The sequence below is a fragment of the Meles meles genome, chromosome 12, assembly GCF_922984935.1.
Source record: "Meles meles chromosome 12, mMelMel3.1 paternal haplotype, whole genome shotgun sequence".
In the NCBI taxonomy this organism is placed as follows: Eukaryota; Metazoa; Chordata; class Mammalia; order Carnivora; family Mustelidae; genus Meles; species Meles meles.
This window is the reverse complement of record NC_060077.1, coordinates 45,820,730-46,109,087: the sequence shown is the minus strand read 5'-3', so window position 1 is coordinate 46,109,087 and position 288,358 is coordinate 45,820,730. Positions and strand designations below refer to the sequence as shown.

Here is a 288,358-nt window from a genome sequence, read left to right as displayed (position 1 = left end):
TATTAATAGTATCAGTATTTGGATAATATCATCTAGATAATTTTTACTTTTCCTTTTTGTACTTTTTGTACATTTTACAAATGTTTAATGAGCATGTTATCCAATCAGATTTTAAAAAGTTTTTTTTTTTTTAGGAAAAAATGCATACTAAGTTGCACTTTATAATCCTATGGTAAAATTAGCAGGATTTGTGGGAGAGAATGTGAATCAACAGGTAGAGGCAGGAAGATCAAATAGAGAATTGGCCCTGAAACTGCTTCCGTGCTTTGGTAAATATTACCTACCTAAATTACTTGCGAGACTGCAGCCCTGACTCCTTTTACTACAAGGTCTCTGCTATTAAAATATGCTTATTTTCATTTTTCCTTCATGATCAAAAGGCCATTTTCTACTGGAGCTCTTTCACACCCTTCTAGATTCTACTTCTCAAAGCTGACCCACATCCATGGAGCCCAGGTTAGCAACAATTCACGATTATTCACTTTGTGTGTTAGTGGAGGCCTCTCAGTTATGTGGAGTTGAAGATTTGGTAAATACATCTTGGGGCTTTTTGTAAGAATATTTCTGGAATTCTGGCTCCCTAGTGTTAAAATAAATAAATTCTCTACACCAGCATGTCAGAAGGGAGCTGGGCTTTGGAGCTAAGGTCAAGGGTAGGGTCAATCAGCAGGAGTCTTACAAAAGCTCAGAGGCTGTGACACCTCAATGCAGGGTAAGTTTTTTCTAATGTAAATTGAAACAAACAAACAAAGGTAACTTGGCAACGACTTTTTTTTTTTTTTTGGTCTCTTAAAAAAACTTTCCAGCAGTTATCAAATTGTAAAATCATAAATAAAGCTCCAGGTCTTATGTAATAAAAAGGTAACTTTTCTTAGACTTAACTATTATTTTAATCAGGTAATTCTCAACATATATCAAATGGAGCCCATTTAATGGAAAAACTTAAGCACAAAAACTAGTCTATAAGTGTCTATCCTTAGAGAAAACAGTAGAGAATCAAGAGATTCTAAAATTAATACCAAAAACAATTATTGATCTTTAATTATGTACCTGGCACCATTTCAGTGTTTTCATATAATACAGATTTACCCATAATGGCAATTTGGTTTGGGTTACCTGAGGAAAAAACTGAACATGTTTTTTAAGTTTGAAATGCATAAAAATCATATAATTCTTATCAATTCAAAGTGAAATTAGTACTAGCAAAATACTTAGGTTTTTTATAGATCTAAATATACATTTAATGTACAAATGTGGAATTACAGCATTTTTAAAACATAAAAGGCATTGTTACTTCCTGAATTTAATTTTCAGAATACAGTTTTATATGATGTTTCATAAAGGAGCTATTCAATGGCAAAATAAGTTTGGGAAATGGCATATGCTCTATCCTCATTTTGAAAACTCAAATTCAAATAGTCATAGTAAAGGCTGTAAGAAATTCTATGGTAAGAATCCAGTATAACTTTGTTTAACCTAATATTTCTGAAATTTAAATGATCATGGAGCCTCATTTGTTTGTTTGTTTGCATAATATTTATTAACATTTTGTTGAACCTCTTTAAAACACTGCTCCAGACCAATGCCCTCATTTTTATAGAAAGGGAGAGCCCAGAGATAAAGTGATTTGCTTACAGAAACAGTTCTTTATTTACTTAGAGACACTTACAGGTAGGTAAGCTACATGGTTTTGTTTTTTTTTTTTTTAAAGATTTTATTTATTTATTTGACAGAGAGAGACCACAAGTAGATAGAGAGGCAGGCAGGGGGCGGGGGGAAGCAGGCTTGCCGCTGAGCAGAGAGCCCGATGTGGGACTCGATCCCAGGACCCTGAGATCATGACCTGAGCCGAAGGCAGTGGCTTAACCCACTGAGCCACCCAGGTGCCCCTACATGGTGTTTTTTTAAATCAACTTCAATTATTTGTTCCTATTGAAACTTTGCTTTGAACTCTCAGTGATCATAGGCAAAAACAATCTAGCCTTACCTTCATTTCTGCAGCTAGACTCTTAGTCAAAAATACTACACACTCAGTCTTACCTGACTTAAACCAGTTCATGTAAATCAAGTAACTAGGCATCTGATGTAAATTAAATTATTGGGGAGGGTAAGTTACCTGTTAATCACCAAGCTATGAAAAATCTCACTGTTTGATTGTGTAGTGGTTAGTGCACTAGACTCTGAAAATATCACTGGAAACAGCTCTTTCAAGGTTCAGCAGGGTCTCCACTGCCCCAGAGTCTTGCCTGACAACCCCCCTTCACAGCGATGATGCCCTTCTCCAATCAATATGTAATCAAACTCTGTCTTCCATTGTTACTTACATGCCCTGTGTGTATATCTTATCTCCCTAAACAGATTGCAAGCTCCTAAACTGTTAAAACCGATTCTTACTTTTTTTTACCAGTCACTTTGGACACAGCCTAGAGTCTCAAGAAATACTTTTGAATGCCTCACAAATGACCGGTTGAATACAACAGGGGAGATTTGGAAAGCAGCCCCACCTTCCTTCTTCTACCTTTAGTGAAGAATTCCTCTCTCAGCTTGTATGGCTAGCAATACCCTTTGGCAGTCGTGGCTAGGGGTCCACAGTAAGCTGGGCTGCCTTTGCCCAAGGGATACTGCTTGAACCTGTCAGCATTCCAGTGGATCATTGAGAAGCTCATCAAAGCAGCAAGACAAGTACATGTCATGCTCCCAATCTGTTCGGAGATCAGATGGGCTTACTCAGTAATAAAATGGAATCCTGGTTTTATTCTACTTGTTTGGCCTCAGATTAATTAGGTACATGCCCCCAAAATACAAAGCAGCTGCTTTTTAACACTCAAGTTAAATTGTCTTTCTCGGGGTGCCTGGGTGGCTCAGTGGGTTAAAGCCTCTGCCTTCGGCTCAGGTCGTGATCCCAGAGCCTTGGGATCAAGCCCCGCATCGGCCTCTCTGCTTGGTGGGGAGCCTTCTTCCTCCTTTCTCTCTCTCTGCCTGCCTCTCTGCCTGCTTGTGATATCTGTCTGTCAAATAAATTTAAAAAAATCTTTAAAAAAATTGTCTTTCTCAAAGAAAAGCTGATCCCAGAGTATGGATAGTTTAAATTATGTTTTAGCAGATTCAATGGCAAGACCTGAGAGATGCTGAAAAGGAAGAAAGGAAACTTCTATCCCTCCCTATCGCTGACAATCCAGGCCAGCTTTGGTTAGAGGACAAGCCCCGTACTAAAAAGGTTTAAACAGACCAGTACCCATAAAGTGGGATCTTTCACTCCTCCTAGGAATTCCAATTTTTGTTACACATACATCTTTGATTGATACAGACCAACACCATCAGATTAATTCGTTGTTTTTGCCACAAACAAATGGATGCATGTGGATTGTGTAGGTACCATGTTTTCAGCACTGCTGTAGGCACTCTGAAGGTTATAGAAGATGTGTAAAGATACAGTTCCTCCCCTTGAGGGATTTACAGTCTAATAAGGTAAGATAAGACAAACATTGGAAACAACTGTGAACAATACAAAGTGATATATATGATCCAGAGCTGACCTGGAGGCCTTGGACTTTAATTGCCACCGAAATTCAAAATTCGGTGAAAGGGTAAGAGTCACTGGGAATTTCTGACATAAAAGAAGACTTCATGAAGAAAATGGGAGAGAGGTGAACATTGCAGGAGAGACAGAACTGGAAGCAACGAAGGTAGGCTGTCCAGAATATGAAAAAACAAGCACACTTTCAATCACTATGCTATTACTTTTTCTAAAAATTACCTTTTTTAAAAAAAATTAAAATTTAATAATATACTATTATTTTAGTGGTCTATAAATAAGTTTGTTCAATTTTCCATTTCTCCATTAGCAGAATCAGGCCAATAATTTGGTTTATTATTTCTAAAGTTATCAATGAGATGCATATAGTTTATTAAAAAAATAAAACAAAGTGATCACTAGATGCTAGGCTCTTTTTGGGTGTTGGAAATAAGATGGTGCATAAGTAATCAAGATGGCTACCAAGTTTAAATGTATTGGTGAAGACAGACATATATAAAGAACAACATGATTACAATTATAGTATATGTCATCAAAGAAAGAATATAGAGAGCTCTGAAAGCATTTATCAGGAAGTTAATTTAGATTAGAGAAGCAGTGGCAAATTTCTTGAAAAATTGATAATTTAAAGTGAGATCTGAGGTATGTAGGAGTTAGAAATAAGGGTAATAGGAACCAAGTAGTCTAGTAATGGAGAAACAATTAATGTGGTTAGAGGGTCGAGAGAGATAAGGCTGGACAAATAAGTAGAGCTAGGTCATGTTTACCTATTTGTATTATAAACAATTTATAAATTACAGCAAGTTGAAATATGCGGTAGTGTGACATTTAATTTTACCCTTATTATAAACTCTGATGAGAATTGAATTGCTCTTATGGTAAAAACAATTTGAAAAGATAAACATAAAGCAAGAATGCCTTGTTATTACATCCATGTTGCCTTCCATTTGGTAGCTCTCTACAAGATACAAATAGAACTTTAGAATTCTAGTTAAAGTGGTTACCTCTAAAATTACAGTATGGATTGAGAAAAATCAGACCCCCAGAAAGCAACATAATGAAGCAGTTAGGTGAATGAAATTGAAACTAAACTTTTGGGTTTGAATCCCAGCTCTTCTACTTACTCATTCTATGACATTAGGCAAATTGAACCTCAGTGTTCCTATCTTTAAAATGGGGGTGGAGGGGGTGCCTGGGTGGTTCAGTCAATTAATATCTGCCTTCAGTTCAGGTCATAATCACAGGGTACTAGGATAGAGCCCCATGTGGGCTCCTTGCTCACTGGGGAGTCTGCTTCTCCCTCAGCACCACCCATCTGCTCATGCCATCTCACTCGCTCTCTCCCTCTCTCAAATAAATAAATAAAATCTTCAAAAAAAGAAAATAAAAATAAAGTAGGAGTGAATTACAACAAAAACATAAGTAACAAAAGAAACAGATATATTGAAATTTATCAAAATTAAAAACTTTCATGTTTTAAAAGACAAAATCACTTCAACATCAGCAACTTCTTTCAAGACACGTCTCCAAAGGCAAAGATAACAAAAGTGAAAATGAACTTTTCGGACTTCATCAAGATCAAAAGCTTCTGCACAGCAAAGGAAACAGTCAACAAAGCAAAGAGGCAACCCAAGGAATGGGAGAAGATATTCGCAAATGACAGTATAGACAAAGGGCTGATATCCAAGATCTATAAAGAACTCCTCAAACTCAACACACACAAAACAGATAATTGTGTCAGAAAATGGTCAGAAGACATGAACAGACACTTCTCCAAAGAAGACATACAAATGGCTATCAGACACATGAAAAAATGTTCATCATCATTAGCCATCAGGGAGATTCAAATCAAAATAACATTGAGATACCACCTTACACCAGTTAGAATGGCCAAAATTAGCAAGACAGGAAACAATAAGTGTTGGGAGGATGTGGAGAAAGGGGAACCCTCTTACACTCTTGGTGGGAATGCAAGCTGGTGCAGCCACTTTGGAAAACAGTGTGGAGATTCCTCAAGAAATTAAAAATAGAGCTACCCTATGACCCTGTAATTGCACTACTAGGTATTTACCCCAAAGATACAGATGTAGTGAAAAGAAAGGCCATCTGTACCCCAGTGTTCATAGCAACAACGGCCACAGTCACCAAACTGTGGAAAGAACCAAGATGCCCTTCAGCAGAAGAATGGATAAAGAAGATATGGTCCATATATACAATGGAGAATTATCCCTCCATCAGAAAGGATGAATACCCAACTTTTGTAGCAACATGGACAGGACTGGAAGAGATTATGTTGAGTGAAATAAATCACGCAGAGAGAGTCAAGTATCATATGGTTTCACTTACTTGTGGAGCATAAGGAATAACACAGAAGACATTGGGAAATGGAGAGGAGAAGTGAGTTGGAAGAAATTGGAGGGGGAGACAAACCATGAGAGACTGTGAACACTGAGAAACAAACTGAGGGTTTTGGAGGGGAAGGGAGTAGGGGGCTGGGTGAGCCTGGTGGTGGGTATTAAGGAGGGCACATATTGGATGGAGCATTGGGTGTGGTGCATAAACAATGAATCTTGGAACACCAAAAAAAAAAAAAAGATAATGAAAAAAATAAATAAAAGACAATATCAAGGAAGTGAAAAGACAACCTACATAGTAGGAAAAAGTATGTATAAATCATATATCTGATAAGAGACTTGTATTAGAATATATAAAAAATTCTTAAAAGTCAGTAATAAAATGATACATAACCCATTGAAAAATGGGCTGAGGGTGCTTGAACAGCACAGTCAGTTAAAGCGTCCAACTCTGGGCTTTGGTTTGAGTTGTGATCTTGGGGTTGTGAGACTGAGCCCTGTGCTGGGCTTTGCTCTTAGGGTGGAATCTGCTTGGGACTCTCTCTCTCTCCTCCCTCTGTGCACCCCTCTTCCCCTACTGCCCTGTGTGTGTGTTTTTTCTCTCTGTGTGTCTAAAGTGAATAGCTAGATCTTCAAAAAAAGCGGCAGGGGGGGGCACTAATGGGCTAATGATCTGAACACGAATTTCTCCAGAGAAGAGATACAAATAGGGCACCTGGGTGGCTCAGTGGATTAAGCCGCTGCCTTCGGCTCAGGTCATGATCTCAGGGTCCTGGGATCGAGCCCCGCATCGGGCTCTCTGCTCCGCAGGGAGCCTGCTTCCTCCTCTCTCTCTGCCTGCCTCTCTGCCTACTTATGATCTCTCTCTGTGTCAAATAAATAAATAAAATCTTAAAAAAAAAAGAAGAGATACAAATATCCAGTAAACACATGAAAAGAAGTTTGACATCATTAGCCATCAGTAAAATGCAAGTCAAATAAGATATTTCTTCGCATCCACTAACATGGCTATAGTAAAAAAGATAAATAATAATAAATGTTAGTGAGACTGTGGAGAAATTAAAACCTTCATACACTGCTGGTGGGAATGTAAAATGGTGCAGCCACTTTGAGAAAAACAGTCTGGTGGTTTTTTAGACAGTTAAAACATAGAGTAATAGAGATTTTGTCTTTTTTGTTGCCAAATTCCTGGCACACAGATGGCTCTGAAAAATATTTGTGAATGGATAAGTGATCTGGAGGAAGTGGAATTTCTTTTTATAAATGCAATATATGTTCATAACCTCACCCTCCCAGAAAAAGCACATAAGGATGGGAAATGCCAAGTAAATGTCTTCTCATTCCCTGATCCCACTCTATAGCTATACTGACTGATCCATGAGATTTTCACTAAAGCAATGATGTCCAGACAACTAACTTCTTATTTGCAATAGCTAGAGCAATTCCTGAATTTGTTACCTATTTTCTTAGAAGCACCCTAGAGTTTAGAGGTTAAGGAAATCTAGAAAGATATGCTTAGGGCCAGGGCCAGATATGTGTCCCACCTCTATATTGTCTTTCTCTCCCCAAATACCTAACTAAAGCGAAACTAAAACGCATTGTTAGATAAAGGTTTATACCATCATATAAACTTAAGTATGGTCACTGCTGGGAAATAATCCCAAATTCAACATTTAGTCATGTACAGAAACAAAACAAAAATAATATAGTTTTAGATTTAGAATAGAACATTTCAATTAAAGTCAATTTATAGGCAAAAATGACAAATTCAACTCATTCATTTATTTTTGCATCTTATTAAAACCCTATTAAGAAAATAATAAAGGGGGTGACCCCCTGAGTAGCTGTCGGTTGAGCGTCCTATTCTTGGTTTAGGCTCTGGTCACCCAGCATCAGGCTCAGTGTTCAGTGCAGAGTCAGTTTCAGATGATCTCTCCCTCTCATTCACTATCTCTCAAATAAATAAATAAAATATCTTAAAAAAGAAAAGAATTTTAAAAATTTTTTTAAAGATTATTTATTTATTATTTATTTGACAGAGAGAGAGAGAGACAGCGAGAGAGGAACATAAGCAAGGGGAATGAGAGAGGGAGAAGCAGGCTTCCCGCAGAGCAGGGAGCCTGATGCAAGGCTCTATCCCAGGACCCTGGGATCATGACCTGAGCCGAAGGCAGACGCTTAACGACTGATCCACCTAGGTGCCCTTTAAAAAAAATTTTTTAAAGATTTTTTTATTTATTCTTTTCACAGAGAGAGAGTGAGCACAAGCAGGAGGAGTGGCAGAGAAAGAGGGAGAAGCTGACTTCCTGCCGATCAGGGAGCCTTGACTCTGGGCTTGATCCCACGACCTGAGCTGAAGGCAGACATTTAACCAACTGAGCCACACAGGCGCCCCAAAGGATTTTATTTTTTTAAGATTTTATTTATTTATTTATTTGACAGAGAACACAAGGAGGCAGAGAGGCAGGCAGAGAAAGGGACAGAAGCAGCCTCCTGCAGAGCAGAGAGCCCGATGCGGGGCTCGATCCCAGGACCCTGAGATCATAACCTGAGCTGAAAACAGAGGCTTTAACCCACTGAGCAACCCAGGTGCCCCTAGATTTTTTTTTTTTTAAGACAGAAATCCATAGGGACAGAAAGGATCCAGAAAGGAGACAACAAGAGTAAATCTTTGGAAGCTGCAAAGAGATCTTTCTAGAAGATCTAAGAAAACTAATTCCTAAGCTGGCAGTGGGAAAAGCCTAGAAGGAACTCAATCTATAAAGACCTTCCAAAAGACTTGGGAATTGGTGGCATCAAGTGTGGTTGGAAACAGGGGCTCTAAATAGGAGGCTAAGTTGAAAATTTGTGAAGCAGTTAAATTCCTAGGTCTCTTCCTCAACTCCACATAGCTGGGTGACTGTCTTCCTTCACCAGGCAAAATAATGGAGGTATATTTTTTGAAGAGGGTGAATATAGAGAATAGAGAGTTCCAGGCCTTGGACACACGCAGCGCAACTGTAGATGGGGTATTATTCTGAAGATGGGGGTATTAAGTGAACACTTGTAAACTGTATGTTGAATCTTATTAGCCCTCTTTTCCTGTTAAGCTCATAGAACAATAGCATCCAGACATTACCCGCTAGCAAGGTGACTGGAAGAGCTTCTCTAAGGAAAGCTAAACCATTCCAGAAGGAAAGACCTAAAAGTATTGGTGGAGATGTTCCTCAAATAACTGACCTAGCCAGATCATCCTATATTGAAGCCCGACCTGTGTGCTCACAGACTCCTCTATCGACTTCTTAGGGCTGTTCTCTTAAATATGAACTCATAACTAGCAGGTATTGGAGAAAAGTCACTGACATGAAATATGAAGACCAAAGCAAATAAACTAAAAAAGAAACTTGGAGAAAACAAAGCTATTCATGGAGTTGTACATGACAAAGAATTAATATTTCTAAAGAGATAAGAGAAGATATTGAATATACAAAAGAAGGGGATGATGTAAAAAGAGCCCTTGGAAATGGAAATTGTGACTGTATAAATAAAATATAAATAGAAAAACTGGAAAATAAAGTTTAGAAACTCTTCCAGAGAGTAGAGCAGAAAGACAGAAATGAAAAATTTGATTCTGTTGGGAAAATTAAAGGACTGATCTTAGAGATCCAACAAGCACCTAATAGGAGTTCCAGAAAGAGAACAGAGAATGTGGAAGGAAAGAAGTCATCAAAAAATAATTCAAGAACATTTTCTACAAATGAAAGATATACATTTTTTAACTGAAAAGCTCAACAGTGTGAGAATTCTCTCACCCCAAAACATATCATTGAAAATTAGTCATAAAGAGAGGATTCTACAAGCTATTAGAGAGAAAAAACCCAGATTTATACAAAAGATCACGAACCAGAACAGATTTAAACTTCTCAATAGTAATGCTGAAATCTGGAAGACAATGGGGGAAATGCCTTCAAATTTTTGAAGGAAAATTGTTTCCAAGTGATATTTTAGACTTGGTGAAGCTATCAATCAAATGGGAAGATCCAATAAAGACATTGTCACTCAAGCAAATTCTCAAAGATTTACTTTCCACACATTCTTTCTCCAGAAATTCTGAGAGAACATACTTCATTAAAATAAAGGGATAGGGGTACCTGGGTGGCTCAGTGGGTTAAGCCTCTGCCTTCGGCTCAGGTCATGATCTCAGGATCCTGGGATTGAGCCCCACATTGGGCTCTCTGCTCAGCAGGGAGCCTGTTCCCCTTCCTTCCTCTCTCTCTGCCTGCCTCTCTGCCTACTTGTGATCTCTGTCTGTCAAATAAATAAATAAATAATCTTAAAAAAAAAAAAAAGTAAAGTTTATCCTGGTGCTACAAAGATAAAAAATGAGTAAGATTTTGTCCCTCAAATGCTTATTGTCAATCTGGGGGAAGACAGATCCTCAGCTATAATGTATGAGATCATGTGAAGTGTGCCCTGAGAGGTTAAAACAGAAAGCTATGGGAACCCCAAGGAGGGCAAAGGTAGAGACCTTAAAGATAGTTTCATAAAGGTTTTATGTTAGGTCTGAAAGGCAGTGGAGAGATTTTAGCAGGTAGAGATTAGTGTGGCAGGTATCCCAGGTAAAGGGATTGTGTGAGTAAAGTAGATAAGCAGAAAAGCTGTGCTTTTGTCCAGGAAGGAAGATACAGTTTGACTTGACAGAGTGTTCAGGACAAGCAGGATGTGCTGAGAAATCAAGTAGGGGAGGGAAATTGAGGACAGACCTCTGGATGACCTTGAATACCCCATTAAAGCTTTTGGAAGGCAATGGGAAATTGTTACGTTTTTGGAGCAGGGAATTGATATGATCTAAGCTGTAATTTAGGAAGATTATCTGGCAGCAGTACATGAGTTACAGTGGAAAGAGAAAAAAAGAAGACAAGGAAATGAGGAACACAATTCAACAACCCAGGGTTGAGGTATAAGGATCTGAACTTCAACAGAATTGGTGACAATTGAAAGGCAATTGGATACGGATAGGAGATACTTCAGAGACAACAGTTAAACCCACTTTTAAAAAATTATTAATTTGTTCTTGCTTTTCTTCTGTTGGAAATTCTTCATGGCACTGAGGCTTTAACTGGCTGATATAGGGAAAATGGAAGCCAAGTAGATCATGTTGATTTGTAGCTTATATACTCTTCAAAAGCCAACCAGTTAATAAGCCTTAGAACATCCTGATCTTGGTATGAATGCCTGATGGGCTCATGTTTTCTAACATTATATTTCATTTCAGTTGTTTTTTTAAATGTGTAGTTGCTATATGCCAGTGACTACGGACTTCAAAAAGAACCCAGTTATGCCTTATTTTTCATTATCTCATCATTCTTGTGAACCAAAGTTATTTTAACATAAACAAGAGACAAGCTCACAGCTAACATCATACTCAGTAGTGAACTGCTAAAAGCTCTTCTTCTAAGATCAGGAATAAGACAAGGATGCCCACTCTTGCCAGTTTTATTAGACATAGTATTGGAAGTCCTAGCTAGAGCAATTATGCAAGAAAAAGAAAAGGCATTCAAATTGGAAAGGAAGCAGTAAAACTGTCACTATTTGTAGATGATGTGATACTATATAGAGAAAACCCTAAACACCCATACAAAAATTGTAGAACTAATAAATTCATTAAAGTTGCAGGACACAGGGGGACCTGGGTTGCTCAGTGGGTTAAGCCTCTGCCTTCGGCTCAGGTCATGATCTCAGAGTCCTGGGATCAAGCCCCGCATCAAGCTCTCTGCTCAGCAGGGAGCCTTCTTGCCTCTCTCTCTCTCTGCCTGCCTGTCTGCCTACTTGTGATCTCTTCTGTCAATAAATAAATAAAATCTTAAAAAAAATTACAGGACACAAAGGTCTATGGCATTTCTCTACATTAGTAATGAGCTATCAGGAAAAACAAATTAGAAAATAGTTCCATTTACAGAAGAGTAAAATACCTAGGAATGAATTTAATCAAGGAGGTGAAACACAGCCTTATAAAATAATAAATCTATTATTTAACTATGATAGGGGCTACATCACCAGGAACACTGACCTCAGTCTCTCTCATATTCCCAAACTACCCTTCATTCACAACACTGTCGGATAAATGTCTCTCCTTAATATGTAATCACTGCTTCAAATTTATGTGGGTGTTCTTTAATGCCTGCCCTAAAAAAACTATAAATTTTCTGTTTGACATTCAAGGTCTCCAAGACCTGGTCCCATTCACCTCTGCAGTTTGACTTTCAGTGACCTCTACCACTACACTTGTACTCCAGTCTAGCGGATTTCTTTATACTCTACTCTCAACATGCACCTTTGCATCTCAGTGTTTTGTTTTTCGGGCTTTTCCTGGCTGGAATTCCCTTCCTTGACATTTTATCTTATTTAAATTCCCAGTTGTCCTTTAAGGCTGAGAGTCTACCTTCTCTATTATCTTCTCTCCCAGATACATCAGAGAAAGTTGGCCTCTGCATTTGTTAAAGTTTTCGGATTTGCATCATATAACTTGGCATTTTGTTATTTGCTTTATTTTTTTATATGCTGGATGTGACTCCTTTCCAAGCAGACTCTCACTTTCTGGAGAACAGGTTAACTCTACCATGCACTCCTCCAGATCCCCTCTACCTTTACTTTCTGCATTAGTTATAATTATTTTGGTTGCAAGTGACAGAACCCCAATTCAAATTAGCTAAACAAAAAAGAGATTATTTTGCCTAATATAAATAAAGAATCTATGGGTAAAGTAGGATTTAGAAGTATATTTGAACCTGGGTGTTTAAACAACATCATCAGAAATAGGTTTCTCACCATCTCTTGACCCTGATTTTCTCTGAGAGAATGAGGTCAGGCAGCTTCTTCCCGAATATTAGCAAAGGTGGACCCTAAAAACTTGGAACTTAATTTGAACAACTTAGTAAGCTAAGAATACATATTATTCTCCATTGCTCTAGGAAAAGACCAAGGCTGGCTGTCATTATAAAGAGTCACACATACTCACCACTGAAGCAGTCACAGCAACTCTTATTAATTAGGTCTGTGTCACAGGATCAAGTCTTGAACCAGGGAGCTAGTCTCCTGTGGTCAGAGACCACACCTACTAAGAATGGCACTGGGAAGCTTTTCCCATAGGAAAATCCAGACATCATTACCTGAAGAAGGGGAAATGATTCTGGGCAGGCAAAAATAGCCAGTGTCTGCCATACACATTCCATCTCCCATGTCATTTAGAACATTCTAAAAATCTCTTTCAAATACTCAGAAAACATCAAATTTCTTGGGGTGCCTGGGTGGCTCAGTTGGGCCTCTGCCCTCCACTGGGGCCCTGATCTCAGGGTGCTGGGATCATGTTCCCCCATGGGGAGCCTTGCTTAGCGGGGAGTCTGCTTCTCCCTATGCCGGCCCCTCCCCCCCACCCCTGTGGGCACTCTCTCTCAAATAAATAAAAACAAAATCTTTAAAAAAATAAACTTTCTTGAACTGCCAAATTGTATTTTATTTTTGACGTACTTCGGTAAAGACAGGGGTGGGCGTCCTGAAGACTGGAGAGTCCTCCTTTCATTCTCCTTATGTAAACACTGGAAAACAAGGCAAGCATACCTTGCGATAAAGTAATATCACCAAACGAATCCTCTTCCGTCTTTGATTATGGCAGATTTGAAAGGAGCTGTTAATGCCCTTATAAAGCATCTTAATTAATTCGAGCACTTCGTTCTTGTTTCCTGTGCTCTTTGTTGACACCTACCAGCTTCAAGAATACAGACATTCATATGGTAGAGAATTCCAAAAGAAAACAAATTTAGTGATAAGTCATAATGACCTAGTTACAAAAACTGACAAGAATTTAGCTTTCGTGTTTACTCACCATTATAGAAGCAAACATTATTTTATTTCTATTCTCTTCAGATGTTGTCAGAATCTCCGTCCCTGCTCTCTCCTCAGGAAATTAACAGAAATAAGATGGATTTTTAAAAGAGAATAAACAGAAAGTTTAATGAAAGTTTTTTTGTAGAACCTGAGTTTGGGAAGGGAAGCAGGGAAATAAAGGTTTTGGGTAGGGCGGGGAGGAGGATTCTCTAGCCTTCCATATCAAAGAGAAACCAGTACTTTAAGCCCAGAGCCTGGAATTCTCTTGGGACTCCATACAGACCAGCATCTGCCACCATAATTGCAAAAGGTGTCATCTGACAGACCTGAAGCTACAATGTTAGACTACGGGTGTGAAACAAAACAAAATTTTACTTTCTTAACATCCTTTAAATAGGTGTTACTTCCCTTAATAGCACTGTTGTGTTTGGCGGGAGGAAGAAGGAAACCTAAATCCTCATTCAATAGCTTTAATATTGTTCCAACTATTATTTTTAAGCCTATATGTTTTTTCCTCTAAAGTCCTCTAACTTCTTAAAGGCCCAAGTTTCACAAGGACTTTTTTTTTTCCTTCTAACTTAGATGGAGTACTTTTTTACTTATCGATTATTAGAAACACCAAATAGTTATTAGAAGTTCTTTAGATCTTGCCTAGAGAATGCATAAGTCAAAATTCTAAATTTTAGTTGTCTTATAATCAAGACAAAATGAATTTCCCTTTAATATCTGTAGCACCTAGTTTCCAAGTATATTTTGCTTTAGTTGAGACTGAATATCACAACTAAGATAGTGAGGATGAAAAGCTATATTTGGTGATCAAACCTAAGTTTAATTTAAACATTTTCCCTGGGAGTAAAATAAGGAATAAAAAATTAAGGTATACATGTCTATAATTATGGCTACAATTTAAATGGATAATATTTCAGTTTTCAGGGACACGTCGATCTAATGGCCAACATTTCTTAAATAAATAAAGCAAGCCTCCTGGAAAATAACAGAATTTAAGAGGAAAGCTCTGCAAATACAACAATGAATTAATTATTGCTAATTACATATCTGTATGGCAATAACTACAGTCGTAAACTGACCTGATCATCCATTGCACAACACCTCTATGGGCCCAACACACGGTCACCTTATCTCACATGTTCTCATGCATTTGGTCATGTTGGGATCTTGAGGTGCTACTCTTTTTTTCTTTAAGATTTCATTTATTTATTTATTTATTTGAGAAAGAGAGAGAGACACACACACATAGCAAGAGGGAGCATAAGCCAGGGAGGAGAGGGGGGAAGCAGGCTCCCTGCTGAGCAGAGAACCCAATGTGGGGCCCAATCCCAGGACCCGAGATCATAACCTGAGCTCAAGGCAGAGGCTTAACTGACTGAGCTACCAGGTGCCCCTCATGTTTCTTTTTAAACTAGTTTATTGAAAGGGACAGAAAATACCAAAGAGTCAAAATCTCCCAAACACTTGAAGCCTGTAGGTTTTGTTTTTGTTCTTTTAAGATTTGTATTTGCTTATTTGTCAGAAAGAAAGAGCACCAGCAGGGGGAGTGGCAGGCCGAGGAAGAAGCAGGCTCCTTGCTAAGCAAGGAGCCTGATGGGCTCAGAGTCGAAGGCAGATGCTTAACCAACTGAGCCACCCAGGCATCCCAAAGCTTTTAAGTATTTCAAGATTTGGGGGAAAAGGCATAAAAGAAAATAGGTTAAAAACAAACAAACAAACAAACAAACAAACAAACGGGGTTAGTACATGTACTGTGATACCGGCTCTGTGACTTTAGGTAGTTACTTAACATTACTGATTTCAGTTCTCTCATCTGTAAGGCAGGATAGTAATACCTTATTCATAGGGTTGATGTGAACACTAAATGAATTAGATGAGGAAACACAGAAAGTACCCAGTTTAGCAACTGACACAGAGAATATGTTCAACAAATGGTAACCAATATAATGAAAAACATTAAAATAGGGAGGAAATATTTAAGGCAGGACTCCTATTTATAATGTAGACTACCATAATCTGGACAAATTGTTCCCTACTTCCTTTATCCAATGCTGTGGGAAAATTTTTTGGAATAAAAATGAAAGCTTTTTTTTTCCCTTTATAATTTTATACAAATATTAGAAAGCACTTTAAATTTGGAGGAAAAAAAACCTCTATGCATTAACCATGATGCTTAAACATTATTTTCAGATAGTTATATATGTATTTAATATTCCTTCTCTGTGCTAAACTTGAATCAAAGAACTTGGTGAAAAATAAGTAAAATCAGAAGATCCTGAGAGACAAATGAAAATTGAAGATGATAGGGACACTTCATTCCAATCCTTTAAAATATGATTCTCAGTCTTCTGTTCTATAAGGCAATGAAATACACATGTTATTTAGTTCTAGGCTGAAGGTTGATCTGCTAAATAAAGCTAAAAATAAATTTCCAGGAAAATTTAATAGATTGGCCTACCCTATAGCGTACTCAGTAAATTTTATGGGAGAAATTACCCCTTTTTAAGGAAAGGAATAAAATTTGCTGTCTCTATTTCAATCACCATAGAGCAGAGGCTTGATAGATGTTCAAAAAATGAATTGCAGAGGCTGAACTGTTTGATTAAAATATGAAATTTTCAATCATTTGCAGAAGCTCCATTCAAGGTATAACAAAAAGCACTATTGCCACAAAAGAAAAACTTTCAAGACTCGGTGTTCTTTCACTAATATAAATAACCCCATTTTGGCAGTTCTGATCATTTAGAATGCAACAAAGAGAAGAACATTGTCAGTGACATCTGCTGTAATAGAAAGACAGTGATGTTGAATTCTCTTCCCTTGAAGCATTGATTTGGATGGTTATGTGATGTTCCTGGGATCACAGTGGGTCATGGTTCTTTTCAGTATGTGAGATTTTTTAGATTAGTTCAAATTTGTAAGGAGTTTTTACCTGAGGTTGCTCCATAAGGACTTCATGTAGAATATATTTAAAATGGAATAAGTCTTTTCACCCACGGAGTTGAAGGCTTTTAGTGACTTAGCTGCTTGGGCAAAGAGAGCAGAAAGAAAGCTGCCTGTTAGTGACAGCCAGTAGCTTGGACCAGGATGGTGGCAGAGGAGACAGAGATTAGAGATATATTTTGGTGGCAGACCAATAGGCTTTGTTAATGATTTGCATTTAGAAGAGAGGAAAAAAGGAAAAAAATCAAGAATGACCACCAAATTTTAGGTTAGAATAATTAGATACGACCATTTACAAAGCTGGTAAACTGGGAGATTTGTTTGAGAAGGAAATAAAAGTTAATATAGGGGTGCCTGGGTGACTTAGTTGGTTAAGCATCTGTCTTTGGTCAGGTCATGATCTCAGGGTCCTGGGATCAAGCTCTGAGCCCCACATCAGGCTCACCGCTCAGTGGGGAGTCTGCTTGTTCATACTTTTTAAAAAAACAATCAAACCACTATCAATACTTTGCTTTTTAAAGCATGTTCTAAATGTTTTCCCCTTGATACAGTATTGTTTTGGTATATTTCAGACCACTTTTAGGTTATTGAATACTTTGAAGTTTCTGTGCATAATCATAGTAAATCATAAAATATTTACTATTCTGGGCGCCTGGGTGGCTCAGTGGGTTAAAGCCTCTGCCTTCAGCTCAGGTCATGATCCCAGGGTCCTGGGATCGAGCCTCGCATCGGGCTCTCTGCTCAGCAGGGAGCCTGCTTCCTCCTCTCTCTCTCTCTGCCTGCCTCTGCCTACTTGTGATCTCTGTCTGTCAAATAAATAAATAAAATCTTTAAAAAAAAATATTTACTATTCTTGTTGCAAAAGGTGAGAGAGTTTATATTTTGTGAAGGTTAGAAAAAAAATGTAAAGACAATTTTCAGCCCTTTTCCCAAGTTCCACGTTTTCAAAGATAAAATTAATTACAGACTTTTAAAAATTAATAAATTTCTTCTGATAATCAGCAAATACCAGCTGGGGGGCCACAGTAAGCTAATTCATAAGAAATCGCTTAGCAGATTTTTTGTTTTTAAGATTTTTAATTTATTTAACTGACAGACAGAGGTCACAGGTAGGCAGAGAGGCAGGCAGAGAGAGAGGGGGAAGCAGCTCCCCACTGAGCAGAGAGCCTGATGTGGGGCTTGATCCCAGGACCCTGGGATCATGACCTGAGCCGAAGGCAGAGGCTTTAACCCACTGAGCCACCCAGGTGCCCCCAGATTTTTAAAAATAAATTTGAATAGTTTTTGTTTTGACATTTAACCATTGTTGAATCTGCATAAGTCTATAAAGTTGGTTTAAAGGAAAACTCTAGGCTGACAGATAGCTTGTTTTTTACACCCGAAGATTCAATCAGGCAAGGGATAATTTTTTTTTTTCTTACAGTTTATTGTGCTAGTAGCATTCAGTTGGTTGATTTTTAATTTTTTTTTCAGCATAACAGTATTCATTGTTTTTGCACAACACCCAGTGCTCCATGCAAAACGTGCCCTCCCTATTACCCACCACCTGTTCCCCCAACCTCCCACCCCTGACCCTTCAAAACCTTCAGGTTGTTTTTCAGAGTCCATAGTCTCTTATGGTTCACCTCCCCTTCCAATTTTTTTTTTTTATAAACATAATGTATTTTTATCCCCAGGGGTACAGGTCTGTGAATCGCCAGGTTTACACACTTCACAGCACTCACGATAACACATACCCTCCCCAATGTCCATAACCCCCTCCCCCTCTCCCAACCCCACCTCCCCCCCGCAACCTCCAGTTTGTTTTGTGAGATTAAGAGTCATTTATGGTTTGTCTCCCTCCCAATCCCATCTTGTTTCATTTATTCTTCTCCTATGCACTAACCCCCCATGTTGCTTCTCCATGTCCTCATATCAGGGAGATCATATGATAGTTGTCTTTCTCTGATTGACTTATTTCACTAAGCATGATGCCCTCTAGTTCCATCCACGTCGTCGCAAATGGCAAGATTTCATTTCTTTTGATGGCTGCATAGTATTCCATTGTGTATATATACCACATCTTCTTTATCCATTCATCTGTTGATGGACATCTAGGTTCTTTCCGTAGTTTGGCTATTGTAGACATTGCTGCTATAAACATTCGGGTACACGTGCCCCTTCGGATCATTATGTTTGTATCTTTAGGGTAAATACCCAGTAGTGCAATTGCTGGGTCATAGGGTAGTTCTATTTTCAACATTTTGAGGAACCTCCATGCTGTTTTCCAGAGTGGTTGCACCAGCTTGCATTCCCACCAACAGTGTAGGAGGGTTCCCCTTTCTCTGCATCCTCGCCAGCATCTGTCATTTCCTGACTTGTTAATTTTAGCCATTCTGACTGGTGTGAGGTGGTATTTCATTGTGGTTTTGATTTGTATTTCCCTGATGCCGAGTGACGTGGAGCACTTTTTCATGTGTCTGTTGGCCATCTGGATGTCTTCTTTGCAGAAATGTCTGTTCATGTCCTCTGCCCATTTCTTGATTGGATTGTTTGTTCTTTGGGTGTTGAGTTTGCTAAGTTCCTTATAGATTTTGGATACTAGCCCTTTATCTGATGTGTCGTTTGCAAATATCTTCTCCCATTCTGTCAGTTGTCTTTTGGTTTTGTTAACTGTTTCCTTTGCTGTGCAAAAGCTTTTGATCTTGATGAAATCCCAATAGTTCATTTTTACCCTTGCTTCCCTTGCCTTTGCCGTTGTTCCTAGGAAGATGTTGCTGCGGCTGAGGTCGAAGAGGTTGTTCCCTGCGTTCTCCTCAAGGATTTTGATGGATTCCTTTCTCACATTGAGGTCCTTCATCCATTTTGAGTCTATTTTCGTGTGTGGTGTAAGGAAGTGGTCCAATTTCATTTTTCTGCATGTGGCTGTCCAATTTTCCCAGCACCATTTATTGAAGAGGCTGTCTTTTTTCCATTGGACATTCTTTCCTGCTTTGTCGAAGATTAGTTGACCATAGAGTTGAGGGTCTATTTCTGGGCTCTCTATTCTGTTCCATTGATCTATGTGTCTGTTTTTGTGCCAGTACCATGCTGTCTTGATGATGACAGCTTTGTAATAGAGCTTGAAGTCCGGAATTGTGATGCCACCCACTTTGGCTTTCTTTTTCAATATTCCTTTGGCTATTCGAGGTCTTTTCTGGTTCCATATAAATTTGAGGATTATTTGTTCCATTTCTTTGAAAAAAATGGATGGTATTTTGATAGGGATTGCATTAAATGTGTAGATTGCTTTAGCATAGACATTTTCACAATATTTATTCTTCCAATCCAGGAGCATGGAACATTTTTCCATTTCTTTGTGTCTTCCTCAATTTCTTTCATGAGTACTTTATAATTTTCTGTGTATAGATTCTTAGCCTCCTTGGTTAGGTTTATTCCTAGGTATCTTATAGTTTTGGGTGCAATTGTAAATGGGATTGACTCCTTAATTTCTCTTTCTTCTGTCTTGTTGTTGGTGTACAGAAATGCAACTGATTTCTGTGCATTGATTTTATATCCTGACACTTTACTGAATTCCTGCACAAGTTCTAGAAGTTTTGGAGTGGAGTCTTTTGGGTTCTCCACATATAGTATCATATCATCTGCGAAGAGTGATAGTTTGACTTCTTCTTTGCCAATTTGGATGCCTTTAATTTCTTTTTGTTGTCTGATTGCTGAGGCTAGGACTTCTAGTACTATGTTGAATAGCAGTGGTGATAATGGACAAGGCAAGGGATAATTTTTTAAAACCAGGGTTTAGAGGTAGAAGCAGGTGTTCATTCTTTCAAACAAATGATCAGAGCGCCACCTAGTATTCATTGGGAGAATCTGCAACTGACTACTGCAGGAACTCTTCGTCAACACGTCTCTCAGCGCCATGTTTCCAACAGTGTTTGCTCACTTTCTTTCTATCTTTGGGTAATTCCCATAATACTTCAAAGTTTTTCATTATCTTTATATTTGTTATGACTATCTGTAATCAGTGATCTTTGATGTTACCGTCGTAATTGTTTTAGGGCATCACAAACTACCTGTATGAGACATAGAACGCTAATTGACAAACGTGTGTGCTCTGACCACTTAACCTACCTGTCATTTCCTGTCTCTCTCCCTCCTCTCGGGCCTCCGTAGTCCCCGACAATTCAACAAATTCAACAATATTGAAATTAAGACAATTACTAATCTACAACGGCCTCGAAATGTTCAAGTGAAAGGAAGAGGCGCATGTCTCACACTTGAAATCAAAATTTAGAAATAATTAAGCTTAGTGAGGAAGGCATGTTAAAAGCCATGCTACGCTGCAAGCTAGGCTTCTTGTGCTAAATAGTAAGCCATGCTGTGAATGCAAAGGAAAAGTTCTTGAAGGAGTTAAAATCACAAACCCAGTGAACACGCCAGTGATAAGAAAGCAAAATAGCCTGATTGCTAAGATGGAGAAAGTGTGAGTGGTCTGGATAGAAGATCAGATGAACCACAACATTCCTTTAAGCCGAAGCCTAATCCAGAGCAAGGCCCTGACTCTTTGGTATTCTGGGAAGGCTAAGAAAGGTGAGGCAGGAGAGAAGTCTGAAGCTGGCAGAGGGTGGATCATGAGGTTTAAGGCAAGAAGCCGTCTCCATGACATCCACATGCAAGATGAAGCAGCAAGTGCTGATGGAGAAGCCACAGCAAGTGATCCAGAAGCTCTAACTAAGGTCATTGCTGAAGGTGACTACACTGACCAACAGATTTTCAATGTAGAAGAAACAACCTTCTATTGGAACAAGATGCCGTCTTGGCCTCTCACAGTTGGAGAGAAGTCAATGCCTGACTTCAAAGCTTCAAAGGACAGGCTGACTGTCTTGTTAGGGGCTACTGCAGCTGGGGACTTTAAATTGAAGCCAAAGCTCCTCTGCCATTCTGACAATCCTAGGGTCCTGAAGAACTATGCTAAATTTCCTCTGCCTGTGTCCTAGAAATGAACAACAAAGCCTGGATGACAGCACATCTGGTTATAACTTGGCTTACTGGGTATTTTAAGGCCACTGTTTAGACCTATTGCTGAGAAAAGAATAATATTCAAAATATTACTGCTCACTGACAATGTTCCTGGTCACCCAAGAGCTCTGATGGAGATGTACAATGAGATGAATGTGGGTGTCATGCCTTCTAACTCAACATCCATTCTGCAGCCCATGGATCAAGGAGTAATATTGACTTTCAATCTTATTATTGAAGAAATTAATTTCCCAAGGCTATAGCTGCTCTAGACAGTGATTCCTCTGATGGATCTGGGCAAAGTCAGATGAAAACCTTCTGGAAAGGATTCACCATCCTAGATGCCATTAAGAACATTGGTGATTCGTGGGAAGAGGTTCAAAATAATCACCATTACCAGGAGTTTGGGAAAAGTTGATTCCAACCCTCATAGATGACTTTCAGGTGTGCAAGACTTCAGTGGAAGAAGACACTGCAGAGATGATGGAAACAGCAAGAGAAGCAGCATTAGAAGTGGAGCCTGAAGATGTGACTGAATTGCTGCAAGCCCAGGATAGAATATTCACAAGGTAAGAAGGTGTTTCTTATGGGTGAGCACAGACGGTGATTTCTGGAGAAGGAATCTACTCCTGGTGAAGATTCTGTGAAGACTGTTGAAATGACAAAAAGGATTTAGAATATTCCATAAACTGGGTGGATCAAGTAGCAGCAGGGTTTGAAGAGACTGACTCCAATTTTGAAAGAAGTTCTACTGTGGGCAAAGTGCTATCAAACAGCATCACATGTCATAGAGAAATACTCATGAGGGGATTCACTCATGAAAAATCACTCAGGGGCGCCTGGGTGGCTCAGTGGGTTAAAGCCTCTGCCTTCGGCTCAGGTCATGATTTCAGGGTCCTGGGACTGAGCCCCGCCATCCCATTGGGCTCTCTGCTCAGCGGGAGCCTTCTTCCTCCTCTCTTTCTGCCTGCCTCTCTGCGTACTTGTGATCTCTGTCTGTCAAATAAATAAATAAAATCTTAAAAAAAAAAAAAAGAAAAATCACTCGATGGGGCAAATTTCATTGTCATGTTAAGATTTTGCCACAGCCACCCAGTTTTCAATGATCCCCACCCTGATCAGTCAGGAGCCATCAACATGGAGGCAAGACCCTCCACAGCAGGAAGAGTATGACTCCCTGAAAGCTCAGATGATGGTTAGTACTTTTTAGCAACAAAGTATTATTTAATTAAGCTTTGTATGTTTTTTTAGACAGTTATGACATACTGAATAGACTTTGTATATTTGTGTATGTGTATATATATATATATATATATATATATATATATAAAGCATAATGTAAACATAACTTTCATGTGCTGGGAAACCAAACATTTCATTTGACTCACTTTACCATGATTTTCTGCTTTATCGTGATAGTTTGGGACCAAAGGGGCAGTATCTCCAAGGTGTGCCTGTATTTTCATCATTTTACCCTGCCTACAAGATATTGAATGCAGCATAAGCATGAATGAGAAGGAGACAAATAAAAAAGGTTACTGCAGCAATCATCATCATCAAGAATAGGTGCATAATTTCTGAGAGCCTTGAGTCTCTAATGTGGTTTCAGAGATTCAGGAGTGGCCTCCTGTAGTAGCTCCTGCCTGGACTGGTACATAAAGAAAGGGGGAAAGTCACAGTGACAACAGCATGGGAAGAGCTCGAAAGACAGCAATATGAGTCGGGTAGAAAATCAAGTTACAGAATAATATTGTGGGACAAGCTCAATGGCTCCAGTGTAAAGCAGGGGACACTGAGCATCTGGAAGGGAAGCAGGAGAGGGAGGCAAAATTACAAGAAGAGCTTGTAATTTCTGCATAATGGGAAGCCACATTAGAGACAGCCCTTTGGTTCAGATGGAGCCGTGGCATAAGTGGAAGATGTCTAGGGAGGAAGGGCTAAGACTAAAATTAGATGTTACTATAGTAGATGATGGTAGTAGCAAAGAGAAGATGAGTTTAATAAATAATTGTGAGACCAAATCAATAATGGACTTGCTGGCTTGATTGTGTATAAAAGGTGAAGGGCAAAGAGTCAATGATATCATCTTCTTTTGAGGTCATGTAGATTCTATGTTCATTAATTAATATTTTTATTTATTTATTAAAGATTTTATTTATTTGCTTATTTGAGAGAGAGAGAGAAAAAAAAAGAGAGCACAAGCAGGGGGAGGAGGAGAGAGAGAAGCAGACTCCCCACCGAGCAGGGAGCCCAAAGCAGGACTCGATCCCAGGAACCTGGAATCATGACCTGAGCTGAAGGCAGACTCGTAACTGACTGAGTCATCCATGTGCCCCTAATTAATAATTTTAAATTATAAGAAAAAGCATGGTTAGTGAGAAAGATGATTGATTTCATTTTTTTTTTAAAGAGTTTATTTATTTGACAGACAGAGATCACAAGTAGGCAGAGAGGCAGGTAGAGAGAGAGGAGGAAGCAGGCTCCCTGCGGAGTAGAGAGCCCGATGCGGGGCTCGATCCCAGGACCCTGAGATCATGACCTGAGCCGAAGGCAGTGGCTTAATCCACTGAGCCACCCAGGCGCCCCTTGATTTCATTTTGATAAGTTAACTTTGAGGTGCATGGGAAATAGCATTCTTGCCAAAGGCAGTTGAGTATCTGGTTCTTAATGCTTTAAGGAGAGGATCAAACAAGACATGTGAAATTAGGTTTATCAGCATAGAGGTGGTTGCTGAAACAACGGCTGTGAATAAGATTACCCAGGAAGGGTATCCAGTATAAATCAGGAGCATGGATGGAAAAGACATCATTAATATCTAGTGGGAAAAAAAATGATTTGGAGTTGCATTTGTCTAAAATATATTAGAAAGAAAAGATACAATTTCTCAAGATCAAAATGTAATTCACAAAAAGGATCAGTATTTTAGAGATTGTATTTTATGGCGTAGCTATACAAATACTACTGTAGTACCAAATGAATACATATTATATTTATTGTTATATTTATTAATTATATTAACCAGGATTCTTTCGCAAGAAATAGGAACTTTACCTAAACTAATGTAAGGAAAAGATTTCATTACCATGGAACCTGATGTCTCTGGGGATCGACTGGCTCTTGGCACAGCTGGATCCAAATGCCATGTCTTCAGTGGGCTCTCTCTCTCTCTTTTTTTTTTCAAGATTTTATTTATTTATTTGAGAGAGACAGATGGAGAGAGAGAGAGACAAAGCACAAGCAGAGGGTGCTGCAGGCAGTGGAAGAAGCAGGCTCCTGCCAAGCAAGGAGCCTGATGCAGGACTTGGTCCCAGGACCCTGGGATCATGACCTGAGCCAAAGGCAGATGCTTAACCAACTGAACCACCCACGAGTCCCTGGGCTCTCTTTATGTCTTAAGATAGTTTATTCTGTATTGACTTCATTTCCATGCAGAGACAAAAGAAATCATTGTAGAATTAATTTTAATATAAAACTAATGACAACAGAGAAACGAACAAAACCTTATTTCCCTCCATTGTCTCATACTGACCTTCCCCAAAGAGTTCTAATTGGCTTGACTTCAATTGTGTGCCTATCACTTGAACCAGTCATGGTGTCTAGAGGGAGGATACCTTCTGATAAATTCTGAATTATGGCACATCCCAATAGTAGTAAAGACAAAGTCCTATATGATTAGACAGCTCTCTCAGAATCACATAGGAAATCGTTTCCTCTAGAACCTCATACTTTAGTTATTAAAACTATTACCACAATAAGTTTAGTTAACACTATCCCCTCACATAGTTACAATGTTTTTTCTTATGATGAGAACTTTTAAGATCTACTCTTAGCAACTTTCAAATATACAATACAGTATTGTTAACTACAGTCACCATGCTGTACATTATATCTTCAGAATTTATTTATCTTGTAATTGGAAATTTGTACCTTCTGATCACCTTCACGTATTTTTTCCACTCCAACTCCAACCCCTATCTTTGGCAACCACCAGCAGGATTCCTGTTTCCATGACTTTGGTTGTTGTTTTTTTTAGATTCCACGTACAAATGAGATGATACATTTATCTTTCTCTGTCTGACTTATTTCACTTGCATAATGCCCTCAACCTTCATCTATGTAGTTGTAAACAGCAGGATTTCCTTTTCTTACTTTAATGGCTGAAAAATAGTCCATTATATATAGATATAGGTATACATATATATATACACTACTTTCTTTACCATTCATCCACCGATGGGTGGTTCCCAGGTCATGGCTATTTTAAGTAATGCTGCAGTGAATATAGGATGCATGTATCTTATCAAAATAGTGATTTTATTTCCTTCAGATATATACTCAGAAGTGGAATCACTAGATTAAAATCTTGAAGTTCAAAACCAAAAACAACTTGGGGCACCTGAGTGGCTCAGGTGTTATGCGTCTGCCTTCGGCACAGGTCGTGATCCTGGGGCTCTGGTATCGAGCCCTGCATCGGGCGCCCTGCTTGGCAGGAAGGCTGCTTCTCTCTCTCTCACTTTCCCTGCTTGTGTTCCCTCTCTTGCTGTCTATCAAAAAATAAATAAAATCTTAAAAAAAATAAAAAACATCTGACAGATTTGTCCCTTCACAATTATATTTTAGATCAAAATTTGTTTGTCTAGATAAAAAATTGGGCTCTTTTTTCTCCATTAGGAAATTGATGGAAAGTACTGGGACAATGACTGACTAATAGATGAGGAATGTCAACAGAGACATGGAAACTATGAAAAAGAGCCAAACATATAGTCAATAATTGAAAAGTATAATTTATTTTCTTTTTTAAGTTTTTATTTGATTATTTATTTAAGTGATCTCTATACCCCATGCAGAGCTCAAACTCATGAACCTGAGATCAAGGGTTGCATGCTCATGACCCCAAGATCAGGGGTTCAGCCTGGGTTCAAGTGTGATTCCAAGTGAAAGAGAGACCAAAGGAAGATTTGTTAGATGGACGGTCTGTGCAGTCTAATGGAGGCTTGGAAAGGACAGTAGAGAATCCTTGAACCAATGTCAGCCATCCTAAGTGTCCTGTGTTTCCCAGGAGCAGGTTTGCCTTTTTCCCTGCCACACATTCATGGCAAGTGTACCCTCAGTGCAGATGCAGCACTAGGTCCCAGAACACAGTGTGCACGTATGTCCGTATTACCTTACTTTTCACATTGCTCTCCTTTGATGGATTTTCCCGGTTCACCACCACTAAAGCTTTCAGGAGCTGAGCTGCTGCCTTCTGCTAGAGACTTTCCTTGTTCCACCTGCCAAGGGTCACATTCTATTTGTATGCCAGGTGGCAGGCAAGCCCGTCTTAAATCCTCATCTTACCTCGTGCTTTCTCAGACCACTCCTGATTTCACCTGTGTAACTCCAGGTGCCCCTCAAAGCAGACATTAAGAATGGGTTCGGGGAAAATGCTTCATATAGAAAATGGGAAGGGGACTCAGGGAGGCTGTGATAGCTGTCCTATCACTCTACAAGTCTGACCTGGAGTGAAGGAGAGAAGGAAGGAACTTTAGATGTCATGTAGTCTAAGGAAAGTTCAGGAAGCCCAATGGGGAGTCCTCAAAACAACAGGAGCCCTCACAGTGATCCTCAGTGTTTGTACAGCAGCAGCCCATGAGAAGTGTGGCCTAAGCACAAACAGGAATGAATTTTACAATATTTCACAATATAATAGCTCAGGTCCTCACTCAAGTATGCTCCTGGTAGCTGGTGGCCTGGGAAGATACTCTCATGACCACTACAGTCATGAATTTGAAAAAAAGATCATTAGAAATTATACGTCCTGGAAAAGGAAGGGAAATAAGATTACAAATCATGAACATTACAAATAATAAACAAATAATGGGACATTTGAAGTGATCTGATACAAGTGCAAATTGAGTCTCAGAATGAGAAAAGAAAGAGAATGGGTCCAAAAAAAAAGAGCTAAAGAAAAAACAGTTGAAATTTCCACAAATTCGTGGAAATAACTTACTTACGTACTCAAGAAGCTAAACACATTCCAGGCAAGATAAATAGAAAAATACAAAGGGGCGCCTGGATGGCTCAGTGGGTTAAAGCCTCTGCTTTCGGCTCAGGTCATGATCCCAAAGTCCTGGGATTGAGCCCCGAATCGGGCTCTCTGCTCAGCAGGGAGCCTGCTCCCCCCTCTCTCTGCCTGCCTCTCTGCCTACTTGTGATCTCTGTCTGTCAAATAAATAAATAAAATCTTAAAAAATAAAAGAAAAATACAAGAAAGTCACAACTAAGTACATCATAGTCCAACTACCAAAATCTAAAAGAGATACCAAAAAGAAGAAACATTTTGTGTAGAGGAGCAATGATGTATGATGGTATTTCATCATGGAAATGATATTTCACAAGAAACAATAGATGCCAGAAGACAGGGAAAAACATTTTTAAGGATTTATTTATTTATTTGAGAGAGAGACCATGCAGCAGGGAGGAGCAGAGGAAGAGGGAGAAAGTTAATCAGACTCCACGCTGAGGGTGGAGACAGATGAGGGAGCCCAATGTGGGAGCTCAGTGTGGGACTCATCCCATGACCCTGAGATCACAACCGGAGCCAAAACCAAGAGTCAGAAGGCTAACTGACCACACCACCCAGGTGCCCCATTGGAAAAACATTTTTTTTTTTTTAAATTTTTATTTCTTTGACAGAGAGAAATCACAACTAGGCAGAGAGGCAGGCAGAGAGAGAGGAGGAAGCAGGCTCCCTGCCAAGCAGAGAGCCCCATGCGGGGCTCGATCCCAGGATCCTGGGACCATGACCTGAGCTGAAGGCAGAGGCTTTAACCCACTGAGCCACCCAGGCGCCCCGGAAAAACATTTTTAAAGTGCATCCAGAAAAGTTTTGAGTATGGGCACATGTTAAACCATAGAACAAGTCTCGTGAAACGTCAGAAAAATTGAAATTTTACAGAGTATTTTTCCTGGCCACAACGGAATTAAAGGAGGAAGTAAAACTGTTTATTTACAAATAATATGATGGTTTATACAGAAACATCAAAATGAATGTACAAAGAACTAGAAGATTTAATATGTGAATTTAACAAGGTCATAGAATATAAGCTTAATATAAAAAATCAATCATATTTCTATTTACCAGCAAATAATTAGAAAATGAAATTTTAAGATACCATTTATAATAGTATGAAAAATGAACTACCTAAGATTAAATTTACAAAAATTGTGTAAGACTTCTACAGTGATAAATACAAACACTGATAAGAGATATTAAAGAAAATCTAGGGACACCTGGGTGGCTCAGTGGTTAAGCATCTGCCTTTGGCTGAAGTCATGATTCCAGGGTCCTGAGATCAAGCCCGGGTGTGGGGTTCCTTGATCAGCAGGGAGCCTGCTTCTCCCTCTTCCCCTGCCACTCCCCCGTTTATGCTTGCTTTCTCTCCTTCTGACAAATAAATTTTTAAAAACTTATTTAAAAAAAAGAGAAAATCTAAATAAGTGGAAGGTTATATCATGATCACACATTAGAAAATACAATATAATTAGATTAATAGTCTTCCAAAAGTGATCTTTGAATTCAATACAATTCTAGGAAATATCCGAACAGGTTTTTTTTTCTAGGAATTGACAAGCTGATTCTAAAAATTTTCTGAAAATATAAAAGACCTACACTAACAGCCTTGAAAAAGAAGAAAGCTGGAAGCTACACGCTACCTCATCACAGGGCTGTTTAAAGCTGTGCTAATTCAGACTCTGTGGTAATGATGTAATGACTGATAAATAGATAAAGGGAACCGAAACTGAAAGCTAAGAAATAGACCCACACCGACAGGGTCAGTTAATTTGTGACATAGTAGCCAAGGTAATTTGAAGTGGAAAGTAAAATCTTTTTTAGAAATGGTGCTGCGTGAATTCCAGGGGCTTTGGCCTCTCCCAGCTCTCATTCCTGTCTGTCCAATCCAGTAAGACTCCTGGGGTCTGTCTGGATTCCTGCCATCTCCACCACGCCTGGAAACTGCCTAAAGAGACCTGGGACAATCTCACGGTTCATTGGATTGTTTCCTTTCTGTCAGAGGCCACAGGCCTGGGCTGCCATTTGTCTAATGTGTGAAAGCGGGCATTAAAGACATTTTTGTCCAGTTTTCTTCTGACCTCGTTACTCCATATGGTTGAATAATAAAATAATAATAAGAAGAAGACGCTGATGTGCACTTTTAAGGGAGCTTCTGTCTGCTGTGTGAAGAACAGATTGTCATGAAGCAAAAATGGAAGAAAGGAAAGTAGAGACCATTTGGGAAGTATTTGTAGCAGTCCAAGAAAGAAATGAAGGTGCTTAAATCAGTGTGACAGGGGTGCCTGGGTAACTCGGTCAGTTAAGCGTCAGACAGTTGATTTGGGCTCAGGTCATGATCTCATGGTTCCTGAGATCAAGCTGCGCCTCCGGCTCCTGCTCAGCGGGGAGTCTGCCTGGAATCCTCTCTCCCGCTCCCTCTCCCTCTGCCATTTACTGAGAGGAGAAGATGAGGTATGAGAAGATTCAGGGTTGTTGGGTTTTTTTGTTCTGTTTTATTTTGTTTTGATGGGGGGGGGTGGAGCAGCAAGGAAGAAAAGAGTTCAAAACTTCCATTCTTTGTCTGGAAGTATAAAAAGGAAAATTCAGAAATGGATTTTTAAAATATTTTTTTCTTGGGGATCCTGGCTGGCTCAGTCCGTGGAGCATGTGATCCTGATCTCAAGGTTGTGAGTTCAAATCCCATGTTGGTCATGGAGTCCACTTGGAAAAAAATTAAAATTTTTTTCTTTCATTTTTATTGTATATTATATGTCTCTCTTTTCTAGAACACGAGCTTTTGGAAGAGAGGGTCATTGTCTTATTATTCTGATGTCCCATGCAATACACACCCTCGTCCTTTAATGTGTGTATTTGTGTGTGAAACTAGGAGATCTGATCAACCTGGTGTCAGAGGTGGAGTTGCTGAGCAGTCTGGGTTACAGGAGGGGGTAATGCAGAATCCCTGGAGGAGATCTAGAATACTCTGCTATTCCATCCTGGAAACCAATGTAGCCCAGTAAGGATAAAAAATGTGTATGAAATCATAAATACTGTGTGTTTATATAACCTTAGATGGAAATAATCAGAGAAGATGCCTTGTGATTTTGATATCATTTGTTTCCGTGAAGAATAAAAATCCTTCTCTGAATTGAAAACACAGAGGTGAAGTGGAGAATGGACTCAAGTATGTGTCTAATAACACGCCAACACACCTAAATACACTGCTTAAAAGCTTGTCTTTCTCGGCCCGAGTGCTATAGTTTATAACAGAGCTCCCACAGAGTTTTTCACGATCGTAGATGGCTTTATTTTTATAATCTTTAGCTGCAGTGTTAAAAATGCCAAATCGACACTGCATTCTGTGGGGGTGGATGGGAGAAGAAAGGTAACCCTACATGGCGGTAAGAGGTCCTATTGCCCTAAACTTTTGCTGTATTTGAAATGTTCACTCTTAGGTTTGCTGTTTAGGTTAAAATATGGTCTTAAAAATAGCCATTAAAATTTGTTACATGTCTCATTGTGTGAGTTAGCACAGTAAGTAGGGAGAATGTACGCAGTCTTTAAAGCTGTTGTACTGCCTTGACATACCAGTCTCTCGATCCTGGGTGAGAGAGGCTTAACTTCTCTAAGCCTCAGTGTATTAATCTATGAAACTGGACTAATAATATCTATCACACTAGGTTGTCATAAGGATTAAATCAATAATGAATGTAAAGTTCCTCTGAAGAGTTCTTGGTGCCTTTAGTTAGCTAAGAAAGAGCAGAGTATCATGAAAGAAGACCCTGGACAATTACATTTTGGTATGGTGGAAGGGACTGGAGGAGCTTGAAGCAATGGGAGCCAACACAGAAGGAAGGAAAGGGTCTTGGCTGAGAATGTTAGTGAACAGAGGGCATCATGGGGATTCTCAAAAGCCCTGGGAACACTCCAGGAGGAAGGATAGGACAAAATCACCACTAGAAGATGGGAAGCTGGTGCCAAAAAACCCCATGGTTACTTCGGACAGACCCAAGTAAATATTTACCAAAACTTAACATAGGACAAAGAGTTCTTAAGTTTAGAAACAAGGGAAGAAATCATCTACACAAAGTTAATTATGTTTGACTACCAAAAATAAATCTGAATTTCCCTACTTTAAAAACATTTAAACAATTTTTAAATGAATAGAAACTTCATCAACAGAAATTATTTTTAAAGATCCCACTCAAGGCCTTCCGGGTGAAGACAGTAGTTACAGGCAGCCATCTACTTTTGCTCTTTCTCACCACCCTACCAAAAAAACAACAGAGAAGGGGGTGTCAGGAAGGCAGAAACTCACCAGGATGGAGAGAAGAGAGAAAGGAGATGGTAGAAGTAAGATTTTGAAGCTACAAAACAGATGGGGTGATACATGGCTTAGCAAACCCCCCAAAACAGAATCATAAGGCAGCAGCCAGAAAGCTGACATTCATTCTAATTTACCCTGCAGGATCTCCAGTGGGGTCCGGTAGTGGCAGCCTCTGGCACCTGTGGAGGTTGGGAAGTGGAAATAGAAAAGAGCTGGAAATAGGACAGCTGGTTGAGAATCGATTAAGTAATTGGACCCTGGGTCTCCTCCCTACTCCATAACTGGGCCATCAGGGAGCCCTTGTGAGAATGGGGGTTTATTGTTGGAAGAGATGAGCACAGATGCCACCAGGTGTAACTGTGAATGGGGCACATAGTACTGAAAACAGGTCCTCGATATACCTGAGATACCTTGGCCTCTTCTCCCAATCAGCAACCGGCAGCCTTGTTTGTATGAAAGGAGACCAGAAAAGTGTTCAAGGAATTTGACCAGCCCATGAAACCAGGACTAAAGAGACTAACAGTAGATATTCCCAACTACTCCATTGTGAAGTGTTCCCTTTCCCCTCCCTGCTCAGGCCCAGCAAGCAGAATTTTAGTTCCTTACTCTTGAGGAAATGAAAATAACCAGACATCCGAGGGAAGTCTCCAGTATGGAAGAGAGAAACCAAAGAAATAAGCAGAAAAAAAAGCAACTCAGAGGAAATGACCCATGCAAGAGAAAAAAACACTTTTTGAAAGGAATGCTGTGGTTAATAGCCTGAGATAAGAAAAGATATCGCCAATGAAACAAGAATAGGATACTGTTTTAGAAGAGTGCAGAGAACCCTCAAAGGAAAAAGAAAATCTCTTTAAAAACATGATAATGAGACTAAAAACTCAACAAAAGTGTTGAAATAAAAATTAAGGAAGTTTTCCAGTAAACAAGGTAAAAGACAGGCAGATGAAAAAATGGCAAAAGTGGATAGAAACCTTGGCAGTCCAGCCAGAAGTTCTAAAATCCAAATCATAGGAATCCAGAAATAGAGAAGAAAATGTAGAAGAGAGGGTTCAAAACAAAAAACCAACACACTGTCTCAGAACTGAAGCACATGAATCTACAGATGAAAAGTGTCCATGACAGCACAGTACAATGGATCAAAAGAGGCTCACACCATGACTCATGCGATGGTTGATTTTATGTGTCAGCTTGGCTAAGGGACAGGATGCCCAGGTGTGGAGTCCCTGTTTTACACATCTGGTTTCCTAAACTTTGCAGCCATTTTATTTTATTTTTATATGATTATATTCTGGGATAAATGTGGGTGTTGTTACAATTAAGATGTTAGTGTTTATATAGAGGGGAAAAAGTGGTTTTTTTTTCTTAAGCGTCATCAAGTTTGGAAGCAATAAAGTGATTATTATACTTTCCCCTAGAAACAGCTGGTTATCACATTTTTAGAAATCAAGAGCCTATTGATGTGTGTCAAAACAGGCCTAGACCTTTGGCATTTATTGTACTGAGAAGGACCTATTGTACCATAGGGTGCCAGAGCAGGTGACATAGATTTATACAATCCTGTGAGTGTTCTTTGTGTATGTGTTAAGCATCAAGGTGAAGTGCTATTACTATTAAAGATAGCCAAATGAGGAGCCATAAACAGCCGGAACCAGAAAAAGAACTGTAACATTCAGTTTCATTTTGCAGACAAGCTTGTTTTTCTGCAAGGACCTTTCTCACACGGAAGTCGTGCTACCGCTAGATGGCAGCACAGTGGAGCGCTGATGGTCTGAAGTCAAGGCAGAATCAGGAAACTGGCTGCAGGAGACCCCGTGAGCCTGGTGGACGGGAACTTAGAAGGGAGACTTACTCACTTTGCCTCCATCCATCCACCCATCCATCTATCCACCCACCCACCCACCCATCCATCCATCCATCCATCCATCCACCCGCCCATCCTTACAGACACCCATCCATCCATCCACCCAGTATGCACTGACTTTCAAAAGAACTCTTTAAAACGATACAGTTGAATTTAAAACAATATTCCCGGGGCGCCTGGGTGGCTCAGTGGGTTAAAGCCTCTGCCTTCAGCTCAAGTCATGATCCCAGGGTCTTGGGATTGAGTCCTGCATCGGGCTCTCTGCTCAGCGGGGAGCCTGCTTCCCCCCTCTCTCTCTCTGCCTGCCTCTCTGCCTACTTGTGATCTCTGTCTGTCAAATAAATAATAAAATCTTAAAAAAATAAAAATAAAAATAAAACAATATTCCCCAAACCATATTTTAAAATCACAGAAGTTGACTAGACAGGAAAGAAACAGATTGAAGTACATTCCTCCCGCATGACTGGTGTAGACGGAGATGTCCAAAAGTAAGCACTGCATGTTTTTATTTTTATTTGTTTATTTTTTGTGGAAGAGAACTTTTTATCACTTTTATGTACAGGAAATTCAACAGCATACACTTAGCCCAGTTTGGTGGCCACTTCTTTAGCCTTTTTATATTTTCCATCATGGTAATGCAAGCCACCCATTTAGGACCCAGGATCTTGCCTCCTCGGTGATGGCGGATCTCATCCTATCTGTCTTTGTAATTGGTCCTGATAGATTCTACAAGCTTAGCCAGAGCTCCTTTGTCTTCATAGTTAGCCTGTGGGAAAGCCAGAACGATGCATGTCTTCCTGGGGACCAAACACTCCAGCCTGGCCTTCCCTTCATAATGCAGTAGGGAGCCCCCATCTTACAACACAGGACAGGCAAGAAGACAACCATTTTTTTTTTTTAATTTTATTTTATTTAACAGAGAGAGATCACAAGTAGGCAGAGAGGCAGGCAGAGAGAGAGGAGGAAGCAGGCTCCCTGTGGAGCAGAGAGCCCGACGCGGGGCTCGATCTCAGGACCCCGAGATCATGACCCGAGCCGAAGGCAGCGGCTCAATCCAATGGGATCCACATCATGGACAATCACTACCAGCTGAGCCTTCTTGTTTTCGACCAAGGTGGTGACATATTAACCCCAGCTTGAAGGACAGGCGCCTCTTAGTGGGGATATCTGCTTCACCAGTAGCTTTCTTCTCAGCCCTGGCCAAAGAGTCCTGCTTCCTCTATTACTTTGTGTCTGGTCTGTATCTGTGGGCAAGTATAAGTGGTTGAGTAGCTGTTTGGCCATCCAAGGCCTGGGCGAACTGGTCAATCACATGAGGCACTTCAAGACATTTACAGAGAATAGCCCTTTGCCACTGGAGCCATATGTAGCAATTTGACAAAGCGAGTGAGGTCCCTTTTGGGCTGGATGTCCTGTTTGATGCCAAAATTCTTGGTCCTTTTCTCCAGCAGAGGATTGACCACCTTCTTGGCCTCCTGCTTCTTCAGGACAGCAGGTGCCCAGGCTGCCTTCCTCCCCTTTGCTTTCTTTCCTTTTGGTATCAGAAGACAAGAGGAGAGAGCAGTACTGAGTGTTTTTAAACACAAGGAATCAAGCATTAGGCTTGACTTAACAAGGGAGGCTTGGGAGCTATTTCTTGAGATCAGAAATCCCAAATAATTCAGGGTCAAAGCTTTGTAATGGGAAGAAGTGATTAGTCATCAGAGTGGGGAACAAGTTGGTGTTGCTGGATTATGGCAGCTATTCCTTGCGGATCTGGGCCGTTTTCGGCATCCGTTTCACTAATACCTGGTGACAGAAGCGATTTGATACCCAGCATACCAATTTTTAACTGCTATAATTTTCCTTCCACACCATTGAGAAAAGCTTTTCATTTCTTTGCTCACACATTTGCCATTTGTGTACTTCTTCCTGCTCTGCTTTCCCTAGCCTAAATTCCATCTACATCTGCCAGGAGTTTTCCCTTTGCTACTAAGAGATCTTGATATGGCTAACTCCAACACAAAGGAGAGAAGTGGGTTAGTCTCCCAATCCAACTTCTTTAGTTCAAACTGCCTTTTCAAGCACATACAAAAAGGCAAAGTGTGGCATCCTGTAACGGTCAAAGTGTGATTTTTATTCTTCCTGTATATAGAGACAACAACACAGAAATAGCTTTGTCCTCTAGAGCAATGGCTTTTAAACCTTTTGAAATCTGTCATTTGATCAGAAATACATTTTACTTCACAGCTGTGCCAGCCCTGGGACTATCTGCTGTCAAATCCATTCCTTATTCTTCTCTTTTTCTGCCATGTTTCAAGGATGCTGATCCCAAGAGGCTGTATTTCCAAGGCTCCCAGGTTATGGTAACTGACTTCTGGCTGGGTGCCACTCATGTGCAGCTCTGACACTGGTGGGTGAGGGGAATGGAAAAGCGAGGACAACTCCCTCCATCTTACTCTGCCTCGAGTGCATCTTTGACAGTGGCTGGGTCTTCCCTCTGGCTCCAGCTCCAGTCAAAATGTCCTATGATTTTAGCTTCTGCTGGATGACCCCAGCTCTGGGACCAACAACACTGTCACATCCCTATGTCCCTCTAGTCGAAAGGGATTAGTGGGTTCTGCCATTGTTGATCTCTGGGTTGTCTCGTCTTCCCCTGTTTGGCTTCTCAGCTTTTTCATTATTTGTGTAACCAGTTTCCAGTTAAATTCCTTCCATTAAAAAACACACTGACCATGGTTTCCATTTTTCTGATATTTCATTATATCACATATATATGCATGAAACAGGAGCAAATGCTTCCTTAACAATATTCCTTTCACTGTGTGCCATGACTCTGATATTTCCTATTCTATCTCACCTTTTTTTTTTTTTTTAAGTAATTTCCATGACCAATGTGGAGCCCAAGATGGGGCTTAAGCTTATGACCCTGGGATCAAGACCTGAGCTGAGATCAAAAGTCAGATACTTAACCAGCTAAACACCCAGCTCCTATTCTATTTCACTTTTTAAAATGCCAGTCACAACTCTCTAAATGGAATTCACATCTCGCTGATGGGTTATATCTTGCTAATGGAGATTTGAAAAACACTGCTTTAGAGACCATATTTATTTTTACTTTTTAAAAGTCTGGTTTACTGACTCATATACACAGAAAATTCACTTTTTTAGGAACACATCATAAGAAGTTCAAAAATTATATACAGAATATTTTCATCATCTCCCAAAGTTCCCTTGTTCTCTCTTTTTTATTAAGATTTTTATTTATTTGTTTGACAGAGAGGGAAACCACAAGTAGGGAGAGAGGCAGGCAGAGAGAGAGGGGGAAGCATGCTCCCTGCCGAGCAGAGAGCCCGATGCGGGATCGATCCGAGGACCCTGAGATCATGACCTAAGCCGAAGGCAGAGGCTTAGCCCACTGAGCCACCCAGGCGCCCCCCTCCCCTTGTTCTCTTTTGTAGTTAACCCCTCTCTCCATCCCAAGACCCTAGTAAACCACCAATGTACTTTTTTTTTGTTCTTGTAGTTTTATCTTTTCCAGAATGTCATATAAATAAAATCCTATAGTATACAGTCTCTTGAATCTGGTTTCTTTCCCTTAGCACAGTGCTTTTCAAAGATTTTATTATTTATTTATTTATTTATTTATTTATTTATTTATTTATTTGTCAGAGAGAGAGAGAGAGAGAGCACAAGCAGGCAGAGTGGCAGACAGAGGCGGAGAGGAGCAGCTCCCTGCCGGCATCCGACCAATGCCAGCCTCAATCCCAGGACCCTGGGATCATGACCTGATCTTAAGGCAGCGGCCCAACCAACTGAGCCACCCAGCCTTCCCAGCACAATGCATTTTAGATTCATTTGTGTTGTTACATATGTACATAGTTCATTCCTTTTTATTGCTGAATGATATTCTATTATCACATTAAAGCTTAGCAAATTCTTATGTTAACCTAAAATGTATATTTTACTTCTGCTATTTGTTTTGCAACCTGTTAGACTGAAATCATGTAAAATCTTTGTGGTGGTCCTCACTGCTGGGCCCAACAGGGGTGGGAAATTATCACAGGACAACCTCAACAGTTTTCATGTTCAAAGACAAGAGAATAGTAGCTTGAGCTCTGGAGTCTTACTCTCTTGATTGAATTCTTTCTTTTAACTCTTGCTACTTCCTGATCTTGAGCAAATTACTTAACCTCCCTTAAATTATATGTTTCCTCATCTATAAAATAAGATGGTAGGAATGGTATGTGTTTCACTGAATTCTTGTGGAGATAAAATGAGATGAAATGTGTAAAGCACTTAGTGCAATGACTGGTGCCCATAAGTACAAGTAAATTAGTTTATGTCCTAGGGAAGCTGCCTATAATTCAGCCGGTCTAAAAAGTCAGGGGAAACAGTTTTTTTCAAGACCAACTCACTTCCTTTAAAACCCTGTCACTTTAAAAAGTTTGTTACAAACTTCTGAACCTCTGCGAGCTGTGTCATTGCCAACCAATGATTCAGCCTGATTCAGTCCATGAGGTCAGGAAGAAATGTCTGGGAAGCCCAAATCTGGGGACAACCCATTGACTCTGGCACCTAACATCATCAAGTCAACTGGTCATTGGACTTGATGACCACATCAGTTAGCTGGTCATCAGTGGGACTTGAAGTCCACATCTCCTCTATAAACTTATCAATTCATATTATGTTGGGTCTCCAACACACATCTTTTAAAATGATGCAGATTGCATGCTACAAAAGGAAGAATCCCAGATTGAAAGCCAGAACACTTTGGCATCGGATCGGACCTACCACTTTTTACTGATGTGATCTTGAACAAGTCACTCACCATTTCTGTGCCTTGGTTTCTTCATCTGTAAATGGGTATATAATATGATTATTTCCCATAAGTCTTCCTGAATCAACCAATGATTTCAAAATTAAAATATTGTTATTATTTTATATAAAAGTATATTTGATCATTCAAATGTGGCCATTCAGATTTTAATTACATGAACTCTTTGTGATATGAGTATGATGACTCTTTCTGTGAAAGCATTTGTTATTGCTTCTGTAATAAAGACTGATTGAGTTTATAAAACACTGTTCCACTGGACCCATGAATCTCAGTATTTAATACTTACCAGGCATGCACATTCTAACAGCCTTTGTGTTCATATAATGGACCAGTGAATTCTATTTGCTGCTGAGGTTTCAATCACATCCTACAAACAAAGACAGATTGTTTTGAATTTGTGTCTGTCAGGGAAAGATGTTCAATTGTTAAATTACTTTAGCTACATATGAGTTTTAATTATATTCGCCTTTACATACTTCGCCTTTACAAATTACATTTCTCTGTAGAATGAAAACTTTCTGAATTAGATAAACTAAATTATTGACATATTTCTATATATTTTTAAACCACACTTGCAGCATAAATTGTCATTTTTAAAAGCACATTCTGGGACTTTCCCAAAGCCATTGAAATGTCACTGTCCTAAAAAAGCAAAAAACCAAGGCTTGTGTTTTCTAATAAATTTGTTAAGGAACATAAAAACTATTATGTATAACATCAATCCATCTATTCTTTCTTTCTTTTTTTTTTTTTTTTTGAGAAAGAGTGTGTGCTTATAAGCAGCATGAGGGAAGTGGAGTGCCAGAGGGGCAGAGGGAGAGGGAGAGAAAGAACCCCAAGCAGGCTTCAAGCCCAGAAGGGGCTCAATCTCAAAACCCTAAGATCATGACCTGAGCTGAAATCAAGAGTCAAATGCTCAACTTGCTGAGCCACCCAAGCACCCCATCCAGCAATTCTATTATAGAGTATTTGTTACAAACTTGGAATTGTGTTGCCTAAGGAATGCAAAGTTGACTAAGAGTGAGAAGGTCACAATCTCTTGAAAAAGTAAGGATACAATTTATAATACAATACAGGAGGCATTGTAATTGAGATAGTAATCATCAGTAAATATTTTTTAATAAATTTAGTGCCAGCATGTGCTAGATCCTATACTAGCTATTAAGAATAAGACTTTAAGAGTTTATGGTCTAATAGAAGAGACCAGCAAATATAAGAAATTATCAAAGAGTACCCACCTCACCTTGAGGAATGATGTAGGAAAATCTTCCCATAGGTAAAATTAAAACTGAGTACAGAAAAACTAACAGGAGGAGGTAAGAGGAAGAAGAGGGCTAAGGATATTCTAGGCGGAGAAGCAACTTTTGCAAAGGTACAGAGATAAGGAAAACTACAAATCATTTAGTATGTTTGGGTCCAGGGATACATACTAGAAAGCGGCAAGGGCTGCTGCTAGGATGAATAGGGGCCAGGTAACGAGGTGCTATGTTTGCTGCATTATCCAGACCAGTTTGTGTTGCTGTTGTGTCAGTTTTGTTGGCCTCAGGGTATCTGATAAGACATTTACTGTCTTTTGAATTATTATTTCTTTATTGACAAAGTGTTGTTACTTTCTGCTTTGAAGATTTTTTTTTCATTGTCTTTAGTTTTCAGATACTTGGCTATGGTCTTGATATGGATTCCTTAGGATTTATATCATTGGGGTTTTACTCACCTTCTTGAATCTGTAGGTTTTTATCTCTTACCAGATTTGAGAAGTTTTCAGCCATAACTTCTTTGAGTACTTTTTGAGTACTTTGAGTACTTTTTCAGGCCTATGCTTTCTCCTCTTCTTCAGAGACTCTGATAGGATCTTTAGATCCTATCGTTGTCCCACAGGGCCCCAAGTCTCCCTTCAATTAAAAAAAAAAAATTAATAGATTTTAGTTTTTAGGGCAGCAAAACCATTGAAGATTTTCCTGTAGAGAATACATGAGTGTGCACACAGACACTTGTGTGCATATATATGCATGAATGCTTTATTGAGATATAATGCATATATCATATGATTTTTATGCTCCTATCATCACAATCAACTTTAGAACATTTCATGTCTCCAAAAATAAACTCTGTACCCATTAATAGTCACACACCCCTTCTCCAGGTGTGAGCAAACACAAGTCATTCTGTGTGTACAGATTTGCCTATTCTGGACATTTCATGGACACATATTGCATGGAACCATGCAATATACCGGCTACTGTGACCGGGTTCATTTATTTAGCTTAACGTTTTCAAATCCATGTTGTAGCATGTACCAGTATTTGCTCTTTTTTATTGTAAATAACATTTGTTTTAGTTTTCTATTGCTGTTGTAACAATTTAGTACAAACTTAGTGGCTTAAAATAATGCAGATTTGTTATCTTACAGTTTTATCGGTCAGAAGTCTGGTGTTGGTGTCACTGGGCTAAAATCAAGGGGTTGTCAGGGAAGCACACTTTTCTGGAAGCGCTGGAGAAGAATCTGTGTCCATACCTTTTTCAGCTGCTAGAAGTTGCCCACATTTCTTGGCTGGTAGTCCCTTTCCATCTTCAAAGCCAAAAACAGCAGACTGAGTCCTCTCACATTACATAACCCCAATGTCCTGCTTCCCTCTTCCACTCTTAGGAACCTTTGTGACTACATTGGGTCCCAATGAATAACCCAGAATAATCTCCCTATTTCAAGGTCAGCGGACTAGCAAACTTAATTTTAGCTGCTACTTTAATAATTCTCTGTTGGCGTGTAATATAATATATTCACAGATCCTGGGAATTTGGATGTGGACATCCAGTGGTTTGCCTACCACCCACTCTAAGTATGTGCATTTTATTTGTCTGTTCATCAGTTGATGGTTATTTGGGTTGTGTCCACGTTGGGGCTATTATGAATAATGCTGTTATGAACACTTGTGTACAAGTTTTTGAACGGATATATGTTTTCATTTCTCTTAGGTAGATATCTAGAAGTAGAACTGCTGGTCAGAAGATTTACTTTCTAGACAATCATTCTGGCTCAGAGTAGAGAATGGTAGGGGTGATACATACTAAGTTTTATATGAATATGAAGGAAGAACAACACTTGTTGGTGAAGGCCTCAGAGAGGAAACATTTGAACTGGATCTTGTAAAGTTATATTATCATTTATTGGCTTTCTTTTTTTTTAAGATTTTATTTATTTATTTGACAGACAGAGATCACAAGTAGGCAGAGAGGCAGGCAGAGAGAGAGGAGGAAGCAGGCTTCCTGCTGAGCAGAGAGCCCAATGTGGGGCTCAATCCCAGGACCCTGCGATCATGACCTGAGCTGAAGGCAGAAGCTTAACCCACTGAGCCACCCAGGCGCCCCTATTGGCTTTCTTTTAATTGTGAAAGTGACACATTTATTGTAGAGAATTTTAAAAATATAGAGAAGTCTCTAAAAGATTTTAAAATCACTAATACCCCACCACCCAGGGAAAACCACAGCTGACATTTTGCAGTGCTTGTTTTGTGTGTATGTGTATGATTTAAGTTCATATTGTATATATAATTTTGTTGTTCATTCTTTTCAATCAACATATGTCAGAAGCATTTTCCCATATCATTAACCATCAAAAAAAGAAATAAACTGGTTACATAGTATTCCTTTCTTGTATTCCTTTACATAAATATCCTTTACTGTAAGATATTTAGGTTGATTTCCAACTTTCTATTGTGATAGGTATTACTATGAAGGACAGTCTTGTATCTTTTCTTTGAGTTGGATTTTGAAGAATGAGTTAACTGGGAATCATGGAGTCTAGCAAGATAGTGGTCTCCTCTGTTTGAAAATAACATAACATTCTATGTTAACTGTACTTCAATTTAAAAAAATGATAGTGGTCCCCAAGAAAACACCAACAGATGCTTTTGTGCACAACTCCTGAAGGATATAGGAATTAAAATGTTCAAACAAAGACTCATAAAATGAAAATTGGAGTTTGCTTTCTTATATGTAAAATAAAATTCCTGATGCAAAATTTTATTCCAGTCATGATAATAATCCACAATTGTTAGTGGTAATGTGATACTAACAATCTAATGTTGGACTAACCAAACTACTTTTCTCCTCTCAAGAGTTTTTTTTTTAAACAAATATTGCAAGATTAAAAAATAACCACAAACTCTATCATTGATAAAGCCATGTCAATTGTTAGATACCACTTTACATTACCAAACTACAGGCTTCAGTCCTTCTTTAGAAAGCAATCTAATTCTTCAAGAAAATTCTGCCATATTTAAGTTTTGGTGTGATTAAAGCAGATCTGGTCATTCAATATTAGCTACCTTGGCTTCAAACAGTACCTGTCCTAAAAGGTTGTGACTTCTGTGTCAGGGACAAGCCCTAGATTCACATGCACACCTGTTAAAGAAACAAGCCCTGCCATGCTGGTATTTCAAAATGTCCTGCTGGACCCTCAGATGTTGTTATTTACCACCAATGTGTTATGTGTGAGGATGCAGCCACTGAGACAAGAAAGACAATGGAAAGAAAACAAGAGCTTGATGATGACTGTGATCCTATATACAGAGAGCAACTAGCCTAGGTGAATTGCAAAGGCAGAAGTGGCTTTCAGTCCAATGTGCCAAAATGGAGGACTCTGCATCTTATATGAAATAAAGTTTCAAAGTATCACATGCTTCTTATTTCAGATTCTACTAATTTTAGTAAAATTAGTGGTGGTGTTTTTTTTTCTTTTCTTTTTTTTTTTTAAGATTTCATTTATTTGAGAGAAAGAGAGTGCACACGTCGGGGGGTAGTGGCAGGGAGAAGGAGATACCAAGCAGGGAGCCCAGTGGTGGTCCTGGATCCCAGGGACCCCAGGTCCACAGGACCACAATCTGAGCAGAAGGCAGATGCTTTACTTACTGAGCCACCCAGGTGGTCCCAATGTGGTGGTGTTTCATCAGCAGTCAAGTATAAGAAGTGAAATAACTATCTCTTTAAACGTTGAGAAGCACTGGGGCACCTGGGTGGCTCAGTGGTTTAAAGCCTCTGCCTTCGGTTCAGGTCGTGATCCCAGGGTCCCCCATATCAGGCTCTCTGCTCGGTGGGGAGCCTGCTTCCCCCTCTTTCTCTGTCTGCCTCTCTGCCTACTTGTGATCTCTGTCTGTCAAATAAAGAAAGAAATAAAGAAAGTTGAGAAGTTGAGAAGCACTTTGTACCCCTAAGTTATAGATCCTAAGTTGGGCCAGTGACTAGGATTTAGCAGAAGAATTTCTGAAACAACAAATAGTATAAATATTATTTTGATGTGAAGTAACCAGTCACATTTATTGTCAAAAGGTTAATTATATCTCAATGAGGGATCGTTTGTAGAGAGAGCTCCTGGTCGTGGTGGCTCTTCTTTTATTTTGAATTCATCTCAGTTGCCTTTTGCTCTTCCCTGACCTCCCATCGCCTCAACCCCTTTCTAAATTTTATTTGTTTAGTTTTAACTTTTTTCCTCCAGACTTTCAAGTTTCTCCCTATTCCACCCAACTTGTAAAATCCCAAACTGAAGAAATTAAAATGGAATTCCTGATAATATAGTCGAGTTTTAATTTATTGCTTTTACTACAAACTCCATGCACCTCATGTTCCGTGAGAAATGTGTTTTCTTTCCTTTAACATATGCCTACATGCTTCCATTGCTAATGCTAGAGCCACCTCTTCCCAGTGATAACATAGCTCAGATCATTTTTCTGGTGTGTAGATCAGGCTGTCACGTGGAATGGAATCAAAGCTCCAAGGAGCAAAGTATATTGCCTTGCCCTCCCAGACAAGACCCCGAAGGATGTTAAACTGCTTTCATGTGGCTTACATTCAGATGCACTGTAACATAATATGCCTTTTTGCCAAAATATTTCCCTCTTTCCCATTTGAATGCATCTAAAAGTCTTACTGGGAAAGATAAACAAGCTTTTAAAAATATAAACAGACCTCGAAATTTTTAAGCAGCAAAAAAAAAAACTTGCAGAATTTTCATAAGGCCAGAAATAATCTGGCCAAATCTTATTCAGGATGTGGAGGGAGCAGTCTAGGCAAGAGTTCCATGTGTGGGCTTTCTTTATTTCTTTTTCTTAAAGATTTTGTTTATTCATTTGAGAGAGAGAGAAGGAGACAGTGCGCTCGCACAAGCAATGGGGAGGGGTGGAGGGAGAGAGAGCCTAACGTGGAGCTCAATCCCAGGATCCTGAGATCATGACCTGAGCGGAAGGCAGAAATTCCGACAGAGCCACCCACGTGCCCCAATGCATGGGCTTTCATAGACAAGTGTTTTCACCTCTACCCAGCAAAAGAAATGTTCCTTGCAAAATCAGCTCCAAGCGAATTTGTGAAGAATCCTAATCATATCTGACACCAAGAATCTCCCTTTCCATTAGTCTTCATTTCTGCCCTTTTTAGTTTGGTTTAGTTACTTCCAGCCATCTTTTCTTTCCTGTTCTCAGGAATATGTCAGATATATTCCCAAGAAAATATAAATGGCTAATATGACTTCAAGTGCTCCTTCCCAGAGGTCATTACAAGGAACAAAGCCTAAACCTAAAGTAGTGGTAATCAAAGCACAGGGACAGGACAGATGATGTAAATGAGCAAAGTGGGTGGAATCTTAGGAAAGCAGGGAGATGATGGAGATGGAGCCAAAGGAGAGACGGCCTCTCTCAAAGAGGGTGCCCAGTTCCTGTAGACTGTTGGCAAATGGGTTTATGGGCTCCAGTATTACCAGGTCTCCTGGCATTTATTTTACAACTCATGTTTTTCTGAGAAATCTCCTAAAGTGTCAGAGTGTTGGAGCACTAAACTTAACATACCTACAAGTTCCACTCATCTGTGGGCTACCCAACTGTATCCTTGGATGACAGGAAGACATGCTGACCATTGGAAGGCTGTATGGACCAGTGGAAAGAGCTTTAAAGTACCCCACACCTGTTGAAATCTTGTCTCCTCTTGAAATTGTGTCTCCCATAGGCTCAGTAAGCTTGAGCAAGTTATTTAATATCATTGAGCTTAACTTCATTGTCTGTAAATTAGGAATAAAGCATCTCAGCCTTGCAAAATTTCTAGGTTAAGTTGTGTAACATTTAAAAAGCATGTGTCAGAGTCTAATACAGTAGTTGCTTAATATGCAGTCACTATTACAGCCTCTATGACTACCACTACTTACTATTAATAGAGTGGAATTTCAGGCATCAAACAACATATGAGGAAAGCACTCAACAAGGGCTTATTTTCCTGCAACCCTTCAAACACATCATCACTTACCTGTATATAAGATCATTCCTGTCCATATAGTCTGAATATGGATGTGTTATGGAATTCTGTGATTGTGGTTTATTGGAGAGTTGACACATCAAAATATACAGTATATTTCAGCAAAGAGGCTATGTTGTTACATACATTGGGATCAACAGAGTAACATTAAAATCATTTTTATTTTAATTGGTTTCTAGTTTTGGTTTTGGTTTTGTTTTAACTGTTAGCCTTGGGTGCCTGGGTGGCTCAGTCAGTTTTGTGGCTGACTCTTGATTTTTGGCTCAGGTCGTGATCTCAGGGTCCTGGGATTGAGTCCTGGGCCTGGGATTGAGTCCCTGAGCTCAGGGTTCTGGGCTCAGTGTTCAGTGGGGAGTCTGCTTCAGGATTCTCTCTCCTTCTACCTCTCTCCCCATTCTCCCATGCTCTCTCTTTCTCAGATAAATAAATAAATCTATTTTTAAAATATTTTATTTATTTGTGAGAAGAGAAACAGAGAGAGCATGAGTCAGGAGGAGAGGCGGAGGGACAAGCAGACTTCCAGGTGAGCCCTAAATGGGGCTCCATCCAAGGACCCTGAGATCATAATCTAAGGGGAAGTTTGATGTTTAGTGAACTGAACCACCCAGGCACCCCAATAAATCAATCTTTTTTAAAAGATTTTATTTTATTTTTTACTGAGAGAGACACAGTGAGAGAGGGAACACAAACAGGGGGAGTAGGAGAGGGAGAACAGGCTTCCCATGGAGCAGGGCCACTGATGTGGGTTGATGCCATGACCCTAGGACCATAACCTGAGCCAAAGGCAGACACTTAATGATGGAGCCACCCAGGCGCCCCTCCTAATAAATATATTTTTAATAAAAACCCAAAGCTCTACTTCCAGCCATATTGTTGCTAATGGTAAGATTTCATTCTTTTTGATCACTGAGTAATATTCCACTATATATGTACCTATGTACCATCTCTTCTTCAGTCAGAGAAAGACAAGTATCATATGATTTCACTCATATGTGGAATTTAAGAAAGAAAAAAGATGAACATGGGGGAAGGGAAGGAAAAATAGAATAAGACAAAATCAGAGAGGGAGACAAACCATAAAAGACTCTAAACTGTAGGAGACAAACCGAGGATGGCTGGATGGGAGAGGGGTGGGGGGATGAGGTAACTGGGTGATGGGCATTAAGGAGGGCACTTGATGGAACAAGCACTGGGTATTATATGCAACTGAAGAATCACTAAACTCTACTTTGTAAACTAATAATACACTAATGTTAATTAGTTGATTTTAAATTAGAAAAAACTATTAGCCTTTAGTTTTTTTTCAATTTTGATATGTATATTATGCAAAATTTATCATAAAACTTAATCTATTTAACAATTCTATGGAGAGACAGGTGGAGAAGCAAGATGGTAGAGGAGTATGAAATCTAAATATTATCAGGTCCCAGGACCTCAGCTAGATAGTAATCAGACCATTCTGAACAGCTATAAACTCAACAGGAGAGAGAAGAACATCAATTCTAGGGACAGAAAATTGACCACTTTCCAGAAGGTAGGATGTGCAGAAAAGTGAATCTGAGGCAATATTCAGGAAGATAGACTTCGGGAAGCTGGAGAGGGGTCAGCTTCCGACAAGTGATAGAGCAGCAGAGCACAAAATTAGAGCTTTTAGAAGTCTGCTCCACTGAGGTACGTAGTGCTAGAGGTCAAATGGTAGCTGGAGCCCTTGCAGGGACAGTGTGGTTTCAGGACCTGCGGGGTCACAGAAAGACCAGGGGTGTCTGAGTGTGGCAGAGCTGCCAGGTATTGGAGCAGGGAAGCCAGCTGTAGAGACGGAGCTGAGGAAGGGACTCTCAGCTCAGGGTTACCTTAAACCATGATCTGAGGCAGAGTTGGGCCACTGCTCTTCAGGCAGGGACCCAACAAGCAGCAGATCCACAGAGACTCACCTTCTTCATTCCAGAAGAGCAGCTCAGGAATGTGCTGCAGGAATCAGCTGGGTTTGGAGACTCCAAACAGAGCTGTGCATCAGAAATAAAAATGTCAGTCACAGGCCACATGAGCTTGGGGTGTGGTCAGAGGCCAGGGAGACAGGAGGGATTGACTGCTTCTCTCTGAGGGCACATTGAGGAGTGAGGCCCTGAGCTCTCAGCTCCTCTAGGCTGGAGATTGGGAGGCCGCCATTTTCATTCCATACCTCCAAAGCTCTATGGAAATCATTCAGGGAACAAAAGCTCCTGAGACCAAACCCAAACAGATTCCTTAGCCTAGCCCCTGGCAAGGGTGGTGCAATTCCGCTTCAGGCAAAGGCATTTGAGAATCATTGCAAGAGGCCCTTCCCCCAGAAGATTAGCAAGAACATCCAGCCAAGACCAAGTTCACTGACCAATAAGAACTGTGGAACTTCAGAGCTAGGGGAAAGCAACACATGGAATCCATGGCCTTTTCCCCATGATCCTTTAGTCTTTCAAAATTAAATTTATTTTATTTTATTTTTTCTTATTCCATTTTTTAAAAATTTTCCTCTTTCCTTTTTTAACATTTTTAACTATTTTATCTTATCAATACCTTTTTAAATCTTTTAAAATTTTCATTGTTATAGTCAGAGTTTATCCCTTCATTGTATTTAACCTTATTTTTTGTATACATATAGGGGGTATTTTTCTTTAAAATTTTGGGATACAATTTCTTCTAATAGATCAAAGTATAGGACACAGCTTTGTTCTAGTCTCCAGCTGATCACACACTTTACTTTTTTTTCTCTTTTCTTTTTTCAACCAACTTCTTACCTTACCAATTCCTTTTTTAGAGTCTTTTTAAATTTTCATCTTTACAATCATATTTCATCCCTTCATCGTGTTTACCCTATTTTTGGATATATGTAACTTTTTCTTTCTCTAAAATTTTAGGGGGCGCCTGGGTGGCTTGGTGGGTTAGGCCTCTGCCTTCGGCTCAGGTCATGATCTCAGGGTCCTGGGATCGAGCCCTGCACTGGGCTCCCTGCTCAGCGGGTAGCCTGCTTCCCCTCTCTCTGCCTGCCTCTCTGCCTACTTGTGATCTCTCTCTGTCAAATAAATAAATAAAGTCTTTAAAAAATAAAATAAAATAAAATAAAATTTTGGGAGGCAGTTTCTTCTAACAGACAAAATACACCCCAAATCAAGTGTGTGGCCCTATTCTATTCACCAGTCTAATATATATATATATATATATATATATATATATAGACAGATAGATATAGATATAGATATAGAGCTATAAATATATAAAGATATATATACATATATATATGTGTGTATATATATATACATATATTTTTCCCCCCTTTCTTCTCTCCCCAGTGTCAGGTCTCTTCAGATTTGGTTAGTGTATGTTTTTCTGGAGTCATTACTAGGCTGTCATTGAAAATAGAAGGAGAGATAAAAAGCTTCCAGGACAAACAAAAATTAAAAGAATTTGCAAACACTAAACCAGTCCTACAGGAAATATTGAAAGAGTTCCACTAAGCAAAGAGAGAGTCTAAAAGTAACAGACCAGAAAGGAACAGAGACAATATACAGTAACAGTCACCTTACAATCAATGAAACTAAATTCATATTTTTCAATAGTTTCCCTGATTGTAAATGGGCTAAATGTCCCAATACACAAGGTATCAGAATGGATAAAAAAACAAGACCCATCGAAATGCTGTATGCAAGAAACTCATTAGACTCAAAGAGACCTCCAGATTTAAAGTGAGGGGGTGGAAAACAATTTACCATGTTAATGGACATCAAAAGAAAGCTGGGGTGGCAATCCTTATGTCAGATAAATTAGATTTTAAGCCAAAGACCATAATAAGAGATGAGGAAGGACACTATATCATACTTTAAAGTGTCTGTCCAACAAGAAGATCTAACAATTTTAAATATCTAAGCCCCTAACATGGGAGCAGTCAATTATATAAACCAATTAATAACAAAATCAAAGAAACACATCAACAATAATACAATTATAGTAGGAGACTTTAACCTCCCCTCACTGAAATGGACAGATCATCTAAGCAAAAGATCAATAAAGAAATAAAGGCTTTAAATGACACACTGGAGCAGATGGACATCACAGGTATATTTAGAACATTCCATACCAAAGCAACAGAATACACATTCTTCTCTAGTGCACATGGAACATGCTCCAGAATAGATCACATCCTGGGTCACAAATCAGGTCTCAACCAGTACCAAAAGATTGGGGTCATTCCCTGCATATTTTCAGACCACAGTGCTTTGAAACTAGAACTCAATCACAAGAAAAAAGTTGGAAAGAACTCAAATACATGGAAACTAAAGAGCATCCTACTAAAAATTGAATGGTCCAACCAGGAAATTATAGAAGAATTTTAAAAATTCATGGAAAAAAATGAAAATGAAAACAAAACTGTTCGAAATCTTGGGGACACAGCAAAGGCGGTCCTGAGAGGAAACTGTATAGCAATACAAGCCTCTCTCAAGAAACAAGAAAGGTCTCAAGAACACAACCTAACCCTACACCTAAAGGAGCTGGAGAAAGAACAGCAAAGAAAGCCCAACCAAGCAGGAGAACAAAAATAATAAAGATTGAGCAGAAATCAATGAAATAGAAATGAAAAAACAAACAAAAAAACCAGTAGAACAAATCAACGAAACTGGAGCTGGTTCTTTGAAAGAATTAATAAGATTGATAAATCCCTGGCCAGACTTATCCAAAAGAAAAGACCAGAAATTAATAAAATCATGAATGAAAGAGGAGAGATCACAACCAACACCAAAGAAATACAAACAATTATAATAACATATTATGAACAATTATACACCAGTAAATTTGACAATCTGGAAGAAATTGATGCATTCCTAGAGACGTATGAACTACCAAAACTGAACCAGGAAGAAATAGAAAACCTAAACAGACCTATAACCAGTAAGGAGATTAAAGCAGTCATCAAAAATCTCCCAACGAACAAGAGTCCAGGGCGAGATGGCTTCCCAGGGAAATTCTACCAAATATTTAAAGAAGAATTAATACCCATTATCCTGAAACCATTCCAAAAAATAGAAATGGAAGGAAAACTGCCAAACTCATTTTATGAAGCCAGCATTACCTTGATCCCCAAACCAGACAAAGACCCCATCAAACAGGAGAATTACAGACCAATATCCTTGATGAACATGGTTGCAAAAATTCTCACCAAAATACTAGCCAATAGGATCCAACAGGACATTAAAAGGATTATTCACCTTGACTAAGTGGGATTTATCGCTGGGCTGCAAGGTTGGATCAACATCCGCAAATCAATCAATATGATACAATACATTAATAAAAGAAAGAACAAGAACCATATGATACTCTCAATAGATGCTGAAAAAGCATTTGACAAAGTACAGCATATTTTTTTGATCAAAACAATTCACAGTGTAGGCATGGAGGGTACACACCTCAATATCATAAAAGCCATCTATGAAAAATCCACAGCAAATATCATTCTCAACGGGGAAAAATTGAAAGCTTTTCCCCTAAGGTCAGGAACACGGCAGGGATGTCCAATATCAGCACTGCTATTCAACATAGTACTAGAAGTCCTAGCCTCAACAACCAGAAAACAAAAAGATATAAAAGGCATCCGAATCAGCAAAGAAGTCAAACTCTCACTCTTTGCAGATGATAGGATACTTTATGTGGAAAACCCAAAAGATTCCACTCCAAAACTGCTAGAACTCATACAGGAATTCAGTAAAGTGTCAGGATATAAAATCAATGCACAGAAATCAGTTGCATTTCTATACACCAACAGCAAGACAGAAGAAAGAGAAATTAAGGAGTCGATCCCATTTATAATTGGACCCCAAACCATAATACACCTAGAAATAAACCTAACCAAAGAGGCAAAGAATCTGTACTCAGAAAACTATAAAGTAATCATGAAATAAACTGAGGAAGACATAAAGAAATGGAAAAATGTTGCATGCTGATGGATTGGAAGAACAAATATTGTGAAAGTGTCTGTGTTACCTAGAGAAATCTACACATTTAATGCAATCCCTATCAAAATGCCATCAGTATTTTTCAAAGAAATGGAACAAATAATCTTAAAATTTATATGGAACAAGAAAAGACCCCAAATAGCCAGAGGAATGTTGAAAAATAAAACCAGGGTTGGCAGTATCACAATTCCAGACTTCAAGCTCTATTACAAAGCTGTCATCATCAAGACAATATGGTACTTGCACAAAAACAGACATATAGATCAATGGAACAGCATAGAGAGCCCAGAAGTGGACACTCAACTCTATGGCCAACTAATCTTTGACAAAGCAGGAAAGAATGTCCAGTAGAAAAAAGACAGTCTCTTCAACAAATGGTGTGGGGAAAATTGGACAGCCACATGCAGAAGAATGAAACTGGACCATTTCTTTACCCCACACACAAAAATGGACTCCAAATGGATGAAAGACCTCAATGTGAGACAGGATTCCATCAAAATCCTTGAGGAGAACACAGGCAGCAACCTCTTTGACCTCAGCTGCAGCAATTTCTTCCTAGAAATATCACCAAAAGCAAGGGAAGCAAGGGCAAAAATGAACTATTGGGACTTCATCAAGATCAAAAGCTTTTGCACAGCAAAGGAAATAGTCAACAAAACCAAAAGACAACTGACAGAATGGGAGAAGATATCTGCAAACGACATATCAGTTAAAGGGCTAGTATCCAAAATCTATAAAGAGCTCAGCAAACTCAACACCCAAAGAACAAATAATCCAATCAAGAAATGGGCACAGGACATGAACAGACATTTCTGCAAAACAGACATTCAGATGGCCAACAGACACATGAAAAAGTGCTCCACATCACCCAGCATCAGGGAAATACAAATCAAAACCACAATGAGATACCACCTCACACCAGCCAGAATGGCTAAAATTAACAAGTCAGGGAATGACAGATGCTGGTGAGGATGCAGAGAAAGGGGAACCCTCCTACACTGTTGGTGGGAATGCAAGCTGGTGCAGCCACTCTGGAAAACAGCATGGAGGGTCCCCAAAAAGTTGAAAATAGATCTACCCTATGACCCAGCAATCACACTACTGGGTATTTACCCTAAAGATACAAATGTAGTGATCTGAAGGGGCACATGCACCTGAATGTTTATACCAGCAATGTCCACAATAGGCAAACTATGGAAAGAACCTAGATGTCCATCAACAGATGAATGGGTAAAGAAGATGGGGCATATATATACAATGGAATACTATGCAGCCATCAAAAGAAATGAAATCTTGCCATTTGCAATGATGTGGATGGAACTAGAGGGTATTATGCTATGCTAAATAAGTCAATCAGAGAAAGACAATTACCACAGGATACTATGATACTATGCAGTCATCAAAAAACCCCTGAAATCTTGCCATTTGCAACAATATGGATGGAACTAGAGAGTATTATGCTAAGTGAAATTAGTGAATTAGAGAAGGACAATTATCATATGATCTCTCTGATATGAGGAATTTGAGAGACAGGGCAGGGCAGGAGGTAGGGAGGGAAAAAAATGAAACAAGATGGGATCAGGAGGGTGACAGACCATAAGAGACTCTTGCTCTCATGAAACAAATTGAGGGTTGCCTGGGGGGTAGGGGGTTAAGGTGGTTGGATTATGGACTGTGCTGTGAAATGTGTAAGCCTGAATGATTCACAGACCTGTACCTGTACCCCCGGGGCAAATATAACACATTATCTAGTAATAAAATTAATAAAATTAATTAATTAATTAATTAAATGGAGAGAGAAACTAAAAAATGGAATAAAAGAAAATTGATATAAAAGTGAATTATAATATATTCTATATTTTAAGTCACAGTGCATAGTATAATTAAGCTCTTGCAAATAAATGGAAAAATTGAGTATTAGTAAGGAAAATATAATGCAAACTAGTATCATTAAAATAAGCTAAAATAGCCCAATTGTCCCATTTTTTCCTGAATCTCAGTCTGGGATCCTGCCAAAACTTAAGGAATTTTACCATGGATTTTCCCCTTAAAACACCTATGGGAGGAAAAGACTGGAAATGCATAAGAGTAAGGCAAAGGAGTCAGGTGCCATCCGTGTTTATTCAGCTAGATAACAAAGGATTGGTAATAAATGTGTGCTGAGTCTAAATCCTGCAGACAGTGGCAGAGAAGTGCTTAGAGGAGGATTCCTGGCACATGTGGGTCCAATCGGTAGCACTGTTAAGGTATAATGCATTTGGGCCAGTTTCCATAAAATGGATCTTCAAATTTCTTTCATTAACCTTTCTCTCCATTTTTCTCTCAAGCTTTATTAGCTAATATCATTTCTAAAGTTCTGATAATCCCCTTAATAAGGTGAATTTGTTTATCTGATAATCACCTTAATAAGGTGAGTTTGTTTATCCTTAATAAGTGAGTTTGTTTGTTAATAAGGTGAGGTTGGGAGGAAGGGTATGGGGGAGAGAGTGGTACACCAAAAGTTGTTATGACTTAAAACAGAAGAAAGAGAACTGTCAAGGGTCCATGACTATGATGTCAAGATAGGTGACTGGTATTCTGTATGAATTTTAGACCATGTTAGCTAGCATTTGTGATTCATCTGTTTACTACTTCAGGACAAGATTTGTTTGTTTTCAATGGCAGAACTAATTTGTTTCAAGAACTAATCTGTTTCAAGGGACTTTTGCCCACAATTATACCTTATTTTTTATTTAGTTTACATAGGACAGTCATATTTTCTTGGTTTTATTTTTTTCCCCAAGAATTTTGGGTAAGAGGAATACTTTATTTGAAGTGGTTTCTATGAGTTGCTCTATGTTTGTTTTGATATCTGATTAGGACAAGGTTGTCCTTCTGCAGACTTTCTGGTTTCTGGAAAAAATTTCATTTTTTTCTTTTTTCTTTCCTAAGTCAGATGAATAGGAAACTTTACAATTTTTCCCCTTGTAGAGTGAACATATCCAATGGGGAACAGAAGGAATAGTTTGAATAAATATGACAGTTAAGTGTTAAAATGGCACCATTCTCATCTTTTCCCTTTTTGTTGCACCATATTCATTACTTTTGATGCTACTAGAAACACAAATCAGTCCTTGTCTTTTGCTCAATTTGTTTGTCTCTTCAGACCCTGCTGCCCAATGATCAATAACAGGCCTTTATACTAGAACAGCGTTTAAAAAGTGTATTCAAGGGCAAATAGTAGTATGCTTTATATGTTTAGTATTTGTGGTGGTAAAATATGGGATGCAGTTAAGTTAGGCTATCGAGGAGGAGCTGAAACTAGAAATCCAGGAAGCAAAAAAAAAAAAAAAAAAAAAAGTCCTAAAACACTCAATAAATATGTATTGAAAATTTTTTATGAGCAGGAAACCCAGCTGATAAGTGGAGAAGTTGCAAAGGTGTGCAAATTGCAGTCCTTATCTTTGATGAACTTAGTCAAATGGAAGAGTCAAATCACGGCGCAAACTGTAAAAGATACTTGAAAATGATTTCAGTGATACAGGGGTAGCCGCAGAGTAATCTTGTTTGGTTGGTTGTTAACAGCTCTATTGAGATATAATTAATCTATGATAAAATACACCCATTAGGGTCACCTGGGTGACTCACTTGTTAAGCGTCTTCCTTCAGCTCAGGTCATGGTTCCTGGGTCCTAGGATCAAGAACCACATTAGGCTCCCTGCTTGGCGGGAAGCCTGCTTCTCCCTCTCCCACTCCTCCTGTTTGTGTTCCCTCTCTCACTGTCTCTCTCTGTCAAATAAATAAAGACAATCTTTAAAAAAAAAAAATACACCCATTAGACTCGCTCATCTAAATGGTGTTCAGTAAATTTCTACAGTTGTGTAGTGATCACTACAATCCAGTTTTAGTACCTCTCTGTCACTCCAAAAAATTTCCTGCATGACAATTTGTAACAAATCTCCCACTTCTATCCCCGGCCTCAGGTACCCGTTGATCTACTTCGGAATAGCCTTGAGTCCAGAGCTAACGTGACTTCACTACTGAAACACTGCCCCTCTGAGCACTTTATCCAGTATCAGTGAAACCTGAACTATTTTCAGCCCTGTGGGAATAACCCTGTAGGGATTTTCCTCCTGCCCCTTTCCTGTGATTCTCTCCTCAGCCTCAATAGTTTTCCCATACCGAGCCTAAAACGTGAGAGGGTTTCTCTGCAAAGCTCTGAGAATTATGACTCTCAATGTAGCTCTCACTTCTTTGATGCTTTACCCGTAAATTTTCGTTGCTTTAGCCTCCTGAAACTCTCAGCTCTGGCTCCTCAATCCAATGAGACTATTGGCTTTGGCCCGTGTTCCTTTTCCCTGCATTGCTGCCTGTGAGCTGTGGTATCCCTTGGGCTCTCCTCATTTGTCCTCTTATCTCCCTTATGGGCTGTCCTGTGCTGCTTATTGTCCAATGTCTGAACACCAATTGTATCCAAGCTGTTTGAGGTGGAAGGGTAAATCTAGCTTCTGTTATTCCATTATGGCCAGAAGAATAAGTTCTGGTTTTAAGGGCATTTTCCTATTATTCCCATGTACCACCTATCTCTGGCTAGCTCTATACACTACGATTAATTTTCAACAAGTTGGCACTGGACTAAACCACTTTAAGATCAAACATGATAAATATAAGTGGACATATTCAGACTTACATGTGTATGTCTGTATTTAAAATGGAGGCACCCGGCTGGATGAGCGTCCAGCTCTTGGTTTAGGCTCAGTTCATGCTCTCAGAGCCGCGGGATCGAGCCTGGCGTCAGGCTCCGTGCTCAGTGTGGAGTCTGCTTGAGATTTTCTCTCCCTCTCCCTCCCCTCTGACTCACCCCCTTCTAGCACCTCCTCACTTTCTCTTAAATAAATGAATAAAAACAACCCCCTGCTAGGACCCCCTTGCTCTCTCTTAAGTAAATAAATAAATAAGCACAATAACATAAAATGATGATGAATCAATGAAAACTTTGATATATTGTTATGAACTACAAGCCTTGCTACATTATGTCAACCTAGTAACAACACTTTCCTGTCTAATTATGTGTAGGTAAAGGTGATCTTGAATTTCATATGGGATGGGGGTCAAATGACTCATTTACTTTTCAGATTTTTAAAAGTGAATTTATTCTGTAACTTCTTGTAGCACATTGCATGTTTGCTTAGTGGAGAAGAAGAGAGTGACAACAACAAAAGAGTGGAGGCACCAAACACCACCACCAGCAGCCGGCACCATGTACTTCTTCCTGGCTTGTTCTCTTCCAGACAACTGGATTTGAATTCTTGTCATACTTCTGAAAGACACTTAGAGACTGATCGATGTGTTCTTTTATCAGGATCTTATGGTTCCTAAGGTCAGAAGCCCTGACCCAAACTAGTTTTCAGAAAAGGAAATTAAATGGCTAGCTAACCTTGAAGTCCATAGTTAGGTTGAGGTTCAGATTCAGGTGGATATAAAGAACCAAATGATGTTATTAAACTTTCTGTTTTTCTCTTTCTTTTTTTTTTTTTTTAGATTTTATTTATTTGACAGATAGAGATCACAAGTAGGGAGAGAGGCAGGCAGAGAGAGAGAGAGGAGGAAGCAGGCTCCCTGCCAAGCAGAGTGCCCGATGCGGGGCTCGATCCCACGACCCTAGGATCATGACCTGAGCGAAAGGCAGAGGCTTTAACCCACTGAGCCACCCAGGCGCCCCTGTTTTTCTCTTTCTGATTTTGGCTCCTCTTCCTTTATTCTGATTCCATTCTTGGATGGTTTCTCCCATTCTGGTTGCAAGATGGTTGTAGAGGGCTACGTATTTCCACTTTGTATTTCCAAGTATTGAAAGCAAAGGCCCAAAGATTCACTCCAGATTAGCCCAAGTCGTATGTGCACCTTGACCACTTTGGCAAAGGAGATGTAATGCGCCGATTGACTTAAGCCAAAGTCGTGTACTTCACCATAGACTGAGGGCAGAACTACTCTGAGATCATGTGGCCTGGACATCGGGCTGTGGTTAGAAGACGGGTGAACGACTTCTGGAAAGGTAAGTAAGAAAGTGCTCACTATACACCAGACTTAATTGCAAGCAAATAAGTTTACCTTATATCCACTTTAAAACATATTCTAACTTTGACAGCCTATATTATTTCCTCCTCCATCTTGCCCCCAACACTCATGTAGTCTTATTACCCTAATTAGCTGAAGACTGATTATACCTATGGTATATTGTAACATACAAGAGAAATGAGGAGAAAATGTAATTAAACAGCGGAAATCTCAAAAGACTTCATAGAAAGGAGATGGCTTTAGTATCAAGAGATGGAAGGGGAAGGAAAGAGAAAAGGACAAAGAAAATAGGCAGGAAAGTGTAGAACAATCAATAGATCAGTGAAAGTACAGGTTGGGGTCAAGTGTGAGATTATAAAAAGGTTTTTGAACCTCAGGTTACAAGATTCAGATTTACTCTAAATGTGCTAAGGCACAGGCCAACAACCTTTTTCTCTAAAGATCCAGATAGCAAATACTTCAGTCTTTGCAGGCCAAGAGGCAAAATCAAGGGTATTATGTAAGTACTTAAACAACAAGAGAGAGAACAAATTTTCACAGTGCAATCCAAATATAATAATAATGATGTTAAGAAGAATAGAGTACTTTTTGTAATATAGGGCTATAGTACAAAATTATTTTGGGGATCACATTTTGCTTAATTGGGGTTCAAAGTTAGTGTGCCTAACAAATGCATTACAAACGTTCACATGTAAAAACCATTCTTAGTTCAGAAGCTGCACAAAGCTACAGGCAGCCGGATTCAATGCACAGGGTATAGATTGTTGACCTCTGCACTAGGGAATCATTTCATGTTTTTGAGAAGGGAAGGCAATGATCACAATGTTGGTTGCATCAGAACGAGACAAACTGAAGGTAGTAGAAAAGAGATCATGAGAATCTAGTTTACAATGCCACGAGCTTGGGTGGTCATGCTCAGGAAAGCAATAAAGTGGATGGAGCAAGAAAGAATCTTGGTTCAAGTCAAAATCAGATGGAGCAGCATTAACTACTCTGATGGATAAACCTTAATCCTAAGGGTTTCTCCCTTTTCTATACCTGACATGTGTGGGACCTCTTATTTATAGTGGGAAAAGAGTCCAGATGCCTTTAGGCAAATCTTACCCCAGATTGAAGCAGAGTAAAAAAAGCTGAGCGAACCTCCAGAATGAAACTTGTGAACGATGAACTTACTGGGCAAGAAGGGAAGCTCTTTGAACTCTGTTTTCAGGCACTACAGAGACCCTTTGAAAGCGGGAGAATGATCACTTCTCTATGAAGTGGTTTTGTAGCTACAGTGAATCATCGTATCTTTGTAATCCATTGGGCTTGGTTATATAACCTTGTGAACTGTGTCAAACTCTCAGTTATCCAATGGATACACTAATAATCAGTAGCTTTAAATACCACATAATGAAGATATGATATCAACTGAACATGCTTTCCAAAGAGTGGAATTATGTGCTGTTCAAATTCCATCTCAAACCTGAAATTTATTTACCTAGAATCCAAAGCGAATATGTGTGCACGTTTTAAGAAACAGTGTTTGGGTGGTAGAAGTCTGTTTATGTGAAGAACCAAGACTCCTGCTTGGTTGGATAGGTAGTGTTGGAAGAGACGGATAGTTCTAAATAACTCAGTGTCTGCCAACTAAATTGTTTTCTAGCCCAGTTTCCCACAGACTTACGCTTTAGTCTTAGGGGACTAGGGAGACAATAAAGGAGGGCGTCAAAACTATGTTGAGAGATTAAGACCCCTTGGAATTAGTGATTTCATCAGTAGAAGGAGACTTGTTCTTTTTTTTTTTTCTTTCTTTTTTTTTAAGATCTCACTTATTTATTTGACAGAGAGCATGAATGAGAGAGGGAACACAAGCAGGGGGAGTGGGAGAGAGAGAAGCATGCTTCTTCGCTGAGTAGGAAGCCTGATTCGGGGCTCAATCCTAAACTCTGGGACCACGACCCAAGCCCAAGGCAGACGCTTAGCCCACTGAGCTACCCAGGCACCCTGGGAGACTTTCTTTCTTTCTTTTTTTTTTTTTTTTTTTAAAGATTTTATTTATTTATTTGACAGAGAGAGCCACAAGTAGGCAGAGAGGCAGGCAGAGAGAGAGGAGGAAGCAGGCTCCCTGCGGAGCAGAGAGCCCAATGTGGGGCTCGATCCCAGGACCCTGAGATCATGACCTGAGCCGAAGGCAGTGGCTTAATTCACTGAGCCACCCAGGCGCCCCGGAGACTTTCTTTTGATGTAGATTTTGGCATGCTTGACTCAGATACTTATCACCTTTGGGGAGATGTTGGCAAGAGAGCACTTGCATGCCCCCGAAAATGGGGGCCTCCTTAGTTTTTGTGGATAGGCACCCTAGTTGCAGGCCTGGTTAGCAATCATAGACAGCAGTGGTAGTAATTTTGGTGAAAATTAGATGCAAGTAGGAGGGGGGAAATTGTGAGTTCTGTTGGAAACCATCATGTGTAGTTTTGAGAAACTCATTTAAAAGAAACAGTCATCCTATATGCACTCGTAGAATAAATCTTGGGGTGGCTGCAAAAGAATATGCATTGTTGCCTCACATCCTGTGTGGCACATGGTGCACTAGAAATATAAAAACAATTCAAACAATCACATAAATATTTTATTATATATGAAGATTTAGATATTGTATGGGTATATGAATTCCCCTTCCACAAATCAAATTATATTTGGTGTATTGTATTCCTCCTGGAAAGCTACAGAGAAGGTGCAGACATGCAGCTGTGTGATTTCCCACTCTGTGTTTGCTTTACAATGAAGGAAAATAAGCTGTTTCTTAAGGAACAGGTGTAGTGTTCGTTAGTCAAGAGAATAGCAAACAGCAATGGGCTGCTGTCCTGGAAACAGCCTGGTGTCCTAGCAACAACCCCATTCATTTGCCTGGCCTGCCCTGTGGAGCTCTGTCAACACAGGTAAAGGGCTTACCTACAGCACTTAAGTGACAGCCTTTCTGTTTCAGAGAAAAGCAAGGCCCATATATGTAAACCTGGCAGTGAAAGAGAAAACAGATCATTCTCTTAAGCAACCAGTGATTTGGAAGGTAAGATAACAGCAATGTAGGAGTTAAATTTATTCACATTTACTTTTCTTCTAGATGGGCTGGAAGTAAGGTTCTTTAACTGTTGGCTCTCCTAAAGAAAGGATCAAAACTCTGGTGGAAGTAGCTAATGTTAGGACCTATGGCTCTGCTCTTGCTGCCTTCTTTGGGTTAAGAAGTGCAGTATTTTCCCGAAACTTTAGTTGACCTCTGCCTCCATGAGTAGCCACAAGGAGTAGGAGAAAGAGGACAGGACATATCCTGGTGGTGATTTGAAAGTTATAGCTTCCATTTTCCCACATATTTTAATTGTAATCCCTAAATTTTATGAGAGTACTTAAGACTTTTGATTGGAAAATGTTCAAAATATCTTCTGAGACTCACAGGATATTTCACATGATTGGAACTAGCTGTGATATAACATACAGGGTGAATTTTCTGAGGCCAGAGCAGAAACTCGATAGGATTTGTATCTGTGCTGAGAGCAAGTCTGATGCAAGGCTTGATCTCATGTCCCTGGGATTATGACCTGAAGGGAAATCAAGAGTCAGATGCTCTACTAATTGAACCACCCAGCTGCCCCAAGAAATCAAATACTTAAATAAAACTTCTATTCCTTTAGAATGGTTCGACACTTTTATTAGTTGGTGTCATAGTCTAATAAGTCATACACACGCATACACAAAATATTTTTAAGTTTTTCATAACTAAATCACCAGAAGCAAAAAAAAATTATCATTTTAATAATGAATCTCAGGTCTTAGTTTCGTTTCTAAAGCAAGTTCAGTTTTTCATTTTGACTTAAAATGATGATACAAAGTTCTAGGAATTGGTAAAAACTAACACAGGAGGGTAATGAAACAAATCAGAGAATTAGTTTAGAAATTCAAGTGGATGCCCGAAAAATGTCTTTGGTAACTGTGGAAATAATTTTTTGTAACAAAGAACATGTTGAGTAACTATATTGTTATCATTATGACAACATAGGCTTTTAGAATGAAGTCTTTTTTTTTTTTAAATTTATTTATTTGACAGAGAGAGAGAGATCACAAGTAGGCAGAGAGGCAGGCAGAGAGGAGGAAGCAGGCTCCCTGCTGAGCAGAGAGCCCAATTCGGGGCTCGATCCCAGGACCCTGAGATCATGACCTGAGCCGAAGGCAGCGGCTTAATCCACTGAGCCACCCAGGAGCCCCTAGAATGAAGTCTTACACAGAGGGAAATAATTTCCTACTTCCAAGTTGGTGACCAACTAACCAGTTTAGATATTAAAACTACAAATGAATTGTATTATATTTCATCTGATTACATTTAATTAATTAGTAAAAGGAAAGCACAGATGAAGGAACTTTTTTGTAGTCTGGTTGATAAGAAAAGAACAAATGCGGAGTGAAGGTATGAGGCAAATTTCAGCAGAGCACACGGAGAAAGGAGGAAATAATCACAGATAAAGCCAATCAATATAAAGACAGAGAGGGCGCCTGGGTGGCTCAGTGGATTAAGCCGCTGCCTTCGGCTCAGGTCATGATCTCAGGGTCCTGGGATCGAGCCCCGCATCGGGCTCTCTGCTCCGCAGGGAGCCTGCTTCCTCCTCCCTCTCTGCCTGCCTCTCTGCCTACTTGTGATCTCTCTCTCTGTCAAATAAATAAATAAAATCTTTAAAAAAAAAAATAAAAAAAATAAAGACAGAGAGTCTTGAAGAAGACAACAAGAACATTTTTGTTAAAAGTGAATACAGGGGGAAAAAAGTGAATACAGGGATGTTTTACACCTGAAATTAATACAATATTATATGTCCAATATGCTTCAATTAAAAAAATGAATATAGAGAAAGTTATAAATGTGTATGTTGCTAATAGCTTTAAGAAACACCCAAAGACATTTTATTTTAGCAATGCCTTTAATTAAATATAAACAGCAAATTCAGTAGTTATGTCAACTTCTATTTTAGCAACATGTTTAAAACAGATTACAAATCTCCTAGTAACAATGGAGTCACAGTTCTTTGTGGAAAAAAAAATTGTTTTTCTGCAGCAGTTTGTTCTAAAAGGCAACGTATTTGTAGAGACAGACTTTAACACCAAAGAGGTATTATTTTGAGGCAAAGTATGTGAATTTCGACTTGGAGTGTGCTCCTTGAAGTGCATTTAATTTTCTAAAGGATGTTTTTGCACAAAGTTAAACAAAAGGTTTGACAAGGGTTTTAAAGTCCTGTTAAATATTTCCCAAGAGTTCTCATCTCACTTGCTTCCATTTTACTTCTGCTTCTCTGTGGTCACTACTGCTGCGCAAGAAGCAATTTTGTAAGCATTTATATGGCTGTGAGCCATGTATGAGTCAATTAGATTGCCTATTTTTTAAATCTCTCTAACAGTTTATAGAACAGACTAACCCCTTCTCTCACTCTGCACCAGGCCTGGATTCTGCCCTTTTGAGGAAGAATACATTAGAACCAAAAAAAAAAAGCACTCAATGAGATAAGAGCAGAAAGAGTATTAAATTTTTCTTTCCCTCCTCCTCTGAAAAATGATACACAGGGCGCTTGGGTGGCTCAGATGGTTAAGTGTCTGCCTTGGCTCAGGTCATGATTTCCAGGTCCTGGGATCGAGCCCTGCGTCTGGCTGCAGGCTCAGCAGGGAGTCTGCTTCTCCCCCTGCTCATGCTCTATCTCTGTATCTCTCTGTCTCAAAAGAATAAATAAAATCTTTTTAAAAAGTGATATACAAACTCCTCTTGAGATCTATTTGAAACACATGTGCAATGCTTAGAAAGAGTAATTCATTAGTAACAGGGTTCAACAGATTCCCCCTCCCTAAATACCCTCAACCCAGTCCCTTATTCTTCTATATTTGCTTGTTTTAGATTCACTAAGCCATGTTGTTTACCAAAATTGCAAATAACTTCCCACGAGAAACACATTTTCTATGAATACAGGTCTCTGTAGATAGAAGAGAAAGTCAGCAATGTGAAACATACTCTGTTCAACATCATTCTAGGCCTGTATTCAACAGAGCTAAACATAATGCACTAATAAAAAGAGTAGCATGGATAATACATAGAAAACAGGAGATAGAAAAAAATGTGTTTAATTGCCTCTGGGGTCAGAAAACTTGCCTTCCTTCCTCTTTTCTTCCTTCTGCCCTTCACTTCTATGTCTGATGAAACCAATATTAACATTAGTTTTCATTCCCTGAGCACAGGGCAGACAGATGTTTTGGCCACTAGTGATGAGAAGTGGGTTAAGAGTGTGCTGAAAAAGGATTCAACCTGGAATTGCTGCTTCATGTGTTTGCATCTTAAGAATTACTCGGCATGCCTTGATAAGATAATCGGATGCTATTTTATTCAACACATACATTCCACATTAGACAATACAGCACTTGATGTTGGCCATTAGCTACATAGGATCAGGGACTGGACCTCCTTGTGCTCATCATTACAGCCCAAGAGTCTAGCAGAGCATGGCACAGATTAGACACTCAATAAATACTGAAGAATAAAGTGACTTTGGTTTACTTTCTCTAAACACTTACACATGCTAAAACTATTCACATTTACCCAACACACCATGTTCTCCACATCTCCCTGTATATTGACCCATGAAATCAGTGTAGAATTTCTCTTAATTAGCCTTTTGTCTATAGATTCTTACATAGTCCTCAGGTTTTAGATGGAAGAATAATGCTCCTGTAATGCTTGGGTGGACTCAAGTAAAATGAACACTATGATGGTCCCAGCTTAGCCAGAGGGAGTTTCCAGGCTACAGCTCAGGCAGAAGGAACCTCCCTGAGCCAGGACTCTTAGGTGACCAGGGTGCCTACTGTCTACAAGGACAAGTACTGGAGCTTCAAAGAGAAAGAACTCCAGAGATTGAAGAGATTTCCCTTGAGAGTCTTCAGCTGAGTACTGATTAACATTTATACCTAAGACACTACCTGAGGCTGGGGAAAGAACAATGAAAAGGTTTAAAAGAAATAATCCCTGGAGTTAATCCATTGATGGGAATGATACCTGTTCCCTATCTAGAGTAGAAATCCTCCTAATTCACAGAATGTTGGCCAGAAAGATTTTGCCTCAGTAGAGGGACAAAAATGCCATAGACTCAAAGCTGCTCTAGTTCACCTACCCCAACTCAAAAGCAAGAACTGTGTACTAGTTTTCTATCCCTGTGTAACAAACTGCCACAAGTTGGCAGAATTCGCTTTCTTGCAGTTGTAAGACAGAGATCCCCACTTACTTGCTAGGTGTTGGTACAGGACCACTTTCAGCTCCCCAAGGGCCCTCATAGACAACTGAGTAGTGGGTATGCGGTCTCTAATGTTTCATCATCATCTTTTAAAGTCTTATCTGATTTGGTCAGGCCCACCCTGGATGATGTCTCAATGCCTACTGTGGTTCTAAATGTATGTAAAGGCAATATTTAAGACAATTACATTAAAAATGGGAGGTTAAAGGGATATAAAGATAAACACGGTTTCTTTATTTGAACTGGTAAATTGTCAACAACAGTAAACTGTGATAGGTTGTACATATATGAAATGTAATACCTAGAATGATGACTAAAAATCTATACAAAGAGATAAATGCAAATGTACCATATATACATAAAAATGGAACTATAAAAATTGATCAGGTAAATTATTAGGAAGCAGAAAAAGGAACACAGAAAAGCAAAAAAGACAATAAACACAAAACAAAAAAAAATAAAATGGCACATTTAAGTCCTAAAATAACAATTACATTGAATGTAAATGATCTAAAACACCAATCAAAACTTACTATGGAGCTAATATAATCAAGATAGTTTGGTATTGGTAGAAGAATAGATAAATGGACCAATGGAATGGAATAGAAAGCCCAGAAACAGACTTACAACAATATAGTCAACAGATCTTTGACAAGGGAGCAAAGGCAATAAAATGGAGCAATGATTGTCTTTTCAACAAATGGTACTGGAACAACTGGGCATCCACACACACACACAAAATGAATCTGGACACCTTACAGTCTTCACAAAAATGAACTCAAAAAGAATCTCATGTAAATGTAAAATGTAAAACAGTAACTATAAAATTCCTAGAAGAGAACATAAGAGAAAATCCATGATCTTGGTATGGTGATGAGCATGATCCATGAAATGAATAACTGATAACTTGGACTTCATTGAAATTAAAAACTTCTACTCTGAAAAACACAAGGACAACAGAATGAGCAGACATTTCGCAGAATGGGGGAAAATATTTGTAAATATTTTGCACAATATCTGATAAAGGACTCTTATCCAAAGTATACAGAGAATCCTTAAAACTCAACAGTAAGAAAGTGAACAATCCAATTTAAAAGTGAACAAAAGACCTAAACGGACACCTCACCAAAGAAGATGTACAGGCGGCAAATAAGTATATGAAAAGATACCCAACAGCATATATCAGTAGGGAACCGAAAATCGAAGAAATCATAAGTTACCATCATGCACCTGTGAGAATGGCCAAAATGTGAAATATTGACAACATTAAGTGCTGACAGAGAATATAGATCAACAGCAGCTTCCCTTCACTGCTGGTCGAATGCAAAACAGTACAGCCACTTTGGAAGACAGTTTGGCAGTTTCTTATAAAATTAAACATACTCTTACCATATAATCCAGTAATTGTGCTCCTTAGTATTTATGCAAAGGAGTTGAAAACTTACATCCACACAAAAACCTGCACATAGATGTTTATAGCAGCTTTACTTATAGTTGTCAAAACTTGGAGCAGCCAATATGTCTTTTAGTGGGTGAATAGATTAACTGTAGTACATCCAGACAATGGAATTTTATTCAGCACTTAAAAAGAGTTATACGGGGAGCCTGGGTGGCTCAGACATTTAAGCATCCCACTCTTGGTTTTGGCTCAGGGTCATGAGATCAAGCCCCACCTGGGGCTCCACGCTTGGGACTCTTTCCCTCTTTCTCTCCTTCCCTTTCTGCCCCTCCCCTCGCATCCACACAGGCACCCACGCTTGCTCGCTCTCTCAAATAAATAAATATAATCTTTTATTTTATTTTTAAAAATATTTTATTTATTTATCTGACAGACAGAGATCACAAGTAGGCAGAGAGGCAGGCAGAGAGAGAGGGGGGAGCAGGCTCCCCACTGAGCAGAGAGACCCTGGGATCATGACCCGAGCTGAAGGCAGAGGCTTTAACCCACTGAGCCACTCAGGCACCCCAAATATAATCTTTTAAAAAAGCACTATTAAGCCATGGAAAGATACAGAGGAAAATTAAATTGCATATTACTAGGTGAAAGAAGGCAATTCTTCATCTACATGACTCCAGCCATATGACATTCTGGAAAAGGCAAAACTATGGAGACAGTAAAAATGTTAGTGATGTCAGTGGTTGTGGGGAGAAATGCATGTACAGGTACAGCACAGAGGATTTGGAAGGCAATGAAACTACTCAGTATGACACTGTTATGGTGACTACATGTCATTATATATTGGTCCATGCCCATAGAATGTAAAACACTAAGATTGAACCCTAATGTAAACTATGGACTTTGGATGATAATGATGCATCATTGTTGGGTCATCAGTTATAACAAATGTGTCACTTAGGTACAGGATGTTAAGTAGAAGAGCCTTTGCATTTCAGAGGCAGGGATAGATGGGAACTTTCTGTACTTCCCACTCAACTTTGCTAAACCCAAAATTGTTCTAAAAAATAAAGTCTATTAAAATTCTTTTCAAAAATGGAGATATTTAGGGGTCCTTGGGTGACTCAGTGGGGTAGGCGTCTGCCTTTGGCTCAGGTCATGATCTTGGGGTCCTGAAATAGAGTCCTGCATCAGGCTCTCTGCTCAGCAGGGAGTCTGCTTCTCCCTCTCCCTCAGCCCCTCCCTACCTCATGAGCATACTCTCTCCCTCTCTCTCAAATCAATAAATAAAATCTTTCTTTTTCACTTTTTTCAAATTTCTTTTCAGCGTAACAGTATTCATTATTTTTGCACCACACCCAGTGCTCCATGCAATACGTGCCCTCCCTATTACCCACCACCTGGTTCCCCAATCTCCCACGCCCCCGCCCCTTCAAAACCCTCAGGTTGTTTTTCAGAGTCCATAGTCTCTCATGGTTCATCTCCCCTTCCAATTTCCCTCAACTCCCTTCTCCTCTCCATCTCCCCATGTCCTCCATGTTATTTGTTATGCTCCACAAATAAGTGAAACCATATGATACTTGACTCTCTCTGCTTGACTTATGTCACTCAGCATAATCTCTTCCAGTCCCATCCATGTTGCTACAAAAGTTGGGTATTCATCCTTTCTGATGGAGGCATAACACTCCATCGTGTATATGGACCACATCTTCCTTATCCATTCGTCCATTGAAGGGCATCTTGGTTCTTTCCACAGTTTGGCGACCATGGCCATTGCTGCTATAAACATTGGGGTACAGATGGCTCTTCTTTTCACTACATCTGTATCTTTGGGGTAAATACCTAGCAGTGCAATTGCAGGGTCATAGGGAAGCTCTATTTTTAATTTCTTCAGGAATCTCCACACTGTTCTCCAAAGTGACTGTACCAACTTGCATTCCCACCAAGAGTGTAAGAGGGTTCCCCTTTCTCCACATCCTCTCCAACACACGTTGTTTCCTGTCTTGCTAATTTTGGCCATTCTAACTGGTGTAAGGTGATATCTCAATGTGGTTTTAATTTGAATCTCCCTGATGGCTAGTGATGATGAGCATTTTTTCATGTGTCTGATAGCCATTTGTATGTCTTCATTGGAGAAATGTCTGTTCATATCTTCTGCCCATTTTTTGATATGATTATCTGTTTTGTGTGTGTTGAGTTTGAGAAGTTCTTTATAGATCCTGGATATCAACCTTTTGTCTGTACTGTCATTTGCAAATATCTTCTCCCATTCCATGTGTTGCCTTTTTTTTTTTTAAGATTTTATTTATTTATTTGACAGAGAGAGAGAGATCACAAGTAGGCAGAGAGGCAGGCAGAGAGAGAGGAGGAAGCAGGCTCCCTGCAGAGCAGAGAGCCCGATGCGGGACTTGATCCCAGGACCCTGAGATCATGACCTGAGCCGAAGGCAGCGGCTTAATCCACTGAGCCACCCAGGCGCCCCATGTGTTGCCTTTTTGTTTTGTTGACTGTTTCCTTTGCTGCGCAGAATCTTTTGATCTTGATGAAGTCCCAAAAGTTCATTTTCACTTTTGTTTCCTTTGCCTTTGGAGACATATCTTGAAAGAAGTTGCTGTGGCTGATATCGAAGAGGTTACTGCCTATGTTCTTAAATAAAATCTTTTTTAAAAATGTAGATATTTAAAACTTCTCTTTGTGAGTTATTTAGTATTTTTTTAAGGATTTTTTACTTATTTGAGAGAGAGAGAGAGAGCATGAGAGGGGAGAAGATCAGAGGGAGAAGCAGACTCTCCATGGAGCTTGGAGCCTGATATGGAATTTGATCCTGGGACTCCAGAATCATGACCTGAGCCTAAAGCAGTTGCCCAATCAACGGAGCCAACCAGGCACCCCAAGTTATTTAGTATGTTTTACAGCGTATCTAAACTTGGCTTCTTAGCCACTCGAATGGTTTGGTTTTTCCAATTTTTTCATACTTTTATAATGTTACAAGTAGTTTAATGTTTAATTTTTATAATGTTAAAAGTATGTTATAATGTCAAAACTTTATAATGTAAAAAAACCCTTTTTTAAAAAAGATTTTATTTATTTATTTGAGAGAGAGAGAACAAGCCGGGTTGGAGGGAGGAGCAGAGGGAGAGGGAGAAGCAGACTCCCTGCTGAGCAGGGAGCCTGATATGGGGCTCCATCCCAGGAGCCTGGGATCGTGACCTGAGCCAGAGGCAGATGCTTAACCAACTGAGCCATCCAGGTTCCCCAAGGATACCATATTTCTATTAAAATATCAGATAAGAATATTCCTTCAAGGTCAAAGAATATAAAAAACATAAATGTACTCATGAGATATGCAATGTAACTATACACACCATATTTTCGAAAAAACTTAAAAATTGTATAAATATTTGGTCCTTCATACTAGGTACTAGAAAAAGGAAAAATTTTTTAGCTTCCTTTTTTAATGCGACTGAAAATAGTACAGAGTCTTTACTTGTATACTAAAACAAGCACACATACACAAATACATTTATTTTTATTTTTTAAATTTATTTGACAGATGGAGATCACAGGTAGGCAGAGAAGCAGGCAGAGAGAGAGATGGAAGCAGGCTACCTGCTGAGCAGAGAACCTGATATGGAGCTCAATCCCGGGACCCTGGGATCGTGACCTGAGCCAAAGGCAGAGGCTTTAACCCACTGAGCCACCCAGGTGCCCCCACAAATACATTTAAACACATGCAAATTCACAGACTATGAAGTCAGACATCTTATTCAAACTATATTTCTATCTTACACTGGCTTCCTGACATGTATAAGTGAATTCATATTCTGAGGCTTAATGTCTTTATCTATAAAATGGAGATAAGTCAGAGGGTTATGATAATCAGATAAGTCTACAAATACACAAGGCACATAATAAGGGCTTAATAAGTGTTGGTAAATATAACAAATATTTATTAAAATTATAAATATTGAGTATTAATGCATTCACCCAACACCTTTCTGATATTTTATTCCATGTAATTTATAAACTTTTAAAATAAATAGTATATTTTAGTGAAAAACCTGTATTTGTCTCCTTATGAAAAAAGTTAAAAAGTGTTTATAATTAAAATTTTTAATCTTTTGGAATGCTTCTATTTAGAAATCTGATCATTATATACTAATAGTGAGAAACTGAATAATGAACAATCCACTTATAAATAATTGTTTTTTTATCTTTCACGAGTGCCAATTCTTTTTTTTTTTAAGATCTTATTTATTCACTTATTTGTCAGAAAGAGAGAGAGAGAAAGCACACAAGCAGGCAGAGAGGCAGGCAGAAGCAGAGAGAGAGGCAGGCTCCCCGCCAAGCAAGGAGCCCCATGTGGGACTCGATCCCAGGACCCTGGGATCATGATCTGAGCCAAAGGCAGTGACCTAACCTACTGAGCCACCCGGGCATCCCATGAGTGCCAATTCTTAGTCATTAGTCATTATGAATACATTCTCCCTTTCCCAATTGCCTGTTCAGTGAAAAACGCATTAAACTCCAGTTAATTTAGAGGACAAGCAGTTGAGTTAATCAAGTAATTGAAAAAATTTTACATTCCAAATTTGCAGAGAAAATCCCAATCAAAATTAATTCCAAACAGGCAACCTAATTTGGAGAACTTTTAGAAAAAATTTTTATTTCTTTGTAACTATATTCTTTAAGGATGTGTTGATTTCAATTTTTATTTTATTTTAAGTTTTCATTTAAATTCTAGTTAGTTAACATATAATAGTGTAATACTGGTTTCAGGAGTAGAATTTAGTGATACATCACTTACATATAACACCCAGTGCTCATCATAAGTCAAAACTTTTTTAGATTATGCTTTCAATTGTTTCTTATAGTTTCTATGAACAAAGTTTATGTCAATACATGGTGTTCAAAAAGATGGGGCTGAACCCACTAATTCTGAATAATGTAAGCAATTCATTATAATTTGTTCTCAATAAATTATTTTAAAATGTAATTTTTTGTTCTTCAATTTTTTTCATCAACCTCACATATTTCAAAACCCACATATACTATATGTGCAGAGACTTTAAAACTATGCTTTGCAAGGGGGTGCCTGCGTAGCTCAGCTGGTTAAGCAGCAGACTCTTGATTTAGGCTCAGACCATGATTTCAGGGTCCTGGGATTGAGCCCCACATCCAGGCTTTGTCTCCATGTTCAGCAGGAAGTCTGTTTGAGGATTCTCTCTTCCTCTCCCACTGTCTGGCCCCCTGCTCACACTCTCTTCCTTTCTCTCTCAAACAAACAAATAAATCTTTAAAAAAAAAAAAAGTAACTATGCTTTGCAGGGTAAACTAGGTGAAGAGGATTAAGATGTACAAACTTCCAGTAATAAATTAAGGAAGTCATGGGGATATAACATACAGCATAGGGAATATAGTCAATATTTCAATAACTTTGTATGGTGACAGATAATAACTAGACTTATCATGGGGATAATTTTGTAATGTATAAAAATAATGAATCATTATGCTGTACACTTGAAACTAATGGGATATTGTATGTCAATTATGCTTCCATAGGAAAAAAAAATATTATGCTTTGCAGAGTCTAAAAAGCCTGATTACACAGTAAGACTGTATTCCAGCTGACCTCATCTGAAACAGAAGTTATGTATATATATATATATCTTGAGCTGTAGTGATGATTGAATATGAATTCTGAGAACGTGAAGACTGGTATTTAGGGGTGATATATTTTAGAAATAGCTGAAGAAAGATTCTAGCTTTTCAAATTTAGTCTTTTAAAGATAAGATGTTCCATGTGTATTCATAGAAATATTTTGTTTTCTTAAAATACCTTTAAGTGAACATGGATTCATTGAAAAGAATACAGACAGATTGAATCATCTTGTTAAAAACAGAAAGCAGAGGAATTGCTATAAAGGATAAAAGTCTTTTAAACATAATTTGCTTGTGGGGTGCCTGGGTGGTACAGCTGGTTAAGTGTGGGACTCTTTGTTTTGGCTCAGGTCGTAGTATGCGGGTCTTGAGATTGAGCCCCATGTTGGGCTCCACACTCAGTGCTAAGTGTGCTTCAGATTCTCTCTCCCTCACCCTCTGCCCCTCCCACTCATGCTCTCTCTCTCGAATAAATAAATACGTGTTAAAAATATTAATTTACTTACAATATATGTAAGTCAAATCATTATGCTATTTGCTCAAACATACAGTGCTGTATATAATTATATTTCAATAAAATTGAAAGAAAAAAATTTGCTGAAATGCCAATTTTTTCTCTCCATAAAGCAAAAAAGGAATCTGAAAGAAATATAAGCCAGATAAAGGCATCATCTTTCCCAGCTAAAACTGAATTATTAAAATGATAAGTCTTATAGGTACTATAAAAAGCAATATTAATAACTAATATTAGAGTTCCACAGTTCATTAAATTATTTCCTGTCGATTATCTTATTTGTTTCTCACAGAAACATCTGATGCAGGCATTATCATAATCCTCATATTCCAGGTGAAAAATTTTAGACTCAGAAAGGATACTCCCCATTTTTATCATTTAATTTTTTTTCCAAATCACAGCAAAGATAGTTTTCCCTTTCTCTAGACAGTAAGAGTTATTTTCTGGTTTGTAGTGATTTTTTTTAAAGCCCCATGCTGGGGAAATAATGGTCATGAATAGGTGGCAAGGGATTACTATTTCCTCTACCATTGACACAGCAAGCTCTGATGGCCAGTGCTGCCTTGTTAGGACTAAAAACAACCTAACAGAACTCTCCACTATTTTGAGATCCAGAAATAGATATCAAGCCAATCCTGGCTCCCTCAGGAATTTAGGTTGGCATTTAGGGAGTGGCAGTGTGTATACTCTGGCATTAGGGGTCACTCTGATGCTCAGTCCCTCTGATGTTTACTAGAACACAGTTTCGGGGAAAACAGGACAAGGAAACAGGCTAGAGGTCCCAAAATGTAAGAAAAACAAAGTGTTCCATACAGAATTTTAATTCTTTCAAGCTATTATGTCAACTAACCACCATAGAATGCTTTCTAAAATTTTTCTCTTTTGCTAATGTGAGATTGCCTTGAATTTGGAGGGCATATGTTTCAGTCACTACACAGCTCTCAACTTGTTCTGAAAGCCAAATAGTTCTGTTTTCAGAAACATGTAAACTACCTAGTCATCTGACAAAAGTAGATTAAGATATGTGAGAGTGTAAGAGGGAGGAGTTCCATTTTGTGAATCTGGAGAGCTTATATTGAAAAAGATTTGGAGAAAGAAGTATTAGCATGGATAAAGAGAGATATTACATAACTATAAAAGGAGAACTCATCAAAAAGATGTAACAATCCTAAATGTGTAGAGAAGGAAGTGTTTTTGTTTAATAAGTGCAGAGTTTCTATTAGAAATAATTAAAAAGTTCTAGAAGTAGGTCGTCGTAATAGTTACACAGCATTGTGAATGTGTGGAAAGACATAGAACTGTACACTTAAAATGATTAAAATGATAGATTTCATATTATGTATCTTTTACTACAGTGGATAAAATCAATTAGAGAAAAATTGTTATTAAATATATTAAAACTATGTTATCTAACAAAACAAAATTAAATAAGAAAATAATAGAAAAGTATCAGGAAAATCCTCAAATATTTGGAAATTAAACAATGCATTTCTAAATAAACCAGGTGCCAAAGAGGAAATTTCAACAGGAGTTAGAAAATATTTGAAACTGAATAAAAATATAGCATATAAAAACTTGTGGAATGTAGCCAGTACTTAAAGGGAAATTTATAGAAACAATGTTTGTATTAGACAAAGGTCTAAAATCAGTAGCCTAAGATTGCAGTTTAAGAATCTAGAATAAATCTGTTGACGGACATCTAGGTTCTTTCCATAGTCTGGCTATTGTAGACATTGCTGCTATAAACATTCGGGTACACGTGCCCCTTCGGATCACTATGTTTGTATCTTTAGGGTAAATACCCAGTAGTGCAATTGCTGGGTCATAGGGTAGTTCTATTTTCAACATTTTGAGGAACCTCCATGCTGTTTTCCAGAGTGGTTGCACCAGCTTGCATTCCCACCAACAGTGGAGGAGGGTTCCCCTTTCTCCACATCCTCTCCAGCATCTGTCATTTCCTGACTTGTTAATTTTAGCCATTCTGACTGGTGTGAGGTGATATCTCATTGTGGTTTTGATTTGTATTTCCCTGATGCCGAGTGACGTGGAGCACTTTTTCATGTGTCTGTTGGCCATCTGGATGTCTTCTTTGCAGAAATGTCTGTTCATGTCCTCTGCCCATTTCTTGATTGGATTGTTTGTTCTTTGGGTGTTGAGTTTGCTAAGTTCCTTATAGATTTTGGATACTAGCCCTTTATCTGATATGTCGTTTGCAAATATCTTCTCCCATTCTGTCAGCTGTCTTTTGGTTTTGTTAACTGTTTCCTTTCCTGTGCAAAAGCTTTTGATCTTGATGAAATCCCAATAGTTCATTTTCGCCCTTGCTTCCCTTGCCTTTGCCGTTGTTCCTAGGAAGATGTTGCTGTGGCTGAGGTCGAAGAGGTTGCTGCCTGCGTTCTCCTCAAGGATTTTGATGGATTCCTTTCTCACATTGAGGTCCTTCATCCATTTGGAGTCTATTTTCGTGTGTGGTGTAAGGAAGTGGTCCAATTTCATTTTTCTGCATGTGGCTGTCCAATTTTCCCAGCACCATTTATTGAAGAGGCTGTCTTTTTTCCATTGGACATTCTTTCCTGCTTTGTCGAAGATTAGTTGACCATAGAGTTGAGGGTCGATTTCTGGGCTCTCTATTCTGTTCCACTGGTCTATGTGTCTGTTTTTGTGCCAGTACCATGCTGTCTTGATGATGAGATGTGGTATATATACACAATGGAATACTATGCAGCCATCAAAAGAAATGAAATCTTGCCATTTGCGACGACGTGGATGGAACTAGAGCGTATCATGCTTAGTGAAATAAGTCAATCGGAGAAAGACAACTATCATATGATCTCCCTGATATGAGGACATGGAGAAGCAACATGGGGGGGGTAGGGGGATAGGAGAAGAATAAATGAAACAAGATGGGATTGGGAGGGAGACAAACCATAAATGACTCTTAATCTCACAAAACAAACTGGGGGTTGCTGGGGGGAGGTGGGATTGGGAGAGGGGGAGCGGGCTATGGACATTGGGGAGGGGAGGCGAACCATAAGAGACTATGGACTCTGAAAAACAACCTGAGGGTTTTGAAGGGTCAGGGGTGGGAGGTTGGGGGAACAGGTGGTGGGTGATGGGGAGGGCACGTTTTGCATGGAGCACTGGGTGTTGTGCAAAAAGAATGAATACTGTTACGCTGAAAAAAAAATAAATAAAAAGGGAAAAAAAAAAAAAAAAAAAAAAAAGAATCTAGAATAAAGGGATGAGGACTGCCTGGTGACTTAGTTAAGCAGCTGACTCTTGATTTTGGCTCCAGTCATGATCTCAGAGTTCCTTGGGATTCTCTCTCTCTCCCTCTCCTTTTGCCCCTCCCCTCCTCAAAAAAAAAAAAAAAAAAAAGAATCTAGAAAAAGGGAAGCAAATTAAATGCAAAGGAGGGAAGGAAATAATAAAGGTAAGAATAGAAATCAATACGTTTGAAAACAGAAAAAAATAGAGAAAACAAAAAAATCCAAATGACCTTGAAAAAATCAATAGAATTTAGAAACATCTAGCCAAACTGACTAAGAAAAAGAGAAGTTACCAACTACCCTGATATTAAGAATGAAGTAGGGTCCATCACTACAAACACTACAAACATTACGAGGACAATAGGGGAATATAATGAAAAAATTGATTTCCAGAAACAAAATAACTTAGATGAAATAGAGCAATTCTTTGAAAAACAAAGATTAATGAAACTCCTTCAAGAAGAAATGGATAACCTAAATATCTACTAAAGAAATGGAATTTATAGCTTAAAACTTCCAACAAACAACACTCTAATACCAAATATTTAGAAATATATCAATTCCACACAAACTCTACCAGAAAATGGTAGGGGAAGGAACACTTCCCAACTTATTATATGAGTCAACATTGCCATGATAATACAACAAGCAAAAAAGAAAAAGAAAGAGGGGCGCCTGGGTGGCTCAGTGGGTTAAAACCTCTGCCTTCGGCTTAGGTCATGATCCTAGGGTCCTGGGATCCAGCCCCGCATGGGGCTCTCTGATCAGCAGGGAGCCTGCTTCCTCCTCTCTCTCTCTCTGCCTGCCTCTCTTCCTACTTGTGATATCGCTCTCTGTCAAATAAATAAATAAAATCTTAAAAAAAAAGAAAGAAAGAAATGTAATATAAACAAACCTTCAAAATTTTAGTAAATTGAATCCAGCAATACATAGAAAGGATAAAACATCATGATAAATTTGGGTTTATCTAAGAAATGGAATGTTGTTTTAACATTCACAGATCTGTTTTTTGGGGGGCGCCTGGGTGGCTCAGTGGATTGAGCCTCTGCCTTCAGCTTGGGTCATGATCCTAGAGTCCTGGGATCGAGCCCTGAATCGGGCTCTCTGCTTGGTGGGGAGCCTGCTTCCCCCTCTCTCTCTGCCTGCCTCTCTATCTACTAGTGATCTCTGTCTGTCAAATAAATAAACAAACAAAATCTTTTTAAAAAAATCTGTTTTTTTGGGGGGGGGGTAAATCTGTAATTTACCATACAAACAAAATACAAAGGGAAAATCACATATTCATCTCAAGAGGTGCAGAAAAAACATCTATACTTGATTTTTTAGAAAGCTTATCAAACTAAGAATAAAAAGAAACTCCCCCATTTTAGTAGAGAACATCTGTAACTAACATAATGGTGAAAGACTGAATGTTTTTCTTTATGATCAGGCAAAGAAAGGATGTCTACCCTTATTGCTTTTATCTAACACTGTACTAGAGGGACAACCCAGTGCAAAAAGACAAGAAAAAGAAATATAAACACAGACTGAAAAGAAAGAAACCTCTCTTTATTGACTGACAATAAATAGAGAACCCCAAAGAATGCGTAAGACAGCTATTGGAGATAACAAGTGAATTTAGGAGAGTCATAAGATTCAAGGTCAATATACAAACATCAATTCTACTTTAATAAAGTAGCAAAAACTATTAGAAATTGAAATTCAAAAACTCTATGATAGTGGGGCCCCTGGGTGGCTCAGTTGGTTAAGCATCTGACTTTGGCTCATTTTATGGTCTCAGGGTTCTGGGATCAAGGCCCATGCTGGGCTCCCCACTCAGTGGGGAGTCTGCTTGTCCCCCTCTCTCTGCATCTCCACCCTGCTCATGCTTGCTCACACTCTCTCTCAAATAAATAAAATCTTTTTTAAAAAAGAAAACTATGATAACCTAAAAACATGAAATATTTAGATATAATCTAGCAACATATATGCTAAAAATTATAAATTATTGATGTAAGAAATAGAAGAAGACCCAAACAAATGGAGAGTGTGCTATATTAATGGATTGGAAGGCTTTTTAGAATATTAATTTGCCCAAATTGATCTATAATTTTAATGTAATGTCCATTGAAATCTCAACAGAGTATTTTGCAGAAATTAGCAAGCTGATTCTAACATTTCATAAAGGACCTACAGTAGCCAAAACAATTTGGAAATGGGGAAACACACTACCTGATTTAAACTTACTATAAATCTATGGTTATCAGGACAGTATAGCACTAGTAAAGGAAAAACATATAGATCCATTGAATAAAACAGAGTTCAGTTTCATACAAATTGGTCAACTGGGTTTTTACAGGTTTGTCAAAGAACTCAGTCATGAAAAATTAGTTTTTCAGCAACTGTGATCAATTTGACACCCATATGCAAAACTAAAAGAGAATTCTCTTTCTGTTGTTGATTTATATTTTATTATGTTCAATTAACATATTTTGTATTGTTTTAATTTATTTGAATTTGTCAAGATGTGTTCTTGCTGGGGTGCCTGGGTGGCTCAGTCATTAAGCACCTGCTTTCTACTCAGGTCATGGTCGTAGGGTCCTGGGATCAAGCCCCACACTGGGCTCCTCACTTAGCGGGAAGCCTGCTTCTCCCTCTCCCACTCCCCCAGCTTGTGTTTCCGCTCTCGCTGTCTCTTTGTCAAATAAATAAATAAAATTAAAAAAAAAAAGATTTGTTTTTGCTTCCAGGTATTTTATGTAAAGTCTCATTACTAGGTGTGTACCCACTTAATATTGTTATGTCTTCTTGGTAAGTGACCATCTTACAATTCTCTAATGTCCTTTTTTTATCCTGGTAATATTCCTTGTTTGGCAGTTTACCTTGTCTAATATTAAAATACCCACTCCAGGGGCACCTGGATGCCTCAGTCAGTTAAACATCTGCCTTGGGCTCAGGTCATGATCTTAGGGTCTTGGGATCAGACTCCGTATAGGGATCCCTACTCAGTGGGGATTCTGCTTCTCCCTCTCCCACTGCCCTCCCCCAACTCATGTGTGGGAGAAAGAATCTCTCCCTTTCGAATAAATAAATAAATAATATCTTTTAAAAAACTAGCTACTCTGGATTCCTTTTGATCATTGTTTGCATAATACATCTTTTCCATCCATTCATTTTTAACTTTTTTTTATATTTAAACTAGGTTTCCTGAGAAGAACATGTAGATTTTTTTAATCCAATGTGACTGCTTTTATCTTTTAATTGATGTGTATATCATATACATTTAAAATAATTATTTAATATAATTATAATATAATTGGTGTGGTTGGTTTTAGGCCTACTATTTTTCTACATATTTTTTTGTTTGCCTTTTTCCTCTTTCCTACCTGTTTTTGGATAGTTAAATGGTTTTACTATTATATTATATTTTATCTATTTATATTCTATTTCATATTTTAAACACTGCTCTTGATAGTACAGTAGAAATATTTAACATTTTATAGTCTACTTAGAGTAATGTTTTAATTTTTAAGTAAAGTGTAGAAGTTTACCACTACATAAATCCCTTACTCTTTTCCCTTTATGTTATAGTTGTCATGTGTTTTAAATTTACATGCATTCATTTTTTAAATTTATTTTTAAGAATTTATTTGTTTATTAAGGAGAGAGGGAGGAAGGTAGGGAGGGAGGGAGCACACAAGCAGGGGAACAGCAGCAGGAGAGGGAGAGAGAGAATCTTCAGCAGACTCCCTGCTGGGCATGGAACCCAACTCAGAGCTCCATCCCATGACACTGAGAGCACGACCTGAGCCAAAATCAGGAGTTGGATGCTTAACTGACTGAGTCACCCAGGTGCCCCTAAAATAACGTGCATTTAAAACCCCATCAGACAGGGGCATCTGGGTGGCTCAGTTGATTGAGTGTCTGCCTCAGCTCAGGGTCCTGGGATTCAGTCCCATGTTGGGCTCTCTCCTCAGTAGGAAGCCTACTTCTCCCTCTCCTTCTGACCTTTCCCACTGCTTGTGCTGCCTCTTTCTCAAATAAACAAAAAATTAAAAATAAAACCCTATCAGACAATGTGAAAATTTTTCTTCCAATAATTACACATATTTTGGGGGTAACTGAGTAGAGTCTGCAAAAAAGAGTAGAGTCTGCAACTCTTGATCTCAGGGTCATGAGTTAAAGCTCCACATTGAGTGTGGAGCCTACTTCAAAAAATGTTAAAAAAATAATTACACATATTTTAAGGAACTTTAAAAAAAGTATTCTATATTTACTCGGATGTTACTGTTTTTATTCTTCTTTCATTCCTAAAGTTCCACGTTTCTTCTAGTATTATTTTCCTTCAGTCTGAAGAATTTCCTTTATCATTTCTTTTTTTTTTTAAGATTTTATTTATTTATTTGACAGAGAGAGAGATCACAAGTAGTCAGAGAGGCAAGCAGAGAGATGAAGGGAAGCAGGCTCCCTGCTGAGCAGAGAGCCCAATGCGGGGCTCGATCCTAGGCAGAGTCTTTAACCCTCTGAGCCACCCAGGTGCCCCGCTTTATCATTTCTTTTAGTTACCATGTGTTCTTTTAGTTCATCTTCATCTGAGAAGATCTTTATGTCTCCCTCATTCCTGAAGGATAGTTTTGCTGGATATAGAATGTTGGGTTAATAGTTCTTTCCTATCATTTTAAAAATGTTGTTCTACTATTTTCTGTTCTCCATGGTTTCTGATGAGAATTCCATCATCATTATTAACATCATTGTTTTCCTATATTTGTCATTTTTTCCTTAGCTGCCTTTAAGATTTTTTTCTTTACATTTAATTTTCAGTAGTTTGATTATAATGTGTCTGAGTGTGATTTTCTTTGAGTTTATTCTGTTTTATGTTAACTTCTTAAATATACAAGTTAATGTTTTCTCACCAAATTTAGGAAGTTTTCAGCCATTGTTTCCTTAAAAATTTTTTCTGCATCAGTTTCTTTATAGGAATCCATGTTATAAGTGTTAGTTTTTTTATATAGTCCCATGACTTCCTGAAGTTCTATTCATCTCTTCCCAATTTTTTTCTCTTTGTCTTCAGACTGAATGATTTCCATTAATCTACAAGTTCACTGACCCTTTTCTCTTTTATCTTCATTCTTCTATTGAGTTCAGCCAGTAAATTTCAGAGATTGGATGTTTTAAAGCTATTTTGTTCTTTTTTTATAATTTAAATTTTTTTGCAGAGTACTTTCATTTTTCTATGCATTTTATTTAGTGTGTGTTTACCTTTATCTCATGGGGCTTGTTATAGTACCTATTGTTTTAAAGTCTTTAAATTTCAGCATCTGTGTTATCTTAGAGTTTGTACCTGTTCATTGTCTTTTCCCTTAATAATTCCCAAAAAACCCACATTTCTTAGTTATTTGCTTATCAGGTAATTTTGAATTGTATTCTGGACTTTTTGATTATTAAATTGTATAGATATGAATCCTATTAAAATTCTCTAAGGGGTTTTATTATTATCACCATCATAATCATCATCATTACTGTTTTAGCAGGTGGTCAACTCAGTTAGCTTCAGACTGCAAGTTTTCAAAACCACTTTTTAGACAGCGAGCAAAACAGCTGGGTGTACAACATCCTGGAACCCTCCTTCAAGTGTGCAGATCCTTCGTGTCTCCAGGAACTCCAGGTCTCGCCATGGTGGAGTCTGAGCGCCTTTCAGCCCATGCCTGCTGGACTACCTTCACCAATTTCTTGTGCACCAGAAAGGGAACTCTCCTATTTGCTGAGACTATATTGTGCTTGGTGATTCTAATCTGGTTCAGCATCTCAACACCAGGATACTCTACTCTGTCAGTGGTTGAGATGATCCTTGCTGAGATCTTCTTTGTCGTCTATATGTGTGACCTACCCACCAAGATACAATCCATCAACTGGCCTTGGACTGATTTCTTTCGATCCCTCATTGCTGTCACCCTTTACCTAATCACCTCCATTTTTATCCTTGTTGACAGAGGAAATCGCTCCATAATCATTGCAGGGGCACTGGGCCTTGCTGCTGCATGCCTCTTTGGCTATGATGCCTACATCACCTACCCCTTGAGGTAATAAAGATATACAGCAGCCCTGACTGTGCAGTGATCCATGTTGGTGCACCAGAAAGGGAACTCTCCTATTTGCTGAAACTATATTGTGCTTGGTGATTCTAATCTGGTTCAGCATCTCAACACCAGGATATTTATTTCCCTCTGAGACCTGGTGGGAGGTTTCTTAGTTTAATTCTCAGAGCATTTGCTAGGCAGCTTTGGTCTGTCCTGTGAATATCCAGCTCAAGAGTAAACTAGGGACTGGTATAGTTTCTTACACAGTATTAAGGAATTCTCTCCTCAGCCTCACTTCCTTCCAGGTTTCCTCTTCTGTTTTCTGCCCCCACAGAGGTCCCTTTTCCCAATTATTCTGTGCAGAAAGGGGAGGTTTCTTTTTAGAGTTTTACCTGCTCATATCACTGCTGCTGAACAGTTCTGCAGGATGGGCCTGCCCTTGGGGGCAAAGCCAAGAAATAAAAGAGGGGTAACAACAGAACACTCATTCTCAAATGTGTTGCTTCTTCAAGTTTTGACTCCACTCCACAATTTGCCTGCTTTCATATACTTTTAAGAGTTCTTGGGTCATTGTTTTTGTGTATTTTGTCCAGAGTTTTTAGTTGTAATCAGATAAGTCACAGCGGATGTACTCTAATTTGATCAGAATTGGAAGTCACATTTTGAGAGTAGATGTAAGGAAAACATTTTCCAAGGATGACAGTTAAGATATATAAAATTAATGTAATGGAAGAGTAAGGTCTTTGAGATCATACAGCCCAGTGGAACTCCCTCCGTAGTTGCCTGGGGTAGGAAGGGGGCAAGAGTGCTAAGTATAGACAATACCAATCAAGTGTATTCTTAAAATAACTGACCAAAGTCAGACCTCAAGCATTCTAGTTATGCTGAGATATCTCGAAGCCCTTTCTCATACTCTTCCTCAGTGGGTAGCTTGTGCAAACATCCTTTAGTGATGTCTAGAATAGTGATTTAGAATTATGCTATTCAGAGCTCTAGGCATTCCATGGAGCCCATTTGGGACCAAAAGTAGTGCAGAGAAGGTATACTCTCTGGCACCACTTCCTATTTCAATTAGAGTTGTCCACTTCTTTTTTGTTTGTTTGGTTTTTAAGATTGTATGTATTTATTAGAGAGAGAGCACATGCACACACATGAGTAGTGGGGAGGGACAGAAGGAGAGGGAGTAGTAGGGTCCCTGAGCAGGGAGCCTGATTTTGGCGGGCGGAGGGGCGGGATTGATTCCAGGACCCCAGGATCACGACCTAACAAAGGCAGGCAATTAACCAACTGAGCCATCCAGGCGCCCCTAGAGCAGTCCACTTTCATCTGTTTCTCCTAATGGACTATGTCATAACATGTCATAAGAACTAAGATTTACATTGGTAAAACACAAAAAGAATCACCTGTTTGCAGTAAAGATCCTGGGATTGATCAGCAGTTGGCCGTGTATGATGGTGCTTTTCTTTTTTTTTTTTTTTAAAGATTTTATTTATTTATTTGACAGATAGAGATCACAAGTAGGGAGAGAGGCAGGCAGGGATTGCCCCAGGGGCACTGGGGAAGGTTCAGAGCAGTATAAGTGTTTCTGCTTCCCTAATTTAAAGTGGTGTCTGAATCCTGAAGAGTATACTAGCTGTCATGAGCTTTTGTGCTTCACTCCCTAACTGCCAGAGCAAACTAGCTTTGCTTGATGACTTTAAAATATCAAACCAAAATGATGCTGCTCTATTTTATCCCTTCAGAGAATCTTTACATTTCATGAGGCTCCTGACAATGGCAAGTACTTAACATAAGTAAATTGTTTTAATATTTGCATTTAAGGTATCAGGCTAGTGGGGGAAGAGATTCTTCCTTGAGTATCTTATAATACCCAGATTATACAAAGTAAGTTAAACAATCTTGGAGCCATACTTTAAGGTTAGGATGATGGATGAGTAATAAAGACACTTAATAGTTCTTCTCCTGATTTCTATTAAATATTCACTAAGTACTACCGAAAGATGAAAATGCACAACGAACTCCAAAATAAAGAATAAAAGTCAGTCATAAGAGAGATTCCTGGAAATATTTCTATTATAAAGTTTTTAATAGTGCCAAATTAAGAAACAGAATTGATATATCAGGCATGCAGCATCTTTTGAATCAGGAAAGCACAGCCAGAAAATAGGTAGAAGGAACTCTGTATCATAACTTCCCCATGATTCCCCTCATTGCTATCCATAATTTGGGAACAGAGAGCTTCACAAATGAGAAATGTAAACAGACATGGCCTTCACTGTGTGGAAATAGACTTCTGAACAATCAGAGTGTCCCTTCCTTTCATAACAATGTCTCTTAATTCAATTTCTATAATCCCCAGCACATTATCAGCTAGGGTAAAAAGAATGGGACCTTAGTATATGTAGTCCTCTCAAAGGTAAAGAATTTCAGGTGAGGTAGAGGAACATTAAAAGTAGTGAAAACTGAGGGAGGGGTAAAGTTGTCATGTACCACTCAGTGTCATTAAAGAATAAATACAGTTATATTCTGTAGGTTACACATCCTCTTTCCAATAGAGAATCAGGAAGTGATTCTATTTCATTTCAAAGGAACTACACAAGAAAAATGCCTACTAAACAATAAAAACTGACATAAGGCTGTGTATGTCAAATCACAGAATTTAGAGACAAGTCAGTCACTACCTAAGTTAGATGGTGAGAGAACTAACCAGCAAAACTCTATACTTTATCTTTTTTTTCAAACTCTGGGCCTAAGTATTTTTCTCCCAACTCCAAGTTGAAAAAAGTAGGTAGCAAAAAAGTGGGATGTATGAAATACATTTTTGTATGCAGTAAAACACAAGGGAAAGAATCTGTTTTTTTAAAAAATTTTTTAAAATTTATTTATTAGAGAGAGAGAGAGAGAGAGCAAGCACAGGCAGACAGAGTGGCAGGCAGAGGCAGAGGGCAAAGCAGGCTCCCTGCCGAGCAAGGAGCCCGATGTGGGACTCCATCCCAGGACGCTGGGATCATGACCTGAGCCGAAGGCAGCCGCTTGACCAACTGAGCCACCCAGGCGTCCCAAGAATCTGTTTTTGAAGAGTCTTTATCCTCATCTAATACTGATTTATTATAGGAATGGGAAGAAACATTAGAAAGTTTAAAAAATAATCTACATGTCCATTGACAAATGAGTAGATGAACAAAATGTAGTATATATGTACAATGAGATAATATTTAGCCTTAAAGAGGAATGAAATTCTTACACATGGTACAATATAAATGAGCTTGAAGACATTATGCTAAGAGAAATAAGCCAGACACAAAAGAACAGATATTACATGATTCCATTTATATGAGGTACCTAGAATAGTCAAATTCACAGAGACAAAAAGTAGAATAGTGGTCACTTGGGGCTGAGGGGAGGAGGGAATGAGAAGTAGGTATTTAATGGATACAGAATTTCAGTTTGAGAGGATGGAAAGTTCTGGAGATGGATGGATGGTGGAACAATAATGTGAGTATACTTAATGCCACTTTACTGTACACTTAAAATAATTAAAATGGTAAATTTTATGTTATATATATTTTACTATAATAAAAATGTCACAAAAATCTATAAAAACTAAAGAAGTCAGTCACAAAAGAGTATATACTATATGATACCATTTCTGTGAAATTCTAAAACATATAACCTAATCTAATCATGATAGAACAAATTTATGGTGATAGAAATCAGAATATTAATTAAGCTTGGTAAGGGATTTATAGATAGGAAGAATAAGGAAATATTTGGGAGTGTTGAAAGTATTCTATAATTGATCGGGGTAATGTTCACATGAGTGTATTTATATGTACAACTCTATTGAGTGGTACAGTTAAGGTTTATGCATATTAATAGATATGTTGTATCTCAAATCCATGTCTATGAAATACAAGCTATTAAAAAAGAGACAGCAGGCTAAATTGAAACGAGAACAGACTGTAAAAAGAAAACAAACTAGAAAAGCCTTCAAGGAACCCAAAATTTAGAAGTGCAGTAACTCAAAAACCACTGTGGGGGGCTGGTATAGAGCAGACTTCTTGATGCAGAAAATCAAATCAGTGTTTCAGAATACAAATTTGAGATGCTTTCCCAAAATGTAGGGAAAAAAAAGGACAAAGAGAAATAAAGAGAGATGAGGACAAAGATGAGAGCCCAAGTATTACCAATACATGTTCCTTTAAAAGAAGATGATGAGATAGGGGCGCCCAAGTGGCTCAGTGGGTTAAAGCCTCTGCCTTCGGCTCCGGTCATGATGTCAGGGTCCTGGGATTGAGCCTTGCATCGGGCTCTCCGCTCAGCGGGGAGCCTGCTTGCTCCTCTCTCTCTGCCTGCTTGTGATCTCTATCTGTCAAATAAATAAATAATCTTAAAAAAAAAAGATGATGAGATAAACACATCATGTGCAATGAACTAGTATATATGAAAATTTTACTGAGGTGAAAAAAGACCCAAGTCTTTTAAAGAATTCCCTTTTTCAGGGAAAAAAAAATGACGAGAGATGCACCTCTAGGATTATTCCAGTGAAGTCCTTAAATTTCAGAAATACACAAAGAGGGGTGCTTGCCTGGGTGGGTCAGTCTGTTAAGTGCCTGCCATCAGGTTTCTTGCTCGGCAGGGAGTCTGCTTCTCCTCTCTCTGCCCCTTCCCCTGCTCGTGCTCTCTTGTGATCTCTGTCTCTTAAATAAATAAATAAATAAATAAATAAATTCTTAAAGATAAATTACACAAAGAATCCTACAAGAGCTAAGCAAGAAAATGTTGCCAATAAAACAGCAAGACCAGTTTGGTCTTTTAATTTCCTCAGTAGAAGTAAGTCTAAAAAAGATAATGGAGGAAATTTAATGAATTTTTAGGGCAAAAATTTGTGGACCCAAAAAACTATGCCTATCCATGTTTTCATTGATGTGTGAGGACATCAGATGTTCTTAGAGATATACTAGATCTCAACTAAGTGTTATTTTTAAAATTATTTAAGGTTTTATTTTAGACTACCAAAAAATGAGTAAAAATTAAAATGTGAGAAAACAGATTCTCTACAAGGACTGGAAGCAAATATAGAAATTAAACATACAGAAAGAAATGTTTGTTGTAACTTAGTTACAAACCTGAAGGTAATATAGTCAAACTTAAAAGATTACAGTGTTTTTAAAAAAGAAGGAGTGTAAGCCTGACGATTCACAGACCTGTAACCCTGGGGCAAATAATACATTATATGTTAATAAAAATAATTAATAACAAAATAAGATAAAAAAACAGAAAAAATTTAAAAAGGAGGAAAGATAAAATTGGGCAGAAAATGTGCTAACTTTCTTGTCCAGATAGAAAGGTCTCAAAAGTTATAGTTTTATTCTTAAAATTTACAATCATAAAAATGCATATTTGAGGGACGCCTGGGTGGCTCAGTTGGTTAAGCGGCTGCCTTCGGCTCGGCTCATGATCCCAGTGTCCTGGGATCGAGTTCCACATGGGGCTCCGTGCTTGGCGGGGAGCCTGCTTCTCTCTCTGTCTCTGCCTGCCACTCTGCCTGTGCTCACTCTCGCTCTCTCTCTCTCTCTGACAAAAAAAAAAAAAAAAACAAAAAAAAAAAACAACAAAAAAACCATATTTGACATTGTTTCTGGTTTGTTTTTTTTTCTTACGATTTATTTATTTATTTATTTGACAAAGAGAGCTCACAAGCAGGCAGAGAGGCAGGCAGATGGAGAAGGGGAAGCAGGCTCCCTGCTGAGCAGAGAGCCCGATTTGGGGCTGGATCTCAGACCCCTGAGACCACGACCTGAGCCAAAGGCAGAGGCTTAACCCACTGAGCCACCCAGGCACCCTGTATATGGTTTTTGTTTTAAAGATTTTATTTATTTATTTGAGAGAGAGAGCATGCACAAACAGTAGAGAGAGTCAGAGGAAAGGGGAGAAGCAGGCTCACTGCCGCACAGGGAGCCAAATGTGGGGCTTGATGAGGGGTCTGATACAGGCCTCCATGGGGGCTAGATGGGGGCTCCATCCCACGATGCTGGGATCATGACCTGAGCCTAATGCAGATGCTTAACCAGCTGAGTCATTCAGGGACCCCTCAACATTTTTTATGTTTAAGGATAACTATTAGTAGACTAAAAACAAGAAATCTTTATCCCTAAATCAAAATCATTGTGAAGCAAAAGGAAACATTAGTTCAAAGTTATATAGAAAAATATAGAAAGCAAAGACATGACTAAGTAGGAATTAAAAAAAATAATGAAAACCATAGAACTATGAGAACTTTAAAAAAATGCTGAATGAAGAAACCATTTAATTGCAAGAAAAATCAAAATAAGCTAGGAGGGACTTGCACATAAAAGTATTCATTACAACATTGTTTGGAATCGCAAAAGGTTGGAATCAACATAAATGTCCATTAGAAGGTATTGGTTAAATAAATTGTGCATGTAAAAATGAACTACCCTATAGCTGTTAAAAAGAATGAGACAGTTTTATAGTTACTGATATAGAACGGTCTCTAAGGTACATTGTCAAAACAAGGAGAAAAAACATCATTGAGAGAAAAGTCTATGTAATAAATATAAATGATTGTGTACTTAGGGAAAGAATACAAGAAACCAAACAACCATTCCTTTTTGTGTGGGGGAACTAGTGGCTTGTGGACAGATGTGGGAGGAAGAATTACTTTTCATTATGTATCATATTGTATCTTTTGGATTTATATGTCATATGCATGTATTAACTGTACAAAAATAATTATGTAAGATTTTACAGAATATGGATTGGAACTAGAACTACTTCATGAGCTCTGTAAGGACTTACATTCACTGTATGTGTATGATGCTGAAGTTGATAATATTTGGCTTATGCACAGGGAGAAGTAGAAAGAATCAGTTCAATGACAGAGGAAGAAGAATAAAATAGACCCACAGGAAGAAGAGATGAGAACCATTTTGGCCTGAAAAGACTGAGAGAGTATCATTGGTTCCTCAGAATTTCTCAACTCTTTTGTTCTGTTTTACTTCTTCATATTTTACAAAATCTTAAAAATAAGTGTGTACTATTTTTGTAATGAAAAGAAAAACATGGGTATTGCTTTTAAAGTCCTAGCATATGCCCTAGGGAGTATATAAGACAGCAGTGACAAGAACACATAAACAAAGCAAATGTATAAATTCAACTAGCAGATTATTTACACTGTCTGCAAAAAAAGGTGGGGGGCTAAAGTGCAAAAAGTGTCATGGTTATTAAGAAAGAATATATAGAGTGTATGTGGGTAAGACTTATATGTTGATGGGTGAGTATGAAGAATCAGTGCCTCTCTTCAAGTTACAGAAATTTTAGGAAAGATGTTATATTTCGGGAAGTCTTTGAATGATGGAAGGGAGATCAAAATAGTGCAACATTAAAAGCAGACATTTTTCTCTTTTCAGGTATGGAAGGCCTAAATTTGGGGCTGAGATGATTGACAAAAGTTGTGATGAATAAAAAAGGGAAGTAGATATTGGGTGATGAGCCTGTTGCTGCCAAAAAAGGCAATTCTTCAATGAAAGGGCCTTAAAGAGGAAGATGTAAGAACCTAAAAAGCAGTGGGTCAGAAAGCACACTTAGTCTTGGGACTTAGTGGAGTGGTGCTGGGTAGGAGGGGAAAAATTGGATGGAAGACTGTTGCAAAAAATGGGAAACAGTATGAGGCCATCTGTGTATATCTGTTATAATCTCCTTGATCTGGGCTTCCCTCTCTAATTGTGGTCATGCACCCACCATCTCAGGTGTTCCATAAACATAACAGTCCTCGTCCTTGGAAAAAATTGTACTGTCAGTGATTTGCATGCTTGGGCTTGTGAGTGTGACATTTGTAGGGTCCCCGAGATGGTAATGACATAGAGCGAAAAAATAATTGTTTTATAGAAATCTGTTTCTTTCTATTTCTCCATTCTGTTTCTGGGGTCAATGCAAGTATTTTGCAGTTGAATGGAATAGCAGCTTCTAAGAAATAAAAAACAGATGTTGGAGGAAGGCATTCAGGGTGAGTCAGGAGAAGCCCTTAAGGCACTCTACTCACTGCGTGCTCTACACTTTTTCTTGCTTTAATCTTGATAGATGCTGAAATTCCCAACTATGCCTAGGCAGCACCGAGGCTGTAATGGATCTAAAAATGACAAACTACACTTACTCCCAAGCCTGATTGTCCTGTAGAAAGAAAAGAATAGCTTGGCTGATCTCATAAGGAATCCTCTCAGGTAAAGGAATATAGTCTTCCTGATTCACTTCTCAGATCTAGAAAAAAAAGTACATATATACTATATTGGGGTAAATATTAATCATATAAAACCAAGCTCTTAAAACAGAACCTCAAATTTTTACAACTGTCTGTTCATTAAAGTTGTTCAGAATCAAGTGAAGCTGTTCTACATTAAAAAAAATTTTAATGCCCTTTTGGAAAGTTGTGTTAAATGTAATAAGTATCATACTTTCTTGGAAATGTTAGCTGAAGTTTCTATAGGAACTTAGCCACATCACATTCTTAGCACATTTGTGGTATGCATTTTTGAAATTGCATGCAATTTATGGTAATGAATTACAACTGATATGCAATTTACAGTATGTACCTGAACTTTTAGTATTTATTTTTAAACAGGATAGGCATGATTATGCACTAAATTGAGAAAATATAAAAGTACAGGTAAAAACGTGTTTTTTAAACTTTATTTTTTAAGATTTTACTTATTTTCTTGAGAGAGAGATAGCAAGTGAGGGAGAGAGTACGAGATGGGGGGGTGGGGACAGAGGAAAGGGAGAAAGAGACCCCCCTCTGAGCAGGGAGACTGATGTGGGGTTCCACCTCAGGACCCTGGAATCATGACCTGAGCTGAATGCAAAAGTTTAACTGAACGAGCCACTCAGGTGCCCTAAAAATGTGTTTATATGGTAGTATAATTTCACAATACCTTTTTTTTTTAAGATTTATTTATTTATTTGACAGATAGAGATCACAAGTTGGCAGAGAGGCAGGCAGAGAGAGAGAGAGAGAGAGAGAGAAGCAGATTCCCTGCTGAGAGAGTCCAATGCAGGGCTTGATTTCAGGACCCTGGGACCATGACCCAAGCCAAACGTAGAGGCTTTAACCCACTAAGCCACCCAGGCGCCCTTCATAATACTTTTTAAAATCTGGAAGCATTTGTTTAAAAAGCTTTTACAATTCTTTTGAATAAAGGTTTTGTTGAAGACAATAAACATGCGTGAATTCGTCATTCTTTTACAACACTCCATTACGGGCAGCTTCCTTGTATAGTGGATAATACTAAAAAGTATCAAAGGTACTCCGAATATATATATCTATATACATATTTATGAATGATTCTTTTCATGAAATCCAGGTGTTTGGATTCATTTATTGCTGAGAAACTACCCCAAAACTTAGTGGCTCAAAGTAGTGATCACTTTATTATTTCTTCATGATTCTACTGTGTGGGCAGTGCTTGGAGGGATTAACTTGTTTCTGTTCCATGTAGCGTCATCTGGGCATTTCAGATGCCTAGGGGCTGCTGGAATGGCTTGACTTGGGTCATAAGTCTGGAGTCTCTGTTCTGAGCATCTGCTGGACTCCTCCGTTGTCCTCCATGTGATTCCTTCCTGTGGTTAGTAATCGTGAATTTCCTCACACCATGGTGACCTCAGTTTAGTTGGATATCCCAGAGCACTAAACTGTTGGTTGCCAGACAAACTGTCAAAGCTGGGCCTGATATTGGCACAGTGCCATTTTTGCTACATTCTATTGGTTAGAACAGCTCACAAGGCCCCAGCTTCAATTCAGTGTAGGAGGGAACTCCAGGAGGCCATGCATCCTGGGAGACACGGTTCACTAGGGGCCATCTTTGGAAGCTAGCTACCACATCAATGTTTATGAAAGAAATTCCATAAACATTAAACTGAGTCTATTTCCTACCAAATAACCAAAAGCTAAAGAATGCTGAACTTGTCTTTCACTATTCACAAGTCTACACCCAAATCTTTTTGATTTTTCCATGATCTTTCCCAAATATGCCTCATTCAAATTCTTTCAGCACTACATTCTCTTCATTGGGTCCTAGCATGAGTCTCATCTAAATTAAATGTTTCCAGATGTCTGAATTCCCAAAACCAGAAAAATTAAGATATAATTAACTTAATCTATGCATTTGCATAGAGTTGCTAACTCTGTAAGTTTTAAATTTCCAAGTGAGAACATTAAAAATTACACCATCTGAAAAACAACCTGAGGGTTTTGAAGGGTCAGGGGTGGGAGGTTGGGGGAACAGGTGGTGGGTGATGGGGAGGGCACGTTTTGCATGGAGCACTGGGTGTTGTGCAAAAAGAATGAATACTGTTACGCTGAAAAAAAAATAAATAAAAAGGGAAAAAAAAAAATTATACCATCTACTATTACTTTTGTTTCTAAAAGGTACATTAAAAAAAAGTAGTAAAAATAATTTCAGACTGAATGACAGTTTTAAATAGAACTGCTTACTTTATGAAAACATGTAATAATTATTCTCATTTTGCTGCAGGTCAGGAAAACTCCACCAAGGAGTATCACTGGTTCTTGGACCAAGTGTTGGGAAACGTCTAGTCAGGCCACTATTGTTGAACATTGTCAAGGTCCTCTTTATTCTGAACCTTGCTAAAATCATTTTCACATCTTTCCCTAGGGACTATAATTATACTGAGAATATTGCAAATTTTATAACTCCCTCTTCTACATAGAATCATTTAAATCTGTGCTAATGTAAATAATACAGTTATGATATACTTATTGTACTAGGATTGGATAGCGTTAGCATATTCAGCTGTTAAGAATGGGGATTCGAGTCTGACTGCCTCTATTCCAATTTGGATCTGTCATGACCTTGAACAAGTAACATATCTTTCTGCACTTCAGTTTCCCCATCTATAATGTAGGTATCAGCAGAATTCTTTTGAAGTTTTAATTGGATTCTATGTATAAAATGCATATAGTAATGCCTAGCATATGGTAAACGTCCAGTATGTATAATTAATGGTATATTCTATTGCACTTAGAATCTTAATATGTACTTTAAGGGTGATCCCAAATATCCACAATGCTGTTGAAGAGATTAGCCATAACTAGACAACAGAATTTAAAAGTTGCAAAGGAACTTTAATGTCATGATTCTACCTTATGACAGGTGAGGACTTTTTTATTTAAAAAAAAATTGATACAGAGTCCATCTATCTTAGGTAAAAGACAACTAGTTGGGAGTTACAATCATCAGATTAATTTATAAAAAAGCAAAATACATAGGCCTCACATATATTTCCAGTAGCTTTGCCAGATTGGTTTTCAATTCACTTATATTTATCAGTGTCACTCATGTATTGTCTTAGTTACCTGTACTTTTTTGTATGTGTTCAATGGAAAGCAACATAATGCTCACAGTTCTCTGAGAAACAACAAAATTTCAAAGAATACCTAAAAATGGTAATAAAAAAGGACAAGCAGAGTTTAGGAAATTTACTTTAGGGCAACTGCCAGATTTATTTTAAGCCCTATGCTTAAAAATAAATTTAATTCACATGACCAGCTTAAAATACTGGAGCCAAGAAAAGTCACTGCAAAAGCATTTAATAAAATACCTGAATTTTGTCTAGTTGTCGCTTTGTTATGATTTTTGTGATGACTTACTTCCTATCGTGATTTATACAGTGGTTTTTGTATCTAAATATTTCTTGTATATAATAAAGTGAAAATAGAAAAGTCATTTTTCAAACAATAAAACATTTTCCTAACCTCTGACTCACACCATGAAGTTAGTGGACTGTTCAGATGCTATGCAATGCTTTTTACATAGGAAGAAAACTGGTTCATCTGTAGCATTTTCCAGTGTGAGGAAACATATTCGTGTTTTCTATTTTTTTTCTTCTTTAAAAAAGATTTTATTTATTTGATGGAGAGCTAGAAAGCCAAGTAGGCAGAGCAGCAGGCAGAGGCAGGCTTCCTGACATACATGGGGCTCAATTCCTAGACTCTGGGACCACGACCCCAGCAGAAGCAGACGCCTAACCGACTGAGCCACTCGGGCTCCCTCCATGCTTTCTATTTCTAGCAATTTTTAATTTGACCTATGAGCCAAACTAAAGATTCACTAGGAACAAATTAAGGTAGATTTCCCGTGGACAGCAAGTAAAGATTATCAGCAGATTGAGTAACAAGTCTTTCACCCTCACACCACAGTCAATGAAGCAATTGACTTAAGAGGAAATGCCCATAATTTTCATATTCTACATTGGTTCTGTTAAAATCACAATTTTAAGTTGCACTGAGCTTTTTGAAATTGAAACAGGCAGGATCACACATTAAAGAGAACTGCAACTGGAGTGATAATGGTGCGGAAGAACTCGTATGAGTAACTTAAAAATATTGATTTTTTAATGAGGTACTTTTATTTATTTATTTTTTAAACAAATTGAACTTGACTTCTATGGACTATATCTTCCGGAGTCAATATTTTAGTGCTCCCCTGATACACACGCTCGGCTTAGGAGGGTTGAGTACTGCACTGCTTCCTCATTTTCCCATGGAATCGCAGACGGTTTCAACATTGTGGTGTTCCCGGGGGGCCGACGATGAAGTACTACCGAAAAACAAGCTCCGTGGGTGCTAAAATGCTGCTGCCTACCGGGGAAAAGGCATCTTGCCTAGAAAAGAATCTGTTAGTAAAATAACAATAACAAGCACCACTCCTTTCTCGTCAGAAAGCTCCAGACGGCTGCAGCCTAGAGGAAGCAGAGCTGAGACAGCTGCTTAGGAAGCGACCAGAGACACAGCCCCGCGCCTCTACTCGACACCCCCTCGCCAAACCTATCCCGACCTCCGCTTGGACTCCAGCGCTCTACTTGGCTCCCCGCAGCCTGCTGGAGCGAGGGCGGTGCCGCCCGCCGCACCCTGTCGGCTCCTCCCAGCTACCAGCCCTCGGCGTCCGACCCCCAGGCCCCGTGCGTGCCCCGCCTTCCGCCCCGCCCGTCCCGGCCAGTCCCGGCCCAGCCCGGCCCTGCGGAGGCGACGACGTGTGCGCGCGCGCGCGCGCGCGCGCGCAGCGCGGGACCGATTCTCCTTCCGAGCGTCCGCGCCCCGCATGCGCAGTCTGCGCCGGCGGTCTCCGTTTGTTTGAACAGGAAGGCGGACATATTAGTCCCTCACGGCCCCTATCGCCCCACCCCCCAGGCTTTCGCCGCCGCGACTCGCCCTCTCCCGGGCAGGGGACGCAGCCCCTACCAGAAGCTCCCCGATCAGTCGCCGCCGGGACCCAACTCTCGTCTTCCTCACCGCCCGCTCTCCAGTCTTTACTAAGTCTCCATCGGGCACCGACCTCGCCCTGCCCCGCAGAACAGCGCGGCAGCAGCCCTAGTAGCGACGGGACAAAATGGGAGAGTGAGCCTATCCCGCGGGGACCAGCTCTTGCCAGAGTCGGATTGGTGCGTCGGGTCGCGCCAAGGAAAGCCGGGGATGCGGGGCTAGACCGCCTATAGCGCCTCTGAGCGGAACGAGTCGGGCCCGTGGCCCAAGCGGCGGCGGCAGCTGGCACAGCTCCGCACCCGCCCTTCGCTTTCGCCTTTCCTCTTCTCCCTCCCCTGCTGCCCGGAGCATTCTCCACCCTGCTTCTCTTTCTATCCCACCTCCTGCCCATCTCGGGACGGGGAACCCTCCAAGGCGAAGGCGGCTGGGGCCCGCTAGGCTGAAGCACCTCGCCGGAGCAACAAGGCTGGTGGCGACGGCGCTTTCGGCTGTCGTGAGGGGCTACCGGGTGGGATGCGACTTTGGGCGTCGGAGCGGCTGTGGGTCGCCGTTGCCCCCGGCCGGGGGTCTGGAGAGCGGAGATCCCCTCAGTGAGGGGGAGGAGGGGGAACCGGGCGCACCTGGTGACCCTGAGGTTCCGGCTTCTCCGCCCCGCGGCCGCGAACCCACCGCCGGAGGAAGTTGGTTGAAATTGCTTTCCGCTGCTGGTGCTGGTACGAGGGTATTGTCACAGTAGCAGCAACATGTCGACTGGGGACAGTTTTGAGACTCGATTTGAAAAAATCGACAACCTGCTGCGGGATCCCAAGTCGGAAGTGAATTCAGATTGTTTGCTGGTGAGTAGCAGTTGTCTTTTGCTTGTCTGGGGTTCTGTATTTGCCGTCCTCTTGCTTTCAGTCTAGTTATTTGCAAAAGAAGGTTTCAGGTGTGCATAATCTTGGAAAACACCCAAATCTTCTGGTTTTCCTGAACAGTCTGCTGTCTAAAATCTCATGCCGTGGCCTTATTTATCTTTGGACTGGCCCTGTACTAACTACTCTCTGAACTTTTAGCTCTGACTCAGTTCATTACTCTACAAAAGATATTTATAAACTTCTGTTGCAGGCATCACGTAAAAAGTTACCACGTCAGTTATTTCTGCATGTATAATTTGTTGAATGACGGTCTTAGTAGTATTAATCTTTTTGATCGGTTTGACAGTAATATTGGAAAGACTACTTTCCACCTAGAGCGATTTAGCTCCTGAGGGTTTAGTTTTTAGACTTGGCAGTGATAATGGAGAATCGATATTGAGGAAGTGATTTTTAAGCCAAAATGTCATAGGTGATTTGAGTAGTGGAGGAACTTTTTGCTGGACTGTTAAGTGTAAAGACCTAAGATGACTCGTAGGTCACCACATTATTAACTCTTGTACAGTATAGTTGATTACAAAAGTAGCGCACAGATATTTTATCATAACTGCCTTTTTTGGTGCTGGTGGACTTACCATTATCATTTTAAAAACATTCTGAAGAGGTTTTTATGAAATGAAAGGCAAAATTCTTAAAGATCTTTAATTGATTACACTTCTCTGTTAATAATTAGAGTTTTTAGGTTTTATCTATTTTCCCTGATACTAGTAGTTGCAAACTCTGTAAGCGAGTTTCTCCTTTTACTTTACTGAACAATTAAAAGTTATAATAATTCTGTTTTGTCCAAGCGAAACCACATAATCTCTAAGGTTACAGGGGGTATGTATACGAATAGTTATTTACAGCCTCCTCAGAGAATTAATGTTAGATGTATACAATGTATGGGATTAAGTGAACAAAACGATGCTATTAAGATAAATCATATTTAAAAATCTCATCTTGAATCAGGAATATTAATCATTTAAAATTAACATGTCTTTTAGTTACTGTAAATATCTGTGTATATTTTTAAATGTGTACTCTTTTACCAGAAAATTTCTCCCCAAAGCTTTCAGCATTACTTTTAGCATCCTTGATGGTGAAAGGAGAGTCTTGTGGGTTGTGCATTTGAAATGTCTCACCTACATCATGCATGCTCTTCATACTGAGAAACAGGATGGTGGATGCTTAATACCCTATCTTATTGAATGAGAGAAGTGGAAGGAATTAGAACACATCTTTCTACTAAGAATTTGTTTATGCCCAATTCTTTTAATGTTTACCCGGTTTCCATGTATTTTGATTCTGTTTTGCTTTTTTATCTCATTCCATGAAATAGTGGTATAGGGAGGGTTTTTTTGTTTTTCTTTTTGTTTTTAAGTTGTTGTATAGCCTCTTGCCTTAGTTTCATTGGTGGGAACCTCAGAGATTTGTTGAAATGTGGAAGATACGAAGAAATATAAGGCATGGATTCTTTCCTTGAAAGTCCAGTCTATTTAGGAAAACAAGACCTAATCTCACATTTATACACAGAAATAGAGCAGAACACCTTGCAGACTGAAAAAAATGTGTAACAGATTTCAAATAATTGGTGTAGATGATACATGCTCTTGGTTATTGAAAGGAAGACTGTGTTGTGAAGGCCAGAGTATGCTTTATGATGAGTGGATAGGATTTATGTAGAGGGCATTCAGAGGATGAGTAGAGGATAGCATGAATAGAGGATGTGATTGGCTGTGACATGGTTAGAGAATGAGATAAAGTTGGAAACATAGACTAGGGCTAGAATGTGGAGGATTTGATTGCTGGGCTATAGGAGTTTAGGTTTTCTTCATTATGTTGTGGCTATTAAATATTTGTAAACAAGACTGTGCCAGGATGAATGAAGATGAATCTGGTAGTTGTATGCAGGATGGAGTGTGTAAAAAGAGATTGGAGATGGAGTAAGATTGGAGACTTTTTTTTAACTTTTTTTTTTTTAAGATTTTATTTATTTATTTGACAGAGAGATAGAGAGCACAAGTAGGCAGAGCAGCAAGCAGAGGGAGAAGCAGGCTCTCCACTGAGCAGGGAGCCCGATGCAGGACTTGATCCCAGGACCCTGGGATCATGACCTGAGCCGAAGGCAGCCATTTAGCTGACTGAGCCACCCAGGCGCTCAAGATTGGGGACTTTTTAACAAATTAATAGCACAGAAGTTATTGAAGTCCCAAATTGGGGCATTAAAATAGGAAAGGAAGAATTGGTAGAACTTGATTTTCAGGGTTGGGGAGAAGAGAGAACCAAAGTGAGAGAAAACAGATGATGCTAAAAAACTTTGAGGCTAGTTTATAGGGAGACTGTTGAAAACAAGAAGTGTCAGGTTTGGAAATCTCTTGGGAAGAAAAGACAACAGGTAAGTTTGATTTCAGGTTGTGTTTCAAAGGATAGTGGTGGGACGACCACAAAGAAATGACCTGTAGGCTATTGGAGATAGGAAACTGAGCTCATAATTAAAGATAACAATTTGGAAATCATTTGCACAGAGGTGCAAGTTGAAGCTAATATGACGATAAACGGTAGATGAAAGTTGAACAAAGAGGAGTCAAGAAAGTCGGCAATCAGGGCCTTTTCAGAGTTAGGACAGCCAGGTATCTTGGAACCTAAGACTTGTGAAAGAACATTTGGAAAAATAGTCAATAGGCAGATTCCCGCCCCCCGCCCCCCAGCCGTTTGTAGTCTTACAGTCTTGACTCTCTTTTCTGTTTATTGATAAGTATTGAAATTTTGTTACTGTATTAATCTGGACTTGATAAAGATTGAATTTTTTCTTTGGAGTCAAATCCTTTTTTCAGTTTTATAGTGTCTAGCCTGATTTTTCTTTGCATGGTATTCTGTTTGTCATTAAGCATTCATTCTACCATTCAGAATGACCTATCAGATACCTTTTCCTTTTTTTATTTTTATTTTTTTTATTTATTTTTATTTTTTATTTTTTTTAAATTTTATTTATTTGACAGAGAGAGATCACAAGTAGGCAGAGAGGCAGGCAGAGAGAGAGGAGGAAGCAGGCTCCCTGCAGAGCAAAGAGCCCGACGCGGGGCTCGATCCCAGGACCCTGAGATCATGACCTGAGCCGAAGGCAGCGGTTTAATCCACTGAGCCACCCAGGCTCCCCACCTTTTCCTTTTTTTAGTGAGTCTGTTTTTACTCTTTCCTGTCTGGACTTTGGACATCTTTTGTAGGGATGATACTGCTTTTAAGTTGGTTGCCTTTCTTTATTATTTTGGCCATTGTTGATTTATTTAATTGATACTTATTGAGTATGTATTAACGTGCTATGTGCAGCATTCAATTTCTAGGGTCGTGTGTGTGTGTGATATCAAGAAATTGTTTGTTCTTCACTTGAGTACATCCACTCTTCAAATGAAAGTTCCCAAAACTTTTAGTTTCAGAAGAGTCTGCTGGTGGATCTCTCTCCCTTTTTAAAAAGTTTATATTTTCCTTATTTTTTGAGAGAGAGCGGAGAGTGTGTGAGCAGGGGGAGGGGCAGAAGGAGAAAGAGAATCTCAAGTGGGCTCCTTGGTGAGTGGTTGAGTATTAGTAGTTATAAAATAATGTAGCTGGAAGAAGCCTTGGTAAGTGGCTATTCAATCTTTTCTCATATAATTTATATGGTGCCTGCCCCTCACCCTGCTTATTCTCTTTCTCTGTGTCTCTGACAAATAAAATCTTTAAACAAAAAATCCTAAATATCTGATTAAAAAAAATCCTAATATCTGACTGCCCACCAGGCATCTGTTCTCGGATGTCATGTTACCACTTAAATTTCTCATATACTAAAATGAGCTTTCTTCCATATACTTCCTTATTGTTGATACCACTACTCTCCCTGTCACTCACCTGGAATTTCTGTTGTGAACTTTAACAAGTCTTTGCCACATGTTGGATTATTTCAACAGATTTTGGCTAGCATTCCTTATTCTAGATTATTGCTGCTTAATCCCTCTGTGTATCGTACTAGTTAAATTGATCACATTTGGGGTTATATTAGTGAAATGAAAAGACCTGAGGTCATTAAATCTTTGAACCTAAAGCTGTATGCCTGCCAGTGTTCATAATTTATGAGTTAATGGGTGTTAACCAGTACCAATTGCATACCTGGTTAATTTGGATATCAATATGTTGCAAGAATTTTTTAAACAAATTATTCCATTCATTCATTCAGTGAATCTTTGTGTAGGCTTTAAACTCAGATTCAAATGTAGTCTCTGCCATGTACTTGCTAGATGATTTTAGGTGAGTTACTTTAACCTGTCAGAGTTTATTTCCTCTTAAGGAAAGTGAGGGGATAATACTACTAGATTGTTGTAAGGATTAAATAATAGAGACAAAGCAATTATCACAGCATATGGCATTTAGTAAGCATTTGTTAATGGGTAATTACTATCTTTGTCATATTTATAGTATTCCTATTTATGCTAGTCACTGTTTAGGTTGGAAGTTGATATTTGTTTTCTTCTGTGAGTGCAGAATAATACTGGCACCTCAAGCCATGCCCATAAATTAATAATCCAGCTGTATTTTACTGAACTGTCCAAACCAGTTGTAACTAAAAACGGAGACATTTAGTTGGGATTGAGTAGAATGGGGAGGGACTTTTGGAGACTATTTAGTCATGATTTATAACATACATACTTTGTGCCAGGGGTTTATAAAGAGAGGCAGTTGGGAGCTGGTTTGCAGATATTTAGTTGTTATCTTGTCCTCTTTCTGTGTGTATCTTTTGTACTTTCAGTATGCATTCTGTAAATAGGCCCTCTTGCACTATAAGTACCCTGTGGGTGTATAGAGAGGTGGCTCAGAGTAACAGCTGAGGCATGAATTGGACCATTCATTAATCTCTTGAGTCAGAAATGTTTTTAATTCAGAAGGAACCACATAAGAAAATTTGTAATGAACAAAGAGTAAATTCTCAATTTTAGATTAGTTTTTGCACAACTTTACAGATTAGTTTTACAATTGTAAGTTTTGCTATGTGTACATACGGTAAAAATGAGAGATTGTTTTCATACATGGCTGAAAACTCCACATGTCAGTAGATGTACATATGGAGTTCTGTTGCTGAAGTAGTCAGTTGGCTCTACTTCCCCATTCCCATCCTCACTAAAAAAGAGGTACATCCATTTAGTTTAAGTACAGAGCATAGCTGCTGGGTGCCACACTTGTGTGATAAATGTGGTGCATTTCACAATGGAAAATATTTTTTGAAATATGCCATTTGCATGGTATAGTAAAAAAAAAAAAGACAGCAAAAAACTTCTGGATTGAAAATTGAGAGCATTGGCATAAACTTGTTTTGTTGTTTGTTTCTCTCTGTGACCAAGAGAGGGCTTCAGTTTCCCCCTTTGTAGAATGAAGGGTTGGGCCATATAGTTGCTGATGTCCATTGTGTCTCTAAAAATTCTGCGAGTCTTTGTTTATTACACTTCTGTAAAAAATTAAAAAGTTGTGTCATTGATTCATTACTTAATAGAATTTAAGAGTTAAATAGTGTTTTGGTAGAAATATAAGAATAGGAACGATCTTTGGTAATTGCTATTTTTAGAACTAGTTCTATATAGCTTTGCAAGATCATCTTAAACTAATTGTTACATTTGGCCCTTTATTTTTGCATTTGTGACTTGTGTCGGTACCACTTTTTCAACAGAGAAGGTAGTAATTGAGTTACTCATTTGCATATCCATTACAATGTATACACGTAGTTTACTTCTCTAATACACCTGGCCTGCCTGTTTGAGATTGTGAAATTTAGGAGTACATTTTCATTGCAGTTTCTAAACAGTGAGACATAGATGTTCAAATTTGAACATCCAAAGTTGATATCTCAGAGGATGAGAGGTTGTTTTAAACTTGTGTCTTCTTTTAAAAGGTATGATAACCTGTGCCGCCTCTTTATTCCTCATTTATTTTTATTTTACTGCTTTATTCCCATACTTTGTAGACTTTATTCCATGCTCCTGTACTGACTTTTGGAAAGGAATTGAAAGTTTATCTCAGAGGAACTAATTTTGAAATAGTGGACCTCATTTAACTCTGCCTTTTTCTCTTTGCTGTTATTCATTTATTCAACAAATATTTATCTGGTGTGTATTGGGTACTGGGCACTCTGATAGGCCCTGGGGACACTATGTGAGTACAAACAAACATGGGTCTTGGTTTTGTAGAATTGGTAGTCTCAGGAAAAGGGTAAATTTTGAGCAGACGGGAGTGGGGTAAGGCTTAAAGGCTTAACCTTTCCTTTAAGGTTTGGGATATATTTAAAGATTTGTGGTAAAGTAGTCTAAGTTTGTAATTTTCAGCTATGTGTCTGTAGATTCTCTGTATCAGATTCACTTGAGGACTTGTTAAAAATGGAATCTGGACCCATGCCCAGACAAACAAAATCAGAATTTTTTGGGATGAGTCCTAGGATTCTTTGGGATGAGTTGTGGATTCTTAGACATACTCAAGTTTGAAAACTATAGGAAAGAATATTTTTGTTTTGTTTGATAATTTTGTAAATGAAAAATTTCAAACATACATAGAAGTAGGGAAAATAGTGTCATGAACTCCAATTACCCAGATTCTGAAATTTTCAAAATTTTATCAAACTTGGCTTCATTTATCACCCTTTTTCTTACCAAAATTCCAGATATTATCATTTCATCCCTACATACATTAGTATCTCTAAAAAAGAACAGAAAACATTTTCTTCATTATCACCATGGCCGTTATAATGTCTAACAAAATTAAATGCCTTTGGGTACGATTAATTTCAAGTTTTATCCATATTTACCTGGTTGTGTAAAAACAATGTATTTTTTACAGTTGCTTTTTAAAAATCTGGATCCAAAGTCTACATCTTCCTTTTGTTTGTGAGGTCTTTTTTTTTTTTTTTTTTAAGATTTTATTTTATTTATTTGACAGAGAGAGATCACAAGTAGATAGAGAGGCAGGCAGAGAGAGAGAGAGAGGGAAGCAGGCTCCCTGCTGAGCAGAGAGCCCGATGCGGGACTCGATCCCAGGACCCCGAGATCATGACCTGAGCCGAAGGCAGCGGCATAACCCACTGAGCCACCCAGGCGCCCCTGTTTGTGAGGTCTTTTAAGTCTCTTTTTAGTATAGTGCAGTCTTCTCCCTGTATCTTATCTACCCTCACATTGTCTTGTTGAAAAAACTAGGTTGTTGGTACATACAGTGTGTCACATCCTGGATTTTTGTTGTTGTTTCCTGGTGAAGTCATTTAATTTACTCCTCTATCTTCTATATTTCTTGTAAATTGGTAGTTAGATCTAAAAGCTTGATTTAATTACTTCAGATTTTTAGTCATAGATTGTGTTTTCTTACCTCACGTCAGGAAGCCTATATTACCTGGCTAGCCCACCCTTAGTGATGCTAAGGTTGATCAGTGCGTATGGGTGGTAATTGCCTGTAATAATTTGCTTTGTAAAATCCTTCTTCATCCTTTCATCCATCCACTTATAATCTTCATTGAATCAATCATTTCATTAGGGATAGCAAAATACTGACTTTCTTATTCTATCATTCCTTTTACACTTATTAACTATAATTCTATTAAGAGAACTTAAGAATTTAAGAACTTTCACTCATGTCTGTAGGGCTGTTTGCTTACCATGAAATACAGTTTATAAAATACAGGATGAATGTTCCGGTTTTTCTCTTTTACTGCCACTTTTCCAAGTAAGGTAATTTGGAGCCTTAGTGTGATAGATGTGGCACAAACAGGTATTTGAGAGAACTTTAAGGAAGGGACTATTTACAAAGATAGAGACAATATTTAAGGAAATCAGTACAATTCCATCTAATTTGTATATGACTGTAATAATCTTTGATAGAGCTTCCGTGTTTTGTTTTTTTTTGTTTCTTGTTTTTTGTTTTTAAATAAAAAATGTCCAGGCTCATCTTGTACATTTCTTGCCCCAAACTTGGAAGCCAGCCATTCCTTTCCTTTTAGTGGGGAATGATAGTCTGAGACCACAGTATGGATTCTAGGGATATTTATTGTTGCTGAGTTGAAACTGCTTCTTGTTCTTGTTTAATGAATAGAATAATGAATTTTTATTTTGGGGAAGAAGAAAAAATATACTGATAATTCCAATTCCAGTTTATCATCACTTCGAGTTTATATTTCTTTTGCATGAAAAATCTTAGTTCTAACAACACTCAGAGATTACACTTTTGATCTCTAAGAACGTGGGTATGACATATTTAAAGAAAAACTGAGCTGATTGGAATGGGGTTGGGGGATCTGAAGCCTTGAATATACTCATCTGATTGACTCTGTAAATTGTAAATTGAAAAATTATATGGCCTTATACAGATAATACCCACTTTCGGAACTTTGTTTTTCTTTAGAAATGTAATACAAAGTTCACTAATTGAAACCATCTCCAGATTAATTTGTCTTTGGATACAGATTTACGTTTCCAACCTTATCAAGAAATTCTGTTTTAGTTATACATCACCTATTCTGTCATTGACTGCTTAAATTTTACTACTTCAGCAGTAGGACAAAGAAAATGTTTCTCTGATTTTTATCATCCACTCTAAAAGTGTTTACTCATTCAGCCCAATTGTATTTCCTTTGCTTATTTCTAGTAATCTGTAATCATAGAGGCAGTATAGTATAGTGGTTACGAACATGCTGTGGAGTGTGACTGTCTGATTTTGAACCTTACCCAGGTCAGCTATTTATAAGCCTGGTGGCCTTTTTTTTTTTTTTTTAATTGAGCACAGTTGAGGCACAATGTTACATTAGTTTCAGGTGTACAACTTAGTGATTATTGGATAAAGTTCTTAGTTTTTGGTTTTTTTTTTAAGACTCAAACACATCATCCTCACCTAAGATTAATCATAGACTTTTACAGGGCTGTTAGGAGTATTAACTGCGATAATGCATGTAATGTGCTTTGCATAGTTCCCAGCATTTAGTGGATGTTAGCTATCATTATCATCCTCATTGTCATCATTATATATCTTTGTAATTTGTCCTGGGAAAAAGGACTTTTGTGCTGACCAAGTGTGTTATTATCCACCTCCCCATACCATAGGCCAGCTTTTTATTTAGTTGGGTGATCTTGGGCAAGTTATCTAACTTCTTTGACCCTGAATATATTTAATCTGCCAAATAAGAATCATGATAATGATAATGATAACTTCATAGGTTTTAATTATGAGGATAAATGAAATAATTTATATGCAGGTGCCATAGTTTCATCCAGATAGTAATAGTTACTATTTTCTTTACCTTTATATTACAGATTTGATGAAGGTTCCTCTGTATTTAGCAATACTGCTTAAAAACTTGGAAAAAGAGTAGAATGGGATTCTTCTTTTGAATATGTTTTTAAACTCTTATCTTTGCTTTCTGTTATTGCTGCCCTGTCCGTGTCCAAATTTTTAACCCAACATTCTGGAATTAGTGGGACATCCTAGCAGTTTGCCAATATAATCCATATTGTGTCTTTCTTTTTCTTAACTTTAGTGATTTTTGTCATGTGGTCTTACCTTACCTATTTACTTAGTCCAAGGTAGACTGGTCCAGGTGATTTTTTCAGTTTCTATATCATGTTGCCTGCTTTTCCTTACCTTTGCTCTCACAGTTCCAGGCCTTATTTTTTTTTTTTTCTCTCTCTTTCTGAGTTTTCTTCTGTATTCGCCTCACCAATTTCCTTTTTCATCTGTATATTCTTAAGTCACAACTCTGTTATACTTTTATTTACTTTTTTGAACTCCTACAATATTTGTAATTGTCTTCTGTAGTTCAGAACTTATCACTGCTGTTTTGTATGAGTCTGTCTTGAGTGTTGTTCTTACCTCTCTAATGAGAATTCCTTGAGGGCTTATTACAGTTTTGAACATTATTGTTCAAAAATACTTGTTGGTTGTTGTGACTGATTATCACCTCACCCTATACCCCTGTTCTTTCCCTCCAAATTAGTTCGGATTCTTTTTTTTTTATTTTTTAAAGATTTTATTCATTTATTTGACAGACAGAGATCACAAGTAGGCAGAGAGGCAGGCAGAGAGAGAGAGGAAGGGAAGCAGGCTCTCCACTGAGCAGAGAGCCCAATGCAGGGCTCGATCCCAGGACGCTGGGATCATGACCTGAGCCGAAGGCAGAGGCCCTAACCCACTGAGCCACCCAGGTGCCCCTAGTTCGGATTCTTGACAGTTATACATGATAGAACTCAACTTGAGGGGCGCCTGGGTGGCTCAAGCCGCTGCCTTCGGCTCAGGTCATGATCTCAGGGTCCTGGGATCAAGCCCCGCATCGGGCTCTCTGCTCCGCAGGGAGCCTGCTTCCTCCTCTCTCTCTGCCTGCCTCTCTGCCTACTTGTGATCTCTCTTTCTGTCAAATAAATAAATAAAATCTTAAAAAAAAAAAAAAAGAACTCAACTTGAATTTTCCAAGGCAAAAAGAATTTATCGATTGAGGAAAACCTGATCTCAGATTCAGTTGAGCTTCAGTAAGAACTAGAGCTTGGGCCTCCAATGCAAACAAGGCTCTCTCCCTTTATTTTCTTATTCTTCTTTTCTTTCTTTTATTATCTTATGTTAGTCACCACACAGTACATCATTAGTTTCTGATGTATTTGTGTTACCCTCTCTCATTGTAGGCTAGTTTTAGTCACTTGTCGAAAATATGGCTGCACAGAGCAGTGGAGCTTTTGTATGTCACAGCTTCAGCTTCAGCCACTGATTTTCAAGTCTTTGAGCCTCAAATTCAGGGAGCTCTGGTGCAAAAGAGTCATTGGTTTGGCTTGGGTCAGGGGCCCATTCTACATCACTTGTAATCAGGAGGGCAGGATCACTTGAGAACTGTGAGAATGGGGAGGCAGTTTCCAGGAAAACAAGGGCAGTGGGACAGGACAAGCAATAAGAGATGTTCATTATTCCACCCCTTCTTCCTTTCTTCTTTTCTTTGACCTTGGATAAATCACTTAAACTTTTACAACAGCTCTTTCTTCAAGCTATAAAATGGAGTTCAAAATAATTTACTTAATAAGGTAGTGATGAGCATTAAATGTGATGATCTGTAAAAACAGAGTTTGAAATCTCACAAAAACAATACGGTAAGCCAATGATAAATGGCTTCCCTTTGGTTCCTTTTGACCTCATGCCCTGTGCGCATCTGGCCTGGCCCCAAAGCTTTTTTGTCTGTAGGTGGGTGTCTTGCCACTCCGGGTTGCTAATTGGCTCTTTTGGTATACCCACATTCAGGTGCATCCCACAAAGCTTCTATTATCTTCCTAGTAGAAGGAGGAAGAAGTTATTAACCTCATGTAGGTTTTTTTGGATAGTTTTAGAATAAATTATTTATTATAACTAAGTGAATTGTAATTATAATCCAAGTAAAAGCAGCTTATTTTGTAATTGTAGCATTCAAGCTCAGTCCCTGCCTCTTTCTTCCTTATAATAGTTGGGGAATAGCCACTAGATTTAGTGAAGTGAAGGCTAATGGCCTATAAAGGTTTGTATTCCTTTGGGGCTCCTGGGTGGCTCAGTGGGTTAAGCCTCTGTCTTTGGCTGTGGTCACTATCTCAGGGTCCTGGGATCGAGCCCTGAATTGGGCTCTCTGCTTAGCTGGGAGTCTGCTTCCTTCTCTCTCTCTGCTTGCCTCCCTGTCTACTTGTCATCTCTGTCAAATAAATAAATAAAATCTCAAAAAAAAAAAAAAGGTTTGTATTCCTTTTTACCTGTATTAACTAGGAATCTTTAGATTGTAAAGGACTAAAAACCCAAACCAAATTAGCTTAAGCAATAAAAAACATTTGTTGTATCTGAATACTTTATAGGTAGATTCTACCTTCGGGAATGTCTTTTTTTCCAGGGCTTTAAATGATGTGGTTTGGTGCAGGTTTTCCAGATCTGCTTCTTTAGTATTGTCTTTCTTCTCAGATAACTTACTGTGATTATAGGATGATTGCCAGTTTAGCTTCCAAATTGACTTGTTCAGGTACAGTGGAAAGAAAAAGCCTTTTCTTCTAACCTTCAAATGAAGTCTCTAACCGATTTGGCCAGCTCAGGTCACGTGCCCATACTTGAACCAATCACAGTAGTTAGAATATGCTTTACTAATAAGCTTATGCCTTCATCATCTACTCCACTCTCAATACTGAGGGTGAGACAGCTTGTACCAAGATATATTAGAGTTGCGTGATGCAGGCGTAGAAATTGGAGTTCAGTTACCACAAGAAAGGGAAATGACATGCTGAGCAGTTCCAGACAAGTATCTACTACATTAGGTAGAGACTCCTCATCAAGAGAATCCCAGGTAATGGTAGTTTTTCTTTATATTTTTTGGAAATGAACTTTTTTACTGAATTATTAAGTTACCTGATACTAGAATTAGAATAAGTATTGTCAGCTAGTTGCCAAAGACTGCCAACTCAAGACTATAGCTGGGATAAGATCTGATCCTTTAATGGAAGGATGCCTGTATGGTGCTTTGCCTTTTTTTTTTTTTTCTTTTTTTCCTTAAAGATTTTATTTGTCAGAGAGAGAGCAAGAGAGTGAGCACAAGCAGGGAGAACAGCAGGCAGAGGCAGAAGTAGGCTCCTTCCTGAGCAAGGAGCCTGTTGTGGGATCTTGTGAGACTTGATCCCAGGACCCTGGGATCATGATCTGAGCCAAAGGCAGAAACTTAACCAACTGAGCCATCCCAGCGTCTGGTGCTTTTCCTGTAATGATAAATCTTTGGGTGACACATTGAAAATTTTCCAAGTGCCTGTTCATGAATCAAACACATCAAAACCAAATACAGATTCTTGTAGGCTTAACAACAGCCCTACTATATGAGAATTGGAGTTAGGAGATACAAGTATGCTGAAATATGTATTCTTAACAGGGCCTAGGTGATTGCATAGCCAGGTTTGGGAAGGACCGAATAATTGCCAAGTAGCCAGACATTATGCCTCCTCCATATATCTCATTTTGGAATCTGCTGTGAGGAAAACAAAATAAAGTAGGATTAGGTGGAAAAACTTAACCTCCTATTTAAGAAATTCTTTTCTTTCTTTCTCCCTCCCTCCCTCCCTCTCTCCCTTTCTTCCTTCCTTCCTTTCTTCCTCTCTTTCTTTCTCTTCCTTAAAGATTTCATTTGAGAGAAAGAGAAAGCATGACCAGAGGGAGAAGCAGACTCCCCACTGTTCAGGGAGCCCAACCCTGGGCTCCATCCAGGATCCTGAGATCATGACCTGGGCTGAAGGCAGGCACTTAACTGACTGGGCCACCCAGGTGCCCCTATTTTCTCTTTTTTAAAGTAAAGTTTAAGAAAAAACAGGATATATGATAGCATTTTCTGAGAAGGCTGGTTTTGTTTTATTTTGTTTGAGCTGATTTTTGGGGGATGGGGAGGAGAGTCAAATTTGATAAAGAATCAAATCATCATTGTACTCCCCAGTACCTTGTTCCTTTGCCTGCCAAAAGGAAAGGAACTTATGAAGGAAGAAAAACTTCCTTTTTCTTAGGAACTTACGAAGAAATTGTTTAGATGTGCAGAGGCTATAAAAGAATAGTTTACCATATAAAATACAGAATTTTTCTTTTTTACAAATTCAAAAGAGATTGTAAATTTACTGTTCTTGTGAGATTAAAATTTTTTTTTCCTAAATGAAAACACATTTTGACTTGTGAAAACACATTTGATAATTTAAATAGCTCTTGGGCTTCAGAACTATTATATTTTGAGACATGGATGCTCAACATGTGAGCTCTGTGAGACCTGGTACCTGATTGTCTTGTTCATTGATGTGTCACTAGTTCTTGGAAAAGTACCTGGCATATTTTAAGTTTTCAATAAATATTTGTTTATTGTTGAATTATTAGAAAATGTTTCTGTGACAAAAGTCAAGAATGACTGATACGATGTTCAGAGATATGGCGTAATTGATAATTTATTTAAATCTAAGCTATGTCTGTTCTAGGGGGATAACATTTTAAAACTACAAGTGGTCTGTATAAGATATAGGTGTGTTTTTCCCCTTGATATATGAATTTTGGATGAGGGACCAGAAGTCTGTAATAATCATTTTTGTAAGACTTTACAAATTCATAATTTAGTGTTTACAGCAATCTCATGTGCTGGGTGAGGCATATATTATTGCCACTATGTAAATGAAATTAAACCTTAGAAAAGGTAAATGAATTTGCTTATAGCGTATAGCCACTAAGTGGCAGACTTTCTGATACTTAGTCTATAGTATAGCAGAAACACCAGGATTGTAGATAATGTGCTGCAGAGAGGTGTTTCCACAGTCTTAAGAGGGTCCTTTGTACACAAAATACACTAAATGAAAAAAATATATATTTTTAAAGATTTTATTTATTTATTTGACAGACAGAGATTTCAAGTAGGCAGAGAGGCAGGCAGAGAGAGAGGAGGAAGCAGGCTCCCTGCTGAGCAGAGAGCCCGATGCGGGGCTCGATCCCAGAGCCCTGGGATCATGACCTGAGCCTAAGGCAGAGGCTTTAACCCACTGAGCCACCCAGACGCCCCTAAATGAAAAATATTTAAACTGACTGAAAAATATGGGGATTGGTAAATAATGAAGTGGGGAAAATGAGACATGAAGTAGTAGGGGAAAATGAGACACGAAGTAGTAGGGGAAAGATCTTAATGTATTAACTGGGTTGGATGGTAAAGTAAGTCCTATAATATTTTATCTTAGAAGCCGTGATCTGGAACTTGACAGAATGAGGGGTGGGAGCCATTTCTTTGATAGAACCTGCAGTGGATTGCGAGATTCAAATAGTTGCCTGCTAAAATATATCTTTGTGAAATTTGACATATTTGGAAAGTGAGTATTGGTAGGCAGTCTAAGCTATGAAATATTGGTGAGCTGAAGTAGAATAAAATGCATAGTAACAAAACAGCATTGTGCACATGATTAACAGTAGACAATAGTAATGTTTTCCTGTATTGGTATGAAATAACATTTGGGATGACTTTGGGAAAATGTTAAAAAGATTAATATCCTTGTATTTGGATTACTGTCCTGTAGAAGAACTGAACATTGTTGCAGGGGCTGGGGATAAAATAGGGGAGGTTTGAGAGAATATTTAGGGTGGTGGAAGTGTTCTCTATCTTGATTGTGATGATGGTGGTGGCGATTATAGAACCGTGTTTGTCAAGATTCATAGAACTGTAAACCTGAAAAGGATGAATTTTACTTTATATACCTTATATCTCAATAAAACTGACTTTTAAAAAAGGAAAAAAAAAAACTTACTTGGTGAAGGGATTAACCCATGTCAGAACCAAACATTTACTTGGTACTTTCAGTAATATGGTCTTTGAGTATGAAGGATGTGTCTTCGTGTGGCTTTACTTATATGTATGTATGTGTTATTGGGGAAGAACCTCTGCTAACTGGTTTTTGAAGGAATATTTGTGGCCAGTGATAAAATTAGAGCTTTTAGGTGAAAATTAGAATTTTGGAAAAGTTGTATCTGCCACCCTGACTTTGACAGCTTCCCAGTGCCTAAAGACTTCTTTGTGAGGTTGGCGATGACATTAACAAGTGTGATTTTTCGATACTGTATGATGAAATGTGTCAGTATTTGGAAGAGCTCATAATTCAATGAGCCAGTGTATTATAAATGACCGATATGTGATGTAAAATCATTCATGAGAAAAGATCTACTCAAAGTGCAAGATAGACCAGTACATTTTAATATTGCAAAGAGAGTCCAAAGGATTCCATATTGAAACTAACCTTTAAGAAATGTTGGAAAAAATGAAACATAATGGGATTGGGTGGGAGACAAACCACAAGAGACTCTTAATCTCACAAAACAAACTGAGGTAGGGTAGCAGCTGGGTTATGGACATTGGGGAGGGTGTGTGCTATGGTGAGTGCTGTGAAATGTGTAAGCCTGATGATTCACACCTGTACACTTGGGGCAAATAATACATTATATGTTAATAAAAATAATTTTTTTAAATGGGGGGGAGAAATACCACTTGTCAAATTTTGTGTTGTAGCAAAGAGTTTCCACAATTATCTGAAAATGCTATTAAAATACTCTTAGGGAGTCTGGCTGGCTCAGTTGGTAGAGCATGACTTGATGTCAAGATTGTGAGTTTGAGTCCCATGTTGGGTGTGGAGATTTTTTTTTTTTAAGATATTTATTTATTTATTTGTCAGAGAGAGAGAGTAAGAGAGCGTGTAAGCAGGGGGAGAGCAGGCTCCCCACTGAGCAGGGAGCCCAGTGCAGGATTCGATCCCAGGATTCTGGGATCATGACCTGAGCCGAAAGCAGGTGCCCAAACTACTGAGCCACCCAGGCGTCCCTGGGTGTGGAGATTACTTAAAAATAAAATCTTAAAAAAAAATACTCTTTTCCAGCTTAATAGCTACATGAAGTCAGATTTTATACTTCAACCAAAACAACGTATTGCAACAGATTAAATGCAGAAGTAGATGAGAACTGTCTTCTAGTAAGCCAGACAAAAGGAATTTGTAGAAATGTAAAACAATGCTATTTTTCTTATCAATTGAAAGTTTTCATGAAAATATTTATACTAACATGTAATGGATTTATTTTAAAAAATCCATTCTGATGATCTTTTAATGCATGTTAAGTGTGTTAAGAATATTGATATTTAATGTATTTATTAATGTGTTGGGACTTAAGTCATTCATTTTATAATTTGTTTTGTGCTTCTTCCCTTTGTGTCTATTCTTGTTTTCCCCTTCTTGCTTTCTTTCGGGTTATTTATACACTTTTTAGTGTTCCATTTTATCTTTTGTGTTTTTGATTATATCTTTTGTATAGTTTTTTTAGTGATTGCTGTTCTGGGGATTTGAATATATGTACTTAACTTTTCACCGTCTACATGGAATCAGTATCCAACCACTTCATGTGTAATATAAAAACCTTACCCACCACATAGGCCCCTTTATCCTTTATTGCAGTTGTCTTAAGCTATTGCAGCTCTAAACATTGAAAACTCCAACAGAAAATGTTGTAATTTTTGCTTTCAAAAAAAAACAGTTTAAATAGCTCAACAGGAGAAAAACAGATACCTATCATTTCTGTTGCTCTTCTTTCTTCGTTCATGTTCCGAGTTTCCTTCTATCATTTCCCTTCTGCCTAAATAATTTCCTTTAGGACTTTGTTTTCCTCCATGTGTAGCTTTTTTACAGCAGGCAGGCCAGCTGACTATGAATTCTCTTATTTTTCTTCCTGTCAAAATTTTATTTCATTCTTACAGGAGTTTTTCAGTCGCTGTAGAATTCTGGGTTGACAGTTCTTTCAACACTTTAAAAATGGTGTTCCACTTTTTTGTTGTTGTTACTAGAGTTTCTGGTGTAAATCTAGTTATCCAGCTCATTCTTCTTCTGTAAGTAATGAGCCATTTTCCTCTGGCTGCTCTCAACGTGTTTTCTTTGTCTTTAGTTTTCAGCAGTTTGATTATAATGTGTCTGGAAGTGGATTCATTTGGATTTATACTGTTGTGGTTTGTTGACCTTCTTGAATTTGTAGGTTTATGTCTTTCTGCAAATATGGGAAGTTTTCAACCTTTGTTTCCTCAAATATTTTTCCTGCACCATACTTTCTTCTGTTCTTTTAGGACTCTGATGACATAAATGTTCCCCATTTTGGTGTCATCACCCAGGTTCTAAAGGCTCTGTTCATTTAAAAATTTTCTTTTTCTCGATGTTGAGGTTAATGTATCTTCAAGTATAGGGAGTTTTCTCCATGTTGCTATCAAGTTTTCAGGTGTGTTTTTTATTTTGGTTATTACATTTTTCCAATCTAAAGTTTCCATTTAGTTCTTTTTTTTTTTTTTTAGATTTTATTCATTTATTTGAAAGAGAGAACGTGTGTGCACATAAGTGCAGGGAGGGTGAGGGGAGTAACAGACTCCCATTTGAACAGGGAGCCTGATGTGGGGCTCAATCCCAGGAATCTGGGATTATGACCTAAGCCAAAGGAGGCTACTTAACCAACTGAACCACCCAGGTACCCTCCATTTAGTTCTTTATTGACAGTACTATCTTCATTAATTCTAATAGTGTTTGCCCTTATATTTTGGAGTGTTTTAATGATAGCTGTTCTGAAAATCATTGTGAGATAATTTTAACCTGTGTGTTATTTTGGCATTGGCACCTGTTGTTTGTATTTTTTTTTTTTAACTTTTTGTCTTGAAATAATTACAGATTCATAGGAAGTTGCAGTGAGGTCCAGCATACTCTTCACCTAGTTTCTCACAGTAGTTACATTTTACATATCTGTAGTACAGTATCAAAACCAGGAAATTGCAACTGATTCAGTGTGTGGGTATGGTTCTGTGTCATTTTTCACATGTATAGATTTCTATAGCCACAGCTGTAATCAAGGTACAGAACTATTCCATTACTGCAAAGATCTTTACACCCTCATTATATCCATCCATCCCCCTCTCGCCCCCCGGCCATACACACATCTCTAAACCCTGGCAACTGTTAATCTGTTGTTTTAGAGATGGGGATCCCTAATTTTATTCTTTGACAAATGTTATTAGAATGAAATCATAAGGCATGTGACCTTTGGAGATTGGTTTTTTTCACTCATCATAATGCCCCTGTCATACATTCAAGTTGTTGCATCCTTCAGTTAATTATTTTTAATAATAGTATTATTCCATGGTATGGATAACTGTGGCTTGTTTTCTTATTCACCTATTGAAAATACTTTTGTCATTTCTCTTCATTGGCTATTAGAGATAACACTGTTATGAGCATTTATGTACAGGTTTTTGCATGGACAGTGTTTTCATTTCTCTAGGATAAATGCCCATGAGTGCAAATGCCAGGTCATATAATACTTACCGTGAAACAGTTTTTCAGAGTGGCCCTGCTATTTTAAATAGCTACCTGCAGTGTGTGAGAGTTCCAGATGCATCCTCATCAACATTGGAATTGTAATTATTTTTTCTTTTTAATTTTTTAAAAGATTTTATTTATTTATTTGGCAGACAGAGATCACAAGTAGGCAGCGAGGCAGGCAGAGAGAGAGGAGGAAGCAGGGTTCCTGCTGAGCAGAGAGCCTGATGTGGGGCTCGATCCCAGCACCCTGGGATCATGACCTGAGCCGAAGGCAGAGGCTTTAATCCACTGAGCCACCCAGGCGCACCTGTAATTATTATTATTTTTTTAAGATTTTATTTATTTATTTGACAGAGATCACAAATAGGCAGAGAGACAGGCAGAGAGAGAGGCAGAGAGAGAGAAGGGAGGAAGCAGGCTCCCTGCTGAGCAGAGAGCCCAATGTGGGGCTCGATCCCAGGACCCTGGGATCATGACCTGAGCTGAAGGCAGAGGCTTTAACCCACTGAGCCACCCAGGCGCCCCTGTAATTATTTTTTCATATAAGCTATTCCAGTGGGTGTGTAGTGATATCTCATAATGATTTTAATTTACATGTATTTCATGGCTAATGATGTATCTTTTTATGTACTTATTTGCCACAGTATGTCCTCTGTGGTGAAATGTCTGTTCATATTTTTTGCTCATTTCTTTTTTTTTTTTTTTTAAAGATTTTATTATATTTATTTGAAAGAGAGAGGGAGTATGAGAAAGAGAGCATGAGCAGGTGGGGGGAGCAGAGGGAGATGGAGAAGCAGACTCCCTGCTGAGCAGGGAGCCTGCCACGGGACTCAATCCCAGGACCCGGGATCATGACCTGGGCTGAAGGCAGATGCTTAACCAACTGAGCCGCCCAGGCACCGTCTTTTGCCTCTTTCTTTTTTAAAATTTTATTTGTTTATTTGACACAGATCGCAAGTAAGCAGAGAGAAGGGGGGGGGGGAATGCAGACTCCCTGCTGAGCAGAGAGCCCTATGCAGAGGGCCTTGATCCCAGGACCCTGAGACCATGACCTGAGCTGAAGGCAGAGGCCTAACCTGCTGAGCCACCCAGGCGCCCCTCTTCTGCCCGTTTCTGATCAGACTGTTTTTATTGTTGAGCTTCGAGAGTTCTTTTAAGTGTTTTAGTATATGTGGTTTTCAAATATTTTTTCCTAGTATTTGACTTGTCTTTTTATCCTCTTACCTGGATCTTTTGCAGAGCAAAAGTTGTTAAATTTGGTTAAGTCCAATTTATCAATTTTTTTTAAATGGGTCATGCTTTTTATGTCCTGTCTCAGAAGTCTTAAGTAATTTGTGGGTCTCCAGTATTTCACCATGTTTTTTTTTCCCTAAAAAGTTACCTTTTAAATAAAAAAGATACATGCACTCCTATGTTCATTGCAGCATTATTTACAGTAGTCAAAATATTGAAGCAACTCAGTATCCATCAATGGATGGATGGATAAAGAAGATGCGTGTGTGTGTGTGTGTGTGTGTGTGTGTGTATTATGTATATGGTATATACGATATATATCCATTTATGTATATATACATGCATACCAGATGGACACATACATATATATACATGCACACACACACACACACACACACATATATATATATACACACATATATTTACCATATATACCATACATATACACACAGTGGAATGTTACTCAGCCATAAAAAGAATGAAATCTTGCTTTTTTTGCAACAACATGGATCTAGAGGGGATAATGCTGAGTGAAATAAGTTAGTCGTAGAAGGACAAATGCCATATGATTTCACTTATATGCAGAGTTTGAGAAACAGAACAAATGAGCAACAACAAGAAAAAAACAAGAGACAAATCGAAAAATAGACTTTTATCTGTAGAGAACAAACTGATGGTTACCAGAGAGGAGGTGGTTGGGGGGAATAGTGGAATAGGTGAAGGGGATTAAGAGTATACTTGTGATGAGCACTGAGTAATGTATAGAATTGTTGAATCACTGTATCATTCACCTGAGACTAATATAACACTGTATATTAGTATACTGGAATTAAAATAAAATGGGAAAAAACCTTACTGTTTATTGTTTAAAATTAGTTTTGAGTTAGTTTTTGTATAGATTGAGGTTCATTTTTATGGATATCCAGTTCTTCAGCAAGATTTGTTGAAAAGACTCCTTTTCAAAAAAAAAGGGGTACTTTCTTCAACTGAATTGCTTTTGTACCTTGTTAAAATCATTTGGCTGTACTTGTATGGATCTATTTCTGGTCTTTCTGTTCTGTTCCTTGATCTACAAGTCTGTCCTTCTCTGAATAGCACATTGTTTTTATTATAGCTGTATAAGTCTTAAACTTGGGTGTAGTTGTTCCTCCACATTATTCTTCCTAAAAATTGTTTTAGCTTTTCTAATAAAAAGAAAAATCATAGAAAAATTTTGCCTATACCTACAAAACTTGCTGGGATTTGATAGGAATTGTGTTAAACCTATGTGTCAGCTTGAGGAAAATTGATGTCTTAGGATACTGAATTCCCCAATCCATATCTCTTCATTTATTTAGATCTTCTTTAATTTCTTTAATCAGTGGTTCTTGGTTTTCAGCTTAAGTCCTATACATATTTTGTTAGATTTATACTTAAATACTCCCTTTTTTATTTAAGTAAATGTAAATGGAGTTATATTTTTAGTTTTGGTTTCATGTTCATTGTTAATAGATAGAAATACAATTAATTTTTGCGTGTTGGTCTTATGACCTTGTAGAACTTACTTACTAGTTCTAGGTGTTTTTTGTTTTTGTTTTGTCGTATCTTGAGACTTTTCTGCATAGGTAATCATATCATCTGTAAATATGGACACTTATTTTTTTCCTTTCTCATTTGTATGCCTTTTATTTCCCTTATTTGCTTTATTGAACTGGCTATGAGTTTGAGTGCTGTGTTGAATAAGAGTGGTAAGATAGGACATCCTTGCCTTTTTCTTGATTTTTGAGGGGAAAGATAGTCTTTCATTATTAGGTATGATATTGGTTTTAAGGTTTGTTTGTTTTTTTTTTAAAGATTTTATTTATTTTTTTGACAGAGATTACAAGTAGACAGAGAGGCAGGCAGAGAGAGGAAGGGAAGCAGCCTCCCCGCTGAGCAGAGAGCCCGATGTGGGGCTCGATCCCAGGACCCTGGGATCATGACCTGAGCCAAAGGCAGAGGCTTTAACCTACTGAGCCACTCAGGTGCCCCAGTTTTAAGGTTTTTTTGTAGATTTTTTTTTTTTTAAGATTTTATTTATTTATTTGACAGAGAGAGAGATCACAAGTAGACAGAGAGGCAGGCAGAGAGAGGAGGAAGCAGGCTCCCTGCGGAGCAGAGAGCCCGATGCGGGGCTCGATCCCAGGACTCTGAGATCATGACCTGAGCCGAAGGCAGCGGCTCAATCCACTGAGCCACCCAGGGTAGATTTTTTTTTTAATATAACTTGAGGAATTTACTTCTATTCCTATTTTCTGAGAGTTTTTCTCATCAGCAAGTATTGGATTTTCTCCAGTACATTTTCTGCATCTGTTGATACATATTTTTCTTTAGTTTTTCATGTGAATTATATTGATTTAAAAAGTTTTTTAAGTTTATAATTGACATACATCATTGTTAGTTTAAAGTGCATAACATAATAATTCTTCAATATTTGCCTCTATTGTGAAATGATCACGGTAAGTCTAGTCAACATTCACTACCACACGCAGAATGTTTTTTCTTATGATTAGAATATTTAATTAAGATTTACTCTCTGAGCAACTTTCAAATATACAATACAGTATTATTAATTGTGGTTACCATGCTATATATTATATCCCCATAACTTATTTCATAACTGGAATTTGTATTATTATTATTATTTTTTTGCCACCTTCACTCATTTTGTCCACCCCCTATCTCTTGCCTCTGGCAACCACTGTTTTCTTATCTGTGGGGTCTTATTTTTTAGATTCCACACATATGTGAGATCATATGGTATTTATATTTCACTGAGTTTATTTGACTTAACATAATGCCCTCAAGGTCCATCTATGTTGTCACAAATGGTAAGATTCTGTTCTTTTTTATGGCTGAATAATATTCCTTTTTAATGGCTGAATAATATTCCTCTGTGTGTGTGTATACATATACCACATTTTCCTCATCCACTCATTCATTGATGGATGCTTAGGTTGCTTCCATGTCTTGGCTGTTGTAAATAATGCTGATTGACTTTTGAATATTGAATAATTCTTGTTTCTTTAGGATAAACCTTTGTTGGTTATGGTGTATGATTTTATATATTATTGAATTTTATTTGCTAATATTTTATTAAGAACTTTTATGTCTATATTCATAAAAAATAATTGGTCTGTATTTTTTTTTTCTTCATACTTTGTCTCATTTGGTATTAGGGTACTATTAGCTGCATAAAATAAGTTTAAAAGTGTTCTCTCCTTTTCTTTTTTCTGAAGGAGACTGCATAGAATTGGTGGTAATTCTCTAAACATTTGGTAGACCTCTCCAGTGAAACCATCTGGCCCTGGAGATTTGTTTTTTGGTTGCTGTTACATTATTAAAATTAATGGTACTATTTAAATTATCTTATTGATAATTGGGTTAGTTGTGGCAGTTTGTGTTGTTTAAGGAATTGTCCATTTTATTGAAGTCAGATTTGTATGTGGAGTTGTTCATAGTATTTCCTTATTACTCTTTGTATAGCTGCAGGATCTGTATGATAGTGCCTATTGGTACGTTGTGCCTTCTTTGTCATTCTTGCTAGAGGGTTGTCAGTTGATTGATCTTGTCAAAGAACTGACTTTTTGTTTTATTGAATTTTCATTTTTGTTTTTCTATGTTCAATTTAATTGGTTTTTGTTTTTATCTTTATTGCTTCCTTTTTTATATTTGCTTTAATTTTTTTTGTGTGTGCTCTTCCAGTTTTTTGAGAAAGGAGCTCAGGTGATTCAAATTCATGCTTTTCTAATAAATGAGTATTTAGTGACAGCCATTTCTTTTTCAGCACTCCTTTAGCTGTGTTCCACAAATTTTGGTATGTTATATTTATTTTGTTTTCACTCAGTTCAATGTATATTGTTTTATTTTCCTTCAGTTCAGTGTATATTGTTATTTCCCTTGAGACTTTCTTTTGACCATGGATTATTTAGAAACATGTTACTTAGTTTGCAAGTGCTTTGGAGTTTCCCTACTATCTTTCTATTGTTTGCTCTAGTTTGATTACATTTTGGTCAGAGAACACACTGTATGATTTTAATTCTTAAAAATTTGTTGAGGAGGGGTGCCTGGGTGGCTCAGTGGTGTAAAGCTTCTGTCTTCAGCTCAGGTCATGATCCCAGGGTCCTGGGGCTCTCTGCTCAGTGGGGAGCCTTCTTCCCCCTCTCTCTGCCTGCCTCTCTGTCTACTTGAGATCTCTGTCTGTCAAATAAATAAAATCTTTTAAAAAAATTTGTTGAGGATTGAGGTATGGCACAGGATTTGGCCTAACTTGGTAGGTTTTCTGTGACCACTTATAAGGAATGTGTATTTTGCTATTGTTGGATGGAATATTCTGTAAATGTCAATTAGACATTTGTCTAATTGTCATTGGTGGTGTTGAGTTCTTGCTGATTTTCTGTCTAGTTCTAACAATTGCTGAGAGAGGAGTGTGGTAGTCTCCAATTAAAATTGTGGATTTATATATTTCTTTTCATTTCTATCCATTTTTGCTTCACATATTTTGTAGCTCTCTTGTCTAGAACATGCTCATTTAAGTTTCCTGTGCCTTTTTGATGGATTCACTCTTTTATCATCACATGATTTCCCATTCTGTTCCCAGTAATTCTCTTTGCTCTGAAGTCTACTTTGTTTCAGAATAATATATCCACTCCAGCTTATTTTTGATTACTGTTTGCATGGTATATTGCTTCTTACCCCTTTATTTTTAATCTACCAATATTGTTACATTTGAGGTGAGTTTCATTTCTGTAGATTGGTCATGTTTTATTTATCAGCTCTGATAATCTGTCTTTTAACTTGGATTGTTGCTTCAGACCATTTACATTTAATGTAATTGTTATTTTAGGGCTTAAACATGCTGTTTTTTGTTGTTGTTGTTGTTTAACTCCCCCCCCCTTTTTTTTTGGTTTTGTTTTTCTGGTTCCCTTTTCACCTACTTGAACATTTATTATTATTCTATTTTGCTTTATCTATAGTGCCTTTGTGTGTATATAGTTCTTTGTATAGGTTCCTCATTGGTTATTCTGGGTATTAAATTAGACATTTGTAACATCACATTTGATTGGTGTTGACATTTTACTAGTTTGAGTGAAGGGTAGAAATCTTACCTAGTGGGGCACCTGGGTGGCTCAGTAGGTTAAAGCCTCTGCCTTCAGCTCAGGTCATGATCCCAGGGCTCTGGGATCGAGCCCCACATCGGACTCTCTGCTCAGCAGGGAGCCTGCTTCCCCTTCTCTCTCTGCCTGCCTCTCTGCCTACTTGTGATCTCGGTCTGTAATAAATAAATAAAATCTTAAAAAAAAAAAAAGAAATCTTACCTAGTTTATGTTCATTTATCCTCCTGTTCATAATCCTCTTTAATATCACCTTATATACATTGAGAAACAACTAGAGAACATTATCATTTTTGCTTCAGCTTTTTTTTTTCCCATTTTATTTATTTTTTTCAGCATAACAGTATTCATTGTTTTTGCACAACACCCAGTGCTCCATGCAAAACGTGCCCTCCCTATTACCCACCACCTGTTCCCCCAACCTCCCACCCCTGACCCTTCAAAACCCTCAGGTTGTTTTTCAGAGTCCATAGTCTCTTATGGTTCGCCTCCCCTCCCCAATGTAAAGGGGAACCCTCCTCCACTGTTGGTGGGAATGCAAGCTGGTGCAACCACTCTGGAAAACAGCATGGAGGTTCCTCAAAATGTTGAAAATAGAACTACCCTATGACCCAGCAATTGCACTACTGGGTATTTACCCTAAAGATACAAACATAGTGATCCGAAGGGGCACGTGTACCCGAATGTTTATAGCAGCAATGTCTACAATAGCCAAACTATGGAAAGAACCTAGATGTCCATCCACAGATGAATGGATAAAGAAGATGTGGTATGTATACACAATGGAATACTATGCAGCCATCAAAAGAAATGAAATCTTGCCATTTGCGACGACGTGGATGGAACTAGAGCGTATCATGCTTAGTGAAATAAGTCAATCAGAGAAAGACAACTATCATATGATCTCCCTGATATGAGGACATGGAGAAGCAACATTGGGGGTTAGGGGGATAGGAGAAGAATAAATGAAACAAGATGGGATTGGGAGGGAGACAAACCATAAATGACTCTTTGCTTCAGCTTTTAAGAAAATGACAGTGCATTGTATTTTCCCATATTTTTACTCTTTTCATTTGTTCTTCCTTGTATCTTAAGATTCTTTCATTTATCATTTTCTTTTTATTTAGAGAATCTCCTTTAACCATTATTTTAGGTCTGCTCATAACAAATTTCTTAGTTTTCTGTCATCTGACAATATTTTTTTTTTTTTTAAAGATTTTGTTTGTGAGAGAGCACATGTGCACAAGAACAGAGGAGGGGGCAGAGGGAGAGGGAGAAGCAGGCTCCCTGCTCAGCAGGGAGCCCAGCTGGGGCTCCATCTCAGAACCCTAAGATCATGACCTGAGCCAAAGACAGATACTTAATCCTCTGAGCCTCCTGGGCACCCCTCTTTTTTTTTCCTTCAAGATTTTATTTATTTTTTAGAGAGAGAGTAATACAAGTGTGTGCAAGCTGGAGGAGGAGCAGACTCCCCACTAAGGTAGAGCCCCATGTGGGGCTTGATATCAGGATCTTGAGATGATGACCTGAACTGAAATCAAGAGTTAGATGCTTAACTGACAGAACCATCCAGGCACCCCAACAATATCTCATTTTTTTATACATTTTATGAATTGAACTATAGTTGACACACAATGTTAATTTAGTTTCAGGTGTACAGCCTAAGTGGTTAGACAACTCTATATGTTATGCTATGCTCACCACAAGTAACCATTTATCACCATACATTACTTTTTTTTTCGCCATACAACACTATTACAATACCATTTGACTATATTCCTTATGCTGTACCTTTTATCCCCATGACTTATTCATCCTATCACTGAAAGCCCGTGTCTCCTGCTCCCCTTCCTTGATTTCTCTTTTTCCTGGGTGCAGAATTCTAGTCCGACAGTTTTTTATTTGTTTGGATTTATTTGGATAAGTCTTGTTAGTTTCTTCAGTATGTAGGTTTATGTTTTTTGCCAAATGTAGGAAATTTTTAGCCTTCATTTATTTTAGTCCTTTTTGGTTATATTCTCTTTTCTCTGATACAAATGTTAAATCTTTTGTTACGATTCCACAGGTCTGTGTCTCAGTTCTTTTTTTCCCCTTATTATTATTTTTTAAAGATTTGTTCATTAATTTATTTTAGAGAGAGAGACAGAAAGAGAAGTGCACAAGCCGGGGTAGGGACAGAGGGAAAGAGAGAGAGAGAGAGAATCTACAAGCAGACTCCCTGCTAAGTGTGGAGCCCAACGTGGAGCTTGATCCCAGGACCCTAAGATCATGATCTGAGCTGAATCCAAGAGTTGGCTGCTTAACTGACTGAGCCACCCAGGTGTCCCCATTATCACCAAATTATCAAGATCTGGATGGGGCTCCTGGGTCGCTCATTTGGTTAAGTCTCCAACTCTTGATCTCAGCTCAGGTCTTGATTTCAGGATTGTGAGTTCAAGCCCTGTTTTGGGCTCCATGCTGGGCATGGAGCCTACTTAAAGAAAAAAAAATCTGATCTTATGAAAATTTTTCATAGGAACTTTAAGAAGATAACATTTGCTGTTTTTTAAATATTGTTGTACTGCTGCTAACTAAAGAACATATGACATCCATTTATTATTCCCCAAAGGAAAAAAACCCCAGTCATTTGAAAGAGTACTTTGAAAAACAACAAACACTCTTTCCCAGAGCAAGATCAAATCATATGAACTTTTTCATTTATTTATATCAAGAGAAAGTCTAGCTTGTGTTCATCTGTGTCTATACACCTATAAAGTTATGGGGAGGAAAATCAAATTATCTGTGAGTATGTTTCTGTGACTTACTAGGGATATATCAGATTTTTATAACAGCCCTGTATAATAGTTACTGTAGTTATCTTTGCTTTACAAATGAGAGCATTGAGGCTGTATGGAGCTAATAACTTGTTAAGATCTTGAGACTATTAAGTGTTCTAGATTAGAATATGACTCCTTGTCCTTTTGAGAAGATAATATTTACGTAGAAATATTTTTCTATTTTTCTTTTTTACAAGGTTAATATCTCATCTTTGTTTCTTCATTCTATACTCCTTAACATTTCTTGGATCCTCAATCATTTATCTCCTATCAATCTTTATCTCTTCTACCTACTAGTATTCCATCAAGTTTAGGTTCTAATCGTGCAAGCTTCTAATCTTTCTCCTTTCTTTTGGCCATTATTTGTTCATTTTCCATTATTTATTTACTTATTTATTTAGGGAAAGAGTGTGCACACTTAGGGAAGTGTAGTGGGTAGGGAGAGGCAGAGGAAAAGGGAGAGGAAATGTTGAACAGGCTCCATGGCCAGGGTGGAGGCCCAGTCTCAGAACCCTGAGATCATGACCTGAGCCAAAATCTGACTGAGTCACCCAGGCCACCCCTCCATTAATTTTTCTGCCCACTAGAAGCTGGTTTGCCATTCTATTTAAGACTGATAGTGATTTTCTTTTTAATTTTCCAAGGAGTTTCATCCCAGTTTCTCCTCCGGGCCTAGACAGTCTATTGTACATTTCTACTATAATCTCTTGTCACAAGTATCTGTGGTTTATTGTAGTTGTACAGCTTTTATGAGCAGTGCCCACTACTTTTTTTTTTTGGCCTGTGTTCCAAGTTATGCAAAACAGATGAGGTTCTTGCCTTAGTCTTTCAGGCATTCCCCAGACAGTTTAGAACAGATATATATGGCAACTTACCAATATGGTTTTACTCTGCTTCCTTTGATTCAAGATAGGGGAAGTGGGAACCAATCTGCAGCCTGCTCAAGACTAAGCTTGTCCCCATTCGGAGGAAGTGGGACAAGAGTGACTAAAAATGTCACAAAACTTTCTACCATTTGAAGATTGCTTTTACTTAATTGGGCATTTGCTTGACTGCTCTAAACCTTTGATTGTTTTTCTAAGTCGCAGCAAAGTTGGTTCAGAGAGCTTCTGGGTTTTGTGGGTTTTTTTGTTTTGTTTTTTTTTTTTTCCATTCTATTTTGTTTCAGTGGGGAATGACAGTTTGGAGCTTACTAGTCCACCATTTTGTTGATGTTCAATAGGACTTTTAAAAAAAATTGTAGTAAAATATATATATATAACATGAAACTTAAATTATTTGTGAGTTTATACTTCAGTGGCATTAAGTATATTCACATTACTGTGCAACCATCTAACCATCTTAGATCATATTTAATTACAAATTACTTGGCTTCTTTTGCTTTTTTCATTCTATTTGACTTCTTTTCTGGCATTTCAGTCTGCTTTTAAGTTATAGAATTATCTCAGGTTTCATGATGCTATTATGTTCCTTTCACCTCTCTGACTGCTTGTTAACCATATTTGCCTGCTTACCTCTCAGATGCTTATGTTCCCCAGGGTGCTATTCTTTACTCTTTTTCCATTCTCCCATTGCTTATACTCACTGGGTAATTGCATCTGTTTTCATGGATTTAAGTTTGTTCTCATTACACACAAATTTGTATCAGTCCAATCACTCTGTTGAACTCCTACTCATTTTCAACTTCCATTTCATTTTCCATAAAATAATATTCTACAGGAACCTCAAATTTGTATATCTAAAATATTTATCTTTTTTTTTTTTTTTTTTTTTTTTAGATTTTATTTTATTTATTTGACAGACAGAGATCACAAGCAGGCAGAGAGGCAGACAGAGAGAGATAGAGGAGGAAGCAGGCTCCCTGCCAAGCAGAGAGCCCGATGTGGGGCTCGAACCCAGGATCCTGGGATCATGACCTGAGCTGAAGGCAGAGGCTTTAACCCACTGAGCCACCCAGGCGCCCCTAAAATATTTATCTTTCCAAAATATATTATTTGCCTTGGTTAATAAAGTCACTACTCACCTAAAATAGAAGATATAAATAGTTGTTTTTCTAATCACATAATCACTCTTAACCCTTCCTTTTTCTCTTTTGGTCACTCACCAGGTTCTTTTGTTTCTAAGGCTCAGTACTTGTTGCTCCAACTTAATTTTTTATGATTTAAAAAAATTTTTTTAAGATTTTATTTTTTCGTTTTAGAGAGAGCACAAGAAAGAGTGCGTATGTGTAGGGAGGGGCAGAGAGAGAGACAACCTGAAGCAGACTCTGCGTTGAAGATCCATGACCCTGAGGTCCTGACATGAGCCAAATCCAAGAGCCAGATGGTCAACTGACTGAACCACCCAGGCACTCCTTTTAAAATTTTTTTAAAAAGACTTTATTTATTTATGAGAGAGTGAGAGCACGAGTGGGGTGAAGGGCAGTAGGAAGAGAGAAGTAGGCTCCCCCCTGAGCTGGGAGCCCAATGTGGGGTTAGATCCCAGAACCTTGTGATCATGACCTGAGCTGAAGTCGGATGTGTAACCAACTGAGCCACCCAGGCTCCCCCTTGTTGCTCCAGTTTAGTTCAGACTTTCATTTTCTTGTGCGTTTGTTACCATAGTATCCTCCTTATTCCTTATTTCTTTACCTGTCTCTTCCTATTCAAATTTAACATCTTTATCCTTGCCAGGCTTTAGTAAAATAAAAACCAGTCATGTCACTCACTCTCTTTCCCCTCAAAATTCTTGTGGTTCCAAATGGATATCAGAAGATAAATACTCAGATTCTTAGCCAGTTATGTTATACCTTTAATGTACATTCTGTAACCCATCTTTACAGCTTTGTGTCCTACATTTCCTTCTTTTCACCCTTCTAGGACCAGAGTATTCTAATCTCATTTTCTAAATTCTTGCCTTTCCTCTCTCCTAGATTGCCTTGCTTACCTCTGTCTGATTCTTCCTTAATTCTGTTTTTAAGGATCAGCTCAAATTTCATCTCCTCCTTGAAGCCCAGTTTGGTTAAACTGTCCTTTCTCTGTTCATGTAGTACCTAGTTACAACACTGAGGGTCCTGTAATACTTATTTTTTCTACCTAGCCAACGAACTCCCAGATACAGGAAGTGTTTATTATTGCTGTTATCACTATTATGTCTGTTTTCCTATAGAAGAGAAGGGAATGTATAATTATACATAATTATAACAAATACAACAATTCCTATAATAGGAAGCACATAAGAGGTCATTATTAACATTTTCTTAGCGTGTTGGGGAAAGAGCACAAGGTAAGCAACATTTGAGACAGTTTGAATATAAGTACTGTTCACATTCCAGCTGGAGAAAAGAGCAAGCATAAAGGAGCAGGGTAGAATGAGTGTGACCTATTTGGGAAATAGCTGGAGCACACTGTGGCCCAAACCTAGATACTTGCATACAGAGAAAATGAGGCTGGAAAGGTATACCTGAAGACTGATTGGAAAGAACCATTGTATGTTTTACTGAGTATTTAGAATACATAATTTTTTTGCACTGTAAATGTTCTAGAAAATATTGGCATGGATGTAGTCATGTCAGACTAGTTTAAAAGATTTTAATCACATTTAATATCAGAAGTTGTTAAAATTTTCTGAGGAAATTCTGTTTTCATTTTCACCTCGGTGCTTAATTTTGAGAAATTCCTTCCCTCTTTACCTAGCGAAGAGATCAAAATATGGTCATTTTCTTTAAATGGTATATTGTCTATTATCAAAACAACCTTTCCATCAAACAAATGGAAAGATATATACCATGTTCATGGATTGGAAGAATTAGTATTGTTAAAGTGTTCACACTGCCTGAAGTGATCTATAGATTCAGTGCAATCCCTTTAAAATAGCAATAGCAATTTTTTTTTCCAGAATTGGTACAAACAACCCCAAAATTTGTATGGAACCACAAAAGACCTCAAATTGCCAAAGCAGTCTTGAGGAAGATAAACAAAGCTGGAGGTAGTATAATCCTAGATTGCAAGATACTACAAAGCTGTAGTAATCAAAACAGTATGGTACTGGAACAAAAATAGAAAGATCAGTGGAACAGATAGAGAGCTCAGAAGTAAGGCCATGCCTGTGTGGTCAGTTAATCAACAACTGAGGAGGCAAGAGTATACAGTGGGGGAAAAGACAGTCTTTTCAATAAATGGTGCTGGGGAAACTGGACAGCTAATGCAAAAGAATGAAACTGGACTTTTCCCTCACAAAAATAAATACACAATAATACACAAAAATAAATTCAAAAATACATTAAATATGAGACATGAAACTATAAAACTCCTAGAAGAAAATATAGGTAGTAATCTCTTGGACATTAGCCTTAGAGTACCTTTATGGATATGTCTCCTCAGGCAAGGGAAATAAAAGTAAGAATGAACTACTGGGACTACACCAAAATAAAAAGGAAAGGAAACCATCAGCAAAACAAAAAGGCAAGCTAGTGAATGGGAGAAGACATTTGCAAATGATATATCCAATCCAAAATATATAAAGAACATAAAACTCAATTTGATTTAAAAAGGGGCATAGGATGTGAATAAACTTTTTTTTCAAAGAACCCATCCAGATAACCAACAGTCACTAATCATCAGGGAAGTGCAAACCAAAACCACAATGAGATACCACCTCACACTAGTCAGAATAGCTAGTATCAAATAAAAGAGGAAAAGTAAGTGTTGGCAAGGATGTGGAGAAAAGTGCTCCAACTCTGCACTGTTGGTGGGAATGTAAATTGGTGTAACCACTGTGGAAAATAGTATGGAAATTCCTCAAAAAATTAAAAATAGAAACATATGATCCAGTATGTCTACTACTAAAGAAAATGAGGGTCACCTGGATGGCTCAGTCAGTTGAGCATCTGACTTTTGATCCCAGCTCAGGTCTTGATTTCAGGGTCATGAGTTCAAATCCTATGTTGGACTCCATGCTGGGCATGGAGCCCACTTAAAAAAGAAAAAAGAAAATGAAGACATTGTTTTGAAAAGATAAATGTACTCCTGTGTTTATTGCATCATTATTTGTAGTAGGCGTGATGTGTGTCCATTGGTAGATGAATGGGTAAAGAAGATGTGATCATACACACACAGGCACACATACAGACACAGATACACTAGCACATTACTCAACCATTAAAAAGAACAAGATCTAGCCACGTGTGACAACATGGATGGACTTAGAGGGTATTATGCTAAGCAAAATAGGTCAAAGACAAATACCTTGTGGTTTCACTTATATGTGGAATCTGAAAAACAAAGTAAGTGAAAAAACAAACTCAAATATACAGGACAAACTCTACTGAGTGCCAGAGGGAAGGTGGGTGGGGCAATGGGTAAAACAGATGAAAGGGATTAAGAGGCACAGACTTCCAGTTATCAATAAGTCACAGTGATAAAAAGTACAGCATAGGAAATTTTTTTTAAAAAGGGTTTGACATCAGTCTTTTAGTACCAAGGGTAGTGTGTTTTAGAAATAGTTTGGTTTTCAGAGACCCCTGGTGTTATTGCAATAGTTTTCATGGTGTTTTTGGTAGTTTCTTTTTTTCTTTTTTTAATTTTTTATTTATTTATTTTTTTATAAACATATAATGTATTTTTATCCCCAGGGGTACAGGTCTGTGAATCGCCAGGTTTACACACTTCACAGCACTCATCATAGGACATACCCTCCCCAATGTCCATAACCCCACTCCCCCTCTCCCAACCCCCTCTCCCCCCAGCAACCCTCAGTTTGTTTTGTGAGATTAGGAGTCACTTATGGTTTGTCTCCCCAATCCCATCTTGTCTCATTTATTCTTCTCCTATCCCCCTAACCCCCCATGTTGCATCTCCACTTCCTCATATCAGGGAGATCATATGATAGTTGTCTTTCTCCGATTGACTTATTTCACTAAGCATGATACCCTCTAGTTCCATCCACGTCGTCACAAATAGCAAGATTTCATTTCTTTTGATGGCTGCATAGTATTCCATTGTGTATATATACCACATCTTCTTTATCCATTCATCTGTTGATGGACATCTAGGTTCTTTCCATAGTTTGGCTATTGTAGACATTGCTGCTATAAACATTCGGGTGCATATGTCCCTTCGGATCACTGTGTTTATATCTTTAGGGTAAATACCCAGTAGTGCAATTGCTGAGTCATAGGGTAGTTCTATTTTCAACATTTTGAGGAACCTCCATGCTGTTTTCCAGAGTGGTTGCACCAGCTTGCATTCCCACCAACTGTGTAGGAGGGCTCCCCTTTCTCCGCATCCTGGCCAGCATCTGTCATTTCCTGACTTGTTAATTTTAGCCATTCTGGCTGGTGTGAGGTGGTATCTCATTGTGGTTTTGATTTGTATTTCCCTGATGCCGAGTGATGTGGAGCACTTTTTCATGTGTCTGTTGGCCATCTGGATGTCTTCTTTGCAGAAATGTCTGTTCATGTCCTGTGCCCATTTCTTGATTGGGTTATTTGTTCTTTGGGTGTTGAATTTGCTAAGTTCCTTATAGATTTTGGACACTAGCCCTTTATCTGATATGTCGTTTGCAAATATCTTCTTCCATTCTGTAAAAAACAAAATCAAAAAGTAGGTTTAGAACAGTAACCAGTTAGATTTTGAAATTTAACATAAAAATGAATGTTTTTACACATAGTATACCTTGCTTTCCTCCTGCCATTATATTCTCCTGTCTTATAACAAATGAATAATACTAATGGACTTGATCCTAAATGATATTTTACATAGAAGAAATGATATTTTATATATGTAAAATGATATTTTACATAGAATTTTGCAATTCAAAATTATCCAGAGAATTAAAGTTTGTAACTGTTTATTTGACTGGTTTAGTCCTACTGGTTCTTTTGCTTAAGTTGTTGTGAGATCTTTTCCTCTTAATAACAGCAGTGCTTCTTAGGAAATGTGAAATGTTTGGTCATTAGATATTGTAAAATGTTAAATTTATAATTAATTATGCCTTCCTTTATGTGTTTATGTGAAAGTACTTCTCCAATGTGACTAGCCTCTTTCAAAATGATAGTAGACCAGCTATAACTGGTCTACTATCCAGCTATAATTGGTCTACTATCATTGTTCAACTATGAGTAGTAAAGAATTTAATTATTGTAATTCTTTGACATTGGTTCCTCTCTTATGTGTCCTTCCTCTTCAGTTCTTAAATCAATGATAAAACTATAAAACGGGCATGTTGTGAAAGTAGAGGGTAGCTTTCCTTTGGCCTAGTTGTTACTCATTACTTACGGAACTTTAGAGTGTTGAATAAAGTCAGAATTCCTTGCCCCAATTTATGGTTGGAAATAGACATTCCTTGTATAATTTATCCACTGCATGATAGTGGAAAGCTGTGTCCTTCTCCTCCATTACAGTTTCTTGACTCCCCATAGCCTCTGTTTTGTACATGCTTTAGATTACACTAGATACCTTTTTGTCCTTATTTCTCTGATAAAAGACATAAATTTTGCTTATGGATGAACCTGAAAGCCATACACTACGTCATACTACTATGAATTTAAAGTGTGTGGTTATAGGTTCAGACACCTACTCACCATATACAATTAGTGGAGACATCTGGTTTTCCATTAACAAATGTGTGATTAAATTCTGTGGCCAAGCAAAAGTCAGATACCTGATGTTTAAAAAAAAAAAAATCGTAGATGGGGATTACTGTGTTGGAGAAGGGTTTATAGCATAATGACCTAAGATTAACTCTTAGAGTTTTATGACTGCATGACTAAGATATCTATTTTTCTTTTTATGTCATTTCTAGCAATATTGAGACTAATTTGTAAAACTTTCAAATGTCAGAGAAATAAAGGGAAATGGGACCATTAAGGGTCACTTTACATACTTCACTCATTTAATTCTCACAAATCCATTATGAGTTGTAGGTAGTTAATTATCCTCATTTTAGAAAAGAGAAGACCTCAGAAAGGTTATTTGACTTGTCCTCCCAAAAGTAGCATGCAAATATACTGTTTTTTTTTCTTTAAAATGTTTTTCCTTTATATCTTCATGGTTGAATTCTTTCAACCCATTTGGAATTCATTTTATTATTAAGCATGACTCAGAAATCATTCATCTCCATACTTATGTCCAGTTATACAAACAACATTTACCCAAGAGTGACACTATTTTCAGCCCCATCTTGCCCCTGTAATTACTATTGATTCTCTCTATGCAATTCTCTCACCCTTTCTTTCAGTGTGACAAGTCCCTATAACTTTATGCATTGGTTAATGCTGTTTCAGTTCAGTGACATTTATGTATTTTAGTTAGGATGCTTTAAGTTATAAGAAACAGAAAAACCAATGCAGGAGCTCCTGGGTGGCTCACTTGTTAACTGTCTGCTTTCAGCTCAGGTCATGATCCCAGGGTCCTGGGATCAAGCCCCACATTAGGCTTCCTGCTCAGTGGGGAGCCTGCTTCTCCCTCTCCCACGCCCCCTGTTTGTATTCCCCCTCTCACTGTCTCTCTCTTTCTGTCAAATAAATAAATAAAAATCTTTAGAAAAAAAATGCAGTGCAATTGAATCAGACAATTCATTATCTCAGGAATGGGTGGAATGGCTCCAAAGTAGATCAATTCAATGATTGAACAAACATCATCAGGGACCCAGGTCCCTCCATCCTTGGCTCTGTTGCCCTCCTTGTGCTTGGCTTTGTCTTCTACCAGCTTCTTTGAGGCTGCAAGATGGCAACTGTTGTTTTAGGTGTCACATACAGACATGACAATTGCTCTTGAAAGGAAGATATTTCTTACATGTATTTCTTTTTAAGAGAGAAGGAACTTTCCCCCAGAATCCTGCTGTAGGTTTTCCCTCATGTCTTCTGTGACAGATTATTACCATGTTCCTGTACTTAAAGTGAACACTGGCGAGAGTAATGGGCCATGATGTTGGGTGTAGATTAGACTACTAAGAACCAACTCTTGAAGCCAAGGAAGGTCTTCCCACTCTTGGAAACTCATGGAGGAAGTTGGGTGGCTTGAGCAAAATCACAGTTAAATTAGGAAGGTGGAAAGGGGAATAATTGTCGAAGTAGGAGAGCCAGCAGTCTTATCTACCATATTACAAGTAAAATGTGATGCTCAGTTCTGGGGCTTACCTTACTCAAGGCATTTAAAATCTAGCTTGAAGATTGAAGTAAAAAACAACTGTAAGACAGGAAAACTGTTAGTTTTTATAAGGTAGTTTAAGGAAGTTCATGCAGAGGAGTGAGTAGTGGTGTAATAAAGCAAACAGGTTTGAGTCCTAGCCAGTGTCCTTTCTAGTTATAATTAGAAGAATGACTTGTGGTTTTCCATTAATTTTTGAACAGTACAGCTTGAGTTTAAGTAGACTTACTTATTCTCAATTCCTAACTTCATTTTTAAGAGGTTCAGGATTTTTTCAATCATCTTTTCATCATGGTCATATTATATCTTTAACTACTAAACTAAGAGTTAGCATTTTGATTTTGATACAACTTGCTAGCTAGTATTGGGACAAGTCAGTTAATATTTCTAATTGCTATTTGGTAAAGTTGTTAACAAGGTAATTTTTTGAGGTTCTTTTGTGCTTAACATTTATAATTAAAAAGAAACTTACATGGAGTAAGATTGGAAGCAGTTGTTCCCGAAATGTTTACCAAAGAGAACATGTGAGTAAAGTTTAATATGTTTCTCTTGCTTTTAATGTTTCATTTGATATTAGAAAACAGTTTAAGCTATTATAATTCTGAATCTTTTAAAATTTGCATGTGTCTTTGGAAGTAGATGTTTCCTAGGAACTCTTAAAATAACAGTTATTATAAAATGTAATAACATATTGAGATTATTTTCCAGACAACTTTATAGTACCAAAATTTTACCTAAAAATTTTCTTGTGTCGTCAGTAGTACTTGGACTACTCTGTAATCTAATTTTGGGGAGTGACCTGATGCACTGAAACCTTAAGAAAAATATTTCTTAAATAATGTAATGCCATTGCTGTTGAAGATAAAAATCACTGGCTTAATGTAAATGTTATACCTACTTGTCAGTCATTCTGCAAGGTGCTGTGGGAAAAATTGAGGTTTTAACTGTGGTTTCTGCCTTAAAGAATTTAAAGTTCTTTTTTAAAAAATCATATTTAATTTGTCTTTTACTAGAAAATAGTTCACATATTTATTGGTTTGATTTTCCTTTTTTTTTTATTTTTTAAATTTATTTGAGAGATAGTGAAAGAGAGCACAAGAGATGGGAGGGTGAGGGGGGAAACACACTCTCCATTGAGCAGGGAGCCTAATTTGGGACTCGATCTTGGGACTCCAGGATCATGACCTGAGCTGCAAGCAGTCACTTAACCAACTGAGCCAACCAGGCACCCTGGGTTTGGTTTTCCAGTTTTGAATAGAGCAAGCATCAGCTGGTCTTTCTAAAAATAGTATTTTTGTAAAAAGTTTTATCTTTTTTCCTGTAAAAAGTATTACCAGAAATACTCAAATTGCCTAGAAGACTCTAGGAAATGTATCTTAAAGAGATAAATTTGCAATAACCGAGGAGCTTTTTCTTAGATCTGTGCAAACTGAATTTTGAAAAACCAGTTATTGGGTGAGTTGGTCTCTTCAAGCAGTCAACAGCATTAGTATTATTACCTATTTTTCCATGTTCAGTTTCCAACTCATGCAATTAGGGGGCGCCTGGGTGGCTCAGTGGGTTAAGCCTCTGCCTTCAGCTCAGGTCATGATCCCAGAGTCCTGGGATCAGCCCCAAATTGGGCTCTCTGCTCGGCAGGGAGCCTGCTTCCTCCTCTCTCTGCCTGCCTCTCTGCCTACTTGTGTCTGTCAAATAAATAAATAAAATCTTAAAAAAAAGAACAAGCAGGGAGAAGCTAACTTCCTGCTGAGCAGGGAGCCTGATGTAGGACTTGATCCCAGGACCTTGAGGTGAAGGCAGAAGCTACCCAGGTGCCTGCAATGATACATTTTAAAGTGTGTTTAAATTTGACTCTGCTTTCTGGTTTCCTCGGAAATATTTTAAGTACTTGTGTTCTCAAACAGCTGAGTGACCACACTTATCCTCTGGCTTTAATTTTTCCTTCAACCTTTGGTGAACATGACTGTACTGGGGCGGGGTGGGGGGGGGCTCTGCAGAAGATGTTTCTTCCTCTGCTGCTCTGCTTTTATTCTTGAGCTCTGCTGAATGTCCCCAACTAAATAATATGAAGACTGCTTGGGATTATCTGAATGTTCCTCCTGCTCCTGCCACAACACATAAACTGAATAGGTGTATTCCTGCTTCAGCAGTGATTGGTACACCTTCACATTGTTCTGTACTTAGATAATATTTAAAAATCCACTTAAAAGTAAAAGCCCATGTTTGTCTTTTACTAATGGTTGTCCTGTAAAGTGCTTCAAAGAAAGAAAGAGAAGCCTTATGAAAACCCAATGTCTTTTTGTAATTGAAAAAATGTATCTAAACGCAGAATTTATTTTATACTAAATACACATTTTAGGCACCGACGTTTAGCTACTGCCTTATAAAATACTGATAGTAACAAATACAAGCCATTTGTTTTGATCAGTGTCAGAAATAAGGGTAAATGTAGTAGGGGAATGAAAGTAAAATTTCATGCCCTTACGAGGTCAAGGGCATGTGTTAAAGTCATGTGTAGCCAATTTGTGGTGATTTTGCTGCTTTCTCAGACTGGGCAATTTAGAAGGTGAAAAATCTGTATATGAAATTTAAAAAAATTTATCTTTTTATGGCACCCGTGTAACCTTGTAGAAGGTATTAAATGAATGCAAGATATATGAGAGAGGCCAAATTAAATGTTAAAGCATATGTTCTACTCTTTACTCATAAAAAAGGAAAGTGTTCATAGTGTGATCCAGAAAACTAACTGTTTGTTTGTTTATTTGTTTAGGATGGATTGGATGCTTTGGTATATGATTTGGATTTTCCTGCCTTAAGAAAAAACAAAAATATTGACAACTTTTTAAGCAGATGTAAGTAATTTTTTTGTGGAGGTTTATGACAGACTGTATATAACAAAATCTTCACTTAAATATTTCAAGCCCATCTTTTAAAATTTTTTTTCTTCTGTTTACTCTGGTTATTTCATCTAAAATTCCTATATAAAGTGAGCAGGAAATAGGAAAGAAATGTTATTAATTAGTTTATTAATTTGAGTTCCTAGCAGGAGAATATTTTATAAAATATTTTGCAGAAAAGGGAATGAAAAGTAATGGCTAAAGTAAGTACGTTAAAATAATATACATACATGCACATTGAATTTCAATAGTGTTATATTTATCCTCTATTTTTCATTTGTAAATTATTAGCCATTATGTTTTAATACCGGCAGTTAAGAACAGATTGCACATGAAAAGCAATCCTGCCGCCGAGCGATACCATTGTTTTTCCATGAAAGCTGGTATATATTTAGGCTTTACAGTTTCTTTTCTAAAAACCTTTTTAGATTTTGATATTTAGATTTTATCACTTAAAATTTGATTAGAGAATTTATTAAGATAGTTTCAAACTTTTAATCTTAAAAAAATAATAAAATTTAAATCATAAAATCTTTCCATTCCATTTCTTTATTTCTGTTCCTAAACTGTGCATAGTGATATATTTGGGTTGGGCTGGTTTTAGTGTTATCATTCAATTTTGGTCGCATATGTTTTGTTAGAAAAGTTTCTTTTTCTAGTCAGATCTTTTTACTTTGTTATGTTTATCATTTTTACACTTTGAAATCTTGCCTCAGAATTTTACCTATCAATTTAATTTTTTTAAAGATTTTATTTATTTTTTTATTTTTTTAAAGATTTTATTTATTTGTTAGAGAGAGTGAGCACAGGCAGACAGAGTGGCAGGCAGAGGCAGAGGGAGAAGCAGGCTCCCTGCTGAGCAAGGAGCCCAATGTGGGACTTGATCCCAGGACGCTGGGATCATGACCTGAGCCGAAGGCAGCTGCTTAACCAACTGAGCCACCCAGGCGTCCCTATCAATTTAATTTTTTTAAGTGTCTGTTTTTTATAAAAATATTTATTCAACTGAATTTTGTTTTGGAATTGGTGCCAGAACCTGAATTGGGAACTTTTGAACTATAAATTTCTTAATTTCTCACATCTTACTGAAATTACAGGAGATTTTTATTACTGTTTACATTTGTTTACCTTCTACTTAAAAATAGAGCAAAGGAACTAAAAAGGTGGAGAATCTTGACCATTTCTTATTTGATGAGAGGCAAAGAATAAAATGTTCATTGGTACAAAGGAGGGGCTGTGTGATTTTGTAAAGTATGCAACAAGGATTGGAACACATTTTCTTAATTTATTACTCATTTTACTGTGCACCATTACTGCTTTCATAATATAAGTATGCCATTATATTACATTTTAAAATAGAAATACCAATAGCCACAGTAGAAATAAGTAAAATAAAATTAAAGTATAAAGCCTAAAGTAAACTTTTAACTGATAAACCTATCTAATTTTTAAATTGGAGAAAAGTAGAGAGTAACGTGACAAAATTTTAACAAATTATATCTAAGCATTATGTAAAAATTGTGACGGAAGAGGGCTTATACTAGGATTGCATTGTAAAGTTAGATCAAGGTTCAAAAATCAATTAGTTTAATTTACCACATTAACATAATAAAAAATCCATAATATCATCGCAGGAAATAAAAAACATTTGATAAAGTCCAGTATCCATTTTTTTTTTTTTTTAAAGATTCTGTTTATTCATCTGACAGAGAGAGAGAGATCACAAGCAGGCAGAGAGGCAGGCAGAGAGAGAGGCAGGCAGAGAGATAGGAGGAAGCAGGCTCCCCGCTAAGCGGAGAGCCTGCGGGGCTCGATCCCAGGACTCTGAGACCACAACCCGAGCCGAAGGCGAGGCTCTAACCTACTGAGCCACTCAGGCGCCCTACGTCCAGTATCCATTTTTGATTAAAAAATATATCTCTGCAGACTAGGAATTGAAGGAAACTTCCTTGTAGTGATTAAGAGAATCTATAAAAAACAAGCAGTTAGATTGTATTTAATTGTGTATGACTAAATTCTTTGCCCCTAAGATCAGGAAGAGGCAAGTCTGTCTTCTCTTATTACCACATTCATTCAGCCTTGTTGTGGAGGTTCTAGATAGTGCAATAAGGTAAAATAAAGAAAAATCATGAAGAAGTAAAAAAAATTTTTTCAGACACTATGTTTTGTATATACAAAAATCTTAAGATTCTACCCAAAAAGCATCAATAAGACTGCAAATTAGAAGATTAATATGCAGAAAGCAATTGTCTTTCTATATATTAGTGACAACCAGTTTGAAGTTGATGTAACAAATGTAGTACCATTCACAATAGAAGCAAAAACATGACAAACTTAGAGATAAATTTGACAAAATATGTGTAACACTTACAGACTGAAAACTACGTAATATTACTGAGCAATTACAGAAGACCTAAAAAAAATGGATATTCAATGTTCATGGATTGGACAGTTCAGTAAAAAAATATTAAGAGTCCCCATATTAACTTATAAATAGAATCCATGTATTCTCATAACCTAAGAGGTTTTTTTGTTTTGTTTTGTTTTGTATAAAGTGACTGGGAATTCTAAAATTCATATGAAAATGTGACAGATCTAGAATACTAGCCAAAGCAATTTTGGAAAGTAAGAGCAAAGCTGGAGAACTAACACTATAGGATTTTCAAGATGAAGACAGTATAATATTGATGAAATAATAAACATAGATAAATGGAACAAAGTAGAGAATCCAAAAATAGACCCATACATACAGTGAACTTATTTTCAGCAGAGGTGACAAGGTAATTCAGAATTTGGATCTTACTTCACACCATACAAAATGCAACTCAAAATTTTTCATAAGCTAGACTTAAGAGCTAAAGTAGCACTTCTAGATGAAAACATAGAAAATATTTGTGACCATTTAGGCAAGACTTTCTTGGATGGGACACAAATAACACAAACCACTTTTAAAAGAAGATAGATTAGGCTTCAAAATTCAAAAAAAATTTTTTTTAGAAGATACTGCTAGGAAAATGAAAATATGAGCCATAGATTGGGAGAAAATAGTTGCAAAACACATGAAAGGAGAAAGAATAGTCTTTTCAACAAATGGTGCTCAGACAACTGGGTATCTATATATAAAAGAATGAAGTTGGATTCCTGTCTTACACCATATGCAAAATAAATTCAGAATGTTAAAACCAAGCTATAAAACTCTTAGAAGAAAATGTTGGCATAAATCTTCATGCCCTTGAATTAGTCAGTTTCTTAGATATAATACTGATGGTACAAGCAACAATAGAAAAATAAATAAAATGGACATCATCAAAATTAAAAACTTTTGTACTTCAGAGGACACAGTGGGAGAAAATGTTAGCAATCATATACCTGATAAAGGAGTGGTATATAGAATATATAAGTAAGTCTTACAAGTCAACATTAGAAAGATTACCCAATTTAAAAATGAACATTTTTGAGTAGACATTTCTGCAAAGAAGATGCACAGTTGGCCAATATACAACATGTTTAGTCATCGGATAATTTCAAATTATGGCCACAATGAGATACTGTTACATATCTATTAAAATAACTAAAATTTTTAAAAAACTGACAGTATCAAGTATATGTGAAAATGTGGAGCAACTGAACTATAGGACATTGCTGGGTGGTTTGTAAAATGGTAAGGCACTCTGGCAAACAATTGGCATTTTCTGATAGAGTTATACGTACATTTACCTTATGATCCAGGAATCCCACTTCTGGGTTTTTATCCAAGAGAAACGAAAGCATGTGTCTATACAAAGATCTCTATGAGAATGTTAAAGGCGGCTTTATTCAAAATTGCTATAGACTGGAAGCTACTTAAATGCCCATCAGTTGGTAGTGGATAAACAAATTTTGGTACATCCATATAATGGAATATTTAACAGTTAAAAGGAATAAATTAACTGATATGTACAAAACATCAATAAATTTCAAAAGCAGTGTGGTAAGTGGAAAAAGCCAGGCAAAAAAGGGTATATACTATATGATTCTGTTTATATGACATAACATTCCCCTTCAGCTCAAGTGTATTTATGTAATACTTCACACAGAGTAATAGATATTCATAGAATGATAGGATTTTATATTCCGAAATTCAATTATGGGTATTTATTGCTTTTATTAGTAAGTACATCAGAATTTTTTTACTGAGGGTGAATGTTTGCTTTGAATTGCTTTTTGCTGACAGGTATCAGAGTGATATAAGGATACACTTGGAATATGGGATAAAATCTTTCTCTTTAGACTATGGACTCTGAAAAACAACCTGAGGGTTTTGAAGGGTCAGGGGTGGGAGGTTGGGGGAACAGGTGGTGGGTAATAGGGAGGGCACGTTTTGCATGGAGCACTGGGTGTTGTGCAAAAACAATGAATACTATTACGCTGAAAAAATAAATAAATTAAAAATAAAAAAAAAACCTTTCTCTTTAGTAATTCAACTGAAGTCGCACTAGGGTATAACAGCTTTAAAGTATAGAAGTTTGAAATATTTTAAACTTCAGGCCTAACTATATTACAGGTTGCTAGTTTTCATCTCTTCGTGTTGAAGAATGTTTACAGACTGTAAGGGAAATGAGAATCTGTGACCATTTGACTGAATAAGTAGTTAAATATAAAGATTTGCTTTTCTGGACTCTGGTGTATGGTACCCAAATAATAAGGACTACAAATAAAATGTTTATCATCCTCACATAACTAATAAAGATTTTAAGGTGAATTTTAAGTAGGCATTAGAGAGAGATCCAGATAAAATGGTGGGAGTTAGTTACATTTTAGAAGAAACGTGTTTGGGGAGTGCATTGGAAGAAAGAGAAAGGGAATATTTGGAAACAGTGATTATGACTGTATATGTTTGTAAACCATTATGAATGTCACTGAGATTTGAGGTATAGGATTTATAATTACGTTAGTAGAAAGGCAAACTTATTAAACAAATCTAACCAGTCTGAAAGAAGATAATAGAGGAGGGAAGACCATTGTATGAGAAATTCCATGAACCTGAGAGTAAAGAGCATTTGTTTGTATAAAAAAAAAACCTTGAGATGGTATTTTATGGTAGCATACTATAGCATTCCTCATAGATTACAGAAGTGGCATATAAGCTCTGGTAGTGATGGTGTAGCAGCTCTCTACTTATAAAAGCATATTAACAGTAGATAGATTTTATTTGCTTTATCAATTATTTATTTATTGAGAAAATATGACAATAATTAGCTATTCTGAGTTAATTGTGGCCAAAAAGTCTGAAGTGGTAGCATTTGGGATTTGACAGAGACTTTGAGACAAAGCATTCAGTTCATTTTATTTTTTATTTTATTTTTTAAAGATTTTATTTATGTATTTATTTGACAGACAGAGATCACAAGTAGGCAGAGAGAGAGAGGAGGAGAAAGCAGGCTCCCTGCCAAGCAGAGAGCCTGATGCAGGACTTGATCCCAGGACCCTGAGATCATGACCTGAGCCGAAGGCAGAGGCTTAACCCACTGAGCCACCCAGGTGCCCTCAGTTCATTTTAGACCAGATTTCCTCAGAAATGGCACAGTTGACGTTTTGGGTCAGATAACTCTGTTGTGGGGAGGGGCTGGTCCTTTACATTGTAAGGTATTTAGTAGCATCCCTGGCCTCTACCTTCTAGATGCCAGTAGCATACTCATCTCCTTCCTTCGGTTGTGATAACCAAAAATTTCTCAAGACTTTGCCAAATGTCCCCTGGGCATCAAAATTGCTCTCAGTTGAGAACTACTGTCCAAGACTTTATTTTTTTTTTTTTCCATTTTATTTATTTTTTCAGCGTAACAGTATTCATTGTTTTTGCACAACACCCAGTGCTCCATGCAAAACGTGCCCTCCCTATTACCCACCACCTGTTCCCCCAACCTCCCACCCCTGACCCTTCAAAACCCTCAGGTTGTTTTTCAGAGTCCATAGTCTCTTATGGTTCGCCTCCCCTCCCCAATGTCCATAGCCCGCTCCCCCTCTCCCAATCCCACCTCCCCCCAGCAACCCCCAGTTTGTTTTGTGAGCTTAAGAGTCATTTATGGTTTGTCTCCCTCCCAATCCCATCTTGTTTCATTTATTCTTCTCCTATCCCCCTACCCCCCATGTTGCTTCTCCATGTCCTCATATCAGGGAGATCATATGATAGTTGTCTTTCTCCGATTGACTTATTTCACTAAGCATGATACGCTCTAGTTCCATCCACGTCGTCGCAAATGGCAAGACTTTATATTAATGAAGGAGAAAATACTGGGCATGGTTCGGCACGTGCTCTAAGCTTAGAGATTTAATCAAACTTATATAAAAGATATATCCTATTAATAGTGATTCCAGGTGAAGGATGAATTTCAAAAAGGGGTAAATATAAGAAAGTTTTAGCTCAGGAAATCAGGGTTATTCTATAGAAGTTTCTTTTTTTATTTGTTTGTTTTTTTAAGATTTTTATTTATTTACTTGACAGAGAAAGAGATCACAAGTAGGCAGAGAAGCAGGCAGAAAGAGAGGAGGAAGCAGGCTCCCCACTGAGCAAAGAGCCCAATGTGGGGCTTGATCCCAGGACCCCAAGATCATGACCTGAGCCAAAGGCAGAGTCTTAACCCACTGAGCCACCCAGGTGCCCCTCTACAAAAGTTCTTAGCTCAGATTGGAAACAACCATATCAAGTATGAGTACATATCCAGAGATAAATGTGAAAGAGTAGCATAAATCTGTAAAAAATGGGTTAGACCAAAAGCCTGTGAAGAGCCAAGACTTGTGAGAAATTCTTAAGACAACAAAAGTAACTTCCCCTGCTCATCCTCCATTTAGAGTAATGGGTTGAAGATGTATGAGAAAGTGATAAATTTACTACACACTACCACCTTTCTCTCCCTCCCTCCCACCCTCTCTTCCTTCATTTCTCCTGTCCTTCCTTCCTTCCTTCCTTTTTGCGAGAGCTGGGGGTGGTGGGAAGGGGCAGAGGGAAGGGGCAGGGGAGAGAGAGAATTTCCAGCAGGCTCCACACCCAATGTGGATGCCAGAGCAGGGCTCCATCCCATGACTCTGAGATCACCACCAGAGTGGAAACCAAGTGTTGGACACCTGGCAGATTGAGCCACCCAGCACCCCTGCGAGACCATTTATTCTTGAAATATTTTTTTCATGTCCAGTCACTACAGACATGAAGAATGGGACAGTGTTTTTCTTTAAAGCTGTAGATCTTACCATCTTGTGAAGGGAAATACAGGAGCAAATAGTAACTTTTATATATATACTTTTTTATAAATGTGTACTTTTATAATTGAACTTTGTAGAGAATGTAATGATACACAGATCTTGAGGTAGTAAAGAAAGCCTTAAGAAGGAAAGTAGTATTTGAGTGGAGTCTTTAAAGACCAGGCCAGATTTCTTTTTTTTTTTTTCTTTTAAAGATTTATTTGAGATATTATGACCTGAGCCAAACCAAGAGCTTGCTGCCCAACCGACTGAGTGACCGAGGTTCCCCTTGGCTAGATTTCTTAATTGAGGAAGAACAATTCAGGCAGAGAGGGAATAGCATTTGTTAAGTCAGAGAGCCATCTAAAAATATGTTATCTTTGAGGAGGCAGGAATTTGGTATAAATTGAACTTGATTGATGATAAGTGGGAAGGGGTAATGAAGACAGCAGAAAAGACTGAAATGGTAGGTTACATTCCCAGATGTAGGCATATTACACCCTAGAATAGTGAGTGAACATGCTGATGTGTTGAGGATCTTTAGAAAACCTTTGCAGAATGGTGGAGCTGCCAGAAGATTGAAGATAAACAAATGGTCTTATTTATAAACTGAAGAAAACACCCATGAATGTGGATTTTGGTCAATAGCAGTCTTCACACAGAGGCTTGAACTTGGTTTTCTGTTACAACTGTTCTTGTTCAGGCTTCATCATCTCCATTGATTGATTTCAGTTAAGTCTTCTATCTAGTCTCAGTTTATCTGTTTTCCCCATTTACAGTTGGTTTTCTATGCTGCTGCCAGAGGATTTTTTTTCAACTGCAAATTGCTTAAGTCAAATATCACTCCCAGCCTTTCATACAACCTTCTGTATGACCTTTCAAGTTACATTCTTACCTCTAGGGCTACTCCTTTATTTCCTTCTACCTTCACTGCACTGCTTATAGTTAGTTACTAGAAAACACTCTGATACCTTCTCCACAATACTTTTAGATGTTGTTTTCCTCATTCTAAAATTCCTTCTAACTAACCCCATCCAACTTAAAGGAATTATCCTTTAAATTTCAAATAAGCTTTTCACTTTTCGTTTCCTAGCCCCTGGAGCTAGGTGAGATGTACTGTTGCTAGGAATGTACTTTCATGGTCTCTTAGGCACTTATCACAGTTAGGTTATATTTATTTGTGTGATTATCTGATTGATACCATTGCTTTTCTTCCCTCATCACTAGACTGGAAGTGTCATGAGACCAGGGGCAGTTGTATTTGTGTTGCAAAAGCTGGCTGAATATTAGGTAGACATTAAATATTTGTTAAATGTATTAGAGGTTAAATGCTGACTTGTTAAGAGATGATCTAGAAGGTATTCTTTTGTTAGTAGAGTTGGGATATGATCATTGTTTTTTATTACCACATATTTCAGATGAATTGATATAACACATATCTGTGTATCCATGATCACTGTTAAATTAGTAGTTAACATTTTGCTTTATTTGCTTCTGGTCTTTTGTTCAAAATAAGATGTTAAGTTACAACCTAGGCCTTGGGCCTCATGTCTTCCTCTTCCAGATGTAATCAGTAGCCTAGAGTTGATGATATATGTATTTAGTCATTGTTAACCTGTCTCAGAATAGTAATTTCTAAAAAAGATAGCCACCCACGTAAAATCATCAAATCAAAAACAAGCATGTAGGTAAATCGACAAACAAGCCACAGTTGGCAAGAACAATATAATTTCAGTTGAGATGTGGAAAATAAATTTTTTTCTGAAGTTTCTTTTATCATTTTAAAGGGTAAATCATTGTATCATCATATTAAATTATTATACATTATATATTAATATAATATATTTTATATATTATATTATCATTATATTATTATTATTATATTAAAGGATTACATTTATCATTGTAAAAGAGTTGTATTTAAAGTTTTTATTTTTATTTTTCCAAGTAATTATATTTGGTAACCAATCATACAATATTTTAATGTTTCATAAAATAGAATTTAACCTTTTCTCTAGTGGCTACTTTCCTAATCTCCTTCCAAAAATGAGATTTCATGGATTACAGACAATTAGGTGTTTGTTTTTATGTAAATAGGCAGTAATGGCCATTAGAAAGTTTAGAACGTTTATTCTTCTTTCCAGGTTTAACACATCACTCTGGCAGGTTTCAAAACATAAAATGTTTCTTCTCTATACTTTTAAAATTTGTAAAATCATGAAACCTTTTTACTTATTAAATGATTATGATAGTTGAATGTTACTATTATCTTTAAATTAGCTATTCATTGGTTGGTGATTAAAATTAGTAAGCAGGGGGCACCCACGTGGCTCAGTGGGCGCCCTCGCGTGGCTCAGTGGGCGCCCTCGGCTCTGGTCTTGATCCCAGGGTCCTGGGATGGAGCCCTGCATTGGGCTCTCTGCTTGGCAGGGAGCTTGCTTCCTCCTCCCTCTCTGCCTGCCTCTCTGCTTACTTGTGATTTTTGTCTTTCAGTCAAATAAATAAATCTTAAAATAAATAAACAAATAAATAAAATTAGTAAGCAGTTATCTTGTATTAAAATTGTAAAGGAGAAATACATTATTTTCAGTTCAGTATATTTTGCTGATTCATCAAAGAATCCATTGTTCATCCAGGGAAGCAAAAACAACTTGACTATGTTTGCCTTAGCTCCTTATAGAATTACACAAAAGATACATATTGCTCAATAGTAAAGAGAAGACTTTTTCTCACTTTAAATTAAGGTCATGAGAATAATTCAAACAAAACATCGCAAGACTTTATGACTTAATAGAAAAGCCCTGATTTTAATGTTTGTGACTAGTTTCTCCTAAGATTGTCTCATTACATACTGTAATATTGAAGATGTGTATTACATTATCTCTAGTAAAACTAAAGATGGTTTTCACCTGCTTGGAATATAAAGTTTGATGTAGTTAGAGGTCTATACTTTTTCAGGAATTCTAAGGAGCAACAATTCTAAAAGCAGAATTTATGTACTACCTATATATACTGTTCTACATTGAAAAAGGACAAATTTCGAGGTGTGTGGGTGGCTCAGTCAGTTAAGCATCTGACCTATGTCAGCCACCCTCAACAGGAAGTCAGCTTAAAGATTCTCTCCCTGGGGCACCTGGGTGGCTCAGTGGGTTAAGCATCTGCCTTTGGCTCAGGTCATGATCTCAGGGTTGTGGGATTGAGCCCTGCATCAGGCTCTCTGCCTGCCTCTCTGCCTACTCATGATCTCTCTCTGTCTGTCTCAAATAAATAAATATAATATTTAAAAAAAAAAAAATTCTCTCCCTCTGCCCCTCCTGCACTCTTGCCTGTATGCTCACTCGTTTTCTCTCTCTCTCTCTCTCAAATAAATAAATAAATAAATCTTTAAAAAGCAACAACAAAAACTCCTCCACAGCTTAAAATTAAGGTACATATAGGAGTCTGCGTAATGTGGGACATATTCCAGCCAGAAAGCATTGAAATGTAGTAAGGTTTTGGCAGACTTGATTTTTTTTGCATATTAGGTCATGAATGGCTTGCATAGTTGGGTAACTCTAACCCTTGAATGGCGAATGTATTACTGTTTCCAGGAGTTGGGGACAGGATTGTAGTCATAATATATTGGGATTAATTCTTGAACTCTGTAGTGAAGTGTAAGAAAAATAGTACTTTCTTGAGGGACATGAAGATCAATAGATTATCATAGAGGGTGAAGACATACTTTTTTATTATATGAAAATTTGATATAAGCTTGACATGTTATTGGGGAAAAGGTAGATTATTCAATAATTTGTATTGGATATCCATATGAAGAGAAAATTAATTTCAGTCTCTACTGCCTTACATATTAGAAATGTAAAGATACAAGGTACTAAATGAAATTATATAGTCTTCAAGTAGGCAGTATATGTTTTTAAAAGAAGGGTTCTACGACTAGCATATAACTATAAAGGAAGCATTGACAGATTTTTGCCTTTCCAAAACTATATATAAGGAAAGACAGATATATGAAGAACGTAGACAAATTGAAAAAAATTACAGTATATTACCAGTATAAGAAGAATCAATAAGAGAAACAATTTTTTAAAATGGACAAAGTAGCTGAATATGTAGTATAAAGGAGAAAAGTTATAAATGGCCATTGAACAGTTAACAGTTGAACAAATATATTACTATTTCAACAAATATGGGTTAAAATAAGAAAAAGACACCCCCCATCTGAATGAGTGAGTGAGAAATGAAAATTGGTGCAGTAATTTGAAGGGCAGTTGGGCAGTGTATTTTAAAACTAAAAGTGTTCATGATCTTAACCTAATCTTATATTTACTTAAAGAAATGTATCCTGCAAAACAGCTCTACACATACACAGGAATGTTCATCATAGCAAATATAAATGATTAGATCAAAAAGTCAGAACACAAATATGAACCAGTAGGAGAAATTTGTTAGCTCTCCACAGTGTGTTCTGTGAAAAGTGAGTTGCAAAATATCTTTTTATGTGAGTAATTGTAGATAATATAGTTTAAAAAATGAATATATTCCATTTAGTGTACCTTAATTTAAAAAACTTCCTGTAATGGTGGACACTTAAATTCCTTCCAGTTTTCCACTAGTATAAATAACGCTGTGATGAACATTCTTGTGCATGCAGTTTGGTGTATACTTGCTGCTTCTTTCTTTGGAGTGAATCCAGGAATTGCTGAGTCAAAAGTTGTACCCAATTTACATTTGATATATAGTGCCAATTGCAGTTTATACCAAAAGGTAGTATAAAAGTTGGGATTTTAAAATGAAGCATAAAATTGAATAAATTATGTAGTATGACCTAGGATATTACAAAAGCTTGTTTGAAGTTATTACTACCAAATTAGATTTTTTTATATTTATTTTATCTATTTATTTTAAAAAGATTTGTTTATTTATGTATTTGACAGACAGAGATCACAAGTAGGCAGAGAGGCAGGCAGAGAGAGAGAGGAGGAAGCAGGCTCCCCGCTGAGCAGAGAGCCTGAAGCGGGGCTCGATCCTAGGACCCCAGGATCGTGACCTGAGCCAAAGGCAGAGGCTTTAACCCATTGAGCCACCCAGGCGCCCCGTCTTTCTCTCTTTCTCTCTTTCTTTCTTTCTTTATTTGACAGAAAGAAAGAGATCACAAGTAGGCAGAGAGGCAGGCAGAGGGGGAGGGGGAAGCCAGGATCTGGGACTGGATCCCAGGACTCCAGGATCATGACCTACGCTGAAGGCAGTCGCTTAACCAACTGAGCCACCCAGGCACCCTTTTATTTATTTTTAAGAGAAATCATAGTATAAACTTATAGGAAAGTTGCAAGCATAAAGATTCCTGTATGCCCTATACACAGTTTTGCTGAATGTTAACATTTTATATAACATAGCACATTGACAGAACTAACAAATTAAAATTGGCATATTACTGATAACTAATTACATACTTTAGTTTTTCCATTAATCTTTTTTGGTTTTGGTTCCAGAATCCAATGTAGAATACTGCCTTGTATTCAGCTGCCATTTCTCCTTCTCATCTAGTCTCTGATAGTTTCTCAGTCTTTGCATATTTTTTTTTTATTACCGTGACAGTTTTGAAGATTACTGATCAGGTATTTTGTAGAATGTCCCTCAGTTTATATCTGATGTTAGACTGGGTTTATAGGTTTGTGATATCATGATTTATCAGTGGTAATGTTAACTTTTATCACTTGGTTTAAAATAGTAGTCTGCCAGTCTTCTCTCCTAGAAAGTTATTATTTTCCCTTTCCATACCGTATTGTTTGGAATCTGATCACTGTGCTTAAGGGCAGGGGGATCAATAAGCTCCACCTCCAGACCCAAAAGGTTGTATATACTGTCTTTCACACAGCAGAATTTTTTTATTTTGATAGCCTAATTTATCAGTTATTTCTGTTACGGATTATGCCTTTGGTGTTAATGGAAAGATCATTGCCAAACCCAAGACTGATTTGTTAAATAGCTTTGTTAAGATACAATTTTAATATAAAATTCACCCATTTAAAGTATACAATTCATTGTTTTTTTTTTGTGTATATTTTTAGAGTTGTGCAGCCATTACCAGTCACTCTTAGAACATTTCATCACCTCATAAAGAAACCCCATTTGCCTTAGCAGTCACTCCCATTTTATCCCTAAGCTCCCCAAGTCCTAGCCAATAATTAATCTATTTTATGTCAGTATAGATTTGCCATACATAATGAACATTACCTATAGATGAAATTATGTATGTGGTCTTTTGTGATTGACTTTTTGAACTTAGTATGGTATATTATTCAAGATTTATCTATGTTGTGGCATATATTCTTTTTAATTGCCAAATAATATTCCATTGTGTAGATATACTTACCACATTTTGTTCATCTCTTGGTGAGCATTTGTATTTTTTCTACGTTCTGGCTGTCATGCATACTGCTGCTGTGAATGTTTGTGTGTAAGATTTTCTGTGGACATATGTTTTCATTTCTCTTGGGTAAACAGAAGTGGAATTGCTGAGTCATATGGTAATTCTATGTTTAGCGTTTTGAAAAATCCAAGATTGGTTTTTAGATATATACTTTTATTGTTTTGGAGTAAATAAAAGTGACTAGCTTTTCTGTTGTTCCTGAATAGGTAAGAGCTGCATGTAGTTGATTTGTCTCCATTTATAAATAATATCATTAAATGTATTTAATGTTTCAGTAAGTAGCATTGAGCATGTATGTACATCAAGGACATATCCATGAATGAAGTGTGGTCTCTATCCTTAAGGAAATGGGAATGTACTATATAATAGAAGAAACATAGCTGTATAAACAATTTCAGTCCAGACTGATAGATGAAATAATAGAGACATTGGGGTATTTCAGAGGAGAGGGAGTTAGCCTGTCTACTTGAGGAGATCAACAATGGCTGAAGAGGAGATAGAGGATTAGATCTTGTTTGATAGTAAGTTGGTCAAATAATGTGGGGCAAGTCATTTTAGACTGATGATCAATATCTGCTAAGGTATGGAGATATGAAGCAGTATGGTAAGGTGAGCAATTGCAAATAACTGGGAATTGGTAGCATGTTGGGGAGAATATCTAGAAATAAAAGACTGGAGAACCAGATAGTAACAAGGTCTAAAAGCCCATTTTATGCTATAAGAATTTGTATTCCTCCCCCTCCCCAATCAGTGTCTCAAACCGGATCACTGTGTGTATGTGTGTGTCTGTGTGTGTATACACTGGTAAAACATGGCACATCTTCCTGGAGTTTGAATTTTATTTGAAGATTTGGGCATAAAATAATTTTTGCATTAAAACAGTCAGATTTTTATGGAATTGAATATTACATTGTAGATTTTCTACTTAAGTTTTATGTAATTTTAGTGCTTTTTAGGGATGCTTTAACTACTCTAAAAGTACACAAGGTACACTAGGTTTCTTTAGGCAAAGAATAGCAGTATTTTTGTCAGTTTATTCATAGCTTTTATTACTGTATTTCATCCTGACATTTAAAAAAGCTTACTTAAGGGGGCACCTGGGTGGCTGAGTGGATTAAGCCTCTGCCTTCAGCTCAGGTCGTGATCTCAGGGTCCTGGGATCGAGTCCCGCATTGGGCTCTCTGCTCAGCGGGGAGCCTGCTTCCTCCTCTCTCTCTCTCTCTCTCTCTGCTTGTCTCTCTGCCTACTTGTGATCTCAATCTGTCAAATAAATAAAATCTTTTTAAAAAAAAAAAACCTTACTTAATAATTAGGATGTGTCTCACAGTCTGTAGTGGTACATAAAATTATGGTGCACTTTATATTCTCAGATCTTAGACTAGGTGGATATGTCTTTTCTCATTAGAAAGCAATAGTCATTATAGAAAATTTGAAATATATAGAAAATGTGAGGAATAAAATAATCTGAAATCCCACTGCACTCAGAAGTGATTGCAAATATTTTGCTATATTTTCTTCTGGTCTTTTTCTGTTCACACGTACCAGTATATATTTGTTTATATATTTGTGCAGTTTATTCTCTTTATTTCCTCGACATTATATGTTGAGTATCCTTCAATGTGATTATTCTTTTTTATTTAAATTCAATTAACATATAATGTATTATTGGTTTCAGAGGTAGAGGTCAGTGATTCATCAGTCTTATATAATACCCAGGGCTCATTACATCATGTGCCCTCCTTAATGTCCATCACCCAGTTACCCCATCCCCCCACCCCTCTCTCTTCCAGTAACCCTCAGTTTGTTTCCTAAGATTAAGAATCTCTTACAGTTTGTCTCCCTTTCTGATTCCGTCTTGTTTTATTTTTTAAGTTTTAAATGTTGCCTAATACTACATTATATGTACATAAAATTATTTAATCTTTACATTTTAAAAAACATTTTATTGTAAAAAATCTTGGTTCCACATTATATCTAACTTCCTTAGGATAAATTTCTAGAAGTAGAATTTATTGGTTATGAATTGTGACCTTTTTTTAGAGATTCTTAAGAAAAATCATCCATTTGATTTCTAGAAAGTGAGATTGAAGAGTCTGATTGAAATCATTTTGAATTGCTGGTAACCCTAAAACTATAAATTCTCAATTTTTCTGCCTCTTTTGCTAACTGAGGATTATTTAGAGACTGATTAGCTAGTTAGTGGTCTCTCAAGATTTACGTTGTCTATTTGTGACTCAATTTACCCATTTAATGCTTTGCTTACTGTGCTGTGGAGTAGTATCTCACATCTCTGAATCTTAGCTTTCAGCCAACATCACCTAGCTCAACAAAGTAGACAATCAGAAATTGGTAAAAGGGTCTAATGGTTGCATAATCCTATTTATTGGTCTTGGAATTAATGAGGGCTTGCCAAATTTATAATTTTGCATGAGACAAATTCTGTAAATAACAAAGAAGTTGTTACTTATTATGGGAAGAACAAAGAACACTATAGAATTTGACAGTTTTAAATAAGTGACTAGCTTGGGACTCACTAAAACATGACATTTGAGAACATTGTTAAGTACTTGAGAGAATTAGCCAAGCAGATGTTTGAGGGAAGGGACTAGCGTACAGAGGGACAGCCAGTGTGAAGGCTTTGGGAGGAATGTATCTGGCATTTTCGAGAGGCAGCGGGAGAAGCCATTGCGGCTGGGGAGGATTGAGTAAGAATAGTAGGATGATGTCAGAGAAGTAAGGAAATAGGCTAGGTCATGTAGAGTCTTGTTGGCCATTGTAAGGTCTTTGCCTTTTGCTCTGGCTGAGATGGCAAGGCATTAGAGAGTTTTGTGCAGAGGAGTGACATGCTCTGACTTGTGTTTTTAAGATTATCACCTAGGGTTAAGAATAAAGTATGAAGTATGGAGAGTAAAGGATAGACACAATGAAATCAGTTAAGAAGCGATTGTAGTAATTCTAGGAAGAGGTGATAGTGGCTTGGTCCAGCATGTTAGCAGTGTTGAGAGTGGAAAGTTATCAGATTGGAGATAATATTTCAAAGGTAGAGCTAACATGTTTTCCTGAATGATAGGATGTGGTGTGTAAGGGAAAAAAAAGGAGTCAAGAATGCTTCCTAAATTTCAGCAAAATTGAACTGTTAACAGAAATATAGGGGGCGCCTGGATGGGCGCTCAGTGGGTTAAACCTCTGCCTTTGGGTCAGGTCATGATCTCAGGGTCCTGGGATCAAGCCCTGCATCGGGCTCTCTGTTCAGTGGGGAGCCTGCTTCCTCCTCTCTCCCTCTCTCTCTCTGCCTGCCTCTCCACCTACTTGAGATCTCTGTCAAATAAATAAATATTATCTTTAAAAAAAAAAAAAGAAATATAGGTAGAGGTTTTGGGTGAAACCATCTCTTCAGTTTCATACACATTAAATTTGAGAGGTCTGTTACCCAAGTAGATATATTTTATAAGCAAATGAATATATAAACCCAAAGCTTAAGAGAGAGATCTGGACTAGCCATAAAATTGTTTGATATGTGGACAGCTTTTAAAGGCCACCAAAGGAATAAAGGTAAACAGAGAAGAAAACACTGTGAAGGATTAAGACTTGAGATGCTTAGTGTTAATTCTGGGAGAGGGGGAGGAGCCAGCAAAGGCAACTGAGAAGTGCTAATGAGGTTGAAAAAATACCCTTAGCATGGTTGGAAGAATGTGGAAGTCAAGTAAAGAAAGTATACCAGCAGAGACAGACTGTCAAAAGCTGCTGATATGTCAAGATGAGAACTAAGAATTTGTCATTGGATTTAGCAACAAGGTGGTAATTTGTGACTTTGACAAGCAGCTTTGATAGAAAGGTAGTGGCCAGATCCCTCCTAACTGGATTTAAAAAGCAAATATGAAGAAAGATTTAGAAACTGAGAGGATAGACAACATTTAAGGGCTTTTGCTCTAGTGAAGTTAAGTAATGGAGCAGAAGAAGCTTGTGAGAGAAGTGGGGTGAGGAGATTTAAGGTGAGAATGAAAATAAGCATGGTAGGTTCTGTTTAGAAAAGGGTAAACTTAATGATAGAAGAGAAAGAGGATAGTATTGCTGGAGCCATGACCTTAAACTAGTGAAAAAGGATGTAATATCACTGATGGAAATATTGGTATAAAAATAGCAGTATTCTCCTATAATAAAGGGTGACCAAATATATACCTGCACATGCTGGCGGTTAAATATATATATGTGTGTGTGGTGGTAAATCTGTGGCAGTTTTCTTCTGATTGTTTTATTTGATTCAGGGTGGTAGCCAAAAACATCTTAGCTATGAATGAGGATCAGTGGGAGTGCCATGCAAGGTTTGAGAAGAGGGAAGAAAATGTAAAATATGGTTTCTAGCAGAGTGGAGACTGCTATTCACTCAGACCAGTGAAATATGATGCCAAGCAGAATTAGGAGCCAGCTTTAGATTTGTGATTGGGAATTTAAAGTGGATCAGTCTACATGATTTCATGTATTTTTTCAGACTTACTTAACTGCATAGGTACTGACAGAATTAGTTGAAGACTTGGATTTAACTAGAATCATGATTTTGCCAAACTAAGTATAATGAAGCAGTAGAGAGCCAAGGTGTATGCAAGAGAGTGATTGTAATGATTGTGTAATTTAATCTGGAGAGATAAGAAAGAGAAGTAGTCAGTGCAGTGAGGTGTAGTAAGATGGGATAGGATGAGTGGATTGGAGGTCTTGGTGGGGTTGGGGATTGGGAGTTGAGTTATTAGAAGGAGTGAACAGGAAAGCTGCTAAGGAGTACTCAGGGTGTATGATTTGAAATTGAAATTATGGGAAGATTGTAATTATTGATAATGCAAGATCTGGTATGTGACCATGGAAATGAGTGGCTAAGATAAGGTACAGTATGAGATCATAATGTACAAGAAGAGAAGTTAAAGGTTTTGAGAGACCAGGTTATTAGAAGTGTCGTCCATGGATATAATAAAAACTCTAAGAATTTAATAAAATATAATAAAAACAGGTGAATCCTGGAGAGGTCGGTAAACGAGGAACTAAAATTGTCTGACAATGAAATGTGATGACCTGAGAGTCAGTAGGTTACAGCAATAATGAGAGGTAGTGAGAAATATAACCTAATAACATGAAAATCAAAGCTGGCAGATGAGGGTATAGAGATAGTAGTGGAGTTCAACTATCCCACTTTCAGGGCCAATGGGATAAGGCATGCAAGTAAATGTAAAGGTCACCACTTGAGAGCTGCAAGGGAATCAGTATCCTTTGTGGGGAGCTGGGTTTCAATTAGAGCAGGGGTTGACGGACTATAGCCCAAAGGCTAAATCTGGCCCACCGCCTGTTTTTGTATGTCTTATGAACAAAGAACATTTTTTGTATTTTTTAAATGATTGATGAAGGGTCAAAAGAAGAAATACATGTCATGACATGTGAAAGTTATATGAAATTCAAATTTCAGTATCCCTAAATAAAGTTTTATTGGGACATTGCCACATTCATTCTTATGTATTGTCTGTGACTGGTTTTGTGCTCCAGTGGCTGAATTGAGTAGTTGTGACAGAAATCATACGAGACATTGTTACTGGTTCACACTGCTACTCAGCAGTGTATTCATTGTTACTGCTTCACACTGCTTCACAGTGGTACAGTTAAATGGAATGGTGTTTCATGTATTATCACCATACCACAGCATTTTATTATTTTTTAAAATTTGTTTATTTACAGCATAACAGTGTTCATTGTTTTGGCATCACACCCAGTGCTCCATGCAGTATGTGCCCTCCCTATTACCCACCACCTGGTTCCTCAACCTCCCACCCCCACCCCCCGCCCCAGCATTTTATTTTTTATTGCCAGTGCATACCCCTTGTGTCAAAAACAAAAGAAAACTGAACTTTGAGTGTTGTCATTTGAGGCACAGTGGACTATGGATTGTTTTTGTGAAGTTAAAAGGCAAAGCATTGTGTTTATTTTGCAGTGACACTGTACCTGTGCTAGAAAAATATATATTGATGTTACCAGAATGAGTCCTTATAATATTCCCAACTCACAGGAAGCAGCAGTCAGAAAAAATGGAAAAGTTGAAATGAAATATCTCATCAGAGAATTTTCTTCATAAAAATAAAAAGGAATGGGGCTGTGACCTTACATTAGTTTATGAGTGGCTTATTAGCCAAACAGGGAAAGCCATTCACTAATGGTGAGTGTTTGCAGCAGCAAAAAAAAAAAAAAAAAAAAAAAGTGTAGAGAGAAAAATTTCCTTAAGACTGTTAGCTTTTTGGCAAGAACCATTGCTCAAAGAACTGAGGTCATCAAGAGCAACATCAATAGTCAATTAAAAAAATAAGATAAACAACTTTGAGTGATTTTCCTTGATTCTTGTTTATTTGAGGAGTCAGTGCTAAGTTTGAAGGAACTAAAGAATTATCCTATGTAGTCTTCATGGAACAAGTACAAGCAAGAATATTTTTAAAGAAGTTGAGAAAATACTAAGTGCAGCTTAAAGAGTCGTCTGCTGAGGTGTGTTACAAGTGATGGTAGTTAAAATTATGTATGGTACAGAGAAAGGCTTAGTTGGACAAACTGACAAAACTTATGAAAACACAAGGCCTTTAAAGCCTACAGTTATTTTGTATTGTATATCAGCAGGTACTTTGTGGAAAATATTTGAATCTATCATGTGTTATTGAACCACAATGTGGGTGGTACACACATTTACTCTTATGATCTTACATCATCAGTTCTGTAAATTTTTGTCAGAAATTGTATCTAAACATCCAGTTTATCTTAGTATAAACTGAGTCGATGTCTTAGTGGTGGTGCTGTTTAATTGTGTGTGTGTGTGTGTGTGTGTTCTTTTTTTTTTAAGGACCGTTATGGACTGAATTGTGTATTGTCCCCTGCACCTACCATTCATATGTTGAAGCCTTAACACCCTAATGACTGTATTTGAAGATAGGGTCAATGAGGAGGCAGTTAAGGTTAAATGAGGTCATAAGGGTGTCTGATAAGATAGGATCTGTATCCTTACCTTGTCCCACACTAGAAGAGGTCAAGTGAACACGCAGAGATGGCAGCTACCAAGAAGCGAAGAAAAGAGGCATAACAAAATCAAACATGCTGGTCCCCTGCGCTTGGACTTCAGGCTCTAGAACTGTGAAAAAATGAATGAATATTGTTTAAACCACTCAGTCTGTGGTATTTTGTATGGCAGCATGAGCTAAGATAAAGACTAAGTTGAAGGTTTTTAGAGCCACTCCCAATTGTTAACTGAGTTTTCATTAAATACTAATAGACTTTGGAAGTTATTTCTTGTTAATGTTTCTTAATGAATACAACCTAAAATTAAAAGGCAAAACAACACGTTGATGCCATACTTAAATGTAATAAAGTCATTCTGACAACTAGTGTTGTTTGAATCATGTATCAAGCTGCTTTATACACTTCATATGCTGTTAGAAATTAAAACAGGAAGCAAGATCATCATTCCCACATAAATTTGCAGCAGATATATTTTCTGAGCTCAGACAGACTTTTCAGCCTATTTATGGCTCTAAACCTCACATAACCAGAGCTAGGGATCCTTTCTCAACCTCACAGGCTATTATGTAACACATCCTGGTTCAGGACTTCATAAACTCTCATCTGAAAATTTACAGTACTCCTAAAATTCTCCCCACCCCCGATCTTGTCCTTATTGAGTTCATCTTTTTAAATATTTCCCAGAGTGGTTTAGCTGAAATGTAAATTTGACTGTTGTTTTTCTGCCTTATTTCTCTTCATGGTGCTTCTCAGTTCCCAGCAGATCCCACAGGACTCTCAGGGGTTGCTTTATGGAACAGTATAAAGTAGATGAAACTCCAGACCCTCTCTGATATCCTGACCACCGCACCACTACCTTCCTGAAGCAGAGCACCTTCTTTTCTATAAAATTGAATTGCTTTAAATTTTGTGAGAAAAGATTTTTTTCTGATTAAATACTGGTTCTGTAACTACTGGCCTACAGGTAAAGTTTAAGCTTCTTAACCAGTTTGGGGCTCTCCAGCGTCTCCTTGGAACACATCACAAACTTGATACTTCCGCAGCACAGAGCTTCTTGTATGTGGTTCCTCTGTGCCTTTGCTTGTATTGCTTATCTGCCTGTAGTATTCTGTTTTCTTCTCCCCACCTGGCTAACTGCTGTGCTTTATTTTAGATTTGTTTTGGGTGTTACCATTTTCAGAAAGCCTTTTCTAGCCACCTCCTTCCCAGGCAGGTTTGGGTTAAGTGTCTTAGTTTTCTACAAACTCTGTGATTATCCTCCTTAGAGTTTTTTTTTTTTTAATACTTTCTTTTTCATTGTTTGTTTCTGTTCCATTTGCTAGAGTTTAAACTCCTTAAGAGGAGGAACTATGTTTTAAAGTTATCTTTATATATAATCTACAGTGATTCTGTAGAGCCTATATGGTAGACACAAATAATTGTGCAGTATATTGATTATTTCTGTATCTTTCTGATTCATCTTGCAGTTGATAAGTAACCTAAAGTGTACTTATGTTACCCTTGTGTAAAAATTTATTTTCCTTTACATGTGTTTATTGGTGATAAGGCATACAAACACTTGAGTTTAAATGTGCTTTTAAAAGGAAAGACACGAATATAATATAGAGTTTTTATTAACAACTAGAACTTAAGTTTAATAGCTGTTCTGTATTTTGTACATTCTGAAATGCGAAGCTTTTCCATGTAATCTTGTGCCAGTGTTGACCCATGTGGATTAAAATAGCCCTATTTTAATCTATGACCAAATTAGGAATTAAAATATCTTTCCAGTGGGGATTTGTAAATTATTGTAGTTTGTAGCGTGACAGGTTTGTATAAATAATTGCAGTGATTTGCACTGTGTGTTTTAAGTTAAAATCTAGGTTCAAATAGAGAAACATATTGATGCAAGTATTTTTTTCAACATTGGATAGCTTCGATTATGTATATTTTCTTGAAGAGATTATCAAAACTGACTTGATAAAAAGAAAATTTTATTTCACTAATCTAAAATATATACCCATGATCCTTCAGTGCAGCTTTGCTCTTTATTTAACTGTCCTCCATGTGTGTTAGTAGTGTATTTATTTTCTGAAATATTTATTAAGTTAGATTTTAATTAAAATATTTTTAGCCAGAGTGAAGTCATCCCAGAATTTATCTAGAACAATTCTTTTTTCCATTTTATTTTATTTCTTTTCAGTGTTCCAGCATTCATTGTTTATATACCACATCCAGTGCTCATGCTTAATACATTGAACATTTCTTTTATGACTGTTCATTATAAAGTAATTCTTAATCAGTATTTTTTGTTTTTCAAGAACTTGAATGTAAAATAAACTGTTGTAATGCTTCAATGATTTAAAGTCACACTTTTCTTTTCATACAGATAAAGACACAATAAATAAAATTAGAGATTTACGAATGAAAGCTGAAGACTATGAAGTAGTGAAGGTGATTGGTAGAGGTGCATTTGGAGAAGTACAATTGGTAGGTTATTATAATGAAATTATAAAACAATAAAATTAAAAATCCATTTGTGTGTCTAACATAATTTGGGATGATATTGTTTTTATAAAATTATTGCTTTAAATTGCTTTAAATTTGGCAGTCTTGCCAAAGGATGTGAAAGCCTAGAGTCAAATTTAGCAGTAGTATGAAATACTTTCCTCAAGCATCCATGGGTAGAGAAGAGGTTTCACGTGTCAGAAGAAAAATCTTTACTTGTAATATTAGACTTCTAAAATGTTATTGAATCCTAAGCCTTATAAATAGAAAGCAGCATGCGTAACAGGGTGGAGAAAGGGGAGTGTGCTATTATATAGGGAATAAAGACTTTTTTCTAACATTACTTGCTTTCTGGTAATTGAAGCTTTGACATCTAATTGGGATAATTCAGCAGAAGAGATTTTTTTAAAAAGTAACTAGAACAGTAATGTTATATTATTTAACAAGGTGTTAAAATCATTTGGTAAATTGTTCTGGTAAACACTGGGCAAAAGGTTCATTATTTTCTGTTTGCAATTTTAAAGGTTAGGCATAAATCCACCAGGAAGGTATATGCTATGAAGCTTCTCAGTAAATTTGAAATGATTAAGAGATCCGATTCTGCTTTTTTCTGGGAAGAAAGGGACATCATGGCTTTTGCTAACAGCCCTTGGGTCGTCCAGGTATGATTTTGCTACTGTTTAATTATTGCTGTAATAGTTTGTAACTAAATATATTGGAGAAGCTTAGTTTGTTTTCTAGAACGTAATAGAGAGTTTATTTGGCAATTACAGAATTGTCTAACATACTGTTACTCTTTTTAAGTCATAAAATTTAATTTTATTGAATTGTCTCTAGGAAGAAAGTAAGCCAAAGCAAAATAATTAATGTGCCTGTAGACTTTAAATATTAGAAAATTTAAATAGTCTGCTTTGATTGAAGAAAGTCATATATTATCATCTTCTGATATTTTTATTTAATGTCAAAATTTAAGTTTTTCCTCCAAATATGACATCCTCTTATATTCTGTTTATTTAACCATCTACATCTATTTGTCTCATTTGTGGAGAGGAAGGAATGGGAAAATGAAGGAAGAGGGGAATTAAAGTAATCCTTCAAATAATGTGTTGGTTGTAGGTTTTTCAGTGGGAAGAAAAATACAGTAGAAGTCAGTAGTTTTAAGTCTGGTCTTAACTGTCAAAAACATCTCTGGGCCTCAGCTTCCTTGCTCAAAAATGTGGAAGTTGGCTTAGATTGGTTATTTTCACCTGTGGAGAATACCTCAGGTGAAATCATTGGGACAAGCAGGAATTTGAGGAGGTTATAATTCTGGGTTTTCCTTTTCTGCCTCAACTAGAGCAGCTTCATATTTTATGTCTTATGTATTGGGGTTATGTAAGAATGCATATGGGGGAAGTAAATCTTCTGGTTAAAAAAAAAAAAACAGCTGTTGGATGGACTAGATCATTTCTAAATTCTTTACATGAATTTTATGACTTACTAATTTACAGGATATAATGAACAGTGTCCTAAATAAACACAGTAATTGGAATAAAAAGGATATGGAAAATGTTTAAGAGTTATGTATGACTTTTTATACTTGGAATGTCTGCTCTGGTTTTTTTGTTTTGTTTTGTTTTAAAATTTTATTTATTTGACAGAGACACAGCGAGAGAGGGAACACAAGCAGGGGGAGTGGGAGAGGGAGAAGCAGGGTTCCTGTTGAGCAGGGAGCCCCATTCGGGGCTTGATCCCAGGACTCTGGGACCATGACCCAAGCTGAAGGCAGACACTTAAGGACTGAGCCACCCAAGAGCCCATCTGCTCTGTTTTTATCAGCTGTGTGGAGCAGAGATTTTTCAGGCTTGGTATCACTGACATTTGGGGCCAGGTAGTCCTTTGTTTTGTGGGCTGTCCTGTGCATTATTAGATTTTCAGCAGCATCCCTGACTTCTGCGGGGGTGATGCCAGTAGCTCCTCTCCACAGCCTGCCTACCATTCATAACAACCAAAACTGTATTTAGACGTAGTTGAACATTTACCTGGTGGCATTGGGATGGGGTGGGTGGTCAGGTGACAATTATTTCCTCTGGTTGAGAACCAGTGATACAGAAAAGACATAGGGCATAATTTTCAAATTTACAACTTACTACTTGAAGCTTTGTTTTTCTTGACACATTGTCAAGAAAATTACCACCAAATCAACATTGTTTCTTTAATTGTGGTACCCAGATGATAAATTGTATACTTTAATCTGGGCTAGCCATGAGATGCCACTTAGTTTCTTATCCTTCCCTAAAATATCTTTTTAAAATAACTAAGTCTGTAACTAAAACCATTAAACACTATTGGAAAAAATGAAAGGAAGATTTTAAGACACATGTCTGTATAAATAAAGTATCATTTTCTCTAGGGCTCTGTTTTATTTTAGTTTGATTCTGATCTCATGTTTACTTAAAATGTTCTTTTGTGAATTTGCTTTTTTTTTTTTTTTTTAACTTCGACCTAGGTCACATAAATACATTTATACCTGGTATTCTTGCCAATTTCCTGTCAATGGATTTCACTCTTCCTGCTTGACTCTACCTGCTGCCCTCTTCCTGTTACTTATTTTACTGCTTCTCCTCCCATTGACTATTACTTACTGAGCATCTGTTGTACCAGGAGCTTTCTACATTCACTGATCTTTTTAACAACTCTGAAAGGCAATTAATCTCTGGTATATCTCCACTTACAGATTAATTTATGTTTCTCTTGGTTAGACGTTTTGCGTTTGCAAACTGCCACTACTAGGTCCAGACTCTGACCAAGTAGCCCGTATAAAAGTCAAACAAGGTATAGTCCCTTACATTTTTCTGGAAGGGATTATAGTGACAGGGACTTTGGGAGGTTAAATAAATTGCCCACCACATGGCTAATGGACAGCTGAGCCTGTAGTCCAGTTTTTCAGACTTCTTGAGAATTGTGGTATAGATATAAATTTAACAGTAGACATCACAGGAGCACACGTTATATGAGAATCATAATATCTCTTTGCTTAGGTCACTTGTATATTCTTTGTTGAAGCTACTATAATTTTTAAAAATTCTCACTGTAAAAAATTGAATTAGCATAGCAATGTATAGAGAAAAAAGTTTCCATCTGACTCCTCAGAAATAACCACAGTTCCTTTGCATATGCAGGGGACTTTGTGATGTTATGTTTGTGTGTTTTGTTTTTTTAAGAGTACCTTAGTTACTGCAATTTTACTATTTTAATTAAATTTTAACATTAGTATTTTTGTCATTTTTTTAAATGAAACAGTTTTGCTTAATGATTTTCTTGTATTTGTATAGCTTTTTTATGCATTCCAAGATGATCGTTATCTCTACATGGTGATGGAGTACATGCCTGGTGGAGATCTTGTAAACCTAATGAGCAACTATGATGTGCCTGAAAAATGGGCACGATTCTATACTGCAGAAGTAGTTCTTGCATTGGATGCAATCCATTCCATGGGTTTCATTCATAGGTAAAGATAAAAACCCTTTAAGTTTTTTCATTTGTTGGAGGGCAGGGGAAGCTGAAAAGTACTTAAACTTTATTAGGTTGACATTTCCTTCTCAAAACCCACCTATTCTCCATGTGAGATAAGTGCTATTTCAGAATTTAAAACTTTGAAATTCAGAGTTTTATTATTTCAGTTTAATGTTGATATAAATGTATTCTTTAATTTTCCTTAATCTGATTATATACTTTTATTTGGTATTTTGAAAAATAAAAATTATAGGCTGGTTTTCTGAGGTATGTGCCAGTTAAACACTTTTAATTTTTATATGCAAATTAATTTGCTTTTGATTAGTTTTTATATGCAGAATTTTTAATATACAAATAACTTGCTTTTAATTAGTGAATAGATCATATTTATTTAATAGAAGAACAGTTTCATTTGTTTTACGAACATCACTTGAATCCAATGCAGTTGCTGTGCTAAGTGCCAGGGATACAAAAATGAAAGTGATTTAGATCCTGTCCTGGGGTTATTTACGTACTTAAGTTAAAAAGTGTGTTTCAATTATTTTTTTTATGGTTATTCTCTCTCAAATGATTTGCTTTCCTCCTTGTAAGAATCAAACTCTTTAAAAGAAAAGGGAATATTAAATGCCTTTCTCTAAGGCATTAACATATAAAGGAATTTCCCTGCTGAAATTCAATTTATAGATATGGACAGAGTGAGCACATACGAATCAAAAATGGCCTTATCTACAATGAGTGGGGATACAGGGCCTAAAATAACTGCCTCATAGAATTTTTATCAGTGTCTGGTTTTAGAAACACTGTTTTTTTCCTCCCTCAGAGATGTGAAACCTGATAACATGCTGCTGGATAAATCTGGACATTTGAAGTTAGCAGATTTTGGTACTTGTATGAAGATGAATAAGGTTAAATAATTTTGCTAATTCAAGATAACTGCTTTTTAGAAAATGCTGTAAGAATGTACTAACCATAGCTAGACTTGTACAGAATTGATACAACCTGTCTTATTTGTTAAAGTAGATGCCAGGATTTCAGTGTTGAATTAGTAACTTGTAAGTGAATATTTTCCTCTCTACTTAAGAGTTGATTGCCATATTTATTAAACCTTTTATAACAACTCTAATACACAGTACTGCTGGTAACTAGGAATGAAACTCATCATTAAACACTAAGACTAGTGTTAAAATTAGACTTTCATAAAAACTGGATTTCAGAGATATGTGTATTTTTTAGTGTTTTACTTAGCCTTCTGTTAACATGCAAAAGATCTTACTGCTTATTTTAGGAGTCAGTCTTAAAAGATACTATCTGTCCTCATTATTTACAAAATAAATAACATAACTGAAGTGGCAAATATGCTACTTGTTTCAGTTGAAATAGTTTATATTCTTGGAAACTTACCACAGAACAATAGCCAAAAAGTTGTATTTATTATTTTAAAAGGAAAATTATTGCTTAGAAGGAAACACTACATGAGAACTTCTATGTGAACATTTAATTATAATTCTATTGCATTAATATCAGCTAAAATAAGTAATAGGTATGTACAGTCTTTACATTTAGTTTTGGGGTGTTTTTTTTTGGAGAGTTTAATTGCATATTAAGTAGATATTCAATGTGCTCAGTATTATTACACCCTTTTCCATTACACATACTTCTGCATTTTATATTTGTACAGTTAATTCTTATATGTTTTCTTTACAGTTTCAAGCATGGTTAGATTGAATGGCTACTTTAGTTAGAAAAAGTTGAATCAGTATTATATATTAATGTTATCAAGTGATTCATCCTATCAGTCCCTTAATCTGCTTGCATTGGCTTATATACTTATTCTCTGCAGTTATGATGAGGTCATTATATTGGCACAACTGGGTGGCAGAGTGTTTTTCTAATGAGTAATATTACAATGTAAAAATCACTAATGTATCCAGAAACACAAGCACACACATATTTTGAATACATTGTATATATAATATGTATATGTGATTAGCCTATGTGTTCATTTTTATCAAGTTTGCATTAGTTTTGATATATTTTATAGCCCAAAGACGCAGGGGTCTACAGGTTTTATTAAGAAAGTCATTTTAAATAATTCAGAATTTATATTTGTATTTAGTTCAGAAGTTGACCTGCTTCTCTTTTTTAGGAAGGTATGGTACGATGTGATACAGCAGTTGGAACACCTGATTACATTTCCCCTGAAGTATTAAAATCTCAAGGTGGTGATGGCTATTATGGACGAGAATGTGACTGGTGGTCAGTTGGGGTATTTTTATATGAAATGCTTGTAGGTAAGTAAAGGAGAATTTTGTATACCTCTAACATAGTTGTTCATCCCAGAAGTTAGCCATTTGGCTTCTTCTAATAAGGCATTTATTGCATTAAGCAAAGTTAATTTTGTTTGTAGAAAACAAACTGATTGAAACCTGCTTTGTGTGTTTTTAAAAGCTATTTAGAAGATTTAAGCAACTTTGTGATGTTATTTCTTTTTTATATATTAAGTGTATGTCTTTAATGCATAGATAGTAATCTTTAAACATGTAACATTGACTCTTTTCCTTTGAAACTGGTTTTTTTAGTGTATCTTATTTGCTTTTATTTTCCCTATCAATTTTTTCAGGTGATACACCTTTTTATGCAGATTCTCTGGTTGGAACTTACAGTAAGATTATGAATCATAAAAATTCACTTACTTTTCCTGATGATAATGATATATCAAAAGAAGCAAAAAATCTTATTTGTGCCTTCCTTACTGACAGGTAAACAATCTTAACATTGAACTTTAATTTATTCTAAGGAAATTCTCATTTTGCTGCTCAGTATTTGTGATATTCTGGATGGCTTTCTGGATCTCAAATCACTTGCCTTACCTAAGAAATTGGGATAATACTCTTTTCTGATGGCTAGATCAGATGATTTTTTTAAGGTTCATTGTTGAATTTTTAATTTGGTAAAGTATAAAAATTATATTTTCTTGAGTCTGAGGGTTTTTTGACATGTAACATCTCTGAAATTAGAGTGCATCTTATACTGCCATATATTAATTAGGAACATTTTTTTCCTAGTGATGGAAAAATGATGTATTTTCTAATTGATGCCATTTAAGATAATTCAGTATTGTATAGTTGAAATTTGCTAAGAGAGTAGAATTTAACTGTTCTTAACAAAAAGAAAGGTAAATAGATGAGGTGATAGATGTGTTAATTCTCAGTGGGAGAATCCTTTCACATTGTGTATATATGTCAAAACATCACTTTTTATACTTTACATATCTTAAGATTTTTGTCAGTTATACCTCAGTAGAGCTGGAAAAAAAGGTTTAATTATATACGATTATATGTTTGTTGAAATTAAGTAAATAGTGCACACCTATAAAGATGTATGTATTTCCTACCTCCTTACCTCTAGAGATGGTCATTGGTATGATGTCTTTCAGATTGAGTAAGCATTTTTATAAATGTATATTCATGTATGTGTTTTAGAAACAAGAATAGTGTATTATGTGTACCCTTATGGTTTACTTTTTAAATTTACTTTTTAAATTTAAACATGAACCACATGACTTACTAAAATTATGTTATTAAAATTATAAATATTTATGTTTGTGTATTGTTAATTTAAACATTAGGGAGGCCTAGTACTTTTACATATGTTTCAATTTCAGATTCACTTTAATATTAAATGTACTGCCCTACATATGGTCCTTTAGAGCCCAAAATGTACAGTCTTTCATATTTTTACATTTTAATACATGTCCTTTATAAATATAAGTACTGTGCTGTGTATTAGGTGCTAGGAATATAGAAATGAAAAAGATACACAGCCACTCTTCTCCACTACTTCATACTCCTTTGAGGGAAACAGACAAGTGAATGAGATGTTTATTGTACAGAAAGTTAAGTACTCTGAGTTAAGTACTGCCTGTCTGTCACAGAACCATGGAGAGGTTCCCTGATCTAGTCTGGGAGAGTCAGTGAATGTTTCTTCAGAAGGTGTCACGTTATATCAAAAGCAGTTTATCTTTTAACTCATGAAAAGATTTGGAATTCGGGGTATTCTTGTTTATAAGCACTGAAGTAGGAAACAGAAGTTGCTAAGTTCCCCTCTCCAAATCTACTAAAGGCATATTTTTAAACATTTTATTTATATGTTTACCTAAGAGGCCAGGAATCCCATTAAAACTCTCAGTTTTGTAGTAATGTCAAGAATTAGTTGTCATTGGTTTCTGATAGGTCAGAAATATTTATAATAGCTTATGAAGGGGAGATTTTAAATTTAAGGTGTCTTTCTGAGTTTTTGTTAGCTTTTGATGTGAAGTAAAGTTGGTTGCAAAAAATGTGTAACTACCACAATGGTTAAGAGCTGTCAAGAAAATTCACTGTGTTTTATTCATTATGCTAATGAAGCAAAGTGAATGATTATTAGGATTTTCTTTGTCAATAGAAAAGTCATGGAGTATAAACAAGTTTGTTTTTCATATGTTTTTTAAAAAAATTCTTCAATATTCTGTCTTCAGCTTACTGAAAACCAATATAATTTCAAGGTGACATAGAACTATTTTTATCATTATGCACAGATTTAACATTGTGCCCACAAGTATATCTGGACAGGTTATAGTAATAATATCTTAAATGGTTAATAACTTTTTCCCCCCTCTCTATTCAGAGAGGTGAGATTAGGGCGAAATGGTGTAGAAGAAATCAAACGACATCTCTTCTTCAAAAATGATCAATGGGCTTGGGAGACACTCAGAGACAGTAAGTTATTTTTTCTTGCATATTACAGTGGATATTTGAAAGTAGTTGTAGTAAATACAGTCTTTTGAAACTGCCTTGCTAATATATGTGTATATTTGATGAAAATCTAAAGTGCACAGATGCAGTTATGGACATTATCCTATTCTAATTAAAGAGAGAATGTTTGATAATATTGGGAAAATTGTACTGCTACTTCTCTGATATTTCATTTGAGAGACCAAGATGAACGACCATATACATGAGATGGAATTGGTCTTGGCAGTCATAATTTGATATTTGATCTTTGTTAAATTGCATTGTGTCTTATATTTTGATATCTCAATGTGAAGAAAGTCAGTAAATACAGGGTAATTAAAATATATTTCCTGTGAAGAGACAAGTTATTATCTTTTTTTTACTAGACTTAAAATACAAAATATGTGGTCCTATTATTGATAAATACCAGAATTTAATTAGTCCATCAGACTTGCAGTTTGCAATTCAGACATGAAAGTATGTAGTATGCAAGAAGTTTTTTTCAGTCAGTTTAGAACATTTCCCTATTTCAAAAAACAGTTAAAATAATGAGATGATTCACAGAAAACCTTGTTCGCCATAGCTGAATTAAAATTATAATGGTATCAAATGTGCCCAGCATCTTTATGGATTTGGAAGGCCAGTAATTCATCTTTCTCCTGTTGAAGTCTCAAGATTTTTTTTTCCTGTTTTCACGGAAAGGATAATGTATACCACCAGCTCCTAAATTCCTGCTGTAGAACAGCAGTAAACCTTAATAATGGAAATTAATTCAGCTGTGTGGTTTAGAAACAGTTACAAATTAAGTAGTTATTATTTGTCTTAAGGTCTGCCTATCTAGTTGAGACTGTGAGGGAAAAGTTCAGGGGGAAAGAATCTTGTTAATTTTAAAGAAACAGATGATAGTTTTTGCCAATTTTAGGGGAGTATCATAGTTATCAAATATTTCTAAAGAAATAGTTATACTACCTTCAGGTATAGCACATACACTGTATACAAGCTATACAATTGACTGAGAAGGGAAAAGGGGAAATAAATTCTTGGGGAAATTAAGAAATTACACTACTATTAAGAATGACATCGAACGACCTGCTATCTGGGAAAGCTATAGGAGCGGCTTGACCTTGAGAGAATTTATTAGTAGTTATACACTGGGAAATAGAGAACTTCCATGTAAGTAAAAGTGACATGATTGTTGTCTTCCTGCTCCATGAGAAACTTGCAAAGACAGAGATGAGTATAATGAGATGATGAATGGTTACATTGAAAAACTTTGTGGGTTTTTTTTTTTTCCAAGCTGTGCTCTTAGAAGTTGAAGAAAGCTGAAAACAGACAAATATGATTATAATCTGAAGAAAATTTGAAAGGCTACTGAAGAAAATACAAAGTATCTTTTGTATTGGTTTAAATTCTTTCTCAAAGTGAAACAATGTATAAAAAGCTATAGAATAACCACAGAGTAAATTGCTCAAAAAATAGGGAGGACATATTTCCTTTAGTGTATTGAAAAGCTGGTATTAAGGGCGCCTGGATGGCTCAGTGGGTTAAGCCGCTGCCTTCGGCTCAGGTCATGATCTCGGGGTCCTGGGATCGAGTCCCACATCAGGCTCTCTGCTCAGCAGGGAGCCTGCTTTCCTCTCTCTCTCTCTCTGCTTGCCTCTCTGCCTACTTGTGACCTCTCTCTGTCAAATAAATAAAATCTTAAAAAAAAAAAAAAAAGCTGGTATTAATTAAGAGAGGAGGTAACCTAATCAACAAATATTGAATACCTGCTATATGGGGAGTCCAAATCAATGGCATTTTGTGATATTGTTATTACCTCTTTAATGTAATTTCATATTAATTTAAAACAGTTAAAGTGTATTACTTTATTGATTTAAATCAAACAAACTTTCTATTTAAAGAATTTCTAGGGACGCCTGGGTGGCTCAGTCGGTTAAGCATCTGCCTTCGGCTTGGGTCATGATCCCAGAGTCCTAGAATTGAGTCCCATGTCAGGCTCTTTGCTCTGTGGGGAGCCTACGTGTCCGTCTTCCTGCCGCTCCCCTTGCTTTTGTTCTCATTCTCTCTGACAAATAAATAAATATAATCTAAAAAAAAAGTTTCTATAATGAGGTAATTTTGTTAGTATTACTAATATTTCTGTATCTTTTTAAAATCTATATTATCTATGATTTTGCTGTAGTGTACTTAGATTTAACAGACTTATAAATATCTTTATATCTTTTCCTAATCCTAATACCTTCTGTTTTGTGGTTATTGTTAAAAAAAGAAGAAAGAAAGAAAAAAATTAAAGTCAGTAGAACTTACTGTTCTCTTCTTCCCCTTCCCTCTTCCTACCCTTTCTTCACTTCCCACCCCTAAAATACCAAGAATACTTGTATTGTGAACTGACCTCTCTGACCTGTTAAGCTTTTAAAAATTATATAACATTTATAATTCTTTTTAATTTTGACTCTCCAATTTTCTTTGGCAGAATTGCTTAACTTTTCCAAATAATAGTTCTTTTGGTATTTTACCACTTACATGTCTATAAGCTACAATGGCAATTAATCTTCACCATCTGTTCCTTGGTGGTGTGGGAGCAGGGTACAAAATAGATTGATTTTTGGCAGAATTTCCATGAGCTTCCTGATCTTATTCACTTTTAATTTAGCGGCACAGAGTATTAAGATTGTAAAACTACTTTTTTACTCATTTAAAATAGAATTGAAGAAGAATTAAATTCTTAATTTAATTAAGTGAGATTAAAGAAAGAAAACAGAAGAAATGAAAAGACTTAAATAACACTGCTAGTAGATGACAGTGTCAAGATTCAAATCTGTGAATCCAAAAGCCTTAGATCTTCTGGAATACCATGTGCCATTTAAGTAATACCACTCAGTATTATGCAAAGTAGAAATGTAGGGAATCAACATTCTTGGCAGTTAAATTTAGGGGAAAATAATATGGTAACATTTATTACATAGACCAGATACATTATTAGTAATACTGTGTTAAATATAATAATATGGTAATTTGCAAAACACTTTGCCATTCATGATATCATTTGAGATAAGATATTTTACCTAATCCACCTATAGTTGGTGGGAAATGACACAAGATGATAACAGGAGTAACTGTCAGCTCATGTGGTAAATTTTCCATTTATTTAAAAACAAAAATGGTTGTTTGTAAGCACATATATGCTGTTCCAGATTCTGTGGATTGATTAAGTCTAGTGTCCTCTCTTTTAGAGTTGTACATTCTCATGGGAGAAATTATCACTGTAGCCTTCATAGATAAAGAATTTAGGGTCTAGCAAGTTTCAGGGTCATAGGAGTTTAGACTTTCTCAGTATAAAGTTGGGGTCATGTTTAGAAAGCATAAACTTTAAGAAAAATTATCTTTATTATGGTAAAGTATATATAACAAAATTTACCATTTTAACCATTTTTAACAGTATAGCTCGTGGCATTAAGCACCTTTACCTTATTGTGCAGCCATTACTCTGGACTTTCTTATCATCCATCTCTGGAACTTTCTTGTCATCCCAAACTAAATTTCTTCACACATTAAACAGTAATTCTCCATTCTCCTTTAACCCCAGCCCCCAGTAGCCACTATTATACTTTCTGAGCCTATGAGTTTATTCTTGTTACCTCAAATAAGTGGAATTCTACAATATTTATCTTTCTGTGGTTGATGTATTTCAGTTAGCTTATCTTCAAGGATCATCCATGTTACAGGACTTACCAGAATTTTGTTCCGTTTTAAGGCTGAATAATATTGTACTGTGCATGTATACCACATTTTAAAAAAATCTATTCACATATTGACAGACGCCTGGAATGCTTGTACCTTTTAGCTATTGTGAATAATGCTTTTCTGGTCACTGGTATACATATAAATGTTGGAGTCATTGCCTTCCGTTGTTTTGAGTGAATTTTTGTATATGTTGTTAGGTAGAGTCTATCTTCATTGTTTTGCATGTCGATATCCAGTTTTCCTACACTATCATTTGTTGAAAAAACTCCTATTTCATTAAGTGGTCTTGTACCCTTCTCAAATCATTTGACCACGTATGTGAGGCTTTATTTCTGGTCTCTCTATGATATACCATTGAACTGTCTTCATGCCAGTACTATACTGTTTTGATTGCAATAGATTTGTAGTAGCCTTTGAAATCAGGCCTTGGAAAAGCTCTCTGTTTTCCAGGATTGTTTTGGCTATTTGGGATCACTTGAGATTTCTGCATGAATTTTAAAGTGGGTTTTTCCAGGTGTGTAATAAAGGACATTGGGGTTTTGGTAATGATTGCATTGATTGTGTTTCCAATGAGGATGCCTTTTGTTTCATTTACTTGCCTAATTGCTCTGATTGGAATTTGTAATACTATGTTGAATAGAAGTTGTGAGACAGAGTCCTTGTCTTGTTCTTGATCACAGCAGGAAAGCTTTCAGTCTTTCACTAGTGAGTATGACATTGGCTGTGTGTGTGTGTGTGTGTGTGTGTGTGTGTGTGTGTGTGTGTGTGTTTTGTCTTGTCTTGATCTGGCTTTGGAGCCAGAATAATTCTGGCCTCATGGAATTAATTTGTGTTCCTTCTATTTTTTGGAAGAGTTAGAGAAGGATTGGCATTAAACTCTCAAACTGTATGTTTGGTAGAATTCAGCTGTGAAACAGTCTTGTTTTGGATTTTTTTTCTTTGTTGGGACATTTTTGGTTATTTATTAAATCTCTTGTAAGTTTGTTCAGATTCTCTTTTTCAAATAAGTTTTGGTAGTTCATGTGTTTCTAGGAACTTATCATTTAATCTAGGTTATCTAACATGTTGAGGTATAATTGTAGTTTTTTTCTTTTAAAGTTTTTTTGTTTTGTTTATTTTGTTTAGAGAGAGAGAATGCAAGCAGGGGTAGAGGCAGAGGGAGAGAGAATCTCCAGCAGACCCCTCTCCCCTTGCTTGAGTGTGGAGCCTGATGCGGGATTGTTCCCACAACCCCGCTATCATGACCCCCCCAAAATCAGGAGTCAGACACTCAACTGACTAAGCCACCCAGAAGCCCTTATAGTGTTTCCTTTTATTGTTATTTCTAGAAAGTCGGTAGTTATATCCCCACTTTCATTTCTAATTTGTCTTCTCTTTTTTCCACCTTAGTCTAGTAAAAGATTTGTCAATTTTGTTGACCTTTGTTACTTTAACTGTTAATTTTGTATTCTATATCTTATCCACGCTCTATTCTGTATTGCTCTTTCCTTACTGTAGCTCTGGGCTTAGTTTGCTTTTTTTCTGGTTCCTTAGTGTGTCAACTGGGTTATTGATTTGAGATCTTTCTGTCCCTTTTTTTTCATGTAGACATTTACAACTAAAATTTTTCTGAGTACTGATTTCACTGAATCCCATAAGTTTGGTGTGGTTCTCATTTTCATTTGTTCTCAAAGCATTTTCTCTAATCTCCCTTATGATTTCTTCTTTGACTCATTGGTTTTTTTTTTTAAGCGTATGTTGTTTTCACCACTTTGACATCGGCAGCAACTTTTTTCTAGATACATCTCCAGAGGCAAGGGATATAAAAGCAAAAATGAACTTTCATCAAGATAAGAACCTTCTGTACAGCATAGGAAACAGTCAACAAAACTAAAAGGCAACTTTCAGAATGGGAGATGTTTGCAAATGACATATCTGATAAAGTGTTAGTATCCAAAATCTGTAAAGAACTTATCAAACTGAAAACCCCCAAAATAAATAATACAGTTAAGAAATGGGCAGAAGACCTGAATAGGCATTTATCCAAAGAAGACATCCGATGGCTAATAGCTACGTAAAAAGATGCTCAGTATCACCGATTATCAGGGAAATACAAATCAAAGCTACAAGATACCACTTGACACCTGTCAGAATGGCAAAAATTAACAACACAGAAAATAACAGATGTTGTTGAGGGTGTGGAGAAAGGGAAACCCTCTTACATTATTGGTGGGAATAATACATACTGGGGCAGCCACTCTGGAAAGGTTCTGCAGGTATGGAGGTTCTGCAGAAAGTTAAAAATAGAATTACCCTATGATCCAGCAATTGCACCACTAGGTATTTACCCAAAGGATAGAAAAATACTAATTCAAAGGGACACATGCATCCCGATGTTGATAGCAGCATTATCAACAATATCCAAATTATGGAAACAGCCCAATGTCCATCAGCTGATGAATGGGTAAAGAAGATGCAAGGTGTATATATACATGTATGTGTATGTGTGTATATGTGTGCATGCACGCACACGTGCACATGTGGCATGCAGTGGAATATTACTTAGCCATAAAAAAGAACAAAATCTTGCTGTTTGCAATGACATGGATGGAGTCAGAGTGGGAAAGACAAATACCATATGATTTAACTCGTGGAATTTAAGAAACCAAACAAACAAATGAAGAAAAAAAGATAAACCAAGAAACAGACTGTTAACTATAGAGAACAAACTGATGCTTAATGGAGAAGAGGTGGGTTAAATGGGTGATGGGCACTTGTTGTGATGAGCACTGGGTGTTATATTTAAGTGATGAATCACTGAATTCTACTTCTACACTAATATTACACTATATGTTAACTGGAATTTAAATAAAAACTTGAAACAACAAAAGAGTTTGCTGTTTTCCAGGTATTTGTGAAATTTCCAGTCTTCCTTCTCTTGTTGATATCTTGTTTTATTCCATCATGGCTTGGTGAAGATACTTGTATGATTTCAGTCTCTTTAAATTTATTAAGTTGTTTTTTGGCCTAACATATAGTTTGTCCTGGAGAATGTCTCATGTGCAATATGTATTCTGCTGTTGATGGTGGATTGAGCTTTACATGTCTGTTATATCTTGTTAGTTTATGATATTGTTCACGTCCTGCATTTTCTTATTCATCTTTCGTTTAAATGTTCTGTTCATTTACGGAAAGTGGGTTATGGATGACTCCAAGCATTATTTTAGAACTGTTTCTCCATTTATGTCATTTTTTATCACCTACATTTTGGGGCGATGTTCATGCATACATGTTTATAATTGTTTTATCTTTTGATTAATTGACCCTTTTATTACATCATCAATATGCCCTGTTTTTCACTATTTTAACGGTCTTAAATATCTTTTTGTCTGATATTAGTGTAGGCACCTCAGCTTTTTTCCCCATGGAATATTTTCTTTCATTCTTCTAATGTATTTATGTCATTCGATCTAAAGTGAGTCTCCATATACTGCATGTAAATGGATCAGTTTTATTAATCCATTCGTCCAGTCTCTACCTTTTAATTAGTGACTTTAATTTTAAAGTGAATACTATATGTAAAGACTTTTGCCATTGTTCTGTTTTCTGTATTTTTTCTTTCTATTCCTCAGCCCCTACCTTACTGACACCTTTTTTGTCTACTGGATTATTTCATAGTGTGCTGTTTTGATTCCCTCTTCAATTCATTTTCTATATATTATTTAGTCATTTTCTTATGGTGATTATCCTGGAGATTACATTTAGTATCCTAAACTGATAACAGTGTAGGTTGAATTGATATAATTTACTGTCAGAAGCATAAGAAAACTGCCTTTAGGTATGCCTGGGTGGCTCAATCAGTTAAGCATCTGCCTTCAGCTCAGGTCCTCCCAGGGTCCTGGGATCGAGTTCTGCATCAGGCTCCTTGCTCAGTGGGGAGCCTGCTTCTCCCTCTGCCTGCTCTGCCTGCAGTCATCCTGCTTGTGCTTGCTTTCTCTCTGACAAATAAATAAAATCTTAAGGGGAAAAACCCTATTTCTGTACAAATCCTTTTTCTCCCTTTGTGTTGTTATTGTCACAGATTACATCTTTATATAGTCTGTGCTCATTAACATAAATTTATAATTGTTTTATGCATATTTATTTTAAGTCCTATAGGAGGAAAAGTGGATTTATAAAGAAAAATACATAATGCTGGCTCTTGAATTTACCTGTGTGGTTACCTTTATTTCTTCACAAAGCTTTGAGTTAGTGTCTACTGTCTTTTCATTTCAACCTTAAAAAAACTCAACAATTCTTTTAGGATAGGTTTGCTAGCAACAGTCTCTGATCTTTCCCTTACCTGGGGTAATCTCTTTAATTTGTCCTTCATTTAAAGAGTAATTTTGCCAGATGGTAGAATTCTTGCTGAACCGTTGTTTCAGCAGTTTCAATATGTTGTTCCCTGCCTTCTGGCCTTCAAGTTTCTGTTTAGACATAGGCTCTTAAGGAGAGCCTGCGTGGCTCAGTCGGTTATGTATCCGACTCTTGATCTCAATGTAGGTCTTGATCTCAGGGCTGTGAGTTCAGGCCCTGTGTTGTGGTCCTATTAAGAAAAAAAAAAAAGAAAGAAATGGGCTCTTAATCTAATCAAGGATTCCTTGTATATGTATGACAAGTCACTTTTCTCTTGCTTTCAAGATTCTGTCTTGGTCTTTTCAAAGTTTATTATACTGGGTCAAGATGTGGATCTGAATTTTTCTTATTTGGAGTTCATTGAGCTTCTTGGTTGTGTAGATTCATGTTTCATTAGATTGGTTAGTTTGGAACCATTATTTCTTTTATTTTATTTTATTTTTTAAGATTTTATTTATTTAATTGACATAGAGAGAGACAACAAGAGTTGGTGGGAGACAAGCCAGGGTAGTGGGAGAGGGAAAAGCAGGCCTCCTCCCAAGCAGGGAGCCTGATGTGAGACTTGATCCCGGGATCATGGTCTGAGCCAAAGGCAGATGCTTAATGACTGAGCCACCCAGGTGCCCCTGAGCCATTGTTTCTTTAAATATTCTTTCTGCTTCTTACTCTCCTTTCTTGGGAATTTCATAATGTGTATGTATCCCAAGAGTTCACTTTTTCATTCTGTTTTCTTTTTTTTCCTACACTTGATAGTATTAGTGGTCTTATTTAAGTTCCCTGGTTCCTCTGCCTGCTCAGTTTTGCTATTGAACCCTTCTAATATATTTGTAGTTTCAGCTGTTGTACTTTTGTAGTTGTTAAGATATCATACTCCTGGTTTCCTTTAGTTCTTTGTCCATAGTTTCCTTTAGCTCTTTGAGAATATTTAAGACTGTTTAAAGTCTGTGTAGTAAATCTAATATTGGGTTTCCTCAGTGATGTTTTCTGGCATTCTTTATTCTGTGAATACTTCATGCTTTTTCTGTTTCTTTACATGCTTTGTAATTTTTTTTTGAAAACTAGACATGTTGAACAGCATATTTTAACTCTGGAAATCAGATTTCCTCCTCCCCAGGTTTGCTTTTGTTGCTTATTATGGACTTCAATCATGGATTTGTTTAATAAGTTTTTCAAACTGTTTTTACAAAGTCTGTATTCCTTGTCTTGTATGATCACTGAAGAATGTTTTCCATCGTTATGTCACTGGTCAGCCAATGACAATTCCTGAAATGCCAAAATTTAGTAGCTTCTTTCTTCATTAAACATTCCCCTGCTCTCTGCTCCGCGGGGAGCCTGCTTCCTCCTCTCTCTCTGTCTGCCTCTCTGCCTACCTCTCTGCCTACTTGTGATCTCTCTCTGTCAAATAAATAAATAAATAAAATCTTTAAACAAAAAAAAAAAAAAACATTCCCCTGCTTCTTATAAGTTTTTTCTTAGATTTCAGAGTTCTGAAAAAGTTGCTTATGATAGTTTTTGCCAGCATAGTGTCTACTTCAGTGAAAAGGTGGCTTCTTAGAGCTTCCTACTCTGCCTTTTTTTTTTTTTTTTACATCAGCTAGATTCTTTTTTATGGAACATGATTCCTATATTACCAGTTATTTATGGAAAGGTAAATTTTTATAAGTAGATTACTCTGTATATCAGTAATAATTCCGTAAAGCTATCTTTTTATCCTTATTCTTATATATTAGTTCTGGCATGATTATAGGGTGTTCTTTAAAACCTAAATGTTATACTTTAAATGTAGATGAAGTATTACACTTATAATTCTCCCAGAAATTCCCCTACTTATATCTCAGAATTTAAACAGAATTTGTCTCATTTTAAAACTGCTCTGAAATGGTATACAGTCTATAAAAAGACAAGATTCATCTGAAACAGCAAAAGAGAATTCACCAGCCTTCCTCTGTTTCCTTTTAAAATCGATCCTATATGATAATTTTAAAGTAGGGCTTTTTACCGTGAACACTAGACCAGATAAATCTTTTTTCTGTGGGCTATCCTGAACTTTCTTGGATGTTTAGCAGTATCCCTGATCTTTACAAACCACTAGATCCCAGCAGCACACCTTCCCCAGTTATGACAGCCAAAAATGTATTCGGTCATTGCCACATGTCCCCAAGGGGAGCAAGATTGTTTCAGAATTGAGAACCACTGTTTGAAAGTAAAATTTATGCCAAGACTGTAATTGATTTATTTACGTCACAAGGAGTGACAACTAGCTCCCCCTCCCCAACCTGCCCATTTTACAAATTAGGCAGTTAGTACTATTAGGAAGCTAGAACTATCTTGTCAGGCCGTTCTCCTGGTCATTAAGAAAAGAGAATGGTGCAAAAGATCTTTTCTTATTCATTGTTAATATTATAGCTTCTTTGGATTAAATGTGTTGTTTCATTCCCGAATTCATCAAATAATTCACCATATCTGAGATCCACAACAGTAGTTATTTCTTGTCTGGAAAACCCAGAAAAATTATTCCTTTATATAAGAGATTAATACCATGAAACCAGGTCAGTTATTTTTTGTTGCTCATCTCCCATCTTTTTCTTTGAGGCAATATGATTTGATTATATCTAAATTATTTACCATTTTGTTGATATTTCTATGATGCTTTTGGCAGAGAGAGAACACAAGCAAGGGGGAGTGGCAGGTAGAGGCAGAGGGAGAATCAGACTCCCCACTGAGGAAGGAGCCCAATGTGGGGCTGGATCCCAGAACCCTGGGATCATGACCTGAGCGGAAGGCCAATGTTTAACCAACTGTGCCACCCATGTTTTCTTAATACTATTATATCTAACTGAAACACATTTTGTTCTAAAATGTATTTTTAGATGACTCTCTGTAGCATATTCAAGCTCCAAATTAAGATAGTAGTAGTGTTTCTTTCAAATGGTATTCTCTCCCATATTATGAAGACTGAAGCATTGTCATATATGGTTTTATTTAATTAAGTATATATGAGCCTTACTTTCCATTAGGTTTATAACTCTTGAAAATTGTGTCCATGTTTTGTATCTCTGCCCTTTTTTCCTAATTACCATTTCATAAATACCTCATTGAGTCATCACTTAATGACTTAATTCAGGGAAGGTGGCTAGCCTGAAAATACAATTCAAAATACATTGCTCCTTGTGACTTAATATTATAGAAATAATCAGTTGGGGAAGTGAATACAAACCATCTGGATTTTAGATGAACAAATATATTTCAATACCAAATTGGTCTATCTAGGGCTGTGAAGACATAACCTTAATTTCTAATTTGCTATACAGCAGATTAATAAACAAAATATTATATTTGAGACCAATCAATTTTGAATCTTTGAGTACAATTTAGTATGCTATGGTTCCTGAAAATCTTTTCTATAGTCCTAACCGCTTTTGCATATTTTATATTATGATATATTCTGAAACCCCAATACCAATTTAAACTTGAAAATAGAGATAATAATTGTAGGTGATTTTGAAGGTAATTGTTTCATAGAATTGTAATCAATATCAGTTGATTAATAATCCTAATATAATTAATTAAAATAAGATTCAACCCATTTGGAATTTGTAGTTTGCAAATTAATTTATATGTAAGACACTTAATAGTTGGTATGGAATCTTTGCTTTCCTTTATTTTCATATTAAGTTTGAAGGAACTACTAATTTTGTTTCCATTTTTAGCTGTAGCACCAGTTGTACCTGATTTAAGTAGTGACATTGATACAAGTAATTTTGATGACTTGGAAGAAGATAAAGGAGATGAAGAAACATTCCCCATACCTAAAGCTTTTGTTGGCAATCAGTTACCTTTTGTAGGATTTACATATTATAGCAATCGTAGGTGAGTATGCTAAGCATTGATTTTAGGGGTAGGTAATAATTCAGTTGTGGTCTATTATTTTCTTAGGGATATCTAAAAATCACTTCAAGAACATTTAATGGTATATTAAGAGATATCGTAATATGCTATTTTTCAGTGATGCATGATAATTGTATTATTTCATACTTCATTTCTTTTAGACTCATCCATGATCAAGATATTGTGTTTCAGAAATTATTGCTGAATAATGCACTATATATGTGTTCAAGTTAACCCCAATTAATAAATTAAAAGATTCTATCAATACTAATATTTTGGTTAATCTCATCATCCAGAGAGCTCTGGTTTTATAATACATTTCGGAACAACAAATAGTTTTCCAGGGTTACCATTACTATATTGATGTTACAAAGGCCTATAATTTTTAGTAATGCAAAAATTAAGTGATTCCTCACCAAAAATCACTAAATTAATTTACCATGTCTTATATGTGAGACCTTGTGACCTTGGACAAATAACTTCAACCTTTTATGCCTCCATTTCCTCAAAAATAGGGATGATGATGATAATAATACTTGTCTCACAGCATTATTATAAGGTTTAATTAAATCAGAACAGTAGGACATTCAGAACTCAGTTAATGTTAGCTGTTAATAATATGAGCTAATGGTAGCTTTAGTCTTCAAATGGACTTGAGATATAAATTAAACGTTTGGCATTATGCATGAGCATTCATTCATTCATTCATTCAACAAACATGTTTGCCAACTTATTTTTTGTCAGGTATATATTAAGCACCAAGGTGCAGGGAGAAAGATGAATAAAATATGGTTAGTACCTTCTCTTAAGATGCTCATATCCTAGTGAGGAAATGGATAATATTTTAAAGTGAAGCATTTTGTCATTTTAGTCAAAACTTTTTTGTAAGAGCCTATTCAAGTCACGTGTAGAAAACAGGAATGCAATTTAATCCTGCCTTAAGAAATTTCTCCTATAATCCAGCTATAAGACAGTACTGAATACATTTTGTTGCATCAAGTATTACGGGTAGTACTTGACTTTTGACTCTTAGTAAAGTCCAGTATTTTAATCCTTACCCACCAGCACCCAGGATATAATGTTGTAGCTATTTTATATTGAAATACACTGACAAGTTTCAGGGTGAGTTTTTATAAAAAAATCCTTCCTTTCTTCCTTCCTTCCTTTTTTCTTTCCTTCCTTCCTTCCTATTTTTATCAGTTTTTCTCTGGCTTGATTTTTGAAGCACTTGAAATGTTGATATAAATAACTCGCAATGTTTTTGGATTTTCTGTAGTTCATAGCAGTTAATGACTTTATTTGGGTTTATCTATACAAAAGTAATCTTGAGTTAAATAAACATTATATATACTGTTTGTAACAGTACATTGTCATGTACTTGACTATGTTCTCTGGTTTTTCCTTGTATCTATATGATGCATATCCCAAACTAATTTCTAAGTTTCTCAAAAGCAGACATTGCATGCTGTTCTTCAGTACCACTGTCTTATTGAATAACATAGTGTTTTTTAGTAATTGCCTATTACATGAATGGTTGAAGGTGTGGTTGATCTTTAAGAATCAGCAAAATACTGGGCGCCTGGGTGGCTCAGTGGGTTAAGCCGCTGCCTTCGGCTCAGGTCATGATCTCAGGGTCCTGGGATCGAGTTCCACATCAGGCTCTCTGCTTGGCGGGGAGCCTGCTTCCCTCTCTCTCTCTCTCTGCCTGCCTCTCTGCCTACTTGTGATCTCTCTCTCTCGCTGTCAAATAAATAAATAAATAAAATCTTAAAAAAAAAAAAAGAATCAGCAAAATACTGATTAGCCTTACGATAATATGTAAGTATAATGAGTTACTGGATGAAATAGGAAACTTCTGAAATTCTTGCTTCTGAAATCCAAACATGCTTCCAATTACCAAGGGTTAGAGATCTTTATTGCTGAAATAAAGATCTTCCATTCTTCCATAAATGAAGAATGATTTTTAATAGTTTAAAGGTTAAACTTTTAGCTACATTTGTAATAATCTAAAACTTCTCATAAGAAGTTACCTAAATGACCAGATTCTATATGAAAGCAGCAATATAGTATATAAAATAACTTGGAAAGAAAAAATAAGACAAAAAGTAGAAGAATGAATGGATGTGTACAAGTAGTAGTGTCTTTAACATTTCCAGCGCTGTATTCAAAGTTATATTATTAACTTTGTAGAGGCCAAATATTAACTTTAGTTTACATAGTATATTATAATTTAGAAGATCTTAGGGATCAAATGGTCTGTTTTCATGTCTAATTCAGGTTTCACTGGTACTGCTATATGCTTTTATTTACATTACATGATGTGGAATCCCACACTGAATTTCTGAGACACTTGGTAGTTAATGGAATGAAGTTCTGCTAAACCTAGAATTTGTCATTTGTTACATGGGACCATTTCTCTACAAACCTGCTACTTAGTGCCTAATACTGCCTCCTCATTATTTGATTCTCTAGTTGATCTAAGTAATTTTCCAAAGAAAACGTAAAAAGTGACATATTTTCCTCTTTTGTTTTGTTTTAGAGCACTGTTATATGTGTTTAATGGTACTTAAAGGAACTTCTTTTTTTTCTATTAATGAATGCATTAAATTCATATTTAATGAATATGTGGCTGACAATAGCTGCCCTATAGCAACTAAGAAGTGTATAGTAGCTATTTGATTTCTTTTTGAGGGTTTTCTCCTAATGAACCAATGTGGTGACTGTAGTGGTGGTGATGGTAAAAGTATTAATAGTGGTAGTTGTAGTGTGTTAGAGGCAGTAGCAGAAGCAGTAGCAGAGGCAGCCGTAGTACCTCACCTATATATGACATTTGAGAGCTTAGACAGATTTTTTTATATGACCTGTTTAGATGCGTTTGATAATCTCATGTATAAAGACTTCTAAAGGTCACTACTATCTTATATGTAATTCTAACTTTAGTGAATTTAAAGAAAGAACCCTGTAAGCCTCAGAGTCTCAAAAGATTAGCAGGACATCATCTGAACTTTAGGTTATGTTAACCACTTAAGGCAAAACTCTTTTTTGTCCAATATCATCCTTGGCTGAAGAATAATTGAGGCAGGGAGAGAAGTTCTGTTCATGTCTTTACAAGTCAGCAATTCCTTATCCCCAATCCCTAATCCAAAAATCTCTAAAAACTGGGGGACCTGGGTGGCTCAGTCAGTTAAGTGTCCTGACTCTTGATTTTGGCTCAGGTCATGATGTCAGGGTTGTGAATCCAAGTCCTGGGCATGGAGCCTACTTTAATAAAGAAAAACAAATAAAACCACAAAGCTCTAAAAACTGAAAACATCTTAGTGATTTGTTCTGTGGCAAAAGCTTCCATAACCTGCCCTCATGGCCAAAAACCTAACTTGAACTAACTGGAGATTCTTGGTTTTTAATTTATCCTACTTGGTATGAAAATTCATATGTTTTGCTGCAGGAATAGTAAGGTATTTAATTACAGAGTGCTGCTTCTGACCTAACTGGGGATTTTATTTAACATATGTATCACTTTTTTACTTTCTAAAGTGAAGAATTATGAATTTGTACTCAACTTGAAAAAAGCATATCAAGTACAATACTGCACAAAAAAATAGGCACATAGCATATATTACTGGTTGTTATTGAGTATTGAAGAGTTTTTTGGTTTTTTCTTTTACTTTTAAAAACTCTTTTCCTCTCAGATACTTATCTTCAGCAAATCCTAATGATAACCGAAGTAGCCCCAATGTGGATAAAAGCTTGGTAGGTATTTTCTTATTACTTTTTAAAAAGTTGTTTTGTGGATGGTATATTTTGTGTACATGATACTTAAGTAAGTATGTATTGCTTCTGAATGTGTAGTTAGTGAACTTAAATTTTGATAGAACTTTTTTACTTACTGTCTCCTTCCAACTTGATTTCTTGCCTGAATATCAAGTGGAATATTTTATGTGGAGGTAATTAGTAAACTATAAATTGCTACACATATTGACAGTGAAAGTCTTTCTAATCTTTGGAATTAGGAATTTATGATAAATCAGTTTATCAGTAAGGATCTTGACATCAAAACAGATTACACATTCAGAAGCCTTAACTAAAGCAATTTTTGTGTATATGATAAAATATACATAACATAAAATTTAGTTTTTAAGTGTACAATTCATTTTTATTAATCACCTTTATATAACTACCACCATCTGTCTCCAGAACTTTTTCTTCTTCCCAGAGTAAAACTTTGTGCACATTAAACTCTTTATTCTACTCCCTGCAGCCCCGAGTAACCACTATCCTACTTTCTCTGTCCCTATGAATTTGACTATGCTAGTAGGTACCTCATGTAAGTGGAATCATACAATTTTGACTTTTGGTGATTGGCTTATTTCACTTAGCCATAATATCCTCAGGATTTCTCCATGTTGTAACACGTATCAGAATATGATTCCTTTTTAAGACTGAATATATTCTAGTGTAGGAATATATCACATTTTGTTTATTAAGAGAGTTTAGCGAAAGGGCTATTTACAGTGCTAGGAGCAAGGTCAAGAGGAGCAGTGAATAAAGGATGCAAAAATACCCATTGATTATCAGCACGGGAAAGTTATTGTCCCCAGTCTAACGGGACAAAGAGAGACAAGTATTGTTACTACAGCTCAGAAAAGCCTACCATCATCAAAGAGGAACACAGAATATAGAACACTGCCAGCACCACAGTATGACAAAGGGTGGGAGAATGATTATTTTCTTTCTCCTACCTTCTGATTTGCTGCTTGTGTCTCTCATATGTTCAAATGAACCCTAAAATCACAGGGCAATAGAATCCAGGTAATGAAATCTATAGATTGCAAGGCAAAATTAGGGCAGAGGATGGATTTCATGGCTAGAAAGCAGAGGGAGCAAATGTATAGTACAGTCAAGTATCTGATTTGTCCACTAAAGATTACTGTTGTAAGTAAATACTAGAGACAGGAATCCTTTTTATTATTCGTATAGCTTATGTTGAGACATTTAAAAAAAAAATCTTACTTAGATTTCAGACAAGGTCCTTTTGGGCTGACCAGGATCTTCTTAAAAATATTAGACATTAATTGTGGTGCTTGGCTGGCTCAGTTGGTAGAGTTTGACTCAATCTCGGGGTTGTGAGTTCAAGCCCCATGTTGGGCATAGAGCTTACTTAAAATATTAGAAATAATTATTTGGCCACCCTTGGAGCATTCTTTAAACTCTTGTACTGTAGCCTACGTATTAGGGGGACGGGAAGAGGTAGCAATCAGTTTTCAAAGCTGATGTAATTCTTTCTCCTTGATTTATTCTTTAATTAAGAGAGCATGCAAGGTGAGGGGAGAGTGGAAAAAAGGAGAATGGATTGTATGAGGACTTGTTAGCTCTTTTGACGCTCTCTCTCTTTTAAATTCTCATCTCACCAGAGCTATTTCCCAAGCTCAGAAATCTTGAAAGAACCTTTGACCTAGGGAGGGTCATGGTAAGGAGCTGCTATAACCCAGCTCTCACTGTATTACTTATCTGTAGGATTAGTAGTACATAGAACTTTAAAAAATATTTAGTGGAATCGTGTTTTCTTTGGGCTGATCTTGTTCAGTTGTAATTGCCAGAAGTTCCTGTCACTGGCTGCTGCTATCTTTTATCTTTTGCTCTGGTAAGATCACAGGGGAAGTAGAAAACTTTGGTGTCTCTACTGTTTCTGTTAACATGGAGATAAATAGAAAAGTCAACTAATTTAATTTTCAACTCTTCCTTTAAAGCCTTCCAGCAGAGATGCTAATGAACAGCTTTGCAGTTGACAAATAGAATGAATAATTTTCATTCCTGTCATAAATTTTCTTTTTTACTGCAAATGACACTGATAATCCCTCCTCCTTGGAACTTCCATAACTCTTTGATGTTCCCATTATTTCCTTCCCACCATTTTAGATTATATTTTCAGTCCTTTTTGCAAGCTCACTCCCTTCCTCCTCTTCCCTCACCCCACTCCCCGCCTGCCTTTAGTTGTTAAATGTTTCTCAAGGCGATTCTGATCTTTGCTTTCTGCTCATTTTCTATAAGTAATCTTGTGTATGTGCAGCTTGCTCTTCTAAACTCCAGACCTGTATCTCTCCTCTCTCTCTTTGACTGGATTTCTCTTTTTGTGCTTCTTTCAGGCACCTCAGTCTAGGCCAGAGCTATCCCGTCCCCAGCAGTTCTTACTGTGTTGCCTATCTTTTGTATGGTACTCTGTTCCTCTTCTCTTCTTTCTTTTTCCTTCCTGCCTGCCTTTCTTTTTTTCTTATGTTGACACTTTTTAAAAAATAATCCTACTTTGATCTTTAAAATTTTTTTATTATTGAAGTATAGTTGACATACAATGATACAGTAGTTCCAGGTATACAAATAGTGACTTGACAATTCTATACATTACACAACGCTCACTATAATTAAGTGTAGTTACCAACTGTCACCATACATTTTTATTACAATGTTACTGACTATATTCCCTATGCTGTAGTTTTTCATCTCTTTTCTTATTTCTAATCAGTCGTTAGGTTATAAATTCTACCTTCTGACTGACAAAGTTACTCATTTCCTCCTCTTCATTTCTATAGCCTCTGCCTCGTGTCAAACTTATATACTCTTGCCTGAACCATCTCAAAATCCTGTTAACTAGTTACTTTGATTAGAATTGGTCTGTCCTCTACTCTTCTTCACTTTATTGTTACTGAAGTGATGTTTCTAAAATGCCAGTACTATGTTGTTTCCCATTTTAAAATGCTTTAAGGTTAAAGAACCTAACTACTATTTTTGCCTACAAGAATCATAGTCTCACTCACCTTTTCAGATTTTATGAGACTCTTTCTCTGTATTATGTTCTGTGCTCTGCCTATACTTGATTTCTTTCTGTATACAAAATATATCATATTCTCCTCTTCTCTACTTTTAGACTCATTCATTCTGTCTAAAATGCCTTTTTTTCTATGCCTTCTCCACTTAGTAAATATCTTTATCTTGTAGGTCTGATCTCAAAGATTACATTTTCCTGGCAGAATTAGATGTGACCCCTTCTCTCCTTCAGAATACCTTATATATAACCCTGTCATCACCACATTATATTGTAATATTTGTGTGTGTCTTTGGATTATTGTAGGTTCTTTTCACCCTCCTATTCCTTTATGCCCCTCTGTTTAATTCTTAGCCTCTTGAGCACAGGGACCAAACCTTATTTTTTTATATTACTAATGCCTACCACAGTGCCTGACATATTTCTAGGTGTTGAAAAACTGCTTATTAAGTTAATAGCAATTTCAGATAGAAAGGAAAAAGGAATGGTAATAAATTTGTTATTTTTAAGTTCTCTATGAATATTCTTAGTAGGATGAGTTTTGTTTTATTTTGTTTTTAATTAAAGCAGGAAAATTTGCAAAAAACAATTTATAAGCTGGAAGAACAGCTGCATAATGAAATGCAATTAAAAGATGAAATGGAGCAGAAGTGCAGGTGAGAAAGTACTTTTTATGTTTTTAATATTAAAAATTGTATAGCACATACTTATTTTAAAACTTGCCCTCTATAAAACACTTGAAAAGTAATTGGAAATGAAGTGGAGATATAAAAGTTGCTGCTTATATACATTCAGTGAAGAATGTCTTGGCTAGAATTGGAAAGTAATATTTAAGTTGGCATTAGTTACAGATATATTGTCCTCATAATTTAAAGTGCATTTGTTCCTGGCAGTCTTGATTAAAAAACTATAATGCTGATTCACTTAGTGCCTGATTTATTACTTTTCTCTGCCATTTTAATTATCTGACTGAAAGGGCAAATTAGTTGACATTAAATAAGGTGCTTTCTAAAATGTAAATGTTATTAAATATAAAATTATTAAATCTAATAAGAATCTGTATATTTATGAAATATATAATTAATATTAGTTGAAATAACCTAGCAAAATGTTGTTACTTATTAACTACAAACAATAACTTTATATTTTTTGTGGATGGTATTGAATAAATGAAATAGAGAGGTAAAACAAAGATTAATAAGTATTCAACAAATGGAATTGGGGAAACTTGCAATTTTGTGATTGGGCCAAAGAGGAAACAAGTAATATTCTCATTGCAAACTATTCCGGATAGATTAAATACATAACTTTATAATACAAACATTTTTCAGAAAAAAACACGTATAATATAAGCAAATAATGAACTGATCCCAGGATTTGGAAAGAATTCCCAATTATGAAATATGGAAATAAGGGGAGGAAATGGAAATAAATATGCTAAGAAGTTTCTTTATCCAAAATTAAACTAGTGATTGTGGCAGTGTAGGGTATCAATATGAGGAAGAAGTAGGAATGGTCAGAGTGGCCTGCAATGATAGGAAAATGTTGGGGAAAAAGGGGAAGCATGAGATGGGGGTGGGAAGGTTGACAGAATCTAGGTCTTAGAGAACTTTGTTTTTGACAAGCTAAGGAATTTAGAATTTATCCTAAAGATGATGGAAAAATATTGAAAGTCATTCAACTAAGTAAAAAACTGGTAAAATTTACTTTTTAAGAAGAACTCTGGTTAGTTGGCAGCACTTGACATTTATTCAACTAAATGGAAATGAGAGAGGAAGATGAGTCAAGGATGATTCCTAGGTTATGTCCTTTCTTAGGGACACCTAGAGAAAAACAAAATGATACTATGGGGTAAGGGTGTGGAGCAGAGGGAATAACATTTTGGGCATACTGAGTGAGGTATTTGATGAAGGATCCATGTGAAACATTGTACATGCAGATTTGAAGCCAAGGGTTGTGTTCAGAGCCAAAGAAAACAAATTGTGGAGATAATACAGTTTCAGTTTATCTCAGTTTTTTGACTGGGTTGTTCCGTGGTACATTTACTCGGTTATATATGCCGAGTAAATTGAATTTATTGAATAATTAATAATTGAATTAATTGAATAAGATTCATTATTGAATCTTATATAAAGTATAAGTAGCTAATTTTTGTTTATCAGCAAGGACTGCGTGAGGGAGTTCAAGGATCCTTAACCTGGAATCCGTAGACCTCCCCCAGAGGGTGCATGGATAGAATTCAAGGTTCTTAAACTTGGATGAGAAAAAGTGTTTTCCATAACTCATAAGGAAAATTCAGCATTTCTTTCTACTATGAACAGAAGCAATAGTCTACATTTATTAGCAGTAGTTGTGAATTTTTTATTACTAATAGATACCATAAGTATTTTCATGTATTATAGTTGTTATCCCTAAATATCATTTGCGCTCATCACTACTTTGAAATTACTACCACTAGATCTTGTGGTTTAATGTATTAATAAAGAAGCACACATACTACTGAAACATACATTTTATTTATTTATTTAAAGGAGAGACAGAGAGAGAAGGCACCCATGTGCCAGCGAGTATGGGGAGGGGGGCGGTCTTAAACAGGGCTCGACCTCACTACCCTGAGATCATGACCTGAGCCAAAATCAAAAGTCGAATGCTTAACTGACTGAGCCACCTAGACACCCCCCATGTATTTTTAAACTTAAGACTGAATTTTAATATATTTTTTGGTTTTTAAAAAATCCTATATTTTATTTTATATTTTAAAATACATTATTTTGAGAAAAAGGCCACAGGCTTCCCTAGACTGCCAAAGGAATCCACAGCACCAAAGATGTTAAGACATCTTAGTTAAATGGAAAAGTAAGGAATGGGGTGTTCCACCACTGGGCAATATAAAACATATTTGTAATCTTTACTGCTTTTGTTTTTGCAGAACTTCAAAGATAAAGCTAGACAAGATAATGAAAGAATTGGATGAAGAGGTACTTTTTGGTTTTTAATCAGAAGTTTTCCTTTTTGAGAGTTTTTTCCTTTTTCAGATTGTTTTGTTTTCTAAGAAAATTGCATTTGAACTTTATACGTTGATGTACAGAAGAGAGTCAAAGAACTCTGATGAAGCCTTTACGTAGGAGCTGCAGGTTCAACTGATGTAGATTAGATTATACTTGTTTCCTTTGTGTATGTACTTTTATTCTAGAACCAGGTTAAAATTTTAGTACATAAATTTCATTTCAGTGGTTCTTAACATTTGAAAAGTGAGAAAGGAACAAGATAATCAAATGGGATCTGGAACTACAGCAGAAAGAGACAAATAGAAAAGAGGAAAGAGTACAATTTTAAATTATTTTTAAAAAGTCCTTTTTAAAAGGACTGACATTAACATAATTTTATGTGATCAAATCGGAAATGTATTGATTTTAGAATTACTCATGTTTTCCATGGTCACCTAGTAAGAAGTCTTTAGTAGGGAAACATTTCATGAATCAGATGTTTGTTTGCAAATACATAATACATTGTCTTCCTTTTGATCACCTTATAATGTCTTTCCACTATGTGTATAGAGAGTACCCTAAAAAGAAATATACTTTCTAGAGCCTTATTGATTTCTTCCTTTTTTTTTTTTAAGATTTAATCTTTTAATGGTTTTGTGCTGTCTTCATTTTCTCTTTTCTTAAGGAATAGTATTTGTCATTGGCCTTTTTTTTGTTTTTTTTATTTGTAGTTTTGGATATGCATATACATTTAATACATATACATACATACATACACATGTAATACAAACAGGTATAATATTTCACCAACTTACATTGGTCAGTATGTATGTAGCACAATTTATTTAGCTCTGAGTATGTAAGAAATCCATTTTGCAAATCCTCAGCTTTGGATATTTCATTTCTAAAAAACAGATAAAATTCTGGTATGCTAGATTTAAGTTAAGATCAAGCCACTAAGAAGGCATAGCATTCATAAATTTGTATCCATCAAATAACAGACATATCCATCAAATAACAGAGCTATAAAATATGTGAAATAAAAGCTGATAAAACTGAAAAGATAGACAAATCCACAATTATGTTGGAGACTCCAGTATCACTCTATAGACAGAAAATCCACGTACAGGAGAACTCAACCACACCATCAGCCAACAAGATCTTTTTAACAGTTCTAGAATCCTGTACCCAACAACAGCAAAATATGCATTCTTTTCAAATACTCAAGGAATACATACCAACATAGACCATATCCTGAACAAACTTCTACAAATTAAAAAAATTAAAATCATAGAATGTGTTCTCTGACCAAAATGTAATCAAGCTAGAATGACTAACAGATACTGGGCAAATCTGCAAACATATGGAAACTAAACAACACAGTTCTAAATAATCCATAGATCAAAGAGTAAGTTTTAACGGGTATGGAAGAATATTTGGAATGTCAATTATGTCTCATAAAGTTGATGTTTATTTGTTTTCTGTTTGTTTTTTTTTTTAAGATTTATTTGTTTATTTGAGAGAGAAAGCACAAGCAGGAAAAAGGGCTGAGGGAAAGAGAAAGAAGCAGATTGAGCCACCCAGGTGCCCCCTCATAAAGTTATGTTGAAGAGTTATAGCTTATAAGAAAGAATGAAATCTGGTCATTTGCAACAACATAGATGGTCCAAGAGGGTTTTATGCTTAGTGAAATAAGGCAGACAGAGAAAGAGACTATATAATTTCATTTATATGTGAAAACTAGAAAACAAAACAAAACAAAAAAGACTCTTAAATACAGAGAAAAAACTGATGGTTGTTGGGATATGGGTGATGTAGTAGGTGAGGAGGATTAAGAGGTACAAACTTCCAGTTATAAAATAAATAAGTCATGAAGATAAAATGTATGGCATAGGTAATATAGCCAGGAATATTGTAATAATGTTATATGGTGACTGCACGTACACTGAGAACTGTCAAATTGCTGTGTTGTACACCTGAAAGTAATATAACATTGTGTGTTAACTATACCTCAATAATGAAGTAAGTTATGGTTCTTCATCTTTAAAAAAATACTTGAACAATGAAAATAAAATATCAAAAGTTGTGGGATGCAGCTGACATAGTGCCTAAGGGAAATTTATACACTAAAGGCACACATTTAAAAAGATGAAAAAATCTCAAATCAGTCATCAAAGCTTCTGCCTCAAGAATGTAGAAGAGCAAAATAAACCCAAAGCTAGAAAGAAGGGGAAATAAAGATAAGAGCAGAGACCAATGGAAATGAAAATAAAAACAATAGGGAAAATCAATGAAAACAAAAAGCCAGCTGTTTGGAAAATTAACAGACCTCTAGCAAGATTGATAGAGGAAAAAGAGGACACAAATGATTAGTTATCAGGAATAAAACAGGGCAGGCATATCACTAGACTCCCTACAGATAATCAAAAGAATTATAAAGGAATACTACAAACAATCCTAAACATATAAGTAACATATATGTGTGAAATTTAGGTAAACTGGACTAGTTCCTCCAAAAGTACAAACTAGGGGGTATAGCTCAGTGGTAGAGCATTTGACTGCAAAAGTGCAAACTACCACAACTCACACAATGTGAAATAGATTATTTGAATAGCCTTATATAACTGTCATGAATTCATAATTTAAAAGCTCCCCAAAAGTTAGGGATGCCTGGGTGGGTCAGTTGGTTAAGCATCTGACTCTTGGTTTTGGCTTACGTCATGACAATCTCAAGGGTTGTGGGATTGAGCTCCCCATGAGGCTCAGTGTTCAGTGGAGAGTCTGCTTGAAGATGCTCTCCTCTGCCTCTCCCCCAACTAGGTCACACACATGCATGCTCGCTCTCTCTCTCAAATAAGTCTTTAAAAAAAATAAAAATAAAAGTGTCCCAAAAAGTAATCTCCAGGACCAGGTGGTTTTACTAGAGAGATCTACCAAATGTTTTAAGGAGAATTAGTACCAATTCTGCACTATCTCTTCCAGGATATATAAAAGAAGGAAACACTCTCCAGTGAGTTTTATGAAACTAGAATTACCCAGATAACCAAATCTAACCAAGAGAGTACTACAGAGATAACCACGCATTGATATCACTTGTTTACAGCCTACTGACTTTTAACAAAGATTCAAAAGCAATTTTTAACAAGTGGTACGGGAGCAATTGGATATCCATAGTCCAAAATATGAACCTCAACTTAAGTCTCATATTTTATGTAAAAATTAACTCAAAATGGGTCATATATTTAAAGGTGAACATAAAAACAACTTTAAGGAGAAAAAAGTGAAAATCCTTGGGACTTACAGCTTGGTGAAAAGTTCTTAGACATGACACCACAAACATGTTTCACATAAGAATAGTAATTCAACAAATTGGACTTCAACAGGATTTGTTCTGTGAAAGACCATGATAAGAAGATGAAGTGACAAGATATAGAATAACGTAGAACTACACACATTTTAAATGAGTATCAATTTCCTGATCTGTTACTGTACTGTTATTACATAAAATGTATGTTAGGGGAATGAAACTAGAATTTCATGAGTTTCATGAAGTGTTCATGAAACCTCTCAGTACGATTTTTGCAACCTTCTGAAATGTATAATTATTTCAAACTTTAAAAATGAAAAAATTTAAGTTAAAATGATAAAATCTTCGAATTGGAAAGACTTAGATGATCTCAAATTTTACTAAATCTAATAGCATTTTACTTAAAATATGAGTTTTGTTTGATGATGGGAAAGCCCAGAAAAAAACACAAGAAAGGAAGTTTCCCCAGTGTGGAGTCTTAAAGATAAAAATGAAGCATCAAAAGCAAGAAATGCTGGAAATGGTAACTCAGAAACAATATACGTTTTTAAGTTGTGATGGTTTGGGTATTTTTTTTTCTTTAACCCTCCCCTCTCGTGTGGTTTCATTTTCTAAAATAAGTATTTCCTTCATTGCTTTTTAATATCCATTGTTATTTAGATACATAGAACATCTTAGAAAAGGTAAATTGTTGAGACAGGAAGAGGATTAAGGGAGACATACTAGCATCTGGTACCATTTGAGTTCTACACCATTTAATTATCAAATGTGTAATTATTATCTTTCATACCTAATATCTTTAATTTAGGATTGTAAATCAACCAAAATATTGGTAATACAATGCTCTCTGGTCATCTTAAACTAATAAAGCAGCTCTCTGATAAGATTCATTTTTATATTATGGATTTAAAAATCTGAAAAATTTCCATATCTGGTTTGAAAAGGGAGTTCTATCTCTTATAAGGCTAGCTAATTCTGTTCTTAGAAAGTTGTCATTAGCAAGTATTTTCTGATTTTGAAACAAAAAAATCCATCTTAAGTCTTTGTGTTTTATTTTTAAAGAACACAGTATTCCTCTAAATAAAGAGTTTAATTTGCTATGGTGACTTGTATCCTTATGTTTTCAGGGGAATCAAAGAAGAAACCTAGAATCTACAGTTTCTCAGATTGAGAAGGAGAAAATGTTGCTACAGCATAGAATTAATGAGTATCAGAGAAAAGCAGAACAGGAAAATGAGAAAAGGAGGAATGTAGAAAATGAAGGTAAATTGTTACTACTTTTGAAAAGCCCTGGAATTTCTAACACTGTCCTTGAAGTCTTTGTCATGAGGTTGTCTTAAATTTAGGGCCTATGATATATTTTTGAAGCCACAATCCTAAGACAACTCATGAACTAATTACCCATGTCCCAAGATAAATGTATAACATCAAAGTCAGTAATAATGTTTTAGCTGGAAGAGTGATTTTCATCCTTATGTGCATATTGGAATCTCTTGGGAAGCTTTAAAGACTACTGATGCCTAAGCTCCGGAAATTCTAATTTAGTTGATCTAGATATTTGGCCTGGGCCTTGGTTTCTTGTATAAGCTCTCCAGGTACTTCTGGACAAGCAGCCGTTTGAGAACCATTAACCGAAATTTCATGTGTTTTCATATTAGTATTAGAAATACATTTAAAATAGCTTTTACTTCTACACCCTTTGATCCAGTGATTTCATTTCTAGGAATTTATTTTATGTATGCACTTGTGCACATGTATGCTGATATATAAACAAGATATTTATAGCATTATGTCTAAGATGTATCTTTAAGTGAAAAAAATAGTAAAGATTGTTTAAAAACATGAGTGCTTATTTAGAAGGTGCCTGGGTGGCACAGTGGGTTAAAGCCTCTGCCTCGGCTCAGGTCATGATCTCAGGGTCCTGGGATCCAGCCCCACATTGGGCTCTCTGCTCAGCAGGGAGCCTGCTTCCCCCTCTCTCTGCCTACTTGTGCTCTCTCTCTCTCTCTCTGTCAAATAAATAAATAAAATCTTTTTTTAAAAAAAGCTTATTTAGATATGCTTGAATGTATGTATAGAAATGCATGCGAAAGCATATGTTTGTGTTTTTATGTTTTAGGGTATAGACACTGTCTTAGGAAGAGTATGTAAGAATTAAGTAATAATTTTTGGGGGCGCCTGGGTGGCTCAGTGGATTAAGCTGCTGCCTTCGGCTCAGGTCATGATCTCAGGGTCCTGGGATCGAGCCCCGCATCGGGCTCTCTGCTCCGCGGGGAGCCTGCTTCCTCCTCTCTCTCTGCCTGCCTCTCTGCCTACTTGTGATCTCTCTCTCTGTCAAATAAATAAATAAAATCTTTAAAAAAAAAAAAAAAAAAAAAAAAAAAGAATTAAGTAATAATTTTTGCATAGGAGGACAGGTAGAGGGACTGAGACCATGGAGGGGGGAAGGCTTATTCTACACCACAAACCATTTGGTACCTTTTGAATTTTGACCCATTTTTCAGATATTGAACTATTCAAAGATTTGTGTTATTCAAAAATAAATGAGCTAGGTTTATAACATTTCACTAATAGATTGACTTTATTAAGGTATTAAAAAATTTGAAATATTATAATACTGGAAACAAATCTGTTACATTCTCTATTGGTGAATTTAAGTATAAATACTTCCATGATGAAAGTTGGCTTTGGGAGTGGACCTAATACAACTGACTGTGGCCTAAGACTAAATTTCATTTTTTTAAAGGGATTTATATGTTTCCTCTATGACAACTTTCTAATTTCTAAATTTTTTCCTTCATTTTTAGTTTCTACTTTAAAGGATCAGTTGGAAGACTTAAAGAAAGTCAGTCAAAATTCACAGCTTGCTAATGAGAAGCTGGTACAATTACAAAAGCAGGTGAGTTTTTGGAATAAGATTTTTTAAAATTACGATTAATTAAAATAAGTTGGTATTTTGGTCAAAAACCTCTCCTCTTGCTCTTTTTTTTTCAATAGCTAGAAGAAGCCAATGACTTACTTAGGACAGAATCAGACACAGCTGTCAGATTAAGGAAAAGTCACACAGAGATGAGTAAGTCAGTGAGTCAGTTAGAGTCCCTAAACAGAGAATTGCAGGAGAGAAATAGAATTTTAGAGAATTCCAAGACACAGACGGACAAGGACTATTACCAGCTGCAAGCTGTATTAGAAGCTGAACGAAGAGACAGAGGTCATGATTCTGAGATGATTGGAGACCTTCAAGGTAATATTTTTTCTTATTATGGTAAAATATACATAAAATTTACTGTTATAACCATTTTTAATTGTACAGTTCAGTGGCATAAAGTCCAGTCACATTTTTGTGCAACCGTCACTACTCTACATCTCCAGAACCTTTTTATCATCCAAAACTAAAACTCTGTGCCCATTAAATCATGACTCCCCATTCTCCCTCCTTCCAGCCCCTAGTAACCACCATTCTACTCTATTAATTTGACTGTCTCATAAAAGAGAAGTCATACAATATTTATGCTTTTGTAGCTTTGTTTTTTGTCTTAGTGTAATATTTGCAAGATTTATCCATGTTGTAACATGTATCAGAATTTTCTTTTTTTTTTAGATATGGAGAAAAAGGATCCCTCCTGTGCCTCTCCCACCTTTGGTGGGAATGCACAGTGGTGCAGCCATTGTGGAAAACTGTGGAGGTTTCTCAAAAATTAAAAATAGAATTACTAGGGGCACCTGGGTGGCTCAGTCATTTTAAGCATCCAGCTCTTGATTTGGCTCAGGTCATGATCTCAGGGTCTTGGGGATTGAGCCATTGTCAGGCTCTGCACTCAGTGGGGAGTCTGCTGGGGATATTTTCTTTCTGGCTCCCTCTACCCCTCCCCCTCCCTATGCTTGCTCTCTCTTTCTAAAATAAGTCTTTAAAAAAAAGAAAAAATACTGAATTACTACATGACCCAGTAATTCCACTACTGGTTATTTACCCATAGAATACAAAAACACTAATTTGAAAAAGATACATGTGACTCTGTGTTTATTGTCACATTTACAGTAGCCAAGATATGGAAGTAACCCAAGTGTCCCTCCATAGATGAATGGATATAGAAGATGTGGTGTGTGTGTGTGTATATATATATATGTATATATATGCACAATGGACTAATGACTCAGCCATTAAAAAAACGAGGGTATAATGCTAATTGAAGTAAGTCAGAGAAAGAAAAATACCGTTTGATTTCACTCATAAGTGGAATTTAAGAAGCAAAAGAACAAATAAAAAAGACAAAAAATAGGCACTTAGATACAGAGAACAAACTGGTGGTTGCTAGAGGGATATGGGTGACATAGGTAGTGAAGGGGATTAAGAGCACACTTAACCGATGAGCACTGAGTAATGTATTGAATTGTAGAATCATTGTATTGTATACCAGGAACTATTATAGTACTGTAATTATACTTCAGTTTAAAAAATTCAAATTTAAAAGAGAAGAATTTTTCTTCCATTTTAAGGATGAATAATATTCCACTGTGTGAATGCCACATTTTATCAATGGAAAATAGTTTTTAAATGTTTATTTTTAATTGTGGCTAAAACATTTACCATATTAATCATTTTTAAGTGTAAAGTAACATAGTTTTGATCATACTATTCTCCAAGAAAATGATCTTGGGCCCTGGGTAGCTCAGTTGGTTGAGCATCTGACTCGATTTTGGCACAGGTCATGATCTCAGGGACATGAGATCCATCCCTGTGTTGGGCTCTGCACTGGGCCTAGAGCCTGCTTGAGATTCACATGCATTCTCTCTCCAAAAAAAAAAAACAAACAAAAAACAAAAATGCAATCTTGAAGTGGTTTCTCTCTCTTTCAGGATAATGCTTACTTTTCTGTCATACTATAATTTCTTCACTGTGACAGGTATCCCTGTCCTCACTGTGAGGTCAGTAATGTGGTATTTCCAATTTTACAGCTGGATTACTAAGAACTTAATTTTAAAACGTACGTAATTCACAAAAGCCTTAACTAATCACTGTTAAAACCTGGGAATTCCTTGTGCATTGTTGGCAGAACTAGAAACTCAATTACAGAAGCAGAATCCCACTAAAAATAAAGGATTAGGTTCTTGGGAAGGTTACGACTACAAATATCAGCAGTTTATGAATCTAAAAGGGAAAAGATTGAATGTAACTAATAGTAAAGGAACAGTTTTGGTAATGGTAATATAATGAATTCATTTTCAAAAAGATGCCTGTCTCTACCAACTTCTCACATATTTTTCTATTCATATTAGCAACAGCATCCATACTACCTAATCAAAACAGATATGCAGGGAAGTTGCCAGATGGCTCAGGGGAAATTTGGGGGAGGGGTAGTCCTTTTAACCTTAGTCACAGGATGGGAACATAGTTTGGGGTCTCTTGGGGCTTGATGATTAGCTATAATTCTGTGGAGAGAGGTTAGGGTCACTTTTTGTGACTATGGAAACGGAAATTAGGATCTCCCTTTGGTTTTTAGCTGAGGAGTGTTGTGCAATCTTATTTCTCAGGGACTAGGCTTAAAATAGATCTGAATATAAAACTGAGAAAGTAACCTCATATATGTATTTTAAAAGCTTCATACTTGACTTCCCTAAATTGCTTCTCTAGGCTTTTCTTTTTCTTTTTAAGATTGATTTATTTGAGAAAGAGGGTGCAGAGTCCGGGGAGGGGGCATCAGTGGGAGAGAGTATCCCAAACAGACTCATACAGACTCCACGCTGACCATGGAGCCTGAGGCAGGCCTGGATCCTGAGACCCTAAGATCACGACCCCAGTGGAAACCAAGAATCGGACCTTCAGCTGACAGCACCACTCAGGTGCCCTCTAAGCTTTTTTATATACAACTTACTACATGTGTGAAAGTCACTTCACCTGCCTTCTGTATCTATAAACCAGAGAAATTAGAAATTAGAATAGACTCAGATATCATTCTAGTTTTAAAATTCTTTAAGTGTGTGATTTTGGGGTATGACTGAGCTTTAAAGTGCCTTTGCTTTCAAGGAAGAGACGATGATCCATATGTTTTTCAACAATGGTTTTAACTGAATGTAATTTTTATTTTTATTTTTTTTGCATTAAGGTATTGATTTTTATTTTACTTTTATTACAGAAAATTTCAAATATATGCAAAAGTAGAGACACCAGCTTCATGAGCCTCCATAGACTCACCAGCTAGCTTTAGTTATGATCACTCAAGGTCTCCTGGCACACCTGTTCCTCTATGTTCTTTCTCCAGTAACTTTGATGGCTTTGAAGCAAATTCTAAGCATCATCCCCTATTATCCACAAACATTTCCGTACATTCACTGAAGGTCAGGACTCTTTAAAGTCATAACACAGTATCTTTTATCATAACTAAAACATTTGATAATTTCTTCGTATCATCAAGAAGCCCATTCTTTAAATTTCTCTACTTGATTCCCAATTTTCTCCTTTTGTGGTTGATTAATTCAAATCGGAATTCAAATAAGTCCACAAATTTCATTTTCTGATATACATGTCTTATATACATACCATCTGATATACAAGTCATATATGTATATCATCTCTTTCAATCAAAATTTCTCTTTTTATCCTTGAATTATAATTTTTGAAGAAAATTGGTAATTTGTCCTAAACATTGAATCTAACTTTCAGATGTTGGTGAAGTTAAGGAAAATTTATAGCATACTTTATTGTTGATGTTTATCCTTTTTCAGTGCTCCCTAAACTTCAGTTTAGTTTTTAATTTAAATGTGAATCAGAGCTCATACGCATTTAAAAATGCACACAATTTACATGAGGTTCAACGTATATACAAAGATACATCATAGTAAAAAAGAACTTAGTTTCTATATTCTTTATAGTTCATAAGGAATTTCACGTCCCTCAGGTATAAATTTCTCATAGTTTGATGTTGGGCTTCTGACAAGGTCATGATTATTAGTTGAATGTCTTCCGTGTATACACAGTAGGCAGAAGCTTCTTTGTATGTATGGGAAATGACTCCTAAAACACAATTGCTTAGTAACTATTTTAGGCTTTGTAGGCCACATATGTATCTCTGTTATATATTCTTCTTTTTTACCTTTTACAACCCTTTAAAAATGAAAAAAGCATTCTTAGCTTCATGTCTTTAGAAAAATAGCTTGAGGGCCTGAAGTTTGCCAACACCTGGACTCGTATTTCAGGAAGGCTGCTGTAGCAGACAAAAGCTGGATTCCAAAAGTCTAGGATGTCAAGGCTTAAACAAAGCAAGTGGACAAAGATTGAAATGTCATGAAGGAATAAAAATTTCAAATGAAATTATAAGCTCTTCATTTAGTAGTTAATGATTCTTAGATTGAAATGCAAAAAAAAAAATTTTTTTTAATTAACCATTTGAAAAAGATTTTTAAAAAACTATTGTTTAGTTGGTTTCTTAACTTTGTAATTTGGAATATTTCAACATATATACCATAGTAGAATATTATAATGACCCAGTGTACTCAACATCCAGCTTCAGTAATCATCTAACAGCTAGTCTTGTTTTTTTTATATCCCAAACTGCTTGACACTGAATTATTTTGAAGCAAATCTCAGACATTACTTTGTTTAGTTTATAAATATTTCAGTATGTCTTAAAGATTCTTAAAGAAAAAAATAACCACAATATCATGAAATCTGGAAAAAAGGTGACAGTATTGTAACATACCTGGTAGGCAGTGCTCACATTCCTCCAGCAGTTCTATAATCTTTTGCTGTTCTTGTATTTATTTTGTTTGAATTTGGATCCTATCAAGGTCTACACATTGCATTTCATTAATGTGTCCCTTAGGCTTCTTTTATCTATAGATTTCCCCCTTCCTTTTTTATTCTTTTTAGTTTGTTTTTGCTGTTATGTGAAGAAATTAAGGGTTAAAATTTATTTTGTTGAGCATCTCCTTCTGAATTTTGCTGATTCTGTCTACTGCTGTCAGTTAACATGTTGCTCTGTCTCTTCTGGTACTCTAAGCTGGAACTTCTGGAGACTTGATCTATTTCAGGTAGGGCTTTGGCAAGAATACTTGTAAGCAGTATTATTTAAGCACCAGGAGGAAGATAAAGGCTGGCTGTCTTATTTTGTGATATTAGTAGCCATTAATGATTGTTGCCTAGATCCTGTGTCTATTTAAGAGTTTTCAGCTGTGATGATCACTTTTTATCATTCCTCATTCATTTGTTACCTGGGATACTGCTAAAAAGATAAGCATTTCTCATCATTTATGTAGTACATAGAGGTACGGCTTATAAAAGAAAGATTAAATACATGATTCTTTCCTTTTAGTAAAGGATTCCCCATCCTCCAAAGATGCCCAGTGACATTTTTAAATATATTTATGAACTCCTGGATTTTAGTATATTTGAAATGTGTTAGTCCATTGCAGTATTTTTATTGATGCTCACTTGAGACTAGTGATTGCTTGTTTTTGAACTTTTTATGAATAGACTCATGCAGTAAACACTCTCTTGTGTCTGGTTTATTTGATTACCCCTATGTTTATGAGATTTGTCTGTATTGTTGTATAGGCAATGATTTGGTTTTTTTGCTGTGTGGCATTCCATTTATTATGTATGACCACTGTAGTTTATCATTTATTCTATGGTAAAACGTGTATACTGTAGTTATTTCCATTTGGGGGCTATTATGAATAGCACTTATAGGAATTTTCTTGTACATGTTTTTTGGTTATCATACCTGTGCATTTTGTTGGTATACAGTTAGGAGTGGCAGAGTCATAGAATGTGTTTAGCTTTAGTAAGAATATCCCAAGTATAGACAAAGTATACTGTGTTTTATTGCTCTTTGCTTTATAACACCTTGATATAACTGCCTTTTTTAATACATTGAGCAATTTACAGCAGCCCTGCATTGAGGAAGTCTTTTAGCACTATTTTCCAGCAGCATTTGTTCATTTCATGTCTGTGTGTCACATTTTGGTAATTCTTGAAATATTTCCAAATTTTTCATTATTATTACATATATTATAATGAACTCTGATCAGTGATCTTCAGTGTTACTATTTTAATTGTTTTGGGGTGCCATGAACCACACCCATAAAAGATCACAGACTTAATTGATAAGTGTTGTATATGTGCTGACGGCTCTACCTGCCAGCCTTTCTCCTGCCTCTCTCTCTCTCTCCTTGGGCTTTTATTCTTTGAGGCACAACAATATTGAAATGAGGCCAGTTAGCAGTTACCAATAATAACTGCTTAAGTATTCAAGGGAAGGAAAGAGTTGTGTGTCTCTTTTTAACTCAAGAGCTAGAAATGATTAAGCTCAGTGAGGAAGGCATGTTGAAAGCCACAATAGGCTGAAAGCTAGGCCTTTATGTCAAACAGTAAGCCACGTTGTGAATGCAAAGGAAAAGTTCTTGAAGGAAATTAAAAGTGCTACTTCAGTGAACACATGAATGATATGAAAGCAAAACAGTCTTAGTGCTGATAGAAAGTTTGAGCTGTCTGGATAGAAGATCAGAGGAGCCACAACATTCCCTTAAGCCAAAGCTCAATCCAGAGCCAGGCCTAACTTTCTCTCCAAATCTGTGAGGGCTGAGAGAGGTGAGGAAACTGCAGGAGAAAAGTCTGAACCTGGCAGAGGTTTCCTTAAACATCAAAGTGCAAGGTGAAGCAAACCGCAAGTGATTCAGAAGATCTAGCTAAGATCATTACTGAAGGTGGCTACACTGAACAACAGATTTTCAGTGTGGATGAAATCGCCTTCTTCTATTGGAAGAAGATGCCGTCTTGGCCTTTCACAATGGAACAGGGGAGAAGTCAGTGCCTGGCTTCAAAGCTTCAAAGGACAGGCAGGCTCTCCTCTTAGGGACTAATGCAGCTGGTAACTTTAAGTTGAAGCCGTTCTGAAGTTGAGCATTCTGAAAATCCTAGGGCCCTGAAGAATTATGCTAAATCTACTCTGCCTGTGCTCTAGAAATGGAACAACAAAGCCTAGATGACATCACGTTTGTTTACAAGTGACTGAATATTTTAATCCCACTGCTGAAACCCACTGCTCAGAAAAAAGATTTCTTTCAAACTATTACTGCTCATTGCCAATACACCTGGTCATCCAAGAGCTCTGATGGAGATGTACAAAGAGATGAATGTGGCTCTCATGCCTGTTAACTTAACATTCCTTCTGTAGCTTGTGGATGAAAGGGTAATTTTGTCTTTCAAGTCTTCTGATTTAAGAAATATGTTTTGTAAGGCCACAGCTGCCATAGAATTGTTCTGATGGATCGGGGGAAAGTTGATTGGAAACCTTCTAGAAGTGATTCACCATTCTAGATGGCGTTAGGAACATTATGATTCATGGGAAGAAGTCAAAATATTAACATTACCAGAAGTTCAGAAGTTGATTCCAACACTCACGGGTGACTTTGAGGGGTTCTAGACTTCAGTGGAGGAAGTCACCGCAGATGTGGTGGAAACAGCAAGAGAAGCAGCATTAGAAGTGGAGCCTGAGGGTGTGCAAGCTCGTGATCAAACTTGAATGGATGAAGAGTTGCTTCTAATGGATGAGCAAAGACGTGGTGAAAATGCTGTGAAGATTGTTGAGATGATGATAATGGATTTAGAATCTTTCCTAAACAAAAGCAGTGGTTGGCTTTGAGAGGATTGACTCCGGTTTGGAAAGAAGTTCTGTGGGTAATATGCTGCCAAACAGCACTCATGCTACAGAGAAGTCATTTGTGAAAGGAAGAGTCAATCGATATGGCAAAGTTCATTGTTGTCTTATTTTAAGAAATTGTCACAGCCCCCCCCCCAACCCTTAGCAGCCCCCACCGTGATCAGCAGCCAAAACGTGGAGGCAAAACCCTCCCCCAGCAAAAAGATTGACTCCTGGAAGCTCAGATAATGGTCAGTATTTTTTAGCAAAATATATTTTTAAATTAAGGTATGTACATTTTTAAGGCATAATGCTATTGTGCACTTAATAGGCTATAGAGTGTAGTGTAACTTTTATATGCACCAGGAAAACAAAAAATTAATTCGATTGACTTCATGGAGATATTCACTTTATTGCTGTGGTCTAAAACTCAACCCACAGTATTTCCGGGTATGCCTGTATATATCGAAGTAGCTACCCCGGTTTACATTCACCAGGAGGGTATGACAGTTCCAGTTGCTCCATTTCCTCATTAAGGACAATATTCATTCCCCACTGAATTTGTCAGCATTGATGTTTTGGCCATTCTAATGGGGTGTGATGGTATTTCCTTATGGGTTAGTTTGCATTTTCCTTGTGTCTAAAATTGGGCAGCTCTACATGTTTATTGATAGTTCGTGATGGGCTGTTCATGTCTTTTGCGTCTTGTTTTTAATTGGATAGTTTGCCATTTTCTTATTGGTTTGTATGAGCACTAGGTATTAGTCCTCTATCAAATACATGTATCATAGTTGTTTTCTCCCTCTTTGTTTTGCCTTTTCAACTGTTAAATGCTGTCTTCTTATGAACAGGAGGGCTTACTTTTGTTCTTTTTAATGTAGTCCAGTTTGTATTTTTACCTTTATTGTGGCCTGTTGAATTATTTGATTAAATCGTGAATGTACTCCCTGTTCTCTTCTAGAAGCTTAAATGTTTCAGTTTGTGTTATGATACCTAAAATTTTAGTTCTTCTTCCTGTCACAATATTTTTATAATTTTTATATATGAGGCCTCTTTGTTTTTATGGATTACACAAGTGATATTTTCTTAGCATGTTTTTAAAAATAGAATAAATGAAGAAAATAAACTATATTTTATTTAATATGTCTTTCATAAGCTTATTAGGATTCTATATAGGATTCATCATCTATATTTTTCTTACTTTTTCTTCTTAGGAGTTGGTTTATATTAATCTTATTCTACATGAAAAATTCTGTTTAACCTGAAATTACTATCTTTGTACAGGTACTTAAAGCCTATTATTTATTTTAAATACTGAAGGAAGCAATTTTTTGCTAGTATTTCAGCATTTAAACATACTGCCACCCTAGTTTTTTCTCTGTCCATACAAACATATACATAATTTTTATTTTTTGCTCAGTCATTTGAAAGAAACTGGCAGGTGTTCCTTTCTTGTACATGAACACAATGCCAGTATTATCTGTAAATTTGTGTGTAAATAAATTTGTTTCATTGCTCTCTCAATCCTAGAACTAGCCCAGCAAAGCATTATCGGGTGCCAAAGATTTGATAGCCATTTGTTCATTAAAGAACTAGTTAAGAAACACTAAAGTATAGAGGCAGGTAGAGTACATTGAAATCTTTGGCAGGTCTAGCAAGTTAAACACTGAACTTAGAGCAGTATAGGACTTTTCCTGGGTTTTTTGGGTGCTTTATCCATTTCCTGTTGAATCCTAGGTTGCTTTAAATCACAGAATAAGAAAATAGGTTCTTACTTATAATTATATTCATTAATACTAGATTCTTTGTTAAATCTAGTTAAATTTGTGCATTTATTAAATACTTATGCATTAAAAACATGTAAGGCCTAAAGCATGTTCTGATGAAGAGAGTTAGTAAATATTTAAGTTGCCATCATTGCATGGCATGAGCCTGACGTGGTAGGTTAAAACTGAGCTTCGTTTAGAGCACTTGAATTCCTTAAATCTCAGTTTCCTATAAAAAACAGAGTATGGCTTCATTGAGCTTAAGAGTAATTAAAGGCTTTTCAGAATGTCTGGCACATAAAAAATACTGAATACTTGCCTTAATTAACTAAAGAGTCTTACTCTTAATATGATGGAAAAGAACACATTATAAGGACTCCTGTCTGATTTCTGGACCAAGCTCAGACTTCATCTCTTTGATCATTTGCGAAATGAGGAATATATACTGGATGATTTCCAATGAGCCTTAACATTTTTATTACTGCATATTGTAGTTATTGTATATTACCAAGAAAACAGCAAATAAATTAATTATAAATAAAAATATATTTTGATAATTAAAAATTTAATAGTAATTTATAATTTAATAAATTCTACCTAATCAGGAAATTTTAAAACTTTGTCCTTTTTTAAAAGATTTTTCTTTCGTATTTTAGAGAGAGAGAGCATGCATGAACTCTGGGGGAAGGTAGAGTGAGAGAATCTCAAGCAGACTCTATGTTGAGTGTGGAGCCCATGTCTGGGCTTGACCCTGAGATCATGACCTGAGCCAAAGCCAAGAGTCCAATGCTTAACCAACTGAGCCATCCAAGTGCTTTTTTATCTTAATGATCATGCTGAAAAAGAAAAAAACTCTTTTTTTGATGATTTCGTGACTTGAACTTTCTTCTCACTTAATAGCTCGAATAACATCTTTACAAGAGGAGGTGAAGCATCTCAAACATAATCTTGAAAGAGTGGAAGGAGAAAGAAAAGAAGCTCAAGACATGCTTAATCACTCAGAAAAGGTAAACGATTTAACATGTGCCAATTATGAGATACTGTGTACTGGCTATCAGATATTATAATGTATTTTTATAAAATAGCTTTCATTCTTAATTCCTAATATTTATAAACTTTCATTTCTAAAACTTTTTATAGTTGGTGGTGGTTTTGTGGGGGTGTATGTGTGTTTAGTGCTTTTTATTCTGCTGTTTTTGTTTGTTTTTAACCTTGAAGAGTACTAGATGTTTGATATTATCTGACCATCACAAATTACTTTGGTTTGGAAATATCTTTTCTTCTTCTTTTTTTTTTTTTTTTTTTAATTTGACAGATTACAAGTAGGCAGAGAGACAGGCAGAGGGGGAGGGAGAAGCAGGCTTCCTGCTGAGCAGAGAGCCCAATGTGGGGCTTGATCCCAAGACCCTGGGATCATGACCTGAGCTGAAGGCAGAGGCTTTAACCCACTGAGCCACCCAGGCACCCCTGGAAATACCTTTTCATGTAGAATTTTTCTCCCATGTTTTTGTACTTGGGTAAGATGAAGGGGCTGAACCTTACGAGCCTTATGAAAAAAGAAAACAAAGATAGCTGTATGGTAGACCACGTGTGCTTTTTCCATTCTATTGGTAAAAGTTAGCAAAGTAGTAAAGCGCATATATGTTTGCCCTTTGTCTATAGTTTTCTCACTAATCAGAAATATCATTGGTTATCCTCTGTCCTTACCTTGCTAGGAAGAGGATTAAATAGAGAATATGCAGCCTGGCTCTCACATTTTTCAGTTCCTCCCTGAGATATAGGTTTACTAGATCCTCAGATAAATGATCAGAAAGTGCACCACTTATTTTGTCCTTTGGACATGTTTTGTGATAATCAGAGTAGGACATCTAAGCCTGATGTAAATGTGGATGTAGGATGAAAGGTGGAAGAGTAGAAAATGCACCCAAACAAATGGAATAGGTTTTGACCTGTCCTTTTTGTCAAGGAATGTAAATCTAGGTGTAGATTTAATTTAATCGTAAATTTAATGTAAATTAATGTAGATTTAAATCTGAATTTAAATTTTTTTTAAATAGCAGCAAATATTTTTTTAATGAACCAAAGAATTGTCCTGTTTATTTCTGATCCTAATATTGAACCCTCTTGAATATAACCACCACCACAAACCTTCCGGGAGTGGTGGGGGTGATATTTTGCTTTTACTTGAATGTGCTTATCATGTTTTTTAAAGTAAGACATTAGAAATAATATGAAATATACAAGAAAGTATGAAAAATAAAATTATGTCCTAAATAAAAATATTTAAGTAAATATGGTGTCACATTTCAGGCCCATGTGATTCATATATTATCTCTTATAGAATATTAAATAATGTAAGATTTAATAATATGTCTTTTGCATAGTGTATTACATAACTCATTTTCATTTTACAGGAAAAAAATAATTTAGAGATAGATTTAAACTATAAGCTTAAATCATTACAACAACGTTTAGAACAAGAGGTAAATGAACATAAAGTAACTAAAGCTCGTTTAACTGACAAACATCAATCTATTGAAGAGGCAAAGTCTGTTGCAATGTGTGGTAAGTGTCAGTTTAATATTTTCTACATGATTAATTTTTTTAATAATGCCTACCAAAAGAATTTATTTAAGATTTCATTTTATAATGGTGTAAACACTTAGAAATTATAAATTGTGATCTAGTAAAAAGATATTTCTCTTTTTTTCTCTTTTGATACCTTCTTTTTTCCTTTTATTTTAAAAGATTTATTTATTTATTTATTTTAGTTGCGAGGTTTGTAGAGGGAGAGAGTGTCTGGAGCAGACTTCCTGTTAAGTATGGGGCCTAATTTCACACCCCTGAGATCATGCCGAAATCAAGACCTGGGACACCCAGTCTGAGCCACCCAGGCGCTGCAATACCTTCCATTTTATTAAATTTCTCTTTCTATTTCCCCTCATTCTGTTACCCTCCATTTCCTATAAATGTCATTGGAACCTCTCTTCGGTCCTAGTATTTTTAGCCCTTTGCTTTATTTTCTTCCTGATCCATTCTGGAACTCATTGTCTTTTTGTTCCTTTGCTTTCTTGCTTTGTACCCTCAATTTTCTAATTTCTTTGTATTTCCACTGTACTGGGTATGCCTCTAAACACAACCTTAGAGCAAACCAACCAACGACTTTCTTCACTTCAAGTAATTCTTTAGATGGGGCTTAGCCCTATGCATTATCTCCAACTTCATTTGAGCTGTCAGTTTTTAGTACATCATTCACTGTCCTTCTCTCAGACTTTTATTTCTGTTCTCAGATGTATGTGCCATTTCTTTTATCACTCCACTTTTAGGTGAACTTTTATCTCAAAAAGAAATAGTGAAAGCATAGGTGTGAACTCCCAAAGTCCTGTTCTCTTACTTAATCAGCCTGTCTACTTCTTTACTCATCTTCATTGTCTTTCATCTTAGAAGATACTGATCCTCCTCTTGTTCTGGCTAATCTGTGCTAGCTGTACTCAGATCTAGTCTCTTCCTATCTCATCTTCTCTCTTTCCTCTTCTTTATCCTTAACCCTTTTCCTCTACTGAATCCTTTCTTGTTTGTTTTTTAAGATCTTATTCATTTATTTGAGATAGAGCAAGAGCACATGAGCAGTGGGGAGGGGCAGAGAGAGAGAAGCCGGCTCTCCACTGAGCAGGGAGCCTGCCGTGGGGCTGGATCCCAGGACCCTGGGATCATGACCTGAGCCAAAGGCAGAGGCTTAACCAACTGAGCCACACAGATGCCCCTGAATCCTTTCTTATGAACATGTGCAAGTCTCTTCCATTTAAAAAGAAAAAAAAAGGTTGGGGACCTGGGGGACTCAGTTGGTTAAATGCCTGCGTTAGGTTCAGGTAGGGATCGAGCCCTGCATCAGGCTCCCTGCTCAGCTGGTAGTCTGCTGCTTCTTTCCTTCTGCCCCTCTCCCACTTGAGTGCTTTCTCTCTCTCTCTCTCTCCTCTCTCAAATAAAGAACATCTTAAAAAAAAAAAAAAAGATAAAACCCCTGTAGTAATACATGATCCTTACTAACTGCCATTGTTTTATTCCATCCTTTTAGAAAGAGGCATTTTCCTTTTTTCACCTTGCACTTCATAACCAGCTACAATCTGCAAGTGTCACTTGACACTTTAATTCAGTTCTTTCAAGGGACGCCTGGGTAGGTCAGTCAGTTAAGTGTCTGACTCTTGATTTCGGCTCAGGTCATGATCTTAGGGTCACAAGATTGAGCCCCCATATCCCCATGTCGGCTCTGCATTCAGTGGGAATATGCTTGAGATTCTGTCCCTCTGCCTCCCCTCCACTTGCACACTCTCTCTCAAAATAAATAAAATACTTTAAAAATATATTAAATTCAGTTCATTCAAGGGAAAAACGTATGATTTTATCTGTCAAACCTACTCTTATCTCTTATTCTCATGATTCTAGTTGATGGCTGTATAGTTTTTAGCAGTCCAGGCTTGGAATCAATCCAACAAAGCTACTCTGTGACTATTAAAAAGATATTAAGTGAACAAATGCATGTAAAGTGCCTGTACATAGAAAGCTTTCAATAAATGGAGGGATCCTGGATGACTCAGTTGGTCAAACATCTGACTGACTCTTGATTTCAGCTTAGGTCATGATCTCAGGGTCCTGGGATCAAGCCCAGCATCAGGTTCTGCACTCAGTGGGGAGTCTGCTTAAGGTTTTTTCTCCCTCTCCCTCTTCCCTTCCCCCTTCCCCCACTTGCACACTCTCTCTCTAAAATAAATAAATAGAAAGAAAAAAGAAAGTTCTCAGTAACTGGGAAATACTATTATTATGGTTAAAGGTCGTGATATTCAACATCCAGGAACCCAAGCCAGAAGTCTTGGAATCATTCAGCATTTCTGCTTCCAAGTGATATAAACAATATATTCCTCTTTTCCTTTTCTCTTTTAGTTCATGGTGATGTCATCACTTTGCTTGATCTGTTGCAGTAAACTTTTAATTATTACTATGCCAGGAATTGTTCTGCTTGTCAATCTATTATTCCCACTTAGGCCAGAGTGATCTTATTGAAATTAAAATCTTGGGGCGCCTGGTGGCTCAGTGGGTTAATCCTCTGCCTTCGGCTCAGGTCATGATCTCAGGGTCCTGGGATAGAGCCCCGCATCGGGCTCTCTGCTCAGTGGGGAGCCTGCTTCCCCCTCTCCCTCTGCCTGCCTCTCTGCCTACTTGTGATCTCTCTCTCTCTCTCCCTCTCTCTATCTCTGTTGAATAAATAAATAAAATCTCTAAAAAAAAATTAAAAAAAGAATCTTTGAGTTAGCATATAATCTGTCTTTATAGCCTTGCTGCTCTGCACTTTCTTACGTGTATCTCGTGATTCAGCCATATTAAACTACTTTTATTTCTTTCATGTTTGTTAATTATTGGCTGTCTACTATAGACCAGGCATACCTGGGAATATATACCACAGAATAAGACTTACAAGAAACCTGTCTCTTAGAGATTATATTCTGATGGTGGAGATAAACCAAAAAAGCAAATAAATGAAAATAGGTACAGATTGTAATAATTAATATGAAGAAAATGCCATGTGATAGTTTCCAGAAATTGCTATGTTAGATTGGATTCTGAGGAAAGGCCTCTCTGAACTAAATATATGAATCAAAATGAACCATCCATTGAAAGATCAGGAGGAAATATGTTCCAGGTAGAAGAGGTAATAAGTTTAATACCCTTATTCTAAGAATAGTGGATAGCCATTGTAGTGTTTTGAGCTGTGCTGGAATGTGTAATTTATGTCTTTAAAAGACCACTCCCACTACTGTGTGGAAAATGCTTTTGAGAGAGAAAACAGTTTAAAAAGGATATCAACTAGAAGGCTCTAGTCTGTAGGCATTTGTGATAGTAGAGCTAGAAAGAAATGGAGATACGGAAGGTAAGAGTTGATAAAGAATTGGATGGAAAGAGGAAAAAGAAGGAATCAAGACTCAAGCTTTTTAATTTTAACAGCTGGACAGATGTTAATACATTCTGACTTTGAGATGACTGAGATTGGAGGGGTTTAGGGGGGGTGGGAAATAAAGTTGTCTGTTGAGATATGTTAACTTTGAAAAGCATATTAGATATGTAGGTGGAGACGTCAAGTAGTCTAAGTCTGGAGCTCAGAGGAGAGGTATCAATTCAGGAGTCATACATACAGAGCTATATGCAGAACTTGATGAGATCAACTAAGGGAAGAAAAAAGGCAGAATAGAAAAGGAAGCATAAGGAGCCCTTTAGGTAGTCTAACATTTGGAGGTCAGATAAAAGAGGAAAAACCAACAAAGGAAACCAAGAAAGAACAGCCAAAGGGGTCACAAGAATGCCAAAAGAGTATGGTATTAGAACTTGAAGAGTATTGAAAAAGTGAGGAACTCATTCAATATATTGAATTCTGTTAAGGTCGGTAAAGATGAAGACATGAACATTGTGTGTCCTCTGCATTTTACAAGATGGACGTCATTGGTTATCATACAAAGCAGTTTCAGTGGAATGCAGGAGATAGAAGCCAAATGGAAAGTAATAAATGGGTGGTAGATGAGGCATTGGAGACAATAAATGTAGATAACTCTTTCAGAGGTTCGTGAACAGAGATGGATGGTAGCTGAGAAGGCATATGAGATCAGTAGAGGATATTTTAGGAGGGGAGATGATAAGATTATTATGTTGATGGCAGTGATTCATTTGGAAGCAGGTAACTGTTGAGGCAGAGAAGAGATGAAATAATTGAAGGAACAGTCCAGAACAGAAGTGGATAGATTTATGTTTGATTAGAGATGGGAATTAAGAGGTGATGATTATTGGTGTGGCTAAGTTGTTTGTAGGTTTGAGGGGAAAGATGAGGAAGTTCTAATGGTTTCTGTTTTATCACCTTGAGGTCAGTCTCTGAGAGTAGAAAAGCAGACTCATTAAGTTTGAGTCATTTGGTACAACTTACTAGGTTTAAAACCTTGGAAATTTAACCTCTCAGAACTTTAGTTACCAAATCTCAAAAAGGGAGCCTCACTATAGGCTAGTGTCTTCTGCTAATGATTAAAGTAGGTATTATTATACTACTATGGAATCTTGTTTATCAGAGATGCATAAATTAGAATTCCTGTCAGCCTTAAGTCCACTGTTCTGGAACAATGCAAAGTATAGATTAATAACCACTGCCTTATTTTTCTGCTTTTATCTGCACTACCCCCATTTTTCTTATTAGTTCACTTTTTTCCCAGCTATATTTTCATCTTCTGGTCTGAAAATGGCTCTGAATAATCTCTCATATCATTGAGCATGGGCTGGATTTGGGAGTTTTATTACTTTATTATACTTTGTAACTCCCTTCTTTTAGAGATCCTACTATACAAATAATTCAAATAACATTAGGACTTCTATAGTGAACAGCTCTGTTAGAATCCCAGGACAAAAACAGTAAGGATTTTTGGCACCAATTTGTTTTATACAGCCCATGAAAATGAAAATATGTATAACTTTTTTTTTTCCACAGAAATGGAAAAAAAGCTGAAGGAAGAGAGAGAAGCTCGAGAGAAGGCTGAAAATAGAGTTGTTCAGATTGAGAAACAGTGTTCAATGCTAGATGTTGATCTGAAACAATCTCAGCAGAAGCTTGAGCATTTGACTGAAAATAAAGAAAGGATGGAGGATGAAGTAAGAAAAATAGTACTGGTTTTATTCATCTTATAAAAGAGAAACAGTCATAAGTTATGACTGAAAAGTCATTATCTGTAATTTAAACACTGTGGAGAAGATTTGAATGAAATAACCTGAATGTATATGTGTTCACTGCTCTGAGGTCACTACTACACCCTTACCTCCTAGAATTTTCCTCTACAAATAGTTTAGTGAACATTCACACCATAAGGTCTGTGTCATTTTGCACTATGACAATACAACTCTGTAGAAGTGTTATAGCTCCTCCCCTGAAGAATCTGACCATCTGCTTTTTTTTTTTTTTTTTTAAGATTTTATTTATTCTGAGAGAGAAAGAGAGCCCACAGGAGCAGAGGGAGAGAAAGAAGTAGACTCTCCGCTGAACAGGAAGCCCCAGGCAGGGCTCAGTTCCAACCTTGGAACCATGACCTGAGCCAAAGGCAGACACTTAACCAATTGAGCTACCCAGGTGCCCATGACCATTCTACTTTAAAAAAACAAAAACAAAAACAGCCTTTACTGTAAAGTTACTTCATAATCCCAAAGAGGAACAGCTGCTCTTAGATTTCAAGAAAAGTGTTAAACCACAGTTTTGACCAGTTTATATTGATAGAAAGCACAGGGTACACTTTTAGAAAGCAGTAAATAAAAAGATGAAATGATATTATATCCTTCTGGTTTATTATAGGAGGGATGAGATATTACCATTATTTAAATATTGAGTAAGACCTCAAAGGTTAATTGTCTGAGAGTCAAAAGCCAGAGTTGGTAAAGGGAACATTATCAGTGGTGATGATAATAAAAGAGTGATTAATGAGCAAAGATAGGTAAGTGAAGGACAAAAAAGGACTTGATGTACCCAGAGAAGAAAAGACATATTGAGTAGTAATGGGAAACTTGGGGACCAAAGTATTGATAGTCTTTTAAACTTAAAATGGGAGGCTATAGGTGAAAATACTTTTAGAAAATAAAATTACCTCTCTCCCTTTGCCCTCTCCCCTCCTTGCCCCCCATTCTCTCTCTCTCTCAAATGAGTAAGTCTAAATAAATAAATAGTGATATTTAAGATCCCAATTATTTTTCTCATTCATAGGTTAAGAATCTGTCCCTTCAACTGGAGCAGGAATCAAACAAGCGGCTGTTATTACAGAATGAATTGAAGACTCAAGCATTTGAAGCAGACAATTTAAAAGCTCTAAAAAAGCAAATGAAACAGGAAATAAATACTTTATTAGAAGCAAAGAGATTATTAGAATTTGAATTAGCTCAGCTTACGAAGTAAGTCTCAAAAATAACATTTTTCTTTTTTGTGTTATGTATTTGCTTACATTTAATATTTTCTGTGTATAGAAATAATGTATATGGAGTTCGTGAAAGGAAGACTTCAGAAAAATTCATTTAGAAGTGAAAGAATTTACTTGCAAAGATTTGCAAGGGAGCCTTAGTAAATAAAAAGTAGAGATCTTTAAAAGGAGAAAAAAGGAGATTATCAAGACTACTTACTGACTACCATAGAACCGAAAGCTACAGATTTGTTATATGATTTTCATACCTACCAGTCATGTTTGTTGACACTTGAATTACAAAAATCAGGGATAGGATTCAGTACCTTATGGGAAATGTTCAGTGTTTCTTTATTCTAGAAACTAGAGTTAGACATGATGACCCTGTATCTGTCTTTTTTTGTTCCTTTGGTTCATCTCCGAATGCAAAGTACCTTTTTCTCTTCCACTCTGCAATGTGATGTGTTCACTTATTTGAAGTGGAGACAAAGCAAGGTGTCATTATTGCTTGCAGAATTTGTATAAAGACATCCTTCAGAAATTTAATGTCAAAGATGTGTGTATCTTATGCCAAGTCATGTGTTTTTATTTCCTCTGGGTTTTTGTTACAGTATCTTCCTTTGCCACCTTCATTTACAACATAGTAATTCTTGAATAAAATTGTCGGGTTTTGTTTTGTTGCATTTATTTTGGTGAAATTCTTTTCTGCCTTTTAGAGCCATCATTTTCATGTAATGTGTTTTATAGTTCTCCCAAAGTAATTTTCACTCACCATTCAGTGAATATTTATTATGTCCTTTTATCAACCATATGCCTTGGTAGATACAAAGCTATTACTGTCTAATACGAAAACCTAGCAGATGCAGACAGAATTGTTTATCCTTGACAGTGTATGTCTGTGAGTTGCATTGTCAGGTAACAGATAACTGTCTTATCTGTTTCTGAGTGAATTGTATTCACATGTGTATTATATATATGTAGATGTGTCTGTGTTCCTTCTCCTTTAATTGCCTCTTTTCTTATTCCTTACCTGGTTTTTCATTTCCAGCCCCATCCCCATGCTTTTTGGGATATCATGTATAGTATTATATGTATATGTAATGTATAGCATATATATTATTAATATTTATTAAATATTTTCATGTCCCCTCTTTTTATTTGCTTACTTTACTACATAAGACACTTAAAATGTATCTCTAAAGGACATGGGTGACTCAGTCAATTAAACTTCTGCCGTCAGCCCCAGTCATGATCCCAGAATGATCCCAGGGTTCTGGGATCGAGTCCCGAGTTAGGCTCCTTGCTCAATAGGGAGCCTGCGTCTCCCTCTGCCTGCAGCTCCCCCTGCTTGTGCTCTGTCTCTCTTTCTGACAAATAAATAAATAATATCTTCTAAAATAAAAATAAAATGTATTCTAAGAATGCTTTTCTCTATTAAAATTTACCAAAAAAGTATCATTTTTATTGTTGCAACTTGGATTAATCCACAATTAACATTCTCCTAAAAGTCACCTTCAGTAGAAAACAGTTTCCTCTACTTTGCATTGTATCACTTTATAAGGAACAAAATGGAACCAGACAGCATGATCTGACCAAATAAAATCATAAAAGTAATACTGTGTAATGAAATATAATTTTTAAAAAGCAAAGGTCATTTTAGTAAACATTTTTATTTTTAGCAACTTTAATAAATAGAGAATAATATAAAGCCCAATGTAAATAGCATTCATTTACTGTTTTCTCTTTTACCTGAAGACAGTATAGAGGAAATGAAGGACAGATGCGGGAGCTACAAGATCAGCTTGAAGCAGAGCAATATTTCTCGGTAAGAATCATTTTTAACACTTCGCTTGAAACAAGGTATTAAGATTTTTAATGTGAATTGTGACATTTTTTCAAATGATCATGAACTGGTTTTCTCCCCCTTTTAATCTCCCCATCTCTACATTTCATTTCTGAATCTGAGATCATGGTCTCTGTAAGTTGTAAAGAAATGACCATTTTTGTGAAATAGTTCTAGAATTGCTTCAAACTAAAGCTATATATAAGACTTCATTAAGGGGTGGTTGGAGTGTCAGTATTTTCATGCATGGTTCATGTATGCACGTTACATTTGTAGGTATAACTGCATACAGTTGTAGGTAGAGTTAATGCTCAAAAGTTTTGGTCTTGTTTGAGCTCCCTGTATGCACTTCATGCATCTGTTTTGCTTTTCTCTCTGTACAAGTCGTTCTAACTCTTATTGGCTTCAGGGCAGCTTATTTTCACTACTACTTTAACATTTATAGCCAGTGCTTTGAGATTTCATTAAAGCCTCTACATTTTTTGTTTCTTTTGGTTGCCAAGTTTATACTCCACCATTTCAACTTAACATTTACCTAGCTTCTCCATTACTATTAACCCTGGCAGCTGCTTTTCCTACAAGTCTTAGTGCAGTTAAGTGAGAGAGTTTGAGTCGTGTTGGTGAACATGTCCTAGAAACCAAGTGAACAATATTGGAAATAATTATTTCCTTAATAAAGAAACTGAGCACTAGTAGAGCGCTACAGAACTTTTCACATGTTCAGAGCTTCATGCTGTACTCTGCTCATCTCCTAAAAACATGGTGACTTTCTGTTTTTTGCCTATTTCTTGACTTGTTAGATTATCACTGAAATATGTTTTTAAATTTAAAAAAAATTCGGTATTATTGAAAAATTTTTCCCTGGGTAGAGATTAATCTTACTTGTTCAAAGCCATTTGTTCGAAGACCACTTCTGCAGTGGTCTGTAATACCATGCACACTTTCTTGTCCATGTACTTTCACAGAATAATCTAGTACCTCTTTTATTTACATTCCTATTGAAAAATTTGTATTTTTCCCCTAGAGAAGTGCTATTTCTTAGAGGGATAAATAACTTTACATTTTAGAAGTAATTCTCCACAGCTATTTGCTGGTCCTTACTATTTTTTTTCCTTATATATGAAAAAGGATAGTTTACCAAAAAAGACTATAAAACTGGAAGTTTACTTTGTAATCACAGCACCTTAACACAACATGGGTCTAATGCTCCCTCATATCTGTTAAATATTTGTTGATGGAGTTGGAAAAAGCTGAATGAATTTGTAAGAACCATTGTTCTATAATAAGTATATATTACTTGTTAGCAGAATGTTTGATGAATCTTATTTGTGGTATTTTTTCACGCCTCTCAACCGCCCACTCAATCCCACCTACCTGAAAAGAGAAGTGGTTTTTCTAACATTATTCATTTTAAGAATTGATATCTTTTAAATGAATAGTGCTTGCCAAGTTTCTTTATAATGTTTTCCCAAATCAATATATTTAATGTCCTTGAGATATAATTTCTATACAGTTACTCATAGCAATTTAGAGTGTATGTTTTGACAAATGTGTATACTGTGTGACTACCACCACAATGAACATATAAAACCTTTCTTTCACCACAAATTCCCAATGGCCCTTAGCAGTCCCTCTTCCCCACTTACCTCTATTTTCAGGTAACCACTGATTTTGCTTTCTGTCACAATTAATTATTTTTACCTGTTCCAGAATTCCACGTACATGGAAAAAACAGTCTTTAGCACCTGTTTTTTTTTACTCAGCAAAATATTTTTTAGGTGTATTATGTCATTTGTATCAGTAGGTCATTCCTTTTTATTGTTCAGTATGGGTACTCCACCATTTTTAAAATTCATCTGTTGATGAACCTGATTGTTTACAATTTGTGATAAAGCTACAGTGAAAATTCATGTACAAGATTTTGTGTGGATATATGCTTGCATTTGTCTTGGGTAAATACTTGGGAATAGAATTGTTGGATTGTATGTTGTTTAACTTTATAAGAAACTACCAAACTTTTTAAACTCCTCATAAACATCTATTTCTCCCAATCACTTACTTTGCAGACACTTTATAAAACCCAGGTAAAGGAACTTAAAGAAGAAATTGAAGAAAAAAACAGAGAAAGTTTAAAGAAAATACAAGAGCTTCAAAGTGAAAAGTATGTCTATCCATTTTTCTTTAGAACAAGAATCACTATTACATCATAGCATTCTTTAAGTTTAAAAATAGAGAGTAGATGTGCCATTATTCTGATGGGAACGATATAGCAAATCTCATTAGGCTAATTCAGAACAAATCAAATTAAATTTAGACTGATTTTTCTCTTTATGGTGAACAAGTCCTACATTAACGCTATGGTAATTGTACAGAGATAAACTCTTAACATTAAATTGTTTTCAGGGGTCTCTCAATCTTTAAACATCTATTTGTATTTAAATAGTTCATGCTGTACTTGTAAGTCCTTCTTTTATGCTAGGAAAGGTATTTAGGGTCTCCCTTTTAGTTATTAGGCAGGTTAATTTCCATTGCATATCTGCTTAGGGCCTTAGAAGAAGACCTAAAGCTATTTAAGTATAACAACTTCTTATAGCTAGGTGGAACAGATATTAAACTAGTTTTCTGACATTTTTATATTCTCTTTTCATGTAGAAATTTTAAAAATTTAACCATTTTATTGCTGAAACCAAAAATACATTAAATATTATAACATGCACAGATCTATGAATTATATGACAAATGTTATTATAATTACCACCCATGAAAGAGACAGAACCTTGCTATCCACTTTAAAAGCCCACTGTATTCCGTCTTCTTCCCCCACCACTAAATAATCGCTGTCGTAACACTTACTTGTTGATGGAACTGGGTCATTTTTCCTGTATAGTTGCACTGATTTTATTGATTCCATTTCCACAGTTGAACATTTTTGTTCTGTGTTTCCTGCAAATCTATGGTTAAGTCGAGAACTGTGCTATCCAATATGATAGCCCCTGGTTTTATGTAGCCATTTAAATTTGAACTTATTATTTAATTTTATGTATTATGTACATATGTACAATATGTAATTTTATGTATTTTATGTAGCCATTTAAATTTAAACTTTTTAAAATTTAAATTTATTTAAATGAAGTTTAAAATTTAGTTTTTCAGGTGTACTAGCCACATTTCAGGTGCCCAACAGTCACATTTAGCTAGTGTCAACCGTATTTGACAGCACAGGTATACAGAACATTTCTATCCTCATAGAAAGCTTAACTGGACATCCCTAACTGGGAGTCTTTTTTTTTTTTTTTTTTTTTTTTTCCTAACTGGGAGTCTTAGTCATATTCAAGTCTGATTTATACAGGGTTGAGGACTGCCTCATACATAATTATACTGTCTGGTTGCTTCTTTGTGTTGTTAGCAACCATAGACACTCAGTGCTTAGATCTTTAATATATTTAGTGGTATCTAAGGTAGGAGCAAAGGTACGTTTTCTGGTTAGTCTCTGTGACAGTGATAGACCCCTGTTATAGTCTATTGCCTATCATTTGTATGGTGTCTGCAGTGTAATATGCAATCCCATGTTGTGTGCTTTCACTGTGAAGAGAGCACCCAATCCTCCACATACCATATTGTTCTATAGTGTTGATATGTTTGCCCTTGTTTGATCTATTTAAAAGAAATATACTGATCGCCACTAGTGTGCTAAGTACCATGCTTCATGCCAGTGATACGATTATTAGTAAGTTATGGTTCTTACCCTCAAGAATTTCAGAATCTAGTCAGGAGACAAATGTAATTAACCTAAGTGTCTATAACAAAGTGCTAGGAACTGACAAGGTGGTGTCTTAGAAAGCGTCATTCTTTGGAGTGGAGAATGTATTAGAGGCAGAACCGGTGGATACAAGGAAGTTGAATTACGTAGCCTTTGGAAAATCTAAATGTAAAATTATAGTGGAAGTTGACAGTAAAAGGAGAGGCAAGTACCTGGGGAAAATAGGAAGTAGAGGCAGTAGGACTTGTAGATTTGGGAGTCTGGAGACAAAAGTTGGGGAAAATTTCAGGTGGGTTCTCAAGTTTCTAACCAGGGTTGGGGTGATGGTAACACTGGTCCCTGAGTTAAGGAATGCCAAATTTGTGAAACGTGGGGAGACAAGATTTTTTCCATTTCAGACCTATTATAGGCAGTGCCTGTAGGTTGTCCCAAGAGAAATGGTTCTGAAATTGCTTCAGAGCTCAGAGAAAAGATAAGGACTTGAAGCTGATTTGACAGTCATTGTCATATACTGAAGCAGAGATAGATGAGATTTGTTAAGGTGATTATGTACATCAAAGTTTTTAAACTCATTAACTTACAGTACCCTCCGTGTACCTAATTTGAAGCTAGTTGGGTATGTTCAATGTGTAAGTTGTATTATAACAAACTGAGGAATTCATCTCAGTTTTAACCACTTGCTGCCACATGGTCACACTGATCCAGTATTACAAGATCTGATTTTTCAAGAGGAGCCAGAAATCTGAATTTTATGTAAAATGTCGGCCCAAATTTATTTTAATTGTATGTCTGGAGGAACACTTATGTGGACTCATTTTACCCTCTCAAGTAACAAGTTATAATCCCTAGTGTAGGATGAGAAGACGTAAAGGCTGACGATAGACTACTAGCACCTATACTTCTAAAGAAAGGGCAGAGGAAGGGAATGTAAGAAGTAACCAGAAATACAAGGGGAAAACAGAATAAGATCACAAAGTCTAGGATAATAGAATACTTCAAAGAAGACAAAGTGATTTAAAGTGCCAAATACTCAAAAAGGTCAGGTAAAAAATAAATTGTCCATTATATTTAAGGTTATTAGTTATTTTGTTGAGAACAGTTCCTAAATGGTAGTAAGAATGGATATTAGAGTGGACTGAGACATGAATGGTAATGGTAGAAGTAGAGACCAAGTGTAGACAGTAGCCATATTTACCTCCTACTGTTCAACAAACTAATCAGTTATTCTTCTGCCTCAGGGCTTATGGACTTGCTCTCCCCTCTCCCCTCTTCCTGGAACATTTTTCCTCTGAGTATCCACATGGCATGCTCCTTCACCCTCTTCAGGCCTAGGTCTAAATGTCATCTCAGAGGGACCTTCCCTGAATATCCTTCCTAAAATTGTGCAAACTTCCCCCACCCCACCTTGCTGCCCATTTTAGTACTTCCTTACATGTTTTTTCTCTGTAGCACTTTTCCCTTCCCAGTATATTACAGCATTTGGTGACTTATTTTACTTCCTGTTTTTCTCTCTGCTAGAACGTAAGCTCAGCAAAGGAAGGAATTTTTAAACGTTTTTTCCTTAACTCTGTTTCACTATTATATATGTAGCACCTGGAATTGTACCTAGAACATAGTAGATGGTCAGTAAATATTTGTTAAATTAAAAAATTCAAGAAATGTGGTTGTTGAGGCAAGGAGATAGAACAATAGCTAGAGGAGACGTTGAAAAAGAGCCATTTCTTTTTAAAGATAGCAGAGATTTGAGCATATTTAAATGAGATGTGGGAAAAGTTGCACATCTGTTCATTGACTGAAAGAAAATTTCTGAGCACTTTCTATGGGCTGGAGACTTCTGGGCATTTGAAATATAGCAGTGAACAAGAACAAAGCTCCTGCTTATAATCTTATAACCTAGAAGAAAGAGGAGTCGTTACTAAACTGATTTCATTAAGAAGGCAGAAGAATAAAGGTGACAGATTAGCCTTAGGCATTGGTAAAGGCAAGTCTTATTTATGGGGAGTTGTGAAGGAAGTCGGATGGCTATAGTTGCAGACAGTTTTACCGTGAACCATCTCATTGTTTCTTGTTTTCTCTTACACAGTTGCATAGCCAGGGATAGAACTATAATTTGGCATAAATAGGTTTTCTGGCATTTTAATATACAATTTAGATACATTTACCTGAATTTGCTACAAAGCAGTAAGCCCAGGTAGGAATACATTTGTCAGTCTCAAGCCTTGTGTTATAATAGCTCAGAACTACCCCTAGGATCATGGACTTAATTAACATTGGCTGTACTTCTTATCTTTTCCTAACATACTAACTTCTCTGCACTTTGAGACAGCTATTTCATATCTTCTGCTTTCTCCTCAGATCTTCAGCAACCTGTCCTCTCATCCTCACACTCAACAAACGGCCTTGCTTCCTAGAAGTAGAGAACTTCTGTTCTGTCCCACCCTCATAGCTACTAACCTGTCTGCCTCTATAGCTATAAACCCTGCCTTCCTTGACTGATGTAAATAAACAAAATGTGCTTTTAACCACCTCGCTCCCATTTTCTGCCTACATAAGAATATGACTTCAGGAATCCTCACCTTTCCTGGGTTCATTTTTTTCCTTCATACAGTCATTCTCATTGTTATATAAACATACAGTAAACATCTTTGTAAAAAATAACCATCTTCTAAGAGCATTTTACTTCCAGCTGCCATCCTATTTTTCTGCTTCCTTTTGTAGCAGACTTCTTTGAAAGTTGACATTACCATTTATATTCAGTTCCTCTTCTCCCTTTCTCTCTCTAGCTCATTCCAGACTTCTGTACTCATGATGGTACCAAAATAACCCTTCCCATGGTTACTGATGACTTCCTAATAGTTAAAGACAATAGTCAATTCTCAATCCTTATCTTATTTAACAGTAGCTGTTGACATAGTTGATTACTCTCTCTTAACAAAATTTCTTCAGTTGACTTCTGTGACATCACATGGTATTTTTTCTTACTGAACTGGCTACTTTTAACCTCCTTTGCTCCTTTGTCCCTTCCCCTCTCTGAGACGTTTAAAGTTTGGAGGGCCCAAGGGATCACTCTTTCCTTGTTCTCATCCAGCCTCATGGCTTAAAATAGCATCAGTGTACAAGCACATTCTCCCCCGAATTCCAGACTTGTATGTCCAGCCGTCTTTTTTACTCCACTTGAGTGTTTAATAAGCATCTCATTTTTAACATGTCCAGAAAAAATTCCTGATTCCCATACCTTGCCAACCTGCTCCTCCCTGTTTTCCCCATTTCAGTATTAGCAATTCCATTATTTCCAGTTGTTTAAATAAAAAAACCTTGAAATTATCCTAGACTTCTTTTTTTTTTTCTTATAGTCTATATGCAGTCCATTAAAAAGCCTTTTTAGCTGTAATTTAAAAGTATATTCAGAATCTTACAAGTTCTCACCACTTGTACCATTTCCCAGCCTGATCCATATTGCCACCGTCTCCAATTTTGGTACTTTCATTAGCCTCCTAGCTGAGATCCTTGCTTCTGCCATTGTCCCCCAACAGTCTGATCTTAAAACTGCAGCCAGAGGGGCGCCTGGGTGGCTCAGTGGGTTAAAGCCTCTGCCTTACGCTCGGGTCATGGTCTCAGGGTCCTGGGATCGAGCCCCGCGTCGGGTTCTGCTCAGCGGGGAGCCTGCTTCCCCCTCTCTCTCTGCCTGCCTCTCTGCCTACTTGTGATCCCTCTCTCTCTGGCAAATAAATAAATAAAATATTTTTTAAAAAAAACAAAACTGCAGCCAGAATGATCTTTTTAAAGCCAAATACTCAATGTAAAAGCCCAAAGTTCCCTATACTGTCATAGAAAGCCTTACAGGTCTGTTCTCTCTCCCCACTTCTCTCAATACATTTCTCACAACTTTCCTTCATCTCTCACCTCACTCACATTAGCTTCTTGCAGACCAAAGTTAGGGCATTTGTTACTAGATTATTTCTTCCACCTTAACCCTGTATTTTCAGATACCTGCATAGATCACTCCATTACTTCCTTCATATCTCTTCTCACATGTCTTCTTAGCAGAGAGGCCTCCTTGATCACCCTATATAAAATGCACATTCACGGCCTCTTCCACCTTTTTTTTATTTTGTTCTCTGTGGCATGCTATATATTCATCTTTTTAAAATTGCTTTTTTCATCCCATTAATATATGCTTCCTCAGGGCAGAGACTTTGTTACTACTGTATGTCTTAATTCAGACAGGGGTGTTTGACACATAGTAAACATTTAGGTAAATGCTGGACAAATAAATTTTTTTTTTTTTTTTTAGTTAGTATATGTCTCCCTCCTTAGGCTTGAGAAAGAAAATTTTATTTGGGGTGCCTCGGTGGCTCAGTGGGTTAAGCTCAGGTCATGATCCCAGGGTCCTGGGATCGAGCTCAGGTCATGATCCCAGGGTCCTGGGATCGAGCCCCGCATCGGGCTCTCTGCTCAGCAGGGAGCCTGCTTCCCTTCCTCTCTCTCTGCCTGCCTCTCTGACTACTTGTGATCTCTGTCAAATAAATAAATAAAACCTTTAAAAAAAAAAAAAAAGAAAATTTCATTTGTATTATTCCCTTAGTAAAAAATAGATGGAAGTCATTCATTCACTTAGCAAACATGTATTGAGTATCTACTGTATATAGGGAAGATACAGTTATGACTCAGAGAGCTTATTGAACAGAAGTTCTTTAGCAAGAGCAAGCAAACTAGAATGATCTGGTCCTGATCTGAATGTCAGTTCCAAAAAGCTTTAAAGTATAATTCCCAAGGAGCATTCCTAGAATAGTTTATAGTGGTTTACAAATCTATTTATAAGTCATCATAATCTCATTACATTTCAGAACTGAAAGGGATCTCAAAAATCATTTAACCCTCTCATTTTACAGATTTGATTAAATTGAGCTCCAGGAAATGTAAGAAATTTGCCCAGTCTCCTTACCCAATTAGTGAAGAACAGGGATAAGGGTTAAGGTCTGGCCTTCTGGTTTACAAGCCTATTACTTTTCCTCTCTCCTATGCTACCTTCCATTCTAAATCTACAACAAGTTCGTTTTCAAAAGTAGACTGCTTGCCATTGCTTTACTACCTTTTCTTAGTTAAGCACAAAAGCAGGTACAGGATTAAAGAGGTCTTTACTTTTACAGTTTTTCAAAATGTTAGAAGTTAAATTTATTACTTTTATAGAATTTTTACATTGGATTCAATAATCAGTTTTATTTTAAGCAATAAAATACTTAATTCTTATTGTTTAAATATAGTTGTCTTCTTTAAGCATGTCATTAAGTTGGAAGAATAACTGAATTTCTTTATATCCATTTCTCTTATAAATCTATTGCAGGGAAACCCTTGCTACTCAGCTGGATCTAGCAGAAACAAAAGCTGAGTCTGAGCAGTTGGCTCGAGGGCTTCTAGAAGAACAGTATTTTGAATTAACCCAAGAAAGCAAGAAAGCTGCTTCCAGAAATAGACAAGAGATTACAGATAAAGATCATACTGTTAGTCGGGTAAGTGTGATTGTCAGGTAAGTTTTATGACTGAAATTTATCTAAATCAAAATAGGTCACATCTTAAAGTGTTAGGGTGAATATGTGTGCATATGTATTTACTTTGACTTATACAGAGTGGTCATCTGTACTTACATATAAAATAGTTTATATAATCCAAAACCATTGTTAATGGTTTGTTAATGACTGAAATCCTTATTCAGTGTAATATGTTTTTTCTCTTTCTAGCTATAGATCTTAATATATTTTATGTGAAGAAGTGCTTGGGTTAAATTTATTGTTGTATTATCTCAATACATTGCAACTGACTTTGTGGCCAGAATTTTATAAAACTTAGAGAAACTGTTTTGGGATGAGAAATTCTTTATGGATATCTACAAATTAATCCCAGAAAACCAGTACTACAATTACTATTCCTGAAATTTATACTATTTTCTATATAGATCATGGAGATTGAAAGGGGAGTTAGATTTTTCTTTTGAAGTTACCATGAAGTGCTCTGGTATTAGTAGTCTTGGGTTCAAAGCTTAGCTCTGCCTCTGAGAAGTTACATGGTCTTGGCAATTTGCGTTACAACCTTAAACCTCAGATTTTTCGTCTATAAAATAGAAATAATACTGGGGTGCCTGGCTGCCTCAGTCAGTATATCATGCAACTCTTAATCTTGGAGTTGTGAGTTTGAGTCCCATGTTGGGTGTAGAGTCTACTTTTATATAAAAAAAAAAGGGGGGGGGGGGAGAAAGAAAGGGAAATAATACCTATTCCACAAGATTCTTACGAAGGATAAATGAAGTATATTTGAATTTAAGTATATCCACATATCTTAAACCAGAACCCAGGCATTTTTATAACAAAGCAGTATCTGACTCCACATCTATGGAAAATGCAAAGTTGTTTGTTTAAGGTCATTGTTTTAAATACAAGACTAGCAAAGTGAATGTAACTTAAACCTTTGTGTATTTTGTTAAGCTTGAAGAAACAACCAGCATGTTAACCAAAGATATTGAATTATTAAGAAAAGAAAATGAAGAGATAACCGATAAAATGAGGAGGGCAGAGGAAGGTATGTAAGGTTTTTTGTTTGTTTTTCTTTTTTAATCATAATGTTTAATCAAGTTCAGTGGTAAATCTTGACCTATTTATATTGTGTGTTAGGTTTTTGAAATTTGTTTTCATATGTTAAATAACTTTTGTAGCCTTAAGAATTATCTTAGTAGAACTTAAGTGTTCTCAGCCCCAAAAATGGTAAGTCTGTGAGGTGATGGATGTGTTCAGTAACTTGATGGTGGAATTCTTTCATGACATATACTTGTATCAAATCTCGTTGCACAGCCTAAGTATCTTACAGATTTGTCAGTTATAGCTCAGTAAAGCTGAACAAAAAAGAATTATCTTTACGAAGTTACTAAAAGTTATGTGGTATATACTAATTTGAGTAAAGAACATTGTTAATTTAGAACACAATTTAATGTCATACAATAACACTTTATATAATTTATTAACAGAATATAAATTGAAGAAGGAGGAGGAGATCAGTAATCTTAAGGCTGCCTTTGAAAAGATTATCAATACAGAAAGAACCCTCAAAACGCAGGTATACATGCTCTCTTGGCCCTTTCCAAATGTTTGTATTTGAATATCATATATTCAGAAATTAGTATTTGTTTTTTGTGTACTTTTTCTTAAAACTTAGGTTATAATGTTCAAACTTTTCACTGGAACAAATAATGTAATATTCTTTCTTCAATATCGAAGACTTTTCAGAAAATTGGATTTCAATTGAGTTAAGAAGGAAGATGTGAGATAGATAGATAGATGGAATAGTAATTAGCCTTAAAAAAAAGAAGGAAATCTTACCATTTGCAGCCACAGGGAGAGAACTGTACTGTATCATGCTAAGCAAAATAAGTCAGAGAAAGACAAAATACCATATGATTTCACTGATGAGTGTAATTTAAGAAAACAAAGGAATATAGGGGAAAGGAAAGAAAAAAGAGGGACACAAACCATAAGAGAGGCTCTTAACTATCGAGAACAATCTTAGGATTGCTGGAAAGGAGGCGGGGGGTAAGCTACATGGTTGACAGGCATTAAGGAGGACACTTGTGATAAGCACTGGGTTAGTTAATGTAAGTGATGAATCATCAATTTCTACTCCAGAAACTAATATTATGCTGTATGTTAACTAACTAGAATTTAAATAAAGGAAGAAGAAAGTAGCTTGCCTGATCATTTGACTAGTAAGAACATATTTTAGATTGTACAGAAGACCCATAATTAACGGTAGGAAAACTTAGTGAAAACACTCGACTAAAGCCAAAAGGGAAGAAATAGGAATAAATAAACCATAGGGGTGGCTCTATCATTTTGCTGTATATTTAGTGAAGCAGCTAGATCAGATTTAACTTGATATCTTATCATTTTATTAAGTTATCTAGTAGTTTAAATTCTTCATAACATATTGTGTACCTCAGTTGATTTTATGATAAAATAAAGTTTTTTACCTTTTTTTTTTTAAGGTTTTATTTATTTATTCACCAGAGAGAGAGAGAGTGTGTGCATGTACAAGCAGGGGGAGCATCAGGGAGAGAGAGAAACAGGCTCCCCGCTGAGCAAGGACCCTGATGCAGGACTCAATCCTAGGACCCTGGTATCATGACCTGAGCCAAAGGCAGATGCTTAGCAGACTGAGTCACCCAGACATCCCAGTATTTTTTTGCTTTTTTATTAAACATTTGTAATAGCCCCTTTACCACTTACCTGCTCTCCATCTCAGCAGTTTTTTATGTTGCAACCAGATTAATCTTTCAAAAATGCACCTAATATCTGTTGAAAATCCTTCAGTGGAAGTTCTGTGTACCTTCATATACAGAGACCATGAAGAAAAAAGATTGACATTTGACGTTTATTACACAAAAATTCAAGTCTCTGGAGTCCAAAACAACATAAGTTGAAAGAAAAAAACTAAGTAGAATATTTACAGCAAATACAGATAAATATAAAGAGTATGTACAAATTTTAAAAAGGCAATTTAATGTGGGAAAAAGGAGGGCATTTGAGAGAAAAGGAAACAGTAAAGAATTTTAAGAAGCTTAACCATAACAGTAAGCCAAGAAATAGAAATTAAAGTAATAATGAGGTATGTTTTTGACAAATGGGCACATTTAAATTAGATACAATCCTCATATTTGGCAAGAACATGGGGAAAGTTTATTTGTATAGTTTTTGAGGGAGTAAACTATGAGAATAGTTAACACAGACTAACACATTTTAATGTGCATATTCTTTGACCTAGTAACTGCACATTTGGGAATTTATCCTATATTAAAAACTCCATAAATGCTCAAAAGAAGTATATACAGATGTAATTATGCAACAACATTTTTAATGGTGAAAAGTAAAATTAACCCAACCACCCATCAGCATAGTATTGACAAATCATAATACATCTATGCAATGCAAACAAGCCATTAAAAATAAATGAAATAGGGGCACCTGGGTGGCTTAGTCGCTTAAGCATCTGCCTTCGTCTTGGGTCATGATCCCAGACTCCTGGGATCAAGTACCATGTCGGACTCCCTGCTCAGTGGAGAGTCTGCTTCTCCATCTCCCTCTGCAGCTCCCCCTGCTTCTCTTTCGCTTTGTCAAATACATTTTTTTTTAAAAAGTAAATGAAATAGATACATAATGACATAGGGAAATCTTTCCTATGATATATAAAATCAAATTTAAAAAGCAAGTCACAGCACAGAATGTACAGCATGATTCAGTTTTTAAATTTAAATAGATTTGTAATCAGTTTATTGTACATAGGGAAAATTTAGATACACACCCAGCAGATTGAAAGAAGAGACTTAAGCAGAGGTGCTCTTTGATGGATGATACTATAAGGGCTTTTTACTTTATTCATAATAGATTTTTGTGTTTGATTTTTCTTGTAATATGTTAGATTTACTATTGTAAAAAATTACTCATTATGAGTTCAGTGAAGTAAGTTTTTACTGCATTAAAAAATTTATGGGCTCCTCATCCTAGATAGGACCAAATCTACATGGAAATGATAGTGGCTCAGGTTTTTTCTTTTTTTTTTTTTTTAAGGCATGTTTTCCTAAGAATTTATTCGTTTATTTGTCAGAGGGAGAGGGAGAGTGAGCGCATGCACAAGCAGGCAGAGTTGCAGGCAGAGGTGGAGAGAGAAGCAGGCTGCCTGCTGAGCAAGGAGCCTGATGTGGGACTTGATCACAAGACCCTGGGATCACGACCTGAGCTGAAAGCAGCAGCTTAACCGACTGAGCTACCCAGGCGTCCCCCTTTTTTCTATTTTAATGGAACAAATCTTTTTTTTTTTTAACATCATTGCTGAAAATACCATGACTATGTTTTAGTTTATGTAGCCTAATGTTTTTAAGACTTCTGTCTCATTTTGAATATATTCTTTACTCTGGCAGAAGGGGTTAGCCTCAGCTAACGTTTATATTCCCTCTTACATGCAAAAGGACCTCAGTATGGCCTAGTCTGGTTCCCTGTCCTCTTACTTTTCTCCTTGTCCAGAAGAAAAAAATTATTATCTTAGGCCCTATTGCCTGTGTATTGTTTCATCTGATTGTAATGCCATTCTTGGCTGTCCTTGACTCCCCTCTTTAATATTGTTTCATTTTGCTTATTCAACTCCTGTTTGTCTTTTTAAGAAACATAAGGTGGACACATAGCAGGTACACCAGGAAGCCATCCCTGACCTCCCAAGTTTCAGTTAGATACTGCTCCCATAACATCTTTTTGCCTCTTTTCTTTTTACTCACCACTCTCTACTATAATGCTTGCTTGTCTGGCTCCTCCACCAGATTAGAGATGATGGACATAACTTTGGGGCATAACTGTGTATTCTATTTTTTTAAAGATATATTTATTTATTTGAGAGAGAGAGATCATGAGCAGAAGGGGCAGTGGGAGAGAGAATCCCTAGCAGACTCCGCACTGAACGCAGAACCTGATCTTGGGCTCTCCCACTACACTGAGATCACAACCTGAGCCGAAACCAAGAGTCAGAGGCCACCCAGGCGCCCTTGTATATTCTATTTTTATATCTAGTACCTGTCATAGTGCCTACATTATAACAAGTGCTGGATAATTGTATTTTTGCAAGCCTATTTGGTTCTTACATTTGAACAAGATAAAACGGTAATAGTTACTCATGCTACCAGTTATCATGTCCCAACCTTCATTAGGTTCTTATCCTTACACACAGAGTCCTACTTTCTGATTTTGAAGGAAATAAAAATATATTTTAGTGGAGATTTAAATTAGATATAATTAGATTATAGTATATATCTAATTAGATGATATAGACCTTTATTAATACTATTTTAATATTTTAATAGGCTGTTAACAAATTGGCAGAAATAATGAATCGGAAAGATTTTAAAATTGATAGAAAGAAAGCTAATACACAGGATTTGAGAAAGAAAGAGAAGGAAAATCGAAAGCTACAGCTGGAACTCAACCAAGAAAGAGAGAAATTCAACCAGATGGTAGTGAAACATCAGAAGGAACTAAATGACATGCAGGCGGTAAGGTTTATGTGTGTGTGTGTGTGTGTGTGTGTGTATGTGTTTGCAGGATTATTTTCTTAATTTGTCATTGCTATTTATACCTGTCATCTGTTGATCTTATCTAGATTTTTTAGTATAAAAATGCATATTCAGGTTTGTCGAGTCCACAGATTGATTTTTATGACTCTGATATGAACAGTGATCTTGAAAGACTAGAAAGATACTCTGTTATCTATTAACCATGATAATTGAGTAATTCTTACCCATTAGCATTTGCTTGATTAGAGATACTGCTTCGAGAGAAACTACCAAGCGTTTGCCTCTTTGACACTAGACTGAAATAGAGATAGGACTAGGAAAATACTAAGTATAGTTGAGATAGAGGATTTGAAGTAGTACAGATTTTTTGTTTTCTCTAATCAGGACTCACTTTTCAGAAATCAAAATATCAAACTTAATTTTTTGATATTTCCTGGCTTGTTAATAGCACAAAATTAAGAACATGGTCTCTGGACTGATTTAGATGCAAGCACTGATTATTATTTGTGGTTTTACCATCCTGAGAAGCTTTCTGTACCTTTTAAACTATTTCATTGGAAGCCATAAAAGCATTTCCTGTTGTTTTTAACAGGTGTTTGGTGTTTGGTTTTTGATGCTTTGTATGTATGTATTTATTTATTTATTTAGAGAGAGGGAGGGGGGCCCAGCAGACAAAGAGGGCAAGAGAGAATCTTAAGCATTAATCTTAAGCTCTCTGCCCAGCCCAGAGCCTGATGCGAGGCTCGATCTCACAAGCCTTAGATCATGACCTGAGCCAAAATCAAGGGTTGGGTGCTTAACCAGCTGAGCTACCCAGGTCCCAGCTGCTTTGTATTTTAAAATTAAAACAAAAAATTTGTTAAAAGCAAGGGGAAAAGGAGGTTACCCAAGCAGTGTATTACTGAGGAAGAGAACTTACATTTTTAAAATAATACCATAATCTGTAGTAGTGAGCATTCATGAAGCTTACAATAATTTTTTAGGAAGAGCAGCTTTAGATTCTTTATCATTTATAGTTCCATTAATTCTTAATTTCTTAATATTGGAAATTGGATAATTTTTTGTATTTTTCAAAATAGCAATTGGTTGAAGAATGTGCACATAAGAATGAGCTTCAGATGCAATTGGCTAGCAAAGAGAGTGATATTGAGCAATTGCGTGCTAAACTTTTGGACCTTTCGGATTCTACAAGTGTTGCTAGTTTTCCTAGTGCTGATGAAACTGATGGAAACCTTCCAGGTAAGAATATTTCTACTCATTCAGGTTTGATTAAAGACATGGAAATTAATATATGTTTCTTTCATTTAACTTTCTACCCTTTGTCATTTTTTTCCATGAACCTTAAGATATTTCTGTTTCTGATAGCCAAAGTCTGATTATGTCTGCATTTTATAGAATAAGAGCAGTCGAAAGAAATCTTAGGCTATTAGTAAATCTGAGAGGCTGTATCTGAATAAAAATCTTGAAGAACCTTATGAACCTATGAACGCCTAACTCCATGTTGAAAGTTGAAGCTGCTGCTTTTACCTTTCACTATTTAAAGAAAATTGTATGTTTCATGAGTAATAGCTCTTTAATGTTTATGTTTTTGGTTTTTTGTATTATACGAAAACTAAGAACTGGGCTTAATAATCAGAACCACAGCAGCCTATAGAGAGACCTTTCTAATGTAGTAGTGATAAACTTTGGTCCGACTTTAAGTTTCAAATTTAGAGAAATAGAAATAAATAAATAAATAAATAAATAAAAAAGGATTGAGAGATGTAGTGAGGGGGTAGTCAAAGACAAAAGTGATTATGTAGGATTTCAGACTTTTTTCTTTTGTCTTTTTTTCCCAGTAGAGAGTAAATTAAAAAATAAACACCTATTCTTGGGTTTATTGTAGTGTAAGTTATAGTACATTTATATATATATATATATATATTTTTTTTTTTTTAAGATTTTATTTATTTATTTGACAGAGAGATCACAAGTAGGCAGAGCAGCAGGCAGAGAGCGGGTGGGAAGCAGGCTCCCTGCTGAGCAGAGAGCCCATTGCAGGGCTCGATCTCAGGACCCTGGGATCATGACCTGAGCTGAAGGCCGAGGCTTTAACCCACTGAGCCACCCAGGCACCCCAGTACATTTATATTTTTTTAACAGAGGTAGGCAATACACATAAGTTCAATCTAGGAATAAATAGGGTATAAATATACACACACATATATTTGACATCTACATATCTTTTGTTCAAGGTTTTAGAAGTTTTGTTCACATGGTTATAAACATGAAAATCAATTTTAATTTATGTATTTCCTGAATAATGTGTTAGATTTAACTCTTACTTGTATACCATGTCATCTCTGCCCTCTTCCTTTTGTGTCTTTGCTAGCCCCAAATTAGGTATCTGAGAAGGACAGAGAGTGAAATTTCTTATTACACTGGTCAAGGAGTTCCTTCTGTTTTCCCATTATTGGTTCTCTGAAACCTTCTGCATCTTGAAAATCTTGTAGGTGCATGTCCTTTATCAGAGGATCATTTTGGATTTAACAAGAACCTCTTGCTTCAGCTGTTGTTTGAAAATCTTTCAAAAGTTAGATTTAATCATCAGAGTATGACTTTTAGGGGTGTTTGGCTACATTCTTGAAATTGTTGAAATGAAATTGTAGCTTAGAGTCCCTCTTCATTAACCCCAAGCTATGTCTTGAGTTATTTAGTAAAGGAATTCTTACTCGATTTAGTGGAAGTTAAATATCCTGACAAGGTTTTTTGTCTTTATTCCACCCATTTCCGTTTAACTTTGATTATAATGTCTTATTATGTTTGCCTTGGTTTTTTTTGTATTAGGTTAAACATTGCAGAGACTTTATTGATGAATATTACTTAGAAAAATTTGAATTGAATGATGAGTTTGGGAGACATCTAAAGAGGAAGCAGGTGATGAGTTTTGTCTTCCATTCTGGCTTATTCAAGAAAGTTAAACTCAGGATGATCAGATGGTTTGATTGGCAGACTTAAATTAGGACTCCATGTAGATTTCTGAATCCTGACCTAATAAATCCATTTAGGAAACAGTCGGCAAAGAAACTAAAATGTGGCTCCATTCTGAGTTATATCACTTAGAATAGCTGTGTATTTTCAGAGATTTTAAGGTTTTCAAAATTCAAACCAAGTGAAGGAAAAAATAATACTGGTGGGCATTCTTCATTGCTCTAAAATGAGACAGTCTGGTATCCCTCTTATTAGTGCACTCTTAGTCTTGAAACATTACAGAGATCTCTATAGTGCTAACTTTCACACTGTATGTAGACAGTAATGGATAATCTCTATCAGTGTTTTTTTAACCCTTTTTTGCATCAGATGTTTTGCTTAGTAAATTAAAAATCTGTTCTAAATCTACTAGAACTTGGGGTGCCTGGGTGGCTCAGGCATTACACATCTGCCTTCGGCTCGGTCATGATCCTTGGATTCTGGGATCAAGCCCTGCATCAGGTTCCCTGCTCAGCGGGAAGCTGCTTCTCCTTCTCCCATTCCCTCTGCTTGTGTTCCCTCTCTTGCTGTGTCTCTCTCTGTCAAATAAATAAAATCTTAAAAAAAGAAAAAGTTATTAAATAAATTTGCTAAAACTTAAAAATGGGCATTGGCAAATAAAGAAGGTTTTGCCGTCATATCTAGGAAGAACTGTTAAAGAATTCTGATAGTCGCTCTTAATTTAAGAGAGTTACATATGATTCAAGTATCTAAAATTTTTGAAGATAATGACTATTAATTTTACTTAGCGTAGAAAATTAGTTAATTGAACTACAGGCTGAAAAGGGAGGACTTTGTATGGAATACATTTACTTAACAGCTAAAATAAAGGCCTTTTGAAATATGGATCTTTTTTTAGCCCAGCAAGATTTTTTTTTTTTTTTTTAGATTTTATTTATTTGACAGAGATCACAAGTAGAGAGGCAGGCAGAGAGAGAGAGAGAGAGGGAAGCAGGCTCCCTGCTGAGCAGAGAGCCCGATGCGGGACTCGATCCCAGGATCCTGAGATCATGACCTGAGCCGAAGGCAGCAGCTTAACCCACTGAGCCACCCAGGTGCTCCAAGATTTTTTTTAAAGATTATTTATTTTAGAGAGAGAAAGAGAGAACACACATGCATGTGCATGCAGGTGGAGAGGAGGGGGAAGGTCAGAGAGAGAGAAGGAGATTGAGGTGGGGCTCAGGGCCAGGGCCCTGAGATCACGAGCTGAAACCAAGAGTTGGATGTTTAACCAGCTAAGCCACCCAAATACCCTGAGATGTTTTCTGTTTTGTTTTGTTTTGTTTTTCCCTCCCAAGAAGTTAGGTGGATCGGGGCACCTTTGCCTCAGGTCATGATCCCAGAGTCCTGGGATCTAGCCCCAAGTCGTGCTCTCTGCTCAGCAGGGAGCTTGCTTCTCCCTCCTGCTCAGCCTGCTGCTCCCCTGCTTGTGCTTGCTCTCTCTCTCTCTCTCTCTCTCTCTCTTTGTCAAATAAATAAAATCTTTAAAAAAAAAATGTTGAGTGGATGAACTGATAATATGACTTAGTAATAGATTTCATCATTCAATATAAAGATTCTCATTTAATTATCATGTATATCTAAGGGCTAAGCCTCTATAACCTTAGTGGGCATCTTGTCCTTAACTAGATGATTTCTCTTAAGTTTCCCAGTTCTAAAAAAACTTAGAAAAAAAATGATCTGTCGTACAATCCTGTGAAGTTCTTAAAATCACTTTTATTCACCTAATTCTTTTATGTCTTCACCCTCCTTTTGGTTCTGTAGCAGGTTGTATCTTAGTGCAGTGTAAATATAAAGGTTACACTTGGGTTAAGATTTTCCCATTGCCTCGATGACAAAAAGACTAACATGATAACTGCCTCTCCTCCCTTGTTCTTTCTCTTTCCTTCCTTTTGAAACCACTGAGCTAATAATCTGAAAAGAATGTAAAAGTAGATGAAGCACTAGAGAAAACACTTGATATCAACACTCTATTAATATTCATTGTCTCTTACGGATTATCTGCATCATTCTCTCTCCATCTAGCTTTATCTCAGTCTATGTAACTTAAACCTGTAAATAGTGGATTTCTTAGTGTGTTTCCAAGTATTTGAGTATATAACAGCTTCTGATGTGCCCAAATCTAATCAATGGTTTGGAGATAATGCATCTGAAATCTTGAGCATTGATTAATTTCCTTTTTTATATCACTTCTGAATACAATTAAAATATTTTGGGGTGGTTCCTTAGCTCTGTTTCTTAAGAACCTACAGCCATAAAGCATAAATAATTTTGGCATTTTTTCTCATAGAGAAATAGCTGGGGGATGGGGTATTTTGGCATACACAATTTTATATAAATGTCAACATTTCAGTGACTTTCGCATCTTTTTTGTGAGGAATTACTTACATTAAATAGACTTAAGAGGAGTAAGAGCTGCAGTTTGGGACACACTGCAGGGAAATTTTCCTAGCGATAACTTGTTGCTTTTGTAAGATAGAATATTTGTGAGTGATTAGCAACCTTCTGCATGTTATTTAATATGAAACTCCCCTTTGGTTTTTAAATTATAACAATTATTTACGAGAGTGACTGGCTAATTCAGAAAAAAAAAAAAAAAAACAGAATTGCAAAATAATCAACAAATATTTGTCAAGTACCTACCTACTCTTGTGTGTCAGATATCTTGAGGTATATAAAAATAGTGTTATGATATGGTCCCTGATCTTAAAAAACTTATCAAGAAACTACCTAAGAAGACGAAATAATTATTGCTAAACTAAATTAACAGCAACTAAGAAAAATGTTGGGAGAAGAGGAGGATCATTTTGAGCTCAGGTTTCTCATTATCTTCTCCACCTTTACAACTAGTTTAGATTAAGGGGAATAACAAAACCAAAGGACATTAGGTGCCTGGAAGAAGTTAGAACAAGAAGAATATTACTTCTGATTCAATTAACTGCAAAGCTTTTTAGTTAAAAGACAGAGTAGCATTATGTTCTAAGAACACAAGCTCAGAAATTAGAGTAAACCTACTGTTTTGACAGTTACTGATGGAGTGTACCCTTGAGCAAGTCTGTTTACTTTCTAAACCTTAGTGTCTTCATTTGTAAATGGAGAATGATAGTAGAAGCTATCCTATCCTGTATTCATAGGAATATAATATCATATATTCATAGGATAATAGGTATATGAAATGTGGGATGTTACTTGGAAAGCACATGTCAAACCATAAATGTTCAGTAAATGTTACCTTTTGTTTTAATTACTCTAAGACTTAGATGTTTTACAATGATTTAAGTTATGTGGAGAAAGACATTACATATTCCCATTAGGGTCATGATTTGAGCATTATACTTGAAAATTGGCTACTTTTCTATTTTTGTGTGTCTTAAATATTAAAGATAGATATAGAAAACAATTAAATGCTCTTATTTCTAACTTAATATAAAATAATCATTTCTAACAATCTTATTTTCCTCCAGATATTTCTAATAAGCATTAATTGTATTTAAATAGTAATAATGTTTATTTTTAAATGCCTTGATTGAATTTGTCAAGGAATTTCTAGTATGCACAAACTGGTTAAAATATTAGCAGCTAACCAACTCAATTCTGTGTTCTTCTGCTGTTGATCAAATTCTGGTATAACATACTTAAAAGATTTCATTTATATCTCTGTAGTTTGGTGAGAATTGCATTTGGACTTATCTCTAGAATTAAGTACTCCCCAACCAGATTTGGACAGTTTTATTTAGATTTTATAGGTGTTTTACCAAAAAGTTTATCAGAATATTGTGCTGAGAAAACAAATAAAATGCTTGTCTCTTATTCTTTATATCTAGTTGATTCTGCCTGCATTCCTTATTTATTTATCTTCTATTCTTATCTTCTGTGAGTAATAGGATAATTCTCTGTACTTTTGCTTGCTCTTTCTTGTGTAAGTCATCGCTCTGATTTGTTCCACTTGCTGCATTTTTTTTTTTTTGCTAAGTATTTTTATGAGTGTTAAATGATATTTAAAGTCTTCTGTATCATATCCATTTAAGCTGCAATCCATTCCAGTCTTGCCTGGCTCTTAAGGGTATTGTTTTACTTCATACTTTTATAATTGAGTACTAAATGTTAATTTTATGGGAAAAGTCGCTTGGGATTTTTTTCTGCAATATTTGTATGGCCATTAAAGTTGATTTGTGTGATTGAAGCATGGAAGAGCAAATTATAGCACTTACTCATTTAGCTGTGTTCAAATGCCTGTTGCTGCATGCTGTCAGACAACATGTAATAGCTTTCCTCTTGTTACAACTTAAGACTGAAGACGATATATTCTTTTTCTCCTAGAGTCAAGAATTGAAGGTTGGCTTTCAATACCAAATCGAGGAAATATCAAACGATATGGCTGGAAGAAGCAGGTATTATATGCCTTACTTTTTCTAATTGATATTCTGTTATATATTTTACTTTTAAAGCATAGGACTTGTATTAAGTGATCTATTTTTAGCATTGATCTCAGATTAATACAGTACACTTTAGACATAAATGTCAAGTATAAGTGCTTATTATTTTAAACCAAGTTAATGTTGCTTGTATATATCTTCCCATTTTTTTCTCATTTCAGTATGTTGTGGTGAGCAGCAAAAAAATTTTGTTCTATAATGATGAACAAGATAAGGAACAATCCAATCCATCCATGGTGTTGGACATAGAGTAAGTTGCCTTTGGCTGAATTTTAAGTCAGTTAAATATTAACTTATGATAATTATTTTTATACTTACAATTTAGGTTTTCTTTTTTCAGATTTTATTTATTTATTTGAGAGAGAGAGAGAGCTCCAGTAGGGGGAGGGGCAAAGAGAGAAGCAGACTCCCCACTGAGCAGGGAGCCCCACATGGGGCTCCATCCCAGAAGCCTAAGGTTATGACCTGAGTTGAAGTCAGCTGCTTAACCAACTGAGCCACCAGGCACCCCTAGACTTAGAATTTAGTTTATATTTTGTTAAATGATATGGCATACTTCTCTTAACAAACTTTAAAACTTTGCATACATCTTTAGCAAAATGTGAGAGGGAAAATTTTGCATAGCTGATTCATGTATTCTAAAGACACATTTTTTATTTCAAGTGTTGATTAGTTTTAGGTTCTAAGAGCATCTCCAAAAGTACTATATATAATTATGTAGTCATTGTTAAGGAAATGTAAATATATCTTTTGTTTTTAATAGAGGCTTTAATAAGCTTAGGCTTTTTCCTTTGTGTTCATTCTAAAACCTTTTCTTAAGCACTGCTGCCTGTATCATCATGGGTCTTATAGATTGTACAAAGATGAGTGAGATGGATCCATTTTTAAGGAGCTTACAGATAGTAAGTAGTAGTAAGTAAAAGAAGTAGTAGAAAAGGTAGAACATACAACAAAATATAAATTCAAAGTGAAATGTGGTGGGTGCTATTCATGAAAAATATAAACTTAAAATGAAGTATTACCATTCCTTTAGAATTAAACATTTGTGAAGTCAGTTATAGCTAGAATATAAAAAGAATTAAGCAACTACCGAAGAGTACTGAAATCTTATTTCTCAATTTTTCTCTTTTTTCAAGTATATTTAATATACAGTGTTATATTAGTTTCAGGCATATAACATAGTGAGTCAATAATTCTGTGCATTACTCATTACTTAACACAATAAGTATAATCCTTATCCTCTTCACCTAGTATTTTCCCCACTGTCCCACCCACCTCCCCTCTGGTAACCATCAGTTTAAATGTTCTCTATATTTAAGAGTCTGGTTTTTTTAGTTGTTTTTTTTTCTTTGTTCATTTGTTTTGTTTTTTAAAGTCCACATATAAGTGAAGTCATATGGTATTTGTCTTTCTCTGACTTAACTTGATATAGTTTTATACTTTCTTGACTCTACATACGTTGTTGCAAATGGCAATATTTCTTGTTTTATTATGGCTGAATAATCTCTTCACCTATGGTTGTACACTTGTGTTGCTTCCATATCTTGGCTATTATAAATAATGCTGCAATAAACATAGGGGTTCATACATCCCTTTGAATTAGTATTTTCATATTCTTTGGGTAAAAACCCAGTAATGGAATTATTGGAGCATATGGTTATTCTATTTTTAATATTTTGAAAAACCTTCATACTGTCTTCCACAGTGGCTGCTCTAGCTTACATTCCCACCAGCAGTGCATGAGGATTCCTTTTTCTCCACATCCTTGCCAACACTTGTTATTTCTTGTATTTTTAAACCTAGCCATTCTGACAGGTATAGGGAGATGCCTTATTGTTTCTATTTGCATTTCCCTGATAGTTACAGATATTGAGCATTTTCTCATGTCTTTTGGCTATCTGTATGTTTTCTTTGGAAAAATGTATGTTCATGCCCTCTGCCCGTTTTTTTAAGATTTTATTTATTTATTTGAGAGAACAAGTGAAAGAGAGGGAGCAAACACAAGGTAGGGGAGGGGGAGGGTAGAGGAAGAAAGAGAAGCAGCAGACTGCCTGCTGAGGAGGGAGCCGGGAGATGGGGCTCGATCCAAAGACCCCAGGATCATGAACGGAGCCAAAGGCAGATGCTTAACCAACTGAGCCACCCAGGTGCCCCTCCTCTGCCTATTTTTAATTGGGTTATGGGGGGGAGGGGGCTTGATGTTGAATTGTGTAAGTTCTGTATATATTTTTTTTATTAACCCCTAATCCATAGATCATTTACAAGTATCTTCTCCCATTCAGTACGTTATCTTTTTGTTTTATTGATTTTTTTTTTTTTGCCATGTAAAAAGCCTTTTTTATAGTATAGTCTGAAGAGTTTAATTTTGCTTTACTTTCCCTGCCAAAGGAGACCTATTTAGAGAAATGTTTCTGTGGCTTATGTCAAAGAGATTACTACCTATGTTTTCTTCTACAAGTTTTATGGTTTCAGGTCTCATATTTAGGTCTTTCCTCCATTCTGAGTTTATTTTTGTGTATGGTAAAAGAAAGTGGTCTGGTTTCATTCTTTTGCATGTAGCTGTCCAGTTTTCCCAGTACCATTTGTTGAAGAGAATTTTTCCCATTTTGTTTTCTTGCCTGCTTCGTTGTAGATTAATTGATCATAAAGGGCATGGGTTTATCTCTGGGCTCTGTATGCTTTTCTGTTGATCTGTGTGTCTGTTCTTGTGCGCGTACCATATATTTTTTTTAATTTCCTAATGTTTTAAAGAAGCATTAGTTGTGAAAATTTAAATGATCAACTTAGGTGGAATAATACATAAACACTAATATTAAGGATACCATCTTTCAACTTCAAAAGTTCAGTACTTTCAGATTGATGAAAGTTGGTTATTTTACCTTTTTATTGAGGCAGAATTTTTATGTAATAAAAATGCATACCTCTTAAGTATTGTGTTCACTGACTTTTGACAATGACAAACACCCATGTAAAACAAGATAAAGAATATTTCCATCACCTAGAAAGCCCACTTTTTTCAGGAGAAGAAAAAGATCATCTGAATTTTATTACCAAGTTTTGCCTATTCTAGAACTTCATGTAAATTTATATGTGCCTATTCATTTTCTTTATGGTGTCTTTTAATGGGAGCCAGTTTTAAGAATTACAACCTTTTGTAGTCTAAGAAATTTTGCCTGCCCAAAGGTTGTGATGGTATTCTGTGGATTTTTTTTTTTTTTTGAGGAATTTTATTGTTCTGGCTTTATATTTAAGTTATAATTAATCTCAAAATTTACTTTTGTGTTTGGTAAGAGATTGCAGTTGAGGTTAGTTTTGAATGTGTAGGTGTGTGTTTTTCCATGTAGATATCTAGTCGTTCCAGTACTACTCATTTTTATATATTGATCTTGAATTCTTTAATCTTGCTGTTTACTTACTAGTTTTGTTGGGGTGTTTGGTGGATTCCACAGGACTTTTCTACAAATATAATCATGTGCTTCTTTCTAATATATATGCCTTTATCACATGTATGGATTCATATGAACACCACCAGTTACAGAACAGTTCCATTACAAGGGACCCATCTTGCTACCCTTTTGTAGCCATAACAAGGGCCCTTTCTCCTTCCCACTCTAATCCCAGGCTACTGTTCTCTGTTCTCCATCTCTGTAGTTTTCTCATCAGATAGTATGTAAACTTTGAGATTGGCTCTTTTCACTCAACATAATTTCACTCAACATAATTCTCTTGAGATTGACCCAAGTTGTTTATTTCTCTTTATTGTTGAGTAGTATTCCATGGTATGAATGTACCACAGTTTGTTTAACCATTCATTTGGGTTATTTTCAGCATTTGGCTATTATAAATCAAGCTGCTGTGAACATTCATGCACAAGTTTTTTTTAATAAATAATAAACTTTCGTTTCTCTGGAATGAAGGCCCAGGAGTGCAAATGCTGGGTCATATGTTAAGCATTTGTTTGTTTAGATTTTTTTTTTTTAAGATTTTATTTATTTATTTGAGAGACAGAGATCACAACTAGGCAGAGAAGCAGGCAGAGAGAGAAGGGGAAGCTGGATCCCTGCTGAGCAGAGAGCCCGGTGTGGGGCTCAATCCCAGGACCCTGAGATCATGACCTGAGCCGAAGGCAGAGGCTTTAACCCACTGAGCCAGCCAGGTGCCCCATTTGTTTAGTTTTGTAAGAAAGTGCCATCCTGTTTTTTGAAGTGGCTCTGCAGCTTTTAAATTTTTGCCATAATTGTGTGAATGGTGTAGTTTCTCTGCATCTTCATCAGCATTTGGCATTATTACTATTTTTAGTTTTTAAATTTATTAGGTATATAGCGATACTATAATTTTAATTTGCATTTCTCTGATGACTAATGATGGTGAACATCTTGTAATGTTCTTATTTGCTATCTCTATGTCTTCTTTAATGAAATGTCTGTCTTTTACTGTAGATGAGTTTTTATAATAGCTTAAATCATACTTATTTTTATTTTAGTAAATTGTTTCACGTTCGACCTGTAACCCAAGGAGATGTTTACAGGGCTGAAACTGAAGAAATTCCTAAAATATTCCAGGTAAAAACCATAATAGATCTTTTACTTAAGTACTAAGTGCATTTTGTGAAGTAAATGCAAATATTACCAATGCTTTTTATACATTTGAAACTTTTATGTACCAAGTAAGACTTTTTAAAATCTTTGTTTTACCATTCCTGAATGTAGATACTATATGCAAATGAAGGTGAATGTAGAAAAGATGTAGAGATGGAACCAGTACAGCAAGCTGAAAAGACTAATTTTCAAAACCACAAAGGCCATGAGTTCATTCCTACACTCTACCACTTTCCTGCCAACTGTGAGGCCTGCGCCAAACCTCTCTGGCATGTTTTTAAGCCACCTCCTGCCCTAGAATGTCGAAGATGCCATGTTAAGTGCCACAGAGATCACTTAGATAAGAAAGAGGACTTAATTTCTCCATGTAAAGGTAAGGCATAAAAATTACTTTCACAGTTTATAAAAAATTAGAAAATTAAGTCCCATTTAAATAGCTTCTTGAAGTGTAGCATTTTCTACACCAATTTGAAAAGAGGTAAGAAGTAATATTTTGACATGGTGGAGCAACATGTGGCTGTCACTTCACAGTTACAGATTTAGCATTGAACACAATGTTTTTAAAGAGCATTATCCCCTTTATAAAAAATGTACCTCTAAGAAGTTACTCTGAATTGGAGAGGACTGTAGGTGAGTTCCGCTGTATTATTCCTCCATGAGTTTTTTTCTTGGTACTTGTTTTCTTTTTGTCTGGTTTTCACTGCCTGGACCAACATGCTGGATCATGGACAAAATGTCCTCTAGGTTAGCAGAGGTAGCCTGACAGAAAGAATACAGGCAACAGCTATTTTAAGATAAGAAACTTATGTTCTAAAAATACATTAATTTGTTTCACTTCTGCATTTTTTTGTATTTCTGTTTTTATTTTTCTTAATAGTTTGTGACTAATGTTTTCTTTTTAAATGTTCGGCCTTAATTAAGGAGAAAGAGATATTTTCCAAGCTTAATTAAGCATAGTAAATCTCTTAAAATTTTAAGAACTTACAAAATTATGCTTCAGTAGAGCCATTTTAGGTATTGTATGACTTTGTCTTTCTTTTTTTTAACATAGTAAGTTATGATGTAACATCAGCAAGAGATATGCTGCTGTTAGCATGTTCTCAGGATGAACAAAAAAAATGGGTAACACATTTGGTAAAGAAGATCCCTAAAAATCCACCATCTGGTTTTGTTCGTGCATCCCCTCGAACACTTTCTACAAGATCTACTGCAAATCAGTCTTTCCGAAAAGCGGTCAAAAATACATCTGGAAAAACTAGGTAAGGATTGTAGTGTTAACCTCTCTGACAGTGTGAAAGTGATTAGTATCTATTAAATCTAAAATCTAATTGTTCTTTTCCTTATAGAGGGCATCATTTGTAACTAAGTATTTATAATATATGACTTAAAATAACTTCACAAACTACTTTGATTCCTGTTTGAAGTTGATAATATTTATAAATGTCATTTAATTCCACGTCTATGTCAGATTTTGCTATCATTGGTTGGTATATATGGCCCATACTTAGCCCTTAATTTTTTAAACAACTTGCGGATTGCCACCCTTTTTTTTTTTTTTTTTTTTAAGATTTTATTTATTTATTTGATAGAGATTGCAACTAGTCAGAGAGGCAGGCAGGGAGAGAGAGGAGGAATCAGGCTCCCCGCTGAGCAGAGAGCCTGATGTGGGGCTTGATCCCAGGACCCTGGGATCATGAACTGAGCTGAAGGCAGAGGCTTTAACCCACTGAGCCACCCAGGCGCCCCGATTGCCACCCTTTTTAAGTGTAAAGAGATTCATATAAAACTTTGCTCTTCTCTTCTTTAAATTTAACTATGTTGGCTTAGATTTTTTTAATCAAAATTACTTGGTATCGCTGATGATGGTGTTGCAAATAAACTTCCCAGTTAAGTATACACCTCTTTTTTTTTAACTGGTTTTGATAGAATTTTTTCAAAAATATTTATATGTTGTAATTAACAATTATAGGACATAATTAAATCCTTTCCTCAGGAGAGGTTATGATAGATATCTCGTCAGTTCTCATTTTATACATGAATAAATGAGGCCCAGAGGAATTAAGCCACTTGGACAAGATCCCACATCAAGCTAGTGACATAGTCAGGGTTGAAACCTATTTTTATCCAATTCTAAAGCCTAAGTTTTTTCTCCTTTACTAAATACCAACTTTCCTAGAGTTTAATCCCTATATATGAGGAATATTGATTTGAGGAAGCTGAGACCTAACATTGATTTGCCTCTCTGTTAATGTCAAATTCATCCCATTTCTTTACTCCGCATTATCAGTAACTGAGTCTAATCCTTTGAAATGAGTAATAAGTATTACACCATCTGTATTCTTCAGCCACCATTACTACTCCAGGGTATTATCACCTCACTCCTGACGACTTCTGTAAAATCCTGTTATCACTCTCTCCTGTTTAAGATAAAGCTGCACCCAAGATTACTTAAAATTGAATTATAGCTTTGTAAAAAACAAAACAAAAAAAGACCATGTGTTTGAAATAGAGTACAAGTAAGAAGAAAATAATGCTAAGTTTATTTTCCTTTTCCTGTTTTCCAAATTTTTTGTATTTCTTAATCACATATAAAGATAATTTATATTTACCTCTCCCTACAATTTTGTTTCTTGTATTTTTAAACTGAGTATATTTCCTTAATTACTTTTGTTTTTTCTTTTTCTGCCCCCCTTCCCTTTCCAGCAGTTAACCATGTGACCTAACACCTTATGGAATCATGTGGAATGCTACCTGATAAACCAGGCTTCTTTAACCATGCAGAGCAGACAGGCTGTTCCTTTGACACAAATATCACAGGCTTCAGGGTTAAGATTGCTGTTATTCTGTTCTTGCTTTGGCACAAAAGCACACTGAGGGTTTTATTGTTTTTTTTTTGTTTTGTTTTGTTTTGTTTTTAATTGCGGGTTTGCCTACAGGTAGATTAGATTAATTATTACTATGTAATGCAAGTACAATTGGGGGAAAGCTTAGGTAGGTATATTTTTTTAAAAAGGTGCTGCCTTTTTGAATTTCTAAGAAAATGCCTGTCAATCATGATAGAACACAGTTTTCCTCATATGAGTGAGAGGAAGGGACTTTCACTTTCAAGTGGAATGGCCATCACTATGAAGATCAGCTCATGGAAGGAGTAAAGAAAATATCTCAAAATGAGACAACTGAAATTCTTTTAAATGACTTCAGTCTTTGTGCTCTTGCAAGACTATACAAAACTATTTTAAGAAAGCAGTGACATCACTTGACTTCAGTGCCCTCACTGTAGAATTTAAAAGCCTCACTTTTGATTGCCCATGGCGGACTTATGGAGAATAATTATTTTACATTATGCTTTACAAAATACTGTATGTGTTTCAGCACGTTTATAGATTGGGGAAATGGGAGAAGGCAAAAAAAATAAAAACTTACATTTAATCTATGCATTTTGCCAAGCCATATTGAGTTATTTTACTACTAGAGACATTAGGAACTAACTGTACAAAAGAACCAAGTTTTAAAAGCATTTTGTGGGGTACATCATTTCTGTAATTGTATAATGTATTTCTTTGTGGTTTTAAATGATAAAGACATTAAGTTAACAAACATATAAGAAATGTATGCACTGTTTGAAATGTAAATTATTCTTAGAACACTTTCAATGGGAGTTGCATTGCCCTTTTAGTGCCTTAATTTGAAAGAATTGTTTTACTGCCATGACTAAATATGGAAATTTCAAAAGAACGTATTTTCAAGAAATTTTGTGTCAGTGGGTTTTTCATTGATAATTGGTTTAATTTAAAATATTTAGAGCTTTGTTGGACTTTCACAAATTGAGTACAATCTTTGCATTAAACTACCTGCTACAGTAATGAATGACTTTATAAAATTCTGCAAGATATGTAGGTTTATGTCAATATAAAAAAAATTATGGCAATACATCTGTGATGTTTTCCAGTTAACATAGGAATTACCAGATAAATACTGTTAAACTCTTGTCCAGTAACAAGAGTTGTTTCATACATATGGGCAGTATGATTTATTGTTTATTTTTTTAACCAAATACCTCCTCAGTAATTTATAATGGCTTTGCAGTAATGTGTATCAAATAAGAAGCACTGGAAAACTGATTCGTCTCTAGGATGATATGCATGTTTCAAGTGGTATTGAAAGCCGCACTGATGGATATGTAATAATAAACATATCTGTTATTAATATGCTAATGACTCTGTGCTCATTTAATGAGAAATAAAAGTAATTTATGGATGGATACCTTTAATATGACTGGTGTTTTCTCGTGGCTGAAATGAATAGAAACCATGTTGTAAATTAGTCCCTGACTGTAAACAAATGTTTGTTAAAGTCCATGATTAGATTAAAGTGGATTTTTAAAAGAAAATCTGGTTTGGCTCTAAAACTAGTGGCTCCAGTTGAAGAGTTGAGTAATGGCCGTTGGGAAACAGTTCTCTATGGGTCTCTTGCATTTTTCCTTGTCCTGTGAGCAGTGGCTCTGGCAACTTGAGTTCTGGACTATCTTTACCAAAGAGATTTGTATAATCAACAACCTTGGACAATATGTCTTCCTCAAAGAAAGGCAAGTTGTTTACTATCTAGTTTACTATCCAGTAAACTAGAGCAAAAGCTGGCAGATTTGCTTATGTTCCTTATATAAGATTCAGGTACCCTAAACTTCAGGTTCCTCATCTGTAATGCAAACCCACTGCATGTTCAGCAACCCCCTGGGCCACTGTGCATCTGCATCTCCTGGGAGGGCAAGGAGAATCGACAGGAGTGTGAACCTCATGCTTCTTGCTATATTGTTAGTATACAGTTGTTTGGTTCCGTACAAGGTCCAGTAAAGTACAGAGAACAGTTAATTCGAATTAGTTTAAGAAGGAGAGGACATTAAAAAGAAAAATTAACTGGAGCATGAAACTCTTGAGAACTAACGGATATTTGAGGAATGACTCTAAATGCCACCTTGTAGAACCAGGTCAGCCAAGAAAGCTGCTTCTCTTCTAAGTTCAGAAAACCACTTAGGGGTGCCTGGGTGTCTCAGTCAAGTGTCTGCCTTGGGCTCAGGTCATGACCTCAGGACCCTGGGATCTAGCCCCACACTGGGCTCCCTGCTTTGTGGGGAGCCTGCTTCTCCCTTTCCCTCTGCCACTTCCCCTGCTTATGATCTTTTACTCTCTCTCTGTCAAATAAAATTTTAAAAAATAGGAAAGAAAACCACTTAATCTCAAAGTATACCAACATGGCAAGGACCAGGAGAGTGCCTTGATCAGGAAGACACACTACTCCTGGTTCTTGGCAGTATTTTTGCTATGCCTGCTGCAATTTAGATGATTTCTACTATTCTTGCCACTTACAAACCATGTGTCTGGACACTGGAATCTGTCAGCACAGCCGGAAAAATCGTTTTCATAATCTCACTTGTCTTCTGTGGGTACATTTGCTTGTCCAAAACAATCACATTCAGAACTCCAGCTGCAAGGAATTTTGGGAAATGTACTCTCACTTTTCTGTCCACTTTACCACAGGAAGACATACTAAGAGGTTCAGCATCAAGCGTGCACATTCACCACATCTGCAAATTTGTGCTGAGACCAGGGGCTCTCGGCTAGAAAGAAAACAGCCACTGTCCTCATTTATAGGCTGTTAAGGATGAGTCACTTTGTCATTATTTGAAGTTACAGCTTAAAATAACCTAACTTAGAAAAGAAAAAATGGCAATCAAATTCTGCTTGGTAAAATATGTTCTCATTTTCATATCATTAGATATTCTATAATAACTAGGGCGCCTGGGTGGCTCAGACGGTTAAGCATCTGCCTTTGGCTCAGGTCATGATTCCAGGGTCCTTGGATTGAGCCCCATGTCTTACTCCCTTCTTAGGAAACTTCTCTCTCTGGTCCTCCATTCCCACTCGTGGGCTCTCTCTGTCAATCTGACAAATAAAATACTGGGGGGGGCGGGGAAGGCCCATTTATTTTACTAATTATACTCACAATATAGGTATTTTTAAGGCTACGAAAGAATGTAAAGTGTGGGGCGCCTGGGTGGCTCGGTTGGGCAACTGCCTGTGGCTAGGGTCATGATCCCAGAGTCCCAGGATCGAGTCCCACATTGGGCTCCTGGCTCCATGGGGAGTCTGCTTCTCCCTCCAACCTCCCTTCTCATGCTCTCACTCACTCTCTCTCTCAAATAAATAAATAAAATCTTTAAAATATATATATATATAACGTATTTTTATATCTACCATCCAGAATCAGCAAATGTTATATTTGCTTCAAATTGCTCTTAAAAGAAAAACATTTAATCAAAGATCTTTTTGTTCCTCCTCCCCATTCCTATTCTCTTCCCTTCCTCCACAAAGTAGTAACTGCCATTAATTTGATATGTATTAGGGGTGCCTGGGTGGCAGAGTGGGTTAAAGCCTCTGCCTTTGGCTAAGGTCATGATCCCAGGGTCCTGGGATCGAGCCTCAAATCGGGCTCTCTGCTCAGTGGGAAGCCTGCTTCCTCCTCTCTGCCTACTTGTGATCTTTGTCAAATAAAGAAAATCTTAAAAAAAAAAAATGATACGTATTATTCGTATCTCAGCCCTTTACTGAATATGCATATATCTGTACATAAAGTTGTATGTGGCTTTACATTTATATAAACAACATATTTTTCATTTGTAATATTCTATAACTTGTTTATTTCATTCATTGTTGCTATTTATGGTGTTTATAATTATTTACTTCATTATAAGAAATAATAGCATTAGAACTTACTATAGTAACTGTTGCCTCCCAAATTTAAACATTTTATTTATGTAAATCTTCATGTAGAACCCCCTGGTAATTAGTTTTAAGTCAGCTTCACTATTTTTGATTTTCTAAGCAGAAAAAATATTTATGCAAAAATAACATTGTTAAACTATAATTAAAATCTTTTCTTTGTTTAGTGGCATAAACATCCCAGCCAGGCTTTCAAGAAAGTGCATTTGATGTAATAGGAAAGTTGGAACAGCTTCATAATCATACACTTAAAATTATATCTCATTGATTCATGTTTTTTAATTAGTTAAGTTAATCCACACTTGCACCACAAATGCTCAAAAAGTTAAAACCACATACTAGCATATCAGCAGTAATTATGATCTTAACCACAAAATTTTTACAAATTATTTACATAATAATTCCTATTTAACTATAAAAGTGGTCTGTCAACTTAGAAAAAACACAATTAACAAGGAACCATCAAACTCCAGAACAAGACTAGGATTCTTACTATTGAACCTTATTCTGAGGATCCTAACAAATACAACAGATAAGAAAAAGAAAAAGTATTAGAAATACTGAAAGGAAGAAGTAAATCTGTATTTATTTGCTAGTTATGTGATTGTTTACCAAAAATGTTCATAAAACTCAACTGGAAAATTACAAGAACAAGAGACCTTAGTAATATTCAGCCTTCATAATTGTTTTGTTAGACTCATACAGTGTTTTTAAACTGTTTAGTTGCTAGTTTTTAAATTGGAATATTTCAGTTAAAACCCAATTTCCAGTAATTCTTTGTCAAGAGTAAGTTTGGGTAACACTGGACTTGAATCATGCACAGAAGCAATTGCCTGAGCTATTTTCTTAGAAAGATTTTATTTACTCATTTTGAGAGAGAGAGAATGAGCAGGGGGAGAGGGAGAAATAGGCTCCCCGCTGAGCCAGGAGCTCAACATGGGGCTTGATCCCAGGACACCAGGATCATGACCTGAGTGAAAGGCAGACATTTTCATCTTCTGAGCCACCCAGATGCCCCACCTGACCCATTTCTGATAGGGCATATACGTTCCAGTTCCTCCAGTCCTACCTGGGCCACTTCACCTAGTTGTGTTATATCTAGTATTTAAAACCATCTGGGGCGCCTGGGTGGCTCAGTGGGTTAAGCCTCTGCCTTCGGCTCAGGTCATGATCTCAGGATCCTGGGATCGAGTCCCGCATCGGGCTCTCTGCTCAGCGGAGAGCCTGCTTCCCTTCCTCTCTCTCTGCCTGCCTCTCTTGTGATTTCTGTCAAATAAATAAAATCTTAAAAAAAAAAAATTAAAACCATCTGAATTTTCAGTGCTGTCAAAAATGTAACTAAGCGTACTTCATATGTAAAAATGTAAAGGTCTATGCCATCAAAGACTCCTGAGGCAAAATTAAACTATAAATGACACTGCAAAAATATTTGAAAAATAAAAGATTAAATTTTTTTTGAAGATTTTGTTTATTTATTTGACAGAGAGTGAGAGCACAAGCAGGAGGAGTGGCAGGCAGAGGGAGAGAGAGAAGCAGGCTCCCCTGTGAGCAGGGAGCCGGATGCGGGGCTAAATCCCAGGACCCTAAGATCATGACCTGAGCCGAAGGCAGACACTTAACCAACTGAGGCACCCAGGTGCCCTAGAAGATTAAAATTCTAAAAATCCTGCCAGTCCACAGTTTAAAAAAATGAAGGAAGGAAGGACAGTATGGTGGGGTGGCGCGGAAAATCCTATAGAAAAATAAACTAAAGGTAATGAATAGAAAATGTATTTAAATATACAAATGGCTGATAAACTATAGATTAAAACCAACATAACCATTTTTTGCCCATTAAGTTTATATTTTTTAATCATTATAATTAGATAGTGTCTTCAAGAAATGGGAGAATAGTTGTTAATTAGGTGAAATTTATTTGGGTGGTATTTATAAATACTTAAAAAATATATATGTATATGTCATCATCAAGATGGCGCAATAGGAGGACCCAGCCTTCATACCCTGACAAACACCAATTTAACAAATACCCATGGATAAAAGCACCTTTATGAGACCTCTGGTGTCTAGTTGAGAATATCCAGCCTCCCAATGGAGCACAAAATCCAAGAGCAGCTGCACTGAAAAGAGTAAGAATACTTTTTATTATTATTATTATTTATTTATTTGACAGAGAGATCACAAGTAGGCAGAGCAGCAGGCAGAGAGAGGGGGGCAACAGGCTTCCCGCTGAGCAGAAAGCCCAATGTCAAGCTCAATCCCAGGACCCTGAGATCAGGATCTGAGCCAAAGGCAGAGGGTTAACCCACTGAGCCAGCCAGGTATCCCAGGTAAGAACACTTTCAATTTAACTGTTGTCACCCCTCCTCCAAACTGGCACTGAGAGAGCTCCTTTTGGTGCCTGATTCCTCTCACAGGAGAAACAGAGAATGATATGAGCATCCAGCTTCCCCAGCCTTTTGGGGCACTGCTCAAGAGGGTGTTTCACCTCACTAAGAATGCTGAGGGAATAAGTATGGCTAAATAACCTGGGGCAGCTAAGAACAAAGAAGGGGTGAGGGCTCAAAGCCTTTGGTCAGTGAGACCTTTGGCAGCCCACAAACCCCCCGTGGCTAGTGCCCACTGCCCCTGCAGATGGCAGCTCCATACGCTCTCACAGATGGCTCATGGATCTCGTAGCCATCAAGGATCTCAGAAGTTGGCTTGACTCTGCAAGACTGGGAGAAGTGCACAACCTTAAAATTGCTCCTTCGGGAGGAAGGGAGAGGTGTGAAGCTGCTCATCATCACAGCATCTCAGTGCACAGCCATTAGGAAAAGGAGTGATTGACTCTAAGAACGTGGCACAACACTGTAGCGTAGGGAGAAAGCACACAATCCCAAAACTTCCACACCAGCAAAGAGGAGTGGAACAGCTGTGTTCATACATTCTGAGAAACCACAGAATCTCTAGTTTATTCTGAAAGCAAGTCAATAAATGCTAGAAGAGGTGACTGCTTCTTCAAATGCACAGACATTAATACAAGGCTACAACGGACATAAAGATTAGGGAAACAACACAACTAAAGGAAGAAAATAAATTTCCAAAAACTAATCCCAGGGAAATGGAGATCTATGAATTGCCTGACAAAGAATTCAAAATAATAATCTTAAAGAAACTCAATGAACAGCAAAAGAACATAGACACCAAGAGAAACCATAAAATAAGAACTGAACTGAAAGTCTAGGGCTGACAAATACAATAAATGAAATGAAAAATGTAACAGAGAGCTCTAAAAGCAGACTCAATCCAGCAGAAAAATCAATGAACTCAAAGACTGATTGATTGATTTATATTTTAAAGACTTCATCTTAAATTATCCAGTCAGAGGGGCAAAAAGGAAAGAATGAAAAAAAAATGAAGAAAGGCTATAGGACTTAAGGCATACTATCAAGAAAAACAACATATGCATATTGGAATCCCAGAAGAATCAGAGAAAGAGAAAGGGAGAGAAAGCTTATTTAAAGAAATAATGTTGAAAACTCTTCAAATATGGGGAGGGAATGGACATCCAGATGCATGAAGCTCGAAACCACCAAGACTGGCAAACCTAAAGAGGTCTACACTGTAACACTTACAATTAAATTGTCAAAACTGAAACACAAAAAAACGAGTTTTGAAAGCAGCAAGAGAAAAGGAACTCATTGCCTACAAGGAATGCCCAAAAGAACAGATTTTTCAGCATAAACCTAGCAGGTCACAAGAGAGTAGGATGATTTATTAAAGGTACACAAACAACAAAAGTCACAGCAAACTGCCAACCAAGAACACTATACCTGGCAAAACTGTTCTTTAAAAAAGGAGGAGAGATAGACCCCAATCAAGTAACACTAAGGAAGTTTGTCACCACTAGACATGGCTCACAAGAAGTGCTAAAGAAAGTTCCTCAGGTTGAAATGAAAGAATGCTAAATAGCAACACAAAAGCATATGAATGTATAAATCTCACTGGTAGGGATATCCGAGTGTCTCAGTCAGTTAAGCATCTGCCTTCAGCTCTGGTCCTGATCCCAGAGTCCTGGGATCTGCTTGTGGGGAGCCTGCTTCTCCATCTCCACTGGCCCCTCCCCCTCTTTTCATGCTCTTGCTCTCTCTCTCTCTCTCAAATAAATAAAATCTTAAAAAATAAATAAATCTCACGGGTAAAGGTAAATATATAGACAAACACAGAATAATGTAATACTGTAATGGTGGTCATAAGTCAACTTTAACCCTAGAATAAAAGTTAATAGATAAAAGTTTTAAGAATAACTGTAACTGAGGGGTGCCTGGGTGGTTCAGTGGGTTAAAGCCTCTGCCTTCAGCTCGGGTCCGGGGCTCAAGCCCGGTATCAGGCTCTCTCCTCAGCGGAGAGCCTGCTTCCTCCTCCTCTCTCTCTCTCTGCCTGCCTCTCTGCCTACTTGTGATCTCTATCTGTCAAATAAATAAAAATCTTAAAAAAAAAAAAAGAATAAGTATAACTAAAAAATCTGTTAATACATATGTAATATAAGATACAAATTATGACATCAATAATATAATACCAATATCAATAATGAAGTGTATGTGTATGAAGTAAAAGTGTATTTTTTATGCAACTGAAGTTTTAAAATGGGACTGTTATGCTTTATGTAAGCATCAGAGCAGTCACAAGGAAAATACCTAAAGAAAATGTACAAAAGAAAAAGGAATCAAAACATAACAATATGAAAACTCATCAAATCACAACAGAAGATAGCAAGAGAGGAAGAAAGGGAAAAATAAACTACAAAACAGACTGAGAATGATTAATGAAATGGCAGTATGATGTCCTTACCTGACCATCATTACTTTAGATGCAAAGGATTTAAACTCCCCATTTAAAAGACATAGAATGGCTGAATGGAGAAAAAAAATTAGATGGAGCTGCATCTGTCTAAAAGGAACTCACTTTAGGGGTGTCTGGGTGGCTGAGTCATCTGATCGTGGGAGTCTTTTTTTTTTTTTTTTTTTTTTTTGCTTTTTTTAAAAATTTCTTTTCAGCGTAACAGTATTCATTGTCTTTGCACCACACCCAGTGCTCCATGCAATACGTACCCTCCTTAATACCCACCACCTGGCTCCCCAACCCCCCACCCCTGGCCCCTTCAAAACCCTCAGGTTGTGTTTCAGAGTCCATAGTCTCTCATGGTTCACCTCCCCTTCCAATTTCCCTCAACTCACTTCTCCTCCCCATCTCCCCATGTCCTCCATGTTATTTGTTATGCTCCACAAATAAGTGAAACCATATGGTACTTGACTCTCTCTGCTTGACTTATTTCACTCAGCATAATCCCTTCCAGTCCCATCCACGTTGCTACAAAAGTTGGGTATTCATCCTTTCTGATGGAGGCATAATACTCCATCGTGTATATGGACCACATCTTCCTTATCCATTTGTCTGTTGAAGGGCATCTTGGTTCTTTCCACAGTTTGGCGACCGTGGCCATTGCTGCTATAAACATTGGGGTACAGATGGCCCTTCTTTTCACTACATCTGTATCTTTGGGGTAAATACCCAGTAGTGCAATTGCAGGGTCATAGGGAAGTTCTATTTTTAATTTCTTGAGGAATCTCCACACTGTTCTCCAAAGTGACTGTACCAACTTGCATCCCCACCAACAGTGTAAGAGGGTTCCCCTTTCTCCACATCCTCTCCAACACACGTTGTTAACTGTCTTGCTAATTTTGGCCATTCTAACTGGTGTAAGGTGGTATCTCAATGTGGCTTTAATTTGAATCTCCCTGATGGCTAAAGATGATGAACATTTTTTCATGTGTCTGATAGCCATTTTTATGTCTTCATTGGAGAAGTGTGTGTTCATATCTTCTGCCCATTTTTTGATATGATTATCTGCTTTGTGTGTGTTGAGTTTGAGAAGTTCTTTATAGATCCTGGATATCAACCTTTTGTCTGTACTGTCATTTACAAATATCTTCTCCCATTCCGTGGGTTGCCTTTTTGTTTTGTTGACTGTTTCCTTTGCTGTGCAGAAGATTTTGATCTTGATGAAGTCCCAAAAGTTCATTTTCTCTTTTGTTTCCTTGGCCTTTGGAGACATATCTTGAAAGAAGTTGCTGTGGCTGATGTCGAAGAGGTTACTGCCTATGTTCTCCTCTAGGATTCTGATGGATTCCTGTCTCACGTTGAGGTCTTTTATCCATTTCGAGTTTATCTTTGTGTATGCTATAAGAGAATGGTCAAGTTTCATTCTTCAACATATAGCTGTCCAATTTTCCCAGCACAATTTATTGAAGAGACTGTCTTTATTCCACTGTATATTTTTTCCTGCTTTGTCGAAGATTATTTGACCATAGAGTTGAGGGTCCATATCTGGGCTCTCTACTCTGTCCCATTGGTCTATGTGTCTGTTTTTATGCCAATACCATGCTGTCTTGGTGATCACAGCTTTGTAGTAAAGCTTGAAATCAGGTAACGTGATGCCGCCAGTTTTATTTTTGTTTTTCAACATTTCCTTAGCAATTCGGGGTCTCTTCTGATTCCATACAAATTTTAGGATTATTTGCTCCAGCTCTTTGAAAAATATCGGTGGAATTTTGATCAGAATGGCATTAAAAGTATAGATTGGTCTAGGCAGTATAGGCATTTTAACAATGTTTATTCTTCTGATCCAGGAGCATGGAATGGTCTTCCATCTTTTTGTGTCTTCTTCAATTTCTTTCATGAGTGTTCTGTAGTTCCTCGAGTACAGATCCTTTACCTCTTTGGTTAGGTTTATTCCCAGGTATCTTATGGTTCTTGGTGCTATAGTAAGTGGAATCGATTCTCTAATTTGCCTTTCTGTATATTCATTGTTAGTGTATAAGAAAGCCACTGATTTCTGTACATTGACTTTGTATCCTGCCACGTTACTGAATTGCTGTATGAGTTCTAGTAGTTTGGGGGTGGAGTCTTTTGGGTTTTCCATATAAAGAATCATGTAATCTGTGAAGAGAGAGAGTTTGACTTCTCCATTGCCAATTTGGATACATTTTATTTCTCTTTGTTGTCTGATTGCTGTTGCTAGGACTTCTAATACTATGTTGAACAAGAGTGATAAGAGTGGGCATCCTTGTCGTGTTCCTGATCTCAACGGGAAGGCTGCAAGCTTTTTCCCATTGAGGATGATGTCAGATGCTTTTTCTACATCAATTAAGAGGACCATGTGGTTCTTCTCTTTTCTCTTATTGATTTGTTTATCACATTGATTGATTTGCGAATGTTGAGCCATCCTTGTAACCCAGGGATGAATCCCACCTGGTCATGGTGGATAATCTTTTTAATGTGCTGTTGGATCCTGTTTGCTAGGGTCTTGTTGAGAATCTTAGCATCCATATTCATCAGTGATATTGGTCTGAAATTCTCCTTTTTGGTAGGGTCTTTGCCTGGTTTGGGGATCAGGGTAAGGCTGGCTTCATAAAAAGAGTCTGGAAGTTTTCCTTCTGCTTCAATTTTTGGAAACAGCTTCAGGAGAATAGGTGTTATTTCTTCTTTGAAAGTTTGGTAGAATTCCCCAGGGATTCCATCAGGTCCTGGGCTCTTGTTTTTGTTTTTGTTGTTGTTGTTGTTGTTGTTTTGTTTTTTTTGGCGGGGGGGGGGGGTTTGATCACTGCTTCAATCTCGTTACTAGATACCGGTCTATTCAGGTTGTCATTTTCTTCCTGGTTCAATTTTGGGAGTTCATAGTTTTCCAGGAATGCCTCTATTTCATCTCAGTTCTTAACTTAATCGCATATAACTGTTGATAATAACTTCTGATGATAGTTTCTACTTCCTTGGTGTTAGTTGTGATCTCTCCCTTTTCACTCATAATTTTATTAATTTGGGCTTTCTCTCTTTTCTTTTGGATTAGTATGGCCAATGGTTTATCGATCTTATTGATTCTTTCAAAAAACCAGCTTCTAGGGGCGCCTGGGTGGCTCAGTGGGTTAAAGCCTCTGCCTTCAGCTCAGGTCACGATCCCAGGGTCCTGGGATCAAGCCCCACATTGGGCTCTCTGCTTCGCAGGGAGCCTGCTTCCTCCTCTCTCTCTGCCTGCCTTTCTGCCTAGTTGTGATTTCTCTCTGTCAAATAAATAAAATATTTTAAAAAAAACCAGCTTCTGGTTTCATTGATACGTTCTACTGTATCTCTAGTTTCTACCTCATTGATCTCTGCTCTAATCTTGATTATTTCCCTTCTTATGTGTGGAGTTGGTTTGATTTGTTGTTGATTCTCCAGTTCTTTAAGGTGTAGAGACAGCTGGTGTATTCTGGATTTTTCAATTTTTTTGAGGGAGGCTTGGATGGCTATGTATTTTCCCCTTAGGACTGCCTATGCTGTATCCCATAGGTTTTGGACCAAAGTGTCTTCATTCTCATTGGTTTCCATGAATTGTTTAAGTTCTTCTTTGATCTCCTGGTTGATCCAAGCATTCTTAAGCAAGGTGGTCTTTAGCTTCCAGGTGTTTGAGTTCCTTCCAAACTTTTCCTTGTGATTGAGCTCCAGTTTCAAAGCATTGTGATCTGAGAATATGCAGGGAATAATCTCAGTCTTTTGGTATTGGTTGAGCCCTGATTTGTGACCCAGTATGTGGTCTATTCTGGAGAAGGTTCCATGTGCACTTGAGAAGAATGAGTATTCTGTTGTTTTAGGGTGGAATGTTCTGTATATATCTATGAGGTCCATCTGGTTCAATGTGTCATTCAATGCTCTTGTTTCTTTATTGATTTTCTGCTTGGATGATCTGTCTATTACTGAGAGAGGTGTGTTAAGATCTCCTACTATTAATGTATTCATATCAATATGCCTCTTTTTCTTGATTAATAGTTTTCTTATGTAATTGGCTGCTTCCATATTGGGGACATAAATATTTATAATTGTTAGATCATCTTAGTGGATAGTCCCTTTAAGAATTATGTAGTGTCCTTCTGTACCTCTGACTATAGTCTTTAGTTTAAAATCTAATATGATTAGATTATGATATAGATTATAATAATCTATTATATATTCTATAGATTATAGATTAGATATGAGAATCACTAACCCGGCCTTCTTTTGAGGCCCATTGGCATGAAAGATGCTTCTCCATCCCTTCACTTTCAGTCTGGGTGTATCCTTAGGTTCAAAATGGGTCTCTTGTAGACAGCCTATGGATCGGTCCTGTCATTTTATCCAATTTGCAACCCTGTGTCGTTTTATGGGCGCATTTAGGCCATTCACATTGAGAGTGATTACTGATAGATACATTTTTACTGACATCGTGTTACCTTTGAAGTCTTTCTTTCTGTAGATTGTCTCTATATTTCTGTGCAATGATATTCTTAGGATTTTTCCTCTTTTATAGAACCCCCTTTAGTATTTTCTGCAGTGTCGGCTTGGTGGTCGCATACTCTTTTAAGCTTTGTCAGTCTTAGAAACTCTTTATCTCTCCATTCATTTTGAATGTCAGTCTTGCTGGGTAAAGTATTCTTGGCTGCATGTTCTTCTCATTTAGTGCCCTGAATATATCTTGCCAGCCCATTCTGGCTTGCCAGGTTTCTGTGGACAGGTCTGACATTATTCTGATGGGCTTTCCTCTGTACGTAAGGAGCTTCTTTGTCCTAGCTGCTTTCAAGAGGGCCTGCCTACAATTATAATTCTTCATTCTTGCTATTAGGTGTCTCGAGGACTTTTGAGAATCTATAATCTTGGGGGGAGACCGTTCTGCCTCTAGTACATGAACGCTGGTTCCATTTGTGATATTGGGAAAATTTTCATGGAGAACTTGTTCCACTGTATCTTCTAGACTTCTTTCTTTCTCCTCCCCTTCAGGGATTCCAATAATTCTGACGTTGGAACGTTTCATGGCATCATTTATTTCCCTGATTCTGTTTTCGTGGCTTCTAAGCTGTTTGTTCCAGGCTTCCTCCTGATCCTTTCTATCTGTTTGTCCTCTAGATCACTAATTCTATCTTCTGTCTCAGTTACCCTAGCTTTTAGAGAATTTAGATTAGATTGGAATCATTTAGAGCATTGTGAACATCATCCCTGGTGGCTTTCAGTTCTGCCCTAACATTGTGAACATCATTTCTGGTGGCTTTCAGTTCTGCCCTAATCAATTCCATTTGGTCATCCATGGCTTTCTCCAACCTAGCTATTGCCGGGATAATTGTTAGCCTGAATTCCTTTCCAACATATTGTCTATGTCCATAGCCATTAGCTCTGTTGCAGAAGGCGCAGCCTCTGAATTTTTCTTCCATTGGGCATTCCTCCTCCTAGTCATTTTGGTGAGAGATGGCTGAACGGATGTAGCTGGATGTATCGACCGTGGTGTAGTCAAGGTGCACCCTGGAACGCTTCTGAGCAATCAGGAGTCCCCACCCAAAAGAAAGAAAAAAGAAAGAGAGAAAAAAGAAAAGGAAAAGAAAAAAAGAAAAAAGAGAGAGAGAGAGACAGGAAAAAAAGAAAGATAAAAGAGAAGGTTCAGCCTAAATGGGCCCCAAGGTAAGATTTATGACATATCCAAACAAAAACAGACAAAAAGACTGATAAAAGTATATGAGAAGAGAAAAAAAAAAAAAAAAAAAATATATATATATATATATATATAAAAGCAAAAAAAAAAGAACCTCGTCAAAAAGAACCCCAAGTATAAGATTTCTATACTATCAGGACAAATATAAATACACAGAAACACTGGCAGAAGAAAAAGATGGGAGAGTGGTTATAAATTCTCAGTGTGGGCAAGGAAGTTTATTTTGATTCTTCCTGGATGTATCTTGATAACTTTGTTAAAGGACTCAACTTTCCTAAGATAAGGGGGATTAAAAATTCGTTTACTTATAGGGGTAGCATTGATTGGGGAAAGGGGGATTACCTTGAAGTTTAACTCTATATGAATATTAAAAAATAAAAATAAAAAAAAGAATAAACTAAAATTTAAAAAAATTTAAAAATAGAAAAGCAAAAGAAAAATATGGGTATATGTATCAAAAAGTTCAGGTTAAAAGGTTATTATGGAATTTGATGTACTGGACATCTCACTGTGATGGTAAATAGGTTTAAAAAATTATCTATATTAAAAAAATGAACCAGAATAGTGGGAACGAATTAAAAATAAAAGTTGTATCTATGAAGTAGTGGTGGTTGTTCTCTTGTCATCTTTTTTTTTTTTCTTTTTTTTTCCTGGTTGGTTTTCTGGGGGACAGGCCTGCCACGTGGGTTTTCAGGCAATGTTACCTGAGTTAAGTCCTCCCACCCCCCTCAAGGGGGTGAGCTCTGAGGAAACCGGTTTTTCAGGCTTTTGTTCTCTGGAGGTTTTTATGTTTGTTTGTTCATTTTTTTTTTTCCTCTCGCCTTGACAGCTTTTGATGGTTTTTGGAGGTTTAGAGGAAAGCAAACTGCACCCTTACCTCCCTCTCAGAGAGAAGCCTCAGTCTGTTCCCCTCTGGGTGCTGCAGAGCACATAAATTCCCCCTCAGCCGCTGGCAGAGCATGTTCCAAGTCATGGTCCCTGGGGACGCAGGAACAACTGCTTGTACTCAAAACCACAGCAGTGCGGCTGTCTGGGCAGCTCTGGACCGCCAGAGAGGTTCAAGCAGCGATTGCACACTGAGATTTTCCCACTGTCCCGGGCTGGGAGTGCCGGGCTTGCGCGCACCTCTCTCAGGGGAGGTGTGGGGTTCGTGCATCTCAGGCTCTGATAGCGGGGCACAGTGCTTGCATGGAGAGTGCAGAAAGGCTGTGTTTCTGCCATCTGGTGAGGCTCCCAGCCCCTCGGGGGACCCCACGCACTCTCAGGTGTGCTGTCGGCTCAGGGACCAAAACCTGGTTTCTCCGTCGCACTCTCTCTGGCTCAGTGCCAGGGGTGGCTGTCCTGGGTCTGGGGACTTAAGCCCCTGTCCCTAACTGCCCCGATTCCCACAATTTCCCCAACCCCCCCAATCCTTTGCTCTTTTTGAGTGCTTTCAACCAAACTCCAAGTTAATGCTGGACCCCAGACACAGGGCACTCTTGTATTGGGGTATTACTTTCCAATCGGTCGCTTCTGGTGGCTCCCTCCCTCTTCTGTTTATCTTCCAATATCAGTCCGACATTCCCACTCCGCTTTACCTGCCCACTGGCATCTTCTGCCCTCCTAGAGATCCAGACGTGTATAATTCTGATCTCAAGCTGATTTCATGGGTGATCGGAGTTTTTTGGTAGGTAATCAGCTCACTTTAGGGTACAGGTTGAAACGGCACCTCCTCCTACTTCCCCGCCATCTTGTCTCCCTCTATCTGATCGTGAGAGTCTTGATTTCAGCTCTGGTCATGGTCTCAGGGTCAGGGGATTGAGTCCCCAGCAGGGGTCTGTGCTCATCTTGGAGTCTGCTCGAGATTCTCTCTCTCCCTCTGCTACTGCCTCCCCTCTGTCTCTCTGTCCCTCTCAAATAAATAAGTAAATCTTTTTTAAAAATTCAAAAAAAAATACAAGGAACTCACTTTAGATTCACATATAAGACACACATAGGCTAGGGACACCTGGGTGACTCAATTGGCTGAGTGGCTGACTCTTAATTTCAGCTCAGGTCATGATCTCCCAGTCCCAGAATCAAGCCCAGAGTGGGGCTCCACACTCAGCAGGGAGTCAGCTTGAGATTCTCTCTCTCCCTCTGCCCCTTCCCACACTCCTGCTCTCTCTCTTTCAAGATAAATACATCTTTTTTTTTTAAAAAGGCACACATCGGCTAAAAATTACGGGATGAAAAATGATATTTCATGCAAATAGTAACCAAAAGAGAACAGGGGTGGCTATATTTATAGCAGACAAATAGATTTTAAGTCAAAAACAAACAAGAGACTTGGGGCACCTGGGTGGCTCAGTGCTCCACTGAGCAGAGAGCCTGCTTCCCTTCCTCTCTCTGCCTGTTTCTTTGCCCTACTTGTGATCTTTCTCTGTCAAATGGGTAATAAAATCTTTAAAAAAAAAACTAACAAGAGACAAAGATATATGTGTTTTATATATATATGAATGGTATATAATGATAAAAGGGTCAATTATATATATAATTATATAATGATACAATACATACATATATATACATTATATATACATATATATAATGATATATCATTATTTAATGATAAAAGGGCCAATTCAACAGGAAGATAGAACAATTATGAATATGTATGCACCCAACATCAGAGCTTCTAAATTTATAAAGCAAACATTAACATACGTGAAGGGAGAAATAGATAGCAATACAGTAATAGAAGGAGACTTCAATACCCCATTTTCATTTAAGGGTATAACATCCAGACAGGAAATGAATAAGCAGAATTGAATAACATTATAGACCAAATGGACCTGATAGATATATGCAGAACACTTCATCCAGGAGCAGCACAATACACATTCTTCTCAAGTACACACAGAACATTCTCTAGGATAGATCCTATGTTAAAAGACAAATCTTAACAAATTTAGCAAGATTGAAATCATCACAAATATTTTTTCCAAACACGATGGAATGAAACTAGAAATTAATAATGCAAGAAGATGGGAAAATTCATAAATATATGGAAATTAAATAATACACTCGAATAACCACTAGGTCAAAGAACAAATCAAAGGTAAATTAGAAAATATCATGAGAAAACACAGCACACGAAAAATTATGGGATGCAATGAAAGCAGTAGTAAGGGAATTTTATGGTGACAAATGCCTATATTAAAAAGAAAGAAAGATCTGAAATAACTAACTTCATACCTCAAGGAACTTACAAAAAAGGAAGAAACTAAGCCTAATTAGCAGACGAAAAGAAATAAAGACTAGAGCAGAAATAAATGAAATAGAAACTAGAAAAACAAAAAATTTTACAAAACTAAGGGTTTATTTTCTGAAAAGTTTCATAAATATAAGCCCTTAATGGGACACCTGACTGTATCTGTCAGTAGAGCATGTGACTCTTGATCTTGGGGTTGTGAGTTTGAGCTGCATCCTGGGTGTAAAGATTACTTAAAAATAAAATCTTAAAAACAAACAAACCCTTAGCTAGACTAGAAAAAAGAGAATACTCAAATAAATAAAATTAGAAATGAAAGAGGATATATTACAACTAATGCCTCAAATAAAAAAAAAATCAGGGACTGTTCTGAACAAGTATTTGCAAAAAATTGGATGATCTAGAAGAAATCGATAAGTTCTTAGAGACAAACAAATTGCCAAGGCTGAATCAAGAAGAAATAGTAAGCTGGAAGAGACCAATAACAAAGAAGAAGATTGACTCAATTAAAAAAAAAAAAAAAAAAAAAAAAAACCTCCCAAAAAAGGAAATCCCAGTACCAGATGGCTTCACAGTTGAATTCTACCAAATATTTAAGGAAGAATTAATACTAATCCATCTTAAACTGTTGGTTCCTAAACATTGAAGAGGGGGAAGTCTTCCAAACTTACAAAGCCAGCATCACCCTGATACCAAAACCAGTTAAAGACATCACAATGGAAGAAAAAAGCCAATATCCCTGATGAATATAGATTCAAAAATTCTTAACAAAATATTAGAAAATTGAATTCAATTGCACATTAAAAAGATATACATAACTTATCCTTGGGAATGCAAGGATAGTTCAACATATGCAAATCAATTAGTGTGATCCATGAGTTAAAAGAATGAAGGATAAAAATCACATGATCGTCTCAACATCTACATTTGATCAATGTAGACAAAGTATTTGACCAGACTAAATATGCTTTCATGATAAAAACTGTCACTGAATAAGATATAGAAGATATAAAAGGCCATATATAAAAAACCTACCACTAACATCATACTCAATGGTAAAAAATTGAAAGCTTTTCCTTTAAGATCAAGATAAGACAAACATGCTCCCTCTTGATACTTCTATTCAACATAGTACTAGAAGTTTTAACCAGATAAGTTAATCAAGAAAAAGACAAGATACCTAAATCAAAACAATCCAATTTGCAAACATATCAAAAAGAATAAAATATTTAGGGGATCCCTGTGTGGCTCAGTTGGTTAAGTGCCTGCCTTTAACTCAGGTCATGATCCCAGGCAGCCAGGATCAAGTTGCACATCTGGCTCCTTGCTCAGTAGGGACTCTGCTTCCCCCTCTGCCTGCCACTCCCCCTGCTTGTGCTCTCTCTCTCAGAAATAAATAGAATCTTAAAAAAGTATAAGAATAAAATATTTAGGAATAAACTTGAGGTGGAAGATTGGTACACTGAAAATTATAAAACACTGACAAAAGAAATTTTTTTAAAGATACAAATAAATGGAAGTACATTCTATGTTCATGGATTGGAAGAATTTTTATTATTAAAATGTACATACAAACCAAAGCAATGTACATATGCAAGTAGGCATTGCAACAAGCAACAAAAGCAAAATAGACAAATGTGGTTACATCAAACTGAACTTCTGCACAGGAAAGGAGAAAATTAACAAACTGAAAGACAACCTATGGAACAGAAGAAAATATTTGCAAGCCATGTATCTGATGAAGGATTAATATTCTAGAAATATTAGGAACTCAAACAATAGTGAAAACAACCAACTAACTTGATTTTACAAAATGGGCAAGGGACCTGAACAGCTGTTTCTCTGAAGAAGATATATAAATGGCCAACAGGTATTTGAAAAGGTATTCAGTATTACTAATTATCAGGGGAAAACAAATTAAAACCACAATGAGATATCACCTCACATCTGTTAGGGTGGCTATTACTAAAAAAGAAAAAGGCGGGGGGTGCCTGGGTGTCTCAGTTGGTTAAGTATCAGACTTTTGATTTCAGCTCATGTCATGATATCAGTGAGGCTGTGAGATTGAGCCCCATGTCGGGCTCACTGCTCTGTAAAGTCGCTTGAGATTCTCTCTCTCCCTCTTTCTTTACCCCTCCCTCTGCTCTCACTCTCTATATATACAATAAATAAATAAAACCTTTTTAAAAAACATGATTTTTTCATGTCAGTGAGGACATGGAGAAAAGGGACCTTTCTACACTGTGGGTCAGAGTGTAAATTAGTGAAGTCACTATAAAAATCGTATGGAGGGGTGCCTGGGTGGCTTAGTGGGTTAAAGCCTCTGCCTTCAGCTCAGGTCATGATCCCAGGGTCCTGGGATCGAGTCCCGCATTGGGCTCTCTGCTCGGCAGGGAGCCTACTTCCTCCTCTCTCTCTCTGCCTGCCTCTCTGCCTACTTGTAATCTCTGTCTGTCAAATAAATAAATAAAATATTTTAAAAAATAAAAATGGTATGGAGGTTTCTAAGAAAAGTAAAAATAGAAATATCATATGATCCATTAATTCTGCTTCAGGATAGCTATCCAAAGGAATTGAAATTAGTACCTTTAAGAGATATCTGCATTCCTATGGTTTCTGTAGCACTGTTCATAATAGTGAAGACATGGAAACAACCTAAAATGTCCATCAGTGGATGAATGGATAAAGAAAACATAGCATATACTCACAATGGAATATTATTCAGCCATGAAAAAGAAGAAAATCCTGCCACTTGTGATAACATGGATGAGTCTGGAGGACCTGATGGTAGATGAAATAAGCCAGATACCAGAGAACAAATACTACATGATCCCATTTATATGAGGAATCTAAAATAGTTAAACTCATAGAAGCAGAGAATCTGAGAAGAGGAAATGGAGTTGGTTGAAGTGTACAAAGTTGCAATTGTGCAGGATGAATATGTCCTAGATACCTACTGTTAAGCATAGTGCTTATGGTTAATATCACTGAATTGTATACTTAAAAACTTGCTAAGATTACAGATCTTATGATGTTCTTATGACACATACAATAAGTAAATAAAGTGGGTGGAAAGTCTTCTGAAAGTGAGGGATATGTTTATGGCATTATGGCATTAATTGTGGTAATGGTTTCATGTTTGTATACTCATCTTCAAATTAATCAAGTTGTATACATTAAATATGTACAACTTTATCCATGTCAATCATACCTCAATAAAGTGGCTTAAAATATGTATATGCCTTTTGATAAAATATCTATAAATTGGTCCCATTGAAATGCTTGCACATATGCACCAAGATATACATACATAAGGAAACGCATTATTATTAGGGACGCATGGTCTGCGTCCCTAAAGGAGAATTCAGTTGAATGGTTTAAAGGAGAAGGAAATAAAGTTGGTGCTATAAATTAAGGGACATTGGAGGATGGTCCAAACTAATCCAGGATGGGGAAGGAAGGTGGGGAGGGTGAGAAGCCTATGGAGGGTCCCGGACCTCAGATGGATTTCATATGGGGATTGTACAGGACTGGCTGTGTGAGTACCAAGGAAGACTAATCATGAAGAGCCCAGGCTCTGCGGACATTTTCAATGGTAGCATCTAAAGTAGGTAACAGAAGGATTAGCAGTATTAGGGGCAACCTCCGTGGATTAAATTCCAGATGCCTCCCATCTTCCTGGATCAAGATAAGCTCCTGGGTTCCAGTGCCATCTAGTGGAGAAGGGCAAAGACCCCAAATATGAATGACTGGTAGTAGAGTGACTCCATATATTGTCAAGCTGGGATGTTTTGAAAGAGTAAGGGGCTTAGTTATACCAAGACAACCAGTGTAATCTGGGAGATATGGTCACTGTAATAATAGTAAATGTCTTATCTTCTTTGGAAAACAGGAGAAAATATACAGGCATCCCTCATGTTATTGCACTCCCTACAAACACTGCATTTTCTACAAATTGAAGGTTTGTGGTAACCCTGCATCAAGCAATTCTATCAGTGTCATTTTTCCAACAGCATTTGTTCTCTTCCTTTCTCTGTGTCACATTTTGGTAATTTTCACGATATTTCAAAATTTTTCATTATTATTATTATTATATTTGTCATGGTAATCTGTGAAAAGTGATTTTTTATGTTACTATTGTAATTGTTTGGGGTCACCATGAGCCACCACTGTAATATGGCCAACTTAATAATTGTGGTTGGGTCACCTATATGGCTCAGTCACTAGAGCATGTGACTCTTGATCTCAGGGTTATGAGTTCAAGCCCCACACTGGAGGTAGAGTTGCTTAAAGCAATAAATAGATAAAATAAATGTGTGTGCTCTGACTGCTTCACTCACTGGCCTTCCCATTCCCTCTTCTCAGACCTCCCTAATCCCTAAGACAGAACAACGTTGAAATTAGATCAATTCATAACCCTCAATGGCCTCTAGGTGTTTAAGCGAAAAGAGCCACATGTCTCACATTTTCACATTTAAAAGCTAGAAATGATTAAGCTCAGTGAGGAAGGCAAGTTGAAATCCATGACAGACTGAAAGCTAGGCCTTTATGTCAAACAGTAAGCCACGTTGTGAATGCAAAGGAAAAGTTCTTGAAGGAAATTAAAAGTGCTACTTCAGTGAACACATGAATGGTAAGAAAGCAAAACACTCTTAGTGCTGATAGAGAGAAAGTTTGAGCTGTCTGGATAGAAGATCAAAGGAGCCACAACATTCCCTTAAGCCAAAGCTCAATCCAGAGCCAGGCCTAACTTTCTCTCCAAATCTGTGAGGGCTGAGAGAGGTGAGGAAACTGCAGGAGAAAAGTCTGAACCTGGCAGAGGTTTCCTTAAACATCAAAGTGCAAGGTGAAGCAAACCGCGAGTGATTCAGAAGATCTAGCTAAGATCATTACTGAAGGTGGCTACACTGAACAACAGATATTCAGTGTGGATGAAATCGCCTTCTTCTATTGGAAGAAGATGCCATCTTGGCCTTTCACAATGGAACAGGGGAGAAGTCAGTGCCTGGCTTCAAAACTTCAAAGGACAGGCAGGCTCTCCTCTTAGGGACTAATGCAGCTGGTAACTTTAAGTTGAAGCCGTTCTGAAGTTGAGCATTCTGAAAATCCTAGGGCCCTGAAGAATTATGCTAAATCTACTCTGCCTGTGCTCTAGAAATGGAACAACAAAGCCTAGATGACATCACGTTTGTTTACAAGTGACTGAATATTTTAATCCCACTGCTGAAACCCACTGCTCAGAAAAAAGATTTCTTTCAAACTATTACTGCTCATTGCCAATACACCTGGTCATCCAAGAGCTCTGATGGAGATGTACAAAGAGATGAATGTGGCTCTCATGCCTGTTAACTTAACATTCCTTCTGTAGCTTGTGGATGAAAGGGTAATTTTGTCTTTCAAGTCTTCTGATTTAAGAAATATGTTTTGTAAGGCCACAGCTGCCATAGAATTGTTCTGATGGATCGGGGGAAAGTTGATTGGAAACCTTCTAGAAGTGATTCACTATTCTAGATGGCGTTAGGAACATTATGATTCATGGGAAGAAGTCAAAATATTAACATTACCAGAAGTTCAGAAGTTGATTCCAACACTCACGGGTGACTTTGAGGGGTTCTAGACTTCAGTGGAGGAAGTCACCGCAGATGTGGTGGAAACAGCAAGAGAAGCAGCATTAGAAGTGGAGCCTGAGGGTGTGCAAGCTCGTGATCAAACTTGAATGGATGAAGAGTTGCTTCTAATGGATGAGCAAAGAGTGGTTTCTTGAGAGGGGATCTGAGCGTGGTGAAAATGCTGTGAAGATTGTTGAGATGATGATAATGGATTTAGAATCTTTCCTAAACAAAAGCAGTGGTTGGCCTTGAGAGGATTGACTCCGGTTTGGAAAGAAGTTCTGTGGGTAATATGCTGCCAAACAGCACTCATGCTACAGAGAAGTCATTCGTGAAAGGAAGAGTCAATCGATATGGCAAACTTCACTGTTGTCTTATTTTAAGAAATTGTCACCTTAGCAACCGTGATCAGCAGCCAAAACATGGAGGCAAAACCCTCCCCCAGCAAAAAGATTGACTCCCTGAAGCTCAGATGATGTTTAGTATTTTTTAGCAATAACAACATTTAAAATTAAGGTATGTACATTGTTTTTTTTCCAGAATAATGTTGTACATTTAATAGACTATAGTCTCGTGTAAACATAAGTTTTATATGCATGAGTTACCAAAAAATTTATTTGACTTACTCTATGGCAATATCGGCTTTTTTGCAGCATTCTGTCTCTGAGGTATACCGGCATGTAGATGTTATTTTATACAGCAAAACAAAGGCTGTATTTCTTATAATGAGTGTCATGTGACCACTTATATCATTGTCTTTGTCATAATAAAGAATTAAAGTAAAAATATCTGAGTTTACGAATATCTGAATTATAAAATTCTGTATGCACATGATATAAACTGAAATTAGATTTGTATGTACAGACATGGAACGGTAAGTACAATGTAAGAAAATTCTGAAAAATTCCCTGTGGTTTTTGTGTCATGTCAACTTGGTTTTATACTAGAACTATGGTTTCCATAATGCCACACCCTTATGATATTGGATTTGAGTTGGCCAAAAGAGAAATGTATTTCAGAGTTAGTTAGGATATGGAAGGAATGCATCAGATACTACTCACTGAAGGTCCTCATGGTTAGATAAAGAGTCTTAGCTCATTGTTTCTAATTTTAGGGCTATAATTTAGAAATCCTAGCCAATCATTAATTATATTTCAATGTTCATGTTATTTTTTTCAAGGAAAATATTTTCAAAATCCCCATTCACCAATGGTGTAAAAAAAAAAAAGCTCTCCTTCATTATGGGATAGTTTCTGTTATTGTCTTCAAAGCATTTTTCTTTGCAAGCTCCTTCAGAGTCCTTTTCTTTTTTTTTTTTTTTTTCAGTAGAGTCTACTCCCTACCTCAGAGCATGGCACATAAAATTGTTCACAATCAGTAATTCATCTGTTAATAATGCCTCTTGAACTAGTAATCTCTATATTTATAGGCCTCAGGTATATTAATTACTAGTGTTCAATATATTCTTTTAGAATCCAAGAGGAAGTTACAATTAAGTTTTATACATAGTTAGAACGCAATTTATTATAATTGCTTCAGGTGTTGCTGTACTTCTGTCTAGATGGCATTTTTAACCTCTTTTCCAATTCCTGAGGGAATTTATATCATCACTTGTGATTTAAGTCTCAGGATTTCACAGCTTCCACCTATAAGTCTCACTTTCATTTAAAAAATTTTTTTTCAGCCTCACTTTTAAGATCATTCTTTCTTCTTTCTTTTCTTTTCTTTCTTTCTTTCATTCCCCCCCCCCCCATTATTTCTTATTTCTACTGCAATTTCTTTTCACATAAAATCAGTTCGGGCTTGAAGAAGCTTCCTGTTACTAAACTTCTATACATGAGGCTCCTTTATGATCCTGGCACTATTGCAAGCCATATGTTTTTACTATTAAATAATACAATTGACATCTAATCAACTAAGTTCAGAAAAAAATTTGGAGAAAAAAATGATGGTACAGATTTTCTGTGTTAATACAGTGCTAGCCTTAGTCTCAGTCTGCATGATGATCCTAACGCAGCTTTGCCTAGTCACCATTGCAATGTTAGTCAGGGGAGGCTGGATTATGCTGTGGTATCAAACAATTCCCCAGATCTCAGTGGCTTACAAATACAAAGGTTTATTTTTCTCTCACAGTGCGTGTCCCTTATGGACACAAAGCAGCGGCTTTGTTCCACATCCTATTCACTCTGGAACTCTGGATGATGGAGCACGGTCCATCTGGCACATCGAGGATTATCACTGCAAAGGAAAAGAGAACATGTGACCCACAAGTGAACTCTTCTGCCCAGACATCACACGTGTCACTTCCATTCATATCGCACGGCCAAAGCAAGTCACAAGGCCAAACCTGCCATGAAGGGGGTGAGGATACATCGTAGTCCAATAGGGAAGGGCAAGAAATACTGGAAAACAATAATGTATCTTACTACAGTTTTTTCCTTTGACCCAAAATATCAAAGTTTTTATACGTGAGCACCTCAAATTAATATCGTTTTACTGAAAGAAAAGTGTTTTTGCTTATCTATTTCTTCCTATTTAATAAAGTCTCTTCCATTTTCCCGCTCTGGTCTGTATTTCTAAGAGTGACAAAATTTTAATGTTGGAAGTGCCATAGGGACAGTGCAACTCACGCTACTTATAGTATCAATATCCAGAGAAGAAACTGCAACATGTCCATGTCCTAAATTGCAGTTGGATAGAAAGTAGGATAGAACCCAAGTCTCCCGGCTCATCATTGAATGCTTCTTCTACCACAGATAATGCTTTGTTTCCAAAATTGAGTTATTAAAATGGTGTGATTTTTAATACATTAGAGCACATGGTATCATTCAGTACATAAAACATAATTATAGAAAACACTTATTTTTTAAAGATTTTATTTCATTTTCCAGAGAGAGCTAGAGAGCATGCATAAGCAGGGGGAGTAGCAGGTAGACGGAGAAGGAAGCTCCCCACCGAGCAGAGAGCCCAATGCAGGACCTGATTCCGGGACCCTGGGATCATGACCTGAGGTGAAGGCAGTTGCTTAACTGACTGAGCCTCCCAGGCACTCCTACAGGAAACATTTAACCATGTGTGGGAAAAAAATGTAAAGACGGAACTTGTGTTAGGATATCATTTTTACAACATATGCTTTTGTATAGGGAATCCTTTGGCTGCAAATAAAAAACCCAACCCAATTTAACTTCTGATTAAAGAGGAGGAAATTTATTGGCTCACGTAATTAAAACGTTTAGTGGAAAAGTTGACTTTAACCATGAATCCAGGGGCTTGAATGACGTTATCAGGATCCTTAGGTCTTTGGCTATTTTCTCCTCTGGGTCGACCTTCTACTAACACAGGAAGCACCAGGCTTCCATTCTAGAAGTGTAGTATCTCAGCCAAAAGCCCAATAGTTCCAGGGACCTGGGGAAATCCTCTCACTGCTTCAATCGTATGTTTATCCTTGAGCCTATCACTATGGCAGAGGGAAGCAGAGTTCTGATTGGTTATGCGAGGTTCACGTGAGGTCAGACCCACATACACGACCTGCACAGAGAGGGGACAAAGGGTTGGTTTGTAAGGGAAAAATCAAGAAAAAAATCTTTCCAACCAAGAAAGAAAAATCTTTCCAACCAAGGCAAGAGGAAAAACCAATACTGTTCCTCAGAGCTACTGGATGCTCTAGTTCTCCATGGGAAGACCAGGAAATTTCACAAAATTTTTATTTTTTAAAAAATAAGTAAAAACCATAAGGTGGATTTGGTAAATAGGTGTATGGTGGAAAATAACATATAGGAATGATTACTACAAGAAATTTTAGAATAAACATGATGAACTCTTCCATGGAATCAAAGAACTCTGAATGTGAGGATGAAAAATAAATTGGGAATGAAAATACATGATTAAAAGTGTCTGTTTTTCTTTGGGAAGTGTCTACACATTTTTCTCCTGTTTCCCTCCCAACACACCACCCACCACCAATCTTTGTTAATATATGCGTAGGTTTCTCGGAGAAGAAAAATTTCTAGTTTTGTTGCTATGGTTCCCAGGTGAGTCGCTAGCAGGAAAACAAGAACCCCACTGTGATTTTTTGACAGTATATCCTGTCATACCAAGAAACCACTTGAGAGCAAATGAACAATTTTAAACTACTGCTTTTGTTATTACAACCAGTTTTCCATTTTAATTTTCTGCTTCAGTGTTCCAGAAATTTTCCTCCAAATTATATGATACTCAAATCATTATTTACCTTATTGTTGATTTGTTAGAGAGAATACAGTAAAAACTTATACCTTCAGGTGCACTACTCAATCAATAAAATGAAATTCAAGATGCATGTTGATATTTAAAACAGGAAAAAAGTGACTGAAATAAAAGTACCTTATATCTATCTTCCTTCCTTCCTTCCTTCCTCTTTCTTCCTTTCTTCCTCTTTCTTTCTGTCTTTCTTTCTCTCTCTCTCTCTCTTTCTTCCTTTCTTTCCTTTCTTAGTGGGAGGATGCCCAGCGTGAAGCCCAACGAGGAGACTGAATTCACAATCCTGAGATTAAGACCTGAGCGGAGATCAAGAATCCGATGCTCAACCAACTGAGCCACTCAGGTAACCCAGAGAGGGCAATTATTTATTGAGGACACTGGCAACTTAGAAGTTTACAAGAATCTCAGACTTTGATTTCAAACTAGTTTAGAGAGAGCATAGACATTTCTGTACTGGATAATGAAATGTTTCTTTCATAGTCACCCGAGTTATTTTCCAGAATAGACAGACCCCACCTCACTGTAAGAGCAGTGAAAGCAAACGTCCATTTCGGAAATTTTGTAGATGCCTTTTCACATCAAATCAAGTTATAGGGATGCGTTGGTGGCTCAGAGGATTAAGCCTCTGCCTTCAGCTCAAGTCATGATCTCAGGATCCTGGGATCGAGCCCCGCATTGGCTCCCTGCTTGGCAGCAAGCCTCCTTCCCCTCTCTCTCTCTCTCTGCTTGCCTCTCTGCCTATTTGTGATCTCTGTCTGTCAAATGAATAAATAAAATATTTTTTAAAAAATCAAGTTATACTAGATAGTCTGAAACTTTAATATGTTAAATAAGTAAATATGCACGGGCACCAGTTTTAAATAATTTAAAGGGATACCTGAATAATTATACTTGATTAAAACCTTATCAAAAATAGTTTGCTTATGAGTATAATACCAAAAATATCATACTTAAAAATTGTTTACATAGGGAGTGGGCAACGGCCTGCAGAGCAATATGCCTAAGTTTTATTGTGACTACTGCGACACGTACCTCACTCATGACTCTCCATCTGTGAGAAAGACACATTGCAGTGGTAGAAAACACAAAGAGAATGTGAAAGACTACTATCAGAAATGGATGGAAGAGCAGGCTCAGAGCCTGATCGACAAAACAACCGCTGCATTTCAACAAGGAAAGATCCCTCCTACTCCATTCTCTGCTCCTCCTCCTGCAAGGGCAATGATCCCACCTCCCCCCAGTCTCCCGGGTCCTCCTCACCCTGGTATGATGCCAGCACCCCACATGGGGGGCCCTCCCATGATGCCCATGATGGGCCCTCCTCCTCCTGGGATGATGCCAGTGGGACCAGCTCCTGGAATGAGGCCACCTATGGGAGGCCACATGCCAATGATGCCTGGGCCCCTAATGATGAGACCTCCCGCCTGTCCCATGATGGTGCCCACTCGGCCAGGAATGACTCGACCGGACAGATAAGGAGAGACAGGAACCTCTTTATATTCATTTTATATTACTTATTCTACTTCACCAGGAGATCATGGTGTTGTGACTCTGGGTGTTTTCTCACAGCAGGACAAGGAAGACTTGTTTGCCCTTCCTATCAAAGAGAGAATAGTTTTTGCAGGGAGGAGTGGGACAAAAAAAAAAAAAGTAATTTTCACTTGTATTGTGAAATGTGAAAATAAAATTGTCAGCTGTTTTAGTTAAAAAATTGTTTACATAATTAAAGATGAGTAATGAAGGAACAAGAGCTGGGGTTGTAGTAAGAAGTGATTGAAGGATATTTTACTCATTTTATAATAATGGTATTGCTAGACTTGTCTAATATCAATATCCTTGACTGCAACATGCTTTGACCAATTTTACATGCTTTTGTGGAAAAAAATTGTTGGCGAAGCTTTGGCATTATTTTATTTATATTGTAAGTTATATTTAGTTATTTTTGTCTCTTTTGATCAAGACCAAAGACTCACTATAAGGATCATGTGTTAGATGCCACCCTACACCACCCCACAAAGAATCCCACAAATCTCTAGGCAATGGATCTTAAAACAATGAGAAATGGGACAGGATTAAGCTGGAGTTTTGGAAATGCATAAGCAATCTGGAATAGAAATTAGCATCAATGTAAATTTCTTGATGGCTAAAGAAAGAAAGAATATACAATTGCATATATGTGTATGGACTATTTCACTCCGAGTACTGCTCAACTAGAATTTCATTAAGCCTCTAGAGCTGATTTATTTTTACAAAAAATATTAGGTATAAAGGAAAACAAATGATGCCACTAAGAACCAAACCAACAACTCTAGAATGAGGGACATTTTATAGTATGGAACAGTTTACCTGGCTTTTTAAAAAGTCAATAAAAAATTAAAATAAATTGAGAGAGGGAAAAGGGGGAGGGGCTTTATTTTAAAAGAAACCTAGGAGAAATAACATAATGTAATATATGGATTTCATTAAATCCTGATTCTAGGATTTAATGAAATCCTAAGGATTTAATGAAAGAACCAACCCAACAAACAAACATTTAAAGTCAATTGTAGAATCCTGACTATAGTCTCCATTATAAGATGTTTCCAAGAAATTATTATTTTGTTAAGTGACATTGCGGTTATATAAGAAAAATCCTATATTTTAATTTATTTTTTATTTTTTTTAAGATTTTATTTATTTATTTGACAGAGGGAGAGAGATCACAAGTAGGCAGAGAGTCAGGCAGAAATTGAGGGGGAAGCAGGCTCTCTGCTGAGCAGAGAGCCCGATGCGGGGCTCGATCCCAGGACCCTGAGATCATGACCTGAGCCAAAGGCAGCGGCTTAATCCACTGAGCCACCCAAGCGCCCCGAAAAATCCTATATTTTTAAAGATGTTTACCTGAGGAAATATTTATTTACTTAAATATTTAATATTTATCTAAGGAAATAAAGAGGGAAAAAGGTAGATGAAGCAATTAAGCAAATGTTGAATTTTGGTTAAGTCTGGATACTGGTAATATAGACGTTCATTGTACTACGTACCCAACTGGCATTATGATTTTATTCTACATTAATTTAATTTTATAAAGAAGCCTTTAAAGACTTTGCAGTTAGGCTGAGTACTTGTTTGGGGTCAAAGAGCAAAAAACTAAATGCAATCAATGCATGATCTTGGAGTGGATCCTGGACTAGAAAAGAACTGCCATAAAGGACATTTTGCACAATTTGAGGAAAGCCTATATATTAGGTAATAGTGTTATTGTATTAATGTTGAATATCCTGATTTTGGTAATTGTGCTATGGTTATTTAAGTGAGTGTCCCTCTTCCTAGGGAACATATACCGAAGTCTTTAGGCCTAAAGGGACATCATATGAGCAGCTTACTCTCAAGTGATTCAGAAAAAGCACGAGAGTGTATTTAGATGATTGATGAGTAGAAAAGGCCATATGGCAAAATGTTAACAACTGATGAATCTGAGTGAAGGGTAAATAGTTCTTTGTATTATTCTTGCCAATTTACTGTAAATTTGAAATTATTTCAAAATAATAAGTTGTCATTAAAACAGTCATGACAACAAAAGAATTAGTATGAATGAGAGAGTCTTGTCTTTTAGGGTACCTGGGTAGCTCAGTCAGTTAAGCATTTGACTCTTGATCGCTGCTCTGTTCATGCCCTCAGGGTCGTGAGATTGAGCAAGCCCTGTGTTGGGCTCTGAGCTCAGTGCAGAGTCTGCTTCTCCCTCTGCCCCTCCCTCTCTGCTCGTGCTCTCTTTCTCTAAAATAAGTAAATAAATAAAATCTTTAAAATAAAACTTTAAAAGATTCCAATTTCTTTTAAAAGGCCAATAAATTATGAATACAAAATAGGCAAATATTACACAAATCAAGATAAAAAATTATGAAAAAAAGCCAGTGAGTAATCCTGAAAATGTAAAATATCATTGTTAAAATACAAAAGAATAGATGGGAAAAACTGTAGACTAGGCATAATCAAAGAAAGAATAAATGATACAGAAGATAGCACTGAGCATACAGATACAGTTTACCTCAGGGAGATAAAAAGATTAAAAATATGAAAGACCGGAAAAGAGAAATGAAGGATAGGGAATTTTCAACAAAACTGCTATTGTAATTCCCAAAGAGAGAATAAGTAATATTCAAAAATGTAAGTCCTTAGTTCAAGAGCTTACCCCTTGTATTGAGAAGGATAAATTAAAAGAAATACACACCCGGACATATTGTAAGAACAGGAATAAATGTTAAGAGTTACCAGAAAGAAAAGACAATACCTACAAAATAACAAACTAAAAAATAAAGTCTCGGGGCATCTGGGTGGCTCAGTGGGTTAAAGCCTCTGCCTTCGGCTCAGATCATGATCTCAGGGTCCTAGGATCAAGTCCCACATCAGGCTCTCTGCACAGTGGGAGCCTGCTTCCCCCCACCTCCCCCCCGCCTGTCTCTCTGCCCACTTGTGATCTCTGTCTGTCGAGTAAATAAAGAAAAATCTTAAAAAAAAATAAAGTCTCATCAGCAATACTAGATAATTAAAGACAATGAAAGAATATCTTCAAAGTGCCAAGAGAAAATTATGTCAATTTGCTTATCCCCATTAGCTAAGATAGCATCAAGAATAAGATTAAAATAAAGATATTTGCAGCCAAATATAGAATAAAAGGATTCACCATTTTCAGAAACTCACTGGAAAAAATGTTAAAGTTGTACAGTACTTAAGGAAGAGAGCTCATCACCTATGTAGGGTGGTTTAGGTGATATAGTTTAGTGGAGACTAAAAGGATTCTTAGTTGAGTTGATACTAATCATAGGATGAAGAATTCACCTCTCTGATCAGCATCATCCCAAGCAGACTGTCATTGTCATCACATCCTTCTTGTTTCCTAGCCCCCTGGAGCTACTCTGGTTTTTGTCCATTTCTTGTTGATATCATAATATTCTTGGCTTCTGTTGTTGATAATCATTTAGTTTTTAGGAGTGCTGTATGGCTAGAAGACACTGGAATGTGGAAGGGGAGATACAAAGGGGTGGGGGAAACTGTATCCTTATCTGATACAGTTGCAGTCAAGAAACTCCTAAGGTTCGAAGAACGGGAAATGGAGGTTTAAGTAGGTGACCAATTTTAAAGTAACCAATAAAGGAATTAAAACTTATAACTATAAAAATTGGAAGAAGGACGGCAAATGGGAAGAGGAGGTGGATATCTCAGAAAAAGCTACATCCTCATATTTTGTAAGGGGTATTAATTGATATTGCTTAAACTTGATAAATAAACAAATAGAATTTTAAGCACATTATTTAGAATTATGAAGGTGACCACAAGGAAGTTCTAAAATCATAAGAGGTTAAAGTCAGTTGCTTGTGAGAAGTAGGTTTGAGGATGGGATGGCGAGAGAAAGAGTTTCATTCATCTTTAAATATTTTCCTGTTACGTTGGAATTTTAAACCTTGTACGTGTATTACTTTACTAATTGTAAAAGTAGAAAACAGTGAAGTGACTTTTCTGATTTGACGCACAGGGATCCCTATGTAAGAATCCTTGACAGGTCCGATCATTGCTTTGGAATGAGAGATAATCTGGGAAAATCTAACATATGGAAATTTCAATATGACTTTTCTTGTTTGTGGTGGCTTTAAGGAGCTAGAAAATCCCAGGTAACTGAGATGAAACATTTTATCCTGGGACTTAGGTTCTATTATCACATCCCATTTTACCCACCCCACGTTATCTGCTGCCACAGCCCTGTGTGTGTCTTCTGCTCTATTCTAGTTGGTCTCCTTCCTACCCTCCACATACAGTTATTACCTATTTTAATATTTTTTCTACATTTTCTAGTAGACCATGAGCTCCTGCAATGCAAGGCTCATGAGTAGAAAATCAACAAGAAATTGTTAAATGAATGAATTTGATTGCTTTGAGGTTTTGCTTTTTCTGTTTCTCTAGAATCCTTCTGTCCCTGACTGCCTCCCACTTGCTTCAATTTCTTTCTGCTCTGAAAGCCTATCACCAACACGTGTAATCCACTGTTGAGCAAATATATAAGACGCCTACTCCTTGCTAGGTCTGTGGCAGACCTTGAGCATACAGAGATGAACAAGATGGGTGTAGTTGCTGTCTAGATATGAAGTAGATAATATACAGATAGTTAGTGATCTAATTACTTCAGAGTACACTATGATCCTGAATTCTCTAACTGAATTAACTATGAAATATTTCTGAAGGAAGTACAAAGAATTATTCACAGCCTAGATGGAAGGATAAAATGTATCTGTTATATGCATACGTAAAAAACACAGTAACTATTAAATGTTAAATGAATTATGCAAAAAGCAATTGCTCAGAGACTTTGAAGTTTGTATTATGGAGGTGAGATGTGAGCAAGTGGAGAGGAAGTGGGGAGAACTTGATTCTAACATTTTAATCATTAAATTTAAGTGATTAGTTGACTTTTGGGGACAAAAAATGGAAGGCAAGAAAGCATAATTGAATTTAATGGCAGCAAAATGTATAGGTAGGGAAATGTTGAGCCAGAACTGTTTGCGTCTGGTTGTGGAGACTTTTGTTTTTGAAAGAAACCATTTTAAAAAAGATTTTATTTATTTATTTGAGAGGGAGAGCACCAGCGGAGAGGCAGAGGGAGAGGGAAAACCAGACTCCCTGCTGAGCAGGAGCCTGACACAGGGCTAGATCCCAGGACCCTGAGACTATGACCTGAGTCAAAGGTAGACGCTTAACTGACTGAGCCACTCTCTAGCCATCCTCTAGCACCCTGAAAGAAACTTTTTGATGATGAGGATTACAAATTATTTGCTTCTCCTCTTCTAGGTTCACTAAGTAAACTTCTGGAGCTGAACTTAGCCTAGAAGGAGATGTATAAACATATCAGTGCACCTGGTATTTGTTCTGTTCGAGATCAGCTCTATTTCGTCATTATTCCCAACTTATATGTACTCAACTAATGATTTAAATCTTATGACAGGGGTGCCTGGGTGGCTCAGTGGGTTAAGCCACTGCCTTCAGCTCGGGTCATGATCTCAGGGTCCTGGGATCGAGCCCCGCATCGGGCTCTCTGCTCAGCAGGGGGCCTGCTTCCCCCTGCCTCTCTGCGTACTTGTAATCTCTCTCTCTCTCTGTCAGATAAATGAATAAAATCTTTTAAAAAATAAATCTTATGACCATGAGCATCCAGAGACAAATAATATAATTTTCGTTTTACAGGTGAGAAAATTGAACACCTAGGAATTTTGTCACGTGTTTTAAGAAAACTTCATAAGCTTAATGATTACTTACAAAGGAATTCAACATTTGTTGGTTTTCCACCAAAGTCCATTTTCTCCTTCTTGCATAATGATAGAGTGTAAGCTTAAGTAATACCCCTGCCCTGTCAGAGACTACATTTCCCAGAATTCCATGCAGTTAGGCCATAAAACTGTTTTCACCAATGAAATGTGAATTGGAAGTGATTTATGCACATCCCTCCCATTACTCTCGCTTAAAAGGAGATTGCTGCCCTGTGCTTTTTTCCCCCTTCCATTTCTTCTTCCTGGGAGCTGAATCTCAGATGTGCCTGCAGTACATCTTCAAACAATTAGAAAAAGATAAGTCCCTCAATGCCTTACTGCTCAAAATAGTGATTTCCTGAGAGTTTGTTAGTATCTTAAATTTCATCGAGGAACAAGGAACTACTGAATCAGAACCTTCATTTTAACAAGCTCTCAGGTGATTCACATTCGCATTAAACTTCAAGAGGTGCTGCTTTTGGAGATAGCAGAACTATATGGTGGAATGTTGGTTTTTGAATATATCTTCTTTGAGCTATTGAATTTTGGGGTCTTTTTGTTATAGTAGTATAAGATTCAGCCTAACATAATTTGCCTCATCTGTTGAGCCAAAAGTAGGGCATGCATTCATTTAGGAATTCATTAGGAAATACTTACTGAACATATTTTATAGACAAATACTGTTCCAAGATATATTTATATGGTATAAATATATACAAATATATACAATATTATATATGTATATATATATTAGGTATGTAAATAATTTAGATTTTATGCATATAAATATGTTCTCATAGAAAAATAAATCATTTGGATAATGTATATTTATTTCCAAATTATTAAAAGCTGGGCTTTTCCCCTCGAGTTTATAATTTAGCAGAGGAAAAAGACATAAGAATATCAAAATTACAGAAGCTACCAGAAAGTGTATTGGATATTGCTGGTTTGGGCGTTGTTTTTTGTTTTGTTTTTGTAGGACAAAATAATGCTCCCCTAAAGGTATCTTAATGTCTTAATCTCCTGAACCCATGAATATATTACCTTGTATGTCAAAAGGAAGTTTGCAGAGTGTGATTAAGTTAAGGATTTTAAGATGAGAAGATTACCCTGAGTTATCCAGATGGAGCCAATGTAATACAGCATCCTTATAAAGAGGAAGGCAGAGGATCAGAGTGAGAGGCAGAACTATGAGGATGGAAGCAGGGTTTGAAGGGACGGCATTGCTGGAAGGGGACAAGGAGACATGGAATGTGGGCATTCCCTAGCATCTGGAAAAGGTAAGAACTGGACAAGGAATTAGAAATTACTCATGGAGGTGTTGGCAGGAGTGGCCAGACTGTTTTTGTGACATGACCTTGCCTATGTTCACTACTACTCCTTGGTTCCTATTCATTATCTGTGATTAGTTCACAGGTGTTCCAATTGATTCTGTTAGCTTACCCTATATTCTACCAATCAGTTCCTCCCATTGTTTACAGCCAAGAGCTCTAATCCAGAGAGCCATGGAGTTAATTTGTGATTATTTCTTTCATTTTAAAAGATTTTATTTTCTAGTAGTCTTTACACCCAACATGGGGTTTGAACTCATGACCCAAGATCAAGAGTCCCACACTCTACTGACTGAGCCAGCCAAGTGCCCCCCGCAACCTGTGCATATTTCAAAATACCTATTAGATTCTCAGTCTTATGAGGCAAGATCTTTGTCTGATTCATCTTTGTATTTACAGAATCTGTGTTGAGTGTCCTGCATATAATATGTACTTGTTGAATAAGAGGATCAAACAGTTACAATGTAATACTACTTGATAGAAAGGGATAATTTTAAGAGACCTTAAAATTGGACAAGATTTCTATTAGCCGGATAAGGAGTGGGCATTTTATGCAAGCTACCATAGGTAGTTCACCAATAAAAACTATTCTGTTGGGCTATCTGCTCAGCAGGGAGCCTGCTCCCCGCCCCCCCGTCCCCCCGCCCCCACTCCCTCTGTCTACTCTCTCTCTCTCTGTCAAATAAAAAAATAAAATATTTTAAGAAAAACTATTCTGATACTTGTCTATATTTCACCAACATTATTTATTTATTTACAAGCATGGAGGTTAAGATATTACTAATAAAGTCATTATTTAAAGAGGTCAACCTTAAGCAGAAGATTCTATCCATTAAACACATATAGACTAGGGCTTAGTAACAGACGTTATATAGGGTAAATTTACTATCATCTACTGTTCCTGCTGACATCCAGGAAGGCTAGCTATGCAAATTTCCTTTCATGCTTCCTTTTATTTATTTATTTATTAAAGATTTTATTTATTTATTTGACAGATAGAGATCACAAGTAGACAGAGAGGCAGGCAGAGAGGCAGAGAGAGAAAGAGAGAAAAGGAAGCAGGCTTGGGGCACCTGGGTGGCTCAGTGGGTTAAGCCGCTGCCTTCGGCTCAGGTCATGATCTCAGGGTCCTGGGATCGAGTCCCGCATCGGGTTCTCTGCTCAGCAGGGAGCCTGCTGTCAATCTCTCTCTGTCAAATAAAAAAAAAAAAAATCTTTTAAAAAAAAAAAGAAAAAAAAAAAAAAGAAAAGGAAGCAGGCTCCCTGCTGAGTGAAGAGCTGGATGCAGGGGTCGATCCTAGGTTCTGGGATCTTGACCTGAGCTGAAGGCAGAGGCTTTACCCACTCAGCCACCCAGGCACCTTTCATGCTTCCTTTTAGTTGCTAGCACTGGTCCACATCTTCACTCTGTTCCATTTGTCTTAAACTCAGGTTCTTGTCCTACAACCAGGAAAGAAGTTAGTTTTACTGAAGCGTTGGTCAATGTGAGTGAAAACAGATTTGTTCTGGAAGGCTCTTTGGGTGTGTATAGAATGAGTTAAGTTCAAAATTGGTTGCTCTCACATCCAGTTCTCATAGCATCAAATAATTCCAGAGTGCCTACTGGACAGCCACGATTTCTGTTCATAGGCTGGTGGGGGAATACAGACATTAAAGGAACATAAGTTTGATGAAAGTTACTGGAGGGAAAACAAGGTACAATGAGAGCACAGTATAGAGAAGGATTTCCAGGGTCATCTTTCCATCTTTAGGACCTCCCTTAATGTGAACATCGTACAGAGCAACAAAGATTTTTCCCATAAGGGATTTTTCCTATATATATATATATTTTTTAAAAAGATTTTATTTATTTATTTGACAGAGAGACACAGCGAGAAAGGGAACACAAGCAGGGTCAGAGGGAGAGGGAGAAGCAGACTTCCTGCTGAGCAAGGATCCCAATGCAGGGCTTGATCCCAGGACCCTGGGATCATGACCTGAGCTGAAGGCAGTGGCTCAACTGACTGAGCCACCCAGGCACCCCTCCAGTATATTTTTAAATATATATTTTAGGAAAAAGAAACAAGCCAAGAACCAGGCTCTTAATTATAGAGAGAACAAAAGGATGGTTACCAGAGGGGATGGGGGTCAGGAATGGGTGAAATAGGTGATGGGGTCAAGAAGTCCACTTGTGATAAGCACGTGTGTTGTATGGAATTGTTGACTTGCTATATTTTACATCCCAAACTAATAGAGAACTGTATGGTAACTACACTGGAATTAAAATGAAATAAAAAGATATTTTTATAGAAATACATAACCGAACATTTGGGAAATAGAGAATAAAGCAACCCATGGTGTGGTGCTCTAACCATACCCTACAAAATCCCTCTGGAGTTTTTATTGTGTAATCTGTAATCGCTATACTAGGTGCAATGCACTGTGCTAAGGATCTTCTATATGTATCTTACTTAATCTTCAGAAGAATCCTTTAATATAGCTATTATTCTTGATTTCAAAGAAGGAAACTGGAGTTGAGAGGTCACACAGCTAGTAATAACTGGATGTGGGCGAGTCTTTATGACTATTAATTTTAATTTTAGGTACTTGCAATCATAATGCTCAGTAAGTTTGATATACTGTTTCCCCTTAATATTACATCACTTTAAAAGATATTCTAGGGGTGCCTGGGTAGCTCAGTGGGTTTAAGCCTCTGCCTTCAGCTCAGGTCATAATCCCAGGGTTCTGGGATTGAGCCCTGCATCCGGCTGTGTGTGCAGCAGGGATCCTGCTTCCCCCTCTCTCTCTGCCTGCCTCTCTGCCTACTTGTGATCTCTGTCAAATAAATAAACAAAATCTTTTTAAAAATTCTATAGCATCATTGTGTTGTTTCCATCACGTTTTGGATCCTATGCTCATAGGTCTTGATGTAGTGAAGGGTGAATAAGACTCCTGATGTATATTCATAAAATCGGTCTCTAAGTGGATTGTAGCGTTTTGAAATGTGGACAATTTACGTCTTGAAATATGGACAGTTTCAACACTTTTGCAGCATTTAGAATAGTAATAAAGCCTCTCTGAGGCAAGAAAGTACCTCAAATTTGACTTGAATTTCTTCTTTAACTTATAGGTGTTAGGTCCCCCAATAATAGATCCGTGATTAAAGGAGCGAGACTGATACAAAGTGAAAGTCAAGCAAAGCTTTATTTCGCGCCAAGCATCAAGAATCAAACCAAACGTTCGGGGCCGCGCCTCTTACAGCGAGGATGACCCCTCTCTGCTAGCTTTTTTTTCCCCTGGGGGGAAGGGGGACAAGGACAGTTTAAGTTTTACTGCATAAACAAAAAAATGACTTTAATCCAAGATGGAACCGCTCTGGCTAAATAGGCCCTTATAATAGGCTCTACTTCTCATCTAGAATGCTTGAATTTACCTTTCCCATGACAATTTTGAGTTTGAAGAGGCTTCAGAAACAACCCAGTTGAATTCCCTCTTTTTCCAGATTGGGGAAATTGGTCCAAGACAAGAGGAATGGGCAACTCTCACCATCATAGGGCATTTTATTTTATTTTTATTTTTTCTTCTCACTGGATTTAACCTAGAGTCCAAACCGGTTTTGAGGAACAACAGTAACACATTACAATCAAGGCAGGCCTATCTCTGCAGCATTCAAAGTCTTCTGACACGCATTTTGTCATAAAATCCTAAAAGGGAGAGCTGGGTATTTTTATTCAGTAGACCCAGGTGAGGGGGGTGGAGCAAGGCCTGAGTTGTTGTTGTTTTTTTTTACCCGCTACATTAACAAGGGGAAAAATGCCCAGCTCGAATGGAACCCCTCTTTCGAAAAAGGGCAGAAAGACTTTCTTTAAAAGATAGTTGCGGGGCACATGGTTGGCATGCAGCAGGGGCCAGGAGGGCAGGGCCAGCCCACTTTGTGGCGGGCGCGGGCAGCACAGGGCAATGCGCAGGCGTGCACCTGTACTGGTGCAGGGGCCGCGTGCCCGCGCTTGCCCGCCGCCTCGCGCGGCTCCGCTTCCACCTCCCTTAGCTCTCCACCCTGCGGGCCCCGCCTCGCCGGCTCAGCCCGTCGGGTCTTCTCCTGCAGTCGCCCTGTGGTTCTGCGGCGGCAAACTGCGTGTTGCTGCGTCATCGCCAGTGGCCGGTTTGAATGAGACTCTCGTCGCACCCGTGCTGCCGCCACTACCGCGCCTCTGCCTCGGCCGCTGCCACAGCTACATCGCGTTCCTTTCCCTTCGTCGCCCTTGCCAGGCCCAGCCTTCCTGCACCGCCGCCGCCTCTTCCGCCGCCATGCCGCTTTATTCCGGTGAGCTCCTTCCTAGCCATGCACTTCCGTCCTGCGCTAGGCCTCTGAGTAGGCCGGACCTGCAGGGCCAGCACCCGGCTGAGCATGGGGCGGGGGAGGGGACGGGCAGGCATTGGTGGGGGCTACTGCGGTGGGCAACGACCCTGGCCCTTTTCTCTCCGCCTGCTGTTTCCGAGCTCTGCAACCTGAGGGATCGCTGTCCCCTCCGGCCGGGTGGGTGGGAGTGGGGATGGGGAGCGCGAGTCAGCTTCTGGGAGTGGTGACTCTGCAGAATAGTTTTTCTGTCATGTCCTAGTGAGGCAGGAGAGGTGAGGGTGTGTCCCGAGGCCCCCGGGACCAGGCTAGAGGTGTAGTGGGATTTGCTTGGACTCGTCAGTGGTCGCTGCGGAAGGAGAGGGTAGGGAGGGGGAAGCCTGAGGAAAGGGAGGGATGGAAGGACCTGGGATGGACGGTTAGCTTTCAGGGTGCTTCGGGTTTCCCTTAACAGCTTCCGATAGCTTACCCCTTGCTGCCTTTGGCTCAGACACCCCTTTTGTACTAATTTCAGTTTTATCCCGAGGTAGATTGTGAACTTACTGTTTTCATCAAACGTTATATTGGGTTTCTACGTCTGAAGCATGATGTTAAGCTTTGAGACTTAGGTGACCACAAATACCCGCAGGCGTCATTTCCTTTTAAGTGGCGTTTGGCAGTTTTTATTTTATTTTGCTTGAGGCAGGCCAAGGTATTAGCCAGGGATCACATTTTCACTTAGTTAATGGACCTTGCTGTTCTTAGTCCTTTTTTCAAAATGGCACCTAAAACGTATGTGGTGACTTTGGTTCGCAGTGAATGTGTGATTCATTGGCCATTCCTAACTCCATCATAATTTCTTTATTGAAGATTCAGCATTTCCAAAGAATGATATGGATCAAAGGAACAATGTTTAATTTCGATGTGGATTCTTGGTGTTCTAGAATCTTGAACCGAATGCTTTAATGATTGCTCAACCTCTTTCTAAAGCCAAGATTAACAGTAGAATGGTACTTGAAATATTCTATTTATGCAATGTAGAATTGAGGGGTTATTAATTAAGTGATGGCGATAAATACCAGTGTATGCTAATACTTAAACACACTGGTAGACTCATACAACACCACCAACCTCTCTTTGTTCCCCTCAAGAAATGCTTGTATTCACCCAACTATCTATCTTAACATTAAGTTCTGTCTTAAATATTTTAACCATATCTTTCCCTTATTTCCAAAATGAGAGAATTGAAGTAGGCTTCTAAGGTTTCTTCTTTGACCTCTCCATATTGAGAATTTATATTTTCAGTTTCTGCAAAAAAACCCCTATATTAAAATGAGAATATTTTAAGTACTATTTCATAAGTTTTAATAGAAAATTAAATAGATTCGTATATGGTTAAGTGCTGTTAAAATTAATGGACACCTGTATACCTCGCACAAAGGTAGTATTTTTATACATGTTGCTTTGTTTTAACCTTCAGCATAACTTGTGACACCAGTATAATTCTCTTTGATGGATAAACAAAAAAATTTAAGTAACTTGCTCATGGTGACATAGCTAAATTAATTTCAGATAGGTTCCTCCTCATTTCTAGTACTGTTTTAGTTTAGTTTAATCTTTTGCTTGTACATTGTTCTCTGTTCCTAGTTTATTTCAATATTACAGCTGTGTCCTCTTCAAACCCATTTTTCCCAGCTGCTGCTAGAACGTTCTGATGTTCAAACCAGACTAAAGTGGCGTTTTTGAAAACCTTTGACAGATACTGCATTTCTATAACATAAAACCCAAAGCCTGTATGTTTTAGCATGACATGTTATCTTTTGTGACTTTCTCCTTGGCCAGCTTCCAGTTTCAGTTTCCTCCCCCCTCTCTCAGGGAATTACTTAAATC

General features: G+C 37.0%; 3 protein-coding genes and 2 pseudogenes across 5 annotated transcripts; 4 read left to right on the top strand and 1 right to left on the bottom strand.

Annotated features, from left to right (window-relative positions):
* The first annotated feature begins 20,904 nt into the window (after positions 1–20,904).
* On the top strand, positions 20,905–33,824 carry LOC123953889 (annotated as a pseudogene).
* Positions 33,825–34,502: 678 nt separating this feature from the next.
* LOC123953888 lies at positions 34,503–35,519 on the bottom strand (annotated as a pseudogene).
* A 46,327-nt stretch (positions 35,520–81,846) lies between these two features.
* On the top strand, positions 81,847–82,257 carry LOC123953782 (proteolipid protein 2-like). The gene has a single exon (XM_046024140.1). The coding sequence runs from the start codon at positions 81,847–81,849 to the stop codon at positions 82,255–82,257; it is 411 nt and encodes a 136-aa protein (XP_045880096.1).
* A 13,190-nt stretch (positions 82,258–95,447) lies between these two features.
* Positions 95,448–247,434, top strand: ROCK1 (Rho associated coiled-coil containing protein kinase 1). Of its 3 annotated transcripts, none has more exons than XM_046024946.1 (33): positions 95,448–96,383; positions 136,377–136,458; positions 159,549–159,649; positions 160,192–160,329; positions 162,982–163,157; positions 163,983–164,067; positions 165,309–165,453; positions 165,783–165,921; positions 167,828–167,919; positions 179,766–179,925; positions 183,633–183,693; positions 187,331–187,416; positions 189,690–189,738; positions 194,182–194,317; positions 195,862–195,953; positions 196,052–196,298; positions 206,358–206,464; positions 207,872–208,022; positions 212,974–213,134; positions 214,231–214,415; positions 216,176–216,245; positions 218,330–218,424; positions 225,368–225,533; positions 226,503–226,596; positions 227,039–227,127; positions 230,912–231,100; positions 232,201–232,360; positions 238,451–238,521; positions 238,728–238,816; positions 243,050–243,128; positions 243,276–243,537; positions 244,216–244,423; positions 245,868–247,434. In XM_046024946.1, the coding sequence occupies exons 1-33, from the start codon at positions 96,291–96,293 to the stop codon at positions 245,872–245,874; spliced, it is 4,065 nt and encodes a 1,354-aa protein (XP_045880902.1). In that variant the 5' UTR covers positions 95,448–96,290; the 3' UTR covers positions 245,875–247,434. The 3 variants fall into 3 exon arrangements, with proteins under 3 accessions (XP_045880902.1, XP_045880900.1, XP_045880899.1); XM_046024944.1 differs by having other exon boundaries at positions 187,328–187,416; positions 245,871–247,434; XM_046024943.1 differs by having other exon boundaries at positions 95,449–96,383; positions 187,328–187,416.
* A 27,090-nt stretch (positions 247,435–274,524) lies between these two features.
* Positions 274,525–275,058, top strand: LOC123954450 (U1 small nuclear ribonucleoprotein C-like). The gene has a single exon (XM_046025629.1). The coding sequence runs from the start codon at positions 274,545–274,547 to the stop codon at positions 275,022–275,024; it is 480 nt and encodes a 159-aa protein (XP_045881585.1). The 5' UTR covers positions 274,525–274,544; the 3' UTR covers positions 275,025–275,058.
* Positions 275,059–288,358: the final 13,300 nt, after the last annotated feature.

Bases quoted from the DNA above. Each gene is read 5' to 3' on its own strand.
- LOC123953782 (XM_046024140.1), top strand. From the start codon at position 81,847: ATGGTGGAGTCTGAGCGCCTTTCAGCCCATGCCTGCTGGACTACCTTC.
- ROCK1 (XM_046024943.1), top strand. From the start codon at position 96,291: ATGTCGACTGGGGACAGTTTTGAGACTCGATTTGAAAAAATCGACAAC. The intron at 165,454-165,782 runs GTAAGTAAAGGA...CAATTTTTTCAG, and splicing joins TTTATATGAAATGCTTGTAG to GTGATACACCTTTTTATGCA. The intron at 167,920-179,765 runs GTAAGTTATTTT...TTCCATTTTTAG, and splicing joins TTGGGAGACACTCAGAGACA to CTGTAGCACCAGTTGTACCT.
- LOC123954450 (XM_046025629.1), top strand. From the start codon at position 274,545: ATGCCTAAGTTTTATTGTGACTACTGCGACACGTACCTCACTCATGAC.